The sequence below is a fragment of the Sceloporus occidentalis genome, unplaced genomic scaffold, assembly GCF_023333645.1.
Source record: "Sceloporus occidentalis isolate IW3139 unplaced genomic scaffold, rSceOcc1.0.p SCAF_3, whole genome shotgun sequence".
NCBI lineage: Eukaryota > Metazoa > Chordata > Lepidosauria > Squamata > Phrynosomatidae > Sceloporus > Sceloporus occidentalis.
In genome coordinates this window covers 241166866-241450468 of record NW_028316983.1, presented here as the reverse complement: position 1 = coordinate 241450468, position 283603 = coordinate 241166866, and the positions used below count along the sequence as shown (strand labels likewise).

At 40.3% G+C, this 283603-nt stretch overlaps 1 protein-coding gene and 1 pseudogene across 4 annotated transcripts; one reads left to right on the top strand and one right to left on the bottom strand.

Moving 5' to 3' along the window:
* Window positions 1-40287: 40287 nt before the first annotated feature.
* LOC149317671 (protein FAM135B-like) lies at window positions 40288-231069 on the top strand. 4 transcript variants are annotated; one of them, XM_089518010.1, is made up of 20 exons: window positions 40288-40502; window positions 108801-108896; window positions 150989-151068; window positions 174924-175063; window positions 177801-177871; window positions 179359-179532; window positions 183222-183348; window positions 206133-206286; window positions 206628-206677; window positions 211032-211187; window positions 211927-212000; window positions 213823-213977; window positions 216112-218149; window positions 218445-218611; window positions 219434-219525; window positions 220683-220780; window positions 223118-223269; window positions 223676-223786; window positions 225145-225258; window positions 226306-231069. In XM_089518010.1, exons 2-20 carry the CDS (start codon window positions 108820-108822, stop codon window positions 226509-226511), a joined length of 4236 nt encoding a protein of 1411 aa, XP_089374136.1. In that variant the 5' UTR covers window positions 40288-40502; window positions 108801-108819; the 3' UTR covers window positions 226512-231069. The 4 variants fall into 4 exon arrangements, with proteins under 4 accessions (XP_089374136.1, XP_089374140.1, XP_089374139.1 ...); XM_089518014.1 differs by having other exon boundaries at window positions 216679-218149; window positions 226306-231068; XM_089518013.1 differs by lacking the exon at window positions 40288-40502 and adding an exon at window positions 74483-74533.
* Window positions 136113-136222, bottom strand: LOC149317672 (small nucleolar RNA U3; annotated as a pseudogene).
* Window positions 231070-283603: the final 52534 nt, after the last annotated feature.

The window sequence follows — 283603 nt, the reverse complement described above, 5'->3', positions numbered from 1 at the left end:
TTCTGAAGACATGTGCATGCATATTTCATTATGCATTTGGTATGTTGGCTCAGTTGTGCAATATTTGTTTGATATATATATATATCCTGCCTTTTCTCTCACACTTGGGACTCAAAGCAGCTTACAAAAGTGAAAGGATTGCAGTCATCATTTCCCAGCTTCCCAAATTTCTTCTGTTGCTGTGCTGCTTGGCTTGAGAGGTTTTTTGAAATTTGGTGACAGAAGGAAAGATTCATTTGGGTGAGACAGATTTTTTTATTTGGGGTGTGTGTGTCAGTGTCCTTAATTTGCCACTCCTGTAGCAACACCCCCAAATAATACCATAGTTCCATGAGGATGAGAATGCTCAGTGGCTGGCATACATTTGAGGGGAGAGAAAATTGAATGAGAGAGAAAAAATGGAATTTACTAAAAGGGGGTATAGCTTGCTGGCTGACTGGTGGCAATCCTTAACAAGAACACATTCAATATTATAACATTTAGGTTAAGGCCACTTTTGTTTTCATTGCTTTAAAAATAAAAATAAAAACCTGATAAAATTTTGACAGAAGATTATCTGTCAAAATAATATTTTGAATCATGTCATTTTGAGACAAGTTTTCCTGTTGAAACTAACTCACAGCTACCATTTCTCAGCTAAAGAGTTTTACTTGGCGATTGCACTGACTGATACCCCCCCCATATCTGAACCTCCTCTTTCTTTCATTCTTTTATAAACATGAAGCTAATCCCCCACCCACCCACCCACATATACTTTTTGTTGTATTAATCAAATCAACAACCCTCCCTGCAGATAGGGAAAAGTGCCAATTGGCATGACACACACCAACAGCCTGGGTCCTTGTCACCATCTGCCTCTGGGACATTGGCTTGGAAGCATAGGGTTGGCGCAGTGTGACTCCTTGTGTAATGTGCTGCAGCCTGCTGAGATGAAGACGGGCATCAAAACCACAGCTGTCAGCAATTCTTCTGCCATTCTGCATCTCTGAGAGCTGGGAGTCTAAGGCAGGCAAGGCTGAAATGCTTGCAGCCATATGGGTGAAAATCCAGCAATTTAGTTTCATCAGGCCTATGTAGAGTTCAGCTTTCCCTCTTCTACCTTTTGATTTTTCTGCAAAGTTAATTGTCCAATGTCCCTGTGACAGTGGCTGCTATTGTTACTAAGTAAGGCGTTTATAATGAACTAATGTGGGAGGCACTAATGTACCTATTAGAAACCCTGTCCATTCAAATTCCACTTAATTCCATTTTCAATCTCACCACTTAGTGCAAAGTGCGTTCCTCATATGCCTTTCTCTCCAAACCTTGATTGTTTAACTATGACAAGAATCCCCAGCTGTGGCCTCTCCAATAGATCCCTCAAGGACCAATGATCAACTGTAGGAAATTATATCCCATATTCTACATTGTCTATTTAGTTACATTTGCATAGCTAAGTAACATCCCTTGGACCACACCACCCACATTTACTTTTCCAGAAATCAGTCAGTTCAGGAAAAGGAGGTCTGCTTTGCTGGAGATAGGGATGCAGGTGGGTGATATTTCCACCTCTCCCTGGCAGTGAGAGAAGCTGTCATAACTCCTTGCAACAACTTCAGTCACTGGTGGGAGAGCAGTAGAAACATGATCCACCTGAATTCCAATAGCCAGCAGAACAGGCTTCTTTCTCGTGGTGTGGGAGCAGGTTTAGGTGAATGCCAGCTGATAGTTCTTGAAGGTAGTGGTCCATCCCTTGCTTATGTTTCCTCATCTGCAGTGGATCACTTAGCAAGGCTACAAGCAAAAGGAGGAAATTAATTTCAGATCACCCTGCATGCCTAGAGGGCGTTGCTCTGATGGTCATCATGACTGAGATGGAAGCAGGGGTGGCTGGTGGTTCCACTGCTATGTGGATAATAAATACACTTTTGATTTCAGTGCTCCTCCTCCTACTCTAGGTTGTAAGAGAGCTGTCTTAGTTCCAAATGGGGTTCAGAACCTTGATGCATCCTGTTTTACCTGGACTACATATAAGATATAATATAATAGATTAGAAATCTGGGCCAAAATGAATTTCAGCAGGGAAAAATTTAAGGTACTGCACTTAGGCTGAAAAAAATGAAATGCACAGATATAGGATGAGGGACAACTGGCTTAACAGCAGTACATATGGAAGGAATTTCAGAGTCCTAGTATATTACAAGTTGAACATAAATCAACAGTGTAGTGCAACAGCTAAAAAACAAGAATGCTCTTCTAGGCTGCATTAACACAAGTAACAGGAAAATCCCATTCTTGAAAAGCTGTGGGAGAAACCCAGGTTGCATATGGGCTGCCTACTGTCCAGGCACAGGACAGTGTAATAAAATCCGTCAACAATGAATTCAAACTGCATGTAACCCACACCTGTTTTCCCATGTGATAAATCTCCAATGTATTGTGCTTTGGTCAGACTTTAATTGGAATACTGAGTCCAGTTCAGGGCACCATCATTCAAAAAGGATGTTGACAAGTAGGCGAGTGTCCAGAAGAGGGCGGCCAAAATGGTGAACGGTCTCGAAACCATGACTCCTCTGAGAGCTGAGAGTGTTTAATCTGCAAAAGAGAAGGTAAAGAGGTGATACAATTATCCTGTTTAAATAGATGAAAAAATGTCAGACTGAAGATGAAGTTAGCTTGCTTTCTGCAGCTTGAGAAAATAGGAGCCAGAGCAGTGGATTCAAACTACAGGAAAAGAGATTCCACATCAACATTAGGAAGAGCTTCCTGACAGTAAGAGTTGTTTGACAGTGGAATATGCTGTGTTGGGGTGCAGTGGAGTCTTCTTCTTTAGAGGTTTTTAAAGAGAGGCTGGCTGGGATGATTTGATTGTGTATCCCTGCACTGCAGGAGGTTGGACTTGATGGTCCTTGAGATCTCTTCAACTCTATGATGCTATGATTCTAAGATGAGTAACTGTAAAATGAAGAGTCAATTCACAATCCGTATGGAAATGGATCTATCAGAAGGCCATTCAAGTTTAGAATGGTCCCATGAGTGTCCCATTGTCCATTACATTGAAGACATCATATGGACAATCAGTGTGGAAACCAATCCTATGAAAAACACAAACTGAAGTTTTCCTGCAATTTTATCAAGGCAGCTTGGGGACAAGAGACCTTTCCTCTGCATCTATCCATCCCTTTATCTTCTGTGTGATCTTACTCACACAGTTTGGCCTCCAGATCAAGTTCTGATTTGTGAGCAGATGGTTGTTGAAAAAGATCAAACCTTCTCAGTAGTAGTAGCAGTAGCAGTAGTCACCTAGTCTATACAATTCTATGAGTTCAGAGCTGGAGCAGAGTCCAGCACACTCTATGTGTATATGTTTTAATATTGCATGACTGTAAATAATATTTGCATGTGTGTATGTGTGTGTGTGTGTGTGTGTGTGTGTTTGCATACACACACACACAGATACTTGGAAATACAAAATTGGGGAGGAAATAAATTTTAAAGTATATGTTTCAATGTACCTATTATTATTATTATTATTATTATTATATATATAGTGTTGTAGATTTGCACAACGCTGTACATAAAAGCAATAAATATAAAAGAGTAAACCTGTCTATGGTGTACAATCTAAGAAATAATAGGATAATATATATATATATATATATATATATATATATAATACATAGCAATACAGGAAATGTTTCAATAAAACAGGCAACAAAAAAGAACATCAAATAGCAAATGATAATCACGCAATGCCTGGGAACGCTTCTCTGAACAGGATGGTCTTCAACTCCGTTTTGAAGCTGGTTAAAGAAGTGATGGCCTTTGCTTCTCGTGGGAGAAGAAGGTTCTAGGAGTGAGGGGCAGCAAGTGAAAAGGGGTGGATCCGAGATGGGGCAGAGAAAATCCTGGGCTGGGACAGCAGGCCTTGATTACCAGAGTGGAGGGTCCGAGTGGGAAGGTGAGGAGAAAGAAGATCTGATAAATAAGTAGGGGCCAGCCCATGGAGGGCCTTAAACGTCGAGAGTAGGAGCTTATACTGAATATGGAAAGGGAGGGGGAGCCAGTGAAGGGATGCCAACAAAGGAGAGATATGGTCAGAGTGGTGTGCGGATGTGATAATGCATGCAGCTGAATTCTGGACAGAAATTAAAGGATGGAGGTGAGAAAGAGGAAGCCCAGCCAGGAGGATGTTACAGAAATCAAGTCGTGAGACCACTAGGGCATGGACCAGGATCTTGGCAGTAGAGGCAGAGAGATATGGTCGGATTTTGGCAGTATTGTATAAAAAGACTCTACAAGCCTTGGCTGTGGTCTGGATCTGAGGGATACATGACAGAGAAGAATCAAAGATAAAACCAAGACTATGGGCTTGCTGGACTGGTTGAATAGAAATGTTGTCCACAGAGACAGAAAAGAAGTGTTGAAGGATGGACTTAGGAGGAAAGACAAGAAGCTCCATCTTGGACATGTTGAGCTTCAAACGCCGATGGTGCATCCACTGTGAGACAGCTGTGAGACAAGACGAAACTTACTGTTCAAGCCTTGGAGAAAGTTCAGGGGTGGAAAGATACAACTGGGTGTAATTGGCATACAGATGGTAGGAAAAACCAAAAGAGCTAATGAGTTTACCTAAGGACATAGTGTAGAGAGAAAACAGAAGGGGACCCAGAACAGAGCCCTGGGGCACTCCAACAGATAAGGGAACAGAGGACAAAGTCTGACCACCTGTGACCACTGCAAAAGATCTGTCTGACAAATAAGATCTAAAAAAGTCAAGAACAGAGTCTGAGAACCCAAGGTCAGAAAGTATATCCACTAGAAGACAGTGATCAACAGTGTCAAAGGCTGCAGACAAATCGAGAAGGATGAGAACAGAGTAAAGGCCCGTAAAAGGTCATCTGAGATCTTGGTGAGGGCTGTCTCTGTAGAATGCCTTGGGCGAAAACCAGACTGAAAGGGATGGAGAATGAAGTTGGCTTTAAGAAACTCAAGACAGCGAGAATGAACAACCCATTCCAAAACCTTAGAAAGAAAGGGAAGAAGAGAAATCGGACAATAGCTAGACAAAGAGGAGGAGTCGAGAGAAGGTTTTTTCAGAATTGGGGAAATGAGAGCATATTTAAAATCTGAAGGGAAGGAGCCTGTAGAGAGAGAGAGAGAGACTGAAGATATGGAGAAGCGAGGGCAGAAAAGAGGAAGCTATCGAAATTAGAAGATGGGTAGGAATTGGATCAAGAGAACAAGTTGCAGGTTTGGAAGAGTTCAGAAGTGTAGAGAGTTCATCCGAAGAAGCAGGAGGAAACACAGAAAATTTTTTAGGCAAGGGCGATAGAAGATTATGAGCAGAAGAAGAATTGGGAGGGACTATCTCAGAACGAATAGTGGTAATCTTTGAGATGAAATAATTAGCAAAGTCATTAGGAGAGAATGATGAAGAGACAGGAGGAGAGGGAGGTTTAAAGCAAAGTGTTGAAGGTGGAGAACAAATGCTGCGGGTGCCTCTCATTGGCAGAGATCAATGATTTGTAATAATTCTGTTTTGCCATGGACAGGGCACGTGAGAAGGAAGAAAGAACAAATTTGTAATGGATAAAATCAGGCCACTGTTTGGACTTTCTCCAAAGATGTTCAGCCACTCTAGAGCAGGACCAGAGAAACTTAATGATGAGGGTAAGCCAGGGCAGAGGCCTAGTTGTAGAGGAAGAAGTGCGTACAGATACAGGGGCAAAGCTGTCAGGAGTCAAAGAAAGAGTGGAGTTAAATAAAGACATTGCTGAATCAGCAGAATCTCCAAGATTTAGGGAAGAGAAAGATGAATCCAGGGTCTGACCAAGATGGTTAGAGTTAACAGATTGAAGATCATGAAAATAGCGTTGAACAGTGTGATGAGGAGGTGAAGTATAAGTAAGAGCAAAGGAGATTAAATGATGATCAGATAGTGGAAAGTCAAGTGCCAGGTAGTCAGAAATGACACAGTTTGCAGCAAGAACTAGGTCAAGACAGTGACCGAGAGAATGAGTTGAAGAGTTGGAGTGTGGTTGGAGGCCAAAAGAAGCTAGGAAAGAGTTAAAGTGAGACGTTGTAGGGTTACTGGAATCGTCAACGTGGATATTAAAGTCACCTAGGATCAAAGTGGGGACTGAATCTGAAAAGAAAAAAGAAAAAGAAAAATGCATGTTTTAAGCAACTGCAGGGATAGAACTGATGAAATAATTGTTATCTAGTAAATCACCATATAGGGAAATCCCATTTCTTCAGTGAGTTTGATAAAGAAATATCTGTCATGAGGTTTCAAGGCCATCATCTGATTCAGCTATCTTTTGAGTTTCATTATGTTGCCTCAGCTGTCCTTATGGAAGGGAGAGATGGGCAAATAGTAAGTACCAGGCAAAGCAATCCTTCCTAGAGAGGCTGAGGACTCCATCAAATGCCTCTAGTTTCTGTCTTTACAATACTTTCTCCCCCCCCCCCAAAGCCCTGCTAGCCCCTTTACAGCAGGGCCAAGATGAGAGAAGCAACATTCACTTTTTCCCCCTCCTCCTGCAAACATTTACCCTGACTCCAGGATTTGCCTTACACCTCTGTTCCAGGTGTACATGTACATGTTAGGAGTGCCAAGGACAGGGATGGCATTAGATCACACAGCCACAAAGCCTTCTTTAATCTGTGCCTGCCCTGCCCTTGATCCTCTGCCTTTGCTGTCCTCAGACAGCAGAACTCTGCAGCTGGACAGTTTGGAGATGCAGTCTTTTCCATCAAGGCTGGATATTGCTCAAGATCTTTAAAGGGGGAAGAGCCAGCCTATCCTGGAACCCAGAGGTGGGGAAAATATAGTCTTTTAGGTACTGGATTTCAGCTCTTAGCATTTAACACCCAGCTAGGGATAATGAGAATGCACTTCAACCACATCTGGAAGATATACTTTGTCCACTTTTGCTATAGCCTTTGCAAAGCCCAGGACTGCGTAAATTAATAAGAAAATATGTAACTCCCATTTTCAGTGTCCATTTTCTGTATTTGATTAACAACTTTCCAAGCAAAGAAGGAAAACAATAAAACCCAATTAATATAAGTAATTCTTCCCGGCAACTTGACCACCAGCCATAAGACTATAGTGCAAAATAGAAACTTTTCTAGAGGACACTGAACACATCTTGGCCAAAATCATACAGCATGCTCAACTAATGCAAATCTATATGTCCATAGTTGCACATTAATAATGATACCACCCTTTTGCTGAACACTGATCTTACACAAACCCATTGTGTATCTGCCAATGTGCCATCTTACTGACCCCATGTGCAATGGGAAATGCACACTGGCTGTTTCTGCAATCCTAGTGAATCAGGTGATACACTGAAGTCATTGGAAAATAGTGGCACACCATCCATGTGTGAACAGCTGCATGGCTTGGAATCCTGTTGATCAATTCAAATTAGAATAAATCTGCTGAATCATTTATTGAATGGAGAGTCAACAGACAGGTCCATAAATTTAATATAGCAATAGCAATAGCAAGTACATTTCTATGCCATGTATCAGTTAACCAGGACTCCCTAAGCCAGTGATGGAGAACCTTTTACAGACCGAGTGCCCAAACTGCAACCTGGACCCCACTTATTTGTTGCAAAGTGCCACGTCCCTCTGGCTTTCTAGTAAGAAACCATGGCAAACTCTGTGCTAGGGCAACAGCATGTGTGCCCACAGAGAGGGCCCTGAGTGCCACCTCTGGCACGCATGCCATAGGTTTGCCATCACTGAGCCAATTGTCTCCCAAATTCTGAGTACTAATTTTACCAACCTATGAAAGGAGGGAAGACTGAATGAACCTTGGAGCCCTTCTCTAGGACTGAACTTACAGTGTTTTGGTTGCATTACCAGCATTTAACCACTGCACCACCAGGGCTCCTTTAATAATAAATGTAATTTATTCAAAGTCTCTACTAACAGTCTGAAGTGTGGAACTCTGGTTATGCAAACTTCAATTTACTTCCATTGCACAGCAGCCAAAACAGTACAACCATATGTATAAGGGATATTACTCACATGTATGATGCCAGCAGGATTCCATCCTTTAATATGAACACATCATGTTTTCCTCACTGACGTATCCATCCAGATAAATGCCCTATAAGGCCATCTGACATCCATAGTCCATATTCTTTCCCTTAACGTGATTTTATCTAGTTTGTTGCAAGGGTTTTTTAAGTGGGAACAGTTTCTTGTTACGTGCATTCACGTGAAATCTGATTTAGGCCAACACTATCCTAGAGTTTTCTTGGCAAAATTTTTCAGTAGTGTTACCATTGCCTTCCTCTAAGGTTAGGACAGTGTATTGGCTGTAGTCAATTCCTAGTGCATAAGTTTTCAACAGTACTGAAATCAAACAAAACAAACAAAATTTATTTCTTATTCCTTTTGCATAGTTTTCAACAGCACTGAAAACAAACAAAATCATTGGTACTTTTGGATACAAAACAGATGGATTGTACCATTAGTGACACCCGAGACACAAATTAGAACAGGCCAGAGGCACAATGGAAGCCATTGTTGTGGTCTTGACTAGGTGATGGCTGCAGAGAGAGTTGTGATTTATGAGACGAGGGAACAATACAGCCTGTAGGCTTTGGCTGTGCTGCCTCCTGGATTCTTAATCACAGTAGCAGCATCCATGCAGAGCTGTCTCTGGTAACACAGATTTCTCATCCTCTCTCCTCAACCTTGGAATTAAACAAACAAACAGTCCTTGGTGCAGTCCGACAAAAAAGGAATGGCGTACAACACAAAAATGGAGCAATTACAGAATTCAGGTTTACCACTGTCAACACTAGAATTTAAACAAGGATTCCAGAGATACTTCCCTTCCTGAAATTATATAGATCCTTCACCTCCAAAATAAATAAATAAATAAATAAATAAATAACCAACCAACCATCCTGATTTCAGTTTGGCCTAAAGATTTAGCTCACAGAGATAACTTTTGACTTCTCCTTGACCCATGGGGACTAGAACCTGGATCTCATAAGTCCCAGTTCAACATTGCCTCTGTTCAATGCCTAGCTCTGAGAATTTCAAAGAGCTCATCTACCTAAATGTATATGCCCTTTAAACCCATTCTGTTTATATTGTGTGAACATTCTCAATAAGATCTTCCGTCAGGGTTATGCAGAGTAAATGTCCATCTGCAACATTAGGAATTAATTCTGCAACACAACCCTTATGCTGAATGACATTACTGGACAACTGAACTAGGGCAACAAAATGTGCAACCGAATGTATAAGCAAACATACATGTGCACCCATATGGGATGTGCCTTCATGACCAATGTGCATTTATGTGCTATGTAACCATATGCACAACCCCACTTCCACACCCTTGAAACGAATGTGAGCATTCCTCATCAGACAAAAATGTTTAAAATAAATTCAGGAGACAATTTTGTATGAGTCCAAAAAATCCATATATTGGCAGTTTTTTGTGGGTTTTTCGGGCTATGTGGCCATGTTGTAGCAGAGTTTCTTCCTGACGTTTCGCCAGCATCTGTGACTGGCATCTTCAGAGAATGCCACAGCCACAGATGCTGGTGAAACATCAGGTAGAAACTCTGCTAGAACATGGCCACATAGCCCGAAAAACCCACAAAAAACTATGGATGCCGGCCATGAAAGCCTTCAACTCCATATATTGGAAATATTGCTATTGTTGAAAAACTGGAGAGGGCTGCTTTTGATTGATTGAATGGAACAAAAACCATCATTACCAAAGTGATAAGACAAGACCCTTTCTTGGTTCAGTAATGTGTTATTCAGAGAGAGGGAAAAGGTGTTTCTCTTAATTGATGCTGTAGAGGTGTTAAAGCAGAGGAACTTGTGAGGAAAAGGGATGGTAACTTCAGGACTTAAATGGTTGAAGACACAAGGATTCCAACCCAAACTTTTCTGAGTTAAGCATGAAAAGCCCTGAGACAAATCGAGTTATGCAGGGTTTGTTTCATAAACTGAATGAAAACCATCCTTAACATCTAGTCATCTTAACTCCTTTGGAGGAAAGAAGATTTCCCCCATAATCTTACCCAGGGGAGTAGATATCAAGAGGAAGGACAAATTAGGGCCATTGCCCCTTCGCGATAAGAATTCTGCCCCCATATATGAATTTCATTGAGTCCCCCAGTTTTTAGCACTGGGATAACTTAAAACATTAGGCGAGCATTTAGAAATACAGGTTAGACATCTAAATAAAAGTGTACGTCCAAAGGTACTAAGGGGATGAGAACACAGCAATAAAAAAGTTGTAATTGTGAACAATTTTCAATGTATCACTATGTGCAATGCTAGAATTTTGAAGAATGAAGGAAAATTTCCTTAGGGGAGTGACATGTCTTAATTCCACCACCACCACCACCACCCAGCTACAACCACACTCTTAGAGTGAGCTGTATAATGTATTGACACAATAAGCCAACTGGAGTCCCATATGACATTTCACCAGAAGCTCAATATTTCTTTACTACATTGCAAGGAACTCAGGATGCATTGAATGGTTCTGCCTTCCCCTGGTATTTTCTCTTACAACACCCCTCAGAGGTAGGCTAAGATGAGAGAGTGGGTGGGAAGAGAAAGAGTATATCAAGAGCAATCTGCAACCTTCATAAGTGCAAGTGGGCATTTGAACCCTGATTCCTCTGAATGACTTGACTAGAGCGCCTAAACTACGTTGGCCATCAATTTCAGGCAAATGTGATCTAAATAATTGTGCCAGCACATTCCATTTCAAAACCTATTTATCTTTATTGAAGCTTCTGCCACTTTGTGAAAGCCCACTCTGGGATAATTTCTATTTTGATGTTCCAATTCTCACTTTTCCTGGATTTTTTTAAAAAAATCCTGCTAGTGTCAAAAGTCTCAAACAGAGAGATTTGTTTCCATTAATTATCTTTTCCCTTTGGGTTCTCACCTTGTTATATGATGAAAATATATATTATTTGAGTACACTGTTGTCAAGTTTAATTTATTTCCCCATGCTTTTAATCAAGAACAGATCCAGCCAAAGCCTTACTAATGAATGGGGATAACACTACTTAATTTTGGGGAGTTTCTGATTTTGAATAGATATACAGGTTGTTGTTGTTGTTGTTGTTGTTGTTGTTGTATCTTCAACCTTAAAGGCTATCAGAGCAGCTTAGAATTGTTTTTAATTAGATGGTTCCCTGCCCTCAGGCTTACAATCTAAAAAGACATGTCACAAAAGGAGAAGGGAATGGTGGTGGGGAAGAGATCAGGTCCAGCAGTTCTTCTCTCCCTCTGAGGCCTGGATCATGGCAGATGGACTGGAGGGAGGGTTCTTCTTAAGCATAGGCCTGATGGCATTGGGCCTCTCTTTTTACTCCCTCCCAGGCTGGATGGAGCCAGAGGCCATGGAGGAAGGGCACTTCTTCTAAGATGATGTTATAAGATTATAGTGGAGACCCTACAATGAAGTTATGCAGTGCAGATCTATGCATGCAGGGTATACATTAATTTTGCTATGCAACTATTATATTGAAAAGCACATTTTGCAACTGAACCAAGAATGCAGATATGCAACTGAATGTACAATCAACTGCATGTACACTCCCATGCTCACTGTATATCCCTGTGCAGTGTTCCTCTATGTACAATGCACAATATCTATCCATGCACAATGGTACTGCATGGGCAATTCTGCTTTTACAAGCTTAAACTGAATGTGGCCTTTCTGCATTGGATGGGGGAGGGGGGGAGGGGAGAATGCAAGTTTAAACTGAACTTACTCCTGTGTAAGACTCCCACAGCACTCCAGTTTATGTGTGGTCCAACATATATGGATTCCTTTTTGGGATGTATGAAGAACACAGGCAGTTTAGAATGTTGAGAAAAGGTGGTGGCTGCTCCCAGGATTTGGTATAAATAGAGAGGTGGAGCCATGTGCTAGGAAAGTATGTCATGGTACCCTGAGGGGATAGCAGCCAAGGAGGTTGAGGGAGACTGCTGTGAGATGCAGTTAGAAGGGATTTAGTTACCCAAGTTAAGGACTAGGGGAGTCTGAAATTAAGGTATATGTGTTAATATTCTGAAGGATATATAAACTGCTAGGAGGTGGTAGAGATTATTAAAGTCATCTGGAGATCAGATGAAATAATATTTTCAGAAACTGAGCAAGTTCAGTTAGAGTGGTTGTTGGTGTAACAGATAACCAGAAGAGTTAAGAGATACAGAAGCTAGATAAAGTGAGAACTAAAGGGTGGCCTGTAGCTGCCTCCATCTTTACCAGATCAGGGCCATGGCAACTGCACACTGCAGCCCCAAACTGGCCTTTCCACAGTGCAGAAAGGAGCTGCAAAAAGCAGCTCCTTTTTATGCCCAGGAAAGAGTACTGTAGCCCCCAGCACTGCCCTTTTATGGCACTCTTTTGGCACTGCATTATCTAAATGTACCACCAGAGGAGCGCCGTGACACCATGTGCCGTGTGGTACAAGGCATGGCATCACACCATGTGGATGCCATGCCCCAACTCTGCCCCCAGGCCAGCCTTAATGGCCGGTTTGCACAGCTCCTAAGTCTATAAGGGAACTTTTATAAAGTCAAGTGAGAGAAAGTCTTCAGCCTTATAACCACTGAAACAATTTATACACCGTATCAAATTTGACTAACATCCTACAAGAAAGATACTGTATTCAGCCTTGCTTGTAAATAAAATTTGTTCTTTTGTTTCAACAAGTCTATGATTCTATGAAGTAGTTGCCTACAGATTAACATCATCCACGTTATCAAACATTAGTAAAATGCTACCAAAAGGAAAAGACCTTTTATCATTTAGGGCCCTTCAGACAGGGCTGGTGTAGTTATCAGTTGACAATTGGTGCCAAGCTGTTCTGATTTTAAAACTCTAGAGAGCTGGCAGTTGAATATAGTGGTACTATTACTTCCCTTGATCTAGACCTTGTAATTCTATTGATGCAGCTTAGAATCACATTGGCTTTTTTAGATGCTGCATTACACTGTTGACTCATGTTCAACTTGTGGTCTACTATATTTACTATACAACAGCAAAACAAAAACAAAAACAAACTCTGCAACTGCATGCATAAGGGAAATTACAGGCATCAATGCCAACAGAATTCTGCTTGAAGTATGTGTATTCTCTAATGGGTAGTGGCTCTCAAAAGTCTCAGAGAATACAGATTGTTTTCCTCCAGAGATCATTTTAACTAGGAAGACTGGAATCTAAATCTGGGAAATGAAAAAAAAAACATATCACATGTCACTGACATGCTTTTGCAAAACATTCAGTAGAGACACACCCCACTAAGCATTGGATGGTGGTCTCTATTTGGAAAAATAATGAGCAAAGAAAACACAAATCTGGGGAACTCCAGGGGCAGGGGGAATCCCTAAGCTAATTTTAAGCTTCCTAATGATATGGAAATGGCCAAACAGTATATTAATAAAGTAACATTCTTCAGAGTTTGCAACCAAGTGTAAAAATTTTCAAAATGTAAATTGGTCTCTTGAAATACAAAATGTGTTGTCTTGGATGGTCTCTGATTGTAAGCTTTGTCTCTGGTTTGTGTTCATTTTGCGGATGGACAGGAACATTCTCCAGTCAGACATCCTTTTTTTTAATGCTTCAGAAGTTATTATTGCTGTTCATTCATTCAAACCTAGAGGATTAGAATCAGGCTTTGCATTCTCTTTGTTCCAAAAGGAAACAAAACAAAACAAAACACCAAGTTCTAAGCTGCAAATGAAACAAAATAAACAACCTGAATAAAAAAAATAGGCAATTTGCATATATTCACTATTTTTAGTACTGTACTTTTCAAGGAATTCCCCCCCTTGATCCCTTCTCTGCAACTTCTGAAATCTTGGCAGACACAATATGCACATTTTCAGGTGTGAAGCCATGAGGATTAAGAGTTTGTTTACTCAGGATAATGAATACAATTCAACTGCTCTATACTGAAAACAGGAACATGGCTAATATATACTTATGCATGCAATCTTTTGTATTGTGTGTTTAGTTAAAAATGCATAACTAGGTAATGTGTTTTCTCCTGACCCCGCAAGCCCAACTTTAATAGCTAGCAGGTAAATCAAGCAAATGCAGTCCATTCAGCTGCTGATCCAGGCACAAGGAGGATGACATTTTCATGGCATTATTTCTACAATTATTCCTACATCTTGTTATTGCTTATGGAGCAGTTATAGAGCCTTAACTTTAGGTTACAAATTCATAACTGCAGTACAGAATGCTTTTATTAGATATATATTTTACTTCCATGTCAATTTCCATTCTTCTAGAAAACAGGTGGCTAGATAGATGTGTGTGTGTGATTTAAAGACCATAGACAGCATTAACATCATTATCTACTTATGGGCATTGACAAAAGAGTATTCTAAATGTCCATCTTAAATATAATTCACTTATTTTGGGCAACTGAAGAATGTCAAAGCTGAAAGATTTTGCTAATTTATTTATAAAGTTCTATTTGTTAATCAGTTTTGTCTCTCTGTGTGTGGATGTATACAATTTTGACCCAGCTCTAATTATTGAAGCTGGCATCCATAATTAATCATTTGATCAGTCATGTTGCTCATTAACTGCTGCAATAAGCAGAGAGTTGGAGAAAAACAAACAAGAAAAACAAAACTAGACTGAAGACCAAGCATAAGGTTTTCTTAAAGCATAGTGTTTAATTGTGTTTCACAGAAACATATGGTCAAGGGCAAGGTTTGCCCTTGAAAGACTTGATAAAACACATTTCTAGGATGTTAAGTGTTTTCCTTTTGACCCTGCTCAGTATTGATTATCTCAGCACAAGATTTTATTAGCATGTAAAGAGATCTCACAGCACCTTTGAGGCTAACTCGGGGGCAAAACAGAGAGGCAAGAAGGTGTGGCCAGGAGCCACTCCCAGCCAGATCGCCCTACCTAGCCATGGAAACCTACTGAGTGGCCTTGGGAAAGTCACACTCCTTCAACCTAAGAGGAAGGCAAGGATGATGGTGAACCCCATCTGAACAAATCTTGGGAAGAAAAATTGGTGATAGGTTTTCCTTAGGGTCACCCTAAATCCAAAACAATTTGCAGGTACACAACAATAACAAATTGCTCACTGTGACCAAAATCCTGTCAGAGTCTTAGGCATGAGATAGTTCCCCTACAGGAGTGTCTGGGTATCTCTCCCTCCATCCTCCATGCAAAGGATCAGCATTCATTTGAAAGCTGAAGAAGTGGAGTTGCACAAGCACATTCATTGCACATGGAAGTTCATACACATTGTGCATGGATGAGCATTTCATTTTAATGACTTCTCTGGGCATCATTTCTCTGATTCAGACTTCGGTAATCTCTGGACCTGTTGTTATTCTTTTGGGCAGGGGAAATATTACAATATGACTATTGCCCAAATCCTATATTAACTACTTAGTTAAGTCTACATAACTAAGGTGTGGTACATACTGCCAACAAGTGGCGTACTGGTGCCGATTGTAGGGTTAGGGACCGTGCGGCAACTGCGCCAGTTGCGCACTTGTTACATTACCCCTGAGGCTCAAAAAGAACCTGGAAGGTTTGCTGGCTGTGGCTTTCCTCTGGAGGAAATTAGGTCTCCGGTAGGCCCCCTTTTTGAGTGGTTTGTACCGTGCCTAAGTAATTCCTCCTGGTCCATCCCATCCCAACCTGACAGAAATGCCATTGACCTGTGCTCCAATTGATGGCAGGATGGACCCCCTTTTCCCTATGTGGTTCATGCCCAGTTAAGTAAGGAGAAATTATGATCATAGAAATAGTGTTGCAGTACTGACTATATGGAAGGGAGGACTTTTTCTCAGTCCCACCACCTACACCTGCAGTTGGTGAAGACTCAGGAGAAAGCCTTTTCCATTGCTGCTTCCAGACTGGGGAGCTCCCTTCCATGGGAGGTCCAGGTGTTTCCCTCCTCACTCTTTTTCTGCTGGCAAATGTGGACTTTTCTATTTAGTCAGGACTTTGAACTTTTAATTCTGATTTTAAATATGGAGTTGTTTTGTGTGTGTAAGTCTAGTGCTGTTTTAATCCCTTTTCTCTTTTGTTGAAATTATTTAGTCATTATTATGACAGTATCACCATGATCGTAATTCCTCTCATCTATTTTATTGGGTATCAGCTACATGGAAACAAAGAGGTCCATCCTGCTGGAAAGCAGAACATGGGTGAATGATGTTTCTGTCAGATTGGGGTAGAAGTCACTTAAGCTCTATGTAACTAACAGGATTATATGGTATGATGGCCTACATTTTTCTCCCCATAGATGATAAAATGTATCAAATATGCAGCCTGTCCTTTTCTTATAAAGATTTGTCTTATAAAACCAAATATATTTTAGTGAAGCCTTTGGTAAAGCAAAACATATATTAACTTGGAAATTCATTAATTCCATACTCTGGAAATCAGTTTAAAATCATGTCATCAACACACATTATGGCCCGAATCCTTTTGATGCATTTATAGGTTCCTTTGCAAAACTGGGTGGATATTTTTGTCCAATGTGGAATGGCCATATTCAGTTCAAGGTAGTTGAATGTGATGCAAGTGCATATGGAGGCACATTACACATGACTGCATATGCATGCTTGGTTGTACATTTGATTGCATATTTAGTATGCTGGTTCTGTTGTCCAGCACTGCGATTCAGCATAAGGGTTGCATAATAAATTAAGGTATAATTTCACATGCAGAGATTTGTGCTAAGCAATCCCAATAAAGGAATTCAGACTTTATTTCTTGGAGATGTTGTGCAGCATTGCACATACTGATATACTCAAAATGTAGGATCCATTTCCTTCCAACGTGTATGGGAAAGTGTTCAAATATTATTTTCATGATGACAGCTCCAGAGTCCAATGAAATTACTTTTTATCCCTAGCATATCTTCAGGTGGGGAGAGGGTGACCCAATACACATAAATCTAGAAAGAAATCATAAGCCACAAATCATAAGCCACAAATCATAAATAGACTTCCCTGGGAGACTGCTCAAATGAATTGAAATGAAAATCTCACCCACATTTTATAAGTGATGGTAATCCTGAGGACCATGGTGTCGGTGAGATGTCATGCAAACAGAGGAGGTGGAGCTCAGAAAATAAAAGTGGAGCAAACCCTCACTCATCACTAATAGGGGAGATTTTATTTAGCAAAGTAAACTTTGCACAGGGATTCAGTTTTTACCTTTAAGAGTTAAGCAGTCAGAGCACTTGACATGGATGGCTGGATCTGTCAGTTTTGGTTTTTCCAACACTGAGTTCATTTTAGATTCTTGATTCTATTCCCATTCCATTTTATTCAGTAACTTTAACAGTATAGGAGAGGAAGAAATAGTCCACTTTGGCCAAGATCTTCCAGTATATAAAGGATGGGAAGTGTGATGTGTACCAACAGGGTGATAGTTTGATGGTGGTACCTTGGTGCATTCTCCGCTCATTTGGATTGGAAGGTGGAGCTACACCTCGCACTGTCCAGAAGCCATTGCATAACTTGGGAAAACCATTCTTCAGGGAAGTACTGGATATCTCCTTCCACAACACTTAAATATATACTTACATCAGCATAGCCCTGCTTTGATAAAGGTAAGTTCTTTTGACTTTGGAGACAATGAGCATGACAGTGAATAAAAGGGTTAACTAATTTATTAATTAGCAAGAGATATTTACAGATGATATGTGACTCATAAATGTAAAACAAGTCCCATAGAGCAAGTCATGTCTCCATTCTGTTGTTAGGAGACCCAGGAAAGTAACAGCAAAAACACTCCCAACAAATAACAGAAATCACAGAATCTTAGAATCTATTCCAACTACAGTATTTCTGAAAGATGAGCATCCAATTTCTTTCCAAAGAAGAAGAGTCCATCATCCTTCAAGGCACTCTCTTCTACGGTCGGTTCTTCTGGTCAGGCACAGGCTCATTCAGGGCAATGTTGCAGCATTTTCTATAGGCAGGGTTTCCTGGTCTGTATAAAAACCTATATTTTCAGTCAATCCCACCAGGCTTCTCATTCCAATCAATTGTCTGTGTCTTATTCATCTGGTTCCTAGATCTTACCAATATTTATCGAACTTTGACCTTGATCTTTTAATGTTTTAAATGTTTTATATGTTTCATATACTTTGCTGCTAATGGCCTGTCGGCTGAAATAAAGTTGATATTTTGACCTTGATCATTTGTACCTTATTAAAGTCAGCAGTCTTGTCTAGCCAGCTACTCCCCAAATCTAAGATCACATAATACTACAGTGATAGACACAGGGAAAGGACAAGTTTATGCAGGCTTAGCATTGACAGAATACAGAATACAAAGCTGCATAAACTTTGGGGAGAAATAACTCCAGATACTTAGCATGATGGAACAATTAACACATGTAAATCTAATTTTCCTCATTCTTCTTCCAGCCATTTCTAATATAAAACCTCTCATTTTGTTATTAAGAAGATCATAGCCTGAACCCACTTTCTTGCCACTATTCATTTTATAAACCTCTGTAATGCCCCTGCTTAATCATTCCTTTTCTAAATTAAAAAAGGCCTACAGTTTATACACTTCAGAGCTATCATGTGCCAACATGTACTTTTGATTCTCAGCTATGCTTGAGTTTTCCTTAGAGATCTCCCTCTATCCAAATAGGCTGATTCTCAGCTTGCTCTCCCTAGATGCCTGCAAGCGTTACATTGGTGTTCCTTGATATTCACTTAATATTTAATACCTAACATGCAAGCCCTTGTTATGCCAACTGGCTCAATTGTCTTCTTTTATTATTTCATAGCTAGTACATGGAGCAAGCTTGTATTTCAGGGGAAACATTTTTATACTGATTCAGTTAAGTGAACTAAGTGAAGGCAACTTGGCTATGGGATGGAACACAGAGGAAAAGAAAGCTGATGTATACTGACTCAGACTGAAAGCTTGGAAAATATATCTTTGGACTATACTTCTCAGAATACAGTAGTCAGTATTGTCACGGACCATTGGTCTCACCAGCTTAGCGTTACCTAAGTTGACTGTCAGTGGGTCTTGAGTGCTTATGTTGCTTGTATATAAGTGTAAACTCTAGTTTGTTGCTATGAAAATGTATCTTGGAAGGCCCCAGGTTCACACATTCTTCTTTCTTCTCTCTTTTCTGATTCATCCTGTTATGCCTTTAAACCATCTTGAATTCCCTGTACATATGAATTGAGATATTTAGTTCACTTTAAGCCATTGCTTGAAAGTCAGGATTATAAACCATGGTTTGATGCTGGATTGTTTGGCATAGTTTAAACCAACCACATTTCCGACCGAATTTAGATCTAGAACAGAATTCTAATTTTAAAATATCTGCAGAAGACTCTTGTTTCCTCCTTCTGTTTCCTTGCTTCAGTGCCTTGATTGGTATTTGGTGGCTTCCATGTCAGTGGGGTGAAGATGTACTGGTTTATAATCTGACCTTTACATGAACTATCCAAAGAGTTACCTTTATCTCCACAAAAAAAAGTACTTTAGTTTATTGCTTTGGATAGATCTTCTGAAGTAAAATGTGAAGGAGATTCATAATCCCACAATAAAAGGAAGCCACCAGGCACAACTGAATGGCTCTTAGTGCGAAGAGAGGCTTGGATTTATCAGTGGAGGATAGCTCTTCAATACAACAAATAATACTAATAATAATGATAATGATAATAGACTGATGAATATCAAATGGTAGAGTCCTTCAAGAATCCTACCCTCAAAGTGTTTCCAAGGTACAGAATGCTAGAGGAGAAAAAGATCATTTTTATTTTCTTTTTAGCAGTTGAGATTCAGATGTGGCCAACTATGTGATGACCTACAAAAACAGTTTTTTACCGAGGTGGCCAATGTTGGCAGTACAAACTCCTCATTGAAATTTAAAATATTGCTCAGTGTGTAAACATAGTCCCATTACTAGCCAAGCAAGTAACTCAATTGAAATTGATCTCAGTTGCCTGCCAAGGCAATGCAGAATTCAGTTCACTGTACTGCTGGTCACAATGTCATTTGCTGACTAATGATTTATTCACACACACACACACACACACACACACACACACACACACACACACACTATAATGACTTAAAGTGTCTTCTTCTTCTTCTGCCTGGCACAAATCTGGCCCTCACAGGAGCACATTTCATTGGCCACCAATTTATAGAGCTTTAAAAGAAAACTAGACAAATTGGTGGAGGATAAGGCTGTCAATGGCTATTAGACATGGTCAATATATATATCAGCTCCAGGATCAGAGGAAAAATGCCTCTAAATCATGCGTGCTGAGGAATAATGCAAGAGGCTTCTGTTGTACTCATATTCTGCTTATGGGCTTTAGATAGGCATTTAGGTAACCTCTATGGAACTTGAATGCTGGGTTAGATTTACCTTTTGGTCGGATGTACCATGACTCTTTTGAGCTAGACGGATCAATAGCCTGCCTTATCATAAGACAGTCTCCTATATTCTCTCCCATTGAGAGTAACATGTCTATTTCCATTGCCCCCAGTAAATTGATTGTGGACATATCTGAATAAGTAATGCTCATACACAATAGCAATATCAAGTACATTTCTATCCCACTTATCAATGCAGTAGGCTGGGTCAAGAACAAATTGATTACATTTAGATTCCACTGAAATGAAGGGGGTATTAAAGCTGATTTCAGTTGGACCAAAGTATAAAGAACTCAGGGGAGATAGAGACGGGCAGAAAGGAGTGCCGAGACGCCATCCCTTTCTGCCCCACACAGAACAACCAAATGGCATGGCCTCCATAAGCCTTAAAAAAAAAAACCCGATCCCAGTGGGTCCTTCTTAGGGTGAGCACATGGTGCCATTGGCGCTCTTGCGTGCAACAATGATGCCCGTGCACTGCCTGCCATTTGGAGGCTGCGCCACACTTACATCATCATGGTGACCCCGTGTGGATGAGGGCGAGCCATGAGGGTGCTGAGGGTGCACAGTAGGGCTCAGAAGCATGTGGATGATCTGCATTCCTGAGCCCTAAAATCAGCCCCATGACGGCACTTTTTTCCTGTCTGTATTGGGTCTGAGATCACAATAATGTATGATGCACCAAACCTAGGTTTAAAAGCTTCAACACACATTAAAACAACTTACCTAACACTCCAGATCTTCCAGGAAGTTCCAGAGCTGTCTATTTCTCCACCACAGTAGTTGTCTGGGTGGATATCCCAGTGTGCCTCCCAGTGCATCCACTGCGGCCACAGGTTGCTTGTTCTGAGGTCATGTCATCATCAACGGGTGCCTCGTTCTGACCTCAAAAGCAAGTGCCTTGTGGTGGCCAAAGACACAATGGATAGCGCAGCAGGACAACCACCATAGTCCAGAAATGGAGGACCAGGTAACACGTGAGAGGTAATGGCAGCTGTGGAGCCAGGATACTACGTGCTGGCCCTGGAACATCCTGGCCAGTGCATACAAGACCTTAGTTGTCACCACAATTCATCCTATATTGTGCTAGCCTGGTTTCTCTTAGATTTCCATGGACATATTGTTGCATGGATCTGCTTGAGAAAGCTTCATGGGGTTTCCAGGAAGGATTACAGAGAAGGGGGACTAAGGAGATTCACAGGCCAAGAAAGTTTAAAAACCCACTTTCCCAGGATGCATGCCATTTTATCCCTTTACTCACCATTTCTGGGCAAAGCAAGGTAATCAGGTCTGCACTGTTGTTGTCTCTTTCTCTGTGGGTGTTTTAAGTGATTGGTGGCTAGATTAAATTCTGTTTGCAAGGCAGTGTTATCCTTTTCATCAATGTGACCTACACATGCTGGGCTGATGAGCTGGATAAGGTTGTTGCTGTCTTCACCTCATTTATTAGTGTCATAGCACCAAAAGGAAGAGCAAAAGCCTAATTCTGTTTTCATTCTCATTAAAAAAGAAAGAAAAGGAAGAAAAAAATAATGGTACCAAACTGTTTAGCCCACCTCATATTAAAAGATGAGGGACTGCAGTTGTTTTAAGTGAAACATGGCGGGACAAGATATATATTTTGTAGATGACAGGCTGGCTAAGCATTTTGGCTGGAATTCTCTATCACGGTGCACATTATATGACTTCATGCATACACTGCTACAAGACAGTGATGCTAAGACACCTAATTACTAGGTGCTTGTGCCCGTGTTACTTGAGGGAACGTCTCTCCCCATACAATCCGCCCCGCACTCTCATAACTACTGGGAAATGCTTACTTGAATATCCTAAGATGAGATTGGCATCAACTCGCCAAAAAGCATTTTCATCTGCAGCTCCCACATACTGGAACAAGCTCCTGGAGGAGATAAGGCTTAGTTCCTCTTTAGATGCCTTTAAGAAAGCCTTAAAGACCCATCTTTTCCAGTCAGCATATACTTCTGACTCCCTGTAGAAATTATTCCTTGTTGAAAGATGCTCTTTATGACTGACAGATGTTATTAATGTTCTTATTTGTGATTTTAAGGATGCTTGTTTAATTATATATGTACTCGCGGTTTTACTTATTTTGTATTTGATGTATTGTGCAATTGTATTTGATGGTCTTATGAACCGCTTTGATCACTGAGGAAAGGCGGTATATAAATAAAGTTATTATTATTATTATTATTATTATTATTATTATTATTATTTACTAAATTGCAAAGATGGACATCAGCAAGAGTTTCCTGATGCGCATTGGGCTCTACCACTGCACACTGGCACTTCCTAACTGCTGTCCTGTTGCCCATTGTGACTAGGTCACTTTGCTGGGTCCTAGCTGACACACTGGTTCAGGTCTCGGAGACCCAAGGAAACAGCTCTCTTCCCCCAAATCCCCCCAAAACAAACAAAACCCTCACAGCCCCCTTCCATTATTTTGTAAAGATTAGCAAACAGCGAGCTCTTTGGGTACTTCCTTGGCTTTCTAGTGAGACCTGGTTTTCCTGCGCAACAAATGGATCATTTCATCCCTCTGAAATAGAGTGTATTCACATGGGCCCGTTACAGACAGCCAAAATAAAGCTGCTTCGAGTCACAGTGGAGGTATGGTGTTTCAATGATGCATGCGTCCTAAGAGTCCAGAAGCCACACCAAAGCCACGCTCCAGTCCTTAGGGCTGGAGCGTGGCTTTGGCATGACTTCTGGACTATTAGGACGCATACATCATTGAAACACCATACCTCCACTGTGACTCGAAGCAGCTTTATTTTGGCTATCTGTAACAGGCCTTAGACTTCTGAATCCCAGTTGTTTTTTATAGCTTACATTATGAGAGCCTCCCCCACCCCCAACCCCTCCAAAAAAACAAATCTTGTTTCATCTTGTAAAAGTTCTCTCGGAGACCTTGGGTAGCCCCTTGCTGAATCTGGATGTTATGAAACGGTTCAGTTCTATTTCCTGTAGATGTAAGCCCACTTTGGGAGAAATAAGTCTCCAAGTGAATTCTGTTTCTTATATTTAAAACATCATGTAAGAAACTGCTACTGGTTTGGATAAGAGATCATGGCTTCGTGCTAATGAATTTAGTCTGCATGTAGACACTCACCAGTTCAGACCCTGCCATCTCACTTAAAGCAGTGATTTCAAACTCTTGGGTACTGTAGTGAGTAGGGATGTTGAACTTTGAATGTTTCATCCTCCCTTGAGTGGACAAATAATTATAACAGTTTTCTCTCCCATCGCAGGGGGAAATTAGTATTTTTTCAAAATAGTCTCCCTTTATTTGACTGTCCTGAATGTTTTAATACGGAGGAATCATTCTGCAGAGAAAAACACATTGACATTTTGCACCCAGAAAACCCTGTACTCTGTGCAGGAAGCAGGTTTCCTCCATAGGAAACATAAACCAGATTTTTGTAACTTTTAGAACTCACATTTACAGTGATTAATGAATGAATATAACCTCCCTCAAACCTACTTCTTAATCCTGACAATACCCAAATGAAGGCTTTCTGGAGTGTTATAGATCTGGGCACTAGGACATGAGAAAAACATATTTCTTTTGAGCTGAATTTGCACTGCAGAAATAATGCAATTTGACACCACTTTAACTGTCATGGGTCCCTACTATGGAATACTGGGCATTTCTAGTTTGTCACAGCACCAGGGTTCTATTAAATATCTCACAAAACTACAGATCCCAGATTTCCATAGCACTGGGAAATGGCAGTTAAACTGATATTAAACTGTATTATTTCTGCAGTGCAGATTCAGTATTGGTCATGGCCTGGTCTCATTGAGGCAAGCAGGATCTTGGCTCCATGTGTTCACAAAATTCCTGAACAAAAATGCCATACATGTCACTATTGTCAGGAGAACTGTGAGCAAGCAGCCTGTGTTCAGTCTGCTTCCAAGGTACAGTGCGTCCTCGCCTTACGCGGGGATCCGTTCCGGATCCCTCCGCGTAAGGCGAATTCTGCCTCTGCTCAAGCCCTAGTGTAAACAATGGGACTTGTGCACGGCGGCGTGGCAGCACACAGGGTGTAATGGGGGCGCGCGCCCATTCAATTGAATGGGACGCGCCGCCCCTTCCTTCCACCCCATTCGTGCCCGCGGCTTGAGCGCGTATGCGTATGACGCGGGCGCGCTGTACTAAGTGTTGATGGGAAAGTTCAAGACTCCTTGCTTTCCTTACAGTTGATAATTTTGACTTACATGGCCCGCCAGAACGTAGACATTTTCAAACAGAAGACTGTCATCTCTAAAGTAGTTTACATGTCTACTTTTGGAGACGATGACCATCCTTTCACTCTTGAAGATGGTCTAGAATGAGGGCATCAAACACTGGACCTTTTTCAACTGGATTCATGGTTATAACACAGAAGCGGGCCGTCATGAATAAGTGTAAAGATAGGAAAAGATATAGCTGGAGTGCCCTATATTGCATGAGAAAATTAATAATTATCCAAAATGGAAAAATAATACAGTTCAACACCATTTTAACTGTCATGGCTCAATGCTATGGAATTCTGGGAGTCATAGTTTTTTTTAAAAAAAATTAATTTATTCATTTTACTCTTGTAAACAAAAAGACAGTACACAACAAATAAACACATTACATATCAACATTACATTATCCACCATAACATAAGACCAAATAACACATCTGACTAAAATCTAAAATAACACTGAAACAATAGAAACAAAAATGACTTCCTGATCTCCTTCCCGGCATGGTTTCTTACTGCCTTTACATTGTTATTTGTTTGCTTACTACCTTCTAGTTTCATGGTTTTGTGAGATAGCCTTCTCTGACAGAGAGCTTTGGTGCTCCATCAAACTGAAAATACCAGGGTACCATAGCATCAAGTTATGGCTGTTAAAGTGGTGTTAAAGTGGGATTATTTCTGCAGTATGGATGAAGCCATCATTAATGATTGGTTGGTTTCAGCTGTTCTGGAGGATGACTCCTGTCAAGCTTTGCACATCAGTCCTGGTAGCCCTTGAGAAAGGATGCATCTCCCAATCAAAAGTGTGTAAAAGAAAAAACATGGGGTGCTGCCGCAAGACAGTGCCCCTGTCTCTAAAAAATAATTGTGTGCAATATTCTATCTGTAGACCGTTGTAATCATCCCCCCCAAATCTGGTGCAAATCTATCCATCCGTTTTCACACGACACTGTAACAAACATACAAACAGATATATAGGCAGAAATGTGTTTGCACTTGCATAGATTTATACCACTCATATATCATCCTACATCTGGACAGATTCTCAGAATGGCTTACAGATACATAAAAATAAAACCGTCCCTGCCTCCAAGCTTAAAATCTAAAACAGCATGACAGAAAAGCAAGGGGGGTGAAAAGGGAAAAGGAAAACAAGACAATTTGGCCACAGTTTCTGAACTGTATGAAATTCCTATATCTGGTGCTGTCTGGGAAAGGCAAAACCCAGTAAAATTGGCTTCTCAGTGAGGCTGAGGCTGACCTTATTTCTGTCTTTCCCCTTCTCTTAACCTGGTAGAATGGCTACTTGATCATAATTACCTGGTTATGTAAAGACATTTTAAAAATCTCTGTCTGATCCCTTTCTGCCAGCATTGTGTATAAAATATCATTTTATTTACTGTAGATAGGCTTTTGGCTTTTAAGATACTTTGGCAGAAGAGTCTTTTAATGTAGTGTGTTATACTCTTATTCCTTTGATTATGTTTTAAACTCCTTTAATGTAGTGTTTTTAGGATATTGTTTAATTTTGTTTTTAAAAAAAACTGTTGTGTGAAATAAATGTAAGCTGCACTTTGTTCTAATGCAGTGATTCTCAACCTTTGGTCCTCTAGATTTTTGAGACTTCAATTCCTAGAATTCCTGAACAATGAGCATACTGACTTGGACATCTGGGAATTGAAGTCCAAAACATCTGGAGGCCCAAAGGATGAGAACCACTGTTCTAATGGGTTTTAATGGTGTGTGTGTGTGTGTGTGTGTGTGTGTGTGTGTGTGTGTGTGTGTTATTTTCATTCTCCAAGGACACAGAGAACAAACCAAGAGCTATGATCTTGCACAATGTCACTTTTTGTAACCCCCAGTCCCTTGAGAGTCAACACAAGCTAGAATCAAAGATAACACTTCCAAGCTTATTACTTCTGCCCATTGCTTCATTTTGAGATGTTTTGTGTTCCATGGGTGCAAAGCTTCAGTACTATTATCTCCTCTGGGCTGTCTCTTTGACATTCAGAGAACTCCCTAAAGCATGGATGGCTGGATTCTCTATTCACAGGGATGCTCCAAATCGGCCAGCTGAGAGTTTTGAGTTTGGATGCAACCTCTGAAGCAGTTCTGTCAAGCCATCAGGGACCTATATTCAATTCAAGATATCATAAGGCAGTTTGCCTCCAAGTTTTTTTCGGAAAGAAAAGAAACATACCACTTCCATATTTTAACTAGGAATTTAAGGCCAGACAGACCTTTGAGGCACCCTCGTCACGTGCAAGGGTTGCCTGGTGGGCAGAGTGCCCACACAGCTGGCAGCCCTTGCACATGACAAGGGCGCTGCAGCTGCAGTGCGCCCACCAGACGTGGCACTTAATGGTGACATTGCAGCTGCACCGCTGGCACTTTTAGGTGGCGGAAGTACGTTGCAAAAAGGAGCCGCTTCCTGGCGCTCCTTTTTTGCTGCGCAGGAGCGCCACGCAATTTGGTTGCTGCAGCACTCCTGCAGAGCAAAGAGAGGCATCGGGGATGCGCCTCTTTCTGGCGGTGTGTACCCTGCCTAAGTTTCCTCTCAAAGGTAATTTCAGCCATTTTCTACCTGCTGTAAGAAAATTTTCATAAAACCATGCAGATTTCTAAAGCTAGCCACAATTCAGGACTCATTTGTGCAAAATTCACAAATGGGTGTTTTGCACAGAAAACAGCATTTACTATTATTATTATTATTATTATTATTATTATTATTATTAACTTATATTCCACTTTTCTCCCACTATAGGGACTCAAGTGGGGGGGGGACCCACAACATTTTCTCCATGCTGTTGTTGTTTGTGTGCCTTCAATTTATGTCCAACTTATGGTGACTCTAAGGTGAACCTTTCACAGGATTTTCTTGCCAAGATTTGTTCAGACAGGGTGTGTGTGTGTGTGTGCCTTTGCCTTCCTCCGAGGCTGAGAAAATGTGACAGTGTCACCCAGTGGGTTTTCATGGGTGAGTGGGGATTTGAAATCTGGTCTCCAGAGTCATAGCTAAATGCTTAAACCATGCTAGCTTTGTAGTTTTCTATATAGAAAATATTTTTATACAGAAATATTATTTCCTGAGCAGAAAATGCTGCTTTCTGCACAAAGCAACCGCATGTGAATTTAGTGCAGAACAGGCCTAAAACTGTGAAGACTCAACACTCATTAGTTCAGGATTTTTCTCACCAGCTTTTCTCAACAGTCAAAACACCATGTTTTGCAACCATTTTTCAAATATTTCTGAATGTTGTTTTCATCCCTAATTTTAACAAAGCATCCCTCCCTGCTGTCTCTTACTGTATTCTTCTCCCCTTCTCTCTTGAATTTGGATGCATTATACATTGTCTGTCTGGACTACCACCTGGATTATACAGTGACCACATCAAAGAAATTTAGAGAGTTTCCTGGAGGACAGAAAAGGTAAAGTATTGTCCAGTAGTAGGAGCTTCATAAGTACTTGTTGAAAGCAAAGAGACATTAGCACTTACATAAGCTGATCAACAGAAAGGGGGATGGAACCAATAAGAATCTAGATAGTCCTTAGTATTTCTCCTCTCTGTACTTAGAGCAATGTACAGTGGACCCTTGGTATGTGCTGAAATTTGCTTCCAAGACTCCTCCCTCCCCCATGGATATCACAATCCATGGGTACTCAAGTCCCATTATGTGCAATGGCATAATAAAATACACACATTTTGTCCATGTTCATATGTGGAATAGAGTAAATTCATCTTTCAAAATAAATGAATTTCTCACACAACTCTGAAGCTTAAAGTTGAACTTTTGATATATGTCCATTAGAAACTAAGAGTTTGTTGCCAAGCTGCCAAGGGAATAAAATTGGTGAAGACAGCAGACTATTACTACAGTGCGCCCGCGCCATACGCGGGTGCGCCATACACGGCCTTGAGCATACGCGCTCAAGCCGTGGCACGCGCGCGGGGCGGAAGGGGCAGCGCATCCCATTCAATTGAATGGGCGCGCGTGCCCGTTGTGCCCCGCCCGCGCCCGCGCCGCCACGCCGCCATGCACGAGCCCCATTGTTTCCAATGGGGCTCGAGCATAGGCGGAATTCGCCTTACGCAGAGGGATCCGGAACGGATCTCCCGCGTAAGGCGAGGACGGACTGTACTACTACTACTACTACTACTACTACTATTAATTTATGTATACCCCACTCTTCGGCCAAAAGGCTATCAGAGCGGCTTACAAATTGTTAATTAGACATTTCCCTGCCCTCAGGCTTACAATTTAAAGAGACAAGACACAAAAGGAGAAGGGAATGGTAGTGGGGCAGGGGTTCAGGTCTAGCAGATCTTCTCTCCCTCTGATGCCTGGACCACAGCAGGTGGACTGGAGGGAGGACTTCCTCTTTCAGACAAGGCCTGATGGAGTTGGCCTGCTCTTCTCTCCCTCTGGATGATGGTGGATGTATGGAGGGAGGGAGGTATGGAAGGAACTGACAGTCCTTTATGCTAAGCTGTACCTGAAATAAGAACACCTAACTTCAGCTTCTTCCAGGGCATATTCAAATGAGAGGGCTAGACTTGAGCCTGTTTCAGAAAGGGTTGTATGCACATAAATTAAGAAGCAGTGAGAGATCTACTATATATGATTTCTATTTTCTAATATATATTATTTCTATTTCATCTTCACAGAAATCCAATATCAGTTGAAATAAAAGATGCCATACCAACCAACTGTCTCAGTTTGGCAGGGACAGTTCTCTGTCATCTCACTTATTCATTTGTCCCACATGTCACTTTTGTGTTCAGTTTCCTTCCATTTCTGCAAACTGAATTCAATGAAGAGGAGGGGACAGAAACTTTCCCATCCCAGTAGGCTCTGGCAAAAAGCAAACTTTTGCAGCGTTTCCCAGCTTGTGTGTTCTTCCTCAATATATTTTGTAATACTGACCACACTCTGATGTTGCTTGCTCACATGCATCCCAGGTTTCATGTCTTCATATCACTTCCTTTGAATACCAAAAGTGTCTTGAGTTGATGCTTTCTATTCCACACTTCTGATTCACAAGCCTGACCTAGTGTTCATAAAGGCCCTGTTGGAGTTCACCAAAGCTTTATATCGTGCAGCATCGGTCCCAACAACTGTCAGCCAACTGCTTCTGGAAGGCATATAGATCACAGACCTCTTATGTTCATTGAGTCTAACATCTGGTATTCAGTCAAAATACTATCTTTGAACATTTTTTCTATTTTGTCATGTTACATCATCATGACCACACACCTTATTGCTGCAAGGAGAATGTAACCCCCCAAGATCTGAACTGTAAGCCAAAAATGGAAAATGTTCTTCGTATTTATGGAAGTATAGAAATGTCACCAGCTGAACATGCATAATATACTTCTGCTTGATGTTATTGTTCATGGGACATCAGTGTGTCTTGTTTCTTTTTTAAGGCAATCTGAGCTGAAAATACGATTTGCAGGTAAAAAAAAATACTACAAAGGAGATATGCTTTAATTAAGCAGGTGTCATCCATGTAATACCAGCAGACAATATTGCAGCAATTGTTTCTCTCTAGGGACCTAGAACTCCCAAGCTGCCAAGGTATAACACTGCTTAGCAATTAAATTGTAATTGTTCCTCTGGAGAGAGAGTGGAAGAATTCAATCACCAATATTTGGGGATAGTTGGTTTTTGCTGTAAATACTCTTGCAACCCACAGCACTGAAATGGGGGGGGGGGGGGTCACTTGATAAATTGCTCCACCGTGCCATGCAGGTATTGAAAACCAAGAAAGTCTCAAACAGACAAAGGTATATGGCTGTTTAATACCCCCGACACCAAGCAGTTTACCAAAATCAGAGATAAGCCATTTCCTACCTTTGTTGTTATTTGTCATTGAGTTGACTTCAATGTGAGGTGCCTCCATGGCCACCAAAAGCCTAGCCACCAACTACCCTGTAAGGTCTTGCAAACTCAGGTCTGTGGCATCACCACTTAAATCAATCCACCTTCAGTGTGGTCTTCCTCTCTTTCTATTGCCTTCTACTTCACTGAGCATTATTGTTTTTCCCAGTGGGTCATGTCATCACATGATATATCCAAGTTATGATAGCCTCAGATTAGTTATGTTGGTTTCTGATTTACTCTAGGACTCTTCATACAGCCTTATAATGTAAAAGGCAGACAAAAAAGGGGTGGGTGGGAGAAGGAATAAAAAAATATGCTGAGCCAGGGGTCGCCTCCAGTTGCCCCTGTTACAGCCAGATTAGGGTCACAGCACCCACACCCTGCAGTCCTGATCTGGCCTATCTAGGGTGCAAAAGGGAGCTGTAAAAAGCAGCTTCTTTTTGCACCCTGCAAAGGGTGCGATAGCCGTGTTGCTGTGGCTTGACAATGCTCCTTCAGTGCTGCGTCATCTATATGCAGTGCCAGAGGAGCACCATAATGCCGCATGCCATATGGTGCAGTGCACAGTGTCACGTCACCTTGGGGGTAGAGCCGGGGGGCACATCATGGAGACGCTACATCCTGACTCTGCCCCCAAGCTGGCCCATACGGCTGGTCTGCACAGCCGCCCAATCATTCTAAGAAAGCTGAACATGTCAGGGATCTACAGAACAGTAGAAGAGCTGTTGTTTCCTCCTTCTCTCCCTTTCTTACTCACAATGTTGGAAGTTGGAAGTAGTAGCCAGGGTGGAGATTATTAGCTAGAGCACGTATCTAAACTTGTATGCAGAGGCTGGATGTCCACCTCTAAGAAATGCTTTAACAGTGCATTCCTACACTGACAGGATGGTCCAGATGAGCTTTAGGGTGCCTTTTAAATCTTGATTCTGTGTTGGCCTTAGCCAGCCTTAGCAGTGATACTTCTTGAAGTTCATTTTATGCATGCTAAATTACATTGTAATTCAGATTGTCAGGTCGGGAGCATCAAAGATGCTACAATTTCAAGGCCCACACCCTGAGACCTAGGGACAATCCCTATAATGATTTGTGAAAGGAGGATGAAGGGAAATGGTCCAGGATCACCCCTTGAAAGTCTGTAATGGCCATCCTAAAGCAGGTTACAGCAGAGACAGCAACATACAGTAAGATGTGTTTGTATAAAGATAGAGAAAGAACCAGGTCAAGTGGTTCTTTTATTTTCAAAGCACTGCTCTTGAGATTCCTCCCTCTTGTACTGAGGATCACAGAAGAGGGGACAGAGATTCAAGGCAAGCTCTGGATCTGGTAACCATAACTGTAATAGTGGTTGTTATAGCATTAACACTAATTTAGTATTTTTAAGCCACACTTATCCAAAAACATTGAGCTAAATCCCATTTTTAGTCTTGACAAGAAAAAAAATCAGTTGAATCAACTGGATTTATCTAACTGTTGACTCATCATTTAACAGTTGATTTCCTGGATCTACTGCAGCTAGAATTATCCAGTAGGATTTTAGCCTCTATGATGGTGTACAAAAATAACACCTGAGATCATATTGAGGAAAGAGCAAGCTTGTTTTCTGCTGTTCCAGAGATTAGGGCATGGACCAATGGATGCCAGTTATAGCAAAACATTAAGCTCAACATTAAGAGGAACTGTTGGCTCTCCTCTCTGTACTGCAAGTGTGCAGTGAGCAAAAACAAACAAAAATAGGCCCCAACAGAGGTGCCAACATTCAGCACTGTCTGAGGTGCTTGACCTCAACAGTACCTCACACACAGCAGAATGCAGAAGCAGAACCTAATATGCAGTATTGCAGTATTTGGCAACAAGGCACTGACCAACCTGAAATGAGGCAAAGACACAGTTGACTTCTTCCCAAGGCCTTGGAGGCTTTTATCTTCCAGCTGCAATATATACAATATATATAACAAAAGCTCTGACTTCTGTCAACATACACTTGTCTGATATATTTACGATCCAAACTCTCCTCTCTCCAATCAACTATCTTCAACCCATACCTACTCTGGGTTTCAGAGTCCTTATACATTGCTAATAAGAACTTCCTGACAGTAAGAGCTGTCCGACAGTGGAACATGCTCCCTCAGAGAGTGGTGAAGTCTTCTTCTTTAGAAGTTTTTAAACAGAGACTGGATGGCCATCTGTTGGGGGTGCTTTGATTTTGGATTCCTACATGGCAGGGGTTAGACTGGATGACCCTTGAGTCTCTTCCAGCTCTATGATTTTATGAGCATACTATCTGGAAAAAAATGACACAATCCACAAACAGAAAATAAAATGTGAAGCACTAAAATATCAAAGGGGAAACTACTTGGCTAAAACAGTTTTAAACTGGCATTGGAATGAATCCCAAAGGCATCTTGCTATTCGTAGGTGAAAATTAGGATCTTGAGTTTATCCTAAAAGAAATGAACAGGCACATATGTGACTAGTAAGGTTTCGTCACTGAAATGGCCACAATGGTTGGTGTGGATGAATGTACTAGCAGTCTAATAGCCACTTTCTGCACTATTGGAACCCTATAAGATTATTTTTAAAATATGTACATCATCCAACTCTCTGTTTTGCTTTGTTTTCATAATCATCTAATAGCTTGACACTTTGGCTCACACATTGCTGCAGAAATATACCATGTTTGAAATGGGTCCCATTTTTCCATATTTTAAAGTTCTCTGATTTATTCTCTGATTAGATTTAGGAGTCCTTATGAGAATGCTTTCATGAGAGATGAAAGTTAATGTGGAGGGTTCTCTTCCAACTGTCCTTAGGTCTGGGCAGGGAGATCTCTTTAGAAAGCTTTCACTTGAGTAAAGCTACCCATGATTGTTTTCTTATCATTATAGCTATCACATATAATATGACTGATCTCTCACGTGAGATGAAAACTTTTATTCTGTAAGGTGAAAAAAACACTATTTTTACCCATTATTTCGTTAACGTCAACATCAATTTATGGCAACCCCTCCAAGTCACCCTGTCATCAACAGCCCTGCTCAGGTCTTGCAGATTCAGGGCTATGGCTTGCTTGACTGAGTCTATCTATCTGAATTGCAGTCTTCTTTTCTTATTGCACTCCATTTTACCAAGCATTATGGTTTTTTCCTCTGAGTCATGTCTTCTTGTGATATGGCCAAAGTATGACAGTCTTTATATAGTCATCTTGGCTTTTAGGGAGAGTTCAGGCTTTATTGGCTTTAGGACCCTTTTACTTGTCTTTCAAGCAGTCCATGGTGTCTGCAGAACTCTTCTCTAGCACCACATCTCAAATGAATTGATTGGCCCCATACAGACAGGCCAAAATAAAGCTGCTTCGGGTCACTTTGGAGGTATGCTGTTTAAATGATGCATGTGTCTTAAGAGTCCGGAAGCCACACCAAAGCCACGCTCCAGTCCTAAGAACTGAAGCGTGGCTTTGGCATGGTTTCCAGATTCTTAGGACACATGCATAATTTAACAGCATACCTCCAAAGTGACCTGAAGATGCCAGCCACAGATGCTGGCGAAACGTCAGGAAGAAATTTTTATGGAACATGGCCACATAGCCTGAAAAACCCACAAAAAACTATGGATGCCAGCCATGAAAGCCTTCGACTTTACATGACCTGAAGCAGCTTTATTTTGACCTTTCTGTATGGGCCTGATTATCTTCCTATCCACTTTCTTCACTGTCCAGCTTTTACAATCATACATAGAAATGGGAAATTCAAAGATACAACCATTAGTTTGTAAAATCAGTACGTAAAGAGATCTTGTAGCACCTTTATGACTGGCTGAAAGAAAGAAGTTGGCAGCATGAGCTTTCATAGACTTAAGTCTACTTCTTGCATCTGAAGAAATAAGTGTACAAAAGCTCATGCAATCATAGAATAATAGAGTGTGAAGAGACCACAGGGAACATTGAGTCCAACCGCCTGTCATACCTGACCAAAAGGCCTGACCAAAGCAGAATACAGTGGTACTATCACTTCCCTTGATCTAGACACTATACTTCTATTGATGCAACCAAAAATCATATTGGTTTTCTTGGCTGCCACATCACATGGCTGAAATGTTCAGCTTGCAGTCTGCTAAGACTTCTATATCCCTTTCACACGAACTGTTGTCTAGCCAGGTGTCTCCCATTCTGTATCTGTACATTTTTTTCTATAATATTGTAATGACTGGGCCCTCCAGTCATTTAGGGACTTCCCCTGAACCACAAAGGGTTAAGCTGGGGGGAGGTACATGCTAATGAGAGCTGACATCACATGCTAATGAGCAGCTACATCATAGCTGACGTAAGGCTCACCTGGCCAATCAGCAGTGCCAGAGCGGCCTTTTCAAGAAGGTTCCAGGAGAGGACTTTAAATACCCTGCAGGACCATGCTTCCTTTGTTCTCCATCTTTGTGTCTGTTTGGGGAAACCAGCTATGTGCTTGCACGGAGGCAGGCAAAAGTGATGCAAGTGGAGCTAGGCCATGAGGGCCAACTCCTTGCATCTGAGAACTCAACATGAACTGCAAATCCCATCACTGTGTGAGTAGCTAGGAAATGTGTTAGTTAGTGCGTCTAGGCTTTTATTATGTTATCTAATAGCTTGCCTGAAATGAACTCTTTGTAACTATGCCTTCTATACCTGCAAGGCAAGAAGGCTTTGCATGAGTGATGTCTTCTTATCCTAATCTATTTCTTTAAAATAAATATCTTTCTTAAAAGTATCTGCTGTCTCTTTCTGCTCCTGTACACGCGTCTTAAGCTCGGTTTACTGGTTGCTGTAAGCTAGCAAGGAAGGAATCTAGAGATCCCTAGCAAGTCTCAGTGTGTGCTTAGGGGTAACGTAGGTTGTTTGGAAAATTCACTGAGTGGTGGCAGTGAGATATAGGACCTCAAGGGGTCTCATTCAGCTTGGCAGGGAGTGGGAATAGAGACCTAGGAGATCCTAGAAGGGACGTTAAAGGGACTCCCTGGGAGTAATAGCCACACACAGGGCTCATTGCCCCAGGGGTCACCACAGATATATCTTTACACTTCAGGATCTTGTCTAGTTCCTTCCTAGCTGCCCTTCCAAGTCCTAGTGTTCTTGTGATTTCTTGACTGCAGTCTCAGCTCTGATTGATTATTGAATCAAAGTATGAAAAATCTTCTCCTTTTTTTTCACCCATAGCCCAAACATAGGCCCACCTCTCCTTTCTTCAATGCATGTAACAAGGCAGCTTGTGGCTTCTGTATCTGATGGCAAATCTTCATTTGATTCAATATGGAAGGACCTATCTTATTATCAAAATGTATATTCATTCACTTAGATAAATCCAGTGTGTGGTAGTAGTTTTATTAGGCTTCTGGAAGACCAGGGATAGAATTCTTGCTTGTCGATGCAGATCTGTCGGGGAACCCTGGACAAGTCATACTCTGCTAGCTGTCCTGAGAAGATGGGCCAGGATAGCATGGGCTGATAGGAAAGCATGGATCGCATGGGCCCTTCTGGTTCAGGTGTTCACCCAGATTAGTCCATGACCTGGGCATCTGATACCAGTGCAGAAAACGTTCTTTCTTCTAGAGAAAATGCTTTGGTTTTTTGCTTGCTTGTTTTGTGTGTGTCTTTGTGCAAAACAACATTATGTCAGTTTTGCACAGAATAAATCCCAAAGTTCTAATAGCCTTCAAAAATTGTGGGACTTATTCTGTTCAAAACCTGTCCAGTTTTAGAATACTGTTTGCAGTCTCATTGTTAAAAATACTCACTGCTTCCTTCAAGAAGAAACTTAGAGAAGAATTGCATGCCTACTAGCAAAATCTCTCTCTCTCCCCCCCCCCCCCTTCCTTAATTAGCAAGACCTTTGATAGAATTCTAACTTGGGTGTTAATGTGAAGAAAGTTACACTTACTGGTTGTACAGACTCAGGGTAGTGGCAAATCAGAGATGCAAATTGCTGTTGAAAGCTTTGTGGGCAAATTTTACTGGTGGAAAAAACAACATAATTATAAAGCACCAACTGGTACTTTTGCATTGTCAACTCTAAAAGCAGTTTAAAACCACCTGGGAAAACAAACCCTTAAACAAACAGTCCCATCTGTCTGCTCAGTCAATGTATATGCATATTTTCTATGACTTGAAAAATAAGTAATAATTTAGAAAGACACTGGAGTATCTCTCCCTGTAGTACCGTTAGTCAGATGGCCCAAGACTGTTCTTAATTACTGATTCTAGTTATAAGACATGAAGAGACAAAATGTATTAAGAACAAATGTAAGTCTAAGCTACATCTCAAGTCCTTTCTCAAGACAATTCTACCAACCTAGTGGACTCTCTTGAAACTTTGAATTCCTATATAATGTTCAGACTCTTGCACAAACCGTTGTATATCAAATTAGTGGTATACTGTACTTTCCATGTTAGCTACCCAAAAAGCTGTCACAGATTCCGCCCCCCCCCCTCCCCCCGAACATTTCAGTTCAGTGCCTGTAAAAAATAATTCAATTGTAACTCAATCCACTGGTTAATTTTTCACCCTGGGTAGATATTAGAGAAACAGAACCAGATGAAATGTGCTAGGTTGAAATGGCACATTTTGTAAGAACATTTTGAGATGCATGGCATAACAAAGTGAAACTGTACTCAGAGAGCTGAGTTCTCAAAGAAGGTATCTAGTGCTTATTTTTTGAGACCAGCTCAGCAACGACTGACTGTATCTAACTTATTTTGCTTTCTACCAGCGTCATCAGAATGTTCTATGAAATCCAGCCAAACTACTTTCCTGCTGAGATAAATAGTTAGAAAGGCAATAAATGAGTAAAGCTTTTGCACTTTGTGAATAATCATATTCAACAACTATGGGTCCGTTGGCAGATCTTCAGGTTCATATTTGGCTCATTGAGACTTATAGTCCTCTTGATGTCTTGCTTTTCGCCTTAATTAATTTCAAGAGATTTGGTAGAGGTTCCATCATGGGCATATCAGAAATTGCCTGGTAAGATTCCTAATCGAATTAGCTCACTATTTAACCCTGTGGGATGCAACACCTGAAGGTGTGTGGGTGTGCTGGAGTTTGCTTTATGGATCACTTGCAGAGAGGTTTTAGGTAGGCTGTAGCAAAGATGTGTGGGTCCATGTAAACTCTACCCCCCCCCGCCATGGTTTGGTTCTGCTAATACTGACAATAAAACTGTGGCAACCCTTACCCCATCACTCAGCTCAATACTTACTATTATTTTATCACCCAGGCTGTGACTTTATATAGGACATATAATTTGGGGATGAAAAAAATAGGTGAAAATATTTTTAAGTGGCAATATAACACGGACTGACATTCAATATTGCAGTTATGGCTTCATAACCTAGGGCTTGTCTACATGGGCTATTTACGCTTAATTCCCCCTGGACTCGCTGCATCTTGTTTACATGATGCAAGGCCAAAACTCTGAATCAGGCATCCTTTCCTGATTCATTTTATCCTTCCCTCAACCCAATTTTTTTTAAAAAAACTCTAGTTTTTAGTTTTAGTTTAGATAGTTTTTAGCTATTTCTGCAGCACTGATGAGCAGGTGCCTTCCCATGTGATCCCTGTAAACCACCCAGCACCACTGTTGCAGGAGAGAGTCACACTGAGGTCAGAAAAAATAATAATAATAATAATAATAATAATAATAATAATAATAATAATAAATTTTATTTATATACCGCTTTTCCACAGATCAAAGCGGTGTACAGACAATTAAAACCATACAATTACAGAACTCTAAGCACAATCATTCGCCTTCAAGGGTAAGCAGGGAATTGATGGCAACAGGGTAGATAACTTCATTCGTCGGGGGGAAGGCTTGACAAAAAAGAAGAGTTTTAAGCCTCTTCTTGAATGTTTCTAGGGGGGTTGTCAGATGGAGCTCCTCAGGTAGATCATTCCACCTCCATGGGGCCACCGCTGAAAAGGCCATCTGGGATGTGGCAACATATTTGGAAGGTGGAATTACCAGTAAGTTCTTCCCAGATGTTCTGAGTGTGTGGGGCGGATCATATGGGGAGATGCAGTCCCTCAAGTAACTCGGGCCCAAGCCATGTAGGTCTTTATAGGTAGTGACCAACACCTTGTATTGTGCTCGGAAGCTAATGGGCAGCCAGTGAAGATCTTTCAAGATAGGTGTTATATGGTCAAACCTGGATGCACCAGTGACCAATCTGGCTGCCATATTTTGTACTAATTGAAGCTTCCAGACTTGGTACAACAGTAGCCCCAGGTAGCATTGATAGCATGGCTGGGCACCTCATTGTGACTACAATGGCAATGACAGGTGATCAACAGGATGTCATGACTGTGTTATGACTGTGGATAGAGCACAGGTAACAAGGAAAATTTGCAGGGAATTTTGGATCAGAATACTCTGGGAGTAGCCTTCAGTATTCTAGCTAGCAAAGACCAGCCCCTAGAGTTATTGTTGTTGTTGTTGTTATTATTATTATTAACCTTTATTTATAAAGTGCTGTAAATTTACACAGCGCTGTACATACAATCTTTTTAATTGGACGGTTCCCTGCCCTCAGGCTTACAATCTAACTAGACACGACACAAAAGGAGAAGGGAGTGGTGGTGGGGAAGGGACCTCTCTAGTAGCATAATACATATAAAGTACTGTACATGGCAATACAGGAAATGATTCAATAAAACAGGCAACAAAAGAACATCAATTGATTCAAAACTTCTCTGGATTCAATGAAACTGCACAGTCATGATTGTTTGCACTGTTACTATGGTTTAAAATACCTCTCCATACCTATCTGAATATCTAGCAGCCATATTGAGTGAAGGAGGTCATTTGAGCTGGTGATTGAGGTATAGTAGGATGACATTTCCAGCCCCGTCCCACTAATGGATGAGGCAGCAATGAGGAATTGTAGCAGGGTCCTATTTGTTTCAGCCTCACATTTGGGGTCTGGAAATATGTGCTAAGATTGCCAAATTAAAAACCAGAGACTATTCCCTCTTCTAGTCATATAGGTGTTGTCTCCAGTTTTCATTTTGGCAACTCTAGACACCACTCTATGTGTAGTCCTGAAGTCGCAGATAGCAAACCATGTGTATTGGGAGACAATGGGGGGTGGGGTCCACATATCCCAATACCTTCAACTTTTTTCTGTGTCCATCCCAATTTTCTTCTTGGAAACTCTGCATTTTTATCCCTACCCCACTGATCTTGGGAAAGCTGGGGCCCCCCGGCTGTCTCTTTCATCTATGCCTGAACTTCCAAAGAACATGGCAAGATGATTTTTCTTTTAGTCCCGGGTGTTCTTTTTCTGAAGAACAGTAGGCGTAACACCTCCAGGCACTTCTCCTGAGGCTCTTTCTGTTCTCCAAACTCTGCTGCTTTCTCTGCTCTTACTTTTTATTTAATTCCTAGTATCTCCCTGAACAATGGGATCCTTGTCAGGAACCTCCGTCACTGATGAGCAATAGCAACATATAAACAAGACATGGTATATGCTTGACAAAATGAAAGACTTATGCAATATGGTTACTTTCAGCTTGTTCTTCAGCCAGACTTGGGTCCTGCCTGTGAAAGAACCAGGAGTTCTAGCAGCTGTTGCACTGTGTGATGCTGCTGAGTTCGGTCACCATGGCAACAGCATCAGCAGCATCAGCGATATTCTCCTCCTCCCTCCTCCTCCTCTTCCTCCTCTTCTTCCTCCTCCTCCTTAACATCATCAGTACCAGGAACAGCAGCAGTAGCAGCCTTGGTAGAAGCCAGAGCCTGGTAGCATTGGCTGCAATTGAAGGAGCTGGCTTTGTAGACCAGCTCAGCTGCTAGGACAGTGATGAGGTGCAGCAACCACGGCATTGTCATTTTCCGGAAGACACACAGATAGAAAAGAACTGAGAGAGAAAGAGAGAGAGTTGAAGACAGTACACTGCAGATGAACCAAAGAAGACCCAGGTAAAATCCCCAGCCTCTGACTGTTTGCCAACTCTCTGTCCTTGATTGGTTCACACATGTTTTTTTCTGTCTTTCTGACCTACTGACTAATCATTTTGAAGAGACTGAAATGATTTTTTTTTGTTAGCAACGTCTTTTTTTATTTATTTTTGTGTGGTTCAGAAAAAGGATTTTCCTCCCCTCCCTCTACCCTCATCTGACTTTCATCAGATCATACATCAAATATATTCAAAGAGAAAATGGTTAGAAATGTGTGCTGATGTTGTGGGGGAGGGAATAGACAGATGCAATGTTTTGAGGCAATGCAAAGAAATATTTTTGCAGAGTGCTTCAGAATAAAAAGTGGGCAGTAGCTTGGAAAGAGAGGGCTGGCACAGAAGCAGATAATCCTTTTTTATATAAAAAAAAATAAAAATAAAATCCAATCTACTTCATGCACAATCAATCAATTAAATTGCTCTGACATATCGGATTAAATATCAGGGGGGGATTGCTGACATTTTTAAGAGTGTGGTGTGCGTGCATGAGAGAGAAAAGGAGAGGAAAGAGAAACAGATTAGAGGTAAAGTGATGGTATCTCTCCAAAAAGCTTGCATTACAGCGTGAAAATAAAACTAAGAAAAAGTCTGTCCTATAATTAGGGATGGTGAGCTCATGGCATAGTGGCCTATTTGCACCATGAACTTACATAGATTGATATTAAACATATCCAGGTGTGTTAGGACAGGTTGCATATTATCTGTCTAACCTAGTGCTATCTAATGAAATTGGCAACACTTATCCAAGGTGTAAGGAAGATGTCTTAACCACCTCTCTTACCAGAGACCTTTCAATCAAAGATGGAAAATACTGAACTTGTGATATTTTTGCCTGCAGAGCACATGCTTGTCCCAGAGACATTGACACATCCAGTGTAATTTGATGTGTGGTAGATAGTTGTTCAATTTAGTGTTTGGGTTGTACAGTGATCAGGTTTTAGGCAAACCTTCTGGCTCTTTCTTCAATGCCTATAATTCTGAGGCTACAATCCTTTGCCAAAGTACCATGAAATAAGTCCCATTGACTTACTTACTCCTTAATGGGGGTCAGTCCCATTGGAGAAGTGAGTGAGCATGGAGATGGTTGTACTGTAAACCTATTGTGTCAAAATATAGATCCATAGGGAAGTTTTTATCCATTGCAAAATGGAAGCAATTGCCTTTTAACCAAACTTTAGATAGTCACATTATTTTGAGATACTATCTAGCTGTTTATATGAAGTTGTGTCTGATCTGTAATTGCACTATGTGCTTTATGGCTCATCTTGAACTGGTTTATGTCACCACTGTTATGATTCTCTAGCCATAGATATAGGACTTCAGTCCAAAACACACGGTAGAAATAAATAGTTTGAGACTGCTGTAACTGCCCTGGCTCAGTGCTAAGGAAACACAGAAATTGTAGTTTATTGTGTGGCACCAGCGCTCTCTGACAGAGAAGGCTAAATGTCTCACAGTTCCCAGAATTCCCTAGCACTGAGCCAGGGCAGTTAAAGCGGTCTCAAAGCGGTTTATTTCTGCAGTGTGTTTTGGACCATAATCTCCTTTAATTCCTGACTTTAAGTAACACGACAATAGTGGCAATCATTCAGATGATAATTCCAGGTAACTTTTCAGATCACTGATATCTTGTTGGTCTTTTAGCCTTTTGTGAATTATGTTGTATTCATATGCCATTTGCAGACAGGAAGACAAAGCTGAAAGTAAATATCAGTGAACACTATAGTTACTTGCTTTTCTGGGATACTTTTGGTAAAGACTGGCAAAAGTTACAAATTTCTTCATGCACCCAACAGAAAGAAATTGAGATTTGAGAATCCAGGCAGAGGGCTTAGTTCTTAGATGTCTGTTTTTAATTCCTGGTTTATTCAACCATGTTTGTGAGTCTGGATTATGATTGTCACCTCTGTTTTCCTGAGAGGTACAACATGATTTTTTTTTCATACTGAGAATATCTATTGAATATCTATTGAATCTGACCGCTCCACATAAATGAGAATTTTGTTGGCTTGTTTATCATAAATTTAGCAGAAACAGCATGAAATTTTTAAAAATGCAGAAGAAAGAAGAACTGACAGTTTTGCCGGGGGGGGGGGGTCCAGTTTTCTGAGCTGCAAATGCAGACCATAATGCAGATATTTTGATTTGCCATTAGGATTCACTAAAAGCAAAACCTAAAGCAAAACTAGACTGGGGGAATCAATAGGCATGTGAAGAAGGATTAAAAACAATATCATCCAAATGTCTCAATGAAGTCTTGCAAATCTCTTGAATTTCATGGAAACCAACATTTGAAGTGAAGCATGATCGGCTTACTCAGGACAAGTATCTCATAACTGAAGAAAGAACTGGACTGGAGTTGGGTGTATTTGTTTGTGTATTTGACAATGAAATGCTGTAGAGTACAATATTACATGTGTCTACCCATGAAGTAAAGGTGTATCTGCACTACACATCTGTAACAGTTGGATACCATTTTAACTGCCATGTCTCCATACTATAAAATCATGGGATTTTTAGTTTGGTGAAGTATGTAGGATTCTCCAATGGAGAACTGTAGTGCACTACTGCTATCTAGCAGAGAGTTCTAAATATCTCATGAAATTCAAAGCAGAGAGTTCAGTGTTTCGGCACTGTGTAGTGCAGGTACACTCTTAGTTTTACTAAATTCAGTTTTGCTTGATTCCAGAGGTGGCACAGCTGGATGGAATGGTCACCTCAGGAAGCAGAGCACAAAGGAGTGGTAAATCTGCCACACCACATCACACCACACTCTGAGAGATCCCCTGCTTCTGCCATTGCACCTAATTTGTAGGGTGGTTTTCCTAACTCAGAGTGCAATGGAGAGGAAGGAAGCATACATATGGGAATCTTTCTCAAAGTTGGGAGCTAGTTAGCCCAAGACCAATTCTCTTGGGAGCAAAGGCTATAGCTGCTGTCACCATGCCTTCTTCCTTGCTGGAATGATTTTCAGTGTGTCTCTTTGCTTCCCTTTATCCTCCTTTTTTTGCATGGCACCACCTTTTCTGCTGTGGTGCTACTCCTCCAGGTCCACAGCAATTACTCAAGTAAGGAATTAATGTGTGGAGTGGAGTGAGTATCCAGAGATGTTGCCTGGGATGAAGGTTGAACATTGGATTTGCCTGGGCTGAAGAATGGAAGGGACAAGGACAAACGATGAGGCTCAAACACAAGGATCCTGGGGTTTGGTGGAGGAGGAGGAAGAACTGAGTGGGAGAAAGGATCTACAGTTCCTCCTTCTCTCCCCCCCCCCCCAGACATTCTCACCATCCTATCCTCCTTTCTTTCCTTTTTAGCCTCCTCTTTCTCCTGCTGTTGCATGGGGAGAGAAAATCACTCCCATAACCATTTCCTCCTATGCATGAGGTGAGCAGGCAAGAGGTGTAGGGGAGAGCCTGCATATGATGCATCAAATTTTGAGGTGGCCATAAGAAGTCATAATTCAGTGACAGATTTGTGCATAAGAAAGTCTTAGGCTCTAGGTTTGGCTTGCGTAATGCTGGGAAAGACCCTTTCTGAAATGTAGATGAGCTACTCCGGATCATCTCAACAATACCAAACTGGATGGACCAATAGTATGACTTTATAGAGCAGCTTCCTATGTTTACAAGTGAGGGCAGAGGAGTACAACCTGAAACCCTCTCTCTCTCTCTCTCTCTCTCTCTCTCTCACACACACACACACACACACACACACACACATCTGAGGGAGAGAGAGGCTTTGCCTGCCATCACCATTGAAAAATGTATGTTTTCACTGCAGAATTCCATATGGACCACTCTTAGACTTTCAAGTATGATTTATCTACTCCTTTAAGCAGAACTTGATATCTCTTCACCAATGCAGATAGCATGTACTGAGAAAAGACTTGCTCTTTTAATGATATCATTAGTATACATTCCCCTGCAGGCCATTTTTCTTTGCTGATGTGTGAATGTTGTGGTGGTCATTTTTCTCTTATCAAAGGAACTAATTAGGTCTCTATTCTGTTCCTCCCAAGATTAGTGTATGCCAATGAGTGAGAGAACCAAATATCTTTCTTTCAGATGGAAGGGAGAGGAGGGCTTCTCTGTTACAGGTCATAGACTTGGCCATGTTGATGGATGAAATCAGTAGAGTCTCGCACACCACTGAGAAATTATCATGCAGTCATGGGGATAGCCACTCTAGATCTTACATTAATGGTCGGATTCAGATTGTGAGAAGTCTCCATATCTCAAAATATGATGTTGTATTTAATTATTGTGCCTCATCACAAACTGTGCATCTTTCCTCTGTGTATTTACCACAGCCCACATTTAAATGCCATTTATGCTGGCATCCATTATATGATATCTATGCAGGGGTTTACAATCTGTTAATTGTGTGTTGAATGACACATAAACCTTCAGTCTATCTCCTCCAGTTTATGATCTCTTATTTTTAAAGCATGAATAATCTCTAGTCATTCTTTTTTGTGTGTCTAGGGGTGGGCAAAGATGTCAGCTTCACCTTCTCCCACTTTCAATTTGATAAAAAGTAAAAAATAAAAATAAGTCTGTTCCATCCAGTTTATGAGCAAATTTGCAAATTCTGACAGGTTTTGGGTCATAAAAACCCAAAATGAACTGAGACAAATCTCTACTTCAAATCTGCAGTGGTCATATTTTGCAGATAAAACAGTATGGAGAGGATCTTATTGAATCTGTCTTCCATGTATATCCTAATGACATTTTCAGAGCAAAAAAGAGGTGGCAATCCTACTTTAGCAGAATAGTCACAAGGTTTTACTCCCCAACTTTCAACAGCTATCTTTCCAAATGTTCCTCCTCCCAGATGTTAAAATCTATTGGTTTTTTTCTTCTCCCCATGGTTGATTTCTTTTAAATCTAATTTTCCTTTCCTGTCCCATTTGAGGCTGCTGCATAATTAATGCAGTTGACACTGATTTAACTGTCATGGTTTCATCCTATGGAATCCTGGGATTTGTAGTTTCTTGTGGCACCAGAGCTTTCTGACAGAGAAGTCTAAATATCTCACAAATCTACAAATAACAGAATTCCACAGCATGGAGCCATGACAGTTAAAGTGATGTCAAACTGCATTAGTTATGCACAGTAGGTGCAGCCTACAAAGAAATTTAGAAATTTCACAAAATTCCTATCAAACAAAATTAAATTCTCTCCTACTTGTAGTCTTATCCTCTAGCATGGTCTCAGCTGCTCTACTTTTATCTCTCTGAACAAAAAATGAGATGAATCACAAAGATGATTCTGCCTTGTAATAATTGTTTCCTTTCCTCCTATTCATTCGATCTAGACTATTCTGTTAGATGTGTTCTGAGTCTCATATAAGATCCTGGCATTCAGCACTATAGGTGCATTTTCCACAAAATATGATCCAGATGAATAATTCTCAATGAAAAAAAAGAGAGTGTGACTTAAAGCTTGTAACATGTGCCCATATATGTTTTATATGTTGAGACGTCATGCATTAGAAAATGATCTTCTCTTTGTCCCATTTAGATGAGTTGAAACTGTGCAAGATGGTACATGAAGTTTATATCATTAGCCTTTGGGTTCAAATAAAATATCCTACTATTTTCTGTGCAGCAAAAACAGTTGTGAGATTCTTGTAAATTTGGACTGGTACTGTGGATGTTTCAGAAAGCCTATCTTTAAAAATATCCTGAATTCCCTAATTCCTTAATTCAGAGGAAAATCCAAGCTGTAAATGAATTCTTGATTTCCCTCTGTCATCTTTTATTATCCCTGTCCAACAGTCTACCAGAACATCATCCTAGCCCCTTCCTTCAGTGACTGTATGGTGCAGAGACAGTGTCATCTCTATGGAAGGAGAGGAGAGATACATAGTTTTTTGTGGGTTTTTCAGGCTATGTGGCCATGTTCTAGAATAGTTTCTTCCCGACGTTTCACCAGCATCTGTGGTTGGCATCTTCAGAGAATGATACATGTTTTTGTTTGCTTTGTTCTATCTTTTCTTCTTTCTTTGTGCCCTCATGCACAGGGCAAAACAAACAAAAAAAGTCCAAAAAGCCAATTGTAGGTCTCCCAAAGACTACAGCGTTTTCCAGTGTTGCCTTACATATCCAAGAGATGAAAAGAAGACAATAATACTTGCACCACATTTTCTCTGGACATCTTTATTCAGCTAATAAATGAAGGAGAAGAGGGAAAGGGCTCCATTGTGGCTGCTTCCAGGCTTTTAGTAATCTTAATGGTATTGTTTTATTGTTATTGTTTACTGCTATGATTTATTAGTTATGGTGGGTTGCTGGGGTTCTGGGACATTGTATTTTATTGTATTTTAATGTTTTTAATGTTGTTAGCTGCCTTGATCTCATTGGAGAAGCGGGGTATAAAGAAATTTATTATTATTATTATTATTATTATTATTATTATTATTTAAGCTGCAATGGAGGGGAGGTTAAATGTGATTGAACTGTTTTTAATGCAGTTGGTGTTATACTATGATGACTGTTTTAATTGTTCTTTCATATTATAAATTGCTGAAAGAGAACCTACATCAGGGCACTGTACTGTAAATCTTCCCATGGGGATTGTGTTATGCAACCTTTGTGTTAAATTATAACATTGCATAACTGAATGCATAGCCAGCTGTACAAGAATTAGATCCATAAACACAAAGGCACTTTATGTGCCACTTCACTTCCTTGACCTTGATCCTGAATGTAAACATTTTTGATCAGTCAAAAATATCAAATCCCTTCCAGAGAGTTTACACAAATGTAAAAGCCCAACAACATTCTGGCCATTGTTTTTTTAGTTGCACTTTGTTTTTAATGTGTTGTCAGCTGCCTAGGAGAAAGGCGGAATATTGACTGGTTGGATAAGTGAGTGGTTAAATAAATAAATACAGTGTACTTTCACAATTGAGAACTGGTAGGTAGAAGTTTGGGGGCTTGATATAAGCAAGGTCTTTTCCTCACTCTCCCTAGGCACCAGGGTTCATGAAAAAAGTCATTACTGACTGTAATCATAATGATGAGGCCCAGCTAGAGTGGAAGTATGAACCAAGTGTTGAATGTGAATCAACACGTTGAAAGAACAATGGATTCAATGGTTTTAGTCTATGCAAGAATTATAGTAAGATTTAAACCAGATTTTTTGGAGGTTTTTAAACGGAGGCTAGATGGTCATCTGTCAGGGGTCCTTTGATTGTGTCTTCCTGCACGGCAGGGGACTGGATTGGATGGTTCTTGTGGTTTCTTCTAATTCTATCATTCTGTGATTGTTCTACCTGGAGATGGTTGCGGTAGATCTACTTAATGGAATTTGCTCCTTTGGTATGATCCTGCAGGGCACTTCTCAGTTAATCTGAAAATAGCTTTGGAGGGGAAAAATAACACTGTGCCCTGGATATATGTGGCCATGGAAGGAAACAGAAAGCTGGACTAGATACTGTAGTTGGATACAACTAGAGGACCATTCACACTACAGAATTACAGTGCTATTATTCTACTTGAATTGCCATAGTTCCAGGCTATGGAAGCCTAGGAACTTCAGATTAGGAAAAGGCATTTAGAATTCTTAGCCAGAGCATCCTACTGCTGCACCAAACTGCAAGCCCCAAGATGCCATGAGATGGAACCATGACAGTTAAAGTGGAATAATAGCACTCTAATTTTATAGTGTGGATGGGCCTCAGAATTTTCTCATGTTCTGTTCATGCCTACGTGCATTTCTATGGTGAGAGAGATCCATTCTTATAGTCGGGGATGTGAAAACCTTGCATTCTTGATTTTGCTGAATTACTCTGAATCCCACTTGCTTTTGTTTTTCTATCAGGTCATTTTGTATTGGGTTGTGGGACCTTGGGTATGATCCTGTTCACCAACTGCGTAATGCAAAAGTATACCAGCATAGCTAGAATTATGCTAGTTCGCACTGTTGCATTGATATTTGGCAAGTACTTCCAGTTCTGTAGTTGTAGATCAGTTTTAGCATTAGGAGACACCCTTGTGCAATGTCCTAAGTAGCACAATCACTTGCACACCGGCTAAACCAGCACATTACTTATACAACGCTAATTAAAATGCTATTCTTGTGCAATATCTTAAAAAGCACAGCCACTTGTTTATGCCAACATAAGGCAGCAACAAATTCTCTCACATTTCCCCCCAAAATGTATTTTATGAGTTTTAATAACCATTTGCTCATCTCTGATATAGTCTAACATTGGCCCTGGACAAATGGGCCCTGTAGCATGTCCTGGTGACGTGCTAGGGTTGCTTCAGGGTGCCATTTCTAGACACCTCACAACCCTAGGATGTCACCAGGACGTCACAGCTGTGCAGTGCCATATACACAGTGTGCACAGATGTGATGTCACTGCCGCACGACTTCCAGACGGGCATGCATGGCAGTGACGTCCTCATGCCACTACAAGCAATTTGCGGTGGCACAAAAAATGGTCCTTTTTAGTGGTCCTTTTGCTTCTGTGTAGCCGCACCGCACAATTTGGATGCTGTGGTGCGGTTACACAGAAAGAAGAGGTGGCCAGTGGCCACCTCTTTCTAGCAGTTTGTACCCCACCATTCTCACCCTTCCATGCCCAATGAAGTCCACATGAAGCGCACTAGTATCCTTCCCACTCAGTACTTTAACTTCAATGAGTCATGAATGGGAATATGAAAGAGCTTCAGATGCAGGAGTTACACAAATGAACACTGGAGGCAGATGAGCAAGAATTGAATGCTCTTTGTGGAGCACAGGGACAAGCCGCTTTGATTGCCTAGTTACAGAAAAGTGGGATAAAAATAAAAGTTTTATTATTATTTTATTATAAGCAGAGAGACATGGAGAATAACACAAAATAACTCCCTGGCCTTGCATTAAACATACTGGGGATAGCTCCATGGCTTGGAATTTTGCAAAATTAGCCATGATTAAAGTAAAAGCCAAAGGATTTCATTTTGTAATGCATACCATCAAATGCCATCCATTTGGAAGAGACAGTGAATCTGCAGTGAATCTTCTCTCCAATCGCTTATTCAGCTGCCTTTAAACTGTCCCAATTTTTCTCCCCCACTGCTTTTCCCATTCATCCTTGATTTACTTCACATGTGGTACAAACTATGTTCAAAATGTAAAAGCAGTTTGCACTCAATTAACTTAGCAGGGAGAGAGCGGAATCCTGCTGTTCCCTGTGGACCCAGGCAAAAGTAAACCTGCAGCCTCTCCTATCTTGTGTGTTCTTTGGATTAATAATTTCTGACATCCTGACCTTGCCTTGATGTTGCCTGGCCACATGTATCTCAGTTTTTTATCTGTGAAATGTTGCCAAGTATGGTCAGGATGTTTCAAGTTTGTTTCCATAAGTTTCAAGCCGTAATTCTATGCATGTTATGTGCTGAGTAAGCACCACTGAACTAAATGAGTACTTCTGTGTAAATATACCCAAAAGATAGCTATCCTACTCATAGCTGACCTAAAGGATTAGGACCACCTTATCAGTGAGGTCTGTTATTCTATTGTCATTCATTCACTCATTTTGCAGTGGTACAAGTGAGGGAAGTTTAAGCTTTAGCTCCCATCATCTCAAGTCATTATGGCCATTCATAACTTGCCACCATTAGTAAAGACTTAGAAATCATAGGTCCAAAACACACTGCAGGGATAATTCAGTTTGAGACCGCTTTAACTGCTCTGGTTCAATGCTAGGGAATTCTGGGCATGATAGTTTTGTGAGACACTTAGGCGGGTTATAGACCGCCGCTTTGAGGCGGTCTGCTGCCGCCGCCGTTTGCTCCGTGCGGGAGCCGCAGCAGCCACACCGCGCAAAATGGAGCTCCTTCTTGCGGCGCCTCTGTGACGTCGTGAGGCGCTGCTGGCGCATTCACGATGTCATAGGCGCCGCGACACGTCTGGACGCTATGCGTCCAATACGTAAACATGGCAGCCCCCATGTGGAAGGGGTGCCGCCATGTTGTACGTATGGAATACGTACTAGGGTTAGGGGGTGCGGAAGCACCGCCCCTTCCTAACCCTAATACGTATTCCATACGTATTTTTTGGCGGTCTGTAACCCGCCTTTGTCTTCCCTGTCAAAGAACTCTGATGCCACAACAAACAACATTTCCCAGAGTTCCCTAGCACTGAGCCATAGCAGTTAAAATAGTCTCAAACTGGGTTATTTCTGCAGTGTGTTTTGGCCATTGTGTGTTATCCACAAAGACAATTTGTGAGGTGGGTTAGGCTGAGAAATGGTATCCACCCCATGGCTACTTAGTGACTTTCATGGACTGCTGAAGGTTTAAATGCAAGCTTGGGCAATTCAAAGTGACAGATACTCACCTGTAAAAAGCATCCACTTACTGTCTGTATATCTTTAATCAGAACAATCTGTATTCTTCTGAAAGCAGGAGCCATCCAGATCCCCTGAGGCTTTCTGAGAGTCATGAGAGTAACCACTATCCCTTATTCTTTGCCCTCAGCACCTGGAACTCACAGATGTTCTCCCTGTTGATAGTGCACTGCGTAGGACATGCTGTAGCTATGCTGGAAAAAAAGGCAACCTTAGTTTAAAGACATCCTTTCTCTGGGTCCCACCCAGCTTTTGTTTTTGTTGCATGATGGTGAATTTGCAAAACATTTAGATTTAATCATGAATTTAAGGATGGTGAGACTCCAATTTCCAACCAAGGTTACATAGGCTTCTCTAAATCCACACTTCCAAGAGCGTTGTGAGGTGGATGCAGTTTATGCTCTCAAATTCACATATTGATAAATGGCTGAATCCATGTCTGGGAAAAATGTGCACATTTGAACAGTGAGCATTAAAACGTGTATACTTGCGAAATACACACACGGAGACAGACATAGACCTTGCTTAAGCAAACTTTAGTCAATGGAGATAACATACTCAGCTACTTTGTACAGTTTAAAAACATGTGACATTTGAACACAAAACAAAAAAGAAAAAGATAATTCTAACCCTTTTAAAGGAGAAGGCGGGGGAGGAAAATGGACAGGTTAAGATGTAGATAGCCAGCAACAACAACAAGAGCATGATCTACAACAGATGTGAGCAGAGCTCAGCATGGCAATGCTAGTTTAGAGAACTGCTTGTAGCCCGTGGCTTTGGCTAGCAATAGGACAATAGTTTTATCGATATTAGTTTTACATTGTATGAGAAGGACACCCAGTGAGAACCTGGGAGTCCAAATATGACTGCCAATAAAGACCTGATATAAGCAACATTGGCTGATAAAGCTTCCATAATTACAGGCATTAGTAGGGGTGCAATTTTTCAGTGGTAGGTTTCTTCTCCAAGGTAGCAACAAGTAATTTCTGTAATTTTCTTCCCACCTTCACAGTTTCCAAAGGCTATTCTGAATTTGGGACTTATTCTGCACAAAATTTGCCTATGTTTGTTTTGTGCAGAAAACAGAATTTTCTTCACAGGAAAAAGCATTTTCTGTATGGAATCTAATATTTCAATGCAGAATTGTTAATCCTTGTGCATAAAATGCTGTGTTTTTTTTGTTTTGTTTTGTTTTTTGGCACAGAAAATGCTGTTTTCTATGAAAATGAAATGTGAAAAATTTATGCAGAATGAATCCCCAATTATAGTATTTCCTGGAGAGAAAACAACATTGTCTGCATAGGAATTAATAGTTCTGCACGGAAGTATTATTTTTCAGGCAGAAAATGCTGTTTCCTTTGCATAAAATGTTATTTTCTGCCCAAAACAATACATAATTTTTGCACAGAATAAGTCCCTAACTGTGAAGATTTCCATCAGTGTAGGATTCTTCTCATCAGGGTTTCTCAGCACTCAAAAAAACATGTTTTTGACCATATTTCAATTTTTTCCCTATGCTGGGCAGGTACATTTAATTACTGGATGATGAGGTTCAGCAGTCGGATATGAGATTGCCTCATATATGACTTGCAAGCATCCAAAGGCATCTATTTTTTCCTCAGCTAGAGAGAGAATGGTGGAATAGATGTCCTGATTCATGGTGTTTTCTTCAAAATCTGCATCTGATGCACAGCTTCAATTTTTCACTCCTCCAAATCTGCTTTAGATGAAATCTGGTGGTCAGGTAGGCCTTCGCAAGATCTCTTTTGGCAAAATCTTGATCATCTTCTCCAAATTCTTTTGGCCAGTCCTCAGATATTCCATACAAAGTTTGTTTCCCGTTTCAGTGTGGGTGAAATATAGCAATGAATTCCCCTTAGTGAACATTATCTGGCATCATTTATTTGTAAAGTTTCAGAAAACAATATAAAGGCTATGTGCTCCTTCTGCAGTTCAATTCCTGCTGTTTTATTATTATTACTTTTTTAAAAACCCATAGTTAATAGCTGCACAAGGCTCCCCTCTCCTCAGGCATCAAGGCTATTTTCTCCTTCCTTCCTGCATGATGGCCAGAGGGGATATTGCCTCATTCTCACTGAAAAACCAATCCCAGGGATATCTAGCAAGAGTTGGGGAATGGAGATGCATACTTCAGCAAAGTGACTGCAAAGGCCCTTAGACGTGCGGTGGATTACTTTTCCATTTTGAAGGCTGAAGATTTAAGGATGCTTTCCTCCCACTTTCCCAGTGAAATATATTCCAAGGAAGGAGAAATACTGCCACATAATTTCATCCCTGGTCATAATAAATCAACTGCAGCACTTTAATCCACTTCTCGCACATGGCAGAAATAGCTGTGCCATATAATAAAGAGAGTGTATATGGGTGTGAGATGAGGAATGGAGCTAAGTGAGCATTTCATCAACACATGTTAATGAGGAAAGGCCATTGGTGGCCTGGCATTTATACTGTGACTCCTAAATATTATTCTGAATAATAGTTTGCATCCAAGAAATACAATCTTTGGATTATTTTTATTATTATGAGATTTGAAATCCTTTATTTCAGATCCTTTATTCTGAGTGTGTGTGTGAGAGGGGGAGAGTTTGAGAAAGTGACTGAGAGGAGGAGAAGAAGAGAAAGGAAAATGGAAAAAGTTATTATAGAAAATTTAAGTTTATGCAATCAGTAAAATATACCAAGCAATATGTGGTGAATGTTGATATGAGCCTGAATACTATTACTTAATCCTAACTAGCATGGATTCATTCAGTCAACTGTTGACAAGCGGGTCAATACATGGTAAAATATGTTCATCTGTCTGACAAAATTATTCCGAGTTGTAAGGAGACTCTTGGGATCAGGCTCAGAGAAACCAACAGTGGTTTGTCAGCCATGTCAAGGGGAAAGTAGCTCATATTCACTCAAAGCATGATGCTACAGTCATTAGAGAGGAAGTGCCCAGTGCTCCATCTGGTCAGGTTTCATAGAATCCTAGAGTTGGAAGAGACCACAAAGGGCATCCAGTCTAACCCCCTTGCATGAAAGCATCTATTTTAGTCTGATAATGAGAACAAGATGGTTCAATTGGCCCATGCCACCACATGTAAGCTAAACTCTTGCCCATCTTGACTAATAAAATCTAGCAGAGGTGGACTGATCACGTACATCCACATGATGGTAAATGCCACATTATGTTAGAGGGATGTGCCTGGTACCTTGATGGAAGAAACTGCATGTCCTGTCCTAAAAGTACCACTGTGGATCCATAGCAAAGTGGCAACTACTGTCACACCGGTAGCATTCCCTTTTTGTGCAGGGGGTGTCTGATACCTGGGCAACTGCAGATGTTATTGGGAAAAACAATCCATTTCAGTCTGGTTTCAGGACAGGGCACAGCACAAAATCAATCTTACTTGCTCTGACTGGCAGTCTGGGTGAAAGACAGGGGGAGTGGTACCTTGTTGATCCTTCTGGCAATGTCAGTAGCTTTTGTCTGATAGGAGTAGGAGCACTATTTTACAGTGGTTCTGCTCCCATCTATGGGACCATCTCCAGTGAGTAACATTAGATAACAAGATGAACCCTGTTCAGACCCATGGCCATTAAGATGTGGGGTGCCACAGGGTGCCATCTTGCTACCCAAATTGTTCAACATCTTTGTGAATCTGCTGGGGAAGCCAGAAGGGATTTTGGAGTGGAGTGACGTAAGTATGCTTGCTGGTGACATCTAAGGGTCCCTCTGGGACAAATTTACTACAGACTAATAAGACTAGACTTGCTGTGGTTACCCAGAGGACCTTCTCATCGGCCGCTCCTAAACTTTGGAATGACCTACTGGAGGAGATCCGTCACATAACATCTCTTGAGGCCTTTAAAAAAGCCATCAAGACGGATCTATTCCAGTGGGCATTCTCAGACTAATACATGGGCCCTCGCCACTGTCCCACAACTGTGCCTCCTTGACTCTCTCTTAAATCACCTCATTTTAATAGGGTTTAATTTTTATTGAGATTTTAATAACTGATTTTTATGCTGTTTTATTTTAATTGTGGGTTAGGGATTGTGTTATTATTTTACTATGTTTTATTGTTGATTGTAACCCTCCCCGATCCTCCGGGGAGAGGTGGGCTAGAAATATTATTATTATTATTTAATTAGGTGTACTTATCATAGAAATTATGCTGTGAAGTTGCTGGATTGGTGCCTGGATGCCATAATGGCCTGAAAGAGGCCCAATAAACAGAAGGCAAATCTTGATGAGAAGGATGAATGAGGAGGTGCTTAGCTTGGCAGCATTTCTAGACCAAAGTTTGTCACTGGAGGCCTAAGTGGTTTACAGACTGCCCAAAAGGACAGTCTGCCGGCGCCGGTGTTTGCTGTGTCAGGGAGCCGCAGTGGACAAACTGCGCGATTCCCTGATGCAGCATAAAGAACCTGCAAAAAGCGGGTTCTTTTTGCGGCATGGAAATGACACCACAAGGCGCCTATGGTGCACTTGTGGCATCATTTCCGTGCCATGACGTGCAGATGCTAAGCATCTGCTATGTCAAAATGGCAGCACCCATGTAGAATGGGCGCTGCCATTTTGTACGTGTTCAGCATGTACTAGGATTAGGGGCGTCTGGAAAGGACTCCCCTTTCTAACCCTAGTACGTGCCGAGCACATACTTTTTGGCGTTCTGGAACCCGCCCAAGTTAGAGTCCAAGGCTTGGAGAGCTTGGTGGCAGCTCCAGCTGGTGAACCAGTTATAGTCTTTCCTGGATAGGGATAATTCAGCTTCAGTAGTCCATGTATTGGTAACTTCCCGATTAGACTACTGCAGTGCACTCTACTTCAGACTGCCATTGAAGACAACTTGGAAACGACATCTAGTGCAAAATGCAACAGGAAAAATCCTGGCCGGAGCAGCATATAGACAGCATATAAAACCACTCTTAAAGTTGCTGCACTGGCTACAAATTTGCTTCCAGTCTGATGTGAAAGTGTTGGTGATAACATTTAAAGCCCTAATTTCTTAAGACTTTGAGACTTGAAGTAGTACCTCTCCCTATATTGAGAAACTAAGGTCTGCAAGAGGGCTCTTCCTCTCTGCCCCATCAATGGGGAGAGGCATTCTTGGCTGTGATATTCAAATTGTGGAATGCCCTCTACTTAAACTGACACCAACAATCTTTTTTCTCCCCAGTGCCACATCAAACATGGCTTTTTTTTATTAAAGACTTTGGGAACTTTGCTGTTTTATAGGCGGGTTACAGACCGCCCATTTGGGGCAGCCTGCACCCGCCCCTTTCCCCGCTGTATCGGGGCCTCAGCTGCCAGACCGGCAGCCTCCGAGGCCCCGATCCGCCGCTTTGCAGGCCACGGGGAAGCGGCAAAAGGCCGCTTCCCCGCGGCCTGGAAAGGGGTGTCCTTGGGGCTTGAAGCCCCAAGGACACCTGGCAATGGTGGGGAGGAGGAGAAAGGGGCCTCTTGGCCCCTTCCCCCTCTGTGTCGCTGGGCGCAGCCATGTAAAGGCTGCACCCAGCGACACAAGCCCCAGAAGGAGCTCCGTTTTGGAGCTCCTTCTTGCACTGCGGAAAGGGTGCTCTAGGTGCCCTCGTGCGGTGCAAAGACATCACATCCGCGCCACCTCGTTTGGAGGCGGTGCGGTCGTGACGTCGTAATGGCGGCGGCCGTGTGGAACGGCCGCCACCATTTTGTACAGACTGGGTCCATACTAGGGTTAGGGGCGTCAGGAAGTGACGCCCCTTTCTAACCCTAATATGGACCCAGTCAGTATTTTCAGGCCCGTCTGTAACGGGCCATAGTCTACAAGTGTCTGGTTTTAAATTGTTGTATCTAACTAAGTGGTTTTAACTGTTGCTTTGTTTAATATATTTAATCTTTTTTACATTTTTTATGGATTCAATCTGAAAATGTATGCCACCTTATGATCTCATGATAAAAGGTGTAATAGAAATGTGAAGTTGAAAGCTTTCATGGCCAGCATCCATAGTTTTTTGTGGTTTTTTTCGGGCCATGTGGCCATGTTCTAGAAGAGTTTATTCCTAATGTTTCACCTGTGTCTGTGGCTAGAATCTTTCTCACAGATGAAGATGAAATTTTAGTAATAAACTCTTCTAGAACATGGCCACATAGCCTGAAAACCCCACAAAAAACTATGTTATAGAAATGTTTTTGTCATCATTGTCCATCAATGGGCCCACTCTTGTTGGGGAGAGCAGCAAGGTGTTATACTTCAAGTGTTTGAAGGTGTTTTGTGCTTCAAGTGTCCTAACACCAGGGCTCTAATACTGGCTCAGCTATGGAAACCCACTGGGTGTTCTTGAGCAACTCACACTCTCTCATCCTCAGAAGAAGGCAAGGACAACCCCTCCTTCCCAAATAAATCTGTCCAACAAACTCCTGTCATGAAGTTGCCAGAAGATAGAACTGACTTGAAGGCATACAATGTCAATATAGCAACAACAGCATTGAGACTAACAATAGAATTTATTCCATTGAATTTCCAGATTCATACATTCAGAACTTCAAGGACAGCTATTAACGGAGCTTTTTTGTTATTAGATTAAAACTGATCGTGCAATCACTTTTGCCACCTTTTCCCATCTTGTGCCTACCAGGCAGTTTATTGTCTTTGTGTATATTGTAATTTTATGTCTTTAATGTATTACTTTCATTTCATGCTTCACAGCTACTACAGTCACTGTGATGGCTGGCTTTTGACAGTTACCCTCTGAGGTTAAGGGAATAAAGTAATTTTGCACTTAGATTCAATATCCATTTAAACTGCAGCTTTTGAGGGGATGCTGATGTCATTTCATGCATCTTTACTCTATGACTAACTGCATTGGGATAGAAGACCACATGCTGACTTCAGACAGGAAAACAACAAAGGAATTCTCATCTACAGAGAAAACTAGGATATTAGGCAGAACGGAGGTTAGGACCTTCTCTTGGGGCCTATTCATACTACAGAATTGTAGTATTATTATTCCACTTTATCTGCCATGATTCTCTCCAATGGAATCTGTTGCCTCTGATGAAGTAGGCTTAGTCTAAGAAAGCTTATGCTACCAACCTCTTTCCCATACTTAGTCTCAAAGATGCTATAAGATCCTTTTGCATGATTGTGCAGTGTGAATGGGCTCATGTCCATGCTTGCATTAAATGTAAAATATATCCATGCCTGCATTAAATGTAAAATATGTGGGAACATTTTTGTTTGTTTTATTAAAATGAAGAACCTTCACACTTACCGTTCCCACACTTCCTTGATGGTTTGGTACCTCGCAGCAACAATTGTTTCATATGGTTGCATTGAAGCTCTACATGGTTGAGATTAGATTACTAGACTGTTCCTTTGTTCGTTTAGTAAGAATTAAAACCAACTGCTAGTCCCAGGAGATTATTACACTGCTTTCCCCCTGATCTGGGTAGGCATGGGACCATGTGTTATTGCACAGTTTTGTGCCCAGATCAGAACCATCCCATACCCAACTGGAACATCTCCCATTACTTTGCTAAGAACGAAAAAGAAGCATTTTTAGCTAAGTCCCAATCTGACATGGGATGGTAACCATCTGGGCATGGAACTGTGTGATAAGACACAGTCTTAGCCTGGTCTCAGCCTATGCCCAGATTGGGAAAAGACAGCCAGTACAATAATCTCCCTAGTTCTAGAAGATCCAGAAAATTGGTTGTTGAATGGTAAGTAAATCTCCACTGATTCAATGGGAACATTGCAATTGTTGTTGTTGTATCCCATCAAGTCAACTCTGGTCAACCACTGTATGCTTTAATAGGTCAATGAAACTAGGAATAATTTATAAGACAGCAAATGGTTCTCTGAAGCGTCTTTCCCCAGCATTATCAACATTTCTGTGCTAAGGCAAGCTTTAAATATTAGCCATGTTGCTCATTTCTACAACCTGTTCTTCCAGGGAGATGTTGCTTTATGTTATATATTGTTTTACTATTTGTAACTTAGGAATGGTTTATGTGTAAAATACCTAGAATCATTTTTTTCTTTAAAAAGAAGCATTCAAGTCCTGTAAAATAAAATAAACAACAACATTACTTGTGAGGCCATCTCTTCCCATACCATTCATCCTTCTCCTTCAGATCTCTTGGAGAGGACTTGCTGGCTGAAGCACAATTTTTGTGACAGTGTCATGTACAGGTCTTAGTATTGGACTAAAACTCTAGGAGAACAGACTGCAATTTCTCCACTTAGCAATGGAAACCCAGTGGATGGTTTTGGACATGCCACAATCTCTCAGACCAAGAGAAAGGCAATGAATAAAACTTGCCAAGAAATTCCTAGGATAGAGTCACCACATCAACATAAAGGCACATAACTAAAAGAAGTACAAGTGGTTGTGATGAGAGAAAGGACCTTCTCACTGGTGGCACCCATATCATTGAATACCTTTCATTGATAAATCCATATGACTTCCTCTCTGTATGTCACAGAACCTCATTTAGATTTTTAAAAATCTGTTGTAACTTTTTATTTATTTTTTTAAAAAAGCATTCAAAGAATGGAAATCATAATTGTAATCATCATCATTCATGACTCATACTCCTTATGAGGCCATCTCTCCCTATGCTATCCTCCCTTCCCTCTGAGATCTATTTAAGAGAATTTTCTAAGTGATTGATGTACAATTTGTTCAGACAAGAAAACAGTCCATCTCAGCTGGTGCATCTATATCATGGAATACTTCCCTCGCTTTGGGTGCATCTGCACTGTAGAAATACTGCAGTATGATACCACTTTAACTGCCATTGCTCCATCCAATAGAATCCTGGGATTTGTAGTTTTGTCAGGCACCACCACTCTTTGGCAGAGAAGATTAAAGATCTTGTAAAACTACAAATCCCAGGATATCATAAGGTGGAGCTACAGCACTTAAAGTGGTGTCAAACTGCCTTATTTCTACTGTGTAGAGGCACCCTTTGTCTTTTAGTCGCAGATCATCATTTAGAAAGCTTTTACATGTTGAAGCTGCTTCCACTTTTAAGGTGTCATTTTATGTCTTCTAAGGTAATGTCTTGGTACTTGACCAAGCTTATGTACTCAAAGGGTGAGATATACAATTTTAAGTAAATATATCAGCACTGATTGACTACATGAATGTTAAGGGAGACTGGGTTCTATCATCCATCTCCTAACACCTACAGATTACAGAAGGACTATCTTAGCAATATTTTACTGCCTGAGGCAGAGGAGCAAAGACATCTAGATTCCTCTAAGTCAAGATGCACAAAACCCAAAGCAAGACACATCATTTTGGCAGATGACATACAAAATTATCACAAACCCCTCACACTACCCTTAGCAGTAAATAAAATAAAGGGTTTCCCCCCCCCCTCCAACCAGAGATATTAACAGGAGGGATCCAGTACCTCCTTGCAATTTTTTTTCCTCTCTCATCTGTTTTGGTACCAAAGTGCAATAGGGCTATACTTTATCTCAGTAGAAAAGCTTCACATCTTCTCCTTTCTCTTCTAGAAGAGGAGATAAGCTTCTTCATTTCCATCAATAGATTAGCCTCTTTTTAAATTCATGTTTGATCCATTCATGTTACAATTATTCTCATTCATTGGATCCACCTGCATTCTGTTTCTTTCCTTATTTAAACAGACACTGATGAAGTCTGAATTGGTGGCTGTTAATGAGAAAAAGATGATGGGGTTAAACTGAAGAAAAATGGCAAGCCAGTGTGCAACAGTGGCAAAAAAAAAAAAAAAAAGCCCAATTTCATGCAAAGTGTCCATCAGGAAAAGTAAAATTGCCAGTATTGTTTTCCCTGAATTTTTAACCTCATTGATTCCTGCCATTGAATGACAGTAGAATGAAAGCAGGGAGTTGGGGCCTTTTCATGCTACACACTTATACCACTATAATTCAATTTCAACTGCCATGGCAAAATTTATGGAATCCTGGGATCTTCAGTTTAATAAGAGGCATTCAGAATTCTCAGCCAGAGAGGTCCAATGTGTCACCAAATTATGTATCCCAGCATCCCATAGGATGTAGCCATGGCAATTAAAACAGAATTGCCATGCGAGGATTTTATATATGCATATAAATGGGCCTCAGGATCTAAAATACTTGGGACTTTTTATTACAGGGAAATAATTATTAACAACAACAATTGGTACAGGCAAAAACAAATCCTACTGAGTTCAATCAGGTTTACTTCAAATTACTTGCTTATAGGAATTTAACCTAAGCAGAGGAGAGATGAGAATAGAGTTTATGGAATGATGTAGCACAGGGATAAAGGGGATATTGAAGACTTTCTATCTAGCCCCCACAGCATTAGAAATCGGTGTTACCCAATGAAAAATGATTGGCAGTGGATGAAGGATGAAATAAAGTACACAAAGCACAGTGGGTTTACGGAAATTTGCTGTCCAAGGTATCATGGGGGTGTTTAAAGGGAGATTTAACAAATTCATGGAACATAGGCCTACAAATTCTTATGTTGGTGGGATGTATTTGTGGGATCCTTCGGTTCTGAAGTAGTACATCACTACCAGTTGCTGAGGAGCAACACTGGCGGAGGTGCGTTTCCATTCATAACCTGCTTGTAGGCACACAACCATCAACAGTTAAGATACTGCAGGAAGCAGAAAGTACAGGAAGTGAGACAGAGCCTTTGTTTTGGTTGAGTAGTGCTCTTCTTGTTGGAGCTAGGATATTGTTATTTATTGACTTAGATGACAACATGTTGCCTTGAGAATTCTGGGCAATGTAGTCCAAAATCATAGCCCAGCTCTGTTTCTTTCAAAGTAATGACTCCTTGATACACCTCTTGATAATCACTTACAGATGGGACTATTGGGTGCCCTTGTCACATGCTAGGAGTTGGCTGAGGCACTCCTGCCACACGTGCCTCAACCCTAGCATGTGATGAGGGCGTAATAATGGCGGTGCCCTGTACAGATGGGCACTGCCATTGTTACGTACAGGACGCCTAGCGTCCACACGTCACAGCGTCATTATGTCCCAAGTGCGCCATTGGCGCACTGCAGCATCATAATCACACCGCAAGAAGAACATGCTTTTTGCAGGTTCTTTTTGCTTCTCAGGGAAGTCCTGCGGTCTGGAGGCTGTGGATTCCCTGCAGAGCAAAACTAGGCACCAACAGACCGCCCTTTTGGGGCAGTCTGTACCAGGCCACTGATAATCCTAGCAAGTAGCTGAACAAAAGGGGACTGGCTTGTGATACTCAGAGCTTTCAACTTTTTCTTTATATTTTTAGCTCAGTCTGCAGTTCAGAATTTTTGATTTGATATGCTCATGAGTCAACATTTGCCAATAAGTTTCCAAGGAGAATCCATCTGGTAACCTTTGATCTAAGCAACGGAACAGCAGCTGTAGTTTGGACACAGTGACAATTGTTGGCGACCATTAACCAACAATCACTCTTGGTGTATAAAAATAACCCACTTGCTCCAGTACTTTAAAAGTCTGAATAATAAAAAAAAATTTTTTTAACCTACATGTGTGTCTAGCATGCATTATTACAGAAATGTGAGCCAATGCAAAATACTAATTGATTAAGAATTCTGATCTGTCATACCTGGAGCCCAAATCCTTAGGGTCCTCTAGAAGTACACATGCCTTTCTCCACCTCCACATCATAGTGAATTAGCTAAACTAGAATTAAGATGTAACTGTGAGTTTTACAATGTCATGGCAATCCCACTGATAATTACATTTTCAAAGGGTTACAGTGGTGAGATCTGTATTGATATTTGGCTTAGGGAGGTTTTGACTATGTTACTCTTAATTATACTGACTCATGCTGCCAGATTTAAACTAAAAAAAAAAAAAATGGAGACAGTGAGAGAGAAAGTAAAAAGAAAAGAAGGGATGAGATGGAGGAAAGAAACAATTCCAAAGAAACTAGAGAATGTAAGGGTTTTTAAAAGTTAAATATGGACAAAGATACATTATTTCTTAGTTGGTATGATTATTATAGCTATCATATCTAACCGAAGTGTGGACTACAAACCATGACTGAATTTATATTTGTTGCAGCTACAAGGTCCGATGCAAAGAGAGTATAAAAACCTTAAGATACCTGCTTGCTCATCATGCTTTCTACTTTGTTCCATCAGGCATAATCACCAATCTGATGATTGAAACATCATCTAATGTGTTATAGGTGTGATCAGGTTTGCCATCAATAATACAGACTGTGGTAGTGGTTGAAGTATTGGACTCGAGAAATCCATGTTGATTTTTCCAATGAGGTATGAAATCACTGGGTATTCTTGGACCATCCATTTTCTCCCAGACTGTGCTACCTCACAAAGGTCCTTGAAGGAAAGATGGGATATATGTGTAACTCAAATAACTAAAAGAGAATTGGCATGGTGTAGCCGTTTGAGTGTTGGACTAGGAGACTAGGTTGCCATACGCTGGAAACAACTTGAAAGCAAATAACAATAACAACAAAAATAAATAAATTGGCTACCACAGAGAGAAGCCAAGAACACTGTGTTTCAGTTCAGATCACTCATCTGGGTCTTTGCTGAGCACACTAATACATGCAGATAAGCTAAGGGATGATCCATCCATTTCTGAATTCAGTCCCTATTCTTCTGGGAGTGGGAATCCTGATGTTATTAAACTGCAACTCTAAGTAGTGCTTGGCAGTGGCCTAACTGGCTAGGATCTCTGGGACATGCAGTGCCATAACATGAGGATTGCATAGTACTGACCTCCGCTTTATTGAGTAGGATCAGTGGTAAAATGCAAGGCCTGGAGAAACATCTTTTGAAACCATGCCACCATTTAAGGAGGAGGGCAGAATGAAAGCTTAATTTATATTAGTTTGTCATTCAGTGTATACTAGCAGACACTGTGCTAAATATTAGTAACACAAATAAATTATCACACTGTGCTTCCCAAAATAAGAGCTGCATTATTTACACCTGCTACAAATAATGTGCAAGACAGAATTTAGCAATGAATAGCAATGACTATACATTTAGAATGGCTTGTGGTTAATGTGGCACATTTTAATTGAATTAACTTCTTTTGGTAAGGGAATGATGCTCTTAGTTTATTTGTAGACTCCCATCTCTCACATTGTCCAAGCTGAAAGAAGAAGTTGAAGAAGATGACAGTGCTGCTGAAATAAGAGCCCATAGATTAGGAAAAGGAGGGTCATTGTGGTGTAGTGGTTTGAGCATTGGACTACGACTCTGGAAATCAGAGTTTGAATCCCTGCTCAGCCATGGAAACCCATTGGGTGACCTTGGGCAAGTCACACACTCTCAGGTTCAGAGGGTCTCAACGGGAAACCCTCTCTGGTGAAAGTTGCCAAATAAAAGCAAAAACCCTGTGATACCCAATGAACCTCTTAGGGTCACCAGAAGTCAAAAATGGCATGGAGGCATGCAGCAACAAGAATAGGAAAGGACCACAAACAGAAGCCGCCTTGATTATCTTTGATATAGAAGCAGGACATAAATTTTATTTTATTATTATCATTTATTATAGAAGTGACATCAACAGAACAATTTCGGAGCACTTCCTTCAAGACTGTGAAACCTCACTACTATGGAAGTTAGGGCATTCCTCCATACAAAGGTTATACCACTTTCATGCCACTTTGCTGCCCTAACTTCTTTCAATGAATTCTGAGAATTGTACTTCATTGAATTATACTTCGTGGTTCCTCTGCTCACACATTTCCAACTGGCTGTCTCATACTCTTCAAGTTTCCCAATTTAGCAGGGATAGATCCAATTAATCCTCTGTCATCCCCCTTTTTCAGCTAGTTTTAAAATGTCCCAGTTTCTCTCTTTTCCTCCCACTTTCTTCCTCTCTCTTCAGTTTACTTCAATAGGTGCAAATGGAGATCAAGGTGCAAAAGTAGTTTGCACTCTATTAATAAAAATAATAAATAAAAATTTTATTTTTATACCGCCCTTCCTATGATCAGGGCGGTGTACAGCATATACCAATACAATACAATAAAAACAGTGAGAATAACAACAATAGACATTAAAATTACATTAAAACCAATTTCTGGCCAGCCGACCACTGCTGCCAGAGGAGGAAGCTAACCAGGACCAGCGTCCGGGAATGCTGTTAAAAATAAGAAGGTTTTGAGCTCCTTCTTAAACTGGGCCAGGGAGGTGGCCGAGCGGAGCTCTATGGGCAGCATGTTCCAGAGGGTTGGGGCCAAGATGGAAAAGGTCCTCCTTGAGGTGGAGGCTAACCTTGCCCCTGGGACCCTCAATAGCTGCTGCCCAGATGTTCTGAGTGTGCTGGGCGGATTGTATGGAGAGAGGCGGTCCTTGAGGTATCCTGGGCCCAAGCCATTTAGGGCTTTATAGGTAATGACCAACACCTTGTATTGCGCCCGGAAGCGTATAGGCAACCAGTGCAGACTTTTAAGCATGGGTGTTATATGGCTGGCTCTGGGTATGCCAGTAACCAGCCTGGCTGCCATATTCTGCACCAATTGTAGCTTCTGGGTTTGGTACAAGGGTTGCCCCATGTAGAGCTCGTTGCAGAAATCCAATCTAGAGGTTACCAGGGCATGTACTACCGTTTCAAGGTCTCCCTGGTCCAGGTAGGGACGCAGCTGGCGAATCAGCCGAAGCTGATAACAGGTGCTCCTAACTGTCGCATCCACCTGAGATGTAAGGTGGAGCGACGAGTCAAGGAGCACCCCCAGACTGCGTACAGTGTCCTTCACAGGAAGCGTGATCCCGTTCAGGACAGGTGGAACCACCGCCATTCCTGGACCAGGGGAACCTATCACGAGCACCTCCGTTTTCTCTGGATTCAGACTGAGTCGGTTTTTCCTCATCCAGCCCATTACCGACTCCAGACAGGCCACGAGAGGAGAGACGCCATCCTCGGTCACTGCATCAGTAGGAGACATTAACTTATCAAAAGTATTTTGTGACACATGAAAGTGTATCAAACCTAAGGCCATGTTGAATATCTGCTCTCCCTATCATTCACCTTATTTTTTTCTCCTGGAATGGATGCTTTGGTGTGTACTGAATGTAAGATCCCCCCTCCCCAGGTTAAATATGTACTAAAGGTGGGGATCGAATGAATCAGATGGCTCATTTTTCTCTTTACAGTTATTGCACTAAGAGTTTCAATATTTCAAGTTTCTAGTTTGGAGCCCAAAAGCAATTACATCATTATACAACCTGTGGAAGTCCTTTGGATATCTTAGAAAAGTGTCAGCATTGGGTTTACCTGGGAAGAGATGTCAACACATAATGGACTCAGTGCACCATGGGAGTAGAGATGTGGTGAGCATTTAAGTGGCAGCAGCACAAACTCTGGTAAACTGGTATATTTATCATTAGGGAATGAAGGCAAATAGTCTTCTAATCACTTCCTGCTTCCTGTGATTATTCCTAACAGCATCCATCAATGTTCCACAATGTACTTCTTTAATAAATAGCTGTAAACAAACACTCTTAAAATTCTCATTGCCTCTGACTATTTGGTTTGCTGTATATCAAATGACAGTATGGAAGGGATTTTTTAAAATATTTGGAAAATGATCAAAACCAGGTGTTTTCAAGGTGAGACTCTTCGCAGTTTGGGATGTACTGTGCAGAAAAGCAACATTTTGTACAGGGACAACAAGCAGCAAAATCAACATGGGCAGCAATTTCTGTTCAGCAAACACCAGAAATGGTGTTTGTTTTGCAGAAGGTGTTGTTTGTTATACAAATAAAATAAAATATTTTTCACTTCATTTGGTCACATCTACACCATAGAAATAATGCAGTTTTACTCTGCTTTAACAGGCATGGCTCTATCCTACAAATTCTTGTGATCTGTAGTTTTGTGTGGTGCCAGCACACTGGCAGCAAAGACTGAAGACCTTGTAAAACTGCAAATCCCAGAAGTCCCTAGGCACTTAAAGTGGTGTCAAACTGAATTATTTCTAATGTGGATGCACTCTTTCTTTCATTCTTAGCACAGAATATGTCTGAATGGCAAATGATTTTTGAAAACAGAACCGTTTGGGACATTCTTCTCACAAGAAGGAGAAAACAAAATGCTAAAGTGATTCATTCTTACTGGCAAGAATGGAACTGATAAAGATTGACATCCCCAGTTATTACTGAAATGCTTTGCTGTAAATTTGATTTCTCCCTTCACCAAAATAAAACCTTTTGCTGTTCCACCTCCCAGCTGAAACCTAAAGGGGCTAGACATTGAATTTCAACCATAGATGTGGGCAAGAAAACCTTTTGTGTCCATGTTCTTGGATTACCTATCCTATGGTGCCTGTGGGGTGCTTGCCCTATGCTTAAACAGGAATGTGCTCATGAATGATCCCTCCAAAATACTTTCCCTATACTGCACATCAGACATCTGCCATGGCACAGAATGTATTCCTTCAAAATGCCCACTTCTAAAACGGGAAACAAACAGTCTTGCTACTGTTTTCTGCATTCTTCTGGTAGTTTTCAAACAGAAGAAAGCTCTGTTTTGAAATGCACCAGGAAGGCTCAGTTTCCCTGTGGTTATCTGTACAACCCAGTTCTGAACTTTCATCTGCAGCTGCCTAGGAAGAAGAGAAACAATAAGAGGAGGAAAGAAAATAAAGAACAATTGAAGGGATGTGGACAAAAGGAATGTTTGGAGCTGATGGTTTAGTTGCAGACAAGGAGATAATGATTAGCATTGTGTTTCCCTTTCATATCAATATAAACAGATGTCTGTTTATATTTGACTTATGTTTGAAGTCTCACTGATAAAGGAGAGCCATGCAAAAGAGGCTTGAGTGCTCAGTATAGTTCTCCACATAAATAAATAAATAAATAAATAAATAAATAAATAAATAAAAGCAGACAGTCTCATGGTCCAGAGTTATACGAAGAAGAGATGAGACAGTGAGCCTCCCTTGATCATGTTGGCCAGAACTAGGGTGACCAGATGTCATAACCATCAAGGAGGACAAGACACCACAAAATACAGGGCATTCAAGAAATAAAAGCTAAAATCACTAATATGAATATATAAATTCATTCCATATGGTTTATTTACAGCTATTTTACACATATTGTATTTTATTATGTACTCAGCCATATTTTTCTGATGACCCAATCTTCGTTAAAATGCCTTGTTGGCTTGCAATATGCTTATAGAACTCTGAGCAAAACAAATGCTTAAAGTTGTACCTGACAAGCAACAACCCTGGACAGACTCTACATTGAAATTGTCGCTTTCATTTACAGTTTTCTCATTTGCTCTCTCATTTCTCCTGTTTCTACCTCAACCCAAATCCCACACTTTCACCCCCCCCCCCTTATGCTCAGTGCTACTGATCTGCTTCAGTTACCCAGCTTCTCCTTTCTTTTCCATGCTTTCATCAGAAAACACACACACATATACACATAAACAAAACCATCACATGGTCAACAGCAGTCTTCTCACCCCTTCTTTGGGCTTAAATTCCTGTCTCTGAAGCCTGAAACGTTCCTGAATCCTCAACATTTAATTTTACTCTCCAATGCAGGAAACAATTTTTCTGTAGTCATTAGGGTATATTATTGCAAAGATAAAAATTCTGGTTATGTTTATTGCTTGCCAAAAACTATCAAGCCCTTTGCTGCAGCTGCAGCAGTAATAAATCTGTTGAGCCACCTCTTGCTTACTTGCTGAGGCACTAGATGACATATGGCTCAAAATAGAGGACATTTTTGATATTCTTCCCAGACCCACCCATGCCCACGGATATAAAGCTGAAATGTAGGACATGTCTGGGAAAGGAGGACCTCTGGCCACCCTGGCTAAGACTACATGCTATTTTTGTGTTCTCCCATCCTACACCTCTTTCTTGCAATAGGGATGTAAAGACTATTCAAATGAAAAGACTGGAAAACTTGTTTCTATACTGGAAACATTGAGAAGGAGAAACTGGTCTGATGATAATCTTCAGTTTAGAACTTTGTGAAAAATTTGCATGTGGCTATTTTGTATAGAAAGCATCATTTTCTATGTAGAAAAATACTAATTCCATGTAGAAATATTATTTTTGGTGAAAAAAAATATGCTGTTTCCTGCAGAGAAAGTACTATTTTCTGTGTAAAAATATGCAAATTTTGAAAAGAATAATGAAAGCATTGGGGGGCAGGAAGCAGCATTTTCTGTGTAGAAAATAATCTTTTTGCAGAACATGCTGTTTCCTGTGTGTATTTTTGCACAAAAAATGTCCTAGGCAAATTTTGCACAGAATAAATCCTGAACTGCAAAGAGTCTTTGAAAGCTACCCAGTTTTTGAAAATTTTGTCATAGTAAGAAGGCAGCTGCTACATGCTGTTTCTTTATTCCTTCAAGAATAAAATTCATAAAGGATTACATCTTCATGCTACAGTAACCCTTCCTTGGAATGTTATAGTACTACACGCATGCTATTCACAGATGTGGATAACATCTGGGTAGTGGGAATCTGAGATTGGACCCCTCCCTCAAATAGTACATTGGGGGGGATACAGTCTGTTGCAAGAGCAGAAGGCATTACATACTGCTTGTAGAGATAGGCAAATATGATTATTTTATCACTTTATCCACCAAATTTCTTTTTCAGCCACATTCCTTTAAGCCATTTCCTTTCCAACATTTTTCCTTTGGAATCATTTTTGTGTCAATGTGTGGATTTGGCAAAAGAAAAAGAACAATTCTGCATTTTGTACACATGTCCTTGTGTGTTTCTCCTAGTATTTGCGTTTTTGCACATATTTCTGTGCACATTTTGCATGTGGTTTATCTCAATATAACATATTTTTATGTATTCTTTTCCTTACTAGATATACTCTGAGTAGAGTTCAGTACTGAAAATGACATTCTGAAATTTTTGAAATGAAAGATTTTGCATGCAGCTGCCTCCTGCTTCTCATCTAGGCCCGGAAGTTGCACACTGATATATATATTTGATCATATATTCAGATCAAATGAATTTCTCCTCCATCTCTATCCCTAGGGCTCCTTCATCACACCTCTGTATTTTTGCAATCTTGTTCTATATTAATTTGACCAGGTATACATGGGTGAGTTTGCGAAAAGTTGGCTCCAGTAGGCTTGGCCTCTCGGATGGTGTGTGTTTTTTTTAGAGCTTGGTAATCACTAGAGAGGATTTAGAAAGTGAAATTGGTTAAATGAGCCTAAGAGGCTCCTGTTAAAGTGATTAAGGAGTGCATGCTGCATGTGTAAACCATTTGGAGATCCATAGGGAGGGAGGGCTTTTCATAAATACAAAATTGCCATTTAATAATTAATTCTTAGTTTTACAAGCTGCAAGGAAAATTGAGATGAACATTTTTAGTCTATTTTTCAAGTGGCATTTCCAAGGGAATAATTAATTGCACATTTATTTATGTGGCTGTCTGGGGGGGGGGGGGGAGAGAGATGGTTTGAGAAAGGGCTATGCCAGATTCAGCCTGTTTGAAGGTGACTTCTTGCCAAATAAAGTTCTGGATGTGATGGGAGATGAAGTCCCCTGTGGTTGATGATGGATTTCTCTCTTTCTCTCCCTCTTATACACATACCAGCTAGTCTCAAATTGGCCTAGAATTAACCAGTTCTCTTTTTTTTACAGAAAACTGAGGACTAGCTCAAGTTATTCCCTCCTCCTTAATCTGGATGCATCTAGATAAGCTCCTCAAGCCACCCATAAAATAATTTAGTGTAGGGCAATAGCACTGCATGGGATGTGGTGGCTTATTGGTTAAGGTGCCAGTACTGATGATCAGAAGATGGGAAGGTTGGCAGTTCGATGCCCGAGTGCTGCATGATCAGGTGAGCTCCTGTCACTAGTCCCAGCTTCTGCCAACCCAGCACTTCAAAAACATGCACATGCAAGTGGATAAATAGGTACCACTTCAGTGGGAAGGTAACAGTGTGTGCAGTCATTCTGGCCACATGACAACTGGATTTGTCTTCAGACAACGCTGTCTCTTCGGCTTAGTAACAGAGATGAGCATCGCCACCTACAGTCGGTTATGACTAAACATTCACGTCAAGGGACTACCTTTACCTTTACCTTTAATAACACTTTGGGATCCAGTGTGGCATAGTGGTTTGAGTGTTGGACTTCGATTCTAGGGACCAGGCTTTGAATTCTGGCTCAACCATGAAACTCAGTGGGTGACCTTGCTCAAGTCACACCTTCTCAGTCTCAGCAGAAGACAATGGAAAACCTCCTCTGAACAAATCTTGCCAGGAAAACCCCATGATAGGGTCACCATAAGTTAGAAACGACTTGAAAGCAATGGCAAACACCTCTTGGAGTCAACTGAAAGGCACATAAGAACAAAATAGAATTAAAATATTGCCATGACTCAACATAATGTCAAGGTTCACTATGATTGCTTTTAAGTTTCTTTAAAGTTACTTTCTTCATGTAGCACTTAATTTGACCCTCCAAGTAACCATAAGGCAGTACAAAGCTTTCTAAAATTTCCCTTCAAGTGCAGCTGTAGAAGCAAGAATGTTAAAGCAGTTTTTTTTTTTTTTTTGGTATAATTTCCCGAATGATCACTGATAGCATTAACAGGAACAATGCACTTTACTCAAGAGAAAAAGATACCTTCTGCTGATTAACTCTGGGCATCCCTAGCAGGTGTTCTCTTTGCATAAAAATAGCAGGCACTCTTTAAGCTGAATGGCACTTTCATCTCTGAAATGTGCAAACTGGGATTTACAGCACTGCAAAAGGACTTAGGAGTTACAAGGCACTCTGCACTGGCATCATCAGGCCTTTAAAGGGAATCCTCAACAGATGGGAGATTCAGCACATACCATTCATCCATAATCCCACTTGCTGGTGAGACTTCTGAAGGGGGGGGGGGGATTGTGTTTCACATTGTCCCTTGGAATCATGCTCAAACTGCTTTTACATTGTTGGGATATTGGACATGAGTCATGCCATCCATTGATGATGGTCCTGGACCACATTTAACTGGCAATTCAAACACTGGCAAGATTGGGATGAATCCCTAAATCTGTTGATTCAGAATGACATGTTAATAATTTATCATCTGGAATCCTCATGTATGAGGCAGTATTGTGCCACATAACTCCACAAGCATAAAGTTACACGCTGTCTCTTCAGTGTAGGATTATGGCCATCACTTAATACTTGATTCAGTATATTCAGGTTTAGTCTTCCTTATTTGGAATTGCAAAATTCAAACTATTCCAAAACCCAAAATTGTCCACATGGATGACTGAAATAATGACATCCTCAATTTCTTATGGTTCAATGTACACAAACATTGTTTCATGCACAAAATTATTAAAATATTGTTCATAAAATTACACCCAGGATACGGGCATAAGTTAATTATAAATAATAAATTTCATATTTAGACTTGGGTCTCACTTCCAAGATATATCACTGTTTATATGCAAACATTTCAAAATCTAAACTAAAAAAAATCCCAACCACTTCTGGTCTCATGAATTTCGGCTATGGGAGACTCGACCTGTATGTATGTATGTATTTCAGTGTTTACATTGTGTCCTTTATCATGTGATCTCAGAGCAGTGTTCAGTCTAAACAATTCAATTGTTTTTTGTTAGCTGCCCTCAAGTCAACCTCAACTCATGGTGACTCATGGATGAAAAATCTCCAAGTCCCCCTATCAGCCACTGGTCTGTTTAGGCCCTGCAGATTCAGGCCTATAACCTCCTTGATTGAGTCTATTCATCTGGTATGTGGTCATCCTCTCTTTCTGCTGTCTTCTACCTTGCCTAGTATTATTGTCTTTTTCAGTAATTTGTGCCTTTTCATGATTTGGCCAAAGTACAACAGTCTCAATCTGATCATCTTGATTTCCAAGGACGGTTCAGGCTTGATCTGTTCATGGACCCATTTGTTTTTCTTTTGGGTAGTCCACGGTGTCCTTAGTATTCTTCTCCAGCACTCCATCACAAATGAATTGATTTTCTTCTTATCTGCTTTCTTCACTGTCCAGCTCTCACATCTGTAAATGGTGATGGGGAATAAATGGCTTGGACAATTCTAACTTTAGTGCTCAGTTATATAGTGCACCCGCAGGTGTGCCTTACACGGCTTCCAGCATACGCTGGAAGCTGTGCCAAAAGAAATGGCACCATGTGCCTGAAAGAGTGATGGCGCATGTGCCCATGCACACATGCACCACTGCACTGCCATGCCGCTGTGAGCACGAGCCCCATTGGCTTTAATGGGGTTTGAGTTTACGTGGAATTTCCCTTACGTGTGTGGGGTGGTCTGGAACAGATCCCCCACATAAGGGAAGGGCCTACTGTATATCTTTACTCTTTAGTATCTTGTCCAGTTATTTCATAGCTGCCATTTCCATTCCTAGTTATCTTCTTGACTGCAGTCTCTCTTTGATCAATACTAATACACATTCAGATTAGAATCATAAATAATTTATCAAGATAAGATCATAATGAGCACAACAATTAAAACAATTTTAGTTAGCAACTGGATTTCAACCAATCCACTTTTTTTAAATGAAAGTTGTACAAGATTCATTAGCTTCCAATCCAGTATTGGCAGACTGCTAAGCCTTGGGGAGCACTGCCAGGACCATTTACTGGCAGAGAGGAAACTAAGGGAAGGCAACAAGGCAGAAACCATCCTGATTGCAGCCCTACCCTTGGGAGAAGAGAAATAGGATCCCTGTCCCAGGTCCCCAGCACAATACTAGAGATCTGGGAGTGTTACCTCATTTTTCTTCCTCTGGGTGTGAAAATTGCAACCAGGCACTGCCTGGTAGCTCCCCTCCCCAAAGCCAGTAAGAGGTGATGGCAGCATCCACAGGGCAGAAAATGTTTGAAAAACATGTCTGGCAAACCTGTTTCTATGTTGTTTTCTATTAACAAATGCCACATGCAAATTTTATGCCCGTGAATAGCCTTCAAAACCTGTGCAATATTCAAAGACTCTCTTGTGCCAAGAAGAAAAGTGCTCAGTCTACTCCTTGCTTCCTTAGAAAGGAAAATTAGTGAACAATTGCATCCCTAAAGCTCAATAGTATATCCATGCATGGAGGAAGTATGCTGCAGAACAAATCGAGAAGATATTGCTGTTCACCCCTATTTCTTAGATTCATGAAAGCATCTGACTAATTACTTTGAGAAAAATGAGCCTTCAGTTTGATCCAGCCGGGTTATCCTTACATAAACATTTTAAGGCTGTAGATGGCCAAGGCTAGCATGGGATTCTTCCTGATTTGGAGCATTCTAGACAGAGAGGTACCACTCCAAATTTGACCCTTTTCCAATACTGCAATTGGGTGATTCTGCATTCTCTTCCAGTTTGCATCATGGTCAGAAAGCTCCATGGACCCCTAGCTAGCTTACGTTACATCCTTACCTTATTCCTCCTGCACCCTACATGAAGCACAAACTTGCAGATATACACATTTCTTCCTGTTTTATTGTAACTGCTGCTTTTCTTTATTTCTGTTGCCTTTACCTAGAATCATAGTATCCCAGAATCACAGAAGGATCATTTAGTCTAATCTACTGTCATGTAGCTCCTGAAGAATGCCGATCCAACGTCTCTTCAAATGAAGAGGAGTCTACCACTCTCTGAGACAGTCTGTTCTACTGTCAAACAATTTTTACAGTAAATAAGTTCCTCCTAATGTTTAGGTGGAATCTTTTTTAATATTGTTCTTGTTTGGATACTATCATGCTACCCAGGAAGATGAAGAGCAGTTGAAAAATGTTGTTTAATAAATAATAGATACATAAATGTTCTGGTGACAGAGCTACACAGGGTGAATTACATGAGGTTAGTGTTTAAAATGTCATCTCTCTATGTTGTACACTCCCATTCGTATTTGCAATGTGTAGTCACTTAGTCCATGGTTTAAGATCATAGGATCATAGAGTTGGAAGAGACCTCAAGGGTCACCCAGTCCAACCCCCTGCCATGCAGGAATATACCATTAAAGCACCACAAACAGAGGGCCATCCAGCCTCATTTTAAAAAATTCAAAAGAAGGAGAGTCCCCTGAGGCAGCATCTTCCACTGTCAAGAGCTCTTACTGTTGGGAAGTTCTTCCCAATATTGAGGTGGAATCTCTTTTCTTGTAGTTTGAATCCAGTGCTCCATGTCCTATTCTCTGGAGCTCCAGAAAACCAGCTTGCTCCATCTTCAGTATGACATCCCTTCAAATACTAAAAAATGGCTATAATATTAATTTTGTCTCCCCTAAATATATTCAGCTAAATATACTCTATATAAATATATTCAGCTAAATATAGCCAGCTCCCTATGCTGCTCCTCATAGGGTTTCCAGACCTTTCACTATTTTGGCTCCTATCCTCTGGACATACACTCCAACTTATCAATATCCCTCTTGAATTATGGTGTCATTATTATTATTATTATTATTATTATTATTATTATTATTATTATTATTATCCTTTATTTATAAAGCGCTGTAAATTTACACAGCGCTGTACATACAATCAGAACTGGACACAGGTGAACTCTGACCAAGGCAGACTGGAGTGGCACTATTACTTCCCTTGATCTAAAGACTATACTCAGACTGATGCAGCCTAGGATCATATTGGCTTTTTTAGCTGCTGCATCATACTGTTGATTTTCACACTGTGTTAGCCTATGCTTGTTTCACATTATTGACAGTCATTGCTAGGGGCAGGGCAATCAACCATGAGATGGCATCATTACATGAGTCAAGTGATTTGACTACAATACAGAAAAATGGGGGAGAACTCAACATGGAGTGATTTTGGATGCATCTCATGTACTCAGCCTACACTGCTCACCTGAGTTTTGTTTTGTTTTCCTGCAAAATGACAGGAAAGATGGCCTCTGCACTGCATTTCAATGGGGGGGGGGACCTTTAAAAATATCATTAATAATAATGGATGGTTGTCCCATGAGGGAGAACAGTAATAGCTCCATAGGGATTTTTTTCTGAGAACCTTGAAGACAAATGTCATCTGCCAATAAGTCACTTTTGCTATCTTTCTTTTCTGTTTAAATGGATTTTCAGAGAGAAGCTAATAGGTTCAATAGCCATCTGCTTGCATTAAGGATTCAGCCTGAAATAGTTTTTTCTCTTTTACTCATTTGCTTATTACATTTTATTTTTTAAAGATTTAGGCATGTGCAGATAAAGGCAGCCAAAAGGATTTACCAGATTAAATTTCTCTATGACGACATTGCAGGAGAAAGAGGAGGCAGACGGGAAGGTGTTAAGATCACAGGATGTGCTTTCTCTGACTTTCAGCAACCTTTTGACTGGCTCAGTGGTTCTAGTTTATGGATAATCCACTTACTACAGCCTTCTGCTTATTTGCACACCCACCCACCCACCCACCCAACCACTCCTCAGCAGCTCCTGGAAATGATCTACTCATGTGGGCATTGGGCTGTGCATATCCAAAGGACCAAAGAGACAAGGCAGCAGTGATCTCCATTAATTGGGAGAAACACTGTCCCTCTAAAATAATAATAATAATAATAATAATAATAATAATAATAATTTGCATTCTGCTTTTTCAGAAAGGAAGCAAAGCGGATTCCAACAGTATAAATAAAACATCGAACAATAAAAAAATAAAATTTAAACCCCCCCAAACCCCAACCCTCCCCCCCAGTGATAAAAACAGTGATCAGCCTATAAAAAAAGATTAAACATCAAAAAATTTTAAACTATCCAATAGGAATACATTAACATTTTGGGCAGATTAGTGCAAGAAATGAATCTTTCTCTAGAGGAGGGGGAATCAGGGGTGATGGTATCAATCAATTTGTTGTCGGTATCAATAGAGGGGGGAGACAAGTCTGATGAATCTAATGGATCTAACCTAGTCTGGGAAGGGTTGCCAGAAGAGATCCATCTTAATAGCTTTTTAAAGGCTTCTAAGGTGGTAATATGGTGGATCTTGTCCAGCAGGTCATTCCAGAAGCTGAGAGCAGCTGATGAGAAGGTCCTCTGGGTCATTGCTGAAAGTCTGGTCTTCTTAGGTTGTAGCAGATTCTTCCCAAAGGACTGAAGTGTGCAGGGTGAATTGTATGGAAGTAGGCACTCCCGCAAGTAGTCAAGATCCAAGCCATGTAGGGCTTTAAAGGTTAAAACCAACATCTTGTACCTTGCCCGGAAGCTGAAAGGCAGCCAGTGGAGAGATTTTAGAACCGGTGTAATATGGGCAGCTCTGGATGTGCCTGTGACTGGCCTGGCTGCCATGTTTTGTACCAGTTGAAGCTTCTGAACTTGGAACAAGGGTAGCCCCATGTAGAGTGCGTTGCAGAAGTTGAGTCAAGAGGTTACCAAAGCATGTACTACTGTTTCAAGATCTCCCTGCGCCAGGAAGGGATGCAGCTGATGTATCAGCCGAAGCTGATAGCAAGTGCTCCTGACCGTCACATCCACCTGAGCCGTCCGTTGGAGCGACGGGTCCAGGGGCACCCCCAAGCTGCAGACAAAGTCCTTCAGTGGAAGTGTGACCCCACCCAGAACTGGCTTACATAACACCATTCCCAGATTAGGGGCCTTTATTGCAAGTTTACCTGGATTGCAACTGAGTTTGTTTTCCCTCATCCAGTCAATTACCAAACTAAGACAGGCATTCAGAGGAGAGGCGCCATCCTTAGTCACTACATCAGTCTGAGACATAGATAAATATATTTGGGTGTCATCAGCGTACTGATAACACCCCATCCCATGCCTCCGGATTATCTCATCCAGCTGCTTCATGTAAATGTTGAACAGCATTGGGGACAGAATAGTGTAACACAGTAAACCACTATCTTAGGGATGAAAATAATACTCACAATTGTCCTCATCCTCAAAGAGGATGACATATTGAGGCACTTCACTTGGTGAAAAAAATGTTAACCATTCTGAAATCTTTCACATTTGGAGATTTATTTATTTTTGAGAAAGTTCTGTTTAAGTATTTTGTTGTTTCCTGTTCTGTGCCTCCATGTTGTTCCTGACTTATGGCAACCCTAAGGGGAACTTAACTCAGAGTTTTCTTGGCAAGTTTCTTCAGAAGGGGTTTGCCATTGCCATCATCTGAGGCTGAGATAGTGTGACTTGGCTAAATTCACGCCAAGGATTCATACCCTAGTCTCCAGAGTCATAGTCCTACTCTCAAATCACTGCATCCTACTGGCTCACCTGTTTAAGTATACATTCCTTTTTTTCCTCTTGCAGAGACATTATTATATCTTGCACAAAACCCACAGTTTCTAGGGGAAGCAATAGATTTGATATATCAAACTTAAGGATGGAAAGAATATTCAAAGATAATGGGGGTTGGGGGGGGTTGAAAAGCATGTTTTCTCTGTGTTGAGAAACATTGATGAGAAGAATAATCATAGATGGATAAGAATCTTTCCAGTTTGGAACTCATTTTGTACAACATTTGAGGGTGGTGGATATTTACTGCATAGGAAACAGCATTTTCTACACAGAAAATGTTGTTTTCTATTTAAAAAATTACTTTCTTTCTTTCTTTAAAAAAGGCATGTGTATATTCTGCAGATAGGCTTCAAAAACTGTGGTTTTCAATGATCCTATCATATCAAGAATAGAACAGCATAAAGTATTCTTTGCATCCTTCCAGAAGAAAATTAAAGAATTATATTATTATTCAAAACTAATTTGGTTTTTTTTCCTTCCTACAAAAAAAGTTTCTGCACAATAATTGCATTTTTTTAACTGAATGAATTTACACAAAAGGAAACTCTTCTAATCTCACCCAGCAAGAAAAGTAAAATAAAATCCAAAATCCAATGTGCAGGAAACCAATACCTTTATAAGGATCAAGTATAATTTCATAATATGAAGTTAAGCATATTTTGACCTGCCTAGATTACTAGACTTCTTTCTTTTCCTATTGATGGAGGGTCTTCCATTTACCAGAGATCACATTTCATGAATGATGCTAAGAAATGCACATGTTTTAATTACAAGGTACACTGAATTTCTCAGATCATGAATGGGCTGGTAAACAAATTTGCAAATCATATCAATTATAGGCTTATAAATATTTAAGCTTCAGAGTATCTTGAGCTATGAGCTGTAAGAACCCCAGTGTTTGTTGTTGTTGCTGCTGTTGTTTTTCCTGGAAGGAAGTAACTGCATTGTGGAGAACAATGGAATATGCATTATGCCATATCCACTTGCTGGGAGGAGTTGTGACTAGTACTGGCCATTTAGAATATCAGGCAGAGGTCTTTATGGTTGGAAATCAAATGGTAATGCCAGATGTGTATAATCCCAAGGAATGCTTTGTGTGCTCAGAACTCAGTGCATTTCATTTTATTTTAAAAAGAGCAAGTGTTAGTTGGGATCCGAGTGTAAGGTGGGATCCAAGATTTCAATTGCTCTAGATTCATAGTGTTGGAAAGTATCTCAAGGGACATCCAATCTGATCCCCTGCCTTGCAGGCATCCACAGCTAAGGCATCCTAGAGGGGTCTGTCTAGACTTCATTTAAAAACCTCCAGTAGAGGAGAGTCTGCCATCTTCTGAAATAGGCTATTCCATGATTAACAGGAAATTATTCCCAATGTTTAGTCAGAATCTCCTGTCTTGCAATTTTTGTGTATGTAGTCTCTGTGTAATCAAATTGTTTCTCGTTGTTCTTGTGTGCCTTCAAGTCATTTCTGACTTATGACAATCCTAAAGCAAGTCTATCATGAGGGTTTTTTTTTTTTTTTGCATGTTTCTTCAGAGGGCTTTGCCATTGCCATGCTCTGAGGCTGAGAGTGTGTGACTTGTCTAAGGTCACCCATTAGCCAAGCCAGGATTCAAACCCCTGTTCCCCAGAGTCCCAGTCCAATGCTGAAACCACTACACCAGTAGTTCAGTATGAAGTTCAGTATGAAGCAGTATATAAATGAAGCTGCTGTTGCTACACCGTGCTGGCTCTCTAATCAAATTGTAGTCCCACCCAATGTTAATTAGAGAAGTCTTCCTCCTCATTACCCACTTAAGCTTGTGGGAAAGATTGTAGATGTATTTTGCTTCACATTGGTACTCTGAGTTTGTTTCATCCAAGAAGTATTAATGAACTTGATAAACTTTGTGTCTAGATAGGAATCAATATTAATAATTAATAATAGGAATGTAGTATTCTATGTGTAAGACTGCAAGTTTAGTAGACTGCACTGTCATTCATACTATGACAATGATGAGGGGAAGGGAATAAGGGCATCATTACAGACAGTCAGATCTGGATCTGGAAACTGAATCCTGCTTGGTTAATAAAGTTACAACCTGGGTAATCCATCAGAGACACAAGGACTGCTAACACATTCTCAATCAACAAAGTGATCATTTTGAGCTAAAATTAGACCAGAGGTTGTATGCTTTGTATCTTAATTAAAACAAAGCCCTCTTTATCAATTAGCCCTGACAAGTATGTGCAGACATTTGCTTGCCAACATAATCCCTTACTCCCCTTTTGATTAGTAAATGGGATTACATTAAAATTGATTCTCTTTCCGTGGTCCATTTGTACGCTCTTCCTCTATTCAATTAGACTACTGGCCTGGTGCCACTCTGTGACTCCCGCATCAGGATGGCAAAATCACTCCTGTAATTATGCTTTGTCTTGTTTTTCACTTACCACATACTGCTGGTTTATCAGAATGGGATGCAGAAACTTAACATCTGAATGAGATCTCAAGATGCACATCTTCATCCACCATCCTTCATAGACACTTTGATCCACTTGTGTAATACTCTTGGGCTGCCGCCTGACTGCAGAAGTAATGCCATTTGAAAACACTTTAACTGCCATGTCTCAATGCTACAGAATCCCAGGATGTGTAGTTTATTGTGGAACCAGAACAGGCTAAATATCTCACAAAACTACAAATCCCAGAATTTCATAGCATGGCTGTGGCATTACGTTTACTGTGTAGATGCAGCCCTAGTCAAATGAGGAATAACATTTGCTTTCATAGAGTTGAGGGCTCCAAGAATCCTTTGACTTCACTGCTGACTCTATCCTAGACCTATGTTCTCCATCCAAGGTCCCTCAGGCCAGATACTGAAGCTAGTATTAAGTGATACATGACTGTTAACTTGTGCATTAGGCAAAAGAAAACCCAACCCTCACCAAGCAAACAACCCAAACCCAAACCCAAAATGCACAACTTATAGGATGAGTGATGTCTGGCTTGACAGCAGTACAGGTGATAAAAGCTGTATGGTTTTAGTAGAGTAAATCATGAGTAAACAGTAAGAGATATAAAGAAACCGTCTAGTATCTTTGAGAATGCCTGAGAAAAAGAATGTTTTGTTATTCTCAAATTGCTACAAGGTTACTCTACAGTTCTTCAACAATGAAAGATGGTTGGACTAGATTGCCCTTGCAATCTTGTTGAACTCTATGATTCTATCAGTGTTCCACTATGTATATATACAGTCGGCCCTTCTTATACACGGATTTTTTATATACGGACTTAAGCATGCACAGTATGAAAATGTTCAAAAAAGTATAAATTTCAAATATCAAACCTTGATTTTCCATTTTTTATAAGGGACACCATTTTGCTGTGTCGTTATATTTAATGGGACTTGAGCATCCACAGATTTTGTTATACATGGGGAATCTTGGAACCAAACCCCAGCATATAACTAGGGTCCACTGTACATATATATCATCATCACTTGAATTGCTACAAACAGAATTGAAATGGGGCAAAGTCCAGCTTTGCTTTGATTCTTCTTGAACCCACTCAGTCCTCTTCTGTCTTTCCCACCTTTTCTTGCTTTGGGCAGGGGGAGGGAGGCCTCATTCTTTTTGAAAGACAAAGCTTTTATACACACACACACACACACACACACACACACACACACACACACTACCACCAAGGAGCGAAAAGGGCTAGTAGGTGGTTCTTTAAGTTTTAAGCTGAATGATCAGAGAATTCTTTGAAGACTTCCTAAAGCATCCCATTTTAAGAAGGAATGCATTGTCAAGGTGTGTGTGTGTGTGTGTGTGTGTGTGTGTTTGTGTGTATTTATTTATTTATTTATTTACTAACTTACAATGCCTGATCAATCCAGAAACTTCATACTGACTAAAACATACAATGGGCAGCATCTGTATGTTCAGATCCTGGAGAAGCATTTAAGGTCTAAGTTCACACTGACCTAAGTAGCTCACTGGTCAGAGAATTTCAGGCAGAAACCCTAGCATCTGTAAGAAAGATTTCTGAAATCATTCTAAACAAGAAGATTTCAGCTCTATTCAGATGACATCAGGTGAAATATGTAGAAGTCTGCATCTATCTTGTTCCCAGAACCGTGGAAAAGGCAATTGCACAAAATATGCATCATCACCTGTCTCTTTCCTACACAACTTTGAGAGGTAGGCTATGCAGAAAGGCAGCAACTGGCTGGTCACCAGCTGAGTTTTATGGCTGATGATGTGATTTCATGCTGTTTTCCAATTTTGGATAAACACATTCCCATGTTAATAGGTCCATATACATTGTCTGAATTGGGCTACACCAAAGCATTTATGGACCTATTCTAACCAGAGAAATTGTGTGTGTGTGTGTGTGTGTGTGTGTGTGTGTGTGTGTGTGTGTTTCAAAAGCCACTTTTTTCATTCATTTTTGCTTTAATTATCTTTGCTTTATGTTTTGTATGAATTTCAGTGTAGGCCCATCCTATTTGTTTGTTTGTTTCAGCAATGCATTTGAACAATATTTTAATGTGAACTAGCTTCATTCACCTCCCAAGGGATAATATACAACCTGGAATGTAGTTGCTTTTTTCATCAATTGGATAATACAACCCTTGTAGGATGAAGGGTAACACTGCACAATTGAACCAAGGTAAAAACAATGTGCTACTTAATACACAACCAAATCTGTATTGCTTCCATGCACAATGGGAAATTAACAACTATGTGCAATCAACAAATGCCCATCATGCACATCCATGAACAAATCCATGCCTTGGATACCATATTTCTTTGAATACCTTACTTTGCGAAAAGCATGCACAATTTGTGGATTTTGCATGCAATTTATGCCATTTTGCATGCACAATGAAAAATGGCATAATTTGAGGATACCAAAGGTCCCTCAAAATATTGGGACCTGGGTCATTTGCAGCAATTGAACCATTAAAACACACCCTGATCACACTACCTATCATCCTTATCATTTAATAGGTGGAACTATATGGGCATATTTTGTCACATCAGGATATTATCAGACAGTTGTTGGGCCTCTGTGATATGGCACAGCCCAATGCTGACATCAGTCCTGACTACCACCATCCCAAGTGTGTGGTTCTTTGGGCAACTCAACATTTAAATTTCTCACAGTGCCTCAGGGCAATATTAGATCAGGAGAACTGGGGTCTGGAAACCATATCCTAAGCGGAATGGCTTAGGAAATTGAGAATGTTTGCATGGGAAGAGAAGACTGAGAGGTGATAGGATATACACTTCTAAATATTTGAATGAATGCCATGTTGGAGGTGGAACAAGATGGAAACATACTGCTCTGGAGACTAAAATACAAACCAATGGTTTCACATTGAAAGAAAAGAAATGCCACCTAAGCATTAGAAAGAACGTCCTGACAGTAAGAGTTGTTTCACAGTGGTATGGTGGATTCATCTTCTTTGGGGGAATTTAAATAGAAGTGTATCATTCATTTATTTCATTTCTAGGGCACTTTTCTCCCAGAAAAAGACAACAAGGCAGCTCACAAATATTGAATGACTATCTCTTGGAAGGACTTTGCCAGTGTGCCTGCATGGCAAGTGTTTGGAATGGATGGCCCTTGTGGTCTCTTCTAACCCCATGACTCTATAATTCTAATTGTGGACAATTAAAATAGTGAACATTTTTCAAGTCTTTGCTAGAGGTCTACTGGCGAAAGAGATGTCAATGTTTCTCACTGCTGCCTTCTGTCATCCATGCTAGCAAACAAAAAGCTCACTGGGGGTGCATCTACACTGTAGAAATATTGCAGTTTGACTTTGGACCTTACCTCACAGGGGTTCCAGGCACGGGATGAGAACAGAACTAAAGGGCCGGGAATGAGTGGGGAACGAGTGAGGGACACATTTTACTGGACACAGAAGTCCCCATTCCTTTCCATTTCCTTCCCTTTCCTTCCTAATCCATCCCAAAGGATGCGATTTTTGAGAACTGTTCAGAACAGTCCTGTGTGCAATAAAATGTGTTCCCCACTCGTTTTATTTCCTTCCCAGCACCTTTTGGACTGTTAAGGAGCCCTGTGCGGTAAAGTCCATTGACACCACTTTAACTGCCATGGCTCCATCCTACAGAATTCTGGGATCTGTAGTTTTGTGAGGCACCAGCACTCTTTGGCAGAAAAGACTAAAGGCCTTGTAAACTGCAAATCCCAGGATTCCATAGGATGGAGATACAGCACTTAAAGTGGTATCAAATGTCATTATTTTCACAGTATAGATGCACCCTAAGAATGGGACACAATTCATTTGGCTCCGGGGCTATTTCAAGCATGGAACAGTGTAGGCCCATCCTCTTTGTTTCCTACCCAGAGATTGGAAACTTGGTTGAAAATGGTTGATACGTTTCTTTAATTCCTAGCAAGTTAAACAAATCTGCATTTATGTTTAAATGGAGAAATGTAACTATTACATTTATATAAAATTGCCATTTTAATGTCAATTCAGTGTCTGGACTAAAAGCCTTACAAGAATGAAGCTAAAAAATGCCACCCACGATTATTATTATTTTACTATATTATTTCTTATGTTCATGCATATCCCAGCAAAAGTTCGAGGGTCTTGAGGTTCAAAAACCAGTACTCTGAATTCAAATCTACATCCTCTATAAGGTACAGAAAGACCACCTAGATTTAAGGGAGACCACCTCCCTTCTAAGCTGCATTTATTGTTTTAGAAGTGTTTAACCTTGAAATGAAACACTGCTTTAAAAAAAAAAAAAGTTGGCTCTTTAACACTGTCTACAATTTAATTCATTAATATAATAATCAGTGACTTCATTCTGGAATTCCAATGTCAATCAGTTCCTTCAGTTAAAAACAAAATTTAATTAAACTTTGTCAGAAAATTTCTAACTTAATCACTCCATTGATTTTAACTTGTTAGTTTCCATCTCCAACTTGGTCTATTGTGACCACAACCTAATTTTATTACAAAAATATTATTTTTCTTATTACAAAGAGCAATGAACAATGACATAACACAAATAAAGTGAGATGGAACCTAAGAGAATCTGCAAGTGTTTTGTTGAGCATTTAAACACTGCAAGACTCACATGATTATACCTAATGCTTGGAAAATGTACTTTTGGGCAGCATAACTCTTTGGATTCCTCCACCACTACAACAGGATTCTGGTAGTTATAGTGCAAAGATTTTTCAATCTTTGACTGTCCACATTTGTATCTTATTCCCAAAGGGTTGTTGCTGCCATTGTTGCGTGTCTTAAAATGGTTTGATTTATGTTTTCACTAAGGCAAACTAATCATGAGGTTTTCATCAAAAGATATGTTCAGAGGCGTTTGCCATTGCCTTCCTCTGAGATTGAGAGAGTGTGACTTGCCCAGGGCATCAAGTGGGTTTCCATGGCTGAATGGGGATTTGAACCCTGGTCTTCCAGAGTCGTACTCCAGCACTCAAACCTGGTGACTCTCTTTGGTCCTGGTGTTAGGCAGATTGAGGTAGGGAAGAAGTAGCAACCTTATTCCCACTGTTTATTCTTAACACCTTGGACTTTCTCATGTTTTTGAAGATTGAGCATAGCACATTCTAAACCTCCTCAATTGGTCTCTGGCCCACAAGACCAAATCTTTTCCTTTTCCAAATCTCAAAAGCACCTCCTTAAAATTTGGATATTTCAGAGTACAATTACTGCTTCCACTGATTCAATACCTCTGTTGGATTATACCCATTGAAATTTTCTTGCTGTCTCTTCAAGACTGAATGTGGCAATCTCTGGTTAGGGCATCTCTCTGGCCCTGAGTGCCATCAGGTATAATCGAAAAGCCACACTCCATTCCATGGAAGACCATGTTCTCAAAAGGGCTGGTGACCTTGAATGTATTCCAGTGCCCCTACCACCATAATCCATGGAACAGGTGGAAATTTATGTCCCATTTCTGTTGCAGGTAAAATTCAGTGCTATATAACATGTTGCGGAGCCAACGTGGTATAGTGGTTTGAGTGTCGGACTACAACTTCCTGCTTGACTGTGTAAACCCAGTGGGTGGCCTTGGGCAAGTCACACTCTCTCAGCTTCAAGAGACAGCAATGGAAAAGCTCCTCTGAACAAATCTTGCCAAGGAAACCACATGACAGGTTTTCCTTAGGGTCACCATAAGTGGGAAACTTCAGCAATCACACCATGCTGCAGGTAGGAAGAACCTTCTGAATATTCTTCTGAAAACGTAATTTGCTAAAGAGGGCTTGACAAGACCATGCATTATCAGACAGAGCTGGCTGTAACCTGGCTTTCCTTTTATCTATCAACCTCCAGAGGGGATCTGAAAATAGTTTAAAAAGCTGAGGATATTGCTGATTTTTTTCTCTCTTCAACAATCCTTTTCTTCTTCTTTTTTGTATGAGTGTCTGTATGAGCATCAGAGCAGAATTGTTGACAGCAAGGATCAGAACATCCTCTTGGTATAAGCCATTCTGCAGGGCTGTGTTCCAGCTGTTTGTCGCTTGGTAGGTTTTATATTCAAGCAGCAGACGTTAATTCCATTAATTACCATAGAATGGGGGTCAGGCGAGGTACTAGCAATGATGTTCATGTATGTTTTGCATAATCTGTGGCTGCGTTTCAGCTGCACTTAGTTCATGTGTTGTTTGCAAAATGTAGGGAAGACAAAATGTTCAGAAACCAGGCTAAATGTACATTCTCAGTTATTAAGCACTCTCAATGTGAGGCTGTCCTTGATGTTTGGATGGGAGCTTTGGCAGCTGTGGGAAGGTACAAATAATAAGGCTGGAATTCAGTAAAGGACATATGTGTACAGAGGTGGACTTACATTTGCAGGAAATAGAATCTAGCAGTTTTGCGGCACCTGTATTTAGCAAAAGGCTACTGTTATTTTACTACATGAGAGAGTCAATAATGTGACCATAGCACATTGAGACTAATGCACATCAGGACTGATGTACATCCAGAGCAACGCACATTGGGACTGATGTACAATGTATAATGGGCACTGATGCACACTGGGTGCTCCCAATGATCATCCAGATGTGGGCTGCATCCACACTGCTGAAACAATCTGATTTGACACTGCTTTAACTGTCATGGCTCAATACTTTGGAATTCTGGGAATTGTAGTATGTTGTGGCACCAGAGCTTTGCAGAATTCCATAGCATTAAGCAATGGCAGTTAAAGTGGTGTCAAACTGAATTATTTCTGCTGTGTGGATGGACCAAATGGCTAGGGAGTGCTGGTGTCCTGATACACATCTTCACAATTTACTGGAAATATTCTGCCGCATCTGTGCTAGATAGCAAGGTATGCATAAAGTTTTGCAACATAGAGAATGAATGATTTCAATTTGATTTTCCTATGTTGTGGGACAAATCAAATTTCTTTCCACTGTGTTCTCTCCATATTGCCAGAAATGATTTTGTGCACATTATTTTTCAGTACAAATCTCACTGGTTTTGTATTAAAAACACATCGACTGAGCAGGAAATAGTCTTTTCCCATGTCGGTGAAAAAATGTGGGGTCATGCAGGCAAAACATTTCATTTTCTATGAGACAAAAAAACCCATGGATATTTATGCGCCTAATTCCCCAGAATACTTTGGAAAGTGCAAATGTCAAAAGAAAACCATTGTAGAGATCTCACTGCTGTTATTCCTCCCATTGGGGTTTCTCAAATGTAGAGAAGCTCTTTTCTTGACCAGGACAGGCATTGCAACAACTATTCCTTCTGTCCCTAATCTGAAGTGATTGCTTGATCCTCAGATTTCAAGAGGTGGGTTTTTCCCATACATCTTACTCATGCCTCAAAATCTGTGCAGTGATCCTAATAGTGTGTGAGCAGAAATTACTTTGCCTGAGGTTCACCAGTTCATCATGGCTTGGGTCCAACTTAACTTTGAGTTGGTCTCCTCCTCCGTGTCTCCCCATTGAGAGCTCTGGGTGTTTGTAATGCATAATTTTAGCTTTACAATTCTAACTGCAGCTTCTGTCTCATCTTGAGTGAGCAAATTCTAAAAATAGTTTTTTTGGTTGTTTTTGACAGCTCTGTCAGCTCAAGGCATTCTGCTAACTGAGGCAAACACTAAAATTATTCCCCTCCATCCACACAGATGCTGGGCACTTAAGTACATGGAATGGGGTAGTGTTTAGGACATTCAGGGCAGGCTGTGTGACTGACATAGTAGGCACAACCCACCCATAGAAAGGAACAGAAGGGGAGGGCAGAACAAGCATCCCGGGTGTAGTGTTTCTCCCAGCAATTGCCACTAGAAGTAGTTGCCTTACTCTGCCTAAAAACAGGACCAGCCCAACTTGTGCCTGTGTTGACTGTTGAGCAATAAGAGGTATCAAAAGAAGATATGTCCAAACATGTCAAGTTTATGTCCCACAATCATTTTTATTCTGTTAAATTCACTCTCAGCATTATATAGTGCTGAAAAATCATTTAAGAGTGGGAGAGAAGATGCCATTTCTTGTGAAGTTTTGTGGGATAATACGCCATACTCTCCTACTCTTCTACATATCCTCCTACTCTACTTAGGGAGCATACCACTCCACTGACTGTGTTTCCAGGCACATTTCAAAGGGCCGATTATGACCTATCTGATCCTATTACAGTCTGGGTTTAGGTGAACTGAAGGACAATACTCTCCTCTAGCTGGATTTGGAGATCTTCAGGGAGGCCTTCTCTCTGACCCATCACCCTTGCAGGGATTCTAGAGAGAGCACTGGAGAGGGCGTCCTTGGTAGCTGTTCCCAGGTTCTGGAACATTTTCCTTTCCTAGAGAAGCTAGATTGGCTTCTTAAATTAATTTGTTTTATTTATATACCGCTATTCCAAACATCATAGCGGTGAACAGCAAGTAAGCTAATTAGCAAGTAAGCTAATTTGCCCCCAACAGTCTGGGTACTCATTTTAGCGACCTCGGAAGGATGCAAGCCTGAGTCGAGCTTGGGCCCTTTTGCTGGTCTTGAACTCGCAACCTTGTGGTCTTGAGTGAATGGCTGCAGTACAGGCATTTAACCACTGCGCCACCAGGGCTCCCTATGGACTTGGACTATTTTTTTTGCCGGGGAAAAGACATTTTAATAATGGGCTGCATTGACTGCATTTGTTGCTTTTTAATGGCTATGTTTTTCAATTATTTTTTAATTCTAATGATATTTTGATGATATTTTATTTAAGATTTTTGTGATGTGAACTCTTATCTGTATCTGTTTCAGTTTTTGTAAGACACCATGCAGCCTAGACAAGGGGAAAATAGATTTGTCAGTTGTTGTTGTTTTTAAATCCCTCATCCTCCTTCCTATCATCATCATCTTAAAAGATTGAGAGTCCCAGGAAGATAAGCTGGAAAACTGGAGCAGAATGATCATAACTATTATAACAACCACTTGTACCATTACAATAATTACTAAAGGGTGCATAGCTTTTATTCCCATTCCTTGTCTTCTTTCCTTCAAGGCTATATCATAAATGATGTTAATATGCCCAATGGTTATTAATTCTATTTTTTAAAGGTGTCAATATTCCCTTTGCCTCCCACTCTTTCCAGCACGTTATTCTTATTCTCCAGTCTTCCAGTTTGTTTTGTTATGACTCTCAGTCTGCTCCACTCTGCCCAAGAAAACCTAATGCTCCCCAATGTGCTGAAGGGTAGATACATGGGCCTCAAGTTGCTGGACCTTCTCTTCCAACAGGCCCCCAACTTGCACTTGCTCCAGATATAGCTAACCAATTCCTCCAGCAAGAACACAAACATACCACTGCTCTTGCAGGTGACTGCAGTAGCTCCTTCACCATCCATATTCAGGAGTCTTAAGTAGGCACTGAAACAAAACTCAGGGCTTCCCACACCAAACCCTCTTGCTAAATGCCCCTGCAAAACACCTGTTGGCTGTGCCTGTTAAATGAGCTCTTGTTTATCAAGCTCCAGGGACTACATCTGAAGCTCCTCTCCTAACGAAGTCTTTGACTCACTTCCTCTGAGCAAATGCCTTGCCTCCCTTAGATCATGTGCTCATGACTGGGACCTAGACACAAAGGATCTGGACCTAAACACAAAAGAGGAATAGAACACAATAAGCAAGATATTGTGCTTGTTGCTGGCTGGAGGGAACTAGATGCACCATCATCCTGCTTGCCAGCTCCACAGAACTCATTCAGTAGATGTGGTTTCCTGACTTCTGAACAGATTTTTTTTTTTTGCAGGGTTGGACTAGGAGACAGATTGTAGCAATATCACTGTAGCTATGTTTTCCGTGCAGGACTCAGCCTATAAACTTGAAGGGCAATGCAGGAGAATGATTTTTTTCCCACTTAACTGAGAACTTCTGATCAGGGCTATGAAGATTTTTACTAGAATCTTATATAAATTTAGAAGGATGAGAATGAAACTTTGACACTCTGGCCTTGTTAAAACCAATTGATTTCATTTTTCGAGATCTCCTGAGTATATTGTAACTGCATGGGCAAGCAAAGAAAATAAACTCCCACAATGAGTAATACTGAGAAAGGGCTAAGATTAATCAAGAAGTCTTAATCCCAGCTTCCACATTAATAAGATCTTCCTGATTTGGATGACAGGATTGCTGATAATATTAGCTTTTAATTGATAGGTATCAAATATTTACCTACATTGTTAGGAACTGCTGGAGCAATCAATAATGCAACTCTTATCAAATGCAATGAGGGACCTAATTTGAGTGCTACTGGATTGAAAACACAACAAACTGCATTATTTAAAGAGAAATCCCCCCTTTGGGGAGGGGGCTTTGCTACCACAGCATAGAGTAAGAGCAGCAAAAGAGAAAGTTTGGAATGTCAGATTAAAATGATACAGGTTGGTATGTTATTCTTTGGCAGTGGTTCCCAACCTTCCTAATGCTGTGACCCTTTAATACAGTTCCTCATGAAATTATTTTCGTTGCTACTTCATAACTGTAATTAAATAGGTGTTTTCCAATGGCCTTAGGCGACCCCCATGAAAGGGTCATTCAACCCCCAAAGGGGTCCCGACCCACAGGTTGGGAACCACTGTTCTTTGGGGTTCCTCACTTATTGTCATTTTTTCTTGAAAATAACATTATAGTTTTACTAGGATGGGAATGCTCCTGTTGCCATTAGGGCAGGGTTAGGGAACTGCATTGGGGCCAGTTTTCATCCCTATGTCCCCACCTCTTGGGCCACACTGGCACACCAAAATCCCCAGACCCTCTACAAAATTTTTGAAAAAATATTTTTCCTATGGATCTTTTTACCCCTAAACTCCTCCCAAATGCTCAAAACTACTTTATGATGTATCCTTTTTGCTCCCTAATTGCTCTACATATATTAAAACTTGCCAGAGCCTCTAAAAATTAATTGAAAATCAGCTGAAAGTGACCAATATTACTTCTGGTTCTAATTTTGGCTATTTGTGGCCAAGTAGGGGTGGAGGTATTAAGATACATTTTAAAGGGTCAGAAGGTGCATGGATTGGGTTGGGGCTTGAGCCTTTTTGGGTTGCGAGTGATTAATTGCCTTGTTTCTATTTAATTTTTAAGGGGAATGCTGGGTTCATGAACTTCACTTGTGGGCCCTGAGTAGTACAATAGGGTGCATTCCTGTTGCATCTCTTACCTAAATTAGACTCCTTTGCTGCTCTGAAAAGCACTAGATCTGTCTCTTGCATAGGGATAGAAAGAATATTGAAAGAATATTTATAATGGTTGAAAAATGGTTTCCCAATTGTACAAAAGTCTGACAAGGAGCGTTCTGGATGGATCTTTGCAACTCAGGATTTATTCTGCTCAAAAATAAATTCAAACAGTATCAATCAACTTGAAATTTAAAACAGCAGAAAAAAGTCACAGTCTAAAACATATTGAAACATATATTCACTTAAAACACTTTAAAACCATGTTCTGTACAAGCTGAATGAAATTATGAGACACCAGTTCCTCTAATAAAGCCATGTTTTAATATGATGTTGAAATAGGCTTGAAAAAAGTCTGACTGAGCATAGGCTAGAACATATTTGAAGACCTACTCTGTTGCAGTGCAGGCAGCAAAGAAAGTATTTGCACCATTGCATCTGAAAGGAGCAATCCTGTGGAACTGTTTCAAGTGGTCAGAGGTTTATTTAACATTGGTGCCCAACAGCCCACTGCAAATAATTTGCATGGCACTTTGCAGATAAAGTCATTCAGATCCATTCTGACCTGGATGCTGTAGCTGATAATTTTCCAGTGGATGTTACCTTGGCTTTTATCTGTCTAGTGTTACTAGATACTTTTCAGTTTGTGAAGCCTGAGGATGAGGACAGGATCCTTGGAGAGATGAAACCCTTCCACATGTGTGCTAGACCATTACCCTTCCTTGCCTATCAAACAGGCCAGAGGGTGAAGAGAGCATTCCAACTTGCCAGAAGGAGGCAGTTATGAGGGCTTTGCTGATAAAATCATCCCTGAATCCCTCTATAATGGATAATTATAGAGTCCAGTGTCCAACCTACATTTTGGGCTAATATATCAGAGTGTGTAGTGGCCTCCCAACTCCAGGGGATTCTGCATTAAACTGATTATCTAGCTCCATTTCAATCTGTTTTCAGTCATGGACAATATAAGAAGGTCCTCAATCTGGAGTGGTGCTTCTTCAAGATAGGCCTCTGATCCAACATGTTGCATTTCATTATGCTCTTTAAATCTAAGCAGAACAACTTTTTTCATTTGTAAGCGCGCGCGCGTGTGTGTGTGTGTGTGTGTGTGTGTGTGTGTGTGTAGTTGGGCTGCCTTTATTTCTGATGAGCAACTTTCCATATGAACATGAAATCTCAAACGGTATAGTCACAGTGTGACTGAATGGATTTTTAGAATCCTGAAAGATTCTAGTAGGAGCTGGAAAGTTGTGCAGATGTATATCTTGTTGTTTTGTAACATATGTGAACCAAAGCCCTCTGTCTTAGAAATAGCTTGTGTGCAGTGTTGTCTTCAGCTGCATGGAAAGAACTGGTTCAACAGGCACTGCACTGGTGCATACCTGTCCAGATACCTGCTGGTTCCATCATTCAGGTCAGAAGTTATGTTCCCAGCCTCATTGGGGGGTGGGGCAGCATGATTCATTTTCCCTGCTCACACCAACTGCACTTTCTCTCCAGTAACCTCAGAGATGTGGTACAATGTGTTCAAGATAACTGTGGATATTCCAAAGATAACTGAATGTTTATTAATGGAATGAGATGATACATATTGATGGCAACATTGGTAGCATGGAGGAGAGAGAAAATTAAGGTATTTGTTCCAGTGCTATGGGAAATATATTTGTTGTGCAGTGGGTTGTGAACAATCCTTTATTGCTAATGAATGTTAGAAGTGCTGGATAATTTTCTTTGCAGTTTTTGCATTTGCTGGTTTATGTCTCTTGGCCTGGTAAAGGTGATGATGGTGTTGAAAGTAACAGAGATTTAAATGATGCAAATCAAAGGACTCTGTGAACTTTAAAACTGCTTATCCCCAGCTGTGAAAAAGTGTTGTCTTTTAATAGCTACATTTATTTTATGCAAAAAAGAAAGGAAAGGAAAGGAGGAAGCTGTCTAGTAGCACCTTTATGACAGGATTTGTGTGTGTGTGTGAATTTTAATCTATTTCTTGAATAGCATAGGAGTACATTCTTCAAGCCACAGGTATATACGCACATTGCATAGTTATGGGGATGTGATCCACCTTTTAATTGCATCATGAAAACTGTATTCCAACACAGGCTGAATGGCCATCTGTTGACAGTGCTTTGATTGTTTCTTCCTGCATGGCAGAATGAAGTTGGACTGGATGGTCCTTGGAGTCTCTTCTATGACTCTATAGAAGTGACTCTATAGAAATCTGAAGAAGTGGACTGACATCAGCAGAAACTTATGCTAAAATTAATTAGTTATGGCACTGCTCCCTCACCCAATTTCTTTTCTTTCTATACTGCAACATACTCATAAAGCTGTCTCACAAAAAATGGATTCTTTGTTTGTATCTACAATAAGCAGACCAAGAAATGACTGTGGTGCCATCCTATGGAATCCTGGGATTTGTAGTAATCATATTTTTCCATGAGGGAGTAAATTCATCTGAACTATAGCACTGGTGCTCTTTTAGAACAGAACTCTAATGACATTACCAAAAAAACAATTCCCAGGATTCCATAGGATGAGCCCATGAGAGTTTGATTGGTATCAGACAACAATACAAGTGAAGTGTAGATACTTTCAGACATAAAACCTGAGAGGTCTTTAGATTTATTTTATTTGCTCGCTGATTATGGTCTGTATTTTTCTTTGTTGTTCTTGTTGTTATATATTCTTTTTAATCTTGATTCTATTGTATTTCAAATTCCTGTGGTGGCAATAAATGTTTTTGCTTGTCTTCCCTGGTGAATGACTGTTTGCCCCCTTTTGATGCATACAGTTTCAAAATGTTACAGGCTAAGAAGTGGTGGGATTTATTTCCTTCCTGCCTTCCTTCTTGTCCTCTGTGGCTCATATGCAAATCTAAAAAGACTTAAGAAAAAATAATTACTCAAAACTGTGTGCAGATCTTCACTAGAAGATTAATTGTAATCCCAGTAGGGACATGCAAAGTTTGTCTGAGATAGTTTGCTCACAATGTTGGAATTCTTTTTGTCCCTCTAGAAAAAAAACTTTAGATGTTTTTCTGCTTCTAAATGTACATCCATTTTTGCTTTAAGTGAAGCCCAGAAACAGTGTAAACCTCACAGACCCAATTCATCTCTGGAACTCCTTCAGACCACATCTTTGCTGTGGTTTCAGTTGCTGCTACAGATAAATCTAACTGCTGGGAGCATAATTCCGCAGAGAAACAAGGTCCAAGCTCTCTCTGCACCATGCTTTCCAGTACAATAGCTGATAATAATTTTGCTAATAGAAAACCAGCATGTGAGAACCAACATGGAGTAGTGGTTTGAATGTTGTACTAGGACTCTTGGAAACCAGGGCTACATCTACAGTGCAGAATTAATGTAGTTTGACACCACTTTAAATGCCATGATTCACTGATTTGGAACGGTGGGATTTGTAGTTATGTGAGACATTTAGTCTTCTCTGTAAGAGAGCCCTAGTGTCACAACAAACTACAAATCCCAACATTCCATAGGATGACAGTTAAACTGATGTCAAACTGCGTTGATTCTGCACTGTAGCAACAGCCCAAAACTCAGATCCTTACTTAGCTAAAGAAACCTACTGAGTAGTCTTGGGCAAGTCATTCGGCAAGTCATTCTTTCTCACTCTGAACAAATCCTGCCAAGAAAACCTCATGCTAGATTAAATTAAAGACTGCCATGTTGAAAAAGAAATGAAGGTGCACAGCAGCCACAGCTGCAGCAGTACTAGAAGAATGGAGTGATCCCTGACAGATTCAGCAGTGAAAGTCATTTTGGAAGTTGTTTACACTGGTCTAAAGAGTTTATAAGACTAGGGAGATCCTGTGGGAAAACGGGAGTTTAACAGCAGTTAAACAAGATTCAAATTTAAACAAAACTTGCAAATTTGGCTGGTTTATCACATTAGGGGACTGCCCAGATGAAATAATGCAAAGTTAATCGGAAGGCAAAGCAGAGAAAAATGGCAGCTTTTTTACTTTCGGGTTGTTGTTTTCTCTGCTTTGCATTTGGATTAACTTTGTGTTATTTAATGTTAACAGTGACGTTGTGTGATAAACTTTGAGCATTTCTGGGTTTTCTCTAATTTAAATCTTGTTTAACTCCCGTTTTCCTGTGGGATCTCCCTAGTGTGATAAACTCATAAGTATTATTAGATGGAAAGCCCCCCCCCAAAAAAAACCTACATTTTGCTAGTCTTTTTTTTGGGGGGGGGGGTCTCCTTCAACATTTCAAAATTTTGCCTGACTAGGAACTGCCCATATTTGCTTTAAATTCTCTTCACAGAAAATGTTTGGTGGCTCAAACATCATTTTTTAAAAGAATTCAAACAAAGGCAACACTCAGATGCTTAAGGAAATGAGTAAAACCAGCCTTACCTTGCAGTGAGATACAAACATAAAATCATAAAGTTGGAAGAGACGTCAAGGGCCATCTTGTCTAAGCCCCTGCCAGGCAGGACCAAACTATCAAAGAACTCCTGGCAGATGGGCATCTAGCCTCTGCTTAAAAACCTTCAAAGAAGGAGATTCCACCACTCTCCGAGGCAGTAGCATCTTCTACTGTCAAACAGCTTTTATTGTCAGAAAGTTCTTCCTAATGATGAAGTGGAATGTCTTTTCCTATAGTTTGAATCCATTACTTCATGTCCTAGTCTCTGGAGCAGCAGAAAACAGGCTTGTTCCATCATCAGTATGACATCCCTTCTAATATTTAAATAAGGCTATCATATCACCTCTTAACCTTCTCTTCTCCAGGCTAAACATACCCAGCTCCATAAGCTGCTCCTTATGGAGGGTACGGTTTCTAGATGTTTCAAAAGTGTGGTCACAATCCTAATTGGTTCAGTTTAGGAGACAGGTGACAGCAGGGACTAGTGACTGAAGATTATGATGATAATCTGGTCTGTTTACTTTGGGCAGCATAATGCCTTTGGTTGGCACTAATCATTGTATGATCTCCAAATTGTGACCAAAAGTGTTCAGGATACTTTTATTTATTCATATAAAAATTGCTGTCCTGCTCTTCAAATACAAAACAAAGTTTTAGGTATGGCTACCTGAAGGATTACACTTTTTTTTGTTATGAACTCATTTAAATGGCAAAATCTTCGGTAGAGACCAGCTTGCAAATATAGCTAAAGAGTTTTGATGGACAGACAACATCATACATATAATACTGATGGGCATGCAGGAGTGCAAACTCCTGCTTTATTGAGTGAATTATTCTCTGAGCTGCAGTCACCTTTCAGTCTTGCATTAGGGATAGAAACAATATCCAAAAAAAATTTCAAAAAATATTGGGGGGAAAATGAGGGGGTAGCATCAAGAAACCCTGACAAGAATCCTGGACTAACAAACATATTTGTAGTTTGGGACTTATTTTGTGCAAAATTTGTATGTGGATATTTTGCACTGAAAACAGCTTTTTCTGCCTGGGGGACAGTGTTTTCTACACAGAAAATAATATTTATGTGTGCTGACCTTTAAGATAATATTTGCAAATAGATGATTTGCACTATGCAGGGACATTTCATTAAAAAAATGTACATGGTTGATTTGTACTGAAAACAGGTCTTTCTACCAGGAAGCAGGGTTTCTGTGCTTCCTGTGTTGTTGTTTTGTGCTTTCAAGTCATAGCATGGGGTTTTCTTAGCAGAGGGGGTTTGCCATTGCTATCCTCTGCAATTGAGAGAGTGTGACTTACCCAGGATTACTGAGTGGGTTTACATGTTCTAGCTGGGATTCAAATCCTGGTCTCAGCGTTGCAGCTCAATGCTCATTACTATGTCACTCTGGCTCTATTTTCTGTACAGAGAAAGCTGTTTCCCATGCAAAACAATGACATGCAAATTTTGCATGGAAAAGTCCTGAATTGGGAATAGGTTTCAAAAACTAAATGGTTTTCAAAGTCTTTCTTGGAGTGAGAAGAAAATTGCTAAAATTACTCACTGCTTCCTTTGAAAGGAAATTTAGCAAAGAATTACATCTTTGTCTTGCAGTTTTTAAGAAGGCTATGAAGAGACGTTTCTGCAAAATGGTCCTTTAAACTGTTTTAATGTGTATTGATTTCTTCATTTAATGTTTTACTGCTCAAAGAGTATTATACTGATGATTTTAATGGCTTCATTGTTCAGTCTGTTTTTAATGGTTTATTTATTAGATTTATATCCTGCCTTACCCCAATAACTGGGTATAAGGTGGCTTCCAGCATTATTAAGGAAAATTACTAGTGAGTATCAGAAGCCACTTTGAACTCTGTCTTTTAGTGTATTTCCACATGGCACAATAAAAACAGTATGATATCACTTTAATTTATATGGCTCCTATGGAATCTTGGGATTTGTACTTTTTCAATGAATTTATATTTTTCTGCATGAGAGTTCTAAAGCTAATGTTTAAAGAAGGGCACTCATCAAACTACAAATCCTTGAATTACAGATGATGGTGTCCTTATCAAACTGTGCAGTATGAAACTATTATTAGTGAAAAGGGAATAGAAATATAATAAATAAACAAGCAATAACAGGCAGCATGGTGTAGTGGTTTGAGTGTTGGTCTAGAACTCTGGCAGACCAGGATTTAAATCCCACTAAGCAATGAATATCCACTGGATGGCCTGAGGCAAGTCACAGTCTCTCACCCTAAGAGGAAAGCAATGACAAATCTCTTCTGAATAAATCTTTCCAAGAAAACTTTATTATAGGATTTCCACAGAACCACTGTAAGTTGGAAATGACTTGGAGACAGACATTACCAACAACAAAAATATAACTAAGAGTAGTTAATTGGTGTAGTTATTTGAACATCGGACTAGGGATCTTATCTCATGGACAAAAAAACCAACTACACCCCAATAGAATGCATCTGGGTTGCATGATGCAGGCAGGAATTATCGCATTTAATTTGCTTCCGATTCCACCAGATGAGTGCAGCCCAGCTGCATCCCGATTGCCAGGTGCACTTTGGAGACTGTTTTTCAACGCTGGGAGCTTTCTGACTTTGAAAAGCGGCCTCCAAAGCACCCTTGGGACCCGGGATGCAGCCAGGATGTACTTGCCTGGTGGGATCAGCAGCAAAGTAGGTGTGATAATTTCCACCTGCATCCTGAAACCTGGCTGTATCCCATTGGGGTGCAATTGTTTTGTTTGTTTGTTTGTTTGTTTTTTGTCCATGCAATAAGCAACTAGGACTCTGGAGTTAGAATCCCAGTTCTTCCCAGTAAACCCACTGAGTGACCCTGGGCAAGTCACTATCTCTCACCCTCAGATGATGGCAATGGCAGACCCCCTCTGAACAAACCTGCCAAGAAAACCTCATGGTAAGTTTGCCTTAGAGTCTCCATAAATTGGAAACAACTTGAAGGCACACAACAACAACTGCAAAATTGATTACATTTAAAATTAAAATGTTGCCATAAAACAGTATGCACCCACCCACACATATACACATATACATATATTCTGTGCCTCTGTTCTAGAAACACTGAAAATAAAATATACAGGAGATATTTAGAACACATATTCCTGTCTCACTGCCTCAGTTCCCCTCCTTAAGTGTCTAAAGTCCCACATTTCAATCTTTCATGGCCCTTTGCTTGCCAATTCAGAAGAAGCTGCTGTAACTACAGTCTCCTGAATTAAGGTTTGCACCACTGAACCGATGTGTTTTGTAGGATTGGATTACATGCCACACTGCAGATAGATACGTTTAGGCTTGAGGGCACTTTGAAATATATCTCTTCCCGGGTTGCAGGTTATCATGTTTGTTTTAATCTGGAACACAAAACAGATTGATTGCTTACAAGGAAAACATTCTGTTTGTGCACACCTCCCGGGGGGTTGGAATGCACTGCTGATCTTAATGGTAAATTCCAGTTCAATCTGGGAGCCTTTCAGGCTTTGCTGAATGACTAGGATTGCTCTCCCGCCCACTCCTGTCTTTCTGTTATGTCAGGTAAAGGTTCTGCCTATTTGTGATTCTAAACAGCAATTTCCACGCTTCTAGGCTGGGCCTGTGACATAAAACTGGGTGCATTTCACCTACTTGGTCATGCTTATACATCCTGATCATTGCTAGATCTTGGGGAAAGATTGCTGTTTTGGACTACAGCTTTCATAATCCCCCAGCCATAATGGACACCGATGAATGTTTGCTGCTTAACAATAACTGTATGTCCTGGTGAGTGCTGCAGCTTGGAAAAGTTATTACTTTTGATTACAGCTTCCAGAAGCCTCTGTTTACCATGGTTCCTGGCGATGCTGGCTGGGCCATTCTTGAGAATTGTACTTTAAAGCTATAACTTTTCCAGGTTTTTGGTGCATTTAGCTATGGCATGGTTTATTTTTCAATATCCAGACCTGTTATAATCTACGAAATTTCACTTACAACACGATCAGATCTCTTGAACTAATGTGTAAATCAGAATGCTATAGTCCTCAGTATTTCACGTCTCTCATTTTTGTGATACATTTTTCAGTTTACTACAGTAATGCATATAGTAATACATATAGAATACATATGTAATGTATATACAGTAGAAAACCCTCTCCATTGACGCCCCCTTGTCGTGAGGGAGAGGCTTGCGACACTAATGAAATTGTGAGCTATGCTGGGGGTGGTATAATAGCCACCGGTAGGGCCTCCCATGCCAGACAGGTCACAACCAAAGGGTCTGACCAAGAGTGTCAAAGGGCAGGATGGACTCTCCAGCCTTATGGCAACCATCCTAGGAGAAGGAAAACTCTAATCCCAAACCTGGGCAGATAGTGCTCGTCTAACCCTGTAAGGTCAACCATCTAAGAGAAGGAAACTCTAATCAAACCTACGACCCGAGGACCTCGCTGCTACCGTCCGTGCTTGTCAAGGCCTCAGCAGTCGAACCTCTGGTTTAAAGGGTGAGGCCAGTTCTATGCACGCTGCGCTCCACCAGAAAAAATCCATTGCACAGGCTGGAAGGATACATCCAACGTCATCAACGCGCTTGTAGAAAGTACGGATGAGTCCTTCCTGAATCTTCGTTCGTGAAGAAAAGCCAGAGAGAGAGAGAGAGAGAGAGAGAGAGAGAGAGAGATGAAAACATATAGAAAAATGCACATTTCAGGGTCAGCTTTGTTTTGAAGTGAGCCCTTTTGGAGAAATTATGTTTAGAAAGAGGCATTTCTTACAAAACACCATCATTTCTCTCCAGAGTTTTTACTAATTTGCAAATTAATAAGAAAGTGAAATATAAACAAATGTATGTAACATGGATATGTACAACAAATAGGCTGATTCCTCCCTCTCCATTTACTTGGCATGACACTCTCAGGGTGTGGTGAGCTAGATATGAAACGAATTAACTAAGTTGAGGAACAGATTGCAAACACATCAAAACATATGTAAACACCATTTATTCAACAGACTTATTGAAATTGGGAATATCAATAAGATTTAAGCCTAAAAGTCCTGTTAAATTGGACCAAAGATTCATCCAACCTGTTTCCAATGCTTTGCACAAGTTGAAGGGAAAAGCAATAACACTCCCTTTCATTTATCCCTGGCATTTAGGATTTTGTAGCACACAACCACTGAATATGAAGGTTTAGTTTCAGTCTCTCAGTGGCTATAAACCAAAATCATATACTGTGAAGGCAATGGCCCATTTTATGCACCATAGAATCATAGAATCATAGAATCATAGAATCATAGAGTTGGAAGAGACCACTAGGGCCATCCAGTCCAACCCCCTGCCATGCAGGAAATCCAATTCAAAGCATCCCTGACAGATGGCCATCCAGCCTCTGTTTAAAGACCTCCATGGAAGGAGACTCTATCACCCTCCGAGGGAGTGCATTCCACTGCCGAACAGCCCTTACTGTCAGGAAGTTCCTCCTAATGTTCAGGTGGAATCTCTTTTCCTGTAGCTTGCATCCATTGTTCCGGGTCCTGTTCTCTGGAGCAGCAGAGAACAAGCTTGCTCCCTCTTCAATATGACATCCTTTTAAATATTTAAACAGGGCTATCATATAACCTCTTAACCTTCTTTTCTCCAGGCTAAACATCCCCAGCTCCCTAAGTCGTTCCTCATAGGGCATGGTTTCCAGACTGGTTTCCCCTGACATGGACAATAATAAAAATAATAAAATAATTAAAAAATGATTTCTATCCTGCTTTTCTGTTAACAACAATCAAAGCAGCTTACAGTAAAACCAATTCAATATACAATACATAGTAACGTATATCACAACCCCAACTCCCCCCTAAAACAAGATTAAACACATTAATTTAAAATTAATCTTTTAAACTCACTAGCAATAACAATAATGATAATAATAAGTTTACAAAAATTTTGAGTGAGTATAAAGTGTAATATGTGACGGGAGGGGAATTGATTTTGTTTGGCTGTAAAGAGACCTGGTAGCACCTTTGAGGCTAACTAAGAGAAAGACATTGTAGCATAAGCTTTCATAGACTTGGTCTAAGGAGATTACTACACATGGATTTAAAACTGTGATTATAGTATTAAGAGCCAGTGTGGCACGGTGGTTTGAACATTGGACTACAACTCTGGAGACCTCGGTTTGATTTCCTGCTTGGCCATGAAACCCACTGGCTGGCGTTGGGAAAGTCATATGCTCTCAGCCTCAGGGGAAGGCAATAGCAAACATCCTCAGAACAAATCTTCCCACAAAAACCCCATGACAGGTTTGCCTTAGGGTCTCCATTAGTCAGAAATAACTTTAAGAGACACAACAACAAATGGCACTAGAGCTCTCTGACAGAGAAGCCTAAATATTCCATGAAACTACAAATCCCAGAATTCCATGGTATGGAGCCATGGCAGTTAAAGCAATATCAAACTGCATTAATTCTGCAGTGTAGATGCAGGCCAAAGGCTGACTGGCTTTTACGATGGATTTCAGGGACATTTGCAGGCAGGACAATAATGCCACAATCATAATTGAGAATATAATGCAGTTATGATGCCCTAACTCTAACACAGGGCATCATAACTAAGAGGATGCCAGCCTGATCAATGATATTACTATTATCGTCATCATTGTCATCCTCCTCCTCATTTTTTTCCTTTCCAACTCAGTTCAGTTTTTCAAACACTTTATTGTAAGCAAGCTCATCTTAGCTTATGAGTCACTGTTGCCCTTTATTTCAGAGTCTGCTTATTATTTTGGTCCTCTAAATCTGACTTCATTGATTTCTGAGCTACCGGCACACAGTGCTAGAAAGAGGGAGAGAGAGAAAAGAAGGAAGAGAGGGAGAACAGACGAAGAAAGAGAGAGGACAGAGGAAAATGTCATTTCTCCAGGACTGTATTTCGTAATCATAATGGAGGCATGGGGAGGAGGTGTTTTTAGCAATTCTATTTTTCCACCAAAGATCAAATTCCATCCTCCTTGGAATCCAAATGTACGATGAAGACTTGTGTTGTTTCCTAAGAAGGCAGCAAATATTATTTTTTTTCCCTCCTTTTGAATCATTGCCTCATATAATGGGGTGCTTTGTTTTACTTCCGTGTCCCTGATTTTTTTTCCCATCCTTTTTTGGATGAATTTGGTGATGGAAACAGACAAGTGTGACTGAAATAACACTGCTTTTTATTATTTTTGCTTCAGGCTTGCTCCACAATGCTGAGCAGACTGAATAGCAGTCAGGTTGGTAAACAGGGTTGCTGCATGTTGCTGTATGGGGCTTTTCAGAGGGTAAATGTAAGCTACGCACTGCTCATTTGGTTCTCTGATCATCTTGTGTTTTGGTGGGTTCCTTTGCCATGTCCACTCAAGCCAAGAGTACAGGTAAGCTCTGGTGAAACATTTTGCATTGATCATGCTGTGAGGTGAAGTGACAACTTTGGAGTAAATTTGAGGCAACTTGGTGGCAAAAGGGAGTTGAATCCCATCTGATGATTTAGGAGCATGGATTCAGGAAAAGGTGAAACGCATTGGCCTGTTGTGTTGGCTGTCAGTTGACAAATACAAACACAGAAATCTCCATAGAAGTGATATGCATTATTGCAAATGGTGAGAGGCAGCTCTTTCATTAAATAGAGGGAGGCAGTTGCAGAGTTGAGGTGTCCTGAATGGGTAGCGCATTATTAGACTTTTGTGTTGTTGTTATTGTTGCCAGGCCTGAGTGGGGGGAGTTGGTTGTTAACTAACCTCAAGTTATGTGGTTATGGTGACCCTATGGATGGGAGACCTCCAATCCCCTTGTCCTCAACTACTCTGCTCAGGACCTGCAGTCTTAGGCCATGGTCTCTCTGATTGAATCCAACCATCTCTTCTTTCTGTTGCCTTCTACCTTTCCCAGCATTATGATCTTTTCTAGTGATTCATGCCTTCTCATGATGTACCCAAAATATGACAGCCTCTTGGCTTCCCAGGAGAGTTTGGGCTTGATCTATTCTAGGACCCATTTATTTGTTGTCTTGGCAAGCCACAGTATCATCAGAGCTCTTTTCCAGCACCATGTTTCAAAAGAGTTGGTTTTCTCTCTATCCTTTTCCTTCACTGGTCAGCATTCACATTCATATGTGGTGATGGGGAATACAGTGTCTTGGATAATCCTTACTTTATTTCTGCAGTGCGGATGCAGCCCTAGAGTGGTTCAGATTTATATCTTTACACTATAAGATCTTGGCCAGTTCTTTCATAGTGGCCCTTGTAATTTCCAATCTTCTTTTAATTCCTTGACTGTAGTCACCATACCGATTAATGTGTGATTCAAGGTATGGGAACTCTTTGACTATTTCAATTTTCTCATTACTTAGGATGAATTTTTGTAGCTCTTTTGTGGCCATTGTTTTTGTTTTCTTGATGTTCAACATTAAGCCTACCTTGGCACTTTCCTCCTTGACCTTCTTTAGTAATTGCCCCAGGTCCTTGTTGGTTCCTCTAGCAGTATTGTGTCATCTGCATATCTTGGGTTATTAATGTTCCTTCCTCTTATCTTCATTCTTCCTCCCTCTGAGTCTAAGCCTGCTGTGTGTATGATATTTTCTGCATACAAATTGTATAAATAAGATGATAGTATGCAGTCTTACCTGACCCCTTTGCAATTTCTGCCTTACATGCCCAAACACCCTGACTGTCTAGAGGTGCTATGCACCTTGAATTGGATGAGTGCTTCTGTGGGTAGATAGGTACCATTTGCTGCTCATCCCAAGGAAACAAAATATCTTGGGCCAGAATCAGCCCTGAGTATTATTAATTTCTGTGAATGTGTGAGGATGGGTATAGCCATTGCTGGCAGGTGGGAAACAAACCATTCTCCATCCTTCAAAAAGAAAGGCTGATGCTCTCCTTGCTATCACTCTGCAGGCAGGTAAAGATGTTTGGGTTTCAATAGGCCTTTGAAGACCGATTGCGCAGGAGGAACAAACCTTGCATAATATGTTATATTGTCTATTGGTCATTTTCTTTCTATTGATTATGTTTTTAACTGATGTTAATTTTATGGCTACTTTAATTATATTTTAATATTTGTATGAGGTCAACTTTTAGCTGTGTTTGTTTTAATTGTTCCAAGCCACTTTGGGTCTTTATGTAGGAAAAAGGTGGGAAACACACACACACACACACACACACACACACACACACACAAATATATAGATATCCTCTAATCTATATGCAAAATGCAAGCCGCCAGTGTGGTGTAGTGGTTTGAGTGTTGGATTATAACTCTGGAGACCAGGCCTGGCCATGTAAATGCACTGGGTGACCTTGGGCAAGTTGCACTCTCTCAGCCGTAGAGGATGGCAATGGCAAACTCCCACTGAAGAAACTTGTGAAGAAAACCCTCATGATAGGGCCACCTTACGTTTGCTGTAAGTTGGAAATGACTTGAAGGCACACAACAACAACAACAACAACAACAACAACAACAACTGATCCCCTCCTCCTACTGCAGTCAGTGATTCTTGCCCTCATTTTACCTCAAAATGGCTCTGACAGTCACTGACATGTGCTTCCACACTTTCCATGCCTTATAAATAGGGTTGCAAAATAAGCTACCAGCTTCTTTCTATCAGTTAGTCTCAAAGGTGCGACAAGATACCTTTGCATACTACAGATCCCCTCCTGCATACTGGGTTTGCAGAAGGCAATGGCATTTAGGGCCAGGACCAGCTAGTTATATATGTGATTACTCACTTACACAGGAAACTTACCTCATGAGTTGAGTATCAGAAAACAATAAACTGTGAGACAGTTCCAAATTCTGTCAATCCCATCTACCAAGGTGCCTAGCTATATATGATGTTTCTGTATACTGAACCATAAAACAAGCATTTGTGCTTGATTCATAGCCACTTAAAATAGGTACTTTTACATGAATTTCAACATCCTTTTTGTACCAAGAAAGTTATGTCCACATTTGGAAAAACATGAAAAGCAATGGATAAGTGAATTCTTGTTACCCTAAATGTAGAGCCTCCATGGATGGACATAGTCTGTGTTGAATTGGTTTGGGGAAATACTCACCTTGGCCAAGAAAGAGAGGGAAACAGTTATTCTGAAGGATCCAATACCAGCTATACTAATACTTGCTATGAAGCCCCAGTCAAGGTGAGCTATGCATCTTTTTTTTATTAAGAAGCATAGTTCCAATCCACATTGCAGAAATAATCCAGTCTGAGACCTCTTTAACTGCTCAGTGCTAGGGAATCCTGGGAACTGTAGTTTGTTGTGGCACCAGAGCTCTGACAGAGAAGGCTAAATGTCTCACAGAACTAGTGTTCCAGGAATTCCCTAGCACTGAGCCAGGACAGTTAAAGTGATCTCAAATTGGATTATTTCTGCACTGTGTTTTGGATTGTAGAAAGTAGCATACACACAGAGAATACAACATGAAGAGCTAACTAAATATAGAGACTTAAGATGGGATAGCTGAGACTTAGAGTTGGATGAGGCAATAATTGCCTGTTCATGAAGACAAAGGTCCACGGAAAGCCGGGAAATAAAAGAAGCAAACTGAGACACTTGGAATTACATCCTTCAAAGAGGTGAAGGACTCAGACCAGGGTCTGAGGATGACAGTCAAAGTGGATGTGGGAAGATTGACTGCCATGACTGTAACACAGAAAGGTTCTGTTTGGGGGGCTCATATTTCTGCCATGCCATCCACTCTAAATTGTCAAGGTTCCATGGGAAACCAAATGTTTGAGTTGGAATCTGGAAAGGTTTCCCAAATAAAACAATTGTTTTGATATCCGGAAGATGAGAGGGATTGATTGAGATTGATTATACTTGATGGATTTTACAACTCAGAGACAGGATCTAGATAGTCCACAGAAACTGGTAATAAGAGGCGGAGTTTAGAGAAACAAACAAAGAAAGAAAAAGAGTTGCAAAGGGGGTCTTTGGTCTACTTTGATATGGCAAAACTCATCCTTTGGCTTGTCAGTGTTTGTCTTAGGTCCCAATTTTGGAAGAAAGGTGACGTGTATTATTATTATTATTATTATTATTAAGACTATTGCTATTGTTGGCTGCACCTACACTGCAGAATTAATGCAATTTGACACCACTGTAACTGCCCTGGCTCCATGCTACAAAATCCTGGGATTTGAACTTTGTTGTGTTACTAGAACTCTCTGACGCAGAAGACTAAATATTTTGCAAAATTACAGATTACAGAATTGCACAGCATTGAGACGTAGTTAAAACAATGTCAAACTGCATTATTTCCACAGTACAGATGCCACCATTATTTGTTACTCGCCTCTCCATCTGGATTTAGGCAAGGAGCAATAGATTGCAATACAGCAACAGATGAACACATAGCACCAGTTGAAAGTGCATAACATCAGTTAAAAGCGCATACATGTTAAAGAAAACAATTGATTCATACTTTAAAGCTCATAATTTAAAAAGCTTCTGAACAGGCTTGCTAAAAGAGGCTAGCATTTAATGCTGTTTTAAATTCAGGCAGTGTATCGAGCTTTTTTATCTTTTGATTCCACCATCTTCACAGGTACATCTAGATAACAGATAGATAATAAAAGCTATACTGTCAAACAAGGGTGAGGAAAATGTAGCCCATGGGTCACATGGACCTCAACCAATATTTTCAGTCTCTAAAGCTCCCCAGAAACTTTCAAAAGCCCACAGTTCTCCATATATTTTTTGGAAAGAAAAATGAATGACAAATTGAACCTGGTATCCTAATGTCCTAGTCCAATGCTCAAACTACGCTGTCTCTCATAGCAGCATCTAAAGTGAGAGAAGACACTAAGAAGAGAGAAGACACTTTCAAGATATTTTTTTTAAAATAGGTTCCCTGAAGAGTTGGCTGGTTGTTTTTAGAAACAGAACTGACAGACAAGAACATTGGTCTGTTTCTGCAAATGAGTTCTTATAAATTTGAGGTGCTAAAACCAAAATTTTTGTCACTGGATAATTCAGTGCTTGGAAATAATTTGTTACAATTGACAGAAAATAGTTTAAAATGTGTTAGTTTCATTCTTAAACGCCAGCATTGCTTTTAAGTAGTGATGAATGTTTCATGTTGTCGCTTCTGTTATTATTATTAATTTGCTTTCAAAGACATAGCCCTGTTAGTCTGGAAAATCAGTATGCAAAGGGATCTTGTAGCACTTTTGAGACTAACTGAAAGAAAAAAGCTAGTAGCTTATTTTGCAACACTCTTTATACGGTAGACTTGAGACTATTTCCACCCTACATATCTGAGAAAGTAGGCTGAAGTCTACAGAAACTAAAGCTCATGCTACCGCCTTCTTTCATTCATAGTCTCAAGTTGCTACAAGATGATATTATTTTGCTTGACTGCTTTCAGTAATTCTTACACGTTTTTTAAAATAATAATCAAACCAGCAACACATTTGAAGTCATGGTTCATGTAATGAAGTGTGTTTTTTTTTTAAATGAATTTCTCCCAACAGATAATCATTAGTAAATTGATTGGCTTTAATGAGTTAATATGTTAGCATTTATATGAATGTTTGTAGCTCTGTAGCAAATCTGCTCTTCCAAAATCCATCTTTCCCATCTGCTCATATTCTCCCTCTTTCACCCGCCCTTTAGGTGATGACCTGAAGACATTATGTCGGAGGTCCAGGGAACGGTTGACTTTTCTGTGGAACTGCACAAATTCCATAATGTGGATCTCTTCCAGAGAGGGTAAATCAATATATTTATATAAAGTTAATGAATAAGAAAGGCAGAAGAATACCTTGAATTGTATCAGACTTACCTGCTTAGAAGAAGGATCATTCCATTTAGTTCTCATCATTAAAAAGTTTAATTGTTGTTATTGCATTAAATGTATCTAAACTGGTACCATCTAGTAGGAATATTCAGAAATACTCCAAAAGATTTTTAAAATTGTTCTGTTAGTGTTGGGAAACCCAATGAGGAGAATCCTGTACTGAGGCTGCATCTACACTGTAGAAATAATGCAGTTTGACACCACTTTAACTGCCATGGTTCCATCCTAAAGAATCTTGGGAGTTGTAGTTTTGTGAGGCACCATCATTATTTGGCAGTAAAAGCTAAGCCCTTGTAAAACTACAGATTCCAGGATTCCATAGGGCAGAGATACAACACTTAATGTGGTGTCAAACGGTATGGTTTCCACAGTGTGAAGGTACCTTGAGACAAATCTTTGCAGTTTGGGACTCCTGTGCGAAGTCCACATGGTTCTGAGAAGTGTGTATGTATGGACAACAGACAGCATTTTCTTTTGTTTTCATGCAGAAATATTTTCTGTGCAGAGAACACTGTTTTATGCACAAAAAATCATGCACTATTTGCTGTTGCAAATGAATATCAGATTTTATTGCCCATATTTTACTTCTCTTTGCCCCTGATTCCCACGAGGCCAAGAAGGGAAATGGGCTCTGCCTGCATTGATACCCTCTAGGCCATCTTAACTGACAAAAGAAATAATATCTGAGACAGAATGAGGGCCTGCGACTCTAACACTGTCAGTTGTCTCTTTCTGTATGATTTTAAACTTCTTTGATTGATGAAGAAACCAGTGAAGTTTTGAAAGCTGGTGTGATTTATTCTGTGCTTTTTATATGCCTGCATTTTATGCTTCTTTTAGTGAAAGTTTTTCATATCTGTTGTGACACTGTGCCTTCAACAGTTTTTATTGATAGCTTATATATATATATATATATATATATATATATATATATATATATTGCTAGCTACCCCCAAAGTTCTGATCTGACTGGTGTTCTTTGAAATTATTAATATGCAAATGGGGAAGAAAACCCAAAAGTTCACTGATGTAATAATCTGCCTTATATCAATCACTTCTCATTGATCCATTTAGTTCAGTACTTTCTGGAGACACTAGTGACTGAATCTGGTACTTCTACATGGAATGCATGTATTCTAACTCTCAGGGGCATCAACCAAAGGAGGAGGTGACATCATTGCACCCCCAAATCTGCCTAAACACTGTAGCATTGGCCTGCATCCCTTTAAAATGCTGCAGCTTGGCAGAAGCGATAGTGTGAATGGGGCAAGGTTCACTGGGGAGAGAAAGAAGAGGCATACATTAAAAATAAATAAATAAAATTGTGTGTGTGTGTGTGTGTGTGTGTGTGTGTGTGTGTGTGAGAATATATTTTCTTTTCAAATTTTCTTAAAAAGACAGCACATATTACCAAATGTTCACTTTAACCCCATGAAATTGTATCCAGCTGTAGCTGTGTTGGTCATATAACAAAGTACAATATCATCCAAAATCTACAACACAGTAATGCCTTTCTTGGGCCAAGCAAAATTCACGTTATACATGTCAGAAGCTTTGGAAGCTCCACTGGATTGTACATCAGCCAAAAGTGCATCATTTTGAATACCTTTGCCTGATGAAGCAGCCAGTGGAGCCTGACAGTGTATAATGTGCATTATGGTTGGCACAAAGATGGTTTCACTGTTTGGTGGATTATGAATGACACATGAAACTATGTAAATACATGTAAATACATTTAAGCTGTGTGTGTGGTATTGTAATTCAAAGGTTTAATTTTAATTTTGCTAGTTGTTTATGTTGCAACTCTTGACATTAAGTTCAGTGATATATGAAAATTATGATTTATGTGTACAAAATTATGATTTGTTAGTATAAAAAATATTACTAAGGTTTATGTGTGCTATGTTATGAGAAGGGGTCTGTTCAGGGTGACACCATGACTTACTGCACTGGGTGATGTCAATCCTAGTGACGCCACCGCTGCCACTAAACCAGACCCTTGCCTCAAAACAGCAGTATTTGAAGGACAAACTAAGCAGGTTTTTAAGCAGCTTTTTAGGCTTAGCTGCAGGAGCACTTTGAGCTCTGATTTTTCTCACTCAATTTGTCCATATGTGGGTCAATACCACTTGTGTCATGGTAGACAGATGGTTCAGTAGAATAAATGAACAAACAAATGGTTGTTTGGCACCAAGCAGAATGTAGGTGGAGACTCCCTTATCCAAAATACATGGGATGAGAAATCTTTTGGTTTTTTTTTTATTTTGGTAGGATTTTGGAATACCTGTATATGCATAAATGCGGTAGAATAAATGAATAAATGAATTATAATCTGGCCTTAAGCATAATACAGGTTGAGATTCCCTTATCCAAAATATGTGGGACGAGAAATGTTTTGAATTTCAGATTTTTGGGGGATTTTGGAATACCTGTATCTGCATATACGTACATAATGAGATATCATGGAGATGGGACCCAAGACTAAACACAAAATTCCTTTATGGTTCATATATACCTTACATACATAGCCTGAAGCTAATTTTATACAATATTTTTATATTATTATTATTATTATTATTATTATTATTATTATGCTTTATTTATATAGCACTGTAGATTTACACAGTGCTGTACATACAAACAATAAAATGGATAAAATAAACCTGTCCATGGTGTACAATCTAAGAAAAAATAGCATAATACATATAAATAATACATAACAATACAGGAAAGGGTTTGATAAAGTAAATCAGGCAATAAATCAAAAATGTCAGATAACAAATAATAGTCATACAATGCCTGGGAATGCTTCTCTGAACAGAATGGTCATCAACTCATTTTTAAAACTGGTTAAAGAAGTGATGACACGTGCAAGTGAGAAGGGACGAATCTGGGACGGGGCAGTGAAAATCCTAGGCTGAGATAGCAGACCTTGACTATCAGAAAGGAGGTCATGAGTGGGAAGGTGAGGAGAAAGAAGGTTTGATAAATAAGGAGGGGCCAGACCATGCAGGGCTTTAAAAATCAACAATAGAAGCTTATACTGAATACAGAAAGGGAGTGGGAGCCAAGGAAGGGATGATAATAAAGGAGAGATATGCTCAGAGCAGTGGGAGGATGTAGTAATGCGCGCAGTTGAATGCTGGACAGAAATTAAAGGACGGAGGTGAGAAAGAGGAAGCTCTGCCAGATGGATGTTACAGAATCATTTTGTCCAGGAAACAAAGTTTGTTGACCATGAACCACCAAAAAGCAAAAGTGTCACTATGGCACGGTACATACCGCCCCTAAAAGGTGGGCTGGGGGCACCCAGTTTTCTTCTGGAGGGATGCTGCAGCAGCCAAACTGTGCGGTGTTTCTGTAGACGAAAAGGAATGTGGAAAAAACACCATCACCAGTGCCCCATTGGCACACTGTGACACATCCATGACAGAAGAGTGGCACCCAGAGGTGTAGATGCAGTGCCATGCTTGTGTCATGCACGTTTACCCAATGTGGATGGCGCTGCATAAAGATGGTGCCGTCCATATGTGGTAGAGTTCTGGAGCATGCGGATGCTCCGTGCTCGAGTACCCTAGAATTTGCCCCAGGCCACCACAAACTGGTGGTCTGTACTGGGTCTATGTCAGGTACCCATGGAAAAAGTTTTGATTTTTAGATATTTTGGATTTAGAATTCCAGATAAAGGATTTTTTTTAAAAAAAACAAAACAGTTTGTACTGTTTTGTACAAACAGAAACCCAGTACAAAATGAGTTGTTCAAATAGAGAAATCAGGGCCATTCACACTGACACTATCTTCCACTTTAACTGCCATGGGGGCATCCTATGGAATCCTAGGGTTTGTAGTATGGTAAGGCACTAGTGGTATCTGGCTGGGAATTGTAAACGCCCCCTCTCCTAAACTGTGAACCCCAAGAATTCATAGAAAGGAACTGTGGTAGTCAGAGTGGAATCATAGGAGATATCTGCATGGGCAAAAGAGGCTGTGTATTCTCTGGCCTCATGTCGTCCTGTTTGGATGAAGCAGGCCAAAATCCCAGGGCCAGAATTGGACTGGATACTGGCAGACTGGACACAAATCCAGTGGATCTGGCCTGGTCCTGATGTTAACAGCCCTTAACATGGGTCAATTTGAGCATAATTCTCTGGAAACTTCACATCACACCCTGGCTGTTTAGATGCCTCAATTGCTCCCTTGCATATCTGCTAGTGATTTGACATGAAAACACGGTTCCTGGCTGCACCCACATAACCAGGTGCCCCATTTTTCATCAGATGCAGAGACGGGTTTGTTTAGTAGCAGAAATGCAGGGCGAAGAAAAGGAGTACATGGCGGTAGTGGGTCCCCAGGTCAGCCTAGGAACTGATTTGGGTTAGCACCTGTGTCAGGCTTTCCTGGTCTGTCTACTCAGGAGCCCTGATGGCACAGTGGTTAAATGCCTGTACTGCAGCCACTCACTCACAAACCACAAGGTTCTGAGTTCAATACCAGCCAAGGGCTCTGGGTCGACTCAGGCTGGCATCATTCTGTAGATCACTAAAATGAGTACCCAGCTTGTTGGGGGCAATGAGCCTATACTTTGTAAAACACATAGTACATTGGTAAGTGGTAGACAAATGTACAGTACTTGCTCTTGCTCTTGCTCTTGCTCTTGCTCAGGAGAAAAGAACTAAAATTGCATACTGTGAATGGCGAAAACCCACTGCTATTTAGTGCCAGTTAAGACTCTGTTGGCTCCTTCTGTCACATAATGCCCATAGACTCTGAGCTGCAGAATTGCCATGTGTTTGAAAGGTAAATCTTCACCTAGTACATGCACACATGCAAAATAAATAATTTCTAGTTTTCTCTCCACTGAGGGAGAAATATGGAGGTGAATCCTTCACTATTTCATCCTTGCATACAAAAGAGAATAATTATTCCAGATTTATTTCTCCATGCTTCAGTGGGCAGGAAATATTTCTCTGCAGTTTTCTCCTTGTATTCAAACATCCTGAAGTGTTCTGGAGGAATTATAGTGTGGAGAAAAAAATGTGTGCTGGGGGGATTACCTGTAGGAGAGGTTTCTGGTGGAGGAAAACCCTGTATTCTGTGCAGAAAACATGGGTTTTTGTGCAAAATCCACCACAAAAAACCACACGTCTTTCTTCACATTATAATTTTTCCACATTACTTTGGGATATTCAAACATCGAGAAAAAATACTCTCACTGTTCTGTTAGTCTTTTCAGGGGCATTTCCTGGATATCAATATCTATATCTATATCATATATATATATATGGAGAGAGAGAGAGAGAGAGAGAGAGAGAGCAGTATTATCTAAGGTGATTGGTAATTATTTTATTTTTATTTTTTTTACATTTTAAATTTTATTATTAAAAATATAGAAAAACATCCATATACAAATGGTAACCTTTCACATATAATAACATTAAAACGTACATACACATTTACAAAAAAAAATACAACGCTACTGTGCTGTAGTAGCAATAACATAAACTGCCTTATGGATTGTATTTACTAAATATTCCTCACTACTTCCAAGATAAAATCTCATACCTTCCTCTGACGCTTTATATCATTTCCCATATCATATAGTAAGCTTTTTTACAAACATGCTTCCGGATTGCCTAAGAAAAATAATATGTCATTTCATACACATTTTAATAAAAAGTTTAACTCGAGACTATCTATATTATTGCGAGCTTATAATCGGGTAAATAGTACATCTTTGTCAATTAAAGTTATACTCTTATATCCCCTGCAGCTTGATATTATATCTGTTACTTATAGCAGAGAAAAAAGGGATAGGGAGAGTAAGGGGATTGTGTGAATTTCCCTATTTCCATTTCTCATTCTTGTTTTGTTTTCTTTTTTTCTCTATATTTTGTTACACATAACCAGTCCTCTTCAATTTTTTCTTTTGTTCTTCCTCTCATCAAAGCTGTTAATGTGTCCATCTCCATAGCGTCGTAAAGATTTGAGAGCCAATCTTCTAACTCAGGTATCACTGGATTCTTCCATAATTTAGCAAAAATGGTCCTTGCTGTTGTTACCATATACAAAATGATGCGTTTAAATCTCTTCTCTATTACAGGATTTGGGTCTGGGATCATATTTAACAAAAATAGGCATGGGTCTAATGGAAGGTTATGATCTAGAATCTCACACATTGCTTGATGGATTCTTTTCCAAAATCTTTCCGCTTCCTTGCACGTCCACCACATATGTAGGAAATCTGCATCTTTTTGTTACATTTCCAACAAGCTGCATCTTGTTTTTTATATACCAAGTTGATCTTGTGCGGGGATATGTACCATCGGTGTAGCATTTTTAGGAAGTTCTCTTTATAATTCTGGCAAAGTGTGAAATTATTAGAGATCAAACAAGTTTTCTCCCATTTTTCCAATTCTATGACTTTCCCTAAATCCAGCGACCATTTTATCATGGTATGTTTGACCGTTTCATTTTCTAGCTCTCTCCTTTTTAATAATCTATAGTATCTGGATATGTGTTTCGTTTTTTAATCAAATATAATTTCATCTAATTCATTATGTTCCACACTTATTCCGATGTTCTTGATGTCTAATTTAATTCGCTCTGTCATTTGTCTATATGTGAACCAATCATTTACTATTTTTTCATCTTGCAATTGTTCCAATGATTTTAATTTGATATCTTTTCCTCCTTCTAATATCGCTTTATAGGTTATGTAGTTGTTTTCCTGGTTTGTTTTTGTTCTTTGCCAAAAGGCTTCTTGAGGTGATACCCATGATGGTAGCTTGTTATAGAAGATATCTCTGATTTTTAACCATGAATTTAACAATGAGTTTCTCATGAAATGGTGGGAGAAGTCAGTATTCCCTTTCTGCTTTCCGTACCAAAGGAAGGCATGAAATCCATATCTTAATTTGACACTTTCTAAGCATAGTAATCTTCTATTCTCTAATTTAATCCAGTCCTCTATCCAAGATAAACAAGATGCAAGGAAATATAATCTTAAATTCGGTAGGGCACAACCTCCCTTCATGGGATCATCCGTTAGAATTTTCCAACTTATTCTTGCCTTTTTGCCGGACCACAAAAATTTGGAAAGTTCTCTTTGCCACTCCTCAAAAAAACACAAATGTGAGACGATCGGCAAGTTTTGGAAAAGAAACATAAATCTTGGTAGGACATTCATTTTAATAACAGCTACTTTGCCAAGGAAAGAAAGTTGTAATTTACTCCACTTTCCTAGATGATTCCGTATTTCTTTCCAAGTTCTCAAATAATTGTTGTGAAAAAGATCTATGTTCCTTTTGGTTAAATTTATTCCCAGGTATCTTACTTCTTTTTGGACTTTATATCCTGATAGTTCTATAAGTTCTTTGTCCTCTTTCTTAGTTAAATTTTTGGTCAACATTGCTGTCTTTTCTTGGTTTATTTTAAAGCCTGAGACTCTTCCATATTCGATCAAAATCTCTTCTACACGTTTTATTGATGTCTTAGGATCTTCTAGATAAAGAATTATATCGTCCGTGAAGGCTCTTAACTTAAAATAGTATTCCTTAATTTTGACTCCCCTTATTAACTGATCGTTTCTTATTTTGGTGTTTAAGATTTCTAATGCTATTATGAACAGTAAGGGTGAAAGAGGACACCCCTGCCTTGTTCCCCTTTCAATGTTGATATTGGGAGTTCTTTCTTCGTTGACGATTATTTGAGCTTTTTGGTCTCCGTAAATATTCTCGATCCTATTTAAGAAACTTTCTCCCATGTTCATTCTTTTAATGGTCTCCAGCAAAAAGTGCCAATTTACTCGGTCAATTGCCTTCTCCGCATCTAATAGAACCATAGCCATTTTTTTTCTCATTGTGGTGTTCAAAATATTCAATGATGTCAATCGTCGTTCTGATGTTATCCTTTAGGAGTCTTCTAGGTAGAAAGCCACTCTGACCTTCATGTATTATTCTACCTAGAATCCCTTTTAGTCTCTCTGCTATAATGGAGGAAAATATTTTGTAATCAACATTAAGCAAAGAGATCGGTCTATACTACTTGACATCTTTTTTATTTTTATTTTCTTTTGGTATCAGGGAGATGTAGGCAAATTTCCATGAGTCAGGGATCCCATAAACTTTAATTTCATTCAGAGTCTCTTTTAAGGGTTCTACTAAAACTTCTTGCGTTTGTTTATAATAATCAGAGGGGAAACCATCTGGACCGGGTGCTTTATTAGGTTTCAATCTTTGTATTGCTGTCATGATCTCTCTATTAGTAAAAGGTTGGTTCAATTTAAGTTTTTCTTCCTCATCCAATTTTGAAATTTCTTGTTTATCTAAATAGCTACATATTTCTTTTTTGTCCTGTTCCTTATCCAAGTTTTCTTTATATAAAGTTTCAAAAAATTCTCTGAATGCATTTAAGATGTTCCCCTGATCAGTTAGTCTTTTCCCTTTATACATTAATTCTGTCGTGATCTTTCTTCCGTGATAGTCCTTTAATTTGCTAGCTAGAAGTTTACCAGTCTTGTTGCCTAATTCGAAGTGTTTCTGTCTAACTTTCTTTAATTTTCTTTCTATTTCTTTCAATGTTATTACCTTTAGTTGGTGTTGCAGCTCTTCCACTTGATGTTTAAGTGCTATATCTCCTGTCCTTTTCCATTCAACCTCTTTAATTTTTAGTTCATCCATTAATGATTTCTCTTCTTGTTTCTCTTTCTTTCTAAGTTCTGTTTGAATTTTTATAAGTATACCTCTGATTACAACTTTCCCTGCATCCCAGATAATCTTGTTCGTCATTCCTTCCGTTTTATTTTCCTTAAAATATAATTTTAAGGCTTCTTTGATTTTGTCTTTGATCTTTTCATTTTTTAACAGGTTGTTTTGTAATCTCCAATTATACTCCACCTTTTTTTCTTTTAACTCCAAACATATAAGGTTGTGGTCCAATATTCTTTTTTGGAGGATTTCCATGTCTTGGATCTGAGGTATTAAATTTTTCGATGCAAAGAATAAATCGATGCGTGAGAAAGAATTGTGGCTTTCCTAGAAGAAAGTGAAACCATTTTCTACTTTATGTTTGAGTCTCCACACATCTTCTAGATTATTATCTTGTTTCAGTTCAAAGAAGGAGACTGGCAGTTTCCCCTGGTTTGGTCTTATTTTCTTTCCCGTATTAGATTTTCTGTCTATTGTGGGATCAGGGACTGCATTGAAATCCCCAAGTAGTATAATATTAGAGTAGTTGGTATCTTTTATATGTTTGTTGATCTCTGCAAAGTATTTTTCTTGATTTTCAGAGGGGGCATAGATTCCTATCGCCAATATTGTCACATTTTTAAGCATGATTTCGACAGCAATATATAAACCTTCGTTATCTTTAAATATCTCCTTAGTTTAGTATTTTTTTGTTAACAAAGATGGATACCCCCTTTTTTCTTTTATCTGATAATGAAGAGAAACAATGACCCAATTTAGGGTTTCTATGAATCTCTCTTCCTCTTTCTTGATCTTAATTTCTTGGAGACATATGATGTCGCTTCTATGTTTTTCTAGGTGATGAAATATAATACTTCTCTTATATTTGGAATTAATTCCTTTCACGTTCCAAGAAGTTATTTTAATAGGCATCCTGTTTATGTAGATAAATAAAAATATACATTTGAACTTCCTTCCTCAAGTGAACTTCTTTCACTTTTTTTCCACCCCTTCCTCCCCTTGATTAATTATCTTTATTTATTTGTCCTGTGAAATGCGATTTAAAAAAAGAGAGATGTTCTTGTTCTACTTTAATTAATTTGTTAATTTGCTTCTGAATCAGTTTAAATAATATGGGGAGATATGTCAAGTCTCCAAGTCAAACAGAAGATTGTGTTCTTTCAAAGGCAAAACTGTCTCTTCTCTTGATTGTTCTTGGGGAGTTAGCTTGTCTATTAGTTCTCCTTCCTCTGGATCTGTGTTGTTTTCATCTTTCTCATCATTCTTTTTCCCTTTGTTATGTCTCGGTCTCCATTCTCTTAATTGTGTTGTTTTTTCTTTACTTCTATCCTCCTTCTCTCTAAATTCTCTTCTTAGTTTCCTTTCCATGTCCCGCGCTTTCTCCTCGTTGTCTATTTTATATCTTTTTTGGTTGTAGTAAAATGACAGCCCTTCAATGCACTCCCATCTGTAGTTGATATTGAGATGTTTGAGAAGTTGAGTTAAGGTTTTGTATTTAAGTCTCGCAGCCAGGATTTGAGGTGGCAGATCTTTAAATATTTTTATTTCCTGACCTTCCACTATAAATTTTTCTTTGAAATTCTTTTGTATTATCCGATCTCTTGTTTTTGTCCTTACTAAACAAATCACAATATCCCGAGGAATTTTCTTTTCTCGTGCTTGAATCGAGTTCACACGGAATAATTTGTCTATTTCCAGATCCATCATTTCTACCAATATTCCCATATATTTGGCAAGATCTGATATTAATCTTTCCATAAGATTTTCATTACTCTTTTCAGGAAGTCCTCGGATTTTGATGCATCTGTCTCGGTATCAGAGTTCATTATTCCATTCAGTGATTTGTTGTTGCTCCTGTTTCTTTAGAATTTCACTTGATGTATTTTCTAAATCACCCGTTCTTTCTTTTATTTTTTTCTACCTCTTTTTGGGTGATTTTTATGTCTGACGTCATCTTTTCCATTTTCTTTCCAAAATTGTCCAATTCTTTTTTAAAGTCTTTTCTAATTTCCTCTCTCATCTCTTTAATTTCTCCTCTAATTTCCTGGTTTGCTCCTCTTAAATCCTCTTTCATTTCCTGATGCAATTCTCTCATCTCTTGTCTGATCTTCCCTACTTCTTCAATTAAATGCATTATTGGGTCTGTGATCTTTATTGTACCCTCCGAAGATCCTCTTCTTTGTGTTTGTATTTGAGTTTGAATTAAGGTTTTTTTATTGGTTGCCATTTTTTCTTGCTCTTCCAGCTGTTTGATAGGCGCCCACCAATCCCCAAAAAGTAAAGTAGAATAAAGAATGTTCAAGAGTATATGCAAGAGGAGAAAAAAAGAAATTCGATTATTGTAATATTTTTATAAACCATAATCAATCCTTTTTTTGATCTCTCCTTTCTGGAGTTTTCCACCTTTTAAACTGACTTGGCTATAAACCAAATAAGGCACACTATATAGTATCTTACAATATATCGCAGCATCAATCAAGAAAAATTACTTCTTTGGTCTCAGTTAGTATTATTAAGATTGAAGCATAGTCTCTATATCTTCTCTATTATAAATTCCTTTCTAGAATTGCAAAACACATCCAAACATACCTAAACCTTAGCATTTTTCCATATTTCTAGAAATCTTATATTTAGTTTGGTTTTCCCTTTAAGTATAGTACAAGTTAAGATTTAGATATTGTAACTTTTGTATATTATAACATATAGCAAGGGTAATCCCAGTATTTCCAATAGTATAAAATAGCTCTTCTTCAGCAACAATATATCCAATTATTTAGTTAGGTCTGAAATTGTCAAGTTAGATATTTCCTTAACACCCTTCAATAATCTTATTACAGTTTCTTTACAATTTCCTCCTTACTTTCTCTCTCCTTTGTTTGGAGTTTCTGGTTTCCATCCAAGAGTATCAAACTTCTTTCCCAAAACAACAGGGTAGAGAGCAAAGTAAAATCCCTTCAAAAACTGTCCTTTTCTGTTCTTATTGGTTCCTGTCTTCTGTTTACTATGGGTTGTCACAAACAAACTTATCCCAAAGGCGTTGTCTGCGTTAGTGTGGCGCCGTAGTAGACGTTTCTTCTACTTTCTTAGAAGGTTTCTTAGGTTTCCCCCACACATTATTTTGGAAGACAGTCTCTATGTTTATTATTATTATTATTATTATTATTATTATTGCTGTAGTTGTTAAACTTGCTCTTTCTTCCGTTTGTTATCTCTTACGTGGTTACACACCCTCTCTCCTTCTCTCCCCTTCTTTCCCACTTTATACTCACTATCCCTTTAGTTTCTTCCTCCTTTTTGACTCACAACCTTTAGGTCTTTAAATTTCACAGTCTTTGAGTCTTTTTCGAGTCAGTCTGGATTTGTAGTTTCCGTGTTCTTTTACGACAGTCTTCTGCTTTACTGCTTTACTGTATTTCTTTACTTCAATTCCTTTGCTTTACCCCCTTCCTTCACTTCCGTCTCTATGTTTCGTCGCTCCCCTCTCTCTGGAAGCCACCGCCGGCTGGAAGCAAGGGGAAATCTCCTTCACCAAGGTAGAGAAGTTATCTCTTCCATCTCTTTGAGATACTCTTGCTGTAAAGCTTAATATAAGCAGGGGCGTTTCTGGTCTCAGGCACACCCGAGCAACAACAGTGGGAGGCTTCAGTTTTGCAGTCCCCTTGGGAGCGCTGCCTCGGAGTCAAACCTCCATGGTAAGACCCCGGGAATCCGCGTCTTCCTCCAGGGGACCCCCAGCAAACCACTAAGTCAACCCCTCGTCTCAGAGGTGGTTAAGGATGGGTTGAAGTAAGTCCCGTTCCTCCAAGAACCACTGTTGTAGGAAGGTTGGTCACGGAGCTCTTGGACCTGCATCCTCCTTCAGCACCTCCCTGCCCAGAAGTCCCTGATTGGTAATTATTTTGTGCAGTAATATATGTGTTTTTTTTCCTTCACAAAAGCATACCTTTTTGCTCAGAAGACATGTTTTCACTGCAGGAAACTGTTTTCTGCATAAAGTGCAGTTTTCTGTGTGAAAATGTATGTTTTTAAGCATTAAAAAAGTACATCGATTTCTGCATAGACTAATTCCCTAGAGGACCTCAGGATTTGTATAAATTATCCAAAAAATCTTGCTCATGGAGTTTGAAGCATTGACAAAAACTCAGCCTTCCACCCTTTGTAGATTAGGAAAATGAGTACCCAGCTTGTTGGGGGCAATTGGCTTACAGATTGTAAACTGCTTAGAGAGTGCTGAGTTCACTGGTAAAGAAATGTAAATGCTGTTGCTAAATGCCATTTCCCTCCTCCCAATGTAACTTGTGCCTGAGTTTCCTTCTACCATACCCACCAGTGGTGACAAAGTAGTATAATGAATCAGTCGGATAGCACCAAGGCAAAAACTGAATAGTCCACATAAACACCCAATGTGGGGGAAAACCTCAAGGAATGGAAATATAATAAGTCTAAGTATCTCATTATACTACAGATGCCAGGATTCCATAGAATAGAGTCATAGAGATTAGAGTAGAATTGAAGTGCTGTAACTGTGCAATATGAATATCTTGGTCCTCTCTAGAGATGTGAAGAACTAGAAAAAAATGGGGATAAAACCAGGAAAAAATTGGGAGGGGAACAGAACACAATTTGCAAAAAATGAAAAAAAGAAGAATATCAATTATGGAATGTTTTATTTTTGCATGATTTGTGCAAAACAAAGCAAAACCTGTATTTTTCCAAATTTTTTTCCCGGGCCATCACATCTCTATTTCCCTCACACTGTTATTGTTGAACTATGGATTTTGGATTTTGCAGTCTAGTTTTAAAAAATGCTCATTTAAAGCAAAAACTAATAGAACAATGTCCAGTAAAAGGCTCTTCACATCTATTCAAAACTAAGAACTACTGAGTTCAATGGGACTTTTGCCCAGGCAAGCGGATAGAGAGATGTGCAGTTTGATTATCACAATGCAATCTTGCAAAATATAAAATGAGATAAACTTTTGTTGGAAGAATTTTTGGGAATATGGAAGGGGTGGAAGTCATGCAGCCAGCAGAATGTTATTGGACTGCAACTCCCAGCAGCCCTTATTGGCATAGCCAATGCTGTGGAATGCTAGGAATTACAGTTGGAGGGTCACTTAATTCGAACTTGTGATTTACAGCCCTCAATAACCAGACAATGAAATTGAAAATGGTGGGGTGGATGAATTTATTATCCTGGATTTTTTAGAAGAAAGTATAGAGCTGTTTACTAAATTGTAAAGGTCAACCATACATAGTGCAATTTTTGAAATGAAGACAAATCTGAAGCCTTTGTCTTTACATCCGAATTCATTCCATCGTATGTGATTTAATGACAGGTGACAGTTGAGCTTCTGCCAAAATGAGCTTGAAGCTTCTGACAGTCTTTAATAAACTGTGAAACAAAGTTATCCAGATTTGTGAGGGATCAATTAATTGATCTGTCTGCTGGTGTCACATGCCTTCATTCACTTGCCCTTTGTTCTCATGCCTTTCAGTATTTATTTACAATTTGGTGTGTGCTATTTTTATAAATATGTAAAGGGCTAACAGAGGCTACCAGGTTCAGAGTGGAAAAATAATAATTGAAAGACAAAAGAGAAAAAGAGAAGAAGCTCTTCAAAATTGAATTACGAATTTTCGGAGTCTGTAGATTAAATTTTGGTCTTTGGTTTGTGAAAAATGCACTGGATTGGGGTTGTGACAATTACATACTGCAGCCCCAATCTGGCCTTTCTGTGGTGCAAAAAGGAGCCACAAAATCAGCTCCTTTTTTGCACCATGGAAAGGGTGGTATAGCCACCATGGGCGCAGCTTTTTGGTGCTCTTTTGGTGTTGCATCATCTGGACACAGTGCCAGAGCAGCGCTGTGATGCTGCCCACCATGTGGTGGGGTACAAGGCATTATGCTGGCATGGGGGCAGAGTCGGGGTGTGCATCATGCAGATGTCACAACCTCACTCTGTCCCCATACTGACCTTTCATGATGGTCTGTACAAACCCTTAATTGCCATGGGCAAAGAAGCTACTTTTGCAAAGTCTTTTTAGGCCAGGACATTCCCCTTTTTCCTCATTCTCTGTCTAACTGAAAGGTTTTAGCATCAGTATTGGTAGCATGGCAAAGGAGGACTGGAGAAAGACAGATTTAGATTTTGAGTGACAGATTGTATCACCATGTCTACAGTAAACAGTGCAATGAAGCTTAAGGTGGGGAATAAGTAGGATTTTACTCAAGCCAATCCTATTGTAGTTGTTTGGGTCTGCCTACAACAGGTAAGGTCAACAGCTGTTCCCTCCAGAATCCCTCAGCCAGAATCTATAAAATGGAAAGGAGGAAGAACAGATAAGCCTGCTGTGCTAGCTCCCCTACAGTATTTTTATAAAGAGTATAGTCCTATATGTTTGACCACCAAAAATACTCAAGAAAAGTATGTTAGTGGGGGGGAGAGAGTTCATGAATGCATATTTGTTTGTTTGTTTATTTATTTTTGTTGATGGGGGAGCTTTTAAGTGCTTTCTACAGAGCTGAAAATGTTTTTGCTAACTTATGCAATATAAACTTTTGTTGTTGTTAGCTGCCTCGTATCATTTCCACGGATGAGGCATCTCCAAGAATCCCTATATGCCACTGCCCTGCCCAGATCCTGCAAGCCCTTGCCCACAATCCCCCTGATTGAGTCTATCCATCTAGTTTGTGGTCTTCCTCTCTTTCTTCTACCCTCTACCTTTCCTAGCATTATTGCTTTTTCTACTGATCTCATTATGGGCCAAAGTACGATAGTCTCAAATTGATCATCTTCACTTTCAAGGAGAGCCCTGGTCTGATCTGTTCAACAACCCATTTGTTTGTCTTCTTGGCTCTCCATGGTATCCACATTTCAAATGAGTTGATTTTCTTTCTGTCTGCTTCCTTCACTATCCAGCTCTTGCATCCATACATGGTAAGTGGGAATACAATGGCCTGAACAATTCTGACTTTAGTGCTCAGTTGTATGTCTTTGGTCTTCAGTATCTTTTCCAGTTCTTTCATAACTGCCCTTCCCATTCCTAGTCTTCTTCTTATTTCTTGACTGCAGTCTCCATTCTGGTCACTGTGTGATCCTAGATATGGGAATTCTTTAACTATTTCAGTTTCCTCATCACCTAGATTGAATTTGTGTATTTCTTCTGTGGTCATTATTTTTATTTTCTTTGGCCCCATACAGACAGGCCAAAATAAAGCTGCTTCAGGTCACTTTGGAGGTATGTTGTTTCAATGACGCATGCATCCTAAGAGTCCGGAAGCTGCGCCAAAGCTGTGCTGTAGTCCAGTCCTTGGGACTGGATCATGGTTTTGGTGCAACTTCTGGACTCTTAGGACGCATGCATCATTGAAACAGCATACCTCCAAAGTGACCCGAAGCAGGTTTATTTTGGCCTGTCTGTATGGGGCCTTTATGTTCAGCATCAGACCTGCCTTTGCACTTTCATCTTTGACCTTCCTTATTAAGTGTTCCAATTCCTGAATGTCTTCTGCTAATATTATGGTGTTGTCTGCATATCTTAGGTTGTTAATGTTGCTTCCTCCTATCGTTACTTCTCCTTTTTCTTATTATGTTTTCAGCATATAAGTTAAACAAGATGATAGGATGCAGCCTTGCCTGATCCTTTTGCCTACTGTGTTTCACCAAATTCTGTTCTGATGGTGGCCTCTTGTCCTTGATGCAGATTCCTCATCAGGACTATCAGATGTAGTGGCACATGCATGTCTTTGAATGCATTTCATAGCTTTTCATGATCTATACAATCAAATGCATTGCTGTAGTCTATGAAACACGTTGATTCTTTTTTGGAATTATTTGGTGCACTCCATTAGCCATGACATGTTTGCATTGTGGTCCCTAGTGCCCCATTTTTTTCTGATCCTGCTTTCACCTCTGGAATTTCTCTCTCCATGTATGGTTGGAGTCTATGCAGCAGAATTTTAAGCATTAATTTGCTCACATGTCATATTAGTGCTATTGTCCTATAGTTGCTGCAGTCTTTTATATCTCCTTTCTTATGTGGTATGTATGGTATGTACATCAAGAGTTTCCAGTCTATTGGCCACCACTTTGTTTTCCATATTTGCTTTTCATATTTGTTGGCATATTTCAGTGAGCACTAAAGTTGCATCTGTGTTTAGGCACTGTAGCACTTCAACTGGGATATCATCTGTTCCTGCTGATTTATTTCCTTTATTGTGGATTTCACTTCATTTCTTAGAATTTGGGGTTCATCTTCATATGACTCCTCATTCCCAATATCACATGTTACTTCATCTGAAAGTTTGCTCTTTTTGTTTTGTAGGAACCTATCTATATTTCCTCCATGTTATTTCTACCCTTACCAAAGTTGCTGTTCAAGAAATAATTCTCAGGAAATCATTTACTTTGTTCATTGATGTACAAGTACAGAGTTCTCTGGCTGAGAATTCTAAATAACTCTCCCTAAACTGTAAATCCCAGGATATTGCCATAGCAGTTAAAGGGAGATCATGGTACTATGATCATGTAATGAAAAGGGTCCCTGGTTTACATCACTCAGGTCTGGTTGTGAGACATATACAGGTCAGCCCTTCAACAGAGGTGCATTGCTACAGAGTCCAAGGGTACATCTACATGGTAGAAATAATACAGCTTAACATCACTTTAACTGCCATGGCACCATCCTAAAGAATCCTGGGATTTTTAGTTTTGTGAGGCACCAGAGAAGGCTACAGACCTTGTAAAACTACAAATCTGAAGATTCTATAGTATGGAACTACAGCACTAAACATGGTGTCAAATTGAATTATTTCTACAGTGTTGGTGCATCCCAAGTGAATCATTGAGGCAGCTACTCTTGCATCGTCTGTCTGAGATAACCAGCATATTCTGCATAAAGGGAAGGCTAGCCCAGTCCCAAAGCCTGAGAAAGAGAGAACTGGAGGTACCTTGGACTTTTTAAAATCAGATAAAAAATTGTATTTGCAAAATTTCTCAATGGTCTCACTGAACTATGTTCTTCCTATCCCCACCTCCAGTTCATTTTCAGTAGAATCTCTCTGAGAATTTAAAGATTCTGCATAAGAAACACTGTAGGGGGGAGAAGCATTTTGATAATACTAGTCAAGTTTTTCAAAGGGTTTTTGGGCCTTTCTTTCTTTCTTTCTTTCTTTCTTTCTTTCTTTCCTCACCTTTGTCTTAACTGTACAGTATTCTAGACTGGAAACCTTGGCACTTTAATTACTTAAAGTGCTGGCTGCAAAGACAGCAGATGATTAAATGCAAGTCACTCCTTTCATCAGTCTAACCCATTTTGTTTTTTTTAAAAAAGATATATCCATTAATCTGTGGGTAAGATGGATGTCTTCATTTCTTGGCAGTATAATCGTATCCCCCCACCCCAACTCCCCAGTAGCAAAATCTTGCAAAATGAATAGCTTGTAATAGAGCAGCACAATCATTTGGCTGTGCACAAGGCATTTTATGATGATGTCCTCAAACAAGCAAGATGTTGGCTTCTAATGGAAATGAAAATGTAACTACTGAGGGAGATAGCTACTGTCAGACTGCAAGAACAATTGCCATTACTTGGGCATGGAAATATACAGTCTTGAGAGTATCACAGTATACACACAGACATTGTACTAATCAGCAAAATATAGCTGTGTGATATTCTTCAGTGTAATAACTGTGGGTATGATAAACTTATGAGCCATCAAACCAAACACAGCCCCACCAGCCAAGGAAGGCAGCCTTCCAGGATGGATACAAAGGGATTGCAGGATCAGATTCATACCTTTCTTGCAAATAATACAATTTTATTAGTTTCAGTGTTGGACCACAACTTCAGAAGACTTGCTCAGCCATGGAAAAACCTTGGATAAATGTCTGGAAACCATGACCTATGAGGAGAGGTTTAGCGAGCTAGGTGTGTTTAGACTGGAGAAGGGGTGACGTGATAGCCCTGTTTAAATATCTGAAGGGATATCTACTCTAGAGACCAATCCATGGAACAATGGATTCAAGCTACAAGAAAAGAGATTCCACCTAAACATTAGGAAGGACCTTCCTGATTGTAAGAGCTGGTTGGCAGTGGAATACGCCGCCTTGGAGTGTGGTGAATCTTCTTCACTGGAGGTTTTTAAACAGTGGCTAAATGGCCATCTGTCAGGGGTTCCTTGATTATGCCTTCCTGCATGGCAAGGGGTTGGACTGGATGGCCCTTGGGGTCTCTTTTAATCTGATTCTATAATTTGTTTTCTGCTGCTCCAGAAACTGCCTTGGAGAGTTGTAGAGTCTCCTCTTTTTTGTAAGTTTTCAACTATAGACTGGATAGCCATTTGTCAGAAGTGCTTTGATTGCGTATTTCTGAATGTCAGGATGTGATTGGACTGGATGGCCCTGGGATCTTTTCCAACTTCTTGATTCTTTGACATCACACTGTCTCAGAGAAAGAGAAAGGCAAACCCCCTCTGAAGAAGTCTTGTCAAGAAAATCTTGTGATAAGTTCACCTTAAAGTTGCTATAAGTTGGAAACAACTTGAAGGCTCCCATTGTAAGAGATAGCCAGGATATAAATCCTTGAATGAATGAATGAATGAATGAATGAATGAATGAATGAGAAGTCCTATTAAATGGACAATGATACTCACTTCTATGTTGACTTTTGCAGAACATGAATTGGGGAAATACAATATTTTCCTTTCCTTTCACACATGTACTAGCTGTGGTAACTTCAGAGCAGCCGATGGGTGTAGCATCACAAAAGATAGGCCTGAAATGAATTAAGTCCTCAGAACAGTGTAAATGACTACATGCAGACATATGCCATCCCAGCATAAGTTGGAAATCATTTGAAGGCATATAACAAAGATGATTGAGTTTTACAATCTTGCTGTGAAATAGCTATCCAGAAGATGTTGCTGCCATTGTTGTTAATGCATAGCTTAGAATGCTGCATATAAAGGGGGGGGGGGGATTGACAGTGATTTAGGGTAATTCCCAGGAAATCTTAACAGTGCTTTTAACTGAAAAAGACAAACAAACTGGAATTCCAGAAACAAAGCTTCCATAGGACTATGTGAAAATCTGTCTTTGGGTATCCTTGCACTTAGTGCCAAGCAAGCTTGCATCAGGTTTAAGGAGAAGCTTTGGAAGACAACACTGAGCCCCATCTGGTATCTGCAAAAATGCTCCGGCAGCAACTGGGAACTGATATTTTGAATTCCTATACAACAATCCACCTTAGCCACCCAGTTAGGCTTCTGGTTCCTGAATTCTTTAATCTTCACACGCAAAGGTGAACAATTACTGTAATTTTCTTCTCATTGCAGGAGAAAATAAGAATTTTAGTCACTGACGTAGACAGTCTGAGGCATATCTCAATGCAAGTGAGTTGTGATGGAGTGATGGGCCACTGACATTTTCCTTAGGGTGCTAGGTGAAAGTACTACACTTGGTGCCCCCCACTCCAATTAACATTTAGTGTGTCAAAGTGGGAGCCAGGTTCCTGAAGTTCTCATGGAGAAAGCCAATTCCCTTCCTTCCCTAAAGGAGGACCTTTTGCAAATCATGACTGAGTCATGTTGGCAAAGGTATGTTGGAAAGCAGCTCTCTGGAAAGCATCTATCACATGGTAAACTGGAGTCTTTAATCTCATGGGCTGTCAGTCTGGCATTTCTCATCAGTACTAAATGTACTTTTTGAAGTGTTTATTCTGCTCATAAGGAAGTGTGGGGGGGCACGCTTGCATAGTTGCCAATAGCTCAGTAAGAACAACAGGTAAGCTTGAATGCACTCCAGAAATCCCCCTTTGCACATTTCAAACACCAGCTGGGCTTTTAATCAAAAATAGAATGAAGCTTTGGATTTGCATTTCTATTTCCAGATTCGAACATAGATATGTTGGAGTTCCACATCCTTCTGGTTTCAGAACCAAATGTCTGTCAGTTTCTTTTGTCCAGAGCTTCCTTTCAATTTTGAGATGCTACCTCACTTGTTTATCAGGTGAAAAATTGAGGTTTATCTCATTCATGATGAGAAGGATCATGATAATGTTGTCCAGACTACCTGAAGGATCATATTCTACCATATGAGCTTCCCCCAAATATAAGATCTTTAGTGGAGGCACATTTCTCAATCCCATCACATTCATAGGTATGTTTGATGGAGATGCCAGAGAGAATTTTCTCTGTGAGAGCTCCCAGTCTTTGAAACAATTCCCAAAAGTTTGCTATGATGATGATGATGATGATGATGATGATGATGATATAAAATGTTCATGTAGGGAGGGAGTTTCAAAGTCTGAAAGCTGCCATGGAGAAGGCCCATCTTCCTTGTTCCCACCAAACTTGCCTCTGAAGGTGGTGGAATCGAGAGAGTTGCCTCTTATGAAGATCTTACAGCTTGGGTAGACTTATATGGGATGATAGGGTCCTTCAGCTAGATTGGATCCAAATTGTATAGGACTGTATGGATCATAGCCAACAATTTTAATTGTCTCTCAGAATAAATTGCAAGTGAATGGAGCTACTGCTTTGCATCAATAAAGGTCCTTCACTGTTCTTCTTTATTTTACCTATGAAGGCAACTTTTAGCACCCTCTCATTGTGAAAGGTAACTAGTCACAGGTAACTGCATTGCTTGCAACTCATTACTTCCAAGCTCTGGGAAGTATACAAAAAACAAACAAACAAAAAAAAAAACCTTTTCTGAGTGTCATGGCAAGATATTTTTAAATACAATACTGAATATTAAGGAAAGAAAAAGCAACCAGGAGATTGTTGTCCTCCTACTCACCACATCCTTGTGGCCAGGGCATTCATGTCTGGTTTATGTCAGTTCCCTACTGCTCCGGCCTTTTATTTTCTGTTCTGCATCTCTCTCAGGCAGGAATCAAATGCTACTTACTGGCTTCCCAATTATGCCTCCATCCAGCCTCCTTGTCTATTTCCTCCCTCCCCTCCCCTTTTTGTCCCCTGCTTCATTAAGCACCGAGAAGGGGAAACGCAAAGGGAGGTGACTATATGAATGCCGACACACAGGAGCAAATAAAAGGCAGACTTCACCACTGCGGTGTGCTGAGAAGGGCATGAGCTCCTGAGGTGAGCATAAAAGGAGCTTTCAAGCAAGCCTGTTCATGCGGTTGTCAGAGAACGGCGGGGGATGAAAGGGTTCGAGCTTTTGATTTCTCCCCATGTCTGGGAGTGCAGGCTCCTGAAGGCAAAACTGCCATTTGATTTCAAAGCTAAAAATAATAACAGAGGGAGAAATAAAAATAAAAGAAGAATAAGATCCAAACTGAGGTTTACGCACATCCATTTTTTGCAAGCTTGGTCTCCTATTTTAAAGTTTAGGTGGATGAGGGGGAGGCATAAAGGTAACCTCAATGGAGGTTGCATTTTCAAAACTTCTCAGTGCATTATGAGAATGTGCATAGATTAAACTGAGGAGCCCAGAGACCAGTCCCCATATCACCTGCTATTTGTCTTAACTGGAGCAAAATGTTGCCTTTGGACCAGGAAGCATTCCCACAGTTTTCTGCCTTTTCATTCATGAATTCATCTATTCATTCATAAAGAGGAATTGCAGGTGGTGGTTTCCATGCAGGAGGATAGTGAATCGGCTATGGATTTGAGTCCTAATCTTAAAGAAGCCCACCTTGAGAGAGAGAGAGACAGACCTATGGGCAAAATGGGTTCATCACTTTGGGGGACTCCTTTAATAACCAGTTAAAATGTGGCATAGATCCAACATGGAAAGAATATTAAAAAATAGTTGGGGGGAATTGTCACAAGTGTGTTTTTGTGTGTGTCAAGAAACCCTGACAAGAAGAATCCTGGACTGAGGAGAATCTTTACAGTTTGGGACTTATTCTGGATGAGAATGTGATTGCTTTGCTTTCTGACAAAACAGTATTTTATGCAAAGAAAATTCTGTAATTGGGGAAACTGAAATATGCATGTGGTTGATTTACATTTTAAAAAACTCTGTGCAGGAAACATAATTTTTCTGCATAGAAAATGAGCTTTCTATTTTCTGAGAAGAGATATTGTTTGCTGAGCAGAAAATGATGTTCCTTGTGCAGAAAATGCTGTAATTAGAGACATATCCTGCAAAATATTTATTCATAGTTGATTTTCCTAAAAAACAGCATTTTCTGTACAGGAAACACTTCGTGCAGAAAATGCTGTTTTCTGTGCAAAACAACCATGTGCAGTTTTCCCACAAAATAAATCCTGAATTTTGAAGGCTTTCTCACAGTGGGCAGAATATTGCTAAAATTACTCATTGCTTCCTTTGAGAAGAAACTTAGGCTGATGCTACACTGCAGAATTAATGCCCCTACACTGCAACATTAATGCCATTTGACATTGTTTTAAATGCAATGGCTGTATCCCATGGGATCAAGGGATTTGTAATTTATTGTGGCACTAGAGCCCATTGCCAGAGCAGGTGGAATATTTTATATAACTGTAAATCCGAGAATTCCATGGCATTGAGCCATAAAAATCAAAGTAGTGTCAAACTGTAGAAATTCTGCAATGTACAAGCAGCTTCGATGAAGAATTACATTCTCATTTATCACTCCATTATCATGAGAGTGACCAGTCCCCACTGATAAATACACTTACACATATCTCATTCCTCAAAATGTACATTTGCTTTGATTCATGTTTTTTGTCAGTTTACAGACACCACAAAATTTGTCAGAAAGAGTATCCATGAAACTCATAGTCATGTTTGTGTACATTCTTCCTACTTCCCATACATTCTTTTCATAGTGTGTGCACTTTTAATAATCATACAAGTATTTTGAGTGTTCATTCATCTTCCGGCCTGAGAGGGAGTGATCAGGCAGACACAGCTCCATCAGGGCTAACCTCAAGGAAGAGGTTCCTCCCTCCTTAACTGTCATCTTCCAGCCTGAGAGGGAATGATCAGGCAGACCCAGCTTCATCAGGGCTAACCTGAAAGAAGAGGCTCCTCCCTCCTTAACTGTCATCTTCCGGCCTCTTATTCCCCTCCAGCTATGCTCTGACTGTGTGGGGGAGAGGCTTGTGTACCCTAATGAAGTTGTGAGCTATGCTGGCAGTGGTATAATAGCCACCGGCAGGGCCTCCCATGCCAGACAGGTTACAACCGAAGGGTCTGACCATGAGCGCTAAAGGGCAGGATGGGCTCTCTAGCCTTATGGCAACCATTCTAGGAGAAGGAAAACTAATCCCAAACCCGGGCAGATGGTGCTCGTCTAACCCTTTAAGGTCAACCATCTAAAAGAAGGAAACTCCAATCAAACCTACAACCCGAGGACCTCCTTGCCACTGTCCATGCTTGTCAAGGCCTCAGCAGTCAAACCTCTGGTTTAAAGGGTGAGGCCAGTTCTATGCACACTGTGCTCCACCAGAAAAATTCATTGCACAGGCTGGAAGGATACATCCAACGTCATCAACGCGCTTGTAGAAAGCACGGATGAGTCCTTCCTGAATCTTTGTTCGTGAAGTAAAGCCAAGAATTTTGAGTGTATGTTTAAACTTGAAAACTGGAACAGAAAATTCAGAGAAGTGTGGGGTTTTGCATAAAGATATGTTCTCTTTTTGCTGGACATTTTGACAGGTCTGAACTTGTTAAGTGTGTACAAAAATCCAAGCCTCATAGATTTTTCTTACATCTTCAATTTGTGTCAAGATAACAAAAATGACACAAGATGAGAAAAAAGTGGATACAAGTTTTTATTGCTTTCCGTCACTCATAATACCAGAACCAGAATACTGGAAGTCTAGAAGAGAGAAAATCAAGTGCCACTTCACAAAGTGATATATTATTAGTCATTCATGGAATTTATTTCTCACCTCTCCACCCCAAAAGGCCCCTGCAGTGATGCACAATAAGTAAAAACAGCTTTAAAACTTTTTGAAAAGGAACAAACAAAAAAAAACTAATCCAAAACCGTCTAAACACTTCTAAAACCAGACAAAGAGTTTGAAAAAACAGCCAGGGTAGATTTTCTCATTTTAAGAGCCAAACACCATGTAAAATATTTTTTTCTGCCTACCAAATGCCTCAAAAGCAGAGCTAGCTTGATTTCCATTGGGAAAAAGTTCCACAGTTGGGATATTGTCATATGTATCCTCCAATCTAGCCTCACAGGGTAGTAGGATACTTAACAGGGTGTTAAGTAATTATCTTAGGGTGCATCAACACTGTAGAAATAATGCAGTTTGACACCATTTTAATTGCCATGGCTCCATGCTATAGAATCCTGAAATTAGTAGTTTTCTGAGGCACCAGAACTCTTTGGAAGAGAAGGCTAAAGGCCTTGCAAAACTACAGATCCCAGGATGAAGAACTACAGCACTTAAAATGGCATCAAGCTGCATCATTTCTACAACATAGATGCACCCTTGGATTTCAAGAAGGCTCCTATGTGTGGTGGGGGTAACTTTCAGCCAGCCCCAAGCCATTTACACACCTGGCCTGAGAATTTCACTACTAGAGAAGGTAGTGATGGCCACCAAGCTGGAGAGTTTTCATAAGGAAGTAAACAAATTCAGAATTAGCAGGGTCTACATACAGCCACTAGAATCAGAAGCAGAATGCCTGTGAATACTAGTCATGGAAGGAAAGGCTATTGTGCTGAGGTTCTCATTATGGGCTGCTTCTAAGCATCTGGAGTTGGCATGATGCAGTGGTTTGAGCATTGGACCTTGGGTCTGGAGAGCATGGTTTGAATCCCAGCTTGTCCATGCAAACCCACTAGGTGATGTTTGGCAAGTCATACTCTCTCAGCCTCAGAGGATGGCAGCAGCAAACTCCCTCTGAATAAACTTGCCAAGAAAACACCATGATAGGGTTACTTTAGAGTTGCCATAAGTCAGAAACAACTTAAAGGAACACAACAACAACAAAGCATCTGACCACTGGGAAACACATTGAAGATAGACCCTTGGTTATTCTTGTCCTGGGAAGATCTAGAATACAAACGAAAGGATAGGAGATGCTCAGATGGTCCCCACACACACATGCTCAGGGAGATAGAGATGGGGGGGGGGGGATTCCAAAGCAGAAATAATGGGAGAGATGACCTCTAAGGTGTGCTTGAGAATAAACATTTTATGTGCTCTTCTGCTTCACCTGAGTATTGAAAAGATTCAAGGTCAGCACTTACTGGGAACATAACATAAGATTCCTTATGCTGCTGTGTGGTCTATTTATAAATATGCAAAGTGAGCATGGGAGGATAGAGAGGGCAGAGTCCTCCCCAGCAAGCAGTAGAACTACTGACCCACAGGAGAATCTCTAGCTGCTTCCAAATATACAGCAATAGCTCTCAGTTATTTCCACATCATATCCTATGTCTCTATTCCAAAATAAATAAATGAAATGCTTTTCTCCTCTGTTTTTGTACACATCTCTTCATCAGCCCCACTCTTCAGGCAAAGGTCCACCCTTTCATATCAGATGACTTTTACGCTTCAGTAAAACCATTGTCTAGTAATTAGTTCCAGTGCAGGAGATAGCAAACAAGGAGGCGACATGGCACAGTGTGTGTGTGGGTGAGTTGGATGGGTGTGCAGAAGACAGCAACCAGAAGACAACCCTCTTCTTTTTTAAGGTGCCCTCTGAAATGTTGTCTAACCTATCTGATTTAGAGATTTAAAAGAAAAAAATACATGGAAGGAGATCAAGTGCCACTGAAGTTGACCGTCATCCAAAGTCAGCAACTGGATAGTAAACTCAGCAGGTACACAGTCCACCAAGGCACTTTCTTCCTTACTCAGAGAAATCATAGAGTTGGAAACGGCCTCAGGGGCCATCAGCTCCACCCCAACAGTCAATTACATGATCTCCAGTTAAAGCAATCCAGCTAAAGCAGGTAGCTTTCTAGCCTCTTTCTGAAGACATCAAAGAAGTAGATCCCACCACCTCTCTAGGCAATTTGTTTCATTCCTAAACATTTCTTACTGTCAGGATGTTCCTTCTAATGTTCAATCAAACTCTACCCTCCTGTAACTTAAAACCAGTAGATTTAGTTCTACTCTCTGATGCAGAAAACAAGCTTGCAACCTCCTTTTTTGGGCCCCCTTGTGTAGAGATAAGTTTATGTAGTGAAAATACACAATGGCTGTGCTACACTAGGAGTGGGCAAAGTGCAACCCTTGGGATTCTTTTGTTGCTCCCTGGGCCTAGGAGTTAAAAAAAAAAATCCAAATACCATCTAGGGGGAACAGCTGCTATGCCAGCCTTCTGCTGAATGCCAACGGTGTACGAGTGATTATGTCTCCCATTGTGGCCACTTATTGTCCTGTTATGCAATGTGGACAATACAGTGGCTAGTAAAGTGGCATATTGAAGACAGTGATGAATACCATCTAAAATATTGCAACTACATGGCTAGAATCCTTTTGGTTTAGTGCCAACCACAGCAGCACATTGAATCAATTTGTGGATGATGAGTCCTCAGTACAACACTTCTGAATGCATTTTTCTAGTTAGACACTATAAAAATGATCCCTGAAAGTACTACTTTGTTCTAGTTAAGACTAACAATAAGATTTAGGCCTAAGTGAAATTGCTATAGCATTAGCAAGTACATTTCTATACCACTTAAGTGGCTTACAATAAACTGGGTACTCATTTTAGTGACCTCGGAAGGATGCAAGCTTGAGCCCTTGCTGGTACTGAACTCACAGACTGCAGTACAGGCATTTAACCACTGCGCCACCAAGAAATGAGTACATCTATTATACAATGCCCATAAATGTGAAAGCAAACCTACATATGCATAGGATACCAACCAGGTTTTGACCAACAATTTCTGAGATTTGTAGTAGTAGTAGTAGTAAGATTTATTCGGTCATTCACCAGTATACAAAATAACTTGATAAAATAATAATTTCAAAATATAATTATTAATAATTGTTAAAAACAATTTCAGATACAAATACAAGGTCATGTTATACACATATCAGTTTTCACCAAGCTATTAGGATCATATTTTACATACAATGTAACAAAATTTTGCTACATTGTGAACTTCACTTGGTTTCTGATTGTCCAGAAGATAACGTAAATAGAAAGTATCAGTATGTCCAGGGTGTTTGTTTAGAAGAGGAGTAATCAGCTGGTGGCAACTGTCCTTGTAGAATTGACAGTACAATAGAACATGCACTGTAGTTTCAATAACACTATCATCGCAAGGACAAAGCCAAGTTTCATAAGGTGTTTTTTTATATCTCCCTTCTAGCACTGCTGTTGGGAGAGCATTAAATCCAGCTAAAGATAGAGTCTCCTAAATTTGGGTATTGTAACATGATATTGATAAGGAGTAGGCGATGAAACCGGGATTTGGTTATTTACCACTATGTGTCTAGGAAAGGCAGCAATTTCCATCTGGCCTGCAATGTCTAGGATTCTTTGTTTTATAACCAACTTTGCTTGATTAATTTCTAACTTTAAGATGGTATCCCTAGAGAGTCCAAGAAGATTCCAATTCTGAGAATTGTTTTTTCCAAACTGAATGGGGGTTGGACTGGATGGCCCTTGTGGTCTCTTCCAACTCTATGATCCTATGATCATATGCAGCGCACAACGATGTCATTGCACCACTCCAGGGCGCTAATGGTGCCTTAGCAGTAGCAGGAAAAGGAGGCACATTTTGCAGCTCCTTTTTCTGAGTGCATCATTGCCGTGATGTGCAGTCGCCATGGCAATGATGCGGGAGATAAAGGGGCGGCCCCTTCCCCCCATCTGTCCAGCCCCTTCATAGAATCATAGTATTGTACAGTTGGAAGAGACCACAAGGGCCATCCAGTCCAACCCCCTGCCATGCAGGAACTCTCAGTCAAAGCATCCTAGACAGATGGCCATCCATCCTCTATTTAAAGACCTCCAAGGAGGGAGACTCCACTACACTCCGAGGGAGTGTGTTCCACTGTCGAACAGCCCTTACTGTCAGGAAGTTCCTCCTAATGTTGAGGTGGAATCTCTGTTCCTGCAGCTTGCATCCATTGCTCCGGGTCCTGTTCTCTGGAGCAGCAGAAAACAAGCTTGCTCCCTCCTCAATATGTCATCCCTTCAAATATTTAAACAGGGCTATCATATCACCTCTTAACCTTCTCATCTTCAGGCTCAACATCCCCAGCTCCCTAAGTCATTCCTCATAGGGCATGGTTTCTAGACCCTTCACCATTTTAGTCGCCCTCCTTTGGATGCGCTCCTTAATCTTTAAGAAGTGAGAATGGAGGAGAAAGTGAGCTTGAGAGTTTAACCGATTCCTCTGTGGGATAAAATGGCAAAGTATGGTTTACCACACAAAAAGAGGGGGGAGATTTTGGTGCACAGGGGGAGGAGATAGATGAAGCACATGATCTGAGGTCCTTAAATTGAACCAGATTTTGGCTTGGTTTTCCATTTGGACCATTCTTGCAGCAGCAGTGAATGAGCTGTAAGAGACTTAATCTGAGCACTTAAAGATGAGACCACATTGTAGCAACAATTACAATTTTTATTATATCAGTTTTTCATCAAAAATACAAATATCCTCTTTCCATTTGCATCAGACAAGTAGGCCCAAACTGGAGGTGAGCTACTTAGCTCATGCTCATTTGAAAACACTGCAGTTGATGGTTTAATGCAATCTACAGAAAGCATAGAATACCACCTAGTAAACTATAATTGAGGTGGGATGAGCCTTAAACAGTGATCCTTGGTGTGAGTAAAATATGTGTTTGCTTGTGTTACTGTTTGTGATATGAATTACAGAAGAGTTGCCTGTTCTATATGATAGCTCATGAACAACAGCCAAGCTCAAAACCTAGCTGTCCAAGGCTGTAAATCTGGACAAGCATCCAAACAATGCATGCTGTGAAAGTTAACTAAATGACTGTAGAATTTCAGTTGCTATTTCTGATATTCTTCAAGTTGAATGATAATCTCAAATGTTAGCAGAATGGAAACTGTTTGGGTCACATGAACAGGGGCCTCTCAATGAGGCTTCTTCTGTAAGGAAAGGGTGAGTTTACACTGGCCAGAATACTCTAGGCTCTTCCCGGAGTATTCTGGCCTGTTATTTCCTCAAATTGCTGGGTGTTATCAGTACGCTGATGACACCCAAATCTATTTCTCCGTATCTCGTTCGCCGGCCTCGAATTCCGATGGCATCTCTTCTCTCAATGAATGTCTTCAGGCGGTAATGGGCTGGATGAGGAAAAACAGATTGAAACTGAATCCAGACAAGACGGAGGTGCTCATGGTAGCGGCCCCGAAACCAAGAATTGGGTTGCAACCTCCAGTCCTGGATGGGGTCACACTCTCCTCCAGCGACTGTGTTCGCAGTCTGGGGGTGCTCCTTGACTCATCGCTCCTGATGACAAATCAGGTAAATGCGACGGTCAGGAGTGCCTGTTATCAGCTTCGGCTGATACGCCAGCTGCGCCCTTTTCTGGAAGTAAGGGATCTCGAGACGGTTGTGCATGCGCTGGTAACCTCACGCCTTGACTTCTGTAATGCACTCTACATGGGGCTACCCCTGTGCTTGACTTGGAAATTACAGCTGGTTCAAAACATGGCAGCCAGGCTTGTGTCAGGTACATCTAGGAGGGACCACATTACTCCGGTTTTGAGGTCCCTCCACTGGCTGCCTATCAGCTTCCGGGCCCAGTACAAGGTGTTGGTTATCACCTTTAAAGCCCTAAATGGCTTGGGTCCAAGCTATCTTAGGGACCGCCTCCTCCCGTACAATCCTCCCCGCGCTCTCCGGTCCTCTGGGAGGAACTTACTGCAGCCTCTAAAATCTAGGCTTGCAGCGACCTCCCAGAGGGCGTTCTCTGCTGTCGCCCCCAAACTCTAGAACGACCTGCCAGATGAGATCCGTCAAATAACATCATTAGACAGCTTTAAAAAAGCGGTCAAGACGGATCTCTTCCGGCAGGCCTCTCCAGATTAACCATCCCGGCCCAGGTTCCCAGGTTCCCTGATTCCCTCATTCCTCCCGTGGCCCCATCTTAGTGATGGTTGAGGATCAACAGAGGGATATCAGGGTTTTTAGTTTTAATTGCTGTTTTTATGCTTGATATTGTGTTTTTAATATGTTATACTATTTAATACTGTCTTAAGGGGGGGAGGGATAAAGGGTTTTTAATTGTCATATTTTATATTTTACTGTTGTTAACCGCCCGGATTGGTTTGCCAGAGGGCGGTATACAAATAAATATTATTATTATTATTATTATTATTATTATTAAATTACCTCTGCCTTCTGGAGCGATGCCAGGTGGCTGTCTGCCTATGTGCTCCACTGTGTTGCCTGGTGCTATCATTGCTAGTGTGAGGACAAACAGGACTCATTCTGCACAAAATGTGCACTTTTTTCTTCTTTGAGAAACAGCATTTTCTGTGCAGAAAATATTTCTGTGCAAAATTATTTTGTGATATTTTTGTACAAAAGTATTATTTTCTGTGCAGCAAATGTTCTGCTGGAAATGTTCTTTTTCTGTGCTAAAAAGGTCCAAATTTTGCAAGAATAAGTCTTCAATGACAGCATTTTCTAGATGGAAGAATTTTGGACATTTGAGAATCTTTGCACTTTGGGAGTTATTCTGTGCAAAGCTGTGACATGCTAGAGTTCCAGAGCATGCGGTTGCTCTGGAACCCTAGTATCAGTGGCAGCACGCTACTTTTGGCCCATCTGGCCCAGGCCTAAGTCACAGTACCTTGAGCCATAAAGTCAAATGAGCATAGTAAACTGATCATGTCTGTATATATAATCCCCATTCTGCAGTAGTGTGAAATTTTTGTCCTCTCTGATGGTTGGTTTGGGAGACAACATACTTATTTGTTTTTTCGTTTTGTTACAGTTTTCCCCCTCTGTCTTTTCCCCAAAGACCTCTCTACAGAATACTCCTTTACAGTTCATATATTGTTGTGATTATTTGGTTTAATTTGTATTTTTAAATTGAATCTGTATGCCACCTTCCTTAAACCAAAGGGCACTGTAAAACCATTTTCATGTCTATATGAAATTCACACTTTGATTTTGCCCCTCAGAACTTGAATTTTCATAGATAAATGAAATACACACATTGATTTCACCTTACAGACTGTAATCAAATCTAAACCTATCAGCAAGGTCCTATTCTTAGGTCCTTTTTTCTTCCCTTGGTCACGATACATTGTGAAACTAGAAAATGAAAAATGAAAAACTATATTAGGCTGGGAAGTTGTATTGGGTCCAGAACTCATCTTATCCCCTTCAGATGCCACTCAGACTACTAAAAATGCAAAAGCAGAAGGGAAGGGAGGGAGGGAGGTGAAACAAAATGAAATGAAACAGAAAACAGAAATGGATAGACGTCTACTTCTTCCTTTGAAAAACATTGGTCAAGATTCCGCATCAGCTACTTAGTTATGTACACAGCTGGTCTCGGAGCTGATATTGGAGTCTCCCAGGCTTCTGGTCCTGGGGGACCTCAATGTCCCCTTCGTGACCAGCCAAAGTCCAACAGGTGCGGCTCGCGAGTTCATGGATACCATGGCTGCCATGGGCCTGTCTCAATTAGTCACAGGGCCAACGCATTCTGCTGGTAATACGCTCGATATGGTTTTCTGCACGGACATGGAAAGTCCGTGGGCGGAGGTTACTAATATCTCCGCCTTGTCATGGACGGACCATTTCCTGGTAGAGGCGAAGATCAAGGTATCTACCCAACACCCCCCAGGGGGTGGCGGACCTATTAGAATGGTCCACCCTCGAAGGCTGATGGAACCCATAAGGTTCCAGGAAGCCCTAGAGGGATATATGGTTGGATGTGACAGCGATTCTGTTGATGCCCTGACAAACATCTGGGACACTGATCTCTCCAGGGCTATACACTGTATCGCTCCCAAGCACCCTCTCAGGCCTGCTTCCAAAAAGAAGCCCTGGTATACGGAAGATCTTCGGGCAAGGAAGCGGGCTCTGCGATGACTAGAGCGCAAATGGCGGAGACACCAGCGCTTAGCCGACAAGGCACTCCTAGCTTCCCTTTTGAACAACTACGGAGTGGCAATAGACGCAGCAAAGAACTCGTTCTATGCTCCACGTATCGTGTCCGCGGAGTCGCGTCCAGCAGAGCAGTTCAGGGTAGTGAGGGAACTTACGCAGCTTCCCTCCTCCCTGAACCCTATTTTGGAACCATCTAAGGCCTGCTATGACCAATTTAATAACTTCTTCGCGGATAAAACCTCTCGGATAAGGGCTGATCTCGATGCCATTGTTGGGTCAGAAACCAGTGTAGAGGTCTCCAGAGCTTCCGGGGACTCAATTAGACTGGATCACTTTGAGCCTGTAAGTACCGAGGATGTGGACAAGATCCTTAGAAGTGTTAGGAAGACAACTTGCTCTCTCGATCCCTGTCCCTCATGGCTAGCGGCTCAGGGGGGATCGGTGGTAATTACCTTGTTACGCCGAATAATAAATACATCATTCAGGGATGGGCAATTTCTATCTAATTTGAAAACGGCTATTGTAAAACCATTGTTAAAGAAGCCCTCCCTTGACCCCCTGATGCATAATCATTATCGGCCGGTATCTCTATTGCCATTTTTAGGGAAGGTGATCGAGAGGGCGGTTGCCATCCAGCTTCAATCGATCTTGGACGATACTGATTTTCTAGACCCATTTCAAACCGGCTTCCGGGCGGGCTACGGGGTTGAGACTGCCATGGTCGCCCTGGTCGATGATCTCCATCTGGGCATGGACAGGGGTAGCGTGTCCCTGTTAGTGCTCTTAGACATCTCAGAGGCTTTTGATACCATTGACCATGGTATCCTTCTGGGACGCCTGAGAGAGTTGGGAATTGGTGGCACTGCACTCCAGTGGTTCCATTCCTACCTCTCGGGTCGGTCCCAGATGGTGCAGCTGGGGGACGTGCGCTCTGATCGGAGGGCACTTACATCTGGTGTCCCTCAGGGAGCCATTCTGTCCCCCATGCTATTCAACATTTACATGAAACCGCTGGGTGAGATCATCCGGAGACACGGGGCGCGGTGTTATCAGTACGCTGATGACACCCAGATAGTCTTCTCTGTGCCTCCGACTGCTGCAGTGACCAGGGATGGCATCTCTCCTCTGGAAGCCTGTCTGGAGTCGGTAATGGGCTGGATGAGGGAAAACAGACTCAGTTTGAATCCAGAGAAAACGGAAGTGCTCGTGATAGGTTCTCCTGACCCGGGAATGGTTTTTTGTCCACCTGTCCTGAATGGGGTCACGCTCCCCGTGAAGGACTCAGTTCGCAGTCTGGGGGTGCTTCTGGACTCGTCGCTCCATCTTATATCTCAGGTGGATGCGACGGTCAGGAGCACTTGTTATCAGCTTAGGCTGATACGCCAGCTGCAACCCTACCTGGGCCGGGGGGACCTTGAAACGGTAGTACATGCTCTGGTAACCTCTCGTTTGGATTTCTGTAATGCGCTCTACAAGGGGCAACCCTTGTACCATACTTGGAAGCTTCAGTTGGTTCAAAACATGGCAGCGAGACTGGTCACTGGCTCTTCCAGGACCAGTCACATAACACCAATTCTGAAAGATCTCCATTGGCTGCCTATTTGCTTCCAGGCACAATGCAAGGTGTTGGTTATTACCTATAAAGTCCTATATGGCTGGTGCCCAGGGTACTTGGAGGACCGCTTCTCCCCATACATTCCGCCCCACACACTCAGATCTGCTGGGAAGCAATTGTTATGTGTCCCAGAGGCAAGATATTCTACCACCACTCAGAGGGCCTTTTCTATCTCGGGCCCCATCCTCTGGAACTCGCTTCCGGACGAGCTCTGCTTGGCCACCTTCCTGGACCACTTCAAAAAGGGGCTTAAAACTTTTCTGTTCCAGCAGGCTTACCTCTAACATTCCATGTTGCCCCCTTCTCTCTCCTCATTGTTTTTGCAATTTTGTGCTAGTTGGGAAACTTTTTAGCTGTATTTTAACTGTTGTAAGATTTTGTATTTTTTGTATTTTAATTATGTTGTATATTGATTGTATTGTGTTTTTGGCTGTTGTGACCTGCCTTGATCCCAGGAAAGGCGGGCTAAAAATAAAGCTTTTATTTATATTTATTATTTATGTAATTACCTAACTAGCATCTCCCCTTGAAGTCATGATTTACTGGCCATTAGCCACTGTGAGCAACAGAGGTCTGCTTTCCTGTTAGTCAGGACACAGCAGACTGACATTCCCACTTTCCTTTCACCAGCCACTTCTGGTGACACCCAAGGTCAGCCAGTGGGTTTCATGGCTCAGCTGAGAATCAAACCCTGGTCTCCTGAATCAGTGCAACACTCAAACCACTACACCATGTTGGCAACCAGGTGCTGTATTTCAGGCTATACTTCAGAGGAAGAAATTGGCAACACTGCATCTGAGTACTCTTTGTCTAGGAAAACCCTATGGAATTCATGGAGTCACCATAAGTCGACCAGTTACTTGAAGGCACTTGCACATGCATGTGTATGCACACACTCACCCACATGCACTCTCACACACAATTTTTTTGCAAATTTGTAAGTTAGTAATTAGCATACAAATTAGAAAATTGTTCATACTGGAGAATATGAGGGGTTGCATGTAGAGCTAACACATAGGTTTACAAAATGAGAATAATTCAAAGACATAGAAGTACTAGTCTGGAAAAACGGAATCTTGTTGCACCTTTGAAAGTGAATACTGAAAGCAAGAAGCTGGTAGCATGCATATGAGGAAGTAGAAAAGTCTTCAAAAGCACATGCTACCAGTTCCTTTCTTTCAGTTAGTTTGAAAAGTGCTACAAGATCCCTTTGAAAAATGAGCATAAATTATGTAACACTGAAAACGTCATTAGGTCTATCACTGCAGAGGATCCCATAGTTATGTCAGATTATCTCTATGGAGTGGTGGTAATAGGCAATAAAAATTATCTAATTTGTATATATAATTCAACAGAAACAATGAGATATGATGCTGCATCAAGCAGCTGCCTGAGAGTGGAGATTATAGGGCCAGTGGTGGCACCATCTCCTAACTCTTCATTGTAACCTCCTTAGTTTTTACCCTCTCTTGGAGGACAGAGCTCTGCATGCCGCATGGCCTATCTTGAATATCTAAAGTAGCCTTCTGAATTGAATTTAGGAGAATTAAAGTGATGGAGGGTCTAATCCCACTGCCAGTGCTGAGGTTCAACAGCATGTTCTGTACAAAAAATGGAAAGAGTGTTATCTTGTCCCTTTCGTCAGACAGCAAAATATCTTTAGACAACCCTGGGTATATAAATCCACTACTCCAATGGCTGCTGCTGCTAACTCTCATACTGTTGCTGCTTCATCATCATCATCCTTTTATCTCATAACTAGTGGTTTCATCTTTTTTGAAAAGAGATAGAAAGAAAGAAAAGATTTGTGAAATTTATTCCATAGAGTAGCCAAACGAAATCCATGCAATTGGCTCACAAACATATTTACTCAATGAAGAGCAAGGACAGTTCATGTTTCTGTCATATCTGTGGCTCCCAGTGTTAAATAGACTGGCATTTGAAATGGAGAAAAGCAAAACCAGCATTTTGTCTTGACACAGAAGAATTTATCATCCAGCAGGATGCCTCGAGAAACACAGTTGTGATCACAGTGTGTCATCACCCCGACAGATTGCTACTCTACCACTTTGACAGCAAGCTTTGCCACTTGCCTGTGACAGATTACACTGGTGAATACTTACTTGCTATTCCCCAGACACAGAGGATATTTGTGAGCTCAGAAAGAGCAGCCAAGTGCTGGGGAAAAGCACTACATCTGGTATTAAGAATACATCCTTAACAAGCCATCTACCTACCAACCTAACCTACATACCCACATGTAGGCCTTTTCACAGTATGGTTTACTGAGGGGTTGTTCCCACTTAATATTTGAAACGATTTAAAATACAACGTTTTTAATAAAACCGATTCAAAATAACCCTGGTGTTATCTCGCGTTCCGAAACGCATTATTCTTCGTTCCCATCTGGTTATTTAAATCAAAGTTTTTACCTGCAAGCGTTCCTACTTGGCATGAAATCGGTGTTTAAATAAATCGATTCTTCTCCTCCATGCCTTATTTGGGGCTGTCAATCAATAGTATGTCAGAATGACGTAACGTTAATCCGGAATATTTGGAAGCGATTTAACTTTTGGCATCGTTTCCATTTCATTTCCCAAGACAGCCAGGGAGAATCCCTTCAGAGAGCACAGAGATCAATGGGAGAGGCTTCTGGCAAAGCGAATTTGAGGAGCCCAAGCTGTTTCCAGAGAAACTATGGGGATGGGTTTTGCAGTACAGCATCCCCTCTTGATGTCTCCCAAGACAGCCAGGGAGAATCCCTTCAGAGAGCCCAGAGATCAATGGGAGAGGCTTCTGGCAAAGCGAATTTGAGGAGCCCAAGCTGTTTCCAGAGAAACTATGGGGATGGGTTTTGCAGTACAGCATCCCCTCTTGATGTCTCCCAAGACAGCCAGGGAGAATCCCTTCAGAGAGCCCAGAGATCAATGGGAGAGGCTTCTGGCAAAGCGAATTTGAGGAGCCCAAGCTGTTTCCAGAGAAACTATGGGGATGTGTTTTGCAGGACAGCATCCCCTCTTCATGTCTCCCAAGACAGCCAGGGAGAATCCCTTCAGAGAGCCCAGAGATCAATGGGAGAGGCTTCTGGCAAAGCGAATTTGGGGAGCCCAAGCTGTTTCCAGAGAAACTATGGGGATGGGTTTTGCAGGACAGCATCCCCTCTTCATGCCTCCCAAGACAGCCAGGGAGAATCCCTTCAGAGAGCCCAGAGATCAATGGGAGAGGCTTCTGGCAAAGCGAATTTGAGGAGCCCAAGCTGTTTCCAGAGAAACTATGGGGATGGGTTTTGCAGGACAGCATCCCCTCTTGATGTCTCCCAGACAGCCAGGGAGAATCCCTTCAGAGAGCCCAGAGATCAATGAAGGAGGCTGCTGGAAAAGCAGGGAGGGAGCACTCTTCCCAAATATTCTCTTTCCAGGGTTGGAGGAGAAGGCAGATTCCGTTTGAGAAAGAGAGGGAGAAAGGCTCTATTCCCCCCACCCCCCATTGATCAGAGCCCTTCCCTGCCTGGGAGAGATCAGATGCCTCCTCGCGAGGAGCCTTCCCTTCCCTGCCTGGGCGAGATCAGAGCCCAAGCGGGCAGGGAATGCCTCTTCAAGAGGAGGCTTGCCTTCCTGCCTCTCCTCCGTTAGAAATGGGCTCTCCCCACACAGAGGGGACAAAGGGGTGAGGGAAGCAAAAATGGCGACAGCCACGACGGATGGGGACAGAAAGGGCAACTCCCCCAAGGCCAGCCCCATCGCACTCCGCTCCTCCCATCCAGCTAACCCGATTTCAAAGGCTGTCGTTCCTATTTAAATGCTCCGGTTCCTAACTCAAATCAAGGGAAAAACAAAGGTCAGACCCTACATCTTTTTTAACGCGCGTTAAATGACGAAAACTCGATTCAAAATTTTATACCGCTCTACGATTCGATTTGTAGTGGGGACGATTGTGGGTTGCTCTAGAACCGTTCTAGGTTTAAATCGGATCCTAATAGGAACGCCACTCCTTGGATTCGATTCAGAACGCGGGGTTTCACCTAGTGGGAACATCCCCTGAGTCTCATACTTACACACTTCTCTTCTACACTTCTAGTTTAATCTGGAGGAGGATGTCAGAGCAAGTGTGCATTTGCATTGCATAATCATAGCACTTTGAACCTAGTTTAACCTAAATTTTGTAGTTTGGTGTGCACTTCCTATGAATTTTGCCAGAGAATCCGCAGTCTTCCTTGCCAGATTAGAAATGCTAGGATACCACAGGATGAAGCCACAACAGTTAAAGTATAATTCAAGTGTTATAATTTTGTAGTATGAACACATATCAGGGCCAAGCCAACTATTAGGCAGAGAGAGGCAGCCACCTTAGTATGGAATGGATAGGGTATGTGTCACATGACATAATATACCATACTACCATCAGATGTAGTGGAGGATGTTACTGTATTGATAATATTGCAATAAGGTTCAATTGCCTGTCTATTTAGTTCATATATGTCCATCACTTTCTTGACTGGATTGGATATAGTATTCCAGGATAGGTTTGACTAAGGCAGAATAGAGTGGTACTATTAGTTCGTCAATCTAGACATTACACTCCTATTGATACAACCTAGAATTGCAATGGTTTGTTTAGCTGCTGCATCACACTGTTGACTCAAGTTCAACTTGTGGTCTAGAAGTGGCTGAGTGGGATGTGTTTAACACAGCAACCCTGCATTGGATTGGAGGACTAGGCTACTTTAATGTGTGTTAAGGGTATTATAACCTGATCCTGATGCTGGACAGGCATAATCTGTTCTATTCACATCAGAACCAGAGTATGGGCTGTGCTTTGTCCAGTCTCCCTGCTGAGACGACAGGGGTAGGCTGTTTAATTTGGCCAGTGCAGAGAGGGATCCTGTTTATTCAGTAGTCTTACATTAAAATTTAAGCTCTAAATTAGTCAGCCTTCCTAAAAGCACTTTCTAAAGAGAAAGTGGGACAAGTTTGAAAGGAAAAATAGATACTTTTGATCTTCACTCATGGATACAATAGAAAGGAGGAAGAAATGTGACCCTGAGGTTTGTGAAGGGCCATTTCAGAGCATGGAAAAGTTCCTTTTTACAACTGCAATTGCCAAACTCCCCCAGCCAGGTCCCAACTTCTGGCTCATGAACATAACCCTGAACTTCAGTTAAACATTTTGATGATCCAGATCTATTTATTTCAGGGATGGGTAAAGCATAGCTGAAGGCACCACATGTGGTCTTCTACGTTTGGCCCAGTACAGACCGCCACTTTCTGGTGGCCTGGGGCCTTTACTCACGAAGGAAAACTGCACACTCTGCACTCTCCCAGTGCCAGTTTGGCATGCACATTCACACTCCGCACATGCCAATGGTGTGTCTTGTGCATCCTTTATTTTTGAGGACCTTTGCTTTTCTATCCCATGGACTGCCCTTTTTCATCTTTGCTAAAATAATTTTGTTTTCTAAAAAAATACATTATTTTTAAATGCCCTCTCCTGTAATCTACTAGACTGAGTTTCACTAGGTTGAAGCCCCCCTGAACTTTTGAACATCTTTAAAAAAAAGATTGGGATTCACAATCACAATTATGAATGTCCAACACAGAGAAACACAATTATAATTCAAAGATACAGCTGTGTTAGTTTGTAGAGTCAGTTTGTAGACAAATCTTGTAGCACCCCTGAGACTAACCGAAAGAAAGAAGTTGGTAGCATGAGCTTTTGTAGACTTAAGGGCCCAAACAGACAGGCCAAAACAAAACTGCTTTGGGTCACTTTGGAGGTATGCTGTTTGAATGATGCATGTGTCCTAAGAGGCCAGAAGCTGCTCCAAAGCCATGCTCCAGTCCTAAGGACTGGAGCACAGCTTTGGCGCAGCTTCTGGTCTCTTAAGATGCATGTGTCATTTAAACAGCATAACTCCAAAGTGACCTGAAACAGCTTTATTTTGGCCTGTCTGTTTGGGCCCTTAGGTCTACTTCCTCAGAAGCATGTGTAATTGAATCATTTTCACCATCACTACATATACAATTATATAGGGAATGTGTTCATGTGTATGCGACTTCAGCTTGCCTGTTGACTCATGGTAATACCATGGATTTTACATGATTTTCTTAGGCAAGGAATACTCAGGTGGCTTTGTAGGGTCATGACTTACATGCTTCTGGGTCCTATTACATTCCATCCCATTCCCACAACTGTATAAATATGCTTTCTACCAGAAAATTTATTTGTAGGAAATTATTGGTATATAATTATGCAGAGCTTGCAGTGTGTGCCACTGCATAATGAGCTTCTGGTATCAAACAGGGTACTCTGGTAAGTTTAAAAACAAGACTTACTTTTATTGTTACAAATAAATCCACCCAAAATGGGGAAAGAGATAGTCAATAGAAAATATATCTATACAGTGGGCCCTTCGCATTCATTGGAAATAGGTGTGCATCACTCCTGTGAAAGTGCAAAGACAGTCCCTGAGAGAACATCTCTCTAGGAATCTCTGTGTCCTCCAGGGAAATTCTGTGGTCAAGATCTGCCAGAGGGTGACCATGAAATTGCATTGGATGACCTACACATGCCTAGAGAAGTGTTCTCTATAGGAATTTCTAGGGCCTCCAGTGTGATGTTTGGCAGAAGGTGATAGTAGTGTCGCACTGGAGGACCTAGGGATTCCTAGAGGGAACATATTAATCAAATGTATGAATAATCAAATCTACAAAAGCCAAAGCTGCAAATGTGGATGGCCAACTGTACTTGGTAGAGCAGTTCCTAGATCTGACTCCCATGCATGTGGAGGAGTTATCTTTGTAGAACCTTATTTCGTAGAGAGGACAAAAATAAGATGAGAGATAAATGGTTGTATAACCTTACACTTAACTTTTTGGGAGAGAAGTGGGAGGAGAGTGGTAGTGACCTCTTAGAGCAGGAATTACACTGACCAAGGAACACACAGAGAGAAACAGGAGAGGAAGTCAAGGAAGTTCCCTCTCTAGGCATAATTACCAAAAAGACAAATGTTGATGCTTTCTTCATTTCCAACATTATCATCACTCTGCTGCATCTGAAAAAAGTGGGTTTCTATCCACCAAAGCTCATGCAAAAATAAAAACTAGTTAGTCTTAAAGGTGCTGCTACATTCCTTTCTCCCCTCCTCCTTCCTTTTTATGCTTCAAGAGACTAACACAGCTATTATTTTGTCTAGACTACAACTCTCCATATCTGCCAGATAGCATGAAATGTAAAATAGAGTTGTCCATTTCTATTCTGGTTTGACCTTCCATGCTGTAAAACAGACCCAGATTCTAAATATAACACACTTTCTCAGCCAAGAAACTTTGCTCAAGTGGCAAAGCGTTCTTTGTTTCCTTCATAAGGAGGGTTGTCAGGGTGAAAACTGGAGAGGGCTCATGTACCTTTAAGAATTGGGTACAAGGAATTTCGGCAGATGTTGCTTGTCACATAACCAGGTAACAAGCCACACTTGTTGAAATCCCCCTTCTACACAACCATTAAAGGTACAGGAGCCCTCTCCAGTGTTCACTCTGACCACCCTATAAACTTTTTCATTATTTTTCCAGTGCCTTCACATGGATCAGTTTTAGGCAATGAAACATCTTAAAGAGCATGCTTGGACTTTTCATTTACTCACAAAGAAAAACTGCAGCTTTTGTAATCATCCTTTCTTTGTCAAATCTTGCCCCTCTAGGTATTACTTGGTGCATGCAAGTTTGAAAGTCCCATCTAGAATCCCACATCGATTGTTGACATCTATTGTGGAACAAACAGGTGAGAGAGAGAAAAAACCTGAGAGAGAAATAATTTCAATGGATATAAATTGAAACTATTTGAGGTAGGAATGTTCTTTTTATAACATAAAGTTGTATAAACATGGGTTATCAAAAGGGTGGTACTCTCTCATATAAGCCTGCCCATGTTTTTAAAGCTCCAGGAGAAGTTTTTCTTTCCATTTTACCATCCTCCTAGGTACATCTGGAAGAAGGACTTCTCAGTGGTTGCTCCCTGGTTCTGGATTTATTTTCTTAGAGAGGCTACATTGAATCCCATTATGATGTCCTTCCAGCACATAGCAAAGGCTCTTTTGTTTCAACAGGTCTTTGGAAAGTAACTCCTTATGGTGAAAGGGCTTTTAATAGTGCACTATACTGCCCATATTTCCTGCTTGGTTATTGATTATCCCTTTAAATTTATTTTAATTCTATACATATTTTAATAATAATTTAAAGTTTTCTATGCTTTAATTATGTGAACTTTTATCTGTATCTGTTATGATTTTTGCAGGCTTCTTTCAGTACCAGGGGTGGGCAAATATGATGGAATATATTTTTAATGCTATTACAATCTGAACCTGGGGATTAGTTCCCAGATTTACTGCAGATTGCAAGGACTATGGATAAATGTGAACGCTATGTTTCTGCTGGAAGTCCTTGACCTGTATGTACCTAAACTTGTACCAGGAGGGCTAACGCATCTTGAGAGATGAGAATTAGATTGAGGGACCTGGTCTTTTTTTAATGTCATTGTTTTGAACATACTTGGAACAGGGATGTAGCTATGGTGGGAAAGGCAAAATGAAGGCATTACCTGCTCAGTCAAAATTCTTCCCCTTCAATGAAATTTTACTTCAGTCCCCAGAAATCTAGCATTAGAATAACTGAAAATAATAATAATAATAATAATAATAATAGTATTTTAAAATAACAGTTAATGCATCCAAAGTAAACAGTTAAGGCATCCAAAGTAAAGGGGCAGGCAAAGTTACCAGGGGAACAAGAACAAATTTAAGCAAATATAAGCAGTCTAGGTGTGAAGACTTTTTTGTGTCTCAAAGGCGCGTTACAGACCGCCCCTTTGGGGCGGCCTGTAGGCGCACCTTTCCCCGCAGGATCGGGGCCTCAGTGGCCAGAGCGGCAGCCACTGAGGCCCCGATCCGCCACTTTCCGGGCTGCGGGGAAATGGCAAAAGGCCCCTTCCCCGCAGCCTGGAAAGGGGTATCCTTGGGGCTTCAAGCCCCAAGGACACCCCGCGGTGGTGGGGAGAAGGAGAAAGGGGCCGTTTGGCTCCTTTCTCGTTTGGTCCGCTGGGCGCAGCCGTCTGAAGGCTGCGCCCAGCGGACCAAACCAGGAAGGAGCTCCGAAACGGAGCTCCTTCTGGGGTCGCAGAAAGGGCGCCCTAGGCACCCTGCCGCGACCCCAATACATCACAACCGTGCCGCCTCATTTGGAGGCGGCGCAGTCGCCACGTATCGATGGCGGCGGCCGTGTGGAACGGCCACTACCATTTTGTGCGTGCACAGCGCGCACTAGGTTTAGGGCAGTGCGGAAGCACCGCTTCGTCTTAACCCTAGTACGTGCTCCGCGCGTACTTTTTAGCCCGTCTGTAACGGGCCATACTCTCCCTTGCTTGAAATTTGGTAATGGAAGGAATATTTCATGGGATGGGAGCATAATTTTTACTGGGAAAGCAATGCCCTCATTTTGCCCTCCACTCAATAACTGCATCCCTGATTTGGAACCTCTTGCAATGGCTTTAATGTTGGTGTACAATTGGGAAGACCAGTCATGGGGAAGTGTCCATTGGTGGACATCAACTGATGCACCAGAAGTTTCTAGCAGAACTGGGAAAGGGCAATTTCTCTCACCCCTGCAGCACCCTGCATGCCCCCAAATTCAACTCTGGAGTCCTAGGAAACTCTTTGGAGCCAACATTTATATGTCATGGAGCACTGTAGGGGAGAAAGGAAGGACATTCTAAATCTCCCTCCAGTACATTTAGTTCCCACATCTCCTGCATCTTATCTCTTTTCATTCATTAATGCCTCCTATTAAGATGAGCCCACAAAACTCTGGCGTTGATGCTTATTTAAACACTTGTGTAGGTTTTCATCTCCTCTTATTGCCTATCACTGTTCTCTATTTTTTTCCAGAATGCTTTTTATCCGTCTCTTTCATTATACTGATTACATCACCCTCTCCTTGTGATGATTCCCTCTTCATGCTTTTCATCAAGACTCTTCACAAACCTCTCACTTTCTTTTAAAGCTCTCTATTTTGTGAGCCAGGGCTACCTAGCTATCCTCAGTTCACTTCTGCAGGATAGATGAGCTCTGGTGTCAGTGGTCAGTTGTGCAGAGAGTGACAATTTTTCTTCCCTCTTAGAGATATTTCCCTTACTTTTTATTTTCCATATCTTTTTGTGTGTCTTATTTGCTATACTGTTATGTGAATGTAACAAACTACACTAAGCTTGTTCCAGCACTTTAAAATACAACACTGCCAATTTCTGTTAATATTTTCAAAACACTACACCTGCATCTTCCTACAAGGGGTGAGATTCTTTGTTCCTGAAGGAAGCAATCAGTAATTTTAGCAATAGAAATTGTGAATAAGTTGGTTACAGGCACAGGCAGTAGCAAGTAATCTCAACCACATTCGATTTCACATCAGTGGCACGTTACACACGGGCCCATGAGGCGCCGTCATTATGGACGAGGGGCGGTGCTTCCTGACGCGCCTTGCCCCGCGCGCATAATGACTACGTCAAAATGGCGGCGTTGCAAACAGATGGGCGCCGCCATTTTGACATAGCGGACGCTCTGCATCCGCACGTTGCGCGGCAGAAGTAACGGCATGAGTGCGCGCTTCGACACTTGCGGTGTCTCTTCCAGGCTGCAGGAAGGAGCGCGAAAATCACGCTCCTTTTTTGCAGTGTCCGGGAACTGCACCGTTTGGCCTTCTGGGCAGTCTGTAACGCGCCTTAGATTGCAGGTGGAAAGCATAATGCTCTGTGCCCACAGCTCCAAATCTCTGCCCTCCTCTGGCAGCTAGATTTACTCATCTGTAACTGTCTTGTAAACATGATCGCTACTTGGTCATGATTTTGACCCTATTCCCATAACTGTATCTCCCTCAGCAACCTATTTCACTGGAATTAGCTGCACAGGGAGAAGGAGATTCATTCTGCCAGTGACTAGAGCACAATTGAATGACATTTATATCAGGTGGGGAGCAAGCCAGGAAAAGTTACTAAATTAAATGTAATGGTTAGAGTGTCAGACACCATGAGCAGAAGAAGATCTTTAGATTCAGGAAACTAATAAATTTATATTAGTGTTTGTACTACTATCTTTCTTTGCCCTTCAATTGATACAATGGCCTGGTACAGACTGTTGGAAAGTGGTGGTCTGGGGCTGACTTTAGGGCTCGGGAGTGCAGAGCAACCACATGCTCCAAAGCTCTACCGTGTGCTGGTGATGCCATCATGGCTTGGCCCTGCCCACGTGGGATCCACCATGATGATACAAGTGTGGTGTACCATCTAAATGTCACCACACTGTGCATGCGTCATCGCTGTGTGTGAGTGCGCAATTGGCGCACTCATGGCACCTGCTGTGCAGACTGAAAAAACCCTGCTTTCAGCGGGTTCTTTTTAGTCCTGACTGAGGCCATGCCATTTGCTTGTTTGGGGCGGTCTGTTGAACCCCCATGTCTCCATCTCTTTTAATGCACATTTCTGTTTTTCTTCTGAGCTACCATGAGTCTCACTTTTGGGGAAAAGGTAAAGTGAAAATGGAGTAATATAATCATACTCTCCAACAATGAATTGTAAACCTCCAGATTTCTGTTTCTTGTTTCTAAATATGTCACCTTTCCTCTGTATTTAATAGTTCTAACTGAAACTAAAAATGAAGCATGCATTTGCTTCCATTATTATTATTTAAAACAATTTCCATCACTCTTTCAAAACCAAAAAGAAACCTTACAAACATTGCTTAGGAAAGATGGCCTTGAGAAGTTACATGTAGAAGTGGATTGAAACCCAACTCATCTGAAAAGGGCTACTAGAGTTTTCCTCCTTTCCTTTTTATATCATAGGGGCCTAAATATCCTAAAGGCATCAGATCTATCTGCTCTTGGAAGCTAAGCAGGGTCAGGCCTAGTTAGTATTTGGATGGGGTCCTGCAAACAAATACCAGGTTCTGTAGGCTATATTTCAGAGGAAGAAACTGGCAAAACTACCTCCAAGTATTCCTTGCTTATTAAAACCCTTTGAAGCTTATTGGGTTGCCATAAGTCAACAGGTGACTTGAAGGCACATAAACATACACTTACATTGCATGTTTTGTCTCAGCTGGCATGGAGATCAATAGAACAGCTGAGCATTTGTTCAGCCATGCAAAAGGCTGTAAAACCTCTGAAGAAAAATTTGTCGCATGCAGTGCCATTACAGGATTAGCAACTGATTTGCATGGGACTAATGCAATCTAATGAGGATTCCAATTGCTTTACAGGGCTGACATCAAAGCAAGGATGGCTTAAACCATTAAAGCTTCATGGGCATCTTTTTGGAAAGTGTACCATAATTGATTCCTCAAGCTTCAGGGGGAGATTGTAATGATTAATAAGGCAGAAATTTAAGGTTGATGGCATAAAGTTATTGAAGATCTGAAGTTCTCACTCATTCATAACAGTTATGGGTTCCTGCTAGAAGCTCTTCCCATAAAGAGTACAATAGTTATAACAATGTTATAAGTAATTTTGGCATCCCATTGAGGGGTGCAAATTATGGAGGCTGGGAAGTGAAATGAACAAAATATAACACTGCCATGTCAAGAAATCACATGGGCTGACATCTCACCTTTGATATCTTGATATCCACTGCCTTCATTCTTGTTGGCTTCAGAATAGCATAGCATGATTCACTGTTGTTCTGAAGGCATAGAGAAGGCATAGTGATGATGTTGTAAACCACCATTTTGGGAGAAGGATGGGATAATAATAATAATAATAATAATAATAATAATAATAATAATCTGCCCTCAGTCACTCTAGCAACTGCTGGGCAGTCCCTGCAAAAGGGATAGCAATGAAAAGAGATGTGATAGCATTGTACAGAGATTAGGGATGAAAAGAAAATCAACAAAAGGAAGCAAAAATAAGAATTGGGAAACTCTAATGAGAACAATCTTGAACTGATCAGAATCACAGTTTGGAACTTATTCTGCACAAAATCTGTATGGGGTGTTTCCAAGCAGAAAATGGAATTTGAAGAAAACAGCATTTTCTGGAATAAAAATCATATTTTGCACAGAAATATTATTTTTGTTGTTTTCTGTACAAAAATACCATGTGCAACTTTTGGGTAAAAGAAGTTGTTAACTGCAAACAGTTGGTGGAAACTGCAGTTTTCAGTGACTTTCTCTCAGCAAGAAAAAAAATGCTAAAATTCTTCATTTCTTTCTTCAGGAATGACTCTCCTTAGTTTCCAAGATTAGATGGGCACTGATGCCTTTAAGATATTTAGGCCAGCACTATTTTTACCTCCAGACATACACTGTGACTTTTGTCTGGATTACTCCATGAAAGGAAAGCCTATCTCCTTTCCACTGTTTTAAATACAATTCAGGAAAGGGTCACTGCTTTTATTCATTATGTCTGATATGTGTTTAATAAGCTGTTTAATACAGCCCCAACAAGTTTGTGTTGTTCATTGCTCAGTGGAGCAAGAAAGAACAAGGCTTTGGAATTGTTTCAAATTGCTGTCATTAGTTCACATAACACTTGGGAAAACAATTTTGGCCTCCATCAAATGAAAGTGAATTACTTGCTTTTTGAAATACAAGAGAAACATTTCCCCCCTTCAATGAATGCCATATTATTTTGATTGTAGGGCTTAGTACATCCACCTTAACCATCCAAAGGATTTTTTGGTTAAAGTTTCAAAAGGCACAAGTCATTGTATTAGGGATGCTGTGGAAATGGGTCAGCTTTAGTTTCACATTCAGATATTGTAGTTCTGCCAGTGCTAAGAATGCTCTCTCACGCACCTTCCACCTGATTCATGATCTCCAATTTAACTTATATCATGAGAAGAATAATTACCAGAGGGGTGTGTGGCACTTATTCAGGGGTACCATAAGCTCTTGGATGCATATTCTAATGCTAGTAAATTCAAACTGGCTTGGAAGAAACCTCTTTTCATATGCACACAGTAACACTGGTGGATTGTACATGGAGAGGAGGTGGGATGATTGAATTCCTCACTGCTGAGGAGATGGACTCCTAGCTAAACCCCAGCACCATAGTGACCAATTCTTATTTGGGTTGAGCATTGTAAGTCCCTACAGGCCAGAACATATGACTTCCCATCATATGGTTAAATGAGAATATGCCCTCAAATGACCCAAACTGAGAGCCTGAAAACATTGTCTAGCATCATAGTGGGATTTTACTGTTTTAAGTGAAGAAAGCATCAATACCTATCTCTTTCATAATTGGGAATAGAGAAGTAACTTCCTTAACTGCCTGTCTTGTTTCTCTCGCTCTCTGCTCCTTGGTCAGCATAATTCCTGGTCTAAGAGGTCACATCTTCTCTCCTCCACCTTCTCTACAAAAATGTTAAGCATTGGGTTTTACAACCTTTTCTCTCATCTTATTGATCCCTCTTTGAAACAAGCATCCATGAGCATGTCTCCTGCATATACCTTCATTCATAGGAGTCAGCTCTAGCGACTCTTCTACCAAGTATAGATATTTTTCTATTGATTATCTACTTTCCTAATATAGATGGATTTCTTTGTAACAATAAAATAAGCCTTGCTTTTTAAAACATTACCAAAGGATTCTGTTTTCTACCAGAAGCTCATGATAACACTGGAGCATGCTACAGGCTCTGCCTAATAAATACCAATAATTTTCTACACTTACATAATCATAAACTGACTAAGGATCATGGAAAGATGAATTGCAACATAGCGTAATGCTTGTCTTCTCAGGAGGAAAGCAGAGACATCTCCAGGACCATAGATGAAGGCAAAAGCATGGCTGTTGTGACATGGCTTCCATAGGGCCATTGGCATCAGACTGCTATCAGATCTGTTGCACAGTGGACACCATAATGCTATGGGACTTCTGCAAAGGGAGCTCCCATGGTGCAACAAAATGCCCCTATATACATTGTGACAATTCATTAGATAATTGTATGGCCTCTGAGGGACATAGCTATGATGTTATAAAGTTATGAATGTGGTCATTGGGTGTAGCCATATTGCAGATTGAAAGCAGTTTGACACCCCTTTAACTGCCATGACTCTGTCCTACTGAATTTTGCAGTTTGTAGTTTGGTCAGGCAACACCAAACAGACTGACAGACCAGACTGAATACCTCGCCAAACTGTAAATCTCAGTATTCTGCAGTACAGAGTCATGCCAATTAAAGTGGAGTTAAACTGCTTTTAATTAGTAGTGTGGATACACCCCTATTATTTTTGGGATGGCCAAAATTCCCAGAACATTATAGCCAATGTGGCCAGTGGGAAATCTGTGATTTGTAATACAAAAACAAAGCTGTTCTAGACTCTAGCAAATTGTCTCCTGTTGCAGAGGATCTCAAGAGAAGACTAATGATGGATGAGGAAGTTTCTTTCAGAAAAAGCTTGCCATTACTGATGGCTCATCTGTTTTGGCTTCTGTCATTTAGGGGTTATTCCATGATGAAAATAATCCAGGATGAATCTCTGTTGCTCACATGCATCCCAAATGTACTTGACTTCAAATTTTGGGAGCGCTGCCAAAAACTCCACTTATTTCAGGCTTTTCCCTGAGTTTTTACAAAAGATTTGCAGTGTTGGCTGTATGAACAACAAACAAACCCAGAATGCATGAGTGAAGTTATTCACACCGTCCTGATTAAAAAAAAATGACTCCTCTATGAGACTACTGATCACATTAAGTAAGCTACTGTATAGCCTCAAAATACAGGCTGGATTTCCATTTGATTAAGAGCTTCTACTTTTTCAAAAGAGTTAGACCTTGAAGAGCAGATTGACTGGTTTCATACAAAGCACTTATATCCCTTCATTTGCCTTTCAAAAGGGCAAAACTCCCAGATTGGCTCACATATCAAAGGAAGTGAGACAACCCCTGCCCTCTAGTTTACAGCTCAACAGGTAAAGAGAAAGGTCTGAAGAGGGAAAGGATGACACATCTTGTGGGTGGATAGCACCAATTATACGAGCCTTTTGTCAATATTAGTCAGTCACATCACCTTGCTATCAAATAGGATTGTAGACCAAGCTTCCTGGGCACTTATACGTGACTGCACTCAATTCCAATAACCTTGAAAAATGAACTTTGGTTTATGAAACATAACAGAGATAAGTGACTACATTTATATTACTGACTTTTGTATGAGAAAATTAATAAGGGTATATCTTACTTTTCCATCTTCACATAATAGAATAGCACACAGAAGCAGTTAGCTATCACTCTCTTCAACAGGCTAATTGGAAATGTCAAAAGGCAAGGTTGAGATGAAGGATTGATAATAGAGCTGTATGACTTTAATCAGAAGTTATACTGTCCGTAGAAAAGGGATAAAGAACTGAGCCCTGAAGCACATAAGTTCAAGATGCCTTGCAAGCAGTGGCATCTGGAGGCTTCCATGTCTGTGAGATAGTGAATCTGTGCTTGATTTTACTAAAAGCTTTAAAATAGCTATTCAAGTGGATGAGTCCTATCCCCAATATAGTTCCAGCATTTTGAACAGCCCCTTTAATTTTCAGACTAAATCCCAAAGAAGATTCATCTCCACATTGACATGAAGGCTAGCAACTCTCACTACTTAAAATCTAATTGCAAAGCTGTTGCTCAGAACAAGCTTGCACAACTTGGAATTTGAAGAAACTGTTTATGTCAAGTATGACCATTGGTTGTCCCAGCCCAATAGTGTCAGCTTTGACTAGTAGTGCCTCTCCAGGGATTCAGACAGGATTTCCCCTTAGCTAGGGATACTTGGTTTTCCCAGATGGTCTCCTATCCAGGTGTTAACCAAGCCAATTGTGCCTTATTTTTCATAGCCACATGTGATGTAGTATGGTGACCTACCAAGCTGAAGCAAGCTCTTTGTAGTGGTTCTTTAAGGCTTCATCTGAACTGTAGAAATAACTCAGTCTCACACTGCTTTAACTGTCATGGCTGGATGCTATGGAATTCTGGAAACTGTAATTTGTTGTAGCACTAGAGCTCTCTGAAAGAAAAGGCTAAATGTCTCAATAATACAGTTCCCAGAATTCCATAGCACTGCTCATGACAGTTAAAATCATGTCAAAATGGATTATTTTTGCAGTGCAGTTCTAGTCTAAAGGATTAGTACAGATGGTAGGGTCTGTGGTCACAGAAACTAGCATTATTATTATTATTATTATTATTATTAAACTTTATTTCTATAGTGCTGTAATTATACACAGCGCTGTACAAAGTCGGTAAAATTAGGAGTAAATAAAAGCCTGCCCAAGGCGTACATTCTAAGATAATAACAATTAAAAGAGGAATAGATAAAATTACCATATAGAATTTTATCTATTCCTCTTTTAATTGTTATTATCTTAGAATGGCTTTCTGGCCAGTTATACTATATATGACTGGTGTATTGTATCCAGCTTGGTAGGTTGTGTTATGAAGATCAGGTACCCAATGTTATAAATAACTCCTTGTGGGATGCAGTTGTTGTTGTTGTATGAGTGCAAGTCATTTCCAACTTGATTTCTGACCCTAAGGTGAACCTATCACAGGGTTTTCTGGTTACATTTCTTCAGAGGGGGTTTGCCCTTGACATCTTCTGATGCTGAGAAAGTGTGACTTGCCCATGGCTGAGCTGGGATTCGAACTCTGGTCTCCAGAGTCATAGTCCAATGATCAAACCACTACTAGGATGAGTCAAAAACATTCCAAGGTTTCAAGAAGCAACTAGCATCTGTTGGGAGCTGAGTAGAAGAAGCTAGGAGGAGGGATACATGAAAGGACAGACAGACAGAAAAATACATTGCCATCACCAGGATCAAAGCTGAGGTATCAGAGATTGGAGAGAAGTCTTCAAGGAGCCGTCTCCAACATTGTTGAAGCTGTCTCCAACATTGCTACCCACAACTACACAATTCTATTTTTCCTCAGCTCTACTTTACCTGCAGATGTTTACTTGCAGTGCTGGGCCACATCTCAAACCCTCATATCATGCCTTGGCTGTTTCTGCTGCCTCACTGAAGGGAGGCACAACACTAAGGAGTTATCCATTACTTGTATACACATGCATTTTGTTTATACCAAAGCTGTGCAAAACCCCTCAGCTCCACGAATTATGCTTTTTTCCCTTTCCCTGAAAAAAAAAAAGGATAAATTGCCTTTTATAGAAGCCTCTACATGTGGCGATTCATCTTTTAAACAGGTTGTAGCCCCTCCACAGACACAGTGTGGAGATCAGGGTTCAATTTCCCGCTTGGGCATGGAAAACCAGTGGGTGAATCTCATTCTCTCAGCCTCAGAAAAATGCATGATAGGATCACCATAAATTGGAAATGACTTGAAGGCACACAACAAGAAAAACAGTACCCTAGTAGTGCAGTGGTTAAATGCCAGCACTGCAGCCACAATGTTGTGAGTTTAATTCCAGAGGGCTCCAGGTTGACTCAACCTTCCATCCTTTCATAGGCTGGTAAAACGAGTACCCAGCTTGTTTGGGGCAATTGTCTTACAGATTATAAACTGCTTAGAGAGTGCACTATGAAGCGGTATAGAAATGTAAATTCTACTGATATTGCTAACAACAACAAAGCCCTTCCAACAGATACCACCCAAGATTGTACATTTGTGCATAGCTCTCCATGAGCAGTTCTGCATCCTTCCACCACCTGACAGCTATTAAGAAATAGCAATAGAATTTACATTTCTAGTCCACTTAACAGCAAACTCCACACTCTGTAAGCAGTTTACAATTTGTAAGCCAATTGCCTCCAACAAGCTGGGTGCTCATTTTTACTGAACTATGAAAGCATGGAAGGCTGAGTCAATCTTGGAGCCCTGGGATTTAACTCACGACATTGTGGGTGCAATACTTGCATTTAACCACTGCTCCACCAAGGCCCCTGGGAAGGTCTCCTGCAGCAATCTCTTATCATTGAGGAAGAGATGAAGTGGAGGTGCTTAAGACCAGAAAAAAATCAGATAGTCCCAATTCCATTAGGATGGTAGAGAAATGAGGGTGCATTCTCCAGTGGAGTTCACTCATATTGTAATTCCCTAGGGTGCTCAGACTAGCTCCATGATCTGGATCACCTCCATTCCTTTCCTTTGTCAAGAAAGCAGCTGTACTACCTTCCAGGGCTTGATGTTGATGTGCATGGGAGGTTTGAGGATGAAGAACAAGAGCTAGAGATTAGCCCTCTTTCATATGGACATACAAGGAGGTAGGCTGTCCTTAAGTGCATGTAGGGCTTCCGCCACACTGCAGAATCAATGCAGTTTGACATGGTTTAAACTACAGTGGCTCGATGCTATAGAATACTGGGATTTTATGAGACTGGGATTTTGGGATACTGGGATTTTGCCATCAAAAAGTTGTGGTGCCAGAACAAACTACAAATCTCAGGATTCCATTCCAGGATCCCAGGATTCCACTGTTGAAGTGGTGCCAAACTCCATTAATTCTGCAGTGTGGCAGGAGTCTGAGGGCCCGAACAGATAGGCCAAAATAAAGCTGCTTCGGATCACTTTGGAGGTATGCTGTTTAAATGATGCATGCATCCTAAGAGTCCGGAAGCTATGCCGAAACCACACTCCACTCCTAAGGACTGGAGCACAGCTTTGGTGTGGCTTCCAGACTCTTAGGACGCATGCATCATTTAAACAGGATACCTCCAAAGTGACCCAGAGCAGCTTTATTTTGGCCTATCTGTTCGGGCCCTAAGTTTCTAATGGGATGCTGTCCAAAATTTTACCACTAAAAGAGACCCACCTTTTTTTTGGAGGGCGGAAGTAGAAGCCATCCCCTCCCTTCCCCTCTTCCTTTTGGGGGGACTTTTAGCACTATGTGGGGTCCCCAGAGGAGTACAAGAAGAATATTAGCTCCTCTACCCATTCTAGTTTGCTCAGCACTAGTTTAGATTTTCAGCTGAACATCTGAATATCAGAAAGTGTGAGGAGCAGGAACAATTCCAACCCCTTTCACTTCCTTCTGAATTTAGTGGCTCTTGTCTTGTCAGATTGAGGTTGAAAAAGTCTGTCAAGCTGAGCTTCGGTAAGATTGTCATATCCCCAGTGCTAATTCAGTTTCAATGCAGATCCATATTTGGTAGCATTTTTTCTTAATCTGCATGAAAAGATAGTGAATGTGCCTTAAATCACCTGCCAACTTATAACACAATGTATTCTGTAGGGTTATCTTAGGCATTGAATACTCAGGTGGTTTGCTATTGCTTTCCTCTGAAATATAGAACACAGAGCACAGTAGAGCACAATATATTCCTCAGTAGTCCCCTATCCAAGTACTAACCAGGGCTGATCCTGCTTAGCTTCTGAGGTCAGACAGAATCTGTTGCCTTCAGGATATTTAGGCTCTTAACTTCTTCCAAGTCTCTAAAAAAATTGCACAGTTTTAAATATATATTCTTTGCGTGTCTACATACTAGTTTTCAAATGTACCCATTTTGAAAGCAATTTTCCAGTTAATAAAATGTTTTGTACATCCCAACCCCCCAAAAAACCCTCTCATTAAGTTTTTGTGCATTACATGATTGTGGGTTTTTTGTACATTTGTGAAATGTGGATTTGTGTGTGTGTGTGTGTGTTGATCACATCCCTCTGTGAATAGAATCACAAATGTATAGGTTTGGGTTCCAAACTTCATTAAGATCCACATTTAGGTTTAGGAAATGCACATTTAAAAAGTTTGCATTGGGCCCATACAGACAGGCCAAAATAAAGCTGCTTTGGGTCACTTTGGATGTATGCTGCTTAAATGACATATGCATCTTAAGAGGCCAGAAGCTGCACCAAAGCTACGTTCCAGTCCTTAGAACTGGAGCATGGCTTTGGCGCAGCTTCTGGCCTCTTAGGACGCATGCATCTTTTAAACAGCATACCTTCAAACTGACCTGAAGCAGCTTTATTTTGGCCTGTCTGTATGGGATCATTGATATGTGAATCAAGCAAATTTCTCACACATGCTTAGTTGAAGCATGTCCATATGCCTCAACAAAATAAACAGTTGACATGACAATATTATCAATTTATCTAAATGCAAATTTATATTTTCTGATGCCCCTTCACTTTTTCTTTTAATGCATCATGTTCCTTTTCCTTTTTTCTGTAAGCTATCAAACAGTGGTTAGGAGACTGCATTTCCACTGGGTATTTATTTGATATAATTATGTATATTGAAAGGATGACCGCATCAGAGGCCTTAGTATAATCCGAAGGTTTTAACACTGTCTATTTTGTAAGTCCATAATGATACTTTCATGTGCGATAAAACCTCAGGTTTAAAAATGGGGCAAAGCTCTGAATTTTTCACAATGGAATTTTAGGAGTTAGCTTTCTTTGCAAAATGAGGTTTATACCTGAATACATTTTACTGCTGTAGGAAGCTGGGGGGATAGATCAGATTTTTGCTTTAAGGTAATTTTCCTAGGGATTAAAGACTCTTTGGGTTTGTTTCTCAAACCATGGAGAAACACAATAAGGCTGTGCTGAATTTTTGTTATTTTTAACTGGAGAAGAATTATGCTAGTTCATCCCCAACTCTTGTGATGCCAGGACAATAATTCATTTACAGCAACCATTGATGAGTATTTGTGAGAGGATTGGGAAATGGGTTTTCTATACATGGTCTTTATAGACTGCCAAATATGGCAAAAGCAAACCAAAAAATCAATAGCTCACAACTTAGAACAATAGAAGATATCCAGGGTTTCAAACAGACTCCTTTGAGCTCTACTTGGTGATCTCTGGTCTTCCCTCTTGGTCTTTCATTCATGTACCAACCAAGCCCAGCCATACTTGCTTTCCAAAGTCACTCAGAAACGGTGTGTTCAGCATGGCATGGTAATATTTGGATGAAGGAAGTGATTAGAAAATGACTTCTTCTCACTTATTACTGTTAAAAAAGAAATATCTCTTCAGGATCTAAACTGGCCCAGGGGGACCTAAACAGGGGGGAATGTCTTCTTCCTCTCAACAGAACATTTGAGGGCAATTTTTGTCTTGTTTTGTTTTGGTGGAGTGGTATAGTGGGAGGATTGGGCAAGTGTTTGCATAACATTTGTTGGCCCCAGCAAGTCAACAGTTGTCCATGACAAGATATGGCATAATTTGCTCTTTAAAGCATCAAGGATCTCTTTGCTTTGCACAGGGGGTTCGAGAGACTGGGGAAAGGAGACTTTGGGGTTGGAACCTTGGTGTCTGTGATGATGGATATCTCCAACATGATGGTTGAACAATCCAAGGCACAGGCTAGCCTCTCTTAACGCTTACAGATGACCCTATCACTTCATACCTCATACCCCAGGACCTGTCCTGCAGGAATTATCCTTTCATAGAATCATAGGGTTGGAAGGTCCACAAGGCCTATCCAGTGCAATCCCCTGCCATGCAGGAACTCACAATCAAAACATTCCCAACAGATGACCATCCAGCCTCTGTTTAAAGACCTCCAAAGAAGAAGACTCCACCAAACACTGAGAAAGTGTGTTCTACTGTCAAGCAGCTCTTGCTGTCAGGAAGTTCCTCACAATGTTGAGCTGAATTTCTTTTCCTGTAGCTTGCATTCATTGTTCCATGTTCTAGTCTCTTGAGCAGCAGAAAACATGCTCACTCAATCCTCAATTTGGCACTCCTTGAAATACTTAAACAAGGCTATCATATCACCTCTTAACCATCTCTTTTCCAGGCTAAACTTACCCAGCTCCCTAAGTCTGTCCTCATAGGGCATGGTTTCCAGACCCTTCATCATTTTAGTCACCCTCCTTTGGACATGCTCCACCTTGTCAACATCCTTTATGAATTGTAGTGCCCAGAACTGGACACATTATTCCAGGTGGGGGCTGACCAAAGCAGAATAGAGTGGCACTATTACTTCCCTTGATCTAGACACTTTACTTCTATTGATGTAGCCTAAAATAGTATTGGCCTTTTTAGCTGCCTCATCACACTGTTGACTCATGTTCAACTTGGGGTCTACTAGGACTCCTAGATCCCTTTCACATGTAGACTCATCATCAAGTTCTCCTTTCTTTTAGACAGTGTGATGTGCATACAGTAGTCCCTCTTATTCAAAAGGGATATGTTCCAATACCCTCGGTAGATGTGTGAAACCATGGATACTGCCAAACCCTATAAAAGTAATATTTTTAGACTGTGATTGACCATGAGTAACTGAAACCATGAAGAGTAGAGGTAGATAATGGGGGTGGGGACTACATGATATTTTCAGACTGTGACTCAACATGGGTAACTGAAACCATGGAAAATGAACTGTGGACAAGAGTAGACTACTGTATCTTTTAAATTATTGCTGAAGCTTTATTTTGCTCCTTACAGTAAAAGTCTGAAAGAGGTATGAAGATGAACAGTACATCTTCATTAGTCATTTTACTTTCCAAAATCAGTTTTCCTTTTCCTTTTTGCTAAGATCTTGTGCCAAGTGCAAAGTGACATTCATTCAGTCCTAGCCAGTCAGAGTACAGGCTTTGATTGGGATGGATGAAGCTACTTCACTTTGCATAATGTTTGCAAATTTACAATCCACTTTGTTCCATTCCATTTTTTGTCAGTTTATTTAAATCCAATGGGAAATTGGTATGCATTTTCATGAGCATTTTGTCTGCATAGACATACATATGTATTTTTATGAAAGTTTCTGTATTATTTTTACAAGCATTCTTTTTTAAACTAAAATATGAATATCTGTATTCAGTTTTCCCAAAAATATAATTGTTGTATGCTTTTTAAAAAAAATAAAAATAAAAGCAGGTTACTGAATCACAAAATTCAGAGTCCTGCAAGATCTGAATATTGATAGTATTCTGGTTCATATTAAAACGTGAATCAGATGGATGTTTCTCCCATCCATAAAAACAGAATCTTTACCTATTCATGTTATAAAGAGATATTAAGGGCCAAAACAGGTGGCCCTAAAGGAGCGGTGTGATGCCACCCCTTTGAGCACTGGATTGGGGCTGTGGCACCAGCATGCTGCAGCGTCGACCCTCCAAAAGAGGCAGCAAAATGTCTCTCCTTTTTGAGCTGGCAAAATGGCACCCTTTCAGTTGCTGCCACAGCTTTACAATGCTCCTGCCGTGTGCAGCGTATAAATGCCATGCTGCTGGAGCACAGCAATGCTGCCCTTCATCTGGTTGTGTGGCCGGTGTGATGCCAGCTTGGGGGTGGCAATGGGTTCAGAGTCATCTAAACACCATGTCCCCATGCCACACCCAAGCCAGTGCTTACTGCCAGTCTGTTTGGTATCTATGTTTCTGTGTCATTATTTGCAATGATATTATTGTTAAATGTTTATTTAAGGGTTTATTTTTAAAAGTGTACAGACACGGGTGGTTTTCTCATGCCATTATACCATGTGGGAATATGTGCTTCCTTCCATATCTCTGGATAAGGTAAGAACTTAGCTGTAGTTGTACCTGAACTTAATTACTGATACTTATTTCAATATTTTTGATATTGTTATAAATAATAGCATTAATGAGCACCATCCCATCTGATCTTGGAAGCAAAACAGGGTAAGACATGGCTAGCACTTGGATGGGAAACCACCAACCAATACTAAATGCTGTACAATATATTTCAGAGGAAGGCAATGGCAAACTGCCTCTGAGTATTCCTTGCACAATCCCTATGAAGTTCATCAGTTGACAAGGAACATCAAGACTCATGCACATACATATACACAAGCAGTATTGATGTGCATTTGAAGTTGTGAGTATCTGTCTCTCCCTTTAGTTGCAACTTCAAGGCTCTCCAGGAATAATAATAATAATAATAATAATAATAATAATAATAATAATAATTTGTATACCGCCCTATGGGAAACCAATCCGGGCGGTTGACAACAGTAAAATATAAAATACAACAATTAAAAACACTTTATCCCCCCCCCCCTTAAGACAGTATTAAACAGTATAACATATTAAAAACACAATATCAAAGCATAAAAACAACAATTAAAAACTAAAACCCCTGATATCCCTCTGTTGATCCTCAACCATCACTAAGATGGGGCCACGGGAGGAATGAGGGAATGAGGGAACCTGGGCCGGGATGGTTAATCTGGAAAGGCCTACCGGAAGAGATCCGTCTTGACAGCTTTTTTAAAGCTGTCTAATGATGTCAACTGACGGCTCTCATCTGGCAGGTCGTTCCAGAGTTTGGGGGTGACAGCAGAGAATGCCCTCTGGGAGGTCGCCGCAAGCCTAGATTTTAGAGGCTGCAGTAAGTTCTTCCCAGAGGACTGGAGAGCGCGGGGAGGATTGTACGGGAGGATTGTATTATTATTATTATTATTATTATTATTATTATTATTATGCTTTATTTATATAGTGCTGTAGATATTAGGAATATTGGTGAACAGATTAGAGACAGTAAGTAACAGAGAGAGCAAGCTTGGTGTAACGTTTCAGCATTCGACTACAACTCTGGAACCATGGTTCTAATCCCCTCAGCCATGGAAACCCACTGGGTGACCTTGGCCAAGTCACACTCTCCCAGCCTCAGAGGAAGGCATTAGCAAACGCCCTTGGAACAAATTATGGCAAGAAAACCTGTTAGAGCTACCATAAGTCAGAAAAAACTTGAAGGCACACAACAAGAATAGAGTCAGTGATGAGTTCTCCTGGTAATCTTGGGTGGGTAGATTTTCTCTTGGCAGGGATGGCACCTAAAATCTCAGAATCTAATGGGAACACTTTTTGCATCAGTTCTGCCAGGGAGAACTTGGAGTGAGCCCCTTAAGAACTCCTTCATGTGTACCCCCAGACTTTTTTTTTTTCTGAGTGTTTGAATTGGTCACTTCTGAGAGGTTCAAGCATGGATATCTGCAAAAACCCAATCATTTTCAGGTCAAACACTGTACTTAATGGTAACTTGAAAATGTTGCATCCTGTCTTGTCTCATTTGAGCAAAAATCACAAATGAAAATCTCCCTTTAAATTCCAATTTCTAGCAATCTTTTAGCATTGGAGAGAAAATAAAAGAATCCACTTGTTCTAGGTAGACAGAATTAACAGGTGCAAACTTGCCATGTCCATTAACTTGAGTGCTGTTTTGTTTTGTTTTGTTTTTCTCCTATGCTCACAGTCAGGAAGGGTTTTTTATTATTAAAGGAATGCTTTGTGGAGCTTCATGTCTTCATTTATGTGTGTTTCTGGCATTGTCCTGGTGCTGTTTTTATTCATCAGTAAAAGAAAGAGATTCAAGAAGTCCTCTGTGTTTCTGAAATATAATCTTCTCGGTGAAAGAAAGAAAGAAAGAAAGAAAGAAAGAAAGAAAGAAAGAACAGGCACTCAAAGTGTGGAGAACATGTGCTGTTTTTCTACCCTGGATGCAGTTTTCCATCCTTGATAAATTATGTGCCAGTCTCTTAATGAGTTTCACAATTTTTTTAAAAGAAAAACAATTACAAATCATCTCAGGCTTTTGAGAGAAAGGGATATTAATGCAGTGCATAGGTACAGCAAAAACAGGTTTCTGTCTTTTTATAAATATGAGATATTTTCAAAGGCAATGGCTTTTCTTGTTTTCTGTGTGGGAGAGAAGCAGTGATATTTTCTCCTAAGACATTGACTATCTCTTGTGTTGTCAATGTACATGGAGGCTTATATGTGCTTTTTAAAGGGAAAAAAGTAATGCTGTTCAGATTAATTAGGGGTGCAGTTTTAATCCATCCAAAGGCTTCAAATTAATTAATCCAATTAATCAGTTAAACCAAACAGCCTTAGTCTATTCCTGGCAATTAGCGGGCATGTGAAGAGTGATGGTCTTGCAGTATCTTTGCAACACATAAGATCTTTGAACTTCGTGGAAGTCCAGGCTTAAGAATTAATTCAGCAATTAATTAATCTCCAAAAAGCCTTGCTTTGATATCACAGCCCATGTTTTGGTGGGTTCATTTGAATTAGCATACATGGGAAGCATCACACACAATGCTGGTGCTTTCACCCAGCAATCTCAGGCCAAAGGCAGTTTCTACTAATCACCAGAAGCATTATTTGGGGGGGGGGGGGGGACAATATTGATAGTGACCAGTAAAAAAACATAATTGTGTCTGCTTTATTAATTATGCCATAGCGTGCCCTGTATAAACCATTTTTGTTCTTAATCATGTACTCTTATTGTTGTTGTTGCTATGTGCCTTCAGGATTTTTCTAATTTATGACAACCATTAGGTGAATCTGTCATGGGGTTTTCTTGCTGAGTTTCTTCTGAGAGGGATTGCCATTGCAATCCTTTGAGGCTGAGAGTGTATGACTCTCCCCAATCCTTCTTTATTCAGACAGAGAGGGGTGTAGCCAGTGTGTGTGTGTGGGATTGACAGAGACTACATGCACTGGATTGGAGATTGGTGGGGATGGCGAAAGGGAGATATTTTACCTACAGGAGCCACTCCAAGATGAAGGACTTTTTGCAAGAATCGACCCCAGATACTCCTCCTCCTTCCCCACAAAGCTTCAGGTGTCCCCCTCCCCCCTACACAAACATTGCTTCTTTGGTTCCTCTTCTCTCAATCTCTCCAGTGAAAGAAAACAGGAGCAGAAGAGTAGCTCCAGACTGCCAGCCACATCTCAGCAAAGCTCACAAAGCATAAGCAATATCCCAGATTTGAAGGCTCTTTTGTGCTGCCACTTCTCCTGTGCTGCCATGTTCTCTAACCCCTTGCTCCAGTCAGTCTCTCCCAAAATGGTGTCATCTCAAGACATGGAAGCAATATCCTGTGCCCGTCTTGGAAGAGTTTCCCAACCGCCACTGCCAACACCAGTGAAAGATGCAGCTAAGGGAGTGAGCTCATGCAGGCAGGTAAAGAGCAGGCGACACCTCCACATAAAATGATCAGTGGGGCTGTGTTGTGGTTTTGAGAGACCCTGAAAAGAGGTTTCATGAAACCCTCATCCCCACCATGGTCCTAAAGGCTGCTACTTCCCCTTGATTTTTCTGTGCACCAATATGACTGAAAGCCTCCCTGCTGCCCCCTTTTCCATAACCACCCCCTGGATCTTTTCACCACCACCTGAGGGGGGCATACTGACCACTTTGGAAATCATTGCACTACACCAGGTGGGCCAAATAATGCCTCTGATATACTTGGAGTTATGCCCTGACAAGTGTGTGTGTCTATGTGTATGGCATTACATTTTGTATCTCAGAAAAGAACTAGTACATCCAGTATACAAATAGTTTATGTACATACACATCCCTTTAAAAAAAGAATCACAAAATGCAATCAAACTGCTTTTCTCTTTGCCCTTGTTAGACTGAGGAAAGAATTCATTCAGCCTGCAATGCAATTCGGTCGATGATTTCATAATGAATGGCAAGTTTGAAATGGAAATAAATAGAAGTACATTGCCTGCCTTTGAGGAATGTATTTTTCCCTTGTGTTGTACTTTTTGCCACTCAACAAAGAAAAGTAAATGACTTTTTTTTATCTCCATACTCCTGTTGTGATGATGCTTGACTGAAGCACAGGGCTGAACAAGAAAGTCTTTTTGCACATTATGGAATACATTCTTGAAGAAACTTGTTAATATTCCTGAACCAACTGCAACTGAAAGTGAAAAGAGAAGAAGCAGCTTCATCTGATGTATCTTTTAATCCAAAAATATCAGACAGCAGAAATAAGCGTAGTTCTCCTCCACATAAAATTATCCTACCCCTATAAAAATGCAGGATCAAGGAGATTATTCTAGTTTAGCATTTTCCTGAAGCATTTGGTTTTGCATATATCAAAAGTAAGGATGAATTGAAAAATTGTTTCATGCTGGCTCTAGAGTACAAACTACAACCAAACTCCTTTATCAAAAGCAATAATGCAATGTACAAAAACAAAGAAAAGAAAAAGAAAAAAGCAAGAATGTACAATGTACATAGAATATTTGCTAAAATGAGTACCCATGTTGTTGGGGGCAATTAACTTACACATTTTAAACAGCTTAAGGACTGCTTAAGTGCACTGATAAGAGGTATAGAAATATATTTGCTATTGCTATTACATTGCTGACATGATGAGCAACAGGTCTAGTGAATTGGAAGGATGATGATGGAGTTAAATCCCTCACATGGAACACAACATTTGTAGTGAATCTGGTTGATGTGTATAGAGACACATCACATTATTTCCCAGTTAGGTATTCACATCATCACAAGCTCACTTATGAGCATGCAAAAGGTTAATTGTGATAATGGAATTGTTGATCCAGTGTGATGTAGTGGTTTGTGTGTTGGACTATCATTGGGCTTGACTCTCTACTCATCTATGAAAACTCATTGGGTGAGCTTGCACTCTCTCAGTCTCAGAGGCAAAGCTAAAGCTCCTTTAGATAAATCTTGCCCAGAAAACCCTGTGATAGGCAATCTTAGGGTTGGCATAAATCAGAAGCTACAAAAACCACTGCATCGCACTGGCTCTCTGTCTTACCCACATCACACTCACAGTGTTTGATCTTTGACTGCAGGATTAAAGCATGTCAGGGATCCTCTTCGATAACTTTAAGCCCATTACTATCTCTCAACCTAGCCTACCTTGCAGGTTTCCTATGAGTATAAGGGGTGGGGAAGAAAAGCTGTTTATACTATATTGAGTTCACAGGAAGAAAGATGAGGCACAAATGTAACCTGTTCTTCTTCTTATTATTATTAGAACTGGCTGGAATTCACAGTCCTGCAGTAATTGATTTGTATTCATGATCCCTACATATTCAAGCCAGCATGGCATAGTGGTTTGAGTGCTGGACTACAGTTCTGGAGATCTACATTCAATCCCCTGCATGACAATGAAACCAACCGGGTGATGTTGGGCAAGTCACATGCTTTCACATCAGGGGAAGACAATGAAGAACCTCTGAACAAATCTTGCCAAGAAAACCTCATGATAGGTTTGCTTTAGGGTTGCCATAAATTGGAAATGACTTGAAGGCACACCACCACCACCACCACAAGTGTAGAGAATAGGTAGAGTTCATAAAAGGTCCTCCAATCCTGACTTATTGGGTATCAGCTGATGTGAATAACAGGGTCAATTGGAATGCATCAGGCTGATGTTTGCACCCCCTTGGTGAGTAATCTCTGGTGCAAGGAGGATTATTATTTTAATTTGTTGTCTGCCTTATTTTATTGAATGCTAACATGTATTAATATGTATTATATTTAATTATGCTTGTAGAATGTATGCCATAGGCAGGTTCATTTTATCTATTTTAATTGATTTATGTACAGCACTGTGTAAATTTACAGTGCTATATAAATAAAGCTTAATAATAATAATCCTGCTTCTTACAGTCACTTTTGGGATACAGGTAGAAACATCAGTCTGCTGTGCCTTGATTGACAGGAGAACAGATCCCCATCTCTCACAGCAGATGAGGCACAGGACATGGGATTGAGGGTTGAGGCCAAGAGATACTGCTTAGTTAAGTATAAGGGAGCTGAGTATATTTAACTATGTAGATGATCTAGAAACTCAGCCATTATTTGTATCAGACCATTTTTGCCAGTTTGGTACTTAAGTTGGTTTACAACAGTTAAAACAAACATAGTTAAAAATTAACAGCATACAAAAGTTTAAAAAGCAATTAAACCAGCATAAAACTCAAAACCAGTTAAGACAAAGTAAAAGTATAACACATAAAAAAGTGAGTACATTATACAAAGCCTCTTTCTGCTGAGAAATCAGTTCTCAAAGACCTGTTGAAATAAAAGATTTTTACCTGCCTGAGGAAAGATAGGAAGGAGATTACCAGTCTTGCTTCTCTGGGAATGGAGTCTGGGAGAAACCATGGAGAAGGCCCTCTTTTGCATTCCCACCAAGCATACATTCCAAGACTCTTCTTTAAAAAAAAAAAAAAAAAAAAGCTAAGGCATCTCAAGGCCCTTTGCTGTAAATATTATGAATTAATTAGCCACTCTTGGGGAAAAGATGGGACATAAAAGCCTGGTACACACTGGCGTTGAAACGCCACCCTTCTTTGCTGTGCAGCATTGTTGCAGCAACCAAACCACAGGGCAACACTGCACAGCAAAAAAAGAATCTGCCTAGAGCGGCTTCTTTTTTGCGGTGTCGTAAGGATTATGACGCAGCCCTATGATGCCATTTCCTTTAAGAGATGTGTGGGTGCTCAGATGCCCACATGTCATCTATACGCCCCCCTGTGTGGGTGGTGCCACTCAATAATGGTGTTGCCCACATATCATAGGGCTCAGGAGCGCACGGTTGGTGCACGCTCCTGAGCCCTACTATCGCCACCAGGACACCGCTTCCTGGTGGTGATTGATTGATATTGAGAGCTTGGTGGTGACTAAAATTCTGAAGATTTGTCAGTCCTTGTAAGCTCAAATTACTTCTGGATATTGGGATATGTAATAGCCAAATTCCATGAAAAAACTAGCCAATGGCAGGGACGTAGCCAAGAGGGAGGGGTCCATGGGGTTCGGACCCCCACTTCCGTTAGATACAATGAATGGTGCATGCTGTCGCGCCACCGCACCCAAGCCCCATTAGTCTGGACCCTCCCTTCCCAAAATCTGGGCTACATCCCTGCCAATGGACATGTGGTTTCTAATTTTGTTTTGCAGGTAATTCAATCCTTTGCTCTGCCTGCATCCATGACAACAGCGTCTATAGCAGGGTCTTTCAGATCTTGTACAGGAATGAAGAGATTGTTATCAATGAATCCATGAACTTCAGGGTTCATCTTCTTCTGGATGGTGAAAAGGTGAGAAGTTTTCACTTGTTTCCATACTTCCCTGGTCCAAAGAGAAGACTTGGATTGTGAGCTGAGGGGCACAACTGAATTAAGGAAAAGCATAACCGTTTGCAATCAAGAGCAACTGACTGAACCCTCAAATCAAAATGTGGACAGGCAGAGATGGTCTGAAGCAGATGAACTAATATCATCCTCATCAGGAAATGAATGGATATTTGAAAATATTCAGGCAATAGAAACAAATGAACAGACAGTTCACAACTTAGCTTATCCCTCCCCCCCAAAAAAAAGGTGGGACTTCTACAAAAAAGATGGAATTTTCTATGCAGAATGCTTTTCTATTTTGTGGGTGGAGGAACAGTGGAAGAAAAAAGATGGTAGCAGAAGGAGGTGGGCATGGATGAATGCATGAATACACAGATATTTCTGAAGTTCACATATAACCATTCAGTAAGTCAGTGTCTGAGTCATTATGGACACTCAGAGCTGTGTTGTCCCACGCTTGTTTGGACCCAGTTATTACATCTGGACAATACCACTTCAGATTGAAGACAGGCTTGACTTGACAGAATTAGGACTGCTGGGATTTGTAGAAAGCTGCCACTGTACTGAAAAGTTGGCTTCTTTGGGTCTTGGAATGATTCAGTTTTGGATACTTTGGGGCAGGAAAGATCCAAGACCCTTTGGCTTTTGGATCATTTTGAACATGAAGGAGTACAAGTAATATGGATCTATTGAACTCTAGTATGATCCCAGCTGGGCTGGTATTGCCATGTCATTGGAGCAATGAATCCATTCTGAGTTTTAGTTGAAATTTTCTCTTCTCATTAACATCTTCAGATACCTCAGGGGAATAAATTCTGTGTCTCCAGATTTCAGATTTCAGTTCGTCTAGACCTTCAGGTTCTATCCAATGTTTTCTACAGTGGAATGCTCTATCTATCTATCTATCTATCTATCTATCTATCTATCTATCTATCTATCTATCTCCCGCTCTTTTCCCAGGACTGGAACTCAGAGCAGCTTCACAGCATTAAAAAACAGTACAATTAAAAACATTAAAAAAATGTACATTAAAAATAATTTTTAAACTGGTCCAAGATCCCAGCCTGTCCTTATAGCAATTCCTTAAATGCCTGTTTGAACAGGTAGGTCTTCAACTGCTGGCGGAAGGCCATCAAGGAGGGAGCCATTCTGATCTATTCCCTGGGCAGGGAGTTCCAGAGTCTAGGGGCAACCACTGAGAAGGCCCTCCCCCGCATCCTCACAACTGTGTTTGTGATGGTGTTGGGACGGACAGAAGGGCTTCTCCAGAGGATCTCAGAGTCCAAGCCGGTTCATACCAGTAGAACCAGTCTGCCAAATAGTGTGGACCTGAGCCATGTAGGGCTTTGTAGGTAATAACCAACACCTTGAATTGTGCCCGGAAACAAACTGGCAGCCAATGAAGCTGTTTCAACAGGGGTGTTGTATGGTCTCTGTAATATGCCCCTGTTAACAGCCTGGCAGCGGCTCTTTGAACCAACTGAATTATTCAAACACTTTTCAAAGGCAGCCCCATGTTGAGCCCATTACAGTAGTCCAAATGGGATGTAACCAATGCATGTACCACCGTGGCCAGATCTGGCTTCTCAAGAAACAGGCGCAGTTGGCGCATAAGTTTTAAATGTGCAAAAACACTCCTGGTCACAGCAGAAACCTGGGCCTCCAGGTTCAAAGCTGAATCCAAGAGTACCCCCAAACTTCGGACCTGTGTCTTCAGGGGGAGTTTGACCCCATCTAACACAGGCTGGATCCCTATTCCCCGATCTGCCTTCCAACTGACCAGGAACACTTCTGTCTTGTCTGTATTAAGTTTCAACTTGTTTGCCCTCATCCAGTCCATTACTGAAGACAGACACTGGTTTAGGACCAGGACAACCTCCTTGGGTTGAGGTGGGATGTAGTAGTAGACTTGAGTTGATGATACAGTAGTATTCTCAGGTCCCAGCAATATCCCTCAGTGGTTCCCAAGCTTTTGCCTTCCAGTTGTTTAGGACTTCAGCTTCCAGAATTCTTGATCATTGGCCAGTCTGAATGGAGCTTCTGGGAGCTGAAGTTCAAAACACCTGGAGGACCAAAAATTATGAACTGCAGTGTTGCATTTCAGTGGTTTTACTCCTCTGCATTAGCAGACTGTACAAGCTATCTCATGGGTCTGAGCTACACTGCAATAATAATGCACTTTAACTGCCATGGCTCAATGAGATAGAATTCTGTGATTTGCAGTTTTGTGAGATATGTAGCTTTCTCTGACTGAGCACCCTGGTGCCACATCAAACTACAGTTCTCAGGATTCCATTGTGTACAACCATGGCAATTAAAGCCATGCCAAAGTGTATTATTTCTGCAGTGCAGTTTAGGCCTCACATAGTAACATGGCTGTGCTTCTCCAGAATCGGTCTTGGCACACCATTTTTCAAGCTGTCAGTCAGCTAGCTTTCAGGTAGCTTTATTTCCTTGGTGCCACTTTAACTCTCGCATTGATACATCCAAGTTGATGGTGGACAAGCGTCTTATCTGTCTGAGGCAAATGGGTGGTGATTTATGTGTGCCCGCTGATAGATCTCTCATGAGGCTTCAGGTTCCCATTTCATCATGCTGTATTCAGTCTCAATCTTTTCCCTTCTCACCACTTTATTTCCTGCCCCCCTGATGTAGCAGGAACTGGCTTGTAATGGTGGCTTTTCTGTTTTAACTGTTACAGGTAGAAGAAGCATTATGTGAAGCAGATTTTCAACTGAAGCTTGATCTGCAGTTTACAGACAGTGAGCAACAGTGAGTGCCTTTCCCTTGACTGAAGAAGCATCTAGTGATATTAGAAGAATTAGATCTTTGTGGATTTTGATATGACCTGAACATTTTTGCAGTTTCTGGACTGATTTGTACATGGCGATGCAGCTGACTTCTGAATCTTACACATGACTCTGGTTGTTGCAGCATACAAAATTATTTTAAAATTGCCCCTTAATAAAGTAAATAACTAGTAATGTGCTTCCCTATTATGTACAAAGTAAAGCAAGGTCTGACTCTCCCTAATGATAGGGACAGGGCAGATCCAGTTCAGTGCTGGAGCAGCAGAAATACTAGGAAATTTGAGTTTTAGGGAGCTCATGGTCTGAAGGCACTTCTCTCTTCCCCACCATATTCACAAGTACATCAAGTGGGAACATGAGAGATGGTGAGATCCTTTTAAGTGGTTACTCCCAGGCTCTGGAACCTAGAGAGGTCAGACTGGTTTCCTCCTTGCTATTCTTTAGTGAAACCCTTTTATTTCAGCAGTCCTTTAAGAATTGCTCAGGGAGGGGGAGGCTTTTCAGAATGCACAGCATTATTTATGTTTGCTGCTCTCTTCTCGGTGGCTATGCTTTTAATGTGCTTTCAATAGTTTTTTATTCTACTTATACTATAATTGTGTGTATGCTGTGAACCTTTTACCTGTACTTGTTTTAATCTTAGTAAGCTGCTTTGAATCTCAAACTAGGGAATAATAATAATAATTGTTTATTGCCTACTCACATGTATAGGGTCAACTATAACAGTATTGTGAGCCAGTTTGTGTAGTGGCTTGAGCATTGGACTATGACTCTGGAGACCAGGGTTCAAATCCCAGCTCGGCTATCTAAGCCCATTGGGTGACCTTGAGCAAGTCCCACCGTCTCTGACTCAGAAGATGGCAAGGGCAAACTCCTTCTGAAGAAACTACCCAAGAAAACCCCATGATAGGTTCCCTTTAGGGTCATCATAAATTGAAACCACATAACAACAACAACAAGAACAACATAATGGTATGGATGAGTCTGTCTGTCCTCCAATTTAGGTACATATTCCTATTAAGAATATGAGCATGGAAAACAAGATTAGTACTCTATTTTCCTTTTCCTTCCTACTTCACTCCTTCCTGCAAAGGCTAGGCATGTAGTCTAATTTCTGCTAACAGCTTCTCACAAAATGACAAGACAAAGTTTAAGTCCAATAGTTGCACTGAAAAACAAAATGACACATACACCCCTCTGCAAAGATCTGGTAGAATTCAAGTCACTGTGTTGTTCTTGTGATGGTGTCATAATATTGACACTGCTGCTACAAGTACAATTAAGAGCTAAGCACCAGCCTTGTAAATGTTCCTTGTTACCAAGAGAAAGGCTGCCAAGTGATTAAAAAAAAAATCCTCTCACACTATGGTCTCTGGAGCTCTAATGATTGTACTGGAATGAGCGAATGGAAGGCTTTCCCCACTCAACCATCTGAATCTTTATTTTTAGGCTGAGAGATGTCACTGCCATCCCAGTGATAAGCAGTCGCACTTTGGGGCTTCATTTCCACCCGAAGCAAGGCCTGCACCATCATGTCCCTGTCATGTTTGACTACTTCCATCTGTCCGCAATCTCCATTACTCTCCATGCCTCTCTGGTGGCTTTACATCAACCTCTCATCAGGTAAGTAAAAGTGCCTCCAATTTCCAAAGAGTTCCTTTGCTTTTGTGCTCCTTACTTATCTTTAATAGTGGCCAATATGTGAGTGCTCATATGTTACTCTGCTTTTTTTCTTTTCTTTTTTAAATACAACAATGAAAAAAAACCTGGTAAAAGCCCACAAAGATACTCCTTGACCTTAACAGAACCCCTTACTTTTCTTTATTTCTTTCCATTCCTCTCGTTCTTTTCTATATTTCATATTCTTTCCCGTATTAATCACCAGATATACCATCCACTTTATTTTCCTGCTGCTAATTACATGTGTAACCGACAGGAGTATTAGTTTGGTCCAGTGCCAGATGTCATCAGGAGAACTAAAAAAAGAAAAGAAAAGAATTAGCGCTTTTATTATTTGCATCCAAATGTTGCAATACTAATCCACTGCAAAAGGGATCACTAGATTCTCTCATAATTTATGTTAGGGACCACTTTATTGCCTCCCTCGAATTAGTGTTGGAAGATAGTGAAAAGCACTTTTAGGAATATCACTCAAAGGAATAGGAATCTGCTTCTGGATACTGCAAACCCGGGAAAATATTGTTCCTTTGTGCTATTATTCCCTTGTTTGAAATAGTGTTACATTTATCTCTAAACTTGGTAAGGAATGAATGTGTAATATAGCATGCATCCATCTATCTATCTATCTATCTATCTATCTATCTATCTATCTATCTATCTATCATCTATCCTACCTGTGTAATGAGATCCCAGGATTGTTTTTTTAATGATTTAAGCAGATTAAGAGAATAAAAATATTTCAAATAGTCTAAAACTTCTGAACAAATTCTGCTAAGAAAACCCCATGATAAGGTGACCATAAGTAAAAAATGACTTGAAGGCACACAACACCAAAAATATGACGACCTGTCCAAGGTTCTTTGATTGTGATTTCCTGCATGCCAGGGGATTGGGCTGGATGGTCCTTTGGTGTATCTTCCAACTCTAGGATTCTATAATTTATTTCATAGATACATTTATAGCCTTCCTTTCCTCCAGTGAGCTCAAAGGTCTCCTACTAACTACATCACATTTACAAAAACCCTGTTAAGTGGTTCAGGCTGAGAAAGAGTGGCTGGCCCAGAGTCACCAAGTAGCTACTTGCTAATTAGTTTACTTGCTGTTCACCGCTATGATCTTTCGAATAGCGGTATATAAATAAAACAAATGATGATGATGATGATGATGATGATGATGATGATGATGATGATGATGATTCATAGCCTGGAGGGAGTAAAAGATGAATTTCCTGAGCTCCATCAAAACACTTTATCCATCGGGTCGGGATGAAAATTCTATCAGCATTGGAGGTCTGATGTAAAGCTAACAGCTCATTAAAAAGTGCCTCTAACATTTGACCTAAATTCTTCTCCTACTCTGAATGGGTATGGAGAAGAATGGTCTCCCTGGTTCTTTCTGAAAATGTGTTACATATGTAAGAATTATTAATAGTCTTCTGAGGAAAAAGACAGGAAAACTAAATGCCCTATTTCAAAAACCTTATTTGCTACTACAGTTTCTCTCATTGAGGAATTTCTAACAAGCTTTGCAAGAGCTTCCACATTTTCTCAGAACACTGCTGGGCTAGGGGGACTTTCTGCTATTATCTGCCAGCTTTGATGGTTACAGTTTTAAAACAGCAGCTTGGAGAAATAAAAATAACATTGTTCTAAGCACAGAAGGGAAGGCATACATGAGAGACCTTGAAATGTGCCATAATGTTGATGTTCTTAGTGTATGAGTTCATCTTCAGATGATCTGGCTAGTGACGAAGACTAGAGTAAGGAGTGTGTGGGTGCCTTCCAGTTGAACGATGGTGACCACCTGAATTTCATAGTGTTTTCTTAGCCTAGTAGGCACTAATGAAATTACATTCCCAGTGGCAACAACTGCTCTATGTAATCAAGGAACTTGAAAAAAAATGTACTTTTCAACTACAGCTCCCAGAATTGCCCAACCACATAGTTATTAGCATTTCTGGGTGAAAATTCTTGGAGTGCAACGGAATATGTTTCCTAAGCTTTGGAAATTTCTCTCCCAAGGTTGGCTCCATCTGTCACTGTTCATAAGAGGGCAAAGCTATTTGTTGTTAGATATTTGAAGTCATACACACACACGCACACACACCTGGATAGATAGACAGTGAGACAGCGAGCCAGCCAGAAAGATAGATAGATATTTGGCCTATCTTAGGCTGAAAGCAGACAGAGAGGAAAAGGGTGGTTACCCCCAGGATTTCCAGATTTGCTGGGAGAATAAACTGATGGCACTGTGGGCTTCCACAATGGGCCAACAACTGATGTGAAGTCTACACCATCCTGTCCAACTGTGAGGATGGATCTACCATAACAAAGCAATGATGGATATTAGCCATTATATATCTTTTTCTGTTCTTCCACATGTGCATGAGTGCCCGAATGCTCAGCTGTAAACAGCCAATTTCCTTTTTCATCCTGCCCAGCCAACAAGCTGCTGGAAGCCTCGTGCAACCCTCTGCTTTATCACACAATTGATCAACTGGCCTTCTGAGTCCTCCTGGAACAACTAGTGCCTGTCCAGTCATGATGTCATCCCTGCCCCATATATACTCCTCCCCCTTTTTTCCATGGCACACTGTTGTACCAGCCAATTTGGTAACATTTTTATTTAATCCATTTTGTTGTCCCTTCCATGTTTGTCATCATTTTGTTTCATGGGTCATGCAATGGCTTGATGGTGCCACTGACCAATAATATGCTTGTATAATCAAGCCACAGGTGGGAAACAAACAAAAATTATGGTCAAGTTACCAACAAATTATGATAGTTCATTGTATTTTAAATATATTTGCATAATCTACATGTTTAATGTGTATTGCTTGTTGTTGTGTAACCCAGAGCACCTGCTTCTGACCACTTTGGCTGGTTGCCTGGCACCAGTCCCTATCTCTGCACTAGCACCCATTCCACATGCAGATGTTGGTTTGCTATACTTTTTTGTGGGTTTTTCAGGATATGAGGCTATGTTCTTGAAGAGTTTATTTCTGACATTTCACCAGCAGCTATAGCTGGCATCTTCAGAGAATGCTGGCATGGAAGAGAACAGGGTATATATACTGTTGGTTGAGAGGAAGCGATTTACATGTTGATCTGTGTATTGTTCTTTTGTTGAATGGCAAGGCCTCAGGGTATCTAATTAATGATCCATTGTCTACATCATCTGAATGTTGCAATACAGCCACAGCTGCTGGTGAAACATCAGGAATAAACTGTTCTAAAACATAGCCCCATAGCCCAAAAAACCCACAAAACACTATGGATGCTGGCCATGAAAGCCTTCGACTTCACATTAGTTTGCTCTTTCTGGCTTGAACCAGAGCAATTAGGGTTTTTGCTCTAATGTTAAGCCCTGGGGCATGTCTTGTGTCCATTTCCCTGTTGTTCCATGTGCATCATCTGCATAGGAAAGTTCTGAAATGGGCAGGAACATTTCTTTCAGCCTCTGTGGGCAAGTCTTTAAACTTGTTTAAAGGATTTTATGATTACATATTTGACTTCAATGCTTTATATCAAAAGCCACCCTAGGAAAGCCATAGTTTTGAGCATTACAGTTATACAATACCTTAACTGAGATAAAATAAATATTAATTTTCTATTTGTTGTGTCTTCATTTAGCTTTACTCGTCCAGGGAAAGGTACATGGCTTGGCAAAGGCAACATGGAAATGGGACCAGATCTGACGGGGATGTCACTAGAAAATCTGGTGTTTGGAGCTGGCTATTGCAAGCCTGCTGCTTCAGAGGTAGGGGACAGCTGAGTATATAAAAGTGGTTTTATATTCATAGCTTATGGTGACAGAGTTGGACATCTTTGAAGAAGACAGCAGAAAGATGAGAGAGAGTTTTTCTTATGCTGCTTCCTCCTCAGAAAGAGAGAAGAGCTAGAAGCCAAACAATTCTTTCGTTCATTTGCTGTTGTCATTGGATTGATCATTGATGACATTTGCAGCACAGGGCACTGTTTCTTGTTTATGTCAGAGAATTATTGCTTAATTATTGCTGACTTTGCACTCTTCAACACTTTCTGGCTCTTTCTTTCTCCCTCCATCCCTCCTCTTTTTTGGGCCAGAGCTTGGGAAAGTCATCTTTGGAACCATATTTACCAGTCCCTCTCCACTTAATGGTGCTATAGTTTGATTGTTTGACTTGAAAATCAAGGTTTGGATCCCTGCTCATATATGGAAACCCACTGGGTAGCCTTGGGCACATCACACTCTTTCAGTCTAAGAGTATGGCAGTGGCAAATCTCCTCTGAATAAAATCTTGCCAAGAAAAAACCTTGATCAGTTTATCTTAGGGTTGCCATAAGTCAGTGGTCCAAAGGCACACAACAAAGAATAAAGCTATGACCATGCTGGCCAGGGCATTCTGGGAGTCCATAAAAATAACTGTTTTTGTCTCCTTACAGAGCACCCCCTCCTATAGAAATAGTGGTATCTGGTGGCTCCCAGGTTAATGAGTTAAAAAATATTCTGAGTTTTTGTCTGAATTTTAAAGAAGCCATCTGAGGTGCTAAATCTATTTGGGTGATAAGTTCTAGCACTTTTGATAGTTCCATTAAAGCCAGTCTAAATCCAAGAATAGAATGGCATGGATACTACCAGCTACTGATGCTCACAAGCAATGTAATGGAAAAGACAATGATGTTCTTACCATTGATGTACTAGAAGTTGATCAGTTTTCACATATTGAAGGACAGCGCCTAATGAGAGAAGGCTTGGTTGCCTGAAGACATATCAGGTCACTTTCTCATGTCTCTTTAGTAACAAATTTAGCCAGATGCCAGCAGCTGTGTCCATAGAATTATAGAACCATAGAGTTGGAAGGGGTCTTATGGCCACTGAGTTTGACTTCTTGCTCACTGAAGGATCTCCGTCTAAAGCATACCCAGCAGGTAATTGCTAGACATTTTAAAGATGTCTAGAGAAGGAGACCCCACCACCTCTAGGCAATTGGTTCCATTGTAAGTTCCTTCTAATGTTCAATCATTAGAAACCTGGCCTCCTGCAACCTAAAAACATTGGACCTGGTTTTACCCTCTGGGGTAGCAGATAACAGACCTTTTCCTCCTCTCTGTGACAGCTCTTGGGTTATTTAAAAAGGATAATTATGTCACCCATCAGTCTTCTGTTCATCAAGCTGAACATGCCCACTTACTACTCTTACTGTTTTCACATTTTCTTTGCTTATGTGGTTTTGATTTTCCTTCTTGGTATTTATTGTATTTATTTATTTCAAGTATTTATATCCAGCTCTTCAGCAAGAAAGGCTCTCAGAGTGGGACACAATTATTTTTTTTTTAATTAGACAGTTTCCTGTCCTCAGGATTACAATCTGAATAGGCATGACAGAAAAGGAGAAGGGAATGGTAGGGAAGGGATCCAGTTCATCATTTTTCTCTCCCTCTGGGTTCATGGTCATAGCAGATCTTCTCTAACAGAATAATCCAAGAATGTCAGTACCATGACATTTAAGAAGTGTACAAGAATCTCCTTGACAATTCCCTTGTAATGACTTTAGAAGTGAAGCACAAAGTGATCTGAAGTATTTGTAGATTTGTAGCCTAGTGAATCTAGTTGGGACAAGTCATAGAAAGTAGGCTAATTTGAAACGAAAAATTGAGGTGTAAACTCATAACTTGCTGGTGTGTATATGTGTATATGTGTGTGCGTGTGCACGCGCATGCTCTTATATCTGAGGATGTATTTTTAAAAGTAAAAATACACATTTTCATACAGTAGTTACAACCAAATGTAATAAGGAAGGTTCTGATTTCCCACTTCTGTCATTGGATGTACAATTGATCACATTCGCTGGTTCTTGGACATCTCAGCGGCCTTTGATACCATAGACCATGGTATCCTTCTGGAACGCCTGAGAAAGTTGGGAATTGCTGGCTCTGCCTTGCAGTGGCTACGTTCCTATGTTCTCGGGCAGATTCCAGATGGTGATGCTGGGGGACAGCTGCTCCTCTATGAGAGAGTGACATCTGGCATCCCTCAGGGCACCATTCTGTTCCCCATGCTGTTTAACATTTACATGAAGCCACTGGGTGAGATCATCCAGAGACATGGGGCGGGGTGTTATCAGTACACTGATGACACCCAAATTTATTTCTCTATGTCTCGGGCTGCCTCAGTGACCAAGGAGGGTATCTCCCCCCTGAATAGTCGGTAATGGATTGGATGAGGAAAAATAGACTCAAGCTGAATTCAAATAAAACAGAGGTACTCGTGATAGGTAACCCCAATCCGGGTATGGAGATAAGTTCGCCAGTTCTAGATGAGGTTACACTGCTCCTGAAAGACTGCGTCCGCAGCTTGCGGGTGCTCCTGGATTCGTCGCTTCCACTGTCTTCTCAGACTGATGTGACAGCCAGAAGTGCCTGTTATCAGCTTTGGCTGATATGCCAGTTGCGCCCCTACCTGGAGCAGCGGGACCTAGAAATGGTTGTACATGCTCTAGTAACCTCTCACCTTGGTTTCTGCAATGCGCTCTACATGGGGCAACCTTTGTGCCACATCCGGAAGCTGCAACTGATTCAAAACATGGCAGCCAGACTGGTCGCCAGAAAATCCAAGTTCAACCATATTACACCTATTTTAAAATCACTGCATTGGCTGCCTATTAGCTTCTGGGCACATTACAAGGTGTTGGTTATCACCTATAAAGCCCTACATGGCCTGGGTCCAATCTACTTGAAGGAACGCCTCCTCCCATACAATCCTTCCCGTACACTCCGATCCTCTGGGAAAAACCTCTTCCAATCTAGAAAGACCAGACTGGCGGTGACCTCCCTGAGGTCCTTTTCTGTCACTGCTCCAAAAGCTTGGAATGACCTGCCGGAAGAGATTTGCCAATGATCCTCACTCAAGGCTTTTAAAAAGGTGACAAAAACCTTTCTCTTCTTGCAGGCCTTCCCCGATTGATAATGTCCAGAACCAATTGAATCCCCCTTTTTTATTATTTTTCTTACTTGTGATTTGTTTTTAACTTTGATGTATTGTTATGTACTTTTTAAACATTTTTTTTTTTACTGTTTAATTTTATAGTTGGGAGGGAGGGTTGGGTCGGGTTTTGTGGGGCTTGTTGTTTTTATTGTTGGATATTGTATTTTCTCTGTTGTTACCCGCCTCGATCCTCAATCGGAAGAGGCGGAATATAAATAAATATTTATTATTATTATTATTATTATTATTATTATTATTAAATCAGTTCAACAGCAAATAGTTTACAAAGTAGTGTCTTTGTAAAATCTGGCTTTCAGATCTTGCAAATACAATAATGTTACTTTTCAGACTGGCTGAACTATTTGTGTGTGTGTGGGGAGGGAACCCCAAAACAAAAAAGGGGCATACCTAGCCATGACATAGAATGTAAGTGAAAAAGCCAACAAAAGGCAAGCAGATCTGTAACACCAATAGGTTTAATCCTGACTGAGCCCTAATAGTAGAAAATGTACATGGGCAGTGAGATGTTACACTTTGTTTTTAGACTCAGCAAGTGGAGGTGGGGAGAGCTTGGAAAAGTTATATAGACTAAACATCTAGAATACTAAATAAATAAATAAATAAATAAATATTTCAGGCTTTGAGAACTATAGCATTTTCTCAGGCAATTGCTATCGTGTCCTCAAAATTCCTGTGTTTTCTCTGCAATACTATCTGGGAAATGACAGCTGTGCACAGGTTGGCTGTGACAGGCCAGTTTCGATTTCCCCCCATTCTTTTTACAGTGCACAGTTGTGAGACAATTCTGGCTATTATCTGTTTTGCTTCTCAGCTTGCCAAGACTGTGTCAGTTACAGAAATAATTGAGATAATGAGCTTGTTTATCAGCTGTAGATAGCTTGCTTAGGTAATGTTTATCATTGCTTGTTGTTTTGTCAATTTAAGATTCTTATTGGTTTTAGTAAAACAAAGGCAGAATGATTGTCAGTCCCAAACCACATAAACTTCTGAAATGCAGTCCTGCCCCTCCCTTTCAAATGATTTCATGTGCACAGTTCTACCAAAGTTTAGTTCTATACGCATACTCACACTTGTTTACACATATCAACACAATAGATGCAAGCATAAAACTTGACAATCAGACAGGGCTTTTATTTCCCCATTTTATGGATGGTGTGTTTTCCATGTGACAGCTCCTTAGAAGATGTAAGCTGCACTAAATGAAATTTGTTGACTGTGTCCCATACCTCCAGTAGAAAAACCAATGATGCTTGGCAAGGTGGGAGGCAATATGAAAGAGGCAGACTGCATTCCAAGTGGATAGACTCAAGCAAGCAAGTGATGGCTTAAACAGTCCCTACTACCTGGATGTTGTGATTAGACATACTGCTACTTTAAAAATATCCCAGTTCCTTTCTTTTCCTCGCAGTTTTCCCCTTTGTCCTCAGCCTATTGAACTGGTGCAAATTAAAAATTAGCTCAGCAGAGGAAGGTGGGCAAAGAATCTTGCTGTTTCCAGTAGGCTCAGGCAAAAGCAAATTGCTTCAGCATCTCCTAGCTTGTATTTAATTCCCCATTAATAACTTTTGCCATCTTGAACATACTTTGATGTTGTTTGGCCATATATTCCCTTTTTTATGTGTGAAATAATTTTAATTTTTTTGTTTTATTTTGGCGTGTATGGTATCGACACTACATAGTTTCGAGAATTACATAGCAGTTTAGTTGTCATTGCTCCATCCTACAGATTTAGGTAGGTCTTTGAACTTGTTGGGCATTTTTAAGCCTCCCCATGAGACATCTCACCTCCAGAGTGAGACCAAGATACCAAACATGTCTTTCATGTCTTTTGCTTTGTGAAGTTATGTGCATTCACAAAAGAGACAGAGAGACAGACAGAGACAGACACAGAGAGAGAGATCCAATGCTTGTTTTGTTTTTTGTTTTTAAAAACTAATGCATTTAACAAGGCAGCAGTTGTAGTTAAAATTTGTTCACTCTCAAAAATTTACAATGTGTCATTGCACTAACAAACAAACAAAAAGATCTTATCAACTTGCACCCTGTAGAAATGGTTTTATACTTTCTTGTTCAACACATGAGGATGAGCCAGGTCATGAATTACAGTGCATCCTTACAATAAATTGAACTCTTGCAAAAGCTATTGAGCGTAATGAGTCTTTCACAAGAACACTGGTTTGATTTTAAAAAGTGGTTTTTCCTTTTTCACGCTGAGATGCACGCACCACCTTTCCTGCATCATAAAGCTGCTGTTTATTTTAACACCCCCTGATGTGCTCTCGGTCGAAAGAGGGTCACCCATCTGAACAAGCTGCAAAAAGCTTTTGCTGGCAGTTTATCCTAGATAAACAAACAGATCCACTGCCTGGTGTTTAGAATCACATTTAGTCTATTTCTGATCTGAGCATGTCTTTGCTATTAACAGCAGTTTGCATAGATGCTCTTTCTCTTTTGGGCAATGTTCTACAGCATAGTTAATCCATGAAACACACAACAGGAGAAGCAGAAATTATAACCTGTCAGAAATGCAATCATGATAGTCAGTTACCCTTCAAAACTACTCTTTGTCTGAATTTCATTAATGATATTTGTGGGCTATGCTAGCTAAGTCGAAGGCTTTCATGGCCGACATCCATGAAAGTTTTTTGTGGGTTTTTTGGGCTATGTGGCCATGTTCTAGCAGAGTTTATTTCTGACGTTTCACCAGCATCTGTGGCTGGCATCTTCAGAGAATGCTTGGCCTGGAAAAAGTTGGGTGTACATATACTGTGTGAGCCTGGGAATGCAGGAGTGATTTGCATGTGTATTGTTCTGTGCTGATGGCTGGCCTCAGGCTGGGAGGCTAATGCAAATGAGGATTAATGTCTGCTAATTGGTGATTGTTATCTGCTGGGAAATTGCTAATGCTGGGAACTAGCTAAGTATTGTTACAGAAACTGGGACTGATGGACTGGACATTTTGCATTGTTCAATTACATTTGGTTGTTCAAATTCAGTACATAGTATTGCATATATTAGAAGCAGTCTGAAGTAGTGGTTTGAACATTGGACTATAACTCTAGAGATGAGGGTTCAAGTCCTGCTTGGCCATAGGAACCTACTGGATTACTTTGGGCAAGTGATATTCTCTCAGCCTCAGATGAAGGCAAAAGCAAAACTCCCTCTGAACAAATCTTGCCAAGAAAACCCCATGACAGGTTCTCTTTAGGGTTACCTTTCTTTCTTTCTTTCTTTCTTTCTTTCTTTCTTTCTTTCTTTCTTCATTTCATTTCATTTCATTTTTATGCAGCCTTTCTCCGAGAAAGGGAGCCAAGGCAGCTCAGAAATGACTTGAAGGCATGGAAAAACAAACAAACAAGCAAGCAACTGCTTATGTACAATTTGCTGCAGCTTCCACTCCCTTCAGATTTTTTCTTTCTATCCTAATGGTTACCATAACCAATGCATCTATGCATTGTTAATGTCATACAATTGCTTGGGGTTTAAGTTTGTGAATGGTTACTAGGATGGCTAGTTGTTACCCTTGCCCTTCCTACATTTCAGCACTGTTCCTAACATTTGCCCAGCCATGAGTAGGCTCAGAGATCTATTCTAAATATACAAGGTATGTTCTACCTGGTAGAGAAGTACAGATTTCTATAAATTTCTGAAGTATTTATAAGAGGTTTTCGTAAGGGTGTGGAAATCTCTTCCTCTCCATTTTGATGTATTGCTCTGAATCTCAGCTGGTCAACTGGACCAAGATATCAAATGTGAACTAACTGCTTAAGCAAATGGACACACATGGATGAACACCACACACCCATACACAATGTGTGACCATGTACAATGTGCAAGTTTGCTTCTGAAACTGTGAATTGAAAATGGTCTTTGCACATTGTACAAAAATCCCCAACCACTTACTAAATGCTTAATACACCAACAGAATTTCAGCCTTTTTCTTTTCCTGAGATGGCAATTTGCATATATTTATGTTCACATTTTCCCTGTTATACACATTTTTGTATATATATTTAAAAAAAACCATTGTTTAAAATGTGTGCACATTTTCCAGTTGCACCCATTTTAACCATTCATATTTGTTTTTTTTTAATGTTTACAAAGTTTTGTATAGCTTTTGTTTCTTAGTAATTAACTGAGCATCTCACCAATATCAGCATTACTGGGGATGCACTGTATCTTGCAATAATTCCTAGTGAGATGCCAAATGGATATATTTGCTGAGATATTTTTCCTCCCCATTTCTCTGTTCCTTGGCCCCTGAGTCCCCCATTTAAGCTGTTCATTTATACTATGTGGTTCTCTTTAGATTTCATCAAACAAGTGCTAAACTTCAGTTGACAAATGCTGGAGAGTATGTTAAAAATCTGAATATGACAATTCTCCAGATTGTCCAACCGGCTCTATAATATCAGTACAAATGTCTCTAGTGATTTGATCCACTTGCATTTTAGAAGAGATCATTCCCTACTGCTGTTTTCATTTGCAGAGGACATGGGTTTCAGTCAAGCCTCCTGCTTGCTGCTTTTCCTGCTTTGATTCTCCACATTCGAGCCCTGATGTGCTACTGATTTTGACAGATGTCAAAGGTTCTTTGTCAAGAGCACTCATTGTGAAAAATAATTAAATGCCAGGAGTGTAAAGCATGCTCTGGTGCAATTTCTCTCCGTCTTACTGAGTGACATGGCAGAGACACCAGTTTTATTATTTAATTTTAAGAGTTTGTTCTCAACTTCTCCTTCTGGCAGCTCAGTGTGGCACTACTAATTGGTGTGGCCATTCAAAAGGAAGGGGCATTAGGTAGTCCTTCCTGTTCCTTTTCAAATAACAAAAGGAAGCATTGGGCATAATTTATCATTTTTATATTTATGGAGAGTAGGCTTGCCAGAATGACAAGAATGATAGAGGGTTCTTGTTTTTTTAAAATAAAAAATAAAATAATAATAAAATAAAATACATTTAAAATATTATATTATAATAATTATAATAATTATTACTAGAAAAAAGCAGTTTGAAATGTCTATCATTGAAAAAGCAACAAATACAAACAATACAGCACATTAGGAAAAGGCCTGTGGCCAGTGTGACCTAGTGGTTTGAGTGTCTGACTATGACTGAATATCAAGGTTCAATTCCCAGCTCAGCCATAAAAAGCATTGGGTGACCTTGGGCAAGTCACATACTTTCAACCTCAGGGGAAGGCAATGACAAACCTCCTCTGAACAAATCTTGCCAAGAAAACCCCATGATAAGTTTGACATAGGGTCACCATAAGTCAGATCCAACTAGAAGGCACACAACAACAGAAAACAATAAACATTCAGCTGCCAAAGACTTCTTATTTTCATCTATTGCTGTAAGAAAGCCATGGGGGGGGGGGGCAGTTTAGCCTCCCAAGGAAGAAATTCTAGCATGTTTTTGCATCTACTAAGTATGATGGAATAACCTGCAAAGGACAATCTCTTTTTACTACAAAGCAAATAGGTTTTCTTTTTTCTTATCACACAGCCTTTCTTACTATGTTTTTAGGCCATCTTCAGTTGACCTTATTCTGGCCTCCTTTCAGTTAACAGATATACTGAATTGTGTCCAAAGAAAGGACTCGCCCCCTCCCTTTTGGTGCCTTTATTATGGAAGACTGTCCCCAGAGAAGCTGTCCTGTTCTCCACTTAACACAATGAAGGCTGGCAAATTAATAGTGAATCTTCTTGAGGTTTAAGTCCAAACTTCAAAGGACATATAGGCCTGTTACAGACAGGCCAAAATAAAGCTGCTTCGAGTCACTTTGGAGGTATGGTATTTCCATGATGCATGCGTCCTAAGAGTCCAAAAGCCGCACCAAAGCCACACTCCGGTCCTAAGGACTGGAGTGCAGCTTTGGTGTGGCTTTTGGACTCTTAGGACTCATGCATCATTGAAATACCATACCTCCAAAGTGACTCGAAGCAGCTTTATTTTGGCCTGTCTGTAACAGGCCATAGTTCAGCACCTAGGACAGTTCATTTGAAGTTTGGGCCAAAATCCAGGACAGAGCAGTGCTCTTGGACTGGATTGGTAAATATCCTGGATTGGCATAGATTTCAGTCCTACAAGTGTTGATGCCATTTGGGCTGCAGCCAAGACTTCTTTATTCCGCTAGGCATTTTAAGTATATGTTGTTTTAGATCCTAGTCCTGGTGCTTCGCTGCCTTTGCTACTTGCTACCAATTTTTTTTAACATTTTAAAATTGGGTTGGATCCAGAATAACTTAATTATATGAAATAGCCACTGAAATCAATAGGATCTACATTTTAAAGCATGGCTCACTTCTTACATTGATTTCAGAAGATCTGTATTCATCTGAATTTAGTCTGCCTCCAACTTGAGGTGTGGTGATGTGTTTATATGATTAAATCCTTGCAGCATTAGAGTCTATATGTTTCTTTTTTTCCCCTTTGTAAACTTGCCTGGAAAAGTGTTTTAAAGAGGGAGATATAAACATATTCAATCAGTAAGATAAATCACGTTTGATAGTAACAGATAGAAAAATCAATCAACTTATGATAGGTATAAGTGCTGAAGAGGCTGGATTGTTCTCCCATTTTAACCTTATTCTCATTTTAGCCATGCTTTCCTTCACAGGAAAGGGCTTATAATAAGCACACAACAAAGAAAGAGACCACATCTCAAGATGCTTGAAACTGTATTTGTAAAGACCCCATCTCTAGAACTGTCTGCAAAAAATATGGTAAAAAGTACTAAATATCTTTTCTGCTAATAAGTATTAGAGCTGGTATTAATACTAACAAAATATTCAAAAAATGTCCAAAACAATCTTTGAGTTTTAGGAAGTCCTACTGAGAAGAATTGTAGCTGGGTAAAAATCTTCATCATCTGGGACTTATTCTGCATGAAAAAGACTGGTAGGTTTTTGGTACAAAAGTCTTCTGTATCAAAAAAAATTATGTACAGAAAACATTTCTGCCCAGAAAATAAGTTGTTTTTTTTTTGGGGGGGGGGGCATGGAATAAGTCCCAATCAGTGAAGAGTCTTCAGCATAGATTTCAGTGACTTTCTCACAACCAGGAGGAAAATGGTAAAATTATTTGTTATTTACCTGGGAGAAAATAATGTCAGAAGATATAGATCCTAGGAAATGTATCTCATTCTTCAGTAAGATATGCTTATTGAAGGAAAACGTATACTGTACATACTAGAACAGGACAGGGCAACTAGAACAGGGCACAACTATTTACCTGTGAGAAAATAATGTTGGAAGATATAGATCCTAAGAAATGTATCTTTTCCTTTAGTAAGCATACATAGTATCCAAACGTGTACTTACTAGAACAGGACAGGGCAACTACAATAGGTCTTGGGGGGGGGGGGTAACTTTCTGCCTCTGGGAGCTTTTGGGGACAACACAAAAATTATCACTTTTTAAAAATTGGCCATAATTCTAGATTAGCTACTTTGGGCTTTTGATTGCTGGATCAGGGCTGTGGCAACCACGCACCATGACCCCGATCCAGCTTTTTGCCAGTCCAAAAAGAAGTGGCAGAAAGATGCTCCTTTTTGAGCCAGCAAGAAGCTGACTTTTCCGCCACCACTGTGGCTTTGCTGCACTCCTGAGGCATGTGGCATATAAATGCCACACTGCCAAAGCACCACAAAGCTGCCCTCTGTGTGGTTAGGTGGCTTCACAGCAGTTTCCTGCCAGTTTGAGGGCACACGTCATCTAAACAACGTCCCACCCAAGCTGCCAGGATGCCTCCGCAAAGGGGCCATCTGTTTCATCCCTTAGTTAACTAGTTAAGTGGGGGCCTTACTGTATATACTCAACTATAAGTCAACCTCATATATAAATTAAGGGCAGTTTTGGGACCAAAATTATGAATCGTGGATAAGTTGAGGGTAAAACCTAGGGGCATGTTACAAAGGATCTAAAGGATGAAGGAAAGGAAAACAATGCCAAAGAACAAAATTCCAGGAGACATAACTTTGTGCTCACCCTAAAAGCTGGATGGATGAAAGAGCTGAGGGGAGGCCAGTGCTTCCAGGACAGATTATACTCTTGCATTTTACCAAGAGATGGTTTCTTTTTTTATAACAGTTAAACTGAAGTGCTTACATTGACCTATGGATAAGTTGGCTCAAGTTTTGGGGGTCAAGTTTTGGGGGTCAACTAAATTTTTTAGAATTATACATGAGCATTTCACAAAGATGGTTCCCCTGAACATTAACTTAACCAGACAAATCTGTGCAGTGTAGGCAAATATCTCCCCATCTTAGTCTGGGAGAGGAGACTAAAAATTCCTACTTAGTTTCCCAGCAGACAATTGGCTATTCTTGCATAGGCCAAGAGAATGGGTGGGTGAGGAGCCACTAGACCAAGAGGCTGCTCTGAGAGGGACAAAGGCTTATATAAACTTAGCCTAACTTTTCTGGTATCATTTAAGTGCACTAGTGTGCTAAAAACAGCCTTGCCTCCTTCTGCTCCAGCCACTAATGTCACCCCCAACCTAGCCAGCTTGGATGGGAAGCTGTGGAGTTAATTTGCTATGTTACATCATCTTCAAATGGCTTTCTTTCCTCCCTTTAATTCTCTCTTATTTTATAAAGATGTATTTCACACTGATAGAAGACACTGATGCTCCCTGGCCCTGAAAAAAAGGAAAAAAATAGGAAGAGATTAGGAAAAGCCATTAACCTTGCTAACTCTGGTGCACAGCAGTTTGCCTTTAAATGGCAAGGACTCTCCATTCTTCCCCCACCACTACTCTTTTCTCTGTCTTAAATAAGAAAAGGCTTTAGATGTATTTTCCCCCATCCCCTGGAGGATAAAAAGAAGCTCCAGATATTGAAACAGCAAAACAGTTTTTGCCTTCAGAAACCAGAGCTCCCCAGTGAGCTGGTATAGTTTGCAATGTTCTTCCTCATTATCTGAGTCTCCACAGGCAGAGACCTAGAGAAATGTGTCATGGCCAGGCCATGACTGAGCTACTTGCATTTCATCAAAGCGAAAAAAGAAAGGCTCTCACCGGTTCAACCTCAGTTCAGTGAACAACTGTGCACACAGAGTCTGGATCCTTTAGATGCATTGATATTGGTGAAGATTATAGCAATACATTATTATTATTATTATTATTATTATTATTATTATTATTATTAACCTTTATTTATAAAGCGCTGTAAATTTACACAGTGCTGTACAATCTTTTTAATTGGACGGTTCCCTGCCCTCAGGCTTACAATCTAAAAAGACACGACACAGAATCTTTTAATGTTTTATTTATTTATTTATTTTACTTGTATGCCACATTTCTCCTAAGGTGGCTCACAGATAAAGCATTTTAAAATCTCAGTAAAATTCAAAACAATTAAAATCATAATATCAAATCTCATATAATATACAAAAGTTAAAAGCATAATGAAACCCCCTGTGATCCTTAAAAAACCACCCTGATATTATATATCAAATGCCTGCTTAAATAAAAATGTCTTGGCTTGATGATGAAAAGCAAGCAGGGATAGGGCTAGCCAGGCTTCCCATGGAAGGGAGTTCCAGTGGGTGGGAGAGCCATCAAGAAGGCTCTTTCCCATGTCCTCACCATGCAAGCTTGTGATCTTGGCGGGACCAAGAGAAAACCATCTTCTAGAACATGGTCACATAGCCTGAAAAACCCACAAAAAATCATGGATGCTGGCCATGAAAGCCTTCGACTTCACAAACCTCCTGAAGATTTTAAGGCTTTGGCTGGTTCATATGGGGAGATAAGGCCTCTCAAATTGTCCTCACCTAAGCCATATAGGGCTTTATAGGTCATGACCAGTACTTTGAACTGTGCTCAGAAACAAACCAGCAGCCAGTGTACACTTTTCTGAGTTGAGGAGAAAATATCAGCAACACACCTACTGATATTCCTTTATAACAGTTGAATATCCAAAAGCCCTCTTCTCTTTTAGATCAGTGATTTCCAAACTTTGGTCCTCAAGGTTTTTTGGACTTCATCTCCCAGAATTCCCAACTTTCGATCAAGATGGTGGGCTTCTCCATGTTGAAATCCAAAACACCTGGAGGACTAATGTTTTGGAATCACTGTTTTAGATGATCAGAACCAGGCAATCCTACTTTGAAAAGTTTTGGTGCAACAATTAGAAGATCAATTTCTTTCTTTCAGCTTTCCAGAATGGATTGTGGAATCCTGAGTAGATTCTAGAGACTCCTAGGTATGAAAATTGTCGAACCCAATCAAAGACAATATTCTCAGTTGAAAATCTAACATCCTCGTGTGTGGTAGCAGTGAGAGTGCTATCTCAGAAGGAAGTTTCATTTAGTAGAATGGATAAGGAAATATGGAACTGAAGCTTTAGAAAGACTTCTTTACATTTCTGTGTCCCTACATTATTAATTTTTTTAAAAAAAAGAAATGGACATTGGGGAGTATCACATCAGTGGGGGACCCAACCCACTTTGTGATATAGCCCTGCTCACCCTAAGAAGGTAGTCTCAATGTGTTGGCTTAAAGCCAATTTCCCTCAGGGTTTTAGAAATATTCCCCAGTCTTACAGTATAAAAACAGCAGAATAAATATAATATATGCTTAAATAGAACTAATACTATACCTCCTAACATTCTATCAGCTGCTTCTAACTGATGTAATGGCCTTCTTTCCTTGCATTCTTTCCTGTCTTTGTACCCCACTTTCTACCCCCTCCTTCCTCACCATTCCCACATAAGGTCATTGTACTGACAACAGCTTTTTGCTCAGGTATGCTGAGAACCCACATAAGGTTCATTGTATTGACAACAGCTTTCTTCTCAGCATACCTGAGCAAAAACATATCTGTTCCATATCCTAGAAGTCCCAGACAGACATTTGAGGGACATCTGGTTTGAAGACAATGAGTAGCACAAAGTCACAAAGTTAATAGTTCTCATGTTCCAAATCAATCATCATACCCTGCTGACTCTTGTCTAACCTAGCTTTAACATAAGACTACTTGTAAGGTCTTATAATATTGTCAGTAGGGATTGTGAAAAGAAAGCTTGAATGCTAAAGCAGATGAACTGTTTGTAAATGTCCCTCCTTCTTTAAAAAAATGGAGTCAAAATCACATAAACTGTTATCTTTCTTGTGACCTTTCTAACTACTAAACAAGGGATTGTTTTGTTTTGTTTTTTGGTACCACTCAGAATAGCAAGATGATCCCAGGGAAAGGAAAATAAAGCATAATATGAAGTCGAAGGCTTTCATGGCCGGCATCCATAGTTTTTTGTGGGTTTTTCAGGCTATGAGCCCATGTTCTAGAAGACAATCTTCTAGAGCACAGTCTCATAGCTGGAAAACCTACAAAAAACTAAAGCATAATAAGTTATTGAATAAAGGTAAAAGGCTTCACAGCACATGAAATTTCATATGGGCTCCTGCATAAACTATGAATAATACACTGCTTAACTCCCTCCAGGAGCAGGGAAGCCAAAAAATCAAGAAGAGAATAGAATGAAATGGAGGCTAATTACCACTATGCCAGTTATCCAGCCATTCTTTTTAAGGCAATGGTGAATTGCAGCAATTGAAAGCTATTTGCTTTAAAATAACTTTTCCATTCAATACTGATTGGGGAGAGAGTGGATGATAGGGGAAGTGGTTACACAAAAATAAGACTTGGGTTGAAATGTGCCACAATACATACTGGGTACTGCTTAATAAATTGGAAATAGCATAAGGCTAGCATCCAATCCCAGGTTAACCCAACTCCTTCTGTTGGGGGTATTATTGGTAGTGATAGGCTCATCATACTATGTACCAATCACATGGAACCTTTCAATTTAATGTGACATATCCAGGCATCTCAGTTCCATAGAGCAAGACACCTCTGAAGACTCCATACAATGACATTTGGCACAGGGTGCACTACTCCTAGCTTTCTCCAAGAAGCAAGCAATCTAGTGCCTCCATCACCCCACTGAAAGGTTGCACCTGCTGGATTAATTCCCATCTCTGGGTTCCCATAATAATAATCCTAATCTAATATCCCCAAGGAATTCAGGAAGAAGAATATAGGGGGTTGTTCCATTTCTATCTTCAAAGCAATACAGGGAATTAGCATTTGGCTAGAATCAGAAATCACTGAATATTGTATATTGCATGTTTGGGCTTAAAACTGCTCTGTATAGCAGAAGTGAGCAATTTTCAAGATCTATCCTTTTTCCTTTTCCTTTTTTTAAAAGAAGTATGAACTGTAGCCAAACACAAAATAGCAGGTTAAGAAGCCAATTACCTTTTATCTCCCATAGCCAGCATAGTATTCTAAAGCTATTCTAAAACTTGAATCCCTATATTGGGAGACAGGCAGGATATAAGATGAAAATAATAATAATAATAATAATAATAATAATAATAATAATAATAATAATACTAGCAGGAAATGCTGTACAAAAGACCAGTGAAGAAACAGGATGTTTTTCTTAACTAATTTTCTTCTTGGAGGAAGGAATAGATAATTTTAGTAATTTTCTTCTTGTGGGAAAGTCTTGAAAATCTAGCAGTTTTCAAAGGCTCTTCACAATTCAGGACTGCAAAACTCATAAAGCAGTTCTTATGTGTATAAAATAATGTTTTCTGCACAGAAAAAAGTGGAGATGTTCTTTTCTATTCTTGTCAGTCCAGGATTCTTCCTGTGAGAGTTTCTTGACACTCAGGAAATATTTTTGACTACACACACACACACACACACACACACACACATCCATACCTACCTACATCTTTTTTTAAAAAAAACAAAAAACTTTCCATCTGTGATAGGGATAAATGATTAACACAAAGACACAATGGGAAAGTATCATTTTTTACTTGCAGTTTTATTTGGTGTATTATTGTACTGTTATGAATCAGACATACAGAACAATCACAGCTCAGAGATGTTCCAGGAAATATGAATCAACTTTGTGCCCACACCAGCTATAAGATAGTCAAGGAGGGGAAATATAAGTTTTAGGAAGTAAAAGATGTGTTCCTAAGGATTAACGATATGAAGAATGTTTGCATAATGTCTCATTCTCAGCAAAAGGGTTTGTCACAATATATTGAGACAGCATCCAGAGGAATCACTCCCCTCCATCATAGAACTCTCTAGCAATGTAAGAAAAGAGCAGTTGGTACTTGTGTGACGTTTGCCTAATTTGCACAAAAAATGGGTTTGAACAAATACTGTCTTTTCCCTTTGGGAGGGAAAGCATTTGCTTGGAAGCACAGAAGGACTGGTTGTTTGATCATAAAGATACAAACAACTCTCTCAGTGCTTCTGCTTTTTAAAGGTCACTGCAACAAGAAAGCAGCAATTGTTTCAGAGATTCACAATTTGTGAAATTGGCATAAACAAACCATTCTTGTAAGTGGAAAAAATATTTTGAGACTAACAGAAAATGTCCCACCAGAGAAATGTAAAGTATTGTACTTAGTCATTAAAAAAATGAAATGCATAGATATAGGATGGAGGACACCTGGCTTAAGAAGACTATCTGTGAAAGGGATCTAGGAGTCCTTGTAGACCCAAGTTGAACATGAGTCAACAGTGTGATGTGGCAGTTAAAGCCAATGTGATTCGAGCCTGCATCAGTAGAAGTATAGTGTCTACTAGATCAAGGGAACATTCTGCCTTGGCCAGGCCTCAGCTGGAATACTGTCTCCTCTTCTGGGCACCACAGTTCAAAAAAGATGTTGACAAGCTGGAGTTTGTGAATGGTGAAATGGTGAAAGGTCTGGAAATCATGCTCTTTGAAGAGCAACTTAGGAACCTGGGTATGGGAAGTCTGGGGAAGAGACAGTTAAAAGGTGATATGATTGTTCTCTTTAAGAATTTGAAAGAGTGTCAAATTGAGGTTGGAGTGGTCATGTTTTCTGCTGCTCCAGAGAACAGGACACAGAACAATGGATGCAAGCTACAGGGAAATAAATTCCACCACAACATTAGGAGGAACTTCCTGACAGTAAGAGCTTTTTGACAATGGAACACGCTCCCTTGGAGAGTGATGGAGTCTCCTTTTATTTTGCTTTCAGATATGGACAAATTAACCAGTCTACAAAGAGGAAAATTAATAGATACATTTTGGGAAGAATGGGAACATTTTTTGCCATTTTTACAAAAAAGCAGTAAAATGACAACCAATGGCCTGCTACAGACCACCCAAAAAGGGTGGCCTGCCAGTGCCTATTTTTCCACCAGAGGGAAGCCTCAGCTGCCAAACAATAAGGCTTCCCGTTGGCAGAAAAAGAACCCACAAAAAGCAGGTTCTTTTTCTGCTGTGGTGGCGGCGTAACAAGTGCGCCACTGGTGCATTCATTATGTAAGTGCTATGCGGCATCATGCGGACACTGAGCGGCACTTACGTAACTATGGAGCCCATGTAAACAGGGCACCACTATTGTTATGCTCTCGTCACGTGCAAGGGTTACAGGGCATGTGGGTGCTTGGCCCACCAGGCAAGCCTCGCATGTAACGAGGGTGCTTTAAAGGCCCATCTGTACTGGGCCAAAATTTGAGGATTATGTTTATGTTTTAAACTACAAGTGGAAGTATATAGAATTATCTATATGTTTCTCTGGGGAAAGAATAGTTTAATATGCTAGTCAATCCAATGATAAGAAAGTGTGAAATCTATTTCAAACTTTTATATATGTGTTTTATATTTGTTGTGGCAGATGTAAACATCTGTGGGGGCTGTTTTGTCATGTTATATATCGCTATTTGTGTATATGTTTATAAGCTTATATTTTATGCTTATGTCAATAAAAAGTATTATTTTAAAAGCTTAGATTTTGCTGTAGGTGAAATTTCAGTGTTTTGGCTCTTCTTGAGAAATAGCAGCTCAGAAAGCAAGAAAGGATTTTCAGAGACATCCTCCTCCCACACAATCACCTGAGTTGAGCTTGGAAGTGAAGCAATAGTGTGGGAAGATGTTGTTTTGTAAACTCTTCTTGCTTCCTGGGGTGACTATTTTTTTTAATGACCCAAATAGAGCTATGTCTGCAAAAAAGAAAACACTGAGGAGGGCCTCAGTGAGGAAATGTGATTTTGACTGGAAAGAAAGACTACAGACACACACATGGAAATGTTGGAATCATTTATCAGTATTGGCTGACAGCTTGGCATTTCCTCTGTAGCAATTGCTTGATACTTTGCAATAATTTCTTTTTAGCAAGTGTTGTGTAGAAGTAGTAGTTCTGATCTTACTTTTCCAGAGAATGAAGACACACCATGTTAGCTGTGATGTTTTGCAGCTGGCTTGATAGCTAGGTGATACTCCTTCATAAGTCAGGAGGGCCTCTTGAGTGGAAATAACGGCTGTGTGGTGTTTCCTACCCAGCTGTCACTGTCACTGTCACTGTCCCTTGTGGAACTTCACATTGTGCTAAGTGAAAACAGAGTTGTCAAGTTATACTTTTGCCTGTAAGAGCTGACAAAATCTGAACCGAATCTGTGACTCTGGGGAGATGGTAGAAAGTTTGCTTAAACCTCATTCTTGGACTGTTTCTTAACAAGGGATGCTGTGGAATGTGATTTCAGCTTTGTTTTGCTGATGGAGGGGCTCGACAGACCACCCCAAAAGGGCGGTCTCGAGCCGCCTGGTTTTGCTCCCAAGGAATGCCACATCAGCCAAACTGCGCAGTGTCTCTACACACCAAAAAGAACCCGGAAAAACTGGGTTCTTTTAGGTGCACATGGCCGACTCAATGAGTGTGCCATTGGCCCACTGTTGTGTGTCGATGATGCAAGCGTGGTGCTGCACCGTGCGGACACTGCACCATGCTTGCATCATCATGGTGGCCCCCGTGTGGACAGAAGGCTGTCATGATGCCAGTGCTGGCACGTACTAGGATTCAGGAGCGTGCAGACTCTGCATGCTTCTGAACCCTAGAATCGGTGCCAGGACTCCGCTTTTTGCCCATTTGTATCAGGCTGGAGACACTGCTAGATATGCTTATTGGCAGCTTTTCCATCAGCAAAGCAGTGAAGAAAGTCAGAAAAGCTGCTAGGTATGATGCAGTGGTTTGAGCATCAGACTATGAGCCTTATTGCACTTTACCTTTATGCTGTGTTGATCTGCTCCTGATCAGCTGGAGAGATTCATGGGATGGAAACAAATTATACTGCACCTTTCTTATTATTGCAGTAATCTTTCAATTAAAACACTTTACATATGGATTTCTCTTCTGCAATACAGACACAGTACAGCGTCACAGCCTCCACCACTATCCCACTCCTTAGTTTCATGATTGGTCCTTTCTCTCTCCCCTTTTTTTCTTTCTTGCTGGCATGCTGGAATGCTTAGCACAGCATGAGATGTTTCATTGCAAGAAGCTGAACAGGAAAAGAATATGGCCATGCTGCTCCCACCATTTCTTTTTTTCATGTGTGGATAAAAGAACATGTCCTCGCCTTTTCCTCGGTATGCCTCTATTAACTTTAATAGAGTGCATACTTTAATATTTCAGAAAATGCTTTGCTGACATACCATTTTAGTGTTATAATGTTATGGTGTTTCACCATTGTGAGGGTTTAGACATACCAACGTGATCTTCCTGGCACAATCACTGGAAGTAGTCTGCATACCACCAGCTCAAATCTCCTGGGGAATTCTAAGGGAGGTACTAGCTGGCAATACCCCCAACCTGCCCACATCCCAGCCAGTCATGGGATTCTCATGGAAGAAAGTGGGATCAGAGTTTCACACCCCAAAATCTATTATTTTGAAGCACAAGAGGTAGCCATTAATGGATTATTGTCAACAGGTAAAAATGTGGATTTGCCATGACGCCAGGACACATACAGAATAATGCAGTACAGCAGGCTTGCTATTGTTGCTTTTGCACTGAGATTCCATCTTACTGTTGTAATGTGATAAAGCTCTATGACTCTGGAGACCAGGATTTCATTCCCCACTCAAACATGAAAACCCACTAGGTGATCTTGGGCAAGTCATACACTATCAGGCTCAGAGCAAGTCCAAGAGAAACCTGCTCTGAAGAAATCTTGCCAAGAAAACCCTGTGAGAGGGTCATGTAAATCCACAATGGCTTAAAGGCACACAACAACAACATACTCATTGGGATGAGAAAAATTGTGTATTCATATTTTGCACACTGTGCATTGATTGCATGGTTGCTTATGGTTGCACCTTCTGCCCTCATTTGCAATGTGCATTTAGTTGTGCAGCGTTGCAGTTCTATAACAAGATGGCATAGCACATTTCAGTTGTAACACTGTGTGTGATGTTTTGCTACGTCTCTTGTCTCATCAGTGCAGGATCTTGGCATAATGACCTTCCTGAGACATGGAGTTCTTTGACAAGCTAGCATGGCTATACTGATGTAAGTGATGATGGCAGTGTCAGGAAAAATCTGTAGGCAGAGCACCCGTGAAAGATGATGATGATGATGATGATGATGATGATGATGATGATGATGATTCCATGCTTTCCCAAACTCAAAGTGTCTGGGACTCAAAGTGGTTTACAAAAATCCATGTTTAAAATCCATAAGATACAAAAGTTAAAAGATAAACAATCAGAAAGAATTTAAACCAAAATAAAACATATATCATTAAAACACATACACCAGCAAAACAATTAGCAATATCCAGTGTGTTGTTTAAGATGCATCCAGATGATGTCTTACATATGCGTAAGTTCCGGTATTCCAAGGAGGACAAGTCAAAGAAAATTCTTATGAGGTTTTCATTGGGATTTGATTTTTTAAAGAAGCCAGAAGCCTGAGATATTCTACACCTTTCATGAATTCCTCTTCTTAATTGTTTCTTTTCATAGCTCTTTTCAAAGTGTCTCCTGTCAGGAATAAATAACCGGAATCACTATAACTCTATTTCTTTGTTAATAGTAACTTGCAACTATCCCATAATGACCTGTCATATTATAGAAAAGAAGTAAATCAATAAATGTAAAGTAAGGCTGTAATTAAAATACTGTAACATGTAAATTAAAAGGTAGTTCATGGTGTCATAATACTGCTGTTCTAAGAAGCATTGAGATATGATTTATTTTTTAAAGAAATGAATTGGAACTTGCTTTACTTGTCTGCATGTTGGTAATATTCAGGTCTTATGCTGATTTATTTGGAGGGAGTCTGGGTGTTCTAGATTTAACTGTGCACTGAATCCGATAAACTGAATTGCCTTAGCATACAGTACTCAACTGCTTGCCAATTCAAGCTACCTTGTCCTGAAATTCTGTATTTGAAAATAAAATAAGGGTTTTCGTTGTTGTTGTGGTTGTTGTTGTTAATGCCCTTGAGTCGATCTAGACTCATGGTGGCCCTGTGTATGAGACATCTCCAAGATCCCCTATCCTGCTCTGCTCAGGTCCTGCAGGCTCAGGCCCATGACTTCCCTGATTGAGTCTAACCATCTGATGTGTGGTCTTCCTCTCTTTCTACTGCCCTCTGCCTTTCCCAGCACCAATGTCTTTTCTAACAAATCATGCCATCTCATAATGTGGCCAAAGAACAACAGTTTCAGTGTAGTCATCCTGGCTTCCAGGGAGAGTTCAGGCTTGATCTGTCCTAGGATCCACTTGTTTGTCTTTTTGGCTGTGTCTATGGTATCCCCATTGCTCTTCTCCAGCACCACATCTCAAATGATTGAGGTGGATTTCAGAACCAAATTAGACATATGATAGGTCTGTGATCATGATCATTCTTTGCTGTTTTATCCACTGTTAGTGACAAACAATCTTACATGCCTGGTTTGAAGATTAAGGAAGTTGGCACAAGTTTTTCCAGAGACTAGAATACAAAGCAAATTATAAGAAAAGAGACTAAGGCCCGGTACAGACTGCTGAAAAGTGGCAGTCTGGGGCCGATTTTAGGGCTTGGGATTGTGGAGCAACCGCCTGGTCCCGAACCCTAGTGCATGGCAGCAGTGCCATCATGGCAGCCTCCCATCCACATGGGAGCTGCCATGATGATGCAAGTGTGGCACAGCATCCGCACGTTGCAGCTCTATGCTTGCATCATAAATGCATGACAGTGCACCAATGGCACACTCATGGCATCTGCCACACACATCAAAAAGAACTCACTTTTAGGAGGTTCCTTATGGTGCAGAGGGAGGCTGCATGGTATGGCTGCTGCAGCGTCCCTCAGGGGCAAAACCAGGTGCTTCCAGCTCACCCTTTCAGGGCAGTCTGTCGAGCCCCAAAATTTAAACATCAGGGAAAACTTTTTTACTTTAAAAGCTATTTAACAGTGGAACAGACCACCTCAGAGGTTGGTGGACTCTCCTTTTTGGAAATGTTTTAACATAAATGCTTTACTTGTGTATTCCTGCATGACAAGGGTTTTGATTATATGGCTCTTGTGATCTGTTCTAACTATGATTCTATGATTCTTTGCTTCTATGAATCACATAATTCTACCTGAACCCTGATAACTGAATACAAATGGCTGTGTTTTCTGATGGACTACCAATTCTTTAATTTAGCATGGCTTTCTTATAAAGGTCAAATTCTAATAATCTACTCCTTTTCTTAATTTTTTTTATCGACCTTGTCATGCAGGGCAACTTTTATGTGCCATCTGAAAACTGTATGCAACATGCACACAAGTGGCATAGAGACCTTTGCTTCCTTCTCTTGAATGCATGTAGAGGGCTTCATGTTCATTATGCCATCATGAAGAAAGAGATTCCCAGTTTGCCACAGCTGAAGCCAGGTAAGAGAACAGTGTTGAAGGATAAGATTTTCAATTTGATTGAATTTAAAAACATGGAAATCACCTAACTTGAGTGTGGGAGAAAATGAAGCATTTAGAGATCTTGTTTGTCTGCCTAACTCTTAGTTTTCTATTGCTTCTTGGCCTTTTGTTTAAGACCTGTAATCATGTGTGCCTGCATGTGTTCACTGCTTCAAAACAGTTAGAAATCCTACATTTACTTTCTTTTGATTTGACTAGTGGGGTTCATATCATTCTATATCCAATATATTCTAAGAGATTTTCAGATTTTCCCCTTCTGTTTCTGCTAACTACCATGCTTCTCTCTTTTCTCTTTCTAGAGGAACTTGCTGTAGAAGAAACACTTTCACAACTTTCCTCAGAGCTGCAGGTACTTAAGCATGTCCATTGTGGGATATATTCTTGTGTGAAAGAGAAAAGAGGGAAGGGAGAGACTGCTAGGAGCCAAAATAAACAGGGAAGGTCAAGTGGTCTTAGGTAAGACTGTATTCCTTGACAGGGTGGACCTGAGGAACAGACTTTAACAGGTGAGACACTAGAAACAAAGAACTGTCTTTCTGGACTGGACATTCTGGACCAGCTTTTTCTTCCCACAGCAACTTAGGCACATAAGAATGGTCACAGGGTCATAGAAATATTGGAAGGTGCCTTCTTCTGAGTCATACCATTGATCCACCTTCCTCAGTACTGTCAGCTCTAATTGGTAGTGGCTCCTCAAAGTTTCAGACATGAGTTATTCCTAGTCTTATCTGGAGGCCAGTTGCATTCCTTGGTAGTCTTCCATCCAAATATTTACCCAATCTGAGCACACAGCTTGCAAGTGCAGAGGAAATCAAAGTGGTTTAGAGATGTACAAGTGTGTATTAGGCTCATGTGGGGACATGCCACCTGTCCAGTGAGGAAGTTCAAAAGCACAATATAAGGGATGCTCCTAGCATCTTGTAGCACCAAATTATCCTGAACATACACAACCTTGTCTAATTCTGAAAAATAAGTAGGGTTGAGCCACAATGGGTTTGAGTGTTGGGTTAGGACTCAGGAAAACAGAGTTTGAATCCTGGCTCAGTAATTGAAACCCACTAGGTGACTTTGGGCAACCCACACTCTCTCAGCCTCTGGTGATGGCAATGGCAAGACCCCTCTGAAGAAAAACCCATGATAGGTTCTCCTCAGGGTCACCATAAGTTGGAAATTATTTGAAGGCACACAACAACAAGAAGCAGGGTTGAGTCTGTACCTTGATGGAGACCATTAGCAGGAGACTAGCAGGGATCACCAGGTAACACTGGATGGACCAATGATCTAATATGACACAGTTCCCTAATGCCTCAGTAGGATTTCCAGGTTGGTTATCCCAGGCCCTGATATTTCAAGGCCAAAAGCTGAAACATAGGCCCTGTCCTTATGGGGCCAAATGAAATGGCCTCCCCCACATTCTCTCAGCAGGGTGACTGTATGATGCACAGGCCAAATCCTGGTTCAGGCGCAAATGGATCAGACAAAATTTGGCCTAATCAGCACCAGAAATGGGGTATATCCCTCTTAAAACACAACTTTAAAACTTCTTTGTTGCTCCAGGTGGCTGTTTCATAGAATCATAGAACCATAGAGTCATAGAGTTGGAAGAGACCACATGAAACCTGTTCTGTTGAGCTGCCCGGTACATCCATGAATGCCACCAGGCACTTGCTCAGTGGTGAGGATGACGTACCCAGCTATGTGATCAAGGTTGGGCACCTCATTTTGACCTCAGAGCAAAGTGACCCATTGGACACTCAGAAAGGCTCACTGAATGTGATGGGAATGGAGGGCCTTTTCAACAGGGGAGGGTCAAGGCAGATTTGGGCCAAGGTACTCCAGGCTGCTCCTGGCCAGAGCAAACAGGACCTATAAAAAGGACCCCAGATATGACCCTGTCTTGGTGATGTTCCATGAGAGAGGATACAAGGGGCATTATGTGTAATATATTAAACATCAACCACAATTTGTGCATGTGTTGAAGTCTGTGTGAGCATATGCATGTATGATGTAAAAACAAACAAGTTCAGACATGTTTGTTCCAGATCCTGGGTCCAGAAAAGATTAAGTTAATTATTACACATATATATTCTTTTAAGAGTGACAAACATAATTTAATAGTTCTGTTCATATGCAAAACTTTCCCGCTTCTGCCTTCCTCAGTTGTTTAAAATGAAAAATGAGCTAGTACACAAATACATGCACAAGGGTCCTGGCTTTTAGATCTGGGAAACCTAGATTCCTCACTAGCCTATTACATCTGAATGCAGAGTCTCCATTTACTAAACCTGACTGATTGCTTTTGTTAGATTCACCATCCCCAGTTTTGTCTGATGCTGGAAAGCTTACTATTTATACGGTGCCTTTTTGTTGTGCAGCACAAAGACCTGGCCACACAAGCAATTTTTTTAGCAGCTTCCACATCATTTCTGTAGCTACTCTACAATTATAAATAACAAGGGAGTAAAGAACAAAGACAGCATCCCCCCTTCTGCTTGAATACCTCTGCTTGAAATGTATGGCCTTATCAGGCATCTCTGTCTAATTGTGAACTAAAGAGAAAACTAGGCTGTTCACCCTGCTGGGAGGAGCAAAGAAGAGAAATACTGCCAGTCCTGCAGAAAAGTTTTTGCTCGAGAGATATTTCATCATAGGTTGAGCAGTGCCACCTGGTGGATAATTAGTTATTTGGGGAAAAAAGACTGCTACTTAAAAAGGAGAAACAGAGGGAGAATCTAGTAGCACTGTGGAGACTAATTGATTTTTATTTTAGCATGAGCATTTGTACATCTCAATCCACTTCTTCAGATGCATTTGTTGGGTGTCTTCAAATCACTTCTGACTTATGGCTACCCTAAGGTACCTATCATGATGGGGTTTTCTTGGGAAGTTTCTTTCCAGTTTTTCCCCACTTCTTTCAGTTTCATTTTGTTCCTAGTGCCACATAGCCAGAAGGAACAGGGACTGGCTTGCATAAATATACCCACAAAGAACATGAACAGCACCTTGACAAAATGCAAGCCTGTGACAAAGATCATACACACACACACACACACACACACACACACACACACATATATATATATATACTCCTGTATATTCTTAACACCATGAAGAAGCCAGTGGAGCTTTGAAAGCTTGCATCATGTATTTTGTGCATTTTGGTTAGCCGATTAATGCTATCACTGTTTTGTGGATTTTGAATATTATTGGACTTTGCTGATATGTTTTCTTCAGTGGTGCTTTGTCATTGCCATCTTCTGAGGCTGAGAGAATGTGACTTACCCAAAGTCACCCAGTGGATTTATAAGGTCTCAAAAGTCCTAGTCCAACACTCAAAGTACTACATCACTTTGATACATCAGATGCATTACAGAGTGATATATCTCAGCTTAAACAGGGCTGAAACAGACAGCGTAGAGGGGGAGGCTTGATGTCACCCCTTTGATCACCAGATACGGGTCGCAGCAACCATACACTGTGCTCCCCAATCTACCTGTTTGCCAGTGCAAAAAGAAGCATCAGAAAGCAGCTTCTTTTTGAGCCGGCAAAAAGCTGGCTCTTAAGCGACTACCACAGTTTTGTGGTGCTCCTGCAGTGTGCGACATATAAACAACACTTAGTTTGTTCCTGTCTGCTTTTTGTTTTGCTTCCCTTCTTTCCTTTATTGCTTGTAGTATTTTATCTGTCATCCATGGTTTCTCCTTTCTTTTTTGCTCTTGAAAATATCTTTCTGCATTCTTCTTTTATTATGTCCCTGGCATCAGACCATAGATCTTCTGGTTCTCAGTCTGTTATGCTAAGTAGTGCCAATCTGTTTCTTATATTGTCAGTAAATTCTGTTGAGATATTGTTTAGATCATATTTTGGTATGATGACTGGTTTTCTTTTCTTATTAAGTTTTATTCTTATTTTTGATATGAGTAATTCATGATCTGTACCACAGTCAACACCTGATCTAGTCTTGTCTACCAGTATGGAGTGTCACCATCTCTTACATCCAGTTATATAATCTATTTTGTTTTTGTGTTGGCCATCTGGTAATGTCCATGTGTATAGCCTTCTTTCTGTTTGTATGAAAAATCAGACATTCACCTGCTACATTTGGAAATATATTTGAAATAGAAGGAAACATTTCCTGAAATTTCTTCCAGGGAAAGAGAAAGTCTCCAACATTACTTGAAGGTAGCTCTCTCCATTAAGAATGAGCCTCTTCTATTTGTCTTGTTTTCTTGTTGCTAGAAGTTCAAGAATCAGCAATTGTGTTGACTGCTTTGACAACCATCTTTCATCATCCATAATGCCTCATCATCATTTTGGGGTAATTTTGACAGGGAAGAAACTCAAAATAATGGAGACAAAACAGGCATCATCATCATTATTATTATTTACACGTTTGACTTCATTTGCTAAAAGGACATGGGAAGGAGAAATCTTGGACATGTTCTTATTCTTGGTTTAGAAAAATATTTTGAGTTTCCTCCAGGTGTATTTGTGGGATCACCTTGTTTTCTTGGCTGCAAGCGTAGTATCAGTCCCAGCCAAAGTAGACCCAGAGAATAAGGTATTTACTTTCATGTTGACCTATCTTTTATCAGTTGATTTAGTGTGTCTACTCTCACTCGGATTAATCAGTACTATTCAGGCATTATTTCATACAATTGTCATTAGTGTATCTTGCTAATATCTGTTTTATATTCTTCTAGATGCTGAACAATCCTGAAAAGATAGCAGAGCAGATCAGCAAAGACCTTGCCTGGCTCTGCTCCCATCTTTTGGCCCTGTGGACCCAGTTTTTAGAGGTTGTAACGTTGCATTCTGATGTCACAGCCTATCTTGTTCAGGAGCATCACACTCTAAGGGTAACAATGGCCAGCAATACTTAGAACAAGAAAATGATAATGATAAAAAGCTGTTGAGTACATGATTAATTTTAGGGACATTACAAGATTGCTTTGTACATCCTTAGAGATTCCCCAAAGCAATATATCAATTTCCCTAAGTTCTCAAATTCCCTAAAGTTTCCATAAAATTTCCTTCCTTAAAGTTCTAATAGCAGTACCCCTATGAGGCCAAAGAGCTTGTGGGGAGGGGAATATAATCTCCAGTGGGTTCCCTTTATTGTCCTTCCTGAAGGAAGAGTTGGCATGGAGTGGAGTTTATCAAACAAAGGGAAGTCTGGAGGGGAATTGGGGGGTTTAAACTGTTGTTAGTTGGTGGGAAAGTTGTGCGATCGCAGGAAGATTTTCACACACTTCCAATTTACCTGCTCTTCGTGACATCACCTTTAGTACCAACCCAGAGATGGAAGATCAAGGGCTTTCATATGCATAAAGGTGACTGTGTGGAACCCTTTCTATCAGGGGTGCAGTAGGCCAGCGCCCCAAATAAGACATATTGCTGCTGTAACCAAAAAGGTTGTGGCCTTTTCTTTAGGTTCAAGAATTGTGATTTTTGTTTTAGAGAGATGGTTCTAATTGCTCTTCTGCTCTCCTTTATCACTATGAGTGGCATTAGCTGCAACTGATTTTATGTGTTTTTTGGGAGGGGGGATTTGCTTTGTTTGATAAGGATATGCATGTACTATTGTCTGTCTTACAGGTAAGAAGATTCTCTGAGGCTTTCTTTTATGCTGAGCATCAAAAGCTTGCTGCATTGACTTTCCAAGAAAGCATGTACGTACTTTGTATGTATTGAATCAATAATGATGTTGTGATAATTAATGTTGATTCGTCATACTATAGCATCCGCGGGTTCTTTATTCATGAATTAAAGTATTCACTGATTGAAAATATTCAATATATATATATGTATAAATTCCAAAACGCAAACTTTGATTTTGCTTTATAAAAGGAACACTATTTCACTGCACCACTGTATTTAATAGGACTTGAGAATCCATGGTTTTTGGTATCCACAGTGGGCCTGGAAGTGAACCCCAATGGCTGGATGAGGGAAAACAAACTCAGGTTGAATGCAGAAAAAACAGAGGTACTCACAATAGGTACCCCAGGTCTAGGGAAGGAACTTTGTCATCCTGTCCTGGATGGGGTCACACTTCCCCTAAAGGATAAAGTTTGCAGCTTGGGAGTACTCCTGGATCCATCTCTACAGTTGTCATCACAAGTAGATGCGATGGTCAGGAGTGCTTGGTACCAACTTTGGTTGATATGCCAACTGCATCCCTACCTGGACTGAAAGGACCTTGAAGCAGTAGTACATGCTCTGGGAATCTCTCGTCTTGATTTCTGTAACACGCTCTATATGGGGCTACCCTTGTACAAAGTTCAGAAGCTTCAATTAGTTCAAAATAAGGCAGCCAGATTGGTCACCGGTTCATCAAGGTTTGATGACATAACTCCAATTTTAAAAGATCTTCACTGGCTGCCAATCAGCTTCCGGGCCCAATACAAGGTGTTGGTTATTACCTTTAAATCCCTATATGTCTTGGGCCTGAGTTACTTGCGGGAACGCCTCTCCCTACATAATCTGCCCTGCACTCTTAGAACATCAGGAAAGAATTTGTTGGAATTACACACAACCAGACTAACTTCCACTTCCCAGAAAGACTTTACTGCAGCTGCTCCAAAACTCTGGAACAGTCTCCCAGAAGAGATCTGTCTCACTACCTCCTTGGAGGCTTTTAAGAGAACAGTTAAGACGGATCTCTTCCAGCGAGCTTATCCACCTAATCTCTTATTAAACATATTTTACCTCTTTGATCTAGATTGAAATATCTCTCTCCACTTTCGCTTTGATAGTATCATTTTAACTGTTATCTATTTTTATATTTTATAGTACTACATTGTTATTTTTATTATGTATATTATTATTATTATTGTATATTGTATATTGATATTGGCTTGTAATCCCGCCTCAATCCACCTGGGAAAGGCAGGAAAATAATAATAATAATAATAATAATAATAATAATAATACCAAGGATGGACTGTATCTTGATAACTAATTTTGTGTGTCAGAATTTTTTTCCTTATAAAAATTAAATTTTGCCAAATGCATATTTTTTTCTAAGTAGTGGTCATTTGCAGTACAGCAAAGGTTAGGGGAATTATTTGTATCTTGTCTATGACAACATGCAATCTCTTTTCTAACATTTACTTGTATTTGTGTCAGAGTCATTGACAGATTAAGGATTTGAGGATCTGAATCTTATTGGTAGAAGACCAGTATGGTGTAGTGGTTTGAGTGTTGGACTAGGACTGCTGACACACTGCAGAAATAAAGCAGTTTGACACAGTTTTAATTGCCATGACTCAGTGCTGTGGAATTCTGGGATTTGTATTTCTGCAGTGTCGCAGCAGCCTAGGACTCCAGAAGACCAGGGTTTGAATTTTCACTTAACCTTAGAAACCCAGTGCACTTCAATCTTCTTGAATACTAGTCAACTAAGGGGGATGTAGACATTACATTAATTCTGGAAAATTTCACATTCTCCAAAAGTTAACATATGATTTCCCCTTATCTCCTTGCAAATAGTATCCAGAGTCACAGCCAGGTTTCATCAGAAGTCCGAAACTCTGAGTACCTCACCAGCATGCCACCTTTGCCTGTAGAGTGCCTCGACATAGATGGAGACTGGAGCACATTACCCATTATCTTTGAAGACCGATATGTAGATGTCCCCTACAAAGGTGGGTAATATGTATCACTAGGTCTGTAGAATCTTCAACTTGGAGAGGAGAACAATCTTCAACAATATTTTTAAAAATGTTTTTTATTTGTTTGTTTTTTAAAAGCCTAATGAGGAATGAGAATCTTTGCAGTTTAGGACGTATTCTATGTGCAAAACTTATTCTATGTGCAAAATGGTATTTTATCTGCAGAAAACTGTTCTCCATAGAAAATTGTACAGAGAGCAAACACATTTCTGATATGTACCCACTTGGTTTGACTTAGCGATACTGCCGACACGCTAACCATTGGTCATACTTATAGGCATGTATTTACAGTCATTTGCACATATGTGGTGTCACACTTTTAGTTCAATGCACTCTAAATATGGAAAGCATGTTGAGTAGTTTTACTTATGCTCCATGATTTAGGGATTTAGAGAGATCATCAAAAATTTGTCTAATATGCAGAGATTTTTTATCTCTGGATCAGGGCACTGGTTGACATCCTGTTGGTTTTTTACAAAGACAAATTTTCTTGTATATAGTTGCACATTTTTGGCCATGATATAATACTGTATATAGTTCACAGTTGCATGAGACAAGTGCCCCAAGTACAACCAATATACATGAAGGTTCATATTCATAGATAGTGCATGACTCTTTGCCAATGCCTTCAGGGTGTAGCACTTGCTTTACAAGGACTAAGAAACAGCCATTATGTATCCTCTGTCACATAGTGGGACAATAAGCAAACAGATTCACAGATTACACAGTGTCAGTATTCAACACAAGGATGGTTTAGTGCAGTATTCACTTAACTATGTGAGTGTAGCTTTACACTAAGCAAGCACAGTGCAAGATCTTGGTCATCATGGAAAATACAATTTGATTTGTACACAAAAAATATTCAGTTTCTTTTTTTTTTTTTACATAAAGTTACAAAATGTGAAAAAGCACACACGCACCTTGTGCAAAAACTATTACAATTTCACTCAGTGGGAAGACAACTTTTGAATTTTTTGTTCTCACATATGAGAATGAAATACAGTCTGGCCACTATATCTACAGGGGATCCATTCTCATAGTTACCATGGATAAGAGGAAACTGTGGTTAACAGCAAACAGCAGAGGTTGACCATATAGTTGCTCTGCAGGATCTCCAGATGCCTAGAGAGTTGGTCTGTATAAGCAGACTTTTCTGGCATGACCTTATGGTCAATTGTTGGGCGAAGTTGACCATAGACTTATGCTGGAGGGCCTCCAGTTTCCTAAAAAGACCCTTTGTTTCCCTTGGCACGGGTAAATGAAACTGCAGCTAGAGATCCCATAGATATAGGGGGAAGACTGTACTATATCTGAAGGTTTCCCTTAGTGCCACACGTGTGTGTATCTCAGGAAGCATGTAAGTTTCTGGACCTGTTGCAGCTGGTGACATCATGTCAGTGGGGTGGTGAATCCACTCCAAGTCTTTGTATAGCCATTGAGGAGTGGTGAACTAAGGAGACTTTTCCCTACTTTCTTTCCAGAGTCCAAACCAGATCTGAACATGCAGAGCTGGCACCAAAAGCAAAATCTCAACTAGATTGGGGGTTTCTTTTAAGCCAAAGCATCTTATGATTTGGTTAGCACATATAGAACTTTTGAGAAGCATCTTCAATTTCTGAGCTGAGAGTTATTCTGTATATCCATACGCTGTCACCAGTTGACTACTGAACCAAAATGTAATTTCTCACCAGGCAAAAGCATTCAGGGATATTTATTTGCTGATGAGACCAGCAAGATCTAGCGATATTTCTTGGAAATATTTGGGAATTTTTTATAAACTAACATCTGAGTTTAGGATCAGGCTTTTGATTTTACTGATACAAATATATTCTGTAAGGTTCAAAACACACTGCAGAAATAATCCAGTTTGAGACTGCTTTAACTGTCCTGGCTCAGTACTAGGGAATCCTGGGCATTGTAGTTTATGAGGCACCAGAGCTCTCTGACAGAGAAGGCTAAGTATCTCACAAAACTACAGTTTCCATAATTCCCTAGCATTGAGCTAGGACAGTTAAAGCAGTCTCAGACTGGATTATTTCTGCAGCGTGTTTTGGACCTGCATCACTTTACTGTGGGGGGTTTATGCTTATTTTTCTTTCTTTTTCAGTTCAGGACTTAGACATTTTGTCAAACCTTGTGGCTTCTGCTGTGGATAGTTTGCAAGTGGACTTAGATAAAAATGGAGAGCCTTCTTCAAACAATGGCACTGCTTTAGCAAAGGGTGATTTCAGAAATGATGCTCCATTCATCATCCATACAGATAGGATAAATGGAAAATCAATGTACACCTGCAACTATCCAGAAGAAGGTAGCTCTATAGTCAAGAGTTTCAAAGATCATTCTGTGACTCAGGTACATGTAATGAATGGAGATGTCCAGTCACATAAAATTGAAGCCAAACAAGCAAGCAGTGATTTGCAATCAAATTTCCTAAAAGATTTTTCAGAAGACTTTAACATACCAATGGAATTATCAGAAAACAACAATAGACGCACAACAGAGGTGGAATATTTGAACATGGACTCTTTATATAATAGTGCCCACCAAAGAGGACCAATGCTAGTCATGGCTTCCATGTATGACAGTGGCACACATGAACACCACAAACTTAGAGACAAAACTGTATTGAGCCAAGAAGCTAAAAGAAATAATTGTGGGTCTATTGTCATTTCAGACAAACTAACATCAGATGAACAAAATGGCCATGAGAAACAATTTGATCAGGGTGATGATTCAGTATTGCCTGTTTTGGGAGGCTTTGATGTAAATGATCATTTTGGCTTGCAGAACCAAAAAGAAGATGTTGAAGGGGTCAAATCTTTTCAGAAGAAGGAGAGAGTGCAAGATTGTGAAGAATTTAGCTCCAGGTCAGGGGTCATCAAGAGATCTTCATCCCTAATTTCAGACTCAGGAATCGAAAGTGAGCCAAGTTCTGTGGCTTGGTCTGATGCAAGGAGCAAGGCCCTGGAATTGCCCAGTGACCGGGAGATTCTTCACCAGCTTGTCAGAAGGCACACAATTCATCGGAACTCTCTGGAGGGCAGACACACTGAAAGCAATACAAGTTTGCCAAGTGGTATACAAGCCTCACTCACATCAATTAGCTCCTTGCCATATGAGGAGGAAGAGCGGGAGGTGGAACCCAACAAACTGACAAAATCTATCTCTGCTCCTCAGATCAGTAGCCCTGAGGAGACTGTAGAAGACATGGATCTATCCAAATATACTAAAATAATCTCAGAGATTGTTGAGGGGTCCTATGTGGAAACAGGGTGTGCCAGCATGACCATAACAGAAAGTATATCCACTTGTCAGAATGGTGGAGAAAATGAAGGACCACCACTACCCCTTGCTACAATGGAGCATTTCAAATCTGAACAAAATAGTGACAGTTGTCAATTCCCAGAAGCATTTGAAGATGCTTCAGAGATGGACTGTAGTTTGGAAACAGCAGCAGAAACTCTTTCCCTAAAGCAGAATCATGATCCAAATGGCACAGTGGAACACCAGTTGCCAAACAGAAAAGTGGAAGACAACTTGGGAAGGGCAAATGTCTACTTAGGCACAAATACAACTCATCTCAACGAATACACTAATGAAGCAAATGTGCACAAAGGCTGCAGGTTGTATTCCACAGATGTTGAGGCATTCTCAGACTGTGAGACCCATGCGTCAGACCTTAGCCATACCATGCCTGTTTCAACAGTGGTGGTATCAGGTTCCATCCCCACACAGAGGTCCTGTGGTAGCCCATTTGTCAATGCCAAGACAGCAGCATGTAGTGCAGAAATCCACAATTTACAAGAAATTGAACTGGATAACAGATCTGAGTGTGGAACCTCTTGTGCTGAATTGGAAAAGAAAGAGCTCAACACTGTGTCATCAAACAGTACAGGATTCCATTCGGTGGTGCCAGAGACACTGGTGCTTGAGAGCAAAAAGGCCATTGAAGGAGTCAATTTATCTGTTTCTTGCACAGCCACCTGTCTTCCATTTTCTTCTGTTCTCAAAGAGAGCCCACCAACAGCAGGCTTCTCCTCCAAACAGGTTACCTCTCCTATTACACATCAACCAATGGGTTCCTTTGGAGTCATTTCCTGTGAGTCCAGTGATGTGGATGAAGAGATCAATGAAAGAATGCTAAGGTAAAAAGGTATTTGTTTGTTTGTTTTAATAATTATATGCTGTCTTTCTGCATGATAATAACCTTTTTAGTTGGAATTCAGAAGATGGGAATCAATACATAATAAATAAAGATGGAGAAATTTGCAAAACTAGCATTCATTGTGCCATGATAAGAATATCTGAATTTTAGATGTTTCCCCTACAGCTGATATAATTGCTATACTTGCAGAAATCCCCTTCCCCCGTATTTGGTGATAATATAAGTCTCTTGCCAAACACCCAGTTCAACCTTTGATTTATTAGTGTATTCTCCAGTTTTTACCAGGCCAAAGAAAAATTTAAAAAGGAACTGAAGACTGAAGGATACCTGTACAGTGATTTATCTGTACTAGCTTCTGATGTCCCATATTTTCCACCAGAGGAAGAGGAAGAAAATTTGGAAGATGGGATTCACCTGGTAGTTTGTGTTCATGGGCTGGATGGTAAGGACCAAGACAGATATGAAAATAATTGGGTATCTGAATGTGTGATAACCAGCAATTTAGAGCCATGCTTCTTGTGGTATCATGGTTGCAGTGTGCCTAGGCTAGGCCCCAACAGTTGATGAAAGGTCTTGCTTCCATCCCAACTGTGATTGCTCTGATCACTGAGGGGAAGAAGAGTAGACAACACCTGTTAGACACAATCCCAATCCTTAATGCCATTCCCTTTCCCTTGGGTGCAATGTCTCATTTATCTGAGGGCAGGGAACTGTTAAATGAACAGTTTGTTTGTCACCCTGGGAGACTTTCAGTTGAAAAGTGGGATATAATTATAAATATCTAGTAGTAGATAAACATTACTACTTGAAACCTTTGTAGGAATCCCTATAAACTTGCAGAATTTCATGTTGACTACTTAGAAACATGTAATCTGGGTCAAGATGTGGATTTGGCAGAAGGCTCTGACGGTTGTGAGGCTGTAGAAACAGGACATTTGGGGAGGGTTCTCATTTGATGTTGATGAGCCTGGAATATTCCTTTTGCAGTTGCAGTATTTTCTGTCACACATATGTAAATGTGTAAATTTACAGCACTATATAAATAAAGGTTAATAATAATAATAATAATAATAACAACAACAACATATATGAAATGATAGATACCAGAAGAAAAGTCTAATGGTGTTGACTGTGGAAGGAATTGTACAAAAAATTTCCTTTCAGTGAGAACAAGTATGGGTCTGTCCAAAGGAGGGATGATTGGTAGATGATAGCCTTCAGAATGCAATCAATATCTTAGAAGAGTGTTGTGTTGTTTTCCAAGGTAACAGTGCAGACCTCCGGTTGGTAAAAACTTTCATTGAGCTGGGTCTTCCTGGAGGAAAGCTTGATTTCCTGATGTCAGAAAGGAACCAGGTAGATTGGTTATTATTTTAAAAGATTTTTAGTCTGTTTTAAGGGTCTATATATAGTTTTATTTTGATAGTTTTATTGCTTTTTATTATTCTTAACTGTTATAATATGGACTGTTTTTAAGTGCTTTTCTCTTTTTAACTGTATTTTATTCTTTTAATGTGCAATGTGATTTGATATTGTAGTAGATTAGTTCTGTTTTAATGCCCACTTTCGTAGGTTTTAATTGCTCTTTTTATTTGTAAGCTTAGTGTCCCAATTTTGGAGAAAAACAGGATACAGATGATGGTGGTGATGATGATGATGATGATGATGATGATGATGATGATGATGATGATGATGATGCATCAGATCATAAAGGCTTTATGTGGTGTCCCCCCCATTCATTCATTCATTTTGAGTATTTATACCCCACTCTTCTGCCACCAACGCTTTCAGAGCAGCTTACAAATTCAAGCTGGTTCTTTCATTTGTAAATGACATGTAATATTGTAGATACTAAATTTCAGAAAAAATAAGTAATTAACAATGCAAACAGGCAGGCATCTATATTGCATTGACTAGCATGTTCAGTAGATGGGAGACTGAAAATTGAATATGTTTGTGTTCTGTCTCTCTTTTTCCTTTTCAAAAGAACTGCAATTAGTGAGATTATTTTTCTCAGCCACACAAACAAAAAACAAAACAAAAACATTAATTATTGGATATGTTTCCCTTGCATCTCTGCCCCAGCATTTGATGATTATTTCCCTGCCATCTCATTAGTATTGAATCTGATGCACAGGCTACTGGATTATAAAACAGCACAGTTTCTGACAAGAAGGGGAAACATTTGTCATCCTGATCCCTGGTGTATTTGATTCTTCCATATTTTTTTTACTTTCTATTTCTAACTCACAAGAGTAGCCAGCTAAACCTATGAATTAAACAAGTACATTGGTGGACCCCCTCTGAGCACTAATTAGCTGCCAAACAGGTTTATGGAACATTGTTATCACAATCCAATTTGCTGGTAGCTTTATTATGGTCAACATTAACAGTCACCTGGCTGTGCAGTACCACAACTGGTAGCAAATGTAGCTGTGCTTTCATCATCAGAAATGGTAGGTACAGCATGCACAAGAAAAGGTGGTAGACTGACACCATCCTCTCCCTCACAGACAGATACATTTGCAGACTTTGATACAATGACCGACCGTTTGCTGGATGAGATTATTCAGCACATTCAGTTGTACAACTTGTCGATATCACGAATAAGGTAAAAAGAAGTATCTCTTTTTTTCATATTGTAAAAATGAATAATTCATTATTAAAGCCTCCGATCCAGATAGATGCATTTTGGATGGGCACTTTTTGATACAGCATCATTCTTATTGTTCTTGAATCTAATGGCAACTGTTTTGTGTGGTGCATACACTTCTTGTTTTTCTTTAGTGCTGAACTATAAAGCACAAGTCCAGGCTATCTGGCAGACCATGTCTCCATGTATAGCCATGCTCAAGCCCTGAGATCATCAGGAGAGACCCTTCTCTTGGTTCCACCACTTCACAAGCATCCTTGGTGGGGATGTGAGAGACGGCCTTCTTGGTGATTGCCTCTAGACTCTGGAACATCCATGGAGGCCAAAGTGGCCCCCCTCTTTCCTGTCTTTCTATTGGCAGGCAAACACTTTTTTTAAAAAAAATCTAACAGGCTTTTTAATACAGAAGGTTTTAAAGAATGGACTAGGGGTGCTGTATTGTTTAAAACAGAATTATTTTATATAGCTTTTTAAATATTTCTAATTGCATTTTATTCTTTTAACTAGAGATTTGAAGTCTTTTAAAATTGTGACCAGTTTAATTCTATTTTAATGTTCACTTTTGGTATGTTTTTGACTCTTTTGCTTTTTAAAACTGCAAGCTGCTTTGAGTCCCAGTTTTGGGAGAAAGGCAGGAGATTATATATATATATATATATATATATATATATATACACACACACACATACTATATTCTGAATAAATAATGGTGTACTTCAGCTAGGTTGTGCCAGTTTGCTGGAAGTGGATGTTAAAATTATTGAAATATGTGGAAGTTAAAAAAGGGAGCTAAGAGTAGCAATGGGTTGGAGGAGGAAGAGGCAGGAGTGGATGAAGACGACTGAGAGATAGAAGGGTCTGAAATTCTTGAGAGCTAAGGGGGAGTGTTGGGGATGTAGACATGCTCAACACCCCATTGTCCAGTGTGGATACTATTGCGGGGCTGCAAGAAAAATCAGCCAGCCATAGAATTGGGTAAGAAACATTGGGCTGGTCTGCATGGACCAAAAGTCCCATTCTCTCCTTCTGCCCCCATTCTAGAATCATCCTATTCAAACTATACACATCCCAAACCCTAGTTCTGATGCAAGTTTTCTGGTCAACATTTGGCACATTCTACACCGGAACCAAGCTATACCAGCCTCAATTTTTGTTTGTTTTTATGAACCTTCTGGGAAGATCTGGAGCTTTCCATTCCCACACTGCAAAGGTTGTATGCACGGGTGTCCCACTGGGCCACCCAGTACATCTGCCCCTGCCACAGGTCACTTGTTCTGAGATCAGAACAAGTCATCCAGCCATGTGACCATCTCTGGGTGCCCATTCTCACCTCAAAAGCAAGTGTCCCATGTTGTTGGTGGAGGTGTCAGTCAGCCCCAGTGCGATACCTGAGCAGACAGGTGCCACAGCATGGGAATGGGAGCTAAGGTAAAAAGGGCAGGTTGGAGCAGATGCAGGGTCAGGATATTCCAGGTTGCCCCCAGAGTTTCCTAGCTAGCCAGGACTAACAAGGCCACTGCCAATTACAATGATCCTTGTAGAGAAGCAGAAAACCTCTCTAGGTGAAGGGAGACTGACAAGACATACATGTACTCATTTAGGCCAAAAAAGAAAAGAAAAAGAAAACCAGAAGTTAAATAATTTCAGTATGTGTGTTTATATGTGTGTATGCGTGCATGTGTGTGTGTGTGAAAGAGAGAGTGTGTGTTCAATAATAATAATAATAATAATAATAATAATAATAATAATATAAAACTTATTTTTATCCTATGCCTCTGAGCAACGCAAGCAGGGCATCTTACAACATTAAAATATACATTCCATAACATAACCTCCCAATCTCACTCCCTTTAAAATACAATTAAACCACTTACAATTAAAACATTCTTAAAAACAGTAGCAATAATAACAAATATTCACGCCCCTTGTCAAGCTATGGCAACCTCATGAATTTCAGATGGTTTTCATAGGCAAAAAATCCTCAAAGGTGATTTTGTCAGTTCCTTCCTCTGAAATGTAGCCTGCTTTTTGTTGTTGTTGGCCCATCCAAGTACTTACTAGGACGAACTCTGCTTAGCTTCTAAGATCAGACAACATCTGGTGCTTTTTTATGGTATTTTAGCCACGTTGAATGACACAGTAGAAATATTTTTTTAAAAAACAATATGGGAATAAATAGGTTGGGGGACTGAATTAGGATACAAAATCTTTACTAAATAGTACAGTTAATGTACTGAGCAGAAATTATATATTGAACAGATATAACTGTGATAACGTAATTTTCTATTTCTGCAGCTTTATCGGTCATTCCCTTGGTAACGTCATCATCCGATCGGTATTAACCCGGCCCAGGTTTCGGTATTACCTCAACAAGCTACACACTTTCTTGTCTCTTTCTGGGCCTCACTTAGGAACACTGTACAACAACAGTACTTTAGTTAGTACAGGTAAGAGCTCCTGGCAAAAATTTCTGAGTTGCTCAGGAAAGAACTGAGAGAGGAGTGAGTGTTTTTCACAATCCTTTTTATATAAATGTTCCTTATATAAACAAATTGGGTTTTCTCTTGTTGCAGTGGCAACTGAATAAATTACAACAAGAGTTTTAAAAGATGCTACTTTAACCTCTGCATGTGATCAATAAAAACTATCTGATTATGTGCCCCCCCACCCTTTTAAGAAAAGCTACATGCAATAAAACTGGTGGATCAACTGATTAGTATCTCTGTCTGAGAATACCTACGTGATTAAAACTGGTTTCAAAAGAAATGCAACATTGATTTCTTCTTATCAGCTTCTTGGAGTTTTGTCACATATTTGTCTTTAGAAACCAACATATATCAATTATCATTCCAGGGCTGTGGCTGATGCAGAAGCTCAAAAAATCTGGGTCACTGTTGCAGCTAACCTTCAGAGACAATACAGATCTGCGGAAATGTTTCCTCTATCAGCTCAGCCAAAAAACAGGTAGGTGAGATTGTATTCAAATAGAAAACATTGAAATTAATAGCATTAACAATGGACATCATTGGGGGACTTGCCACTTTGTATGCACACTGGTGAAAAGTGGCACATTCACCCTGAAGCCAGTGCTGGCAGTCCTGAAGACATAAAGCTACTTCTAGGGAAGATTCATGTTTTTCTGGTGTTAATGCAACTTTTCTACAAACTAAATTTGGGGAAACTCATGGTGTTTCCTAGAAACCCCAGAGGGACCTTGGGCATGTGGGCAGGTGGATTAGGTCCAGTTTAGCCTGATCCATGGCTGAGTAGGGATTCAAACCCTAACCTTCAGAATCCAATGGTTTAGTGTTGTCCAGTGCTCAACACTACACCACACTATATATAAATGCCACAAAACCAAGGCAGTTTTGTAACACTTTTTTTTTCAAAAGTTCAAAAGTGTGAAAAAAGTAATCAAAATGTGCAAAAACTCTCTTAATAATATCAAAAAGGGAGAAAATTTTGAGGTTATTAGCTCTTTCATGTGTGAATGAAATATGGAAAGGTTTATATCCCTGTTCACTATTAGAGTATGGTGAATGAGAATTCTGGCTGTCTAATTATTGTGCTAAAAACATTGGATATTTGCTTGGTTTTTTTCTGACATACTGCACATTTAACTTCATTTATGAAACAGAAATAGTATACATCTATTGCCACAGTAATAGAGGGTTCCTTCTCTCTTCTTGAAGAAGCCTGATGAATGCAGGAGTGGTAACTGTCAAAGGTTAAGTGCCTCAGTGCCCCTGCCAGAAACTTTGGAGGGCTGTATCCTCCCCACGAAAATCAAACTTTTTTCACTTCATATGCTCCAAATTGCCCTCTAGGGATATGGGGGTATTTTCTTCATGTTTTATGCCCACTGTAGGCCATCAATCTAAAATGGCCCATTCCCCCATGGTGGCCCACATACATACACATACTTTGCCCACCCACCTAATATATGTCCTGTTGGGAAATGTGGGATATAGTACTGGATCTCCCAAGGAGAGCTACCACATTGATGAGACAGAAACAGAACAACAACCAGTCTCACATCTACCCACACACCCTACAAGGATTAATAAAGTAGAGAAAGAAATTCAATCTACTTTGAAAAACATATAAAAATAGCTTTGCTTAGAAAAATTTGTGCATAATGAAATACATGTTTTTATAGAGGAGAGAGGCCAGAAACAGAGGATGTGGATAAGGGTGATGCAGTAAGATGGTGGGTATAGGAAAGCAAATAGGAGATCTCTAAACAATGCAAACTAGCAGTTAATGAGGACAGGTATCCAAAGGTTGCTAACTGTAACATTCCCTGTATTCCCCCTTCCCAGGTCTCCAGTATTTCAAAAACGTTGTTCTGGTGGCCTCCCCTCAAGATCGTTATGTACCATTTCATTCTGCAAGAATAGAAATGTGTAAATCTGCACTGAAAGACAGACATACAGGTATATTTTTTCTGCATAACTACACTGTTTATATTTATTCTAATGTTAAAAGTGTCTAAGATCTCAGTTCTTGTTATGATTTTGATCCAATCAAGAGAAGATTTTGGGCACTTTAAAAGTTTGTCTTTCATTTGAAGTGGGTTTTTTTTAATCGTGCTGTAATGTATGTCCCTCCAAAACACTTATTTACATAAGGCACCACCATGAATTTCATAAGGTTTTTTTAGACAAGGCACACTCAGAGCTTGCTTGCCTTTGCCTTCCTTTGAATATAGTCTAGAGCACATGGCATTTGTTGGCAATCTCCCTTCCAAGAAGACTAAACCAATTGATTTATATTAGTGTGGCCTCACCATTCAATAATTAATTGAGTGGGGTCTCCTCTAGTTAGCACTACCAAGAGAATCCAGACTATATACTGCTATTACTGTTACATAATTACAGCAAATAGTAGAGACAGTGATAGTTATCATGTTGATGATACTTAGGCCTGTTACAGACAGCCAAAATAAAGCTGCTTCGAGTCACAGTGGAGGTATGGTGTTTCAATGATGCATGCGTCCTAAGAGTCCAGAAGCCACACCAAAGCCACACTCCAGTCCTTAGGGCTGGAGCGTGGCTTTGGTGCGACTCCTGGACTCTTAGGACGCATGCACCATTGAAACACCATACCTCCACTGTGACTCGAAGCAGCTTTATTTTGGCTGTCTGTAACAGGCCTTAGTTTTGTAAAATGTCATGTGTATTGAAGAGCCCTGGTGGCACAGTTGTTAAATACCTGTACTGCAGCCTCTCACTCAAAACCACAAGGTTGCAAGTTTAAGACCAGCAAAAGGGCTCAAGCTCGGCTCAGGCTTGCATCCTTCTGAGGTGGCTAAAATGAGTACCCAGATTGTTGCGGGCAAATTAGCTTACAGTTGTAAACCACTTAGACACTGCTTAGGTGGTATGAAGTGGTATATAAATGAAGCTTGTTTGTTTGTTTGTATTGAGGGTGCTGGATAACTAAACATATATAATGCAACAGTATTCCTTCAACTTTTTAAGGTCCAGTGTATGCCGAGATGATCAACAACCTTCTCCAGCCAGTCATTGGGGCCAAAGACTGCACTTTGATCCGCCATGACGTGTTCCATGCCTTGCCAAACACAGCCAACACGCTGATCGGGAGGGCTGCGCATATAGCAGTGTTGGATTCTGAACTCTTCTTGGAGAAATTTTTCCTTGTGGCAGGACTAAGTTATTTCAAATAGTTCCAAAAGCCTCAGGGAAACAAAGGAGACCTTGTGTACAATGGCATGAGATTTCTGGGCCAAGAAAGTGTTATGTTGTTTGGGATTAATGGAGGATGCCAGTGGCAAGGTGGGACACAGACACACATACCCATACCCTACTTATTTTGGGAAAGAATCAAGTGCTTTGTCTGTAAGGCATTTAAAGGGCCAAATATTGGTGCTTTTTGGAAGATGTAAACATCTACATGTTAAATTACTTTGTCTTTTTCTGTTGGTTCAATCACCTTTACAAATTGGTATAGGCGTCCTGAGGATAAGATTACAAATCTGCCTCTGACTGGATCCAGCATCATTCTCTCATCTCCATTATGAAAGAAAAATCCATCTAGCTATGAGTTGCCTTAGTTGATTTAACACTGATTTGTTTAATAGAAGTGTTATTTTGTTTTCTAGACCTGTGTGTGTGCACAGTTTGTGTGGCTAAACAGTAAGAAGCAAACATAATACTCAGGTTATTTTCTTTTATGGTGAATCAGAAAATGAAGGGAGGAAGAGTTATAGTTAGGGATAGAAAATGGTGAGTTTGCTGAACTCTTTGATAGTTTCAAAGAGAACATTCATATGCCGCATATGAAAACCCCAGCTTGGCAGCAGTAATAAAATACCTTCTGTACTTTCTAGGTGTCAGCATGGAACTAATGAGTGATGGTATATTCCTAATTTTAAGGAAGAAGCAGGGAATTATGACTTGAGAAGCTTTGAAGTCATGAGGACCACTATCTGGCAATGGTGGTCATGTGGTCATATTTTGAACTGAGTAAGGATCAGAAGTCATCAGTGAACACAGTGGCTCCACCTACTGCTTTTCTCTTGCAAAAATCAAAGCACATGCAGTGGCGTCTTCTAACATCTTCTTCCTTAGTGCAAATGGCCGCAGAGAGTAGATTTCAGCCATTAACTTCCCAATGTGAACAAAGGGTTCTCAAACCCTCTCCCTTTCCATAAAGAGCAACAGAGTTCTTAATATTCACATCATATGTTTCTCTGAGGAGCTAATGAATGAGCAGGAGCAAGTCTACTGTGAAAGCTAAGGGGCAGTGGCCAAAAGAACCCTTTGTCCATAGTTTGATCTACACAGGAACCAATGGCTAAGTTAACTACTAGAGAGGACATCTGTCTTTGGGAAACACTGGCATCCTTTGAGAGCTGGAATTATTTCCTGTGCCTCCATTTATCTGTAAATGAAATAGGGAGAATGAGAAAAAGAAAACATGGGGCTAAGGTGACTATTGTAAAACTCTGCTCTTTGGAGAAAGAGTTCAGGTTTGGTTTACGTGGAGCCAGCCACTCTCAAAGAAATATAACAGATACGCTTGTTCCAGATCCCATACACCTGTGGGAAGTTTCAACCCAACACTGTTCCAGTAAGCATGGCATTGAGATTATAGCTTTTGAGGATTTTCTTTAAGGCCTTGTAGATAATTTCCTCTCCTAAGTCATGCTGGCTCACCAGGCCAATCCATATTTCAAAGCTGTCCATTCATCCAGAGCATGAAATTGGCTAAACATAGGCCATTCACCTATATTTAGCCAGTTAGCTAGGGCTGCCCAGCAGGAGCACACATGATTTGTGCACAGAGGTTCCCAGTTTCAACCCTGGGAACTTCCACTGAAAGGATCATCTAGCCAGAGATGCAAATCTTTGATTATTTTCATCCTTACATTTAAAGATGAATAATTTTCATCCTGCTGCAGTTGAAAAATGATTCTTTTCATACAGGTTTTTCCTGGCATTCATACATCTTGAAGTATTTTGGGAAATTATCCTGCACAAAAAGTATGCATCAAAATTGTGTTGTATTGCAAAAAAGACTTTTTTTTTTATTGCAGGGGGGAACTGTTTCCAGAAACATACTTTTTGTGCAAACACCATAGGTTTGGCATTAAGGAAAAACCATATGTCTTTTTAGAAACAGTAGTTGCTGCTTTTTTTAAAGCAAAACCCACAATTTTTGTACCACAAAAACTCATACATTTTTGAACAGAAAAATTTCCCAAAACACTTCAGGATGTGTAATTAGTGAGTCAAAATTGTGTGATTTCCACCTCTATGCTACTATTCATGACTGAATTTCCCTAGTATTAGGAAGCTTCTGTTTTGGCTAGAAAATAAATAATCATGAATATTCTTTCTATCCCAAATTTAGTACAGGGATTCACAATCCATACACTGGGGCCTACCACAAAACCCACCAACCTTTCAGGGTAACACACTCCCATGCCACAACCCTCTGAAGATGCCAGCCACAGATAGAGGCGAAATGTCAGGAACAAATTCTTCCAGAACATGGCCACATAGCCCAGAAAACCTTCAGAAAATGATACACAAACTTTGTTTCATGCACAAAATTATTTTTTTAAAACATTATGTAATATTAACCTCCAGGCTACTAGTATTAGCTATACATTTTAAATGTGTGTCCCATCCCCAAGATATGTCAGTGTGTGTGTGTGTGTGTGTGTGTGTGTGTGTGTGTATATGCAACTAAAGTTATTCCAAAATTCCAAAAATCTAAATAAATAAATAAATCTGAAATCACAAACGCTTCTAGTCCTAAGCATTTCAGATAAGGAAGACTCAACCTGTGTTGCCCTCAGGTATGATAAGGTTGTGCACTCTTGATGTAGCAGATGATATGAAAGTCTTCTGCCTGGAGAGCATCTGCTAGCCAAAAAGGGTATACTGGTTTAAATAGATAAATATTCTGACCTAGTGTAAGGCAGTCACCATCCTGGACAAAGGCTTACCAGAGACAGCTGGCTATGCTGAACCAATCTTATGAATGATTTGACTTGAATCCAGATCTTGACTCAGGGAATTTTTGATGAAAAGTTGGAATTGGATGTGTTGAGACTTGCTTGAAGCAGTATGGTTGCACTTCATTTTACTTAAAATTTGTTTTACATTGTAACTTTCCCCATAAATTCGCGAATGTGTAGTTCTAAAATGTATATGTATTTCGTAATGTGTACTCAGAAACTCAGGCCTATATTTTACTTAGTCCTGACTAGAATAGACCCATTACATTAGATTAAATTCAATTGCGGAGGGCGGGGAGTCTATTTTACAAAGTAAAATATTATAAAGAAAATGGCAATACAAAGAGAAAGAATCTATTGATTTTCATTGTATTAGTATATTATCTCTTCATCAATGCTTGAGAATTGCAAAATATGAAAGACTAACTTTAAAAGAAATAAAACAAATATTATTGAGTGGAGTGGAAAAGTTGTGTAAGGTCTGGCAAGTTGCAATCTGGTCATAACTGAATCAGAGAGTTTATCCAGCATATCCAAACCCACAGAAAAATCAATTACTTTGTGCTGATTTTTATTATGCTATTCATCTCACTGTGTCTTTGGTCTTCTCTAAATATCTGACACATCTAAACACTGAGGCAAAAGAAGCAGAAACTAAGCCTATTTTTTTTGGGGGGGGGGGGGTAACCTAAATCCTTTGGAAGTGGTGGTTGACTTTCTTAAATGTACCATTCATCCGAACAGTTAATTCTGCGCATGTAATGTGCACAAGACACTTCCCAGTGCTGAAAAGAATGGGCAAGCTCCTACTCACCCAAACCTTGTGTGCACATTGAAGCCTTACAGAATTCTGGGTCACAAACTCTGTAATTTCTGTTCCTTGCTAATGTTTTTTGTCAAATGCAGATTAATATAATTCCAGTGCACACTAGAGAAAGACAGAATGTACATTTTATGTGACAGTAGAAACAGGGCTTTGGAACAACCCAGGTGAGCCTCATCCAACTCTTGCTGATGTTAACAGACAGTGCATGGTTCTGTGTTAGCTTCTCAATGTACTGTACCTCCACTAGACATTTTGAGTACCATTTTTTGGGATCCACTCATTATTGGTTGGTCCTTCTTTCCCATCCCCCCCATCCCAAATGTATCACAGATAACTGTTGCAGATCTCTGTCTACTGTTACCAACCAGATATAGTACGTATGAAAGATTCCTATTGATGAAATAGTGAAAGATTACTGCTGATGAAATGTAAAATTCCTCTTACTCACCAAGAAAAGGTAATGGATTTTAGATGTGATTGAGAATTGGAACTGCTCCCATCAGACAAGTTCAAGAACATGTGAAATACTCCTATGGATCAATTATAGATTTTTTTTGGAAAAGATATTAATCTGTTGTCGACTCCATTTTCATAAATGCTGCCACAATTGTGTCAAAATTATGGGCAATAATAATCTGGTCTGCTGAAGATTTTAAGCTATCAGATGCTCTCTCTCTCTTCCTCTTTCTCTCTCTCTCTCTCTGTCAGTTGGGATGTGGTCTTTGTAAAGACCTTGAGTATTGTATAATCTTGTCTTACATAAAACTAGAGATGTTTACGCTATTACTTTTTTTGTTTACGCTATTACATTTGTACAGAACTCTTAGAAAATATTTGTGTTGTACAGAACAACATCTTAAATGTCTGAACATTGCTAAGATATGATTCAACTTGGCCTCCTTTGAAAAGGCCTTTAAAATGTCTCTTTCTATGAGAATATATATATATATATATATATATAATCTTGTTAATGGCTGTTCTACTCAAATGCAAAAAGAAAAAAAGTGCAAACAAATATATATCTAAATAGCTAAGTGTCTAAACAATTTGTCAACGCCTTGTTTTTATTTTTTGGATCTGTTTGGTTTTTTACACAAGGTCTATGTTCTTAGTTTTAGGGAAACTACCAATAAATGTTGTTGGCAACTCTTTGAAGCTTTCAGCCCAGCCTGAAGTATGTAAAGCTTTGTATATTACCTTGTGAACAGGCAAACCAGAGAACATTTTGTAAAGGCCAGCCAGCATATAATGCCACTGCACATGAGCAAACTTATCTGTGCAGTGCAAATCAAAAGGAACTGAATGTGGAAACCCTGTCCAAGGTACATATACTTGTTGGAATCCAGATTATGAAAACCTCATCAACATTAGAAATATGAGTGAGATTTATCTTCTTGTGCATCTTATGATACAAATGGGAATATGACTCTCAGCCTCACTCCTTTTCTGGAACCACTCAATTTGGTTATTAATCTGGAGTAATTGACCATACACAACATCTCACTGCCTGTAACTATCTCTGCATTGCAGAGTGTATAAATATATTTATCATCTTTGCACAATGCCAACTTCTGACCCAATGAGATGTAATTGTATCTCCAGAGATGAACTGCTTACGTTGTTCTGTTTCTTTTGTTAACTCTAATTTTGCATTCAGTCCATGGTGTTTTGTTTGACAAATGGCCCTTTTCAAGACTGAAAACCACTCTGTGGGATAAAGTCAATGGGATATTTGGAACAGGCTCAGACTAAGGGCTTTTACTTTTTAAAGTGTATGACTTCTGAATTTTGATCGCACATAAGGGGTGGGAGTATCTAGACCCTTATTTAACAGAGATTGTGAATGAAAAGCTTAGAATGACACTAAGAAATCTAATGCTTACTATTTATTACAGTGATGATGATCCTGATCATGATGAATCTTATATAAAAAGATGATGATCATATTGAAGATATTAATAATTGTACTACTAATAACAAACAGTCATCAGTGCCAATATGATTCTACTATTTTTCTACATATGCTTTATGGTGACAATTTGTGTGGCTTGTGTACTGTGTAAAAGATATGTCAATAAAATTGTTTGCTTCCTTTTGTCTAGCTTAGCATGGTTTCTTGAGAGGATAGGAACTCTTCTACTGTGTTAGCTTGATTACCAATCAATCAAGCATATAGCACCTAACAAAGTTTAGCAACACACCGGAGATTACACTTCTACCAACAATTTTTCTAATTTCTCAAGAATCTAAAGTGTATCAAAAATATACATTTTAACATGCATATATATTTTCAAATGAAGTTTACATTTAAATAAGTAGAGATGGCCCTCCTTATCCACAGATTTTTTATCCACAGATTTAAGCATACACACCTTGAAAATATTCAAAGAAAGTATAAATTCCAAATAGCAAACCTTGATTTTCCATTTTATATAAGGGAACTCATTTTTGCTCTACCGTTATATTTAATGGGACTTGAGCATCCACGGATGTTGTTATCCATGGGGGGTTCTGGAACCAAACCCCAGCGGATAATAAGGTCCCACTGTATTTTAAAATCCAAGGTTTTTGAGAAAATAGAAGAAAGAGTAAAAGAAAAAATGGAAATGAATTATGGACCTGAATCCTATTATTTTTTTCACAATTAGAATATACTCACTGAATCATTAGGATGAATCAACAGGATTCAGGCTTACACTGGGTTCATCAATTAAATAAATTTCATTGATACCATGGGTCTACTCTACAAATAGGATTCAGACTATGGATTAAAAATAAATAGATTCTGTGGTCCTTATAGCATTGTCGTCTCTCTGACCACATAAAATGAAATCTGGCTGAATTATATTATCCTGTCCAATAGTTCTGCAAGATTTTTGCATTCTGCCAACTCCAGATCCCATTAAATTGAGATTGGAAGAGAAACCTTTGGACTGTGTACACCACCTGTTGATATATATTATAAAAAGAACCACCCTACTGTTGAGTATGGATACCCAAGAAGCCATTCAATGGGATGTCATTTGAAAGTGTTTTCCCATCCAGATTATCATAAAAATATTCATGATTTACAGAACAACATTTTGTACATTTACGCATTGCCTGTCATGCAATGTAATTATAGCATGCAGAGCTAGCATAGTGTAGTAGTTCCAGCAATGGACTAAGACTCTGAAGATCAGGGTTCAAATCCCTGTTTGGCCATGGTTACCCACTGGGTGACCTTGGGCAAGTCACACTCTCTCAGCCTCTGAAGACAGCAAAGACAAAACCACTATGAAGAAATATTGACAAGAAAATACCATGATAGGGTTGCCCAAGGGTTGCCATAAACTAGAAATGATTTGAAGGCATGCAACAACAAATTTCCTCATGCAGAAATATGTTGCAGCTGGCCATTCAACAAAGATCAACCAAATTCATAGATCCTCTACACATGGCCAATCCACACCAGGTAAAATGTTGAGAAACTGAAGAAGTGCCTATGTCACCATAATTTAAAATACATTGGTTAAATCCTCTGCTGTTGTCCACTGTAAGATGTAATCATTTTGCATCTAGCTACAGGGATATAGCCAGGCACTTCTCAAATCCTCCTCCACTTACCAAGAACTGTAGGTTTTGGGAGACTTTGGTCAGTGTGGAGGAGGAAAGGGAACATCATGTTAGGGATGATGGGAGTTGCAGCTCTTCTCCTGGCTTTCACTCTCACCCCCCTGGTCAGCGGAAGAACAACCAGTTTGACCAGTAGCTCTGAGAATTGGCTGAAGATGTTTTCCAATCTTCTCTGGAGTCTGCTGGTTCTTGTGCAGCTCTCAAGACACCAGTCAACACAGTAGTCTTCTATAAAAGATCTACTTTTATTCTAATATATACACTATGCACAAAACAATTCACTACTCACAAAACTCACACTACTATACTCCTCAATACCCAAACTACTATAGTCCTCAATACCCACGCTACTATACTCCTCAATACCCACACAAAAATATTGCCATACATTATTGCTTAAATAGACATTTGTCTCTCTATTCATTATACAGTTGCCACCTCCTGGGCGTGTACATACACTATGATTGACATATCATACCTGGCTCAATCTTTACCTCACATTGCATCATACATTGCTGTCCACTCAATGACTTTCAGGTGATATCAATTTGCACCTTTTCACTTTGTCCTTGCCACATGTGTCCTTGGCTTTTAGGAACTTCTAATTACATTATATGCAACACCTGTGTGCCATTTCAATAGCTTTTGCTGTGTCATGTTACTTTCAAATACATTCATATACATATTATATTTCTTGTGACTATATATCCCATGTTGCTTTTTCCTGACAATCCCCTCCGAAATAGAATATTGTATGTGAATTTATATTGTCATTCCAATCAACTGAGACAATCTCTCATGTTTTTCAACTGTCAAAGCCTTTGTAAAAATGTCTGCAATGTTGTGTTGTGTCTCTATGTACTTTAACTCTATTTTTCCCTTCTGGACCATTTCTCTTACGTTCTGATATCTTACGCCTACGTACTTGGTTCTGTTTTTCAAACTTTCTGTTTCTGCCATTGCTATACAGGACTGCAAATCTTCATGACTTTCTACAGGAATTTTAAAGCTTTCATTCAAATCAATCAATAACTGTTCAATCCACTGTATCTCATTTGTGAGTTCATTTAAAGCTGCGAACTCAGCCTCACTAGTGCTCAATGCTACGTTTGTCTGTTTTCTACTTCTCCACACAATGGGACTTTCACTGTATCTTATAATCATTCCAGTCACTGACTTTTTGTCTCCTGATTCCGAAGCAAAAGAACTATCTACATAACATTCTAAATCAGCATTGCTTTTTCTAATTATCAACCTCTTGTCTATGGTTCCTTTCAGATACCTAACCAAATGTTTCACTGCTGTCCAATCCTCAATTCTCGGGTCGTTCACTCTTCTTGCCAAAACATGCACGGCGTACGAGATGTCTGGTCTGGTATGGCTAGAAATAAACTGTAAAGATCCAACAACACTTCTAAACAATCTTTTATCCTCAAGAACTCTTGTAACTTCCTCTGACACAAAACTTGTAGTCATCGGAGTTTTCACAACCTTTGCACTCTGTAAACCACATTTCTCAATTAACCTTTCAATTTTCTTGCTTTGACTCAGCAAACAATGCCCTTCTTCAGTCCATTCTACATTTATCCCTAAGTAAGACTTCAACATACCTAAATCTTTCAACACAAATTTCTCTGACAATTCTTTTTTCACTAACTCAATTTCTTTCTTTGATTTGGCTGCAACGCACAAATCGTCCACATAGATCAACAGAATTACATCACCTTTCGTGTATACACAAGCATCTGCAACACTTCTCTTGTAGCCTAACTTCTCCAATTCATCGTTGATGCATAAATTCCATGCTCTAGCACTTTGCTTGAGACCGTATAATGCTTTCTTTAACCTGTACACTTTCTGACTACCACTTACTTCAAAACCTTGAGGTTGCTCCATGAAAATTTCTTCTTCTAGACTGGCATTTAGATAAGCCGTTTCAAAATCAAAATGCTTTACTAACAGATCTCTCTTTCCTGCAACTGCTAATACCATTCTTAAACTTTCTGCTTTTGTGGTTGGAGAAAAAGTTTTGTCATAATCTTCAAACTGTTCCTGTGAAAAGCCTTTTGCTACCAACCTTGCCTTATATTTCACACTTCCATCAGGCATGTCTTTCCTTTTGTAAACCCACTTGCAACCAATGACTTGTCTATCCTTCGGTCTTTCCACTATTTCAAAAACATCTTTCTTTTCTAAGCAATCAAATTCACACTCCATTGCTTCACGCCATTTCTCCTGTTCCTCTCTAGGAAGTTTTTCTATTTCAGCAAAACTTTCTGGTTCTTCAAAAACCAAACAAGCTTTTGCATTGGTCACCACAAATCTGTCAGGAGATTTTCTAGTTCTTTGACTACGTCTAGGTACTAACTCTGTTGTTCTGCCTCTTTCTTCCTCATCTCTGTCTACACTGGAAGTTGTGGCTTTCTTATTGAATCTCTTGTCCTCTGTCATGTGTGTGGTTTTTGGTCTGGACATTTCACTATCTGGAGGAGCTATCACTGCTACTTGTGGATGGTTTTTCTTCTGGTTTTATTATAACCCCTCCATTTCCTGGAGATGCTTGGCTTTGGGTCTGAGTCTCTGCCTCACTTGAGTTTCCTAGCTTCACAAACACTTCCTTATTTGCATGGAGTTTTTCCCAACCAGCATATCTTTCAAAATTGGCAGATCTCGAATGTCTCACTTCTTTTCCTCCCAAATAGAATTTGTAACTGTTTCCAGAATACCCTAAAAACATCATTCTTCTACTCTTGAGTTCACCTTTGTTTCTAAAGCATGCAGGTGTGTACACATATGCATATTGACCAAAAATTCTTAGATATTTAAAGTCTGGAATTCTACCATATAGAACTCTATAAGGAATGTCATCTATTACTGAATGATAGAGCCTATTGGTAATGTGTACTGCCGTCAAAACAGCTTCACCCCAAAAATTATCACTTACACCCGCGTCAGCCATCATACAAGCAGTTATCTTTTTGATTTCTTGAATCTTTCTCTCTGCAAGCCCATCCTCACTGGGACATGCAGGATTTGTCGTGTGGTGTGTTATGCCAACCTTTTGAAACCAATAAAACGATTCATTAGATAAAAATTCCCCGCTTCTGTCAGTTACAATCGTGTCTACTCTGAAATCAAATTTTCTTTCAACCATTCTTATCCAAGATTTTAAGCTTTGCCCAGCGTCTGACTTATTTTTCAGTATTCTGACAAATGTAAATCTAGTGTATCTGTCCACAATTACCAAATAATACTTGCATCCTCCTATAGATAAACAGTTTGCTTGGGCAACATCAGCATGTACATATTCAAAAGGTCTTTGTGCAATTCTTTGTGTCCTTTTTGCTACAGGATATGCCTTAATTTTCACTTGACTACAAATGGTACAATCCAAATGGTTTTTACAGTCTGCCACTTTCAAATCAGGGCACATACTAATTAGGTTGTTTAAGCATTTAAAGCTTGCATGACCAAATTTTCTATGTAACTCATGTATACAATCCTTGTGTAACGGAACCTTATCAACATTGTTAACATTCTCTACTTTGAAATGATCAACGTTTTCCTGTAGGAAATAAAGCTTATCTTTCTTTAGCCCTATTCCGCACAGCTCACCATTTAACTTTATCTTGCAAAAATTCTTTTCAAAAATTACAGTGTAGTCCTGGTCTGTTAATCTACTGACTGATAATAAATTGTTTTCCAACTCTCTTACATGTAGCACATTATTAAACTCTTGTTTTAACCCCGGAATGTAAACAGATCCCATTTCTTTTACTGAACTTACTTCATTGCCATTAGCTAGAACTACTGCATTTACATTGGCAGATTTCCTATTTTCAATTAACTCAATGTCATTACACATATTACTAGTCGCACCAGAATCTATTAACCATTTAGAATCTTTTCTATGTTTCTCTTTTATCATTGTGGCATGCTCCTTCTTGTTGTAACTGCCTCTGAAAAATGTCGGCTTGTTCTGTCTCTGTTGCTGAAAGTTCTGCGTCTGCGGTCTGTTATCTCTTTGTCTGTACTGGTCAGCAGCAAATTGTTGACAGTTTCTTTGCAAATATCCTGCCTTTCCACAGTGGTAACAACGTTGTTTTTCTCTCGCGGGAGCTGCTGCTTGGTGTTCTCTTAACTCAGGAGCTTGGTGCAGTCTTGGTGCTGATTTCTGTAAGTCTTCTTTTTCAGACACTCTTCTCTGATTTTCTTCCAAAATTCTTGCTACTATTAAGTCTCTGCTCAGTTCAGCCTCAGGCAGATTCTGAAGACTGTTAGTAATGGAGTCCCATGAACTGTCTAAAGACTCTAATAGGATGTAACATTGCTGTTGGACACCTCTTAATTCTGCCTCCACAAACAGGTTTTGCATTTTCTTTAAATGTTCAATTACACACTGTCCCTTAGTCATCTTTTGTCTATAGATTCTTTTAGACCAAAGCATTTTGGCAAAAGCTGTAGTTGGAGTATGTAGCCTTTCAAGAGTCTCCCAAACTTCTTTTGCGGAGCCCTTATCTCTCACATCATTTATCATGTCCTCCTCGAGCATCAAATACAAGCATGCTTTTGCCTTGCTATCTCTTTCTTTGGCGGCTGCATTTGCATCGGCTGTTAGCCCCGTCTGGACTGTGGCCCATAAACCTTCTTTAATCAGTAGTGACTGTGCATAAACTTTCCAGGTGGAGTAATTGTGGGAGTTCAACTTGCTAAACTTCAACACTTCCATCTTATCTTGTGCAGTGACTCAATTTGGCAAAGTCCTTCCTGAGTTTGCACAGCTGCCTCGTCTCGGGCTTTTCCAAAACACAAAACACTTCACTCACGAGCTTACCAGTGCAGCGTACACAGCTTGCTCTGATCGGTCGTCCACAAAACTTTCTTTCTCTTCCAGGAAAGTTCAGCTTCTGTGGATGCTGGGTGTTCCAGTAACTGGCTCTGGGCCCATAACCCTTGTTAGGGATGATGGGAGTTGCAGCTCTTCTCCTGGGTTTCACTCTCACCCCCCTGGTCAGCGGAAGAACAACCAGTTTGACCAGTAGCTCTGAGAATTGACTGAAGATGTTTTCCAATCTTCTCTGGAGTCTGCTGGTTCTAGTGCAGCTCTCAAGACACCAGTCAACACAGTAGTCTTCTATAAAAGATCTACTTTTATTCTAATATATACACTATGCACAAAACAATTCACTACTCACAAAACTCACACTACTATACTCCTCAATACCCAAACTACTATAGTCCTCAGTACCCACACTACTATACTCCTCAATACCCACACAAAAATATTGCCATACATTATTGCTTAAATAGGCATTTGTCTCTCTATTCATTATACAGTTGCCACCTCCTGGGCGTGTACATACACTATGATTGACATATCATACCTGGCTCAATCTTTACCTCACATTGCATCATACATTGCTGTCCACTCAATGACTTTCTGGTGATATCAGTTTGCACCTTTTCACTTTGTCCTTGCCACATGTGTCCTTGGCTTTTAGGAACTTCTAATTACATTATATGCAACACCTGTGTGCCATTTCAATAGCTTTTGCTGTGTCATGTTACTTTCAAATACATTCATATACATATTATATTTCTTGTGACTATATATCCCATGTTGCTTTTTCCTGACACATCAATCCCCACATCAACCAAAAGGATGCATAGACAGACTGCCTGCATATTCCATTAACTGGAATCCAGCCACTGTGTCCAAAGTAACTTACTCCCAGGTAAGTGTTTATAGATCTACAATCTAAACTCCCTTTAAAGTGACAGTGCAGACAAACTGGAACCATTACTGGCAACTTTTTCATGATTTGGAAAACCTGATTTAGTATTTAGACCAATTTGAATTATAATAAAGAGCTTGTCTTTAGGGGTGCAATATGTTGCAATAATCCTGCAGGAGGTTTACACGCCAAATGAGGCTAGCCAAATCTTTCAGAAATTGCTGAGACATTGCAGATGGATTTCCAACTGAAGTGAGGAGAAGGTCCTCCCAATCACTACTTTAAGGGTTGGTCATTTCAAGAAGAACAATAAAGATATTGATAATTTCCAGATTACCAAATTTGACTGTATCAAACCTCACAAGGCCTGTTGTTGGACAACACCCTGGCTCAAAAACTTTTATGTACATGGGCCTTGTACATATAAAATCATGTGTACATTTTTAAAAATGTGAATGTTAAAAATGTGTACATTTTTAAAAATAATAATAACACACTTTAGAAAAGTGTATACATATTTATCATGGGAAAATATACCACAAAAATGCATAGAAATTTCTTTGTGAGATGAAAGATTATATTTTTATATATATATATATATATATATATATATATATGTGTGACAGGAAAACAAAGAAACAAATAAAAACAAAATAAAACAAAGAATGGAACCCTGATGGTGTTTTAAACTTACATGGGTTCCTTTACACATGCAGTTGTAGAATTCAGACACATAGCCATGTTAGCTTGAAATATCTCTGTGCAAAGGGATATTTTATGGTCTTTTCTGTCATAATTAGTGAGAAGTCTTTGGACTATATCACACTAAACACTAGCTACAGTGCTATTAATCTACTTAAATTGCTATGCTTGCCTCTTGTGGAATCCTGGGATTTCCAGTTTAGGGAGGTGCAATTATAATTCTCAGCCAGAGAAGTCTCTTATTTCATAAAAGTGATGAAAAGTGTGCAAGTGAACCCATGCATAAATGATAGGTTAGCATGTCTCCCTCCCAGAAATAAATAAAAGCCCAGAATTCCACAGGAGGCAGCCTTAGTAGTGAAAATGGAATAACATCCCTATAACAGTGTAGTTTGATAGTGTCCTATGGTCTTAACTGCCATCAAGTCAACTTCCACTTAGGGAAGTGAGAAATAATATGTTCGCTTTATTCATGTTTGTGAGAGATTCACTAGTTGGAGCAGATAAATTAACCTCATAGCTCAAATTTAGCATGACCTTAGAATTACAATGATGTAGTAAAATCAATGTCTTTTAGGAATCCTTGGAGATATTCTATCCCTATTTTTTTTATTTCTGCTGTCAAAGAATGAAGAATGGGAAGCTCAGGTGGCCTGCGATCCAGGTAGCATAGGATATTTCACTCCAAAACACTGAGAAGGATTTTATTCTGGGATATTTGTCAAAACATTTGCTGGCTCAGTTCTTTATATCACAATCCCTTGGTGATTTCATCTGAACACTAATAGCATGTAAAACTAATCAAAAGGCACAGAAAGTTGAAGGAAAGTATATTTATTTATATTGTTGCCTAACTATATGCAAAATAAACCCTCTGATGTTTATCAAGGCTTTCTGCCAAGGAAACATACACAGAAATGTAGGCTTACTTTAGCCTTAATTTTGCTAAGGAAAAATTTGCATGTTATGTTCTCTATACTTGAAAAAAACAATCTCAAAAAAGTATGGTGGTGCAAGTGATTCTATACATAAATTTTGGGTTAACATTTCCCCTTCCCAAAAACAAACAAAATAGCATGTGAAATTACTTCCAACTACCACAAGATGCCAGTGTTGCAACACTTAATAACCGAGTACTGAACTTATGGATCTAATACCAATATTGTATATAAAAATTACTCTGAAAATGCTATCTTTCTGAAACCCACAGAAGAAGAAGAAGGCCACTGTGTAATTTTTTTAACAAACAGAAGGTTGCAGGTTGGCAATGATAGGTAAATGACATTTTCAGTTAATAGTATCAAGTTGCAGATGCTCAGAAAAACATTTCTGAAAGTCATTCCTAGTCAAAGTCCTCATAAAGCAGCTATGGATGTAGCCATACTGCAGAATTAAAGCAGATTGACACCACTTTAATACTAGGGTTGCCATAAGTCAGGACCTCCAAACCGGGACAAATGTAGGACAAATGTAGGATGACATTTTCAAACGTAGGACACAGTTTTAATAAATGGAGCACACGCGAAAAAAATTGATGATTTTTGAAAAATGTTAATATAAATGCATGTTTCTTAGGCATGATCAAAATGGAGGACATTTTGAAATTTGACAGAAGAGGACATGTCCTGGAAAAGGAGGAGGCTGTCTGGTCACCTTGTCTCTGGTTCAAAATACACTGCAGAAATAAAACATAGCTGGACTGAAATGCCCAGAGTTCCTCACCAAAGCTGCATCCACACGGAGGAAATAATCCAGTTTGAGAGTGATTTAACTGTCCTGGGTTAGTGCTGGGAATGCTGGGAATTGTAGTACACTGTGGCCCCAGAGCTATCTCTAGCAGGGAGTCCCATAACCCTCCAAACGTAGTTGAACTGCAGTGCCTAGAATTCCTCCCCAGGTGCATCCACACTGAGGAAATGGTCCAGTTTGAGACTGCTCAGTGCTGGGGAATCCTGGGAATTGTAGTCTATTGTGGTCTCAGAGCCATCTCTGACAGAAAAGTCTCAATGTCTCCCAAACACTAACATTCCCAGGATTCCCTAGCATTGGGTTAAAGCAGTTTCAAAGAGGGTTATTACTCCTGCAGTGTGTGAGAGATATAAAGGCTAGGGACTAGATTCATTCATTAACTCACAAAAGAAATATATCTGTGTCCAAAACACACTGCTTTGACTGCCAGGGCTCAGTGCTACAGAATCCTGGGAATTGTAGTTTATTGTGGCACCAGAGCTCTCTAACAGAGAAGGCTAAATGCCTCACAGACACCAGAATTCCAGAGCATTGAGCCCTGGCAGTCAAAGTTAGAAAAAATACACAGGGGCGAAATAAATATTGAAAATGGCCACGCACCTCCTCCTCCTCCTCCTCCTCCTCTTCCTCATCATCCTCACCTCGGTGCCAAAGGAAATGGCCCTCTCCCCGCTGCTGCCTTGCTGGGACCAAACAGGGGAGGAGCTCCTCTTCCTGAGTCTGGCAACCTCCTGTTGCCAACAAGCCTCGAAGATAATTCCTCAAACGTTTGGCCAAAACTCACCAAATCCCCCCCCCCATATCTCACAAAATATTCAGTCAAAATCCCTGAAAAGTCCCTGTAATGTTCATATGGCAATAAAATGTAGCCCTAATTGAATAAAAATAATTGGAACTTATTTCAACTCTCAAAATTACCATTAAAACCAACCACCAAAATCACACCAAAGACTCTGAACAGTACCCATTTTGGTGTGAAAGTCACCAGATTGGTAAAACCCAGGACAAACCTGAGTCAAGGAGGAAACCATGCAGGGATGCCCCCTAGTGGTGAAAAACCGGGAATGTCCCACTGGCAGGAGGGTTATGGCAACCCTATTTAATACTCATGCTTTATCTTACAGTATCCTGAGATTTGTAGTTTGGTGAATTATTCAGCCTTGTCTGCCAGAGAGCTCTGGTGGTCTGACTCCTAATAATCCAACTTCATATATCAGATTCAGTGTTCTTGTATGCATTTTATATAAGTAACAAGGACAATCTTTCTTCAGATACATTATCCTGCAGGGAAGCATACTGTATGATCATGAGCTGGGTAATATGTTCACATATAAAATATAAACACTTAAATTCCAAATTGTTTTGCAGCTGATTCAGTCCAAATCCATGATTTCCTAATCCGCGTATTGATGTTTGTTTATGTAAATGTTTGTTCAGGTTACTTTGGATATGTTTGTGCCCCCCAAAATAATAATAACATTTTTTAAAAATCCAGTGGAATAAATAGGTCATGTGCTAATGGTGATCAACTCATTTTCCATTTATTTAAAAGTGGGTCTACTTTAATAATGAGAAAAGATGGATCTAAATCATGGACAGCTCCTGTGTAAGTGTAGCGCATTTATGAACACATTTTTGTCTGACTTTGACACACACAGAGTTTGCTGATTCAAACTAGTCTTTCAAGTAATCAGTTCAAGCTAAGCATGAACAAATTTTTAATTTCCTCTATTTTACATTATTATAATAGTCTCATGGGTTAGCTCTGACCTACATCTCACTCTGCTTGACTTATGGTTTACTTGGAAAATTTTGAAAAAATATTTTTGGAACTAGTTTGTGCGTGGTATATTGCCTTTCACAAATGAATTAAACAACAACAACCCCCCCCCCAAAAAAAAACAGATTCCAAATTATCAAAGAAAGTTCACATTAAAATGATACTGTTACTGTTCAGATCTGGCAGCAGTGGCAACTTATGCTGCAGGCTGGTGTTAGAATATCCTCCCTTGGCTACCATGGGAGATTATGACCTTCCTTTTTGTAAGGGAAGACCAAGAAGAAGTTTATCTGAGTGAGTGGCAAATTGAGGTTGGTTTTTCCCCCTACTGGTAGCAATGATGGTATTGGTTTTGATGCATGTCACAGAGCCCACATAAACAGCCAGTGGGGTATATCTGGTACATGGACTACATGCTATCCACCACTACCCTAAGGGGTCCTTCTTTTCCCAAACATGTCCTACATGTCCACCTTGGTGGGGGGGAGGAGGAAGTCCAAAATGTTCTCTATTTTGAAGCACAAAATTTGTCCTTGTGTCATCCAGCAGGCAAGCAAGAGTTAGCTCAACAGATTTATTATTGCTGCCACTGCTGCAGATGGCTTGTTAGATTTTGCCAAGCAATAAACATGACCAAAATGCTTAGTCCACAACAATACACCCCAATGACAACAGAAAACTGTCAAGCAACACAATCCCAGCATATGGGGAGAGGGGAAGGGGTAAGAAGACAGTCACCAACCATGTGGAGGTTTTGTTTATGTGTGTGGGTTCTTCCTGAAGGAGGTGTGTAAAGGAGAGGGCGATCTGGGTTGTGGAAGCAGATCAATGACACCAAAGAGAAGTGGCGGTGAAAGTCTTTGCTTTTGGTTGAGGAAGAAACAGGAGGGACAAGAGACCAAATGGGAAGACTACAAATGAAAGAAATGATTTAAATGTCGATTCAGTCAAGGGTTTGTTGCTAGTCAAGTACAATTTTAAGCATTTGTTTTGCTCAGAGTACTATAAGTATATTCCAAGTCAACAAGGCATTTTAACGAAGAAAGGTTCATCAGAAAAATATGGCTGATTGCATAATACAATACAGTATATGTAATATAGCTGTAAATAAATCACATGACGTGAATTTATATTTATATTAGTGTTTATATTTTAGAATAACATAAATATAAACAGCAAATAGAAATTTAAAGTTCAATACTAACGTATTAATGAAAAAGACTTAGTGCAAACATCTCAGACTATTGAACTTTTTAAGGAGGCGTAAATGTTATTTGTATTGTCCAATATGTATATGTTTTGTGTGTGTGTGTAATGTACTGTTGTGGTTTTGTATATGGTATGTTAAGTGTTTATATTTATATTAGTGTTTTAGCTTTTATTGGTAATGTCCTACATTTTTCTTAAATGTCCTATAATTTGTGGTGCATTGTCCTCCTTTGTGGTTATGACATCTGGTCACCCTGGCGTGATCTATAAATTACTATACATTTGCGCAGATGAACATCACCAAATTCCCAACTGCCCAGAACAAATGTACACTATGAAACCAAAATTACATAAATAATAATAAATAATAAAAATTTTATTTGTATACCGCCCTTCCTATGATCAGGGCAGTGAACAACACATTACAATTACATACAGCCATATACAATAAAACAAACTATTAAAAAGCTAAAACCCCATCAACCAGCTACCATTACTGTTGGAAAGGGGGAGACTAGCTGGAGCCTATCTCAGGGAGTGCCAAACAGAACAGGAAGGTTTTCAATTCCTTCCTGAATTGGGCCAGGGAGGTGGCCAAGCGGAGCTCTATGGGCAGCGTGTCCCAGAGGGTCGGGGCGATGATGGTATATGCCCTCCTTGTTGTGGAGGCTAATCTAGCCCCAGGGACCCTCAGTAGTTGCTGCCCAGATGTTCTGAGTGTGCGGGGAGGAATGTATGGGGAGAGGCGGTCCTCAAGGTATCCTGGGCCCAAGCCATACAGGTTGAGTCTCCCTTATCTAAAATCCTTGGGAGCAGAAGTGTTTTAGACTTCAGATTTCATTGTTGTAGTTGTTGTTAGATATTGGATTATCTATATTTACACATACTTGCATAATGAGATATCCTGGAGATGGAATCTAAATCAAAGCACAACATTTATTTATGTTTCATATATACCTTAGAAACATGGCCCAAAGGAAATTTCATACAATATTTTAAATATTTTTGTTCATGAAACAAAGTTTGTGTATACTGAACCACCAGATAGCAAAGGTGTCACTATCTCAGCCACCCATGAAAAATGTATTGGTTTTGAGAATATTTCCGATTTTGGAATTCTGGGTAAGGGAGACTCAATCTGTATGCTGAAAATAATCTGCCATGCAGACAATATATCATATGCCAAAATGTAAGTCATACATTTCCCACTGTGCTATACATTTTCTTTCTAGTGCTTAATGACATGGAACAGCCAGGAACTGATTAATACATGTTCAAAGATTAAGTAAGGACATAGTATTCCTTGTACAGTATTCCTTATGTGCTGCTCTTCCTTTGATTATATATTTCCACACTATTAAAGGCCGAGAAGCCTAGCAGGAAATGGCAATTGGTATTTAAATACCAAAAATCTTGTTAAATCATCCCAAGCAGAAGGTCAAATGTTACACGTCTCCTATTAAGAATTATTAGATGAGTCAATCCTACCTTACAGACAGCTAGGGAGGCCTATTCCCTTCCCAATATAGATTTGTCCTAGTGACTAGCACCAACAGCATATCACTCAGAGATCCTTTGCCACAAATATAACTATTTTCCTGTTTAATTTTGATAAATATCAGCCACAAATGTTTTGCCGTTGTCCTCAAAGTTACTAGAAGTCTGGCCTATAAATAATGCCTATAAATATTCAGAATCATGCATGTATGTGTGTATGTGCCTTCAGGTTGCTTGCAGCCTGGATTGCATGGGGTTTTTTTAGGCAAGGAATACTCAAAGGTGGCTTTGCCAGTTCTTTCCTTTGAAATATCTCCTACAGCACCTGCTTTTCATTGGAGGTCTCCCATCCAAATCTGGCCTGATCCCGCTTAACATCCAAGATCACTCAGGAGCTCATATCTTTAAAAAAGTGAAAACGCATAGAAACATAGGGTTGGAAGGGACCACAAGGGTCAAATAGTCCAATCCTTTGCTACAAAATACAGAACCACTAAAGCACTCCCCATAGATGGCCAGCCAACCTCCAAAGGAAGAGAATCGACCACCTTCTGAGTAACTTATTCCACTATAGACCAGCTCTTACTATCAGAAAGTTGTTCCCAATGCTTATGTGGGATTTATTTTCCTGTAATTTGAAACCATAGGTCTCTGGAATACATAACAACTTTGTTCAGTCTTCTGCATGACATCCTTTTGAATATTTAAAGATGACTATCATATCACCTGTTACAGTCTTCTGTTCAAGTATCATCTAAAAGAGAACAAAACAGCATACAGTACTTGTGTTTGCTGTGAGTTGCTATCCAACATGTGAGGGCCCACACATTTTTCCACTCCCAATATATGGAAATGGAAATGTAGATTGGCTAGTTAACATAAAAGGAAATGTTATCATTATGTGCCCTCATGAAAACTCCAACTTATGGCAACCCTATCCTAGGATTTTCTTGGCCAGGCTTATTCAGAAAGGATTTGCTGTTGGCTTCCACTGAGGATGAAAGAATGTGTATTCTCTAAGGTCATTCAGTGGGTTTCCATGGCTGAGCTCGGATTTGAAGTCTGATATCCCAAGCTCCTAATCCACAATTTAATCCATTATACCACCCTGGATCTTTGACAAAAAGCTGATATAGAAAACTACAGGGCCAAACAGACAGCCCCAAAGTGGCAGTTTCACATCACCCCTTTCAGCACTGTACTGAGGCTACAGCAACCACATGCCATGGGCCTGATCTGGTGCTTTGCCAGCTCTAAAGGGACCAGCAAAATAATAATAATAATAATAATAATAATAATAATAAACATATTATTATTATTATTTATAGACTGCTATTCCGCAATGATCATTATACGAGGCAGTCAGAACTTTGATCCACCCAGCTCTGTATTCTCAATTTAAATTGGCAGCAGCAGCTCTCCAGAGATTCAGATAGGATTCTTTCTGAGCTATTCCTAGAGACCCATGGTGTCTCCCAGCCAGATGCTAACTAGGTCCAACCATGCTGAGCTTCTCCAATCAAATGAGATCAATGTTATGGTTGTAGTATGGCTACGATGGAGAGCCAGCATGATGTAGTGGTTTGGAAATTAGACTACGACTCTGGAGATCAGGGTCTGCATCCATACTCAGCCATGGAAACCCACTGGGTGACCTTGGGCAAGTCACACTCATTTAGCCTCTGAAGAAGGCAAAGGCAAAACCGCTTTGAAAAAAATCTTGCCTAGAAAACCCCAAAATTCACCATGAGTTGGAAATTACTTGAATGCACACAATAATAATGGGTAAGAAGACCTTTGTATATTAGGGATATAAACCTTCACAAGTTTCAGTATCATAGGGAAGAATAAGCATTTTACCTTTTTTCCTCCTTGCTGAGAGAAAGTAATTAAAAACTATTCAGTTTACAAGATTAAAAAAAACCTTCCAGTTTTTGGTGTGCACAAAATGCTGTTTCCTATTGTGATGTCTTATGTGTACCAATTGATTTCTCCATAGCAAATATTTTTTGTTGTGAAAAACACCCAAATGTTTTCTGTGCAGAAAATGTTATTCCCTATGCCCCCCCTTCAAACCCCCCCCACCTCAGATTCATTTTTCATGCAGAGGACATCCTAAATTGTGAAGAGTAGCACCCATCTAGGATTCTCCTCATCATGGTTTACTAACACCAAATTGTATGAATTTTTTCAAATATATTTTCTTTCTGTGGGGTATATTTAATCTTCTGTCCAGGTGCTAGCTGTTGATCGGCATCCTCAGAGTCCCTGCTGCTCAACCTTCATGTGTCTGTGATTTTAGCATTCATAAAGATAAACTAAACTTGGTCTAGGCAGCGCTTCAAATAGAGGATGCCTTCTAATAGAAGACTGACAGCCCTTCAAACAGAGTGTTCTCCTCTGTAAAGTAGGACATTTATTAAGCCAACATTAAGCAAAAGGCAGCCAGAGAAGGAGAAACACAATTCAGATGGCTTTGCAATACAGCTAGAGCTTGGAACATAAGGATAATATAATAATGAAGTTCTCCTCATTCATTGATAAGTTAGACTGTAGACCTGCCAAACAGGCCAGGAGTATGCTCTGTGGTTTTTCAAATGATTCAGAATATGGTACATTGGGTGAAAACAGCCTTGGAGCCAAAGTGTAAATAGCTGTTCCTGAGGTCCTGGAGAGCAAGTTGATAATAACTAAAAAGTGCAATTGCAGTAATTTCCCTCGGAGTGCCGCTGGGTAAAATCTCTCCCTCGCCACCCTGCACAGGCTTTTAAGCAATTTTCAATCTGTGTTTCATTAGAGAGAGGGAGGGAGAATAAGAACAGTCTAGGTTTTTCCCCACCAGCACCCAGGAACTTGGAGAAATGTATGCAAGCAGAGGACACTTGCTTCAGTGGCATTTGATAAAGCAGCATTTTCTCTGAGCATCAAACTCCCAAGGATTAATCATGTAACACATGCAAATAGAGAAAGAGTAGGGATGTGGAGGAGACTCACCCCATTGGGGAGAGTGTGTGTATGTATGTCTCTTAGTCTTTCTCTCTCTTTCTCTGACTTGCACTCTTTCTCTCTCTCTCTCTCTCTCTCTCTCTCTCGACAGTGAGAGAGGTTATTCAGATGGTGAAAATAATCCCAGTAGAATGTGGGTTGAATTTTTGTTGTTCACATACATTTTGAATGCACTCAAGTAAGTTTGGGGGGTGTATAAAAAAGCTCCCCCCCTTAACCTGGGATGATCAACCTTGTTTTTCTTCCCGAATTTTCCTTAAAGATTCACAATGTCGGCTCTGTGAAGAACCACTATGAATAGAACTGGGATAAACCAGGATAAAAGTCTGCATGCCTTGAACATGTTTTGAATACATCTGCATTACTGACTCCTTCTTTATTCACAGTACTGATACATGTGATCAACAAAACATGCAGAGATGCGCATAGATGCAGCTCCAATAAAAATAGTGTGAACAAAAAAACCAGAATGCGTGAATGAGATTATTCAATAGTCATGCTAAAAACAACATCAGAATAACCCCAGTGACAGACACAGAGAAATAGATGCATGTGTTGTTGTTAGCATTGTGTGCCTTGAAGTCTGACTTATGAGCACCCTAAAATGAACCCATCAAGGATTTTTTTTTTTTGGGTGGGGGGGCAAGCTTTATTCAGAAGGGTTTTACCACTGCCTTTCTCCATGGCAGAGTGTGTGACTTGCCCAAGGTCACCCAGTGGGTTTTTATAAAAAAGCAGACATTTGAACCATGATTTCCAGAGTCCTAGTCTAGAATTCAAATCATTCAACCAGGGACGTAGCTAGGATTTTAGGAGGGGGGGGGGGTCCAGACTAAGTGCCACCATTATAATGAGGCTTGGGTGCAGCGGCGCAGCAGCAAACACCATTCATTTTTCTAATGGAAGAGGGATTCTGGACCCCAAGAACCCCCCCTTGGCTACGTCCCTGATTCAACCACTACACCATGCTGGCTTCTGTGTGCATGCTTGTGTGTGAATTATGATTAATCTGGTATACACCTCATGGACTAAGATGTAAACGGAAGTAATATGTGGTGACAAATCCACACATTTCCAGGATTGTTCCATGAAAGAAAGAAGCAATGTTCTACAGTTCTTCTCTTGCTTTGCAACAGCTCCCAGTTTGCAATTTGAACTGGCTACTGACTGGCTGAGGGGCTGCAGCTTGGTAGCATTTGTCTGGCCACTGGTGCATGCAATAACATCCAGTTTTGAGTATGCAATCCCGAATATATTTCAGGACTTTTTCTCCATGCGATAATGTTCTCACTGTAGCCAGGATTGCATTTGCATACCTAAATCTGGTGCACCAGCTATGCCCATTCCTTGAGATGTCAGATGTATTCTGTTTTTAAAACATAGTATGCCACTTTGCATCCTGTGCTGGGAAAAAAGTGGGATATAAATTAAATAACCAAGCAAACAACCAAATATTTTTGGTCAGATTTTCTTTGGAGTGGTTCCTTTATTTTTAAGTTACTTGGGGTTCTTTTAAACCCCACGAAGCCTTTGGAGAAACTATTCTGATGAACTTAGAAGTGATGTCATTCCATTTCCAGTTTAATTTTTGAACAATTTTGGCTATTTTTTGTTGGGGGGGGGGGTTCCTTTTTGAAGCTTCTTAGGGGTATTAAGGGCAAAACCACTATGCTTGTGGTAGATTTGAGCCATTTCCCCTCTGGAGTGAATAGTCACTGGTGATTTTTTTAAAGTGGGAATTTTGGAGCCTTGGGGTTTTTGAATGAAGTTTAGAGGTTGCTAAATTGGGCCCTGGTTGTTAGATGCAGCCTGTGTCCCCAACCCAGGTACAGTAAGACTGTCCACACAATTGATAAGGAGCTAATAGTAAAATTCTTAAGCTAATCAAAAACCAGCCTGACTCTTTTAAGTTTATTGCACAGGGTTTCAGGCACAGAAGGAGAACAGTACAAAAGGGCCAGGATGGCAACGGAACAAGTGGGGGATGCATTTTACTGCACACAGGAACACTGTTGGTAGTCCCCATTCATTCCGTTCCGTTCCCAATCCATCCCAGAGGAGGCAGTTTTTGAGAACAGAATGGGGACTTCTGCCAGCAGTGGCAGCGTTCCTGTGTGCAGTATAATGTGTCCCTCACTCGTTCCCAACTCATTCCCACCCCCTTTCATTCCGTTCTCCTTCCGTTCCATAGAGCCCTGTGCAATAAAGTTACTTGATTCAGTCTCCCCAAAATCATATTTTAACCCTTTCCCTGGATATCCAGAGAAGGAAGCTACATTAGTAAGACTTTCCATTAAACCCCAAATCTGCCTCCCACTAAGGCTGATTCAAGTTTCCCATATTCTTTCCCAAATTTCTTTGCAGAAAGCAATCCAGCCCTTGTTCGAGCTCCAGGCCATCATAAGAAAGGATTCATGGCAGTACTGCTGTGAGAAAGGTAGCAATTATCCACCCTGGTTCTGAAGTGCTCTTTTAGCATATGGAGCCATGGATCAAGATGCCAAAAAGCCCTCCCTTTGAGTTCAGTGGGAGCTAACATTTAGGATATGGATGCGATCCAAATGGAGGTGGAAAGGAAAATGGACAGGAACACAATCATGTTCTCTTCAACAGAAGTCAGAGGGACAAAAGGGGGCCATCAGCCAAATGAACAGCTACACCCCATAAACAGCCGCATTTCAGCTCTGCTGGAGACAGTGTCTTGCATAATTCACGCCTCCTGCAGACCCAGCTATCCTCCCCTTTCCAATAAAACTGCATTTGTAAGGATTCTTGGCTAAAGCAGTGGTAGGTTGTGTGTCTTTTGATAGACACACCAGGAAGCATAGCCATAAAGAGGCAATGGCATTAGCTTCTGAATGTGGTGCTGCATTTGGGAGGGTGTAATAGCCAGGAATGTTAAAATAATTGTCCATTATACAAGCACCAAGGTTTTTAATGCTGAGCGGTCATTAGTAAGATTGATCTTTTGGAGGCATGAAAAAGATGAAAAGCTGCCTTTGAAAATGCAGCAGTTTCAGATTGGCACCAAACAACAAAAGCAAGATGAAAAGGACAATACCTGCTCTGGTACAGAAACAACACCAGCCTTTGTCTGCACTGCAGTTTATCAGTCTTGCAAACATAATCCAAAACTATTCTGCTTGTTCAGACGAAAGGCCAGTGTCATCAGACACTCTTTCTTCAGGAATACCTTGCCTGAGCCCTCCTTGACACTTAAAAGGGCCCCATCGTTAGTGACCAGCATCTACCATAGAAGATATATACATGGATATATTCATGCAGTTATGTGGGAGTTGAATATTTCCTTGTTAGTGAATTGCAATAACATGCAGTCTAATGGGCAACCAAATATGTAATGCAAATGCACATCATGCATATACAATCTCAATTTCACAACCTTTAATGGAACATAGAAATTCTGCTAGCGCACCCACAGGAAATAATGAAATGATACACAAGAGGTACACTAAGGCTGCATCTACACTGCAGAATTAATGAAGTTTGATGTTGCTCTAACTGGCATGGCTCCATTCTATGGAATTCAGGGACTTGTACTTTGTTGTGGCACCTGAGCTCTCTCATAGAGAAGGCTAAATATCTCACAAAACTACAAATCCCAGAATTCTATAGCATTGAGCCATGCTGGTTAAAGCAGTGTCAAGCTGCATTAATTCTGCAGCCTCTATTAGGGACATGTCTGTTTATTATTTGATTTAAACCCAATATCTGCAGGGGGGCTCCCAGTTGTGAAACTGAGTTGAAGCAGTAGGCTTCTTTGACTTTCTCTCCAGCTACCAGGAAAAGAAACCCTAGTCCTGATAAAAAGTTGTGTGCTGACAGTCATTTATTTGTCAGCTGTATTTGTCCTGTGTAACTTGTGGGACCCTCCCACAGCAATCTCCCTTCCCCTGCAAAGTCCTATGATATAAAGGTGATCCATCCTAAGCAGGGCCCATAGGGACCCAAACCCAACACAAACTAAGGTATTACTCAGGGAACCCCCTTTACACCAAAAGAGGCATCCACTGAATGCTCACAATTGTTCCTGGTCTCTTTGTTCTGCAGTTGCCCACTATAGGGTAGGCAAAAATTTTCATGTCACCTTTTGTTCACTATGCCAGTCAGGTGGTATAGGTCAAAAATTCCTATCTGGACCTAAAGCAACTAGTCAATGCTTGCACTGCAGTCAAAGCTTTCTAATTCAGCCATTTCTAATAATTTAAATAACTGATCCTGTTTTGAAGGGAGGACTGATAGATTTGATGTCCTGCTTTGACCTTTCAGACAACAACAAATCTCCCAGGAGCTAAGACGTTAACAAGAAAAGGAGTTTAAGTATAAGTGGACAGTGGAACATTTCACAAATATATCATCATTTGAACAGTTTAGCCTGAGAGTTCTCATTGATGTGCCAAAAAAAAGCCCCAGACCAGATTAAGCCAAGCAGTTTCTAAAGCTACTGTAGTGCTTACATTCACAAAGTACATGAAATATAGTGAGATGCCAAACCACTAAAAGCAGAGATCCCATTGATGGAAGCTCCCAAACACACATTTCTTTCACGTTCTTTTAAGCAGTTGATTCATCTTCATCCGGCTGGGTTTTCTGAAAGTGCTTGTTCATTGCGGACCGCAGTTGCTTTGAGCAGGGCCTTTGTGCTTCCACAATGCTCTGCCGCCAGTCCAGTAATTATCAGGAACCCAAGAGAAGTCATTTCTGAGCTTTGCCAAATTTTACACATCTGTGAAATTTTCAGGGGTTTTTGCTCCAACAGGCAAAAGAATGGGGCTGGGAGGAAGAGAAACCAACCACATATCTTACAGTGAAGCAGTACATAGCCATTTTGATTTTACTGGCAGCAACATAACTAAGGCTGAGAAGGAAATAATAAGCTACAAGTAGTTACTTTGTGTGTAACGAAGGTATGTTTTGAGAGTAATGCAAGAAATAAGAGTTACTTTTCTGGCCTACAACCCACAGTAAACCCTTGGGTTGCTTCAAACTGAGGTCAGAACAGTTGGAAACATGCTGAGAATCTGTGATAATTAGGATGCATGTAGACTCTCTAGCAGTTTACAATCGCATGCTTGGGGTAATTTCCTTTTTGCATTTACACATGTCCCCTTTCTTCTTGAAGCATGTATACTTTCTTTATCTCAGATCTTGATGCTCATTTCTTCTTCATCATGTTTGATTTAAGATACTGATTCAACTCCTTTTGAATAGTTCTACTATGTAGCATATAGACTTACTACTTCTTTCTACATTCATCAAGAAGCTGAATCTGTGTATATGAATTATACACAAGGTTTGTGAGCGAACGATTTGTATGTCCTTTTTAAAGTGTTTGATTCTTTTTACTGTGCTGATACATATGTGTGTGTGTGGGGGGGGAGTTGTGTGGCTGGTCTAGCTGTTTCCATGTTTCTACAGCAGAACGCTCTGCTAAGGAGATTTACCAAATCTCAAATGTACCTTTTTGCTTTTTTACTAAAACCTAACAAGAATGAGCTGCCCAGTGATACATGGCTACGCACCTTGTTCTGACCTCAGAGTGAGTGACTGGTGGTGGTGGTAGTGGTGATATGTTTTAAATAGCCACCCAGCATTGGAATGGGGAGCACTGAATCTTCTGGGAAGATCTGAAGCAAACAGGGATGTATTTTAATACATTTTACAAGGGGTATATCCCAGTTCTGGTGCTGAATTGGCCAGATATTGCCTGTCTGTTTACACTAGAACTAGGTTTTGGGTCATGCATTGTCGAGTCTCCATGCCAGGAGGAGGGAGAGAGGCCATTTTATTTGGCCTGTGCAGACAGGGCCTTGATTTCCTGGGATTGTGGAAACAACTAACATGATTCCTCCATTGCACTATGTGATGAAAAGCAGGCACATTGACATACAATTGATTGCACAACAGTGGTGGTATTAAGCAGGATGGTGAGATAAAAAATGTATGTACAGCGCTGTGTAAATTTACAGTGCTTTATAAATAAAGGTTAATAATAATAATAATAATAATAATAATGTAAACACCACTTAACTATCTAAATGTAGGTCTACACTATACAACTACAAGGCACAACTATGAGGAAGGAGAATAGCCTTGTATCACTCTCAATAGGTTCCTCTCTAGCCTCCAAATTCATCCAGAGGAGTTTTCCCTTCATTCTCAAATGGTATGCCTCTTTTAGGCAGGCTTTTAAAACCTTGATGGAAACTCGAGAATAAAACTTCAAATATTTCCCCATTCTTGAAAATCCACCGGAGAAGTCCAGGTTGCAGACAGGCTGCATATGCATGGCCATGGGTGAATGCGATAAGACCCATAATTGACACTTAAATGCACATATATCCTGTTGGGAGTACAGCGTGTGCAATGATCTCCATAGTCTATGAATGTGGTTGGCCCTTTTTTGTTCAATGCAGACTCCTTCCACTAGTTCTCTTCCACTCTTTATTTATGCTATTATGTTATTATTAGTCTTGAAATGTTGATATTTATTTATCTATGTATTTATTTATTCATTTACATTATGCCTTGGCCCCAGCAGCTGGTAAGAAACCCCCCACCCCACCCCAATTCCAACTGCCATTGTTCTGATCTCTGTGGGAAAGAAGAGCAGCCAAGCACAGCGCATTCATTCCTTGGTTATTGCATCTGGTAAGAGTTCCTCTATATGTGTCCCAGCTTTCACTGCTCTGGGAGAAAATCTCGTGACTTTATCCTCTGTCTTCCACTTCCACCACCTTCATTTATCCTGTCTTATTTAGACTGTAAGCCCAAGTATGATGTCTGAATATGAATATTCTGAAATCCATCCATCCATCCATGTCAATAGTCATATCTGTTGTTGTTGTTGTTGTGTGCTTCCAAGTCATTTTTTTTAACTAATGGGGACCATTACTAACCAGTAAAGAAGAACCTCACCTTTTGCTGGAAAATCTGGAGCACTCCAGATGGATGGTAGATAGGTGTCTACACAAACACCTCACTGTGGTGCCAAGTATTTCCACCACATGTGCAAGTCACTCACCCTGCGGTCACAACAAGGTGCCCAGCCATATTACTGATGCTGGACACCTAGTTTCTGACCTCAGAAGGAGCAACACATGCTAGCATCAACATCCAGTGGCATAGCTGGATGCATGTGTAAATGCATGAGTTGTTCCAGTATGCAGAGGTAACAAACAGCTCCAGGCCCAGAATAAGAGCAGACCGGAGTATTCTGGCTGGTGTAGATGGCCCCAATGTCACAATTCACTGGAGCATCTGGGAAATGAGATGTTATATGGGAGCCTCCAATTTCTCTCTTTTACGGGGTTTATAGAGGTCATTTCTTTCAAGTACAGTTCTCAGAAACCATCAGAATCTGTCTGCAGCCATGTAGCATGAGAGATTCTGAGAGTTATCCAAACACTAACTTTTCCCAGTTCTGCTCTTTTAGTTAGTTCCTATTAGCAACCCATACTAGGGAGGCTATTTTCTATATTTCTCTGCTTGATAAATGCAGAGGTGATCTTGAGAGAATGGCTAGAAACCTACCAACCATCAATTCTCCAGCGCTGTTTCTTGTGGCTTACTTCCACTTCTTCCCCACCGCTGTTTTTTACCTCACCTTCCAGATGATCAAAAGTTCTCAACCTGTATAATTTAGCAAGCCTGGGAAACAAACAGCATGCTCAGGTTCCTGCAAGCCTGGTGGGGAGTCCTGTGATGTATAGGGTTCAGAAGAGGACAAACGATTCTTCTTCCACTATTTACCACTCAGCACACATGCCCTGCTGCTATCGTGAAAGAGAATCTCTCCATGGCAGATGGTTTCACAGTTGAAATGAACTCCTCTTTGGAAAATTGGGTTTTATTCAAATTGGGTATAATTGGAATTGTGGGTTTCTCTCACACTTCTGGTATTGATTTAGCACAGCATAACAAAAAAACTATACACACACAAACACACACACATAACATTTTGTACTAGAGGTTTCTGAAGCTGTGGATTGGTGAACATAACAGAGTCATGCAAAGTGCTCTTGTTTATTTATTTATAAATAAATTTATAAATCCATGGAGATGATGAGGTGGCATTTTCTGAAAAAATGTTTTTGGGGGGCAGACATTTAATTGAGGGGGCTATGTTTCCACGTGGATGACTTATATTGTGCATTGCCTCTTTAGGAGGTTGTGTCCATAGCGGTTTGAGTGTTGTACTATAACACTGGAGACCAGGATTTGAATTCCCATTTGACCATGAAACCTTCTGGGTGATCTTGGGCAACTCAAAAACTCTTAGTCTTAGAACACCTCATAACAGGTTCACCTTAGAGTAACCTTAAGTCAGAAACAACTCCAAGGCACACAACAACAGCAAACAACAAATGGCTTCTTTATGAGATCCACCAAGAATAATTTGGACCTTGTGGGAATAATACAAAGGGAAATTATTTGGAAGACGTTGGGAGTTGTAGGCAGAGGTTAGGAGGATCAGTTGCTTGGAAAATTTCTCTTTTTGAACTATGGCTCTCAGAACTTGCCAGCTGGCATGGCTATGGCATACTCTCCAGCTGTCCTGATTTAGAAAAGACTCTCCTGATTTATCCTCCATTGTCCTACTTTTTAAAGCTGCTTTTAATATACCCCAGTTTTCTCTCCTCCTCCTTGAACTTAATTAATTTAGTATGGAGGAGAGAATTGGAGGGAGCAGAATCTTGTTCTTCCCAGTTACCTCAGACAAAAGAAAACTGCTTATCCTCTTTTAACATGTGTGTTCTTCCTCATTAATAGCTTTTGCCATCTGGACTACACTGCTTGGCCACACATGTCCCAGTTTTTTTCTGTGAAATGTTGAAGGGTATGCAGTAATGGATTCTGGGAAATGCAGTCTAAAAAGAGAACTTTTTGTCAAGTTCTAACCCAACAACAATAAGAAGTGCTATTTGATTAGGTGCTCTGAGACCTGGCTTCTGAATCCTCCCCCCCCCCCCCCACAATATCCTTTTAAAATTAAATTTCATCTCAGCAACAGAATACTAGACAAGATAACTGTTACAAGCTTGGAAAACATGACCAGTGAAATACTTGGAAACACTGTTATGTGAATATGTAATGGACTGGGATGGAAATAATATTTGTAAAATTGTTGAAAAACATGTCTTTCAAGTGTTGACAAACCCTGATGAGAAGAATCCTGGACTAATGAGAATTTTCATAGATTGAGACTTATTCTGTATAAAATTCACAAGTAGGTCACTTGTTAAGAAAACAAGATTTTCTATGTAGGAAACAGCATTTCCGATGCAGACATTACTATTTCTATGCAAGGATATTATTTTCTTCACAGACAATACTATTTCCTGAACAGAAAAGGTTAGCTGGAAACCTGTTTGGGACTTAAGTATATAGAAATTAGAATTGAACAATTCTGTATGTCCATATCCAGACCCTTCACGATTTTAGTCGCCCTCCTTTGGACACGCCCCAGTATCTCAATGTCCTTTTTGAATTGTGGTGCCCAGAACTGGACACAATATTCCAGGTGGGGCCTGACCAGAGCAGAATACAGTGGCACTATTACTTCTCTTGATCTAGACACTATACTTCTATTGATGCAGCCTAAAATTGCATTGGCCCTTTTAGCTGCCACATCACACTGTTGACTCATGTTCAATTTGTGGTCTACTTGGACTCCTATAACCCTTTCACATGTAGTTTTATTCAGCCAGGTGTCCCCCATCCTATATTTGTGCATTTCATTTTTCTGCCCTAAGGCCAGTACCTTTCATTTCTCAGTGTTGAATTTAATTTGGTTTTTGAACCATTCTCACAATGTGAACAAAACTGCTATAATTACTCATCACTTTCTTAGAGAAGAAACTTAATGAATAATACACAAACATTTTTAAAAGTCACATATTAATTACCGAAGGCAATTCTGTAGATCTGGAAGCATGGCACAGTGGTCTGAGTGTTGGACTATGACTTTGGAGATCAAGGTTCAGTCCCCTGCTCTGCCATGGAAACCCTCTGGGTAACCTTGGGCAAGTCACATACTCTCAGCCTCAAGGGAAAGCAATGACAAACCTTCTCTGAACAAATGCTGCCAGGAAAACCCCATAACAAGTACACCTTAAGATTTCCATAAGTCATAAATGAGTTGAAGGCACACACCAAAAACAAAAATATGAAAGTAGAATGGATTCGTCCATTCCTAATATTGTACCTTATAGGATAAAATAGTCACTGTATTAAGATTATGTATATTCAGATGTAAGGATGGCATTTGCATTTCACATCTCTACTGTTCATCCACACACACACACACACACACACACACACACGTCCTCGTGTTTGTGAGTGTGTACCATTATCCATATGACTATCTCCCCCCAAAAAGTTAGAAACCAAGAAAGCTTACGTGACAGTACATCTGCTAGCATTTTCACTCTTTGTTTCTTTTCACCACACCTTCCCCTGCTTCCTTTTCATCTGAAAAATATTCTGAAATGCTTAATCTCTCAAACAAGACCTTTTGGAAACTGACAACAAAGCTTTAAAAGTATTAGACAGAGGAATGGAAGGATAAGGAGAGAAGTCTTCATTGGGTGTGGGATGAGAAGTACTGATAGGCTGAGGAAGTAAGGATACTATCTTGGAAAAGGTAGAACCATCTTCAGCTACTGAGTGAAGTGAAAAAGAAAATAATCTTCAGTATTAAAGTTGCTTCTTGTGTCAAATTTTTTTCCTGCTTTGAAGACTGAAAGTCAAGAAATGAAAAAGGGAAAACATTCCTTAATCCTGCCTCTTATGATTTAATGATAAAGTTAAATCCACTCCAGTTTAAGTAGCTTCACTGATTTGGTTGGAAGTGATGCATTTCCTGGGAGACAGGATAGTGTCTATTATTGAATGTGTTCAAGGTAAAAAATATGGGCCAAGAGAAGACATAAAGTGTGGTTTGGATAGTCCTATCATTCCATGACAGTCAGAGTGGCCATGCAACAGTGATATCACACAAGTGGATAGAGACACGCATTCACACACTCCCCCATCCCCCAGTATAAGGTTTGCTACCCCAGGCAGTAAGGGCACTCTGGGTTTGTTTGCATGCTGAGTAGCAGTGTCTGGATAATATTTAGCTATTAATCTGACTGGGGGTAATTGTGGTGGACTCTTGGTTTCATTTGGCGCCTCTTCTATCATGACCACAATTATGTTGGATTCTTATGGATGAGTAAGTTTTTCTATGGAAGTGGTGGGTCATTTTTTTCCTGTGTGGAATATCCACATTCTATTCAACTTTACAGAATTAGAATTGTGCTTGCAATGCCATTATACAAGAAGAGCATAGAATCATAGTGTTGGAAGACACCACAAAAGCCATCCAGTCCAACTCCCAGTCATGCAGGAAGATATAGTCAAAGCACTCCCAAGAGATGGCCATCCAGCCTTTGTTTAAAAACCTCCAAAGAAGGAGAGACTTCACCACACACCGAGACAGCAATGCTATCGTTGAATAGCTCTTGCTGTCAGGAAGTTCTTCCTAATGTTTAGGTGAAATCTCTTCTCCTGGGGTTTGAATGCCCTGTGTCCTAGTCTCTGGAGCAGCAGAAAACAAACTTGCTCCACCCTTATTATGACATTCCTTCACATATTCATGCCACTTCTTAACCTCTATTTCCCAAGCTAAACATGCCCAGCTCTATAAGTCACTCCTCATAAGACATGGTTTCCTGACCCTTCACCATTTTGGTTGTCTTCCTCTGGACACGCTCCAGCTTGTGAATACCCTTCCTGAATTGTGGTGACCAGAATTGGACACAGTATTCCAGGTAAAGTCTGACAAAATAGAATGGAGTGGAATTATTACTTCCCTTGATCTAGACACTGTCTAGATCTCACTTCACTTATAGCTGTTGCTGTGTAGTATATCAGAATTGGCAGACTTTTATGATTTCAACTTTCCCCCCATACTATTGAATACATAAGGATCATGAATACAAATTACTTATGAATGTATAACTCTAGGTGAGTGCGAATTCCAGCTGTAGTAATTATGTACTGAAATACAACATTGCTCTTCCAAATCTGGCTATACTTATTATGAAAATTCTAACCCAGAGACCTCCCTGGAAAAAAAAACTTACCATAGGAGAAATTATTCCTGATTGAGATATTATAATTCTGCCAAATGTCACATCAATCTATTCCTTCCTCAACCTTTCATTTACACAGCTTTTATCTATAACAGCAGGGATATTGCTCTTTAATTGGCATCTTTTCCACTGTCATTCACACAAACAAAAAGAAGGATTAAAACATCAATTAGAGGGTAGTTGTGCCATGACACAGTAGTTTTCTAGTGAGTGAGAGCAAACAAGAGACGTGCTTCTTGAAACAGAGTGCTTAATAACAAAAATCTGCTGCCTGGGAAAACAGCAATGATGAAAAAACATTCCTCAGAGTGAAGGGTGGAATGGTCTGTGAGAAGCAGAGGCTGCTGGAGAGCACAGCTAGGCTTCTGGGAAATTTGCAGTGTTTTGACATGTGTGTGTGGATTAGCTGCCTTCAAGTCATCCTTGACCCATGGCAACCCTATGAAGGGGACATATCCAAGACACCTCATCCTTTACAGCCCTGTTCAGGTCTTTCAGAAACAGAGCAGTGGTTTCCTTGATTGAGTCGACCCATCTATAATGCAGTCTTCCTCTTTTCCTGCATCCTTCTCTCTTCCTTAGCATTATTGTGTTTTCTAGTGAGGCATGCCTTCTTATGATATGACCACAGTATGAAAGCCTCACTTTAATCATTTTGGCTTCTAGGGATATTTCAGGCTTGATTTGACAGATCTTAAATAAGGCTGGAGGAGACAAAGGTTCCACACTGTGGTCGGCAGTAGATCTTAGCAAGGTCCTTTTGCACACAAATGGAGCACAAAGCCCTTCATGACTGTCTGTCCTGTCCTTGACAACTGAGCTTGGAAACATTTTTCTGAAAGGTGCTCCTCTGGTCTTTGCCCATGAGCCAATGGCTAAGATCCAACATCATTTCAGCATAGTATAAATATCTTCTAGTGGGTTTATGGTATGGTTACATCATTCAAACTTTGTACTAATTATCAAGGCAGCACAATGCATCCACCTTCATGTTACAATGCAGATTCCCAGACTACTCTGTATAGTTTATTGTGCTACTATATGTACAATAGGTCTACTCATACAATCTTACTTCTGCATAAATCATCTGGATATGTCCTCCCAACCAGAGAAGTAAGAGAGCAGAAAGAATAATTAAGACTATTAATTAATAATTAATAATTAAGATAATTAAGCAAATGGACATTTTTGATGGTCAAAAACCTATGGTTTCCAAGGATGTTCAAAAGATGGACATTACATGTCTATGCAGTTGCCTCAATAGAGGGGTGTCAGAAAGCTAATCACCTAGCAGGACTCCAGGATTCCTGGTAACTGAGACTTCTGGTAACAGGGGCCAATATATCACCCTGCAAACACAGTGAAGGGCACAACAATGGGGCTAATGGACAGTCAGGTTAAAACACCAGGATCTTTGTTTTAACCATGTTCAGCTTAAGATAATGAGTGGTCATTCACAGAGAAACACGTAACAGGCAGCTCATGACAAACACCCGTACAGTAGCATCAACTGAATGAAAGCTCTGGGAAATCGGTCATAAGCATAGATGTGATATTGGAAATCTACTTCTGAAATAGAGAATCCAAGGGGGAAAGTATATGATGTGAAAAGAAAAGGACTCAGTGCTGATCCTTGAGGTACCCCCACAGTTACAGGGAAAGTTGTAGCCATAGCTCCCCAAAATGAAACAATGAAGGAACAATCCAACAAAAAAGAAAGAAAAAGATTTAAACCAGCACAGGAAGCTCCCCATTATTCCCAAGAATGTCAACTGTACTGGTAGGATTTGATGATGTAGATAAGGTAGAAACAAGGGCAGAAGGACTGGATAAAGACAATAAGGAAAAGAGTGAGTAAGACAAGAAGCAAGGAAAGAAAACAACACAATCTGACCCACGATGAGCTCTGCAATAAGGGGAAATTGGAATTCTGCCTGTGGCAGTAGATGGCATCTTCCTGAATTACAAAAGGTAAAATAACTCATTTCTATCTCTCCTTATTTCTATTTCTGCTTCTCTTTCTCCTTAGACTCTTTCTCTATCTGTCTCCCACTCAGCCAGCTGGATTTTGTCACCTCTTGGCATCCTTATCTTTGAGCTTTTCATGTCTATTATCTATAAAAGCACTTGGGGCCTGACTGACATCTACTCACCTCTGCTTAAGTGTTCTCACAAAGTTGTTTGTGAGAATTTAAACGTGACAACATGGTATCCATTCCCCAGAGCAATGTGGGGGATTTAAAGATGATTAGCTATGGGCACAGAGGATAGTTTGTGTCATTTTGGTTAGTCCCAACTAAAAGGCACTCTGCAAATACACAAGAGGCACCAGATCCCATTTGATCTTGGAAGGTAAGTAGAATCAGTTGGTTAGCCTACCCTACAACCTCCCTCCCCACAGGATATGGTGTTTTATGTTTAATATCTAGCATCAGGCATGCTTTTGAGAGGTCACACTGACCTTTGTATACTAGCTAAAGGGTCCTGCTGAACTGAGGACATGTGGGAAACCTAGGGGGCATTACCACTTGGCTTATAACGTGACTTATTTTGCAGCGATTCAAATTCGGTTTTTTTTTTCCTAGTCTGATTCGATTCTTGTCCATCGTTCCCATTTACGGAAAGAGTGCAAAATGATTCGGGTCAATTTACCCCGCATTCGTTCCCATTTGTTTTACTCCAGTGGTATTTTAAATCGGTTCAATTTGCTCCTCATTCCCATTGCCTTTTTTTTTTAAAAAAAACGAGCTGTCAATCAGCACGTACTGTCCTGATGTCAGCATGTTGTCACTCAATTCACATCAATTTGGGTCAGGTTTTTTTTGCTCCCCCGTTCCCATTTGTGCCCATTTGTGCTCTCCCTTTTATTTGGGTGGTTTTTTTTAAAAAGCCAATGAGAAGCCATCTTTAGATGTTGGGCTCAGGAAGAAAGGGGGTGGGAGGTGGATGATGGTGACCATATGTCTTCTCTTGTTTGTTTGTTTGTTTGCCATGCGGTCCTGGCCAGAACAATGGACCAGAAGAGAGAAGGCACCGCTATTTACCCCAAATCCCTGGAAGAGAGAAGGCACCTCTATTTACCCCAAATCCCTGGAAGAGAGAAGGCGCCTCTATTTACCCCAAATCCCTGGAAGAGAGAAAGCACCTCTATTTACTCCAAATCCCTGGAAGAGAGAAGGCACCTCTATTTACCCCAAATCCCTTTGCCTCCCCCATTGCTGCCTGGGCTGTCTGGGGGGCAATCAAGCAGGCATGTACTGCAAAGCCCATCTATGTTTCCCATAGTTCCTCTGGAAGAGAGAAGGCACCTCTATTTACCCCAAATCCCTTTGCCTCCCCCATTGCTGCCTGGGCTGTCTAGGGGCGATCAAGCAGGCATGTACTGCAAAGCCCATCTGCTGCTCAGGTGCTCAGGCAGAGGCAAAAAAAGAAAGAAAGAAAAAGAAAAAAAAATAATTTAAAATGGTGTTCACACATCGGTCTATGAATGTGGAGCAGAGGGGATGTTGCAGGGGGTGTAATGTGTTTGCTGCATTTGGAGCTCAATGTAGCGCAATCACCTTACCCTGCTTCCCACTCCACTGAGGGAAAGGCTATGCGAATGGAAGAAAATGATGCCGGCGATGCAGAAAGAGAACAAAGAGGGTGACACCCCCAGGCCAGCCCCTTAAGCACTGCTCCTCCCATCCTCAGGTTATCAAATCAGACACCCTTTCGTTCCCATTCGGATGCTGCGAATCAGACTCTGGAGGCAAAGGATAATCGCTTTAAAACCACTGTTTTTTTAAACTGGTTTATAGGCCTATAATTCGGATTTTTCAAGATAAATCTAATCAGATTCGAATCTCAATGGGAACGATTCAGGAGCAATGCGGTTTGGATTCGGGCTCGAATGGAAATGATGCACCCATAATTCCCATCCAGATCCGTGTTATAGGCTAGTGGGAATGACCCCCTAGATAGTACTATTATAAAAGTTAAATGCATTTGCTGTTTACTCCATCCTACTTCCAGGCTTTTAAAATATCATCTCAGAATGGAAACTAAGCAAACTGCATCTCAAAATAGTTAAAGACCTCACCTCAGATTGTGTCTCTATTCAGTTCCTAGAATGTGTATTCAGTTCAAGGCTGATGCTGAATTAGAACTGCCTCCTTTTTTTCTCAGAGGCTCATAATCTTTAGCTCTACATCATATGCAAGAGAAACATGGTCCTCTCCATGCTGAATATTTTTAATTTGTCTGGTAGAAATTGGGTAGAATTTTGTTTTGATTTGATTTTGATGAATTTACCAAAAATCATATATTTTCTTGTATTCTGAACTTGAGATGTTTTTTAATGAATTAATGCCAATGTATAACAAAGATATTTCAAATTTTACGTGCAGGAGAAAGTAAACATGATAGATCTTCCACTCCTGCAGAAAACATCTATCATTACATTCTTAAAAAGGAGTTTCTTAAAGCAGAGAGACATGAAAGATTTGTTTGTAAAAGAATCATTAAAGCAAAGGAACCAGTCTGACTCCTCAAGGAAAAAGAAAAAGCTTCATTGAAAATGATTTCAGATAAAGGAAGATAATTCTCAGAGATAAATTTTCCAAGCATCAAGAAAAGAAACATTTTCTTTCTAGTTTCATGACTGTAATGAGTTTAGCCACATACAGGGTTGTAATTCTTCACTAAGTCACTAAGAAGACTTAAAGGTAGTGATGAATACTTTCAGCAATTGTCTTCCCACTGCAAGGAAGTCTTCAAAACTCCACCGTTTTCAATGACAATTCACAATTCAGGACTTATTCTGTGCAAAATTTGCATGTGGTTGTTTTATTTTTAAAAACAACATAGCATTTTCTGCACAGAAAATGCTATGTTCAGAACAATTCAGGACAGTTTTTGAAAGTCGGCCTCTGTGGGATGGTTGGGGAACAGAACAGGGACTTCCAGCGACATCGGTGGCGTTCTGGCATGCAGTAAAATGAGTGATATCCCATTCCGTTCTCTTCCCGCCCCCTTCTTCAGTGTCTGTGTGATGAGGTCCTAAGATTCTGCAGAACTGGGTTGAAATCCCAGCTCAACCCTTTAAACCCACTGGGTGACCTTGGACCAGTCACACTCTCTCAGCCTCAGAGGATGGCAATGGCAAACTTCCTCTGAAAAAACTTGCCAAGCATACACCATGCCTGTACTGGGAGAAAGACAAGATATAAGTAAATAAAATAATTAATAATAATGATAGGTCCGCCTTAGGACCGCCATACTTTGGAAGTGACTTGAAGGCACACAACACAACAACAACAACAACCTGGAAGAGGGCTGTCATATCTTGGAGTTGGCATTAAGGCACTTAATAACAACGAGAAGATAAAAACGCCAACAGGTTTCCAGTCTTGACCTTGTTTGTAACCAGCTTGATTTTCTTAGTGTTTATCACTTTCAGAACAAATTTGGTTGCTATTTGCATGTTTCAACTGTTCTACTAACTACATTTAACATTACATAGGCTATGTAAGGAACTCAATGGAATCATCCTATAAAGACACCCGGAGCCTCTAACTATAGAAAGGCAAAGCCCAATCTCATGAAGTGTGCTTTGTAATTTTATATGTGGACAGAAAATTCCACTGTGTTTCTTTTACTGCCTTTCTTGTGTGAGTGAAAGAGTATGACCTAACTTTTCTGTCTACACAGAACCTTCCGCTATACTACCTCAAACCCTGTGACTCTAACCCTGTCGCTTTCCTTCCCCTGTAAACCCCCCCCCCCATATTTGCCCCATGGAGAAACCAGTAAGCTTCACAAATGAGCACAAAGATATAAAAAAATCTTTTGTTTGGCCCAATAAAGGCATTGCTCCAATATATGCTTTTACTTTTGCAATAGGTTGAACAACAGAAAACTGTGCTGGATCTGTCCCTTGTGCTAAGGCTAGAAATTCATTTTTGCTAGCATAATAAAACTTGTGCAAGCACACGGGCATCATTGTCATACTCACCAACATTTCACAGATAAGTCACCAAAAGGAATAACAGTATCAAGAGAGCATCATTCTGTGTTCCTTGCATGTGTAGAAAAGCTGACAACAGAAGACACTTTCTGAAACTAATAACAATCACTACCAACTAACACAAAGACAATAGGAGACATATACATTCAGCCCAGCTCTATCTAAAACTGATTTTCAGTTTCTCAGGTGCTGAAATGAAATTCCAGCTTTAATTTTCTGCTTGTGGGTATTATGGACTTTGGTACAGCAGATGTGAGCAGCACCTGTGCCTCTACAGACTTACAAAAATGAATTCTGAAACAGAAAAGTGCTATATAAACAATGATGCCACCTGGCTAGTGTTTTACCAGCTGGCTGGATTTGTAAAGCTGAGGCTATTTATTGGGCCAGGCAATGAAAAAAAATAATAATTAAAAGATAGTCAAGGAACCTCTTTTCAACCTGCTTAATAAATCAGTAACTGAAATATCAGCAACTGCAAACATGTAGGTAAGTTCAGACATATATTTTCAGCGCTCATTACTGAAACCTAAGTTGGCATCCCTGTTAGTGACTTGTGCATGTGTTACTCATGCTACACATGTGGGATGAATTATTCACCATGGTCAAGCAGAATTATTTCACCAGTAGTGGAAGAAGTAGAGTTGTGCATACAACACTGCTGTGCATTGTGATTGTATACTGCAGTTGCGCATAGTTCACTGTGTATTGTAGTTGCATTGCAATTTCACATTGCATGTTGTGATCATGTGTTCTGCATTACAGTTTCATATTCTGCAATGATACCCAGTCATTGACATGTGCTGTGCGATTTTGTTACTTGCTTGAAGGTTGTGTGGGGCAGGAATAGTATACCTTCAGATGCAGATATTTAAATTATGCTGCAAGGATGTTGGCCTGTGGCCCAAAGATATGAAAGAAGGGTTTTAAAAGGAACAGTTTACAACTGCTACCTCCCAATAGTAACTCATGTCTCCTGTCTCTGGAACAGTAGATCAATGAATCCTTCCTTCCAATGACGATGGCATGGGATTTTGGACATTTACAGTCACAACAGAATTCTGACTTTTGCAATGGCCAAAATAGTGAGTTGGGTTGGCATAGGTCTGATGTACACCACCATCCTTCACCAACAAGATGTCAGGCAACTGATTCTGAAGCGAACATAAAAATTGTAGTCCTTCTACGTTGTGTTTCATACATTGGAAGAAAAGGCACATTACCTTAAGAAGGAGGAGAATCTGGCTTGTGGCTTATGTCATTTCTCTCTTTCTGTAGTTTTTTGTGGTTTTTTTGGGCTATGTGGCCATGTTCTAGAAGAGTTTCTTCCTGACGTTTTGCCAGCATCTGTGGCTGGCATCTCCAGAGAATGTTTGCCTGGAAAAATTGGGTGTATATATACTGTGTGAGCCTGGGAATGAAGGAGTGATTTGCATGTGTATTGTTCTGTGCTGATGGCTGGCCTCAGGCTGGGAGGCTAATGCAAACGAGGATTAATGTCTGCTAATTGGTGATCATTATATGCTGGAAAAGCCCCTGACTCTTTAGTGGTTTCCCATTTGCATTTGCTGAGTCCTTATTTTGCTATTCTTCAGGACTGGTAGACAAATTTTGTTCACTTTAAGGGTTTCTTCTTTCCTATTGAAATTGTCCAGGTGTTTGTGGATTTCAGTGGCTTCCTCGTGCATCCTGACATGGTAGTGGTTGGCATGGTCCAGAACTTCAGTGTTTTCAAACAGTATTTTATGCCCAGGATGGTTTGTGACATGTTCTGCTACTGCTGATTTTTCTGGCTGGCCCCAGTCTGCAGTGTCTCTCGTGTTCCTTGATTCTGGTTTGCACGCTGCGTTTGGTAGTCCCTATGTAGACTTGGCTGCAGCTGCATGGTATGCGGTAAACTCCTGCAGTTGTGAGAGGGTCTCTCTGGTCCTTGGCTGAGTGAAGCATTTGCTGGATTTTCTTCATCGGTTTGTAAACCATTTGCAGGTTGTGCTTCCTCACCACTTTGCCTATTCTGTCTGTGACTCCTTTGATGTATGGTAAAAATACCCTCCCTTTGGGTGGCTGCTTCTCTTCACTTCTCTGGGTTTTCCTGGGCCTGGCAGCCCTTCTGATGTCTGAGCTGGAATAACTATTAGCCTGTAGAGTCTGGTCCAAGTGCTTCAGTTCATCTTCCAAGAAGTGGGGTTTGCAGATGCATTTTGCCCAGTCTACCAGTGTTTTGATTGTGCTTCTTTTTTGTCCTGGGTGATGGTTGGAGTTCTTGTGCAGGTATCAGTCTGTATGTGTGGGTTTTCGGTATACTGCATGACCCAAACGTTGGTTTGGTTTGTGGATGACTAGGATATCCAAAAATGGCAGTGTTCCTTCCTTTTCTTTTTCCATAGTGAATTGGATATTGGGGTGGATGTTGTTCAGATGGTTCAGGAATACAGCCAGGTCTTCTTCTCCATGGTTCCAGATGGTGAAAATGTCATCTATGTATTAGAACCAAGTTGTGGGCTTTTTCGGTGCTGTTTCAAGGGCTTGCTTTTCAAAGTGTTCCATGTAAAAGTCTGCTATCACGGGGCTTAGAGGGCTTCCCTTTGCTACCCCATCCCTCTAAGCCCTGTGATAGCAAACTTGTACATGGAACACTTTGAAAAGCTCTAATATGGATATAGATTCATGCTTCTTAGCCATGCTCAAAATTGAAGACATTTTAAAATTCATCCTGGAAAGAAGATTGAAATGTAGGACGCATCTTGGAAAAGGAGGATGTCATGTCATCTTGCTCAAATCACACCCCAGCCTCCCCAAACACACCAAAATACTCTCCCATATCCCCCAGTTCCTCCATCCCCTACTCAAATACATTGGGCCCTTGGTATTTACTAGGGTTTGACTCCAGTATGCCCTGTGGATGCTCAAGTCCCATTAATTACAATGACATAGTAATATGGTGTCCTTTATATAAAATGGCAAAATCAAGGTTTGCTTATTGAAAATTATATATTATTTAAATATTTTCAAGCCGTGGATGCTTAAATCCATGGATTAAAAAAAACCGTGGATAAGGAGGGCCAACTGTATATCATGGCCAACTGTATATCATTTCATGGCTGTGTTTTGGATAAAATGGTGACTGGATGTTTTACAGTGTCAACTCCAGTAGCATTTGGGTCAGGATACTGCTGAAAAAGGATGTCATTGCAATGTGTAGTCCACATGGTGTTGAGGCGAAATTGTCCCCCAACCTTCCTGCAAATTTTAATCTTAGTCTCTGAGGGCTATGAAAAATCCACCTGGCTTCATAGGGAAATAGGCCTGATCCTGAAGGAAACCTTTTCATGTTTCCATATTACTAAAGCACACACGCATCAGAGTGGGTTTTTTTTGGGGGGAGGGGGCAATTTTAAAATGAGAAGATGAAGCTTACCATTGGCAGCTGTGACTTAAACTTTAGTGATTTTTATTTTTTCATATACTATTGATATCCAATAGTTACATTTCGCTCTTCCTAAGCTAAGTGACATTCCGCATTTGGTGAATTTAATTCTCAAAGTGGGGCTTTAGTAGAACAAATGAACTGATGTGTTGATATAGGGAAAACACCAAAGGCTGCATTCATTTCTCTCTAGACTTTGAGAGTTTTCTGTGCATCTTGAGTTGTTTTTAAAAGACAGCCTTTGAAAGAGCTGGTGTGTGACTGCATGTTTGTGTGTGTGTTCTCCCCTCCAAAGAGTTAATACTATTACAGGTATCGTAACTGTAATGGGCCATCCATTCTTAATGAGATGCAATGAAAACTCCAGCATTCGGGGAGCAATTCTCTTTGGAATGAGGCAGAAATGTGACAAACATATTGCTAATTAGACAAGCAACATCCATCTGAAAGAGTTTCAAAGATGTTCCTTTTAAAAATTCTGTTGCTGTGAAACAAAACAGTCTGAATTATTAATGGCAATGTGTTAAGAATCAAGGGGATGTGGGATGGCTGAGCCTGGCTTTCTTGAGTTATTAAAAGAAAAAGGCTCCGTTCCCACTGAAAGCAGTTAGCAGTGGTCTAAATTGCTGAGCACCGCTGGTTAGTTTCATATCTGATGCCATTCTCCAGAGAGGGAACGCCTGTTTCAGCTGCCAGTTAAGGGATCCCATATGGAGCGCCAATTCCCCCATAGTAGCAATTCTGGAAAACAGCCCAGAAATGGTGTTGTTTCTCCCAGGAAAGGAAACAAAGAACAACTCATTTCTTCCCCCCACACACCAGCAAATAGCTTGAGGGTCTATCTCAACAAACAAGTTAAGGGGAGTACTTAGACTTTAGGCAAGGCACACGTTGTTGTTTTATGGAGAAGAGATGTTAACTTGTGAAAGTTCCACATTGGCTAAAGTCCTATTCAGATGCTACTGATCCTGCTTCAGTATATGGATAAGGGGAGAAAATATCCTCACTGGCAGCTGGAGGTTTCTGTGTCAGTGGGATCTATTCTCGGGATATAGATATGTGGGAGGGGAGGGGGGCATTGCCACTTCCAAATAAGAATTCTCCCTCTTGGTAAAATTTTGCTTTGGTGGATTAATTTCAAGCACTGCAGAGTGAGTCATTTAATGTTCCTCACACCTAGAATGTTTGCATCTCCTGTGTTCCCATTCCCTTGATAAGTTTGCCTGCCCCCTTTCCTCTGGATAACTACACTATCTCTAAATATTTGACTGAAGTTTTTAGTTAGTACAATGCTAGAAATTTGGAAAGTGAAGGAAAATTTTATTTGGAGGGATTTTTATTGGGGAGGGGATGCTCTCATTTTGCCTATCCCATAGCTACAGTTCTGAACCATAGTCTCTCATTCTTTCCACAGTTTGCATCCTTTCCTGAGCATTGTTCATACAACTATGGAAGTGGATTGTCTTATCAATCTTGGTAGGAGAGAAATTGGGGGTAGGGTCTTGCCTTGGCACCACAGTGTCATGCTGTAGAGGGGCAAGGTCTGAGTGTGGGACACAAGAGTGTTCAGACTACACCAGGCAACACCACCATAGAGGATGACACTGAAATGTCTGTCTAGAAAATTTTGAGCTTGCTGCCAACTTCTTTATTTTAGTTAGTCTCAAGAGTGCTACAAGATCTCATTACATATTGATTCTACAGACTAACATGGCTATATCTTTGAATTCTATAAAAGTTTTGTACAGTGAGGCACAGAAAGAGGGATAGGAGGGATGGGAAGAGTATTCAAAACTCTTTGGGAGCATGTGTGAATGGGGGAGTAACCCCAATGATGACCTCTTTCATAGACATGGGGGGGGGGGGTTTGTCATGATGCTCAGTCAGGTGTAGAACATTTTTAAAATATTATGGAAATTGTTTCTAGGCTGGTCCAATGAAATAACCCACTTAGCAGTAAAAATGGATAAACCATTTCCCATGTAGTCAATGGAGTCAGAGTACACTATAAATAATTCATATGAAGGTGGGGGAGATTGTGGTTGGTATTTCCAGCTTGAATCCTTTTATCATAGCATGAGGAATTGACAGGTGAATGTTTTAAAAAGCAGGTTAGTACAAGTTATAACCCATAAGATTTAAACACAGCAGAACAGCTATTGGGGGCCGCCTTTCAGGGGCTTGATGAATAGGTATAGAGCAAGAAATCAAGTCAGAATGTTCTTACAAGCCCTCATTTAGCGAATGTGCACCTCCTGTTATCCAAGGACCATGTGATGGGGGACTGTCGGTCTCTGCCAGCTGTTGGCAACATTTCAAAATGTTAGGGGAATTAACTTTGTGAGAGATTTGGGTAACCTTTGCACCAATATATACCAGTATTAACTGGGAAGACTCAGATTCATGGTGAATTAAGGAAGCTTTATTTAGAAAATATAAGAAGTGCATTCACACACACACACAAGATAGCAATTGAAACATACACACAACTAACAAAAATGGAAAAATAAAAAGGGGATAGTGAAGTTTTTAATGGTTGCAATGATGTTATATTTATCTGTCCAAAGAGAAGACAGTGGAAGACTGGAGTGACTCAGACAGGAAATAAAATATATTATTTTGCATTTTCCAAAGGGATAGGATGCTGTGGTATCTACTACTCTTTGGCAGTCATGAGAGAGATTTTTCATCAAAAACTGACAGAAGGGAGGGATGGAGGGAGAAAAATGTCACTAGTGGAGTGATATTGGGGGTAGCAATTCATCTCCCGTGAGGTCATGTAGAAGATGACAGCATGAAGACACTGGCTTCAAGGCCTCCCATGCCTCCTGTACAATGTAGTCTGACTCCTTTGACCAGGCATGAGAAATGGGTTATCCATTTTTACTGATAAATGAGTGATTTCATAGGACCAACCTGAAAACAACTGCCATGACATTTTCAAAATGTTCCACACCTGACTGAGCAACATTTGCCTGCAGGTAACAAATGTAAGCATCTCCAATTAGAACGAATTAGTAACTGGCTGATCTCCCCGATGTTGAGATGCCAGGTAAAATTTGTTTAGAGAAACAGAGATAATGGATCCATCTCAGAATCTAAACGAGCAACCACCAGCAGCAAGAATATTGCTTGCTCAAACTTGGAAATGGACTGAAGCACTGATAATGGAAGAATGGATTGTTAAAGTTCTGAGTTAGCCCAAATGGCCAAATTAACACAGGTTCTAAAGCAGTGGTTCTCAACCTTTTTCTATTTGCATACCCTTGGGCAGCGTATTTCCATAAATTGTACCCTTTATGCTGGTGAAATATTTGTAATGAATACATTCAGTTATTTCAATGTTATATGTTGTCAAGCTAAAATAAACTATAAAATAATCCCAGTAATGGGATTAAAAAAACAATGGAACAATAAAGTGGACAGATAGTGCATAATAACACATGCACAACAAATATTTTATACAAGCAAGTGTTTAATGTTTGTTTGGAGGCACATAGTTTTTTGAAACCAGGTTTAACTAATGTAAGATACAGTCTTAAATCTGAAACTGCATTCAGTTTACTACAATATTTATTTTTTATAAAGCTATTACAAGAGAAAGTCCTCTCCATCAGCTCCATATTTGTAAATGGCAAAAGAAACTTAAGCATCCTGTTCATAGTCTCGGTTGATGTCTGCCCAAAAGTTAATACAGATCACTATGCACACTTTTGCCCATTACTCAAAACTCTTTATGGTGTGTGTGTTCATTTATTCATTAGAAGCCCTTCCACTGGTTTAAAGATAAAAACAGTGTTCTCTCTTTTGGCGAAAGATATATGGGACCAGAGTGGTGAAGTGGTTTGAGCACTGAATTATGACTCTGGAGTTCATGATTTGATGTTCTGCTCAGTGATGGAGACTCACTGGGTGACTCTGGGCACGTCATTCACTCTCAGCTCTCACTCTCAGCTCTAGAAAACGCCATGATAGATTTGTCTTAGGGTTGTCATAAGTCAGAAACAATTTGAAAGCAAACAACAACAACAAATATGGAGAAAACTCAATTTGTCATCATGCTTAACATTAGGTTCCAGTACCTAGTGTGTCAAATGGCAGACTTATTGTGAGGAAAAATGTGATCAGGGGGATACTTTGGTGGAGGGGAAATACTTTGGAAGAGGTGGTTGAATACTGTGGGGAGAAATGGGAATATTGAGAGGAGATGGTGGATTGGGTTTCAGAGGGAGAAATGTGGGTATTTAGAACTACTGTGCTGCTCAGAATTGGACATGATATTCCAAGTGAGAGCTGACCAAAGCAGAATAGAGTGGGTCTTCTGCTTCCCTTGATCTGGACCTGCTAACTAGCCTAAATTTGCATTAGATTTTTTGTCTACTTTATTATATTGTTGACTCATGTTTAGCTTGTGGTCTTGCAGCAGCTTCGGAAGGAAGGAGTAGGATTCTATTTGCTCCCCATTGTCAAAGTTGGAGGCTTTTGTGTCGACGAGCATACAAGAGTTAGCCTCATTTCACCCTTATTGTATAAATATCCAGAAGGCAAAGGACAATTGTATACTTTTCTGTTGCTTTCAGACATTAATCCTGACATAACATACAATGTTGCTAGGTTCTGTGCTGCAGTGATTAAAATTTGTTAGAGTATGACTGGTGTTACAGATTAGATATAATGAATATTGCTTTGTAACCAGATGATCAGGGTGCCCTACATATTATTTTTTTTTAAATGTTTTTAATATTTTCTATATCCAATTTATGTTTTAAACAGATGTATATTTTATTTTAATGTTTTTATTTAAATGTACCCCACTTTTTTTGTGCTGGTCTATGATCATAATAAAGATTTATTCTATTCTAAGAGTTTCTTCCTCCCTATTTTCCAAGCTGGAGATTTTTATGTCAATGGACATAAAAGAGTCTTCATGGTGTGGGTTCATGTCTGGCCAGAGAACAAATAATTGTGAGTATTCTTTCCAGCCCTTTCCAGTCCAGTGCAAATTGTTCTGGTGGTGATGTGACATTTCAGGTCACTTCTGACATATAATAACCTTATGGCGAACCTATCAAAATGTTTTCTTGGCAAAATTTGGTCTGAGGTGTTTTCCTGTTGTCTTTCTCTTAGGCTGAGATAGTGTGGCTTGTCTGGTATCACGTGCTCTAGGATGGTCAAATCTATGTCCCTTGACCATTCTAGAGCATATGGAACTTGTCTTACTGTTTTCTACTTTTCTATGTGCATTTCAGTTCTCTTTTCACCACTTGTCTATTATCACCCAATGTGCTTCCGATATTTGCCGGTGATCCTATATGACCTTTTATGTAACCTAATTTGGTGTATACCTAGCTAAGTAGCAAAGGCACTAAGAAACTCAGGCACAGTACAGACTGCCCAAAAACGGCGGTCTGCAGGCCAAACAGCGTGACGTCCCTCCGGAGTAAAGAGAACCTGATACTTCCGGGTTCTTCTTCCAACACCCTGGGTTATGTTGCGAGGGCGCCACTGGTGCACTCATGATGTAACAGACGTGCAGTGATGTGCAGATGTTGCACTTCCCTTACATTAAGATGGTGACGCCCATGTGGATGGGTTGCCGCCATTACATACTAGGAGTCTGGAGTATCGCCGCCACCACACCCCTTTCGCCCTGTCTGTCTTGGGCCTCAGTTACTGAGTTGTGAAGATTTGTAGCGGAACACCAGCTAGAGTGTCCAATGAACGTAGATTCCTGATGTACATTGAGACCAATGCAATGCAAATCAGGACTGATGTGATGCTCATTGGAACAAAGGTACATCAATCCCATTGTGGTCCTGCTGTACATCATACACCAATGTGCACTGGGAGCTTTGCCAATTCTGCCACATAGTAATGTAACGGCAGCTCTCTGCTGGCTGCAGACATTTCATGACTGGATAATACTCATTCTCACAGACATAAGACATAGAATCATAAAACCATAGCATTGGAAGATACCTCAAGGTTTCTATCCAGGCCAACCCCCAGCCATGCAGGAGCTGACAATCAAATTACCCCTAACAGATGGCCATCCAGTCTCTGTTTAAAAACCTCCAATGAAGGAGATTCTCCCACACTCTGAAGGAGTGTGTTCCACTGACAGCTCTTATTGTCAGATTTCATCCTAATGTTGAGAGGGAATCTCTTTGCCTGTAGTTTGCATCCATTATTCTGTTTCCTGTTCTCTGGAGCAGCAGAAAACAAGCTTGCCCCATCTTCAGTATGGCAACCTTTCAAATGTTTAAACAAGGCTATCATGATACCCCTTAACCTTCTCTTCCTCAGGCTAAACATACCCTTCTCCTTAAGCTTCTCCTCATAGGGCATGGTTTCCAGAACTTTCATCATTTTAGTCACCATCCTCTGGACACATTCCAGCTTATCAATATCCTTTTTTGAACTGTGGTGCCCTGAACTGAACATAGTATTCCAGGTGAGGTCTGACCGAAGCAGAATACATAGGTACTGTAAGTCCACTTACACAGATATAGCACCTCAACAGAACTTTTATTAATTCATTTGTAACACTACCACAAAATAGCAACACGAAGAGATAAACACAAAATTGAAAGATAAACATGAATGCAGCACCACATGATGAAAGTGATTTTATATATATATATATATATATATATATATATATATATATATATATAATCATCTTTCAAAGATAGAATCATTTTTCTAATGGAGTAAACATACATAAATTCAACAAATAAGCAGCCAGAGGCAACATTTTAAAAAAAGAAAGCTAAAAGTGATTTAAAAGAGCCATTGTTTGCATATATCTGTTTCTTTCACCTGCTGTCTCAGTAAAAAAAATGTTTTTCAAACCACATAAAAGAGGGATGGGTCCTGTTGCAGTATGTGGCCTGCAAGACTAGTTACATCCTTTCTGAGTTTCCAGTAATTAGCAAATTCTGTGTTATCTTGCTTGGCCTTTTGTTCTTAAAATGAAGAGTGGTTTCTCTGGTTGTTTTTAAAATGATAGAATCTTAAAACTGGAAGGGACCACAAGGGCCATGTTGTCCAAACCCATGCCATGCAACAATACACAACTACAATACTGAGGCAGCTGCCCACCCAACTTCCAACTAAAGACATCCATCTTTAGAGTCCTCCACTCTCCAAGGCAGCCTATCCCACTGTGGAACAGTTTTACAATAAATTCTTTCTTATGTTTAGGTGGAATCTCTTTTCTTGTAATTTGAATCTATTGTTTCATGTTCTAGTTTCAGGAGTAGCAGAAAATAAGCTTGCTCCATCTTCTACATATCCTCTCAGATGTTTAAAGGCAGCTGGTTTGTCATCGCGCAGCCTTCATTTCTTGTGGTATTTTATCCCTTCACCATTTGATTACCATTTTTCACAAATGTGAATTGTCCTATCCTTGACAGGTCTATGAAAAGCAATTCATTTTCTAAATAGGTTGCGGACCCCTGATATAGGCCAGGCATATTTATTTTTAAACTTCTCAGCTTTTTAACATAACCTTCAAATATGGCATACGGTCTGGTAGCAGCTATTGACTGTAGAATATAAAGCATGACATCTTTGACAGTATTTGATGTCTTTCTACATTGTAGCACCAAACAGAAAGCCTGTTTAGAGTTCAGAAGAGTGCCAGATGTTCCATTCAGAAATGTAAACATTGTAATGCATGTTAAGAGATCTTATCTTAGTCTATGAATCATATAGCCATCAAACTGTTATTACACATTCATCAGGACATTTCATTCTAACCCATGTCATCCATGACAGAAGACTTGTCTACAGTATATTTGCCAGAATACTCCCGCCTGCCCCTGAGTATTCTGGCCCCAAATGCCATTAACTAGAGCTGTTCACCAGATATGCTTGTTGACAGAACTAACCAGAAAACATTAGCAAAGCATAGTTGAAGCACACACAGAGTCAAAGCTTTGGTGGGCTACCTTCTTATTTGTTACAGAACTAAAACATTATTTCCTTCCCCCTTTTTTATGGGAACTCCCCTTTCTCCCTCCACTACAGACATCAGCAAGAAACTGACTTTGGATCTTTTCCAGACAGACTCAACCCCCTTCCATCTACTAGTTAACCACTAAGGAACAGGATCAATAGTTGTTTAGCAATTAACATACCACTATTTGTCCCATTATTTGACCACAGTACCCTATGACAGGTTAAATGGCCAGAAAATAAGAAGCAACTGAAGCTATAACCATTTTTTTAGTTAACACTCCAAATCATAGCAGGCAATCTGAAAGATCCAACTCCTGACAGGGGGATGTGTTTGCTGTTTGAGCTTACACAATGTTTGTTCCTTAATAAAAAACCATACTTGGCATCCTGTTGGGATAAATCACTTGTCAAAGCTGTGCCATTGGGACCATTGCATAAGCATGACTATTTCACAGTGTTTTCTCTATGCGGCAATATGGTTCTTAAAAGGAGAGACAATTGTGCAATGATTATAGTTCTAATGCTTCCCCCAAGGGACTCTGGCAATCCAGTACAGATCTCTGTGGAAAGTCCTAAGTACTCTGCACCTACTCAATAAAATGTTCCCAGCTTTTGTGTCAGTTTGTTGTGTGGTGGGAGACTCTATTGCACAGTGGTGCATTTTGCATGGTTCCCCATTGTACAATGAGAGACACACACCCCTCCACAACTATTAATCTTGTGTGTTGCCACAGTAATGCATCTCAGGAAGTAGATTTTAGTCTATGAAAGCTCATACTGCCAACTTTTTTCCTTCAATTAGTCTCAAAGGTGCTACAAGATTTCTCTACATAATGGTTGTTTACTATCTTGTTACACATCACAACCCATAATCATAGAATCTCAGGGAATATTGTCTGAGCAAACAAAATTTTCACATTAAAAAAATATCAAAATGTGAGATATTACTGAAAAAAACATTTAAAACTCTTTTTAATACTATGATCTAATTTCTCCCAAAGGGAAGAAAACTTTGGACATGCCCTAGTTTTCATTATCTCTTCTATGTGGACTAATGTAATGACATTGTTCATAAAAATATTATTTCCAAGATTGCATATTGGTCAGTAGGTGGAGCTGTTTCTTCACAAACATCTTAGTATTTCCCTCCACCCCAAAATGGTAAGAAGTGAAGATTGCAAGAGACAGTCAAATGTCAACTCAAATAGGTTTTAAAAAGGGAGTTGGATGCTTTTCCCAGGGTCCAAGATGAAAAATTGTGCCAGACTGTTTTTGCAGGCTGGGCAGAGTAGGCCTGATCAATGCATTGCCAAAACACAAACTGTACCCTTAGTGTTTTGTTATTGAGGGGGACACCAGTATAGAATATGTGAGTAATGGAATGGGTGGAGAGGAAAAAAGAGAATCCATTCAACTATTAACTTGGACGTTGATCACAGAAATGGCTGAGCTAGTCCTGGGAATCCACCATGGAATGAATTGATTCTCTAGTAATGCCCCAAAGCCAATGAGTTGTTTGCGCCTGTAGCAGAAGGATAAACAGAGCATAAGTGGTCTTGTTAAATCATTATTGCCCTTAATGCCTCGCCACCCAGGGGAAGAGCTGCCTGGGAGCCCATTTCTTTACAGCAGAAACAAAATCACACCCAATCGCATCACAGCTGGAAGTGAGCTGATGTGCAGTCTCTTCTCTGGAAATGAACATTTCTGCGTGCCCCGAAAAAGAAGAATAGTTCTGACTTGTATTTATTTTCTTTCTTTTTTTAATTTGTTACTTCTTCTGGAATTCCTGAAAAGACAGATTTTTCATTCAGCTCAGTACTGTTTACTCTGACACAGAGGCCTAAATCCTATTGATGTGCCCAGTTAGTATAGACCCATTGAATCAATGAGTCAAATCTATTCAGTTGTTGATTATGTGTCAAATCTATTCAGTTATTGATTCAGTGGGTCTGCTCTTCTTTGGAATAACCAAGTGGCTTTGGACCAGAATATGGGTCTAATGGTGTGTGGTGTATTGCTCTGAGTGTTGGATTATGACTCAGAAGACCAGGGTTCAATTCCATGAAACCCACTGGGTGACCTTGGGCAAGTCTCATGCTCTCAGCCTCATGGGAAGGTGACAGTAAACTTCCTCTGAACATATCTTGCCAAGAAAACCCCATCATAGGGTCACCTTGGAGTCGCCATAAGCCAAAAATGATTTGAAGGTACACAACAATAAACGGGACTCTTATTTCTTCTATCATAGGTCTACTTGGAGATCTTGGGGATTAAGCCTAACTCTTCTGGCCTTAATGCAAGTGCTCCACCACTGAGTTACAGACTCACAGTTGTTAGTAACACTTATCGTTACACTGATACAAGTCCAAAGCCTGATGTAGTTCAGCATCCAGTCTGCAGAACCATTCCATCATTCAGTTATGGATAAGCCCATAACCAAGTCATCAATGAAGTCCAGCTCTGTTGTTGTTGTTGTTGCTTGCTTGCTTGCTTGCTTCTGGTTTTCATTGTTGTTGTGTGCCTTCAGGTCATTCCCAACTTGTGGCAACCCTAAGACAAACTTATAAAGGCAATATTTATTCAGACAATGTTTGTCATTACCTTCCCCAGTTGGTATGAAATAGCAATGTAAATCATCAGTCATTTCATTCTCACAAATGAAAAGGGGGGAAAAAATTAAAAAGTTTCCTCCCCTGTAGGTGAGATTACAATACCTTTTGTACATTTTCAGCTGATGTCTTCAAGTCTTGTTTTCTGAAAATGTCATGAATATTTCTTTGAACCATCCCCTCCCTATGCACAAAATACAGCATTGTATGTTTGGGAGGATGAGGTTGTGTACAAGATAAAATTTCTGACATTTGTTGCACACATGTTAAATTTTCTTATGCATGTAGATGCATCTTTTTGGCTGTGGCATAAAATAACTATATGCACTTCATCAATCAAAGCATACCCAACAGATGGCCATCCAGCCTCTGTTTAAAGACCTCCAAGGAAGGAGACTCCACCAGACTCCGAGGGAGTTTGTTTCACTGTCAAACAGTCCTTACTGTCAGGAAGTTCCTCCTAATGTTGAGGTGGAATCTCTTTTCCTCGAGCTTGCATCCATTGTTCTGGCCCCTAGTCTCTGGAGCAGCAGAAAACAAGTTAGCTCCCTTCTCAATATGACATCCCTTCAAATATTTAAACAGGGCTATCATATCACCTCTTAACCTTCTCTTCTCCAGGTTAAACATCCCCAGCTCCCAGTGCAGGTTAACAACAGCAATAACAGCTTAACTACATGAATGTAGATTTGCACTACATAAGCATGATGTAAGATCTTAGCTAAATCGTGTGCAAAATCCCCACTTTTTGTTTTGTTTTTGCAGTGATGGCTACTGAAAAACAAAACAAATCATTAACTGGGTAGTTCTTGGGCAGTTGTAAAAATATTGTGATAGTTAACAGTTCTCAGCATGTGTCTTTATGTGTTAAGGTAACACTTCCTCACCAAGCATGAGACCACTTGTCGATATTTGTACTCTCCTAATAGAAAAAGGCTATCTATCTATCTATCTATCTATCTATCTATCTATCTATCTAGTCATCCTGTCTCTAAGGGACATCGGCAAGGTTCATGTGTCCAGAAAAGGGCAACTAAGGAGTGAAGCAGATGGGCAGGAAAAAAGAGCTTGAAGCTGCTTCTTCTGAGAGCAGGCCAAGACCCTGTTGACCACACCACCCACTCCCAAGGCAGCCCACGTGAGCATGCTACGACCACACAGAATGGCATCAAGCTGCATTGCTGGATTATTATTATTATTATTATTATTATTATTATTATTATTATTATTATTATTTTGCTTTTGCCCCCACCATAAATGTGCACAACCACACAAGCACATCACTAGCAACTACCTCCTGCCTAGATGCTATTTCATTGGATGACTATCCACTGGGCATTGAAACCAAAGTGTGCCCAGTAAAACACTGGCAATGCACAATCATGCCCCCTTACATGCCCCCTTCACCCTATGCCCAGTCTTAGACTATCTATTTTGTGTATCTTATACTTGTAGCATTTGGATGTGTCACGCTGTCCCTTTTTTCCATTGCCATCCCGACCACTGGATCTGTCCTTTTTAAACGTACACCTGCACCAGTGTATTTATACACTGCTTTAGGGTGAAAATGGAGCACTCCTTTGGGCCTAGTCTCACGTCAAGGCATTTATATGCAGGGTTGCACTTTCCCAGGAGGAGTAGTTTCTTTCTGCTTCTTTTTAGTCTGGCTGTACCCCTCCCTTCCAGCGCAGCCATGGCATGGTTTCCGGCTGCTTCTGGGGCATGTGTCATGTAAATGCCATGCTTCCAAAGTGGCCTGAAGCTGCTTCTTTTTGACCCATCTGTTTGAAGCCCAAGATGGCAAAAGATATGGAAACCAAGGTCTATGAGGAAACACTTAGGGGCTGTACAGATTGGGAGAAAGAGCAAAACATTGCAGCAGAATATTGCTGCAGCAACTGCATGGTGCAGCAGTGATCTGCTCCAAAAGAGACACAAAACGTGGCTACTTTCTCTGCCACTGCTGAGGAGCGATTAGCACCCTGGAGCAGCACTGTGATGT

Excerpts from the sequence above, each read along its gene's own strand:
- LOC149317671 (XM_089518010.1), top strand. The coding sequence starts at position 108,820 with ATGTCGGAGGTCCAGGGAACGGTTGACTTTTCTGTGGAACTGCACAAA. Across the intron at positions 151,069-174,923 it reads ATCTATTGTGGAACAAACAG|GTAATTCAATCCTTTGCTCT; the intron begins GTGAGAGAGAGA and ends TTTGTTTTGCAG. Across the intron at positions 218,150-218,444 it reads ATCAATGAAAGAATGCTAAG|TTTTTACCAGGCCAAAGAAA; the intron begins GTAAAAAGGTAT and ends TGTATTCTCCAG.